Consider the following 260,225-nt stretch of genomic DNA (forward strand, 5'->3'; position numbering starts at 1 on the left):
CTGTCAGTTATGATCAGGTTAGGCAATACCTACGTACCAATCGAATACAGCAAAACCCCGTTATTCCGGACGACACTATTGTCTGTGAAATCTACAGGAATATGTCTGGATTAATCATGGGTACATACTGCCCAGGGTATGTCTATAGGTGTCCGAACACTCGACTTGCATTTGGCAAGTAGTATCATACCGGAATATGCCGAATTTACCCGAGCGGATCTTCGGGACGGCGTGGTTTTCGACTAACGTGCGATGGGTAACGAACACTGACGTATAAAACAGAATTTAATGCGAATTCGCATTCACTTACGGTAAAGGTGAAACCAAGATACAAATCCAATATCTTTGTTAGAAATGTAATAGTAATATATAAGTAGGAAGGTGAAATCCTCCCCACAATCATAAGAAACCATCTGTACGAAGTGCGAATGTTTCTAAAACACTATCAAACACTATCAAATATCGCTTTCGCGGAAAGGTGAGCGTATCCTGGACCACCAGTGACAGCCGTCATAAACACATGCAAGGGCTAGTCAATTCTTCAGTTGAAAAGTACACGGGACAAGTGGTTCAGATCTAAATAGGGAATTGCATCGGACATGATTTTAGCCATGGTCATACTAGGAAATTTCCTTCATATGTCATCCACAATTTTGAAAGCTTTTTGGCATTTAATGTTCGAACCCTGATCATTCAACAATTGAGTAAGAACCGTATGACGCTCTTTGCAATCCTCGAAGAAAGAGGGGGCGGTGGGGTAGCCTAGTGGTTAAAGCGTTGGCTCGTCACGCCGAAGACCCGGGCTCGATTCCCCACATGGGCACAATGTGTTAAGCCCATTTCTGGTGTCCCCCGCCGTGATATTGCTGGAATATTGCTAAAAGAGGCGTAAAACTAAACTCAGTCAGTCAGTCAGTCGAAGAAAGAGTATGTTTTTGTACCTCAAAGGCTGTGAGATGCAGACTCCAGAGCCTGGGGCTGATAGAATTTTGCTCGACAAAAAAAAAGATGAAGTCTTCTATCATACCGTCCCGCGGGTAGAATGGTGTAAATCGGAATCCTTATACAAAGATCTAAATATAAAACAAATGAGGCGGTCTCATTGGTCTCTTTTTCTAGCTTAGGTAGATAAATCAGTAGAACGGAATTGGTTATTTGACCGTTACTGAATGTCAGATCTTCCATAAACGTGATAGACTTTTTGTCTAGATTCTCTTGGTTTGAGTTTCCCAATCCCAGCAGAACTTCTGACCCGTATCTTCATAGACACAAATCAGCAAAACATAGGCAACAATTGGTGTCCATGGTGACCACGACTTACCCCAAAATGACGCCTCGCTACAGGGGCGGTATGATTAACGCCACCGCTCGTCACGCTGAAGACCCGGGTTCGATTCCCCACAATGTGTGAAGCACATTTCCGGTACCCCGTCCCGCGGTATTGCTGGAATATTGCTAAAAACGGCGTAAAAGGTACTCACCTCTCGCCACTTCTCAATGAGGAAGTGCAGTATTTTACGTAGTGTTTTCACTGTAAACCTGACAGAACATGTCCTTTAATATATGACATCTTGTCGTAAGAGGCGACTAATGGGATCGGGTGGTCAGGCTCGCTGGCTTGGTTGACACATGTCATCGGCTCCCAATTGCGCAGATCGATGCTCATGCTGTTGATCACTGGATTGTCTGGTACAGACTCGATTATTTACAGACAGCCGCCATATAGCTGGAATATTGCTGAGTGCGGCGTAAAACTAAACTCACTCACTCACTTTGATGGGAAGTCTCAGCTTTACTTGATAAGCATGCGTGTATTGACACCACCAGCTTATTATCACTGTTCGTGTGAATCTTTGGTATTGCATGTTCATGTGTACTCTTTGTATGCATGTGTGTGAGACAGTTGTCAAAAAAATGGAATCCTTCCTTAAATCATTTTCCTTAAGAGGGCAAGGAATTCCCTGGCTCCTCGTCTCCACCTGTAAAAGGGATTCTGTATGTAACCATATCGATGGTTTGGTAACAAATGACAAATGGATCAAGATATGCATTTTGGTCCCGGAGCGGAGTAGGATGAACAGCTTCACTTCTAAACATGTCTAGGGCTTCAGCTTCCCACACAAAAACACGTGTCTTGTCTCCTTGGACAAGTGGCTCTGTTCGAATATGCCACATGGTATTAATTTCACTTGTCTCAGTTTTCTTCTGAATATATTCGAATGCCTATCTTTATTTTATTAAGGAATGTGGTTTGAGTCAAAGATCCGGTGGTATATGTACTGAATCAATTAGTATTCCCCTTGTGGGTGGTTGGTGTGTTGTTTAACGCCGCACTCAGCAATATTCCAGCTATATGGCGGCGGTCTGTAAATAATCGAGTTTGGACCAGACAATCCAGTGAATAACAGCATGAGCATCGATCTACTCCTATGGGATACGATGACGTGTCAACCAAGTCAGTGAGACTGACCACCGATCCGTTCATCGCCTTTTACGACAAGCATGGGGTGCTGAAGACCAATTCTAACCCGGACCTTTATTGGTTTAATCTCCTTGTAAACCCATATAAATAAACAGTTGCTTCACGGAAAAACTGTACACATTTTGAAAGGACTACACTTTATACACATCAATGAAGTTGTAACTTCCATTTGCTGTGAATCAATGAATGAAAAAAGCAGTATTCAATCAGCACCCCTTGTTCTATACCACGTGTTGGAACAGAATCTTACATGACTTCATGGACAGTCTTGTATAAATTCTTAAAACCCCATTGGGTTAGGAGTGAGTGAGTGAGTGAGTGAGTGAGTTTAGTTTTACGCCGCACTCAGCAATATTCCAGCTATATGGCGGCGTTCTGTAAATAATCGAATCTGGACCAGACAATCCAGTGATCAACAGCATGAGCATCGATCTGCGCAATCGGGAACCGATGACATGTGTCAACCAAGCCAGCGAGCCTGACCACCCGATCCCGTTAGTCGCCTATTACAACAAGCATGGGTTACTGAAGGTTCATTCCAACCCGGACCTTTACGGGTCCATTGGGTTAGGAAAGGGCCCCAGCGTAACACAAAGGCAACTCTTGACTATCCTCAGAAACAACTTGCTGAAAAGGGAAAAATAGCTATGAAAATTATATGAATGGATAACTTAAAATCAGTGAGGACACCGGGTGTTTGCGAAAAGGGTAAGCATTAGGGCTGTAACGATGCATCGAACTATCGATGGATTGCAATTGTTGAGTCTCCGATAGCAATTAATCGATGGTAGAAACGAAAAACTATCGATGCATCGATAGTATGTGTGACTATCGATAGTTTAGTAATTGACTTCCGTTGATAAATGCGCAGCGCAAAATACAGGAAGTGCCAGATTCGTTCACTGTGATTTAGAATTGTCCGCCCCTGTTGCCTCTTAAACAAACTTGACCTGGGTTTCAAGTTTCTTGTCCGTTATTAAAAGAGACTGAAACTACTTCAACTTGTTTCTATTTCATATAAACTATACATTGATTTGGGAAATGACTTCAAATGAGACAATTCAAGGAGAGAAAAACTATTGCAATAGTATTGCAATAGTTGGTCGCAAGGGACTATCGCTATCGCAATGGTATGTTGCAATCGACTATCGCTATCGCGATAGTTGTTTCCCCCTCAATAGTTCCCCCTAATAAGCATGTCTTGCCCTATCAGTAGCACCCGCCATTTGCCTAAAATGGAAGTCTTTACTGCATGCCTGATGCTACACAGCAGAGCTCCTGTGTAGCCTGTGAAACAAACCAGACAATCAAGTGATCGATGAGCCTGAAACTCAAGTTAGATAATTTGGAATTGCGACTTCTGTGTATAATTTTTACTGGTTTGCCTGGTCCAAACTCGGGCAGCCTGTAGCTGGAATATAGCTGAATGCGTCGTTGATCGACAAACACGCAAATATATTGCTTCACGGACGAAATACGACGTTACACTACAAATGCCTTGCCTACAAAGACCTAAAGGAGACGATCATCATTATGTCAGCAGTACCAAATACAAAAGTGTCCTGGATAAGATGACCGACAAGCCAATAACTGACCCTCATGTTGTTAGTTCAGTAGATACTTTACAGGAGGACTGTACATTCCATAACCACAGAGGCTGAAGCAATGAAAAGAATTCTGGGTTCCAAAGCCTCAGACATCTGATATAAAATGCACTAAGCACATCATGGTTTTGTTGGAACCAAAAGACAGATTCCTGTAACGATTTAAGACGATTTGACCACTTCCGGCAAACAGATAAAGTGAGGAAAATCACCACTACCATAGAAAGCAAAGACTGATATAAAATGCACAAAGCACATCGTGGTTTTGTTTGAAGCCGATCCAGACAGGTTCTTGCAACGATTCGAGACTATGTGACCACTTCCGGCAAACAACAGTATAAAGTGAGGAAAATCACCACCACAGAAGGCAAAGACTGCGTTAGGTTCAGGTCTTCTTGTTCTTAGATGTTGAGGATATCAACATGGTGCTGAACTTTTGAGGCAATTTATGGATAAAGTTTCAACTAAGTGGTCAGCCTGGTTCCCTGGGTCCGTTGCGCCTGCGCTACGGACCCAGGGAACCAGGCTGCTAAGAGGTGTGGGAAATATATCAGGAAAAACTACACCACGTGACGTCATGTGCGCTTCTGTGTTTGGCACAACGATCAAAGTATGTATGGATGTGGAGAAATTGGTTCATGTGTTTTGGTTTGTTTTTTAATGCTATCGTTGCTATCGAACGTAGGTCTGTTTGCATACATCTTCTTTGCGTAAATTTGACGTTTGGGAGATTTTAAGGTACACAGTCGAAAGCTTTAACAGACGTTGGCCTGAACATTTATTTATTCATTCATTCATTCATTCATTTATTTATCCATCCATCCGTTTATTTACTTATTTATTTACCGCAGCAGAGGCCTGTAAATAGTCGAATGTACACCATTCAATCCAGCGAATTACGCAGTCGGGATATCGTCGCACATATTCAACCACACCACTCAGCCTGCCCACCTAAGTCTACTAGTCGCCTCTTACGACACGCGCCACCGGGTCGCTGAGGAACGATGCTACCCCGGACCCCCCTCGGGGAACTTATCAACAGCACCACAGAAGCAGAAAATGGCGCCAATTACTTTTTACGCCTTCCTTAAGTAAACTTCAAATGCGTATTTTTAACAGTAATAAGCATTATTCACTTGAAGAATTTTCACTGGCACCGTCACGTTCCCATGGTGACAATACGCTATCGTCTTTCAGTCAACTGCAAACATGTTCCTACAGGAATGAATCCGTGTTAATGTTTTCTGCGGCTTGTTATCGCATAAAAATTTTAATGAATTAGTTTTTACGGTTGTATATTTGTTATCCTGGTTAACGTTGCTTTGATCTTCGTTCCAAGAATTTAATCAAACAGAATCCTTTTAGGCAACCTGTCAAATAAATGGTCAAAACATTCATTCAGTTCGTGAAATTAATGCCATTAAGGGAATAGGGTTGATCACAAATTGACTCACACAAAGCCGGGGCATTTTACACCATAGTTGTTAGGGAAATATCTCCAGTACATACACTCCTTTGTAGGATCTCGTCGCTGTAGAAGTCTCCAATAGCCAAAATATGTTTTTGCGCTCCCTCTCTATACTGTTGCGTTCCTATGCTATGCTATGCTATGCTATGCTATGCTATGCTATGCTATGCTATGCTATGCTATGCTATGCTATGCTATGCTATGCTATGCTATGCTATGCTATGCTATGCTATGGGTTTGGGAATAGAAACATCCGTTGCTATCTTGCTAATCCGATGTACAAATGCACACCATCTCAGGAACTCTCAGGCACTTTATCTGAAACTGTTAGAATTTACAATGTATGTGTTACGCAGCACTCGTCGTTAGCACGACTAAACACTGCCGTCCGAAAACGTGTGACGTCCAAAAACCTATACGATACTATAATGTCATAGGCGGATCCAGAGGGGGGTAGCAGCCAGCAGGGATGCGCAGCCCCCACCACCCTAGTGTCCTGAAGTTTATTGAATGACCATTGAAACTCTTGTGAAACGGGTGAAAATGAACTGTGCACGCACGCTCTACCCCCAACCCCCCTCTCTCTCTCTCACACACACACACACACTAACCCTTTAAAAAAATGAGTCCTGTACTATTATGAGGGAACACTATAAATATATATTGCACCATGGCAGACAGGGTCATCCGTTCTCCTGTAGTTTGCAGATGCAATATTTTAGACAGACATTTTTAATTATAAACTGTTAACGCAGTTTCGCGATTGCACAATATTTGACAAAATGTACCGATATACACACTGTGCCTAAATAGTGTAATTATTTGGCATTGTTTTAGAGCTTATTAAATAAAAAATGTCTTCATGCTTGATACTGAGTTTGCTATAAGGAAACCAATTTGGAGTTGATACCCATGTAGTTCATCTTTAATCAGTGACACAGGATTTAAAGAACATTTTCCCCACACATGGAACTATTGACTCTGTTGTCTAAGGGAAACAACTCTTGTCTCCCCAAGGTAATGCGCCCATAAGGGTAACACACTTTGACAGCATTCAAAATGGTTTTAATTTTTTTTATCCCAACTGAAGTAGATATCATATAGCGCTAAGACCCAGTCAGTGACAGTGTATACCTTTATCATGTTTCTGCCGCCATATAGCTGGAATATTGCTGAGTGCGGTGTTAAACAACAAACCAACCTTTATGTCAGTTTTTGGGGGGTTACAAGCCCCAGTAACGCCCTAACACTATTTCAGGTTACACTGACTGTAATTAACGTTTCTCCATTGCGTTAAGTTAGATGATTCTCAAATCAAGAAACGAGAAGCGAAGTTTGTGAGAAAAGTAAATGGAATGGAACCATTAATACAGAATACCGTAAGGTATCATAGTGGACGGTTCTGGGTGCCGCTCTGAAAGCAACTTCAGTTATACGACTGTTGTAAGTCTGTTACATGTCTCTTAAGATCACCTTAGACCGCTTTGTAGAACGATATTATGCAAGGATTTTTTTTATTTTCAAAGAAGTGGTCTTGCCAAATTCATTTAATGGCAAATTGGATAGGGTTGGTTGTCGCATGAGTAGGCCTATTGAGAGCATCAAGTTGATGGTTTACTGCAGTAAGGTGACAGTGTGTTTGCTCTACTGTCCTGTCAAGGGAAGGTATGCATACTGCTGCATTCTACGGATTTTCATTATCAGTGAGTGAGAGGGTCGGATTATTGAGTGAGCTGACACCGGCAGTATTTCTGCAATAACATGACTAGCACAAGTTATATCTTATAAACTCCGTGAAGATCCGGGTTAGAACTGGTCTTCAGCAACCCATGTTTATCGTAAGATTCGGCTGACGCAATCGGGTGGTCAGGTTCGCTGACTTGGTTGACTAACTGACTGACTGAGTTTGGTTTTACGCCGCTTTTAGCAATATTCCAGCAACAACACGGCGGGGTACACCAGAAATGGGCTTCACACATTGTACCCATGTGGGGATTCGAACCCAGGTCTTCGGCGTGACGAGCCAACGCTTTAACCATTAGGCTACCCCCGCCCTGACTTGGTTGACACATGTCATCGTATCCCAATTGCGTAGATCGGTGCTCATGATGTTGATCACCGGATTCTCTGGTCCAGGATCCATTATTTACAGACCGCCGCCATAAAGGTGGAATATTGCTGAGTGCGGCGTTAAACAACAAACAAAACAAACAAAACGAACGTCGTTTCCATGTGTTGTTTCAGAGTTGAAATTATAGTCCTAAACAAAGGATAGTTTCTACCCCAAGGGAACTGAGTTAATCCCAATTAATTCTGGATTTGTTTCGAAATGTAAATGTTAACTTACCTGACTGCCCTCGGCATCCGGTGGCGTATTAATTTATTGACTGGTGGTTGTAAACATAAAACATATCAGTTCACATTGGGGTCTCTTAATGCACATTATTTGTACATTTGTTACAGGCTTCGTATAGACAAATTGGCAATTGCCTGATCAATAATTCTCATTTGTGCAATAAAACGATATATTGTTCACAGAAGATGGCACCTTAGTTATATAAGGACAATATCCACTTGGTGTTTGTGAAATATACTGAAACTAAGCGAGCAAGAGATCTACCACCCTTATTAATGTATTATTGTATGAAACTGTCAAAATATATTATGTACCTAAACAGGAACGCCTGGCTTGCATATCCCAGCACATGATTGTTTACGAGAGTGACTGCGCTTCAAACAATGCGGAAGACAAGACGTGGTCAAAGGGGAGATAACCATACCTATTCACGGTGAGGTGAGGTGAAATTGGGTTTAACGTCGTGCTTGAGAATATTTCCCTCAAATGACGACGTGCTTGCGTGTGTATGTGCGGCTGCTTGTACTAGCCCAGACTTAAGCTGGTTTTATAGTGCTAGCTCACTGAGATACCATGCCGCAGTGAAGCATGAATACCCCACTCAGACACATTATACTGACTCCGAGCCGACCAGTCCTTGTTGTACCCATTAATGCCGAGCGCCAGGCATGGACCAACAATTACCATATTTTAACGTCTTCTGTATGACGCGGTCGGGGATCGAACCCGCGACCTTCCGCTCTCCGGGAGGACGCTCTAACCACTACACCACGGAGGCGGTACCTATTCACGAAAAGCCCATGAAGACAGGTTTCCTACATATATGGAATGTTTATATATGATCTTACATAACATTGTCCTGGTCAAATATCCTCTAAGAATTACTATTGAATCTTATAATTAATAATTTACATCATCCTGGTTAATTTAGCAGTAAACTCTCAAAACAAACAAAACGAACGTCGTTTCCGTGTTGTTTCAGAGTTGAAATAATAGTCCCAAAACAAAGGATAGTTTCTACCCCAAGGGAACTGAGTTAATCCCAATTAATTCTGGATTTGTTTCGAAATGTAAATGTTAACTTACCTGACTGCCCTCGCATCCGTTGGCGTATTAATTTATTGACTGATGGTTGCAAACATAAAACATATCAGTTCACATTGGGGTCTCTTAATGCACATTATTTGTACATTTGTTACAGGCTTCGTATAGACAAATTGGCAATTGCCTGATCAATAATTCTCATTTGTGCAATAAAACGATATATTGTTCACAGAAGATGGCACCTTTGTTATATAAGGACAATATTCACTTGGTGTTTGTGAAATATACTGAAACTAAGCGAGCAAGAGATCTACGACCCTTATTAATGTATTATTGTATGAAACTGTCAAAATATATTATGTACCTAAACAGGAACGCCTGGCTTGCATATCCCAGCACGATTGTTTACGAGAGTGACTGCGCTTCAAACAATGCGGAAGACAAGACGTGGTCAAAGGGAGATAACCATACCTATTCACGGTGAGGTGAGGTGAAATTGGGTAATGTGTATGTGCGGCTGCTTGTACTAGTCCAGACTTAAGATGGTTTTATAGTGCTAGCTCACTGAGATACCATGCCGTAGTGAAGCATGAATACCCTACTCAGACACATTATACTGACTCCGAGCCGACCAGTCCTTGTTGTACCCATTAATGCCGAGCGCCAGGCAGGGACCAACAAGTACCATATTTTAACGTCTTCTGTATGACGCGGTCGGGGATCAAACCCGCGACCTTCCGCTCTCCGGGCGGACGCTCTAACCACTACACCACGGAGGCGGTACCTATTCACGAAAAGCCCATGAAGACAGGTTTCCTACATATATGGAATGTTTATATATGATCTTACATAACATTGTCCTGGTCAAATATCCTCTAAGAATTACTATTGAATCTTATAATTAATAATTTATATCATCCTGGTTAATTTAGCAATAAACTCTCAAAACAAACAAAAAATACTCATTACGTTTAGATAAAGAATATACACTGGCGACTGGAAAGAAATTGAGCGAAGAAATGTTGCTTCGTGGTGTTGGCATCAATGTTCCAGTTATTTCAATGAAGCCTGGAACTTTGGTGCAGGTAAATCACTTACTGACTCCAGGGGCACCAGTTCACACAGATAACACTCAACCAAACTCTGGAAAACACGTTTCTTAAAGCCTGCTCTAACAGGGACTATGTAATACTGAGTCAGATAGGTTTGATGTGGCTTTGAACAATATCATACAGCCTGCCAGCTCAACTGGTGTGAGAGGAAGCATGAGGTGTTACAGGTCTTAGATGTAGCCACTTTGGTGAAGCTGTAGAGCTGACAAACGAAGAAACACAATCAGGGTCAACTGGAAATTCGAACATCAGCATAGGTTTCTGACATGTCAAAGGGAGACAACTCTGCGTAAAGACCAATAGCAGTGCCTTCAACAATTGGACATGGCTGACTTGGTTGATGCTTGTCATCCTAATCTTCTTGGGTAAAATTGTCTAGTTCTCACTCAGTTGTTTACAGAAGGAAGTCTTGCAGCTGGAATATTGCTTATACAGTGTTAAACCACAAATCAACCAAACTGGGTGTCTGTTTGTATTATTCCAAACAAAACCTGGTTTTACAGAGCTTGGCCTCTGAGATGCCATCCACAGTTCAATATGATACTCAGTTACATTATACTGACTGAGCTGATCTGCCCTATTGTTTTTAGTCCTTGTGGTTTCCTGAACACTCTCAAAAGTTAAATGGAACTTTTGAATTCTGACTTTGGGAGTGTTTGATGCAGCTTTGAATAGTATTTCAGTCCACCACTCTGCAGGCAAAGGGAGACAATCCCCCCTGGCAATACAAAGACACGAACTCTCCACAGTGAATTTTGCGAGTCAAGAAATAGGATCAAAATAATGTGTCAGCTGATTCATCTCAAACTCATATCATCTTATTTCTTCAATGGATGTCTGGTGCTAAGAAATAAGAATGCAATACACATTGTTTCATATTTTATTCCATATATCTTTAACAGTAAATATACTATAACATCACTGATAGTATGTACATATCAAATATCAGTTATGGATAGGCAGTATGCAAGAATTTATTATGTGTTTGTTGAAACAAGTTTCTTTCTAAAACCATAATTCCATGGTACTACCACACTGAATAGTTCCTCATGGTTTTGTTTAATTCTAAATCCCAAGAATAGTTACATTTGTTCAGACAAACCAAGAATGTATCTAAGAAGAAAACATAGTGCTTTTTATGTCTTTTGTAAGTACAAAATATGTGGAATGTGAAATGACAGTTTGGAAATTTTCACCACATTAATCAACCAAAGTGAAGATGTTCCAAACATACAGAGTGAGTTGGGTTTATCACTGTTTTTAACAGCCTCCAGTTAATTCACAGTGTGTCAGCAAAACGGTCTTAAGCGGTCTTAAGATGTTTACCACCTTGGCAAAACCCATGATCACAGATACGGTGATCTTAATTTACATATCTTAACACCAACTTACGACAGTTTTAGCACTGTGGTTGTTTTGTATCCTGTTCTGATTTGTAGTATCCTGTTCTGATTTGGAATACCAATGGTGTACAGTTCAGTAGTCTATTCATAAATAACATCCTGTACAACACCAGAAAACATCCCCAATGCATCACTTGCCTCATCCTCTTCACCAACAAACCATGTATAAATAAATGTTGGCATGCACTCTATTGACAACACAGGATGTATCTCCAGGTAGCAAGCACATCTATTTCAGAACACTTGCCTCTGGATACACAATAAAATCAATAAACAACAGTAACAGACATACACCTCGATTTCACTGTCAGCATCCACTCTGTATCACAACACTTCCTCATCCACTGTAGAGAGTTTACAGTTATAGTGGTCTTATCAACCTGTGAGATACTTCCTGCCAAAGAATTGGGACTTTCTTCTCAAATGGGGACGACTTGATAGGAGTGTTGATTTCATAGAAAGGATTCATGGCCAACTGGAACAAAATCAAATATACATGACAAATAGAGATCTACTTCCTTAAGAGCAATAGTTCATCGCTTACACAGACAGCAAATAATAAGACATGCTTAATTGTTTTAATAATATTCATAGTAACTTCCTGTTCTTTATAGAAGAGACATACTAAGGCAAGAAAACTATGTCAGTCTTCAAGTTCCAAGAAGCTGTGTCTGTGTGGCAGACTGCATGAGTCAATGACCATCTCATGTCTGACAACTGATTACCCCCAACAAACTAATAATACCAGTTGGGTAACCTAGTGGTTAAAGCATTTGCTCATCACGCCGAAGACCCAGGTTCGATTCCCCACATGGGTACAATGTGTGAAGCCATTTCTGGTGTCCCCTGTCGTGATTTTGCTGAATGATTGCTAAAAGCAGCCTAAAACCATACTCAATCACTCACTAATAATAATACCAGCATAAATATGAAACATGGCCAGACAATGTTGGTCCCATTCTTATGAAGCTTTAATGGAGTGGTTGCCAGTGTACAATGGTATTTGATATTGGTTTTAAAATAGTACATATATAAGGCTCTCTATCACCTATATATGTCCAGATGATCAAATGGTTACAAGGTAACATTGTAATGTTAAACCCCACACTCAGCATTATCCAGTTAGGTCACTGTGACCTATTACCACTCAGGTCTGGACCACACAAACCACAGCTCATCATTTTGTTTTACTTCATCAAAATACAACCAATCTGTCATTTTCATTTTTCATATTTATAATATAGAATAACATTCCTGAATTATACATCAAAATCACAGACATGCAGTTTCTGCAAAATATTAACAAAAAGGACATCCCATCAAAATATATCACTATATCATAAAAGCACAGACTTATACTGGCTAGTGCAAGCTCAGACAAAAGGTTACACTTACCTTTACATAGGTATCATATGTTTCTGTGAAGAAGTTCTTTATTCCATCTTCATTCTTAATATCATGGAGCATCAACAGTCTCATTCCTGGAATACTGTTAAGGAAATGTGGAAGTAGGTCCTTACATACTTTCCTCATTCAGCTTAGTCAGGGAAATGACAAGTCTAATATGAAAATAATTTCTATCTCTCGAAAATAAAAAAACACTATACTAGAGGCTAAATACTAATTGTAATGAAAAACTATTACACTCGCGTAACCTTGATTCTTGGATATAAGGGAAGTGCGGCGAAATTCATATTTTAAATGCATGATTTCATTTTGTATACGCACTGATTATTTTATTCATTGATTCAGCAAATTGAAAATGCCTAATATTCTACTCGTGAATAAAACGTTTGTTTACGGAAGCCATTTGCAATCATCACCCATTCGTGTGCCCACAAAATGTGACGTCACCTTGTTTTGTGGATTACGTAGTCGGTTACTTTATACCACTATGTACGACATCCCACTGCAGTAAGTATTGACACCAAGGAAAGCAGACAACGACAAGTGAAAAGGTTGGAGCTGGCGGTATCTTTTTTACTTGACATTTTGTAAAAATAAAATTTGGTAATGGTGGTATTAGTGATATGGGGCTATTTATCTCAATGCTGGACAATTATATTTTGTGTACTTGCGTGTAATGCAGAAATTCGGAACTTTTTTGTCAGCGAGGCGTGGCATTGTATGTACATCAAAAGTACTGCTTCGTGACGTCAGTCGATACTTAATTTACGAGCTAGCATGATAATTTCCGCGATCCACGAATCAAGGTTATCCACAAATTTAGGTTACGGTTCTGTAAATTAACAATTTACTTGATTATCAACTTTAATAACAATAGTCTGTCGTTATGTCACAGGTGACGTGTGTGTGAAAGAAAATTAAAGCTGTGTAGCTGCAGTTTTGGGGGACAACAACATTTTACATTGGTCAATTTTGACTCAAATATGATGCCATGTAAGCAATAAACATTGAAAACTATAAGGACTTGAACTTATTGTGAGGGCACCTACACCTATCACTGTAATGATCCTTCAAAGGGAATCAACTGTTTCTACTGAATAAAACTGGACTAAAACTTACTGAGAAAATCAGAACCCTGTAATTCTCTATTTACCAAATTATTTATCATTCACACATATACCTTGTATACGGCATGGTGGAGGTTTCCCATATCACTAGTTTGTTATATAACTGTCATTTATCATAGAAATATCCATGAAAGGGTTTAGCCGAGATGAACCACAGACAAGGTATTTAGACCATCAAGAGTTAGCCCCCTTACATAATGAAGCATCCCTAAAATCTTACTTAATTAACCATGACTAACAATGTCTCTTAATATGTTGCCCACTATAAGACGGCCATTAGATCTACTTGACCACTCCTTGAACTCGTAAGTAATTTGCAAGGATACTCCCAGCTGTCACAAATGCTGACACAAACCACTCGTTGAACTTGTCCACGATCTTGAGATACATGTTGTTGGTGACCCACATTTGCTCATCAACCAGATCAAGAGCAGCATGCGCAATAAACTGGTTTAGGTGACGATGATCATCCCTCTGTAGGATAGAGAAACTGGTTTAATATTCTTATGATCATTTCGCTGATAGGAGGTTCCAGCAAATACAGGTAGTGTACCTATGAATTTTTCTCTTAAAAATTTAATTCAGAGGGTTACTGTTTGATCAACTGATAAGTCTTTTCAGGTTTTCATGCACCATATGTACATGCAGGTAGCTGTAAGGAAAGCAGTATACACTAGGGAGCGGCTCTTATTTTCATGCATGTACATAATGATAATTAACATCACAAATATGAAACAAGTAGGAAATGTTGTTGCTATAAATAATTGATATAAAATATTACAAACCTGTTTACAAACCTGTTTAAATACCCAGTAAATGCCTTGCATGTCAGAGAAAGCTTACCTTAGGATCATTTGCCTTATTGGGAGGACAAAATTCCATCTCAAATATTGGGTTGTCATAGTGTCCCACTATGACAAAGTAGTAGTTTCCTGACATCCTTTAAACACTTCCAATCTACAAACAGAAAATAATATCTCACAAGGCAGTCATAAACATGATTTGGTTCTCATAAAGTGTGAAAATCGTATCAGAAAGAATGTGGTTTTATAGCTGCTATGAAAATATTTGTGAAATCATGGTAACTTGTCTTATGGTTATTGGACTTGAAAACAAACTGATGCTGGTTGTAGACTTGTAGCGATCAAGAATTTGACCAACAATTCAGTTTTCCTGTCATAATTTTGTAAGGCATATTGATCAGAAAATGTTCTTCCCTTTGCTGAAGTCCATGTGAATCATTGTTGTCCTCTGTAATACATGGTATACTTTGACTGTGTGTTTAAGTATGCCTGTTGAAAGCTGAACTCAGTAGTATGACACCTACAGTTAGAAACGGCATGGTACTCTGTATATAGTCGAGGGCAAGACACGAGACTCTGCTTGATATGAGCAACGGTCCACTTGCTTGACACATCACCAAAGAAGGCAGGCTTAGATTTAGTTGTCTGACGAACACGATTAAATTGATTCATCGGTGCACTAAATACAAATTTTCATTCAAATCTATCACGTCCCCACTAAAAACTTTAAGATTGCCATGTCCAGTTCCCACCTAATTCACAAAACTCATCTGTCAGCTGTGCATGATCTCGCCTCCACAACTGCAACACACGACATTTGAGTCATCTACACCCATCCCTGTATACAAAGAAGGGGTGCAAACAATCCCAGGATTTCACAGCGATGCATGAAAGGCTAGCAGTATACCTTGGTGTTTATATATAAACAGTGCCGACACAAAAGGAGCTGCAGGGACACCCAACTGTTTGCTTTACATCTGCCTGTTCACCAAACTTGACAGACACCCTCCCTCTGAGAAAACCGGAAGTGATGTAGAAACTTGCCGCTGAACCGAACAACATTCTTCAGTGATCATTTGAAAATAGTTCCACTTAAAATACGTGATTCGTAAACTGGCATATCACCTCAATATATGTCATGATCACTAGAGTAGTAGACGTATTTGCTCCCCATGTTTCAGGATACAAACTGATCACTGATTTTCACACTGATATGTTGAAGCGCGCACTCTTGTATTCATACGCAGGCGTCCAAAATGGCGACGAATTCTGCAGCTCTGAACGCTGTTGCTTGATACGGTTTCGTGTTCTGAACACTTTCGTTCAAGGTACATAACCTACCGATGATCAAAACAATGTTGTATTATGTGCCTTTGATGTTGAAAAGGGATACTGTTGTTGATGACATTAAGCGCAGAAGATATTTTGTCTGTTCGTGTTGGAAATGCAGAAATTCCAAAATGTGATCTGACATGCTCCATGTCAACCAGCACGAAGATCCAGCAAACGGCAGTAGATCTATGAATGTAACTTGCAAAAGTCATGCAGTATTTTCATTCAATTTGTTCTCTTGATGTTAAATGGGAACTTGAATACTTTATTTCTCGTAAGATGTGTGTTAAGTCATACCAGACACTTTATAAGCTACTTTCTGTCTTCCCATCTGTCTGCAAGTGAAATGACGCATGATGCCATTCAAAATGTCTTGCATTTCTTAGCCATACGATATATACCTTTGTCGTAATTTCTGAAAAAAAGCTATTCGAATTTTAACACCATAAAAATTAGCATCAAGAAACCCGTCAGACATTTTTCGCTGACGCATTGTAGCTAGTTCTCGTCAGTTACGAGGCGACAAGTAACCCCAATTAAGTTATTACCAGATTGTTTACCCTTTTATACATGCACAGTAGCTATACTTCTGATAGATTTACATCAAGTTACTTAGGATTAATTCATTAAGATAAGTGGGTCATTGAATTCCCTGATCCTGAAAACCTCTTGCATTTTGTCATCTCTTACAAGTATCAGGTAAACTTGAGATTCATTTCATTACACTGTTTTTAAGAAAAATGTATGAGGATAGGTTATTTCAATTTTCCCACTACTTTCATTGTCTTGTGAGCATGTATTATGGCAGCATAGTCAAATCCTTTCAAGACAAGGTCTACATGTATTTGTATTTTGTAATAAGAACTAGAACCATGAATTGTTTTGTTGTGAATAGTCAGTCAATGTAATATCTGATATTAAACAAACACATTGTATTTCAGTGATTCTGAGATCTGAGATTTAGTGAAAGTTATATCCAGGGTATGACTGGATGAAAATGGCAACTGGAGGTATGCCATACTCAAAGAAGGATTCGAAACAGCGAAGTAACTGGCAGAGATCTACAAGCTACTCGGATCGAGATGATGCTCACAGTCTCAACAGTGTTCCAAATGATGTGCGCATCAACAACTGGGTATGTTATGTTAGCCGTTCTGATGTTGTGTTATTCTTGAACACAGTGCCATGTCTGTTTCAGATTATTGTAACAAATATCCCATAACATGCATATATACATTTATCTGACATTTTGTGGTGTGCTTACATATTATGTTACTTAGTAAGACTGAAGTTCCATCATCAATCTACCAGATTATTAAACTGAAGAAATTATTCCTGTGAGTAGCCGTACAGTTTTTGTTAATTTAAGTTTTACTTTTGGGCAGCTACAGTCAGATCATGATTCTGAATACTAACAAGTCAAATGATAAGTTGAGTTACTTGATCATGTTGAAGACAGGTCTGCTTTCACAATAACAGGATGAGCTGGCAATGTCTTGTTTGTGCCAAGAAAAGAAGTCTTCTTAGTTCCTTTATGAAATGAGTCAACTTTCAGGACAATGGTAACAGGATCTTTACCAAAATGTTGCTATGATCATATATATTGATGAAGTTACAATCCATAAGTGGTTTATCATGTTTGTCATGTGTTAGCTTCTTGGATTTCCCTATCAAACATGTCCTCCATTATTTTCAGACTTTTGCATAAATTATTTTTTAGGATTTCTCTGATTGGCGTCCTAATTCCCAGTCTGTAGATGTAAAGCGTCGGAAGAAATCAAAAGGTAATCCAGAACGAGAACGGGAACAGTCACTTTCGCTTGACTCGCCACCTCACAGAGAAGGTGAGAAGAAGCAGAGGACACCATCTACTTTTCCACGTACAAAGTTCACGCCATCAACACCTACACAGCAGAGGGTTGCATTGGAGAATCTACGCCAACAGCTCACGTTCAGTGATTTTGATGATGTAAGTACGCAAGATATGCAGACAACTTTAGACTTGACATTAGGCTATTCAATGACACTGAAATTCAGATGGAGAATATTTGCCTCTGTTTGATTTGGTTTTGTTTGTTTATAGTTTAACACCGCACCCAGCAATATTCCAGCTGTATAATGGCGGCCTTTAAATAATCTAGACTGGATCAGGCAGTCCAGTGATCAACAGCATCAGCATTGACCTATGCCTTTGCGTGCCAACCAAGTCAGCGAGCCTGACCACCAGATGCCGTTAGTCGCCATATCTGTTTGAAAATTCCCTATTCTGTTTAAGAAAGGTTGAGAATGAGAAAGATTATTATGTATATAACAAACACATTGAAGATGTTCTTTGCTTCTTCAGTCTAAGTAAACTTAGGCTCAGTATTTGGCTCACTGCTATACAGTGTTACGAATAATACTGAGCCTAAGTTTACTTAGACTGTTGCTTCTTGACACTCTTCTGATAAAGAGTGCTTTTGGAAACCTGTCATGTCAAAACCTTTTTATCGAAATGTTCTGATCACATTGCTTTTGTGTGCTTTGTAGCAGTGTAGCACTGATGGCGAGCCAAACAATGAAAGACTAATGAACACACGGAAACGACATGGCTCTAACTACTCCCATCCGGAGAGTGGAAGTCGTGGTGATGGCAGTCATGGTCGAAGAGGGAAGGGTACTGATGCTTCTGCAGCCAGTGGTCAGAGGGAGGTGAGGAGCAACAGAAATAACAACAGAGATGATGCATCCACAAGGGATATTGGGGTATGTAAGATGGGCAATAGAATTTCTCCTCAATATTACACATCCTATTAGAATGAATCAGAAAGGCAGTATACTTTATGGATTAGCACTTCTTTATTAGATAATGTAAGTATTAGGGGTGGGTATTGCAGAGAATTTTCATATTGTGATATATTGCAAGAAGGTTTTTCAACAAAAAAACCTACTTATACTCCAGTTAATGCTTGATTTATAAAGCAAAAACAAAACAAAATCATCATGTTTGATTAAGCTTTAATAACAACTTTTACTCCTGACAAAATAAAAATGTAAATAATATGTGGCACAGATGAAACAAGGCAATATCCGAAGATTTCCAAGTGTTACAAAGTTTTCCGAATGCATGTCAAAATACCGGTTTTCAATCAGCTTATCGCAATACGCATCGTTTTCATGTCTGAACCAGTAAATACCAGTAAACCGGTTATATTGCGCAGCCCTAGTAAGACTGCCATTCTTTAAAATCATCAGCTTCTAAAATGCCAATCAAACAGAATAAATCAGTAGAGAAACCATGGCAAATTTGAACCATCAAATTAGTTGGCATCAATCATAATACCATAACCAGGATGTTTAAGTAATGTTAGGATTGATGAATAACAATGAAAACCAATGATTTTGCATTTTATTGATATTAGGTCCTGATTGAGATTGTCTCTTTCAGCCTGACAGTAATCAAATCGTGGGGCGACTGATGCAGATTCGAGACTACATCAAGCAGGCCAACTCAATGGTGGATAACCTGAAGAAGAGAGGGGATCCTGTAAGTTCAAGGACACAGATTTTCAATACAAGTTAGCATTGATGAATTTGATAAGCGTGGATTTAGAAAGTAAAGAGCAATGAGAATAATATATTCTCTGCCAAGAACAATATAAGTATTTGCAAATTTATCATTCAATGAATCCATGAAGATCCAGTTTCGAATTGATGTTCAGTAATTCATGCTTGTCGTAAGAGACGACTGACGGGATCAATTGGTCAGGCTTGCTGACTTGGTTGACACATGTGAATTTAGTCATGAATTTGCATGTGAGTGTGTCCCAGTACTGTCTCTCATTAAGATTTGCTTACAATTTGTTGTTTTTCTGATATCTATACTGTTTATGGCAAAATGGGTAAAATAATGATATATGATGCATTTGTGGTCTTCTTCAAAACCAGTTGCATGATCAATATTGTCCCAAGAGCTTAATGAACGAGAAACAGATGCTATCTCTAACTTTTTGTTACAACCAGCTCTAATCCAAGTCACCTCAAAGTTTGTTCAGTTGATTGTGACGTTGAAGAAAAAGTTAAACATAGATGAAAAGCTCATGTTTTGTTAGAAGCTTTAGGAAAAATTCTCTTTCAAAGAGTATATCTTATTACATTATAGGGTGACCTACAGAAAGCCAGTAAATTATCACAAGTGATCTCATCCCTCAAGGAACAAGAGCTTACATCTCTGGACAACTTGCAGAAGCTCTGGGTTAGTACTATAGTTTTAATTGGTTGTGTTCGTTTGTTATAGAAATCTTATAAGGAAGACTTGGAAAAGTTGAAAACCCTTATAGACAATCTGAAAGAGCAGGAACGAGGCTACATGGGCCTGCTTCAGAGGACTCTGGTGAGTAGGGGGAGGGGTATAAGGTGGTGTTCTATAGTAGAACTTGACTCTTTTCTGGAGTTAATGTCTTCCTGAAATTTCTTTTTAGAAAGCATGACTTTGTGAAAGGTTTTTCTGAAGTTGAATGTTTCTCTTCTATTTGGGTCAAGATGCATGGGTCAGTGCTAATTCTATTAAAATGCTTGATGTTTAATATTTGAACATACATGCACAAGTCTTTCTTCTATGTTGTGTATGCTATGGCCAAGAGCTTACAAATAGTACTTTTCATCATTTATTTATAAAGTAAACTTTTTTTTCTATTTCTGTCTTTAATGTTTCTGTTTCTTGAATGGAGCAAATGCGATGGATGTTTAGCCATTTTATTTTGGATTTTTGGATTTTCTCTGAGGGTGTTTGAATCTGTGATGAGTAAGATAAACAAAGCATTGTCTCACAGTACAAAGTGTTATGGTTATCTGTTTGTAGTTTAGCAAATAGCATACTTGTAAAACTGGTTAAATAGGGAAATCCATGATCGAGTTTTCAAATGTTTCATCTGTTACTATTTTATGTTCATTTGTTGCTTTGTTTGAATCATTCCTTGTGTTAACCTGTTGAGAGTAAAGAGATCTTTATGGGTGAAATGTCTGATAACTCTGTCTCAAGACTGACAGATCAGTCTTCATTTTCATCCATATATTCAGTCAATAATTGATTTTGTAACATGTGTTATCTGTTCCTAATTCTTTATCTGTAATTGGTAAATTCAGTTAGAAATGAATTGATAAGGAAATTGTGTAGGTAGTTTAAAGAATGCCAACTTACAATCGTGTACAGGCAATGAGAGATGAGTCTGGGCTGCTGGAGAATGGTGCTGTAGCCAGAGCAGAGGCTGATGGAGGCAACAAACGGGATTCCGATGATACAGCATCAGTTGATCTGGATGTAGACACTGATGCTTCTGAAACAACTGTAAGTAGTTATGTTACAGACATAGTGACACACAGTGTTCATTTGTTTTGTAGTCAGTGGACTTTGAAGAGATTGGAGTGCATTTCGTGACTGTTTGCCCTTTTTAGTTTAGTTATCATGGCAACTAAAAATGATAATCTTAATGTTGGAGTATTTAATAATTTCTGGTATGTCTGAACTGTAATCTGAACTGTGTGTAATCTATTGTATTCAGAATTTCATTAACTGTTGTTGAGATTGATTTTAATGAAATCATTAGTGAACAGATCACACAAACTTACAATTATTTGTAGCAACCACATGATAAATAAGATTACTGCTATTGTTGGTTTGAAATGAATGCTAATTGACAGAATGGATACATGGCAATAATGACAAACTTTGTCATGATCTTCCTTGGGGTACATATATATGCATTTTCTGTGACTGAAAATGTCGTGACAGTTGTAACAATGTTTTAATGAAAGATTGTACAATAAATAAAAAAGCCTTTTTATTTACTATACGGCCCCCCACCACGTGGAGTTGCATGTAGGATATAACATGACCTGCGGGCATTTTTTAAAAGTAAGCCCGCTTCCCGAGGGATGAGACTGGCAGCCGACACCTTGCCTTGCACACGCAATGTACGTGCTCTGCAGGCGCTACCCGTGTCCTGCACCTGCACTGCCTGCACTGCCCATCTTGTGAGGAACACAAGGTTCATGCTGACAAACAATCTTTTTCTTCACAGCAATCCTTCGTAGTCTAGTGGCTAAAATTGCCAAGCTAATAAGCGAAGGGTTGCAGGTTCAAAACCAGATATCGGCACTATATGTTGGAAGTTTTTAATAATGTGATGTTTTACGATCGCATTCAGTGATAGCAAGACAAAGTTATATCAGTCTTCAAAACAAGTAATATTGAAGTAATATCCCAGGGCAGAGGGACAATATTGAAGTAATATCCCGGGGCAGAGGGACACTATTGAAGTAATATACCGGGGCAGAGGGATAATATTTAAGTAATGCCCACTTATCGACGGGCCATTGGGATATGACTGGAAATACTGCCTTGCAAGAACAGTAGAGTGACATCACTGTCGGTTTATAACTTTCCACCACACATGCACGGTCAACCAGGTAAGCAGCCTAGCCCGAATCATCATTCCTTCTGCTGTCACGCACTGTGTTCACACGTGCTGATTTGACTGGATTATAAGATGTCTGAGACTTCAAATACTGTATGTATCTTGTCTTTATTCATTCTTGAGAGCGTTTTATCGACTTTGCAGTTGTTTGTGTCTTATATTATGTGACTTATTGTTGTAAATTACGCTTATTGTCCCCATGGTTTACGTACGGTTTTCTTTTGCTATTCCATGGGAATTTGGCGTTGGTACGCATTTGAAACTTGCTTATTAAAACAATTGCTTCGTTTTGCGTACTTATTTCACATATTTTTAATGTTTTGACGTGTTATGTGCTTTGTGCCATGAGCGTCATGCTTTGCATGTTTGCTTTCAGGCGTTTATGGCATGTTCGGCATGCGGACAAAATAGTCCTCCTCAAGATGGGCATGATAAATGCCTTTGCTGTTTGGAAAAGGCTGGCCATAATCCCGACGTATGCGTACTTTGTCTGGGTTTCACACCAAAAGCTCGCAAACGAAGAACGGCGGATTTCCTCTTTCTTAAAGAGCTCCGTGAGGCGGGAGGTGACCCCACAGCGGAGATCCCTCCCTCCAAGGCAAAAAAGGCTAAACATAGGTAAAAAAGCACACAGGGTACAGGCTCACCTGACCCGCGATTCATTACGATTAGCGGCGTCACAGGTCACGTGCGCAGTAATGGGTATGCGCAGGCTCTGGCTGTCTACTTCACAGAATTTAGCGGCTACACAGCAGACCTTGCTGGCCCTTCTGTTTAGGCTGGGCACAGCCTGTCATTCCTTCAAGGGTTACTCGCCCCTGCCCCGCCCTCCTAGGGCGCAGCCTACGCCCGAGTATGCTGGCTGGCGTCCCGAGTCAGAACGAAGGACAGAACCTCCATCATGCGATTCAACCCCTTGATGTTGAGTATGGGATGGAACCCGTCGTCTTTCTTCGGGACGAGGAAGTACGTGGAGTAAATTCCTGACATTTCCTCTCTCGGTGGAACACGCAAACAAAGCAAAGCCTGAACCTCGTCACTCAGAATACTCGCAGGGACGGACCCGCAAGTCTACCAGGGGGTCTCAGATGACACCCCACCCCACCCCACCCCACCCCACCCTATGCAGCAGGCTTTGACGTGTCTGTGGGCTCACTTCGAGGATATTCCCTCACCTTCAGTGTGGACTGATGTGGGGAATCTCTGCAAGGGTTTCCCCTTGAGCCGCCCGACGCCGGCTCTCTCAGTTCAAACAGATGCATCCCTCATGGGCTGGGTGTGTGTGTGTTTTTGGGCAGTCTGTTGGTGTCTGGACGCTGGTCCGTAGTTGAAGCTCGACTTCACATCAATGTGTTAGAAGTGAGAGCCTGCATATGGACAACTGTACGGCCATGACGTACATCCTGAAGGAAGGTCGCACGGTGTATCCAGCGCTCCTTCGGGAGACGTGGGAGTTCCTACTGTGGTGCGACCAGTACGATTGTCAGATGATTCCGGTATATCTCCTGGGGCTGGAGAACATTCCAGCAGACACACTCTCTCGCTGAATTCTGGCCCCGCACGAGTGGATGCTCGATCAGCGGATATTCACAGTTATCTCCCAGTTGTATGGGTCGTTCATATGTTCGCGTCTGGCGGGACGAATAAGAGACCAGTATTCTGCTCTGGAATACCGGACCAGAAGGCGTTAGCCTCTGACGCCTTCCTGCTGGATTGGACGGACAGGGTATTGTGGGCATTCCCACCTCTACCTCTGATCCCCATGGTCCTCTCCCAGCTATCCTACCAGCCGGCTCGGCTACCTGTGCTACTGGCACCTGTTTGGCCGTCACAGAGCTGGTTTCCGGTAATTCTCAGGTTTCTGGCTCAGCCTTCTGTTCTATTACCTTTGTGACCGGACATTCTCACTCAGAACAGAGTGCCGGATCCAGTGGGTGGGCCTGGCCTCTGTCAGGTCTAGCCCCAAAGCATGCGGAATTCCTGCGGCAGTTGCAGACACAATTCTGACTTTGAGGCGGGATTCCACAAACGTTCAATATGAGGATAGGTGGTCAGATAGGGGTTTTGCAGATCCTTTTTTCTGCGGATTTAGTCTGAGTTTGGAAGAGGGTTTGGTGGCCTAGACCATTGGTGGCTACTCCACTGCTATTTCCACTTTTCACACCCCTGTCAATGGTACTCTTCTGGGACAGCACCCTCTTGTGCAGCGCTTTTTAGCTGGCGTGGATGGGGTTCGACCTGCTCTCAGGCGAACCAGCCCATCTTTGGATTTGTCAATCATGCTAGATTGGCTGTCCGGTCCTGTTTTCTCACATCTATCAGCTATGTCACTTCAGTTGTTAACGTGGAAAACAGCCTTTCTGGTGGCGGTGACATCCAGTAGAAGGGTCGGTGATATTCACGCAATGTTGTCCGACCCGACACTGACGGTTTTCCATCCAGACAGTGTCAGTATTTGCCTCCCGGATAGCTACCGTCCGAAGATAGATCATGCTTTCCACATGACAGCTCCTATTGATCTTCCCACTCTTACCCAGCCTTTTACATCAGGGACCACTCCTACGCGTGCTCACCCGTTGGAAGTCCGCAAGACCCTCTGGTTATATATCAAACGAACGCAGGGTATCCGTTTGGGTACCCAGCTGTTCTGCTGTTACGGTGGGGGGAAGGCTGGGGTTCCTGCCAGTAAACAGACCATATCTTGCTGGCTTGTTTCTGTTATATGTGCAGCTTATCAGGCTAAGAGTAAGCCTCCCCCCGAGGGGTTGAAGGCTCACTCGGTTAGGGCAGTGGCTTCTTCGAAAGCTTTTGCAGCGGCACTGCCCACTGAAGAGATTTGCTCTGCCGCTATTTGGAGCAAGCCGAGTACTTTTATTCGGCACTACCAACTTGACACGCACTCCAGAGACCGTGCTCGATTTGGTAGGTCTATTCTTTCCAATTGACAACCTGCCACCCTGACCGAGTGAGTCTCGGATCAATGATTTGCTTCTGTGTTCGAATTGCTCTTAACGACTATCCACTGAAGGCTTTTATTACTCAACACAACCCCCTGAGAGGTTGAAAGCTCACTCGGTTAGAGCAGTCGCCACCTCCAAGGCATATGCAGGTGCTCTGCCTATTGATGAGATCTGCTCTGCGGCTTTTTTGGAGCCGTCCGAGCACTTTCATTCGTCATTACCAACTGGACAAACACTCGCGTGGGCGTGCTCAATTTGGTCAGTCAGTTCTTACCACGGGGCAGAGTAGTCACTCTCTAGCTGATTGAGCTTTCGAGTTTCCCTCCCTCTGCCTTCCTTATTTGGTGTTGGGCTCTTCCAATCTTTCTCTCTCTCTCTCTTCCTCCTTCCTCCCTCCCCTCCCCTTTCTTGGTTATGGGTAGTTTAGTGGTGGTTTTACCCTGCACATTATCGCTACGGCATTTCTCAGCTCACCGATCATGACTTTAGTCCATTGAAATCTTGGCCTATGTTGATATTTGGTGTATGTACCTATTGTCCTCGGCCAAATTGGGAAGAGGGTGGGTATTTTTCGCTGACATAATTCCGTAGTACTTATGAGCATACCTTTTGTCAGACCCCTGTGCCTAGCCGTGCCCTCGCCTTTATGGTGGATTATGGACATGTGATTGGGTAAGGGTGAATCTAATCTATTTTTAGACTGGGGGAATTCCACTTGTTTCAGGGGGTTATGGTCAGTTGACAGAATGCCACTCCCGTACTCTGGTCTGTAGGAGTTTGTCTTATGCTCAGAAGTACCCCAAGGAGGATCTGTTATGAAAAAGAATCGAACAAACCTGTAGAGGTTGATGATTCTTTGAAGAGAGTCCTCCTTGGGGTAGGGACACCCACTTCCCCACATTCTGTCTGATAACATTCAGCATGGAAAGTGAGTAACGAGGAGTTACCTGTTCTTGACGTACAGGTCCATTTGGTGCTCGGTAGGGGTGGTCCAATTAGACAAAACGTAGTTTTTTGTTTTGTAAATATTTTATTCAAAATATAGTTACAACTGTCGTAGGAATTTTTAATGGACATACAAATGCTTTTAAGTACCCCAAGGAGGACTCTCTTCAAAGAACCATCAACCTCTACAGGTTTATTCGAATTCATGAGGATAGTGTTTGAGGAAATACAAACGTTATTTAGCATTTGTAAGCTGATGTATCAGTACTTGTGGTAGTCTGGGTTTTATATTTTAGCAATACAGAAGTGTTAATGTTGGCTCTCTGTCCTCCATTAGGAAAACACACAAAGCTCATCATCACGTCCTCGCATTGAAGACAAACTTGGAGCAGATTCTGAGGCAGAGGAGAGTGGGGATTCCAATACTTCTCATGGAGACTCCGATAACATGGATAACACAGTCATACCAAGTCTGCCGGGACGAAGATCAGACTGGAGTGGTGTTGAGGAAAGTGGTGCTGATGTAAGTAAAGAGCTTTTCTAAAACAGACAAGATGATTGTCTTGTCCAAACTCAAATCTTTACTGATGGCTCTCCCATAGCTGGAAGATTGCTTAATGTTTCCCTAAATAATGAATACTTTAACAACAAAATTGCCAGCTCTCATTAGTTGGATTAAGTACAATGTCACACACATTCAGTCTATGATCAGTTGACGAATTTGGGGCAGTGATGTTTATTCAGTGATTGTTTTTCAGATGGAAGAGCAGCATGCTTCTGTTGCCAGACAGGGAGAACTTGAGAATTTGAGGAGACAAGAGGAGTTGCTCAAGATTCTGGTAGAAAAACAGGATCAGGTAGATGCAAATCAATACTGTCACAATTTAAACTAATTTAATTACCTATTTATCATCCTTCTCTTAATATATTCTTCTGTAGTATTGTCGGATCCAAAACTTTAGGATATCCATCTCAAATAAATGCCTTGTATCTGTTCATGGGATTAAATGGACAATCATCTTTCCAAGGCATTTGTTAATAGGGGTTAAAGAAGGTTTCATATCTTCTAAGAAACTGCGATACCCTGGAGACCAAACCTTAACAGGATCTTAGATTCTTTTTCAGAAGAAGTCCTCGTTGGGGTACATATAAGCATAAAAATGTCCATTTTAAATCCTACGACAGTTGTAACTATATTTTTCAATAAAATATTTACAAAACAATAAACTCGTTTTGTCTTGTGAGACCACCCCTGCAGGGCCCCACCAGACCCCCTACAGCCAAGAGCAGGTAACTCTCGCCGTCTACCTCGTACCTCACTTTTCATGCTGTCGTTCTGTTGAATAGACGTGCGTGGTGTTTGTTTCGAGTTTGCTCTCCTACCGATACGATGAGTGTAAAAGAGTCTCAATCTGTATGTATGGTTCCTTTCTTTACGCACGGGTGTTAGATGGACTTCATATGTTGATATTCCCATTCATCTTTTGTTGTAACTTTGCCGTGGGTTCTCTGTTTTCCAGCCTTGTGGCAGGCAAAATGGCGGACCGCGTGATCGTGGTTTCCTTGCTACATGTTCTTGGTAGCTTGTAGTAGGGAGTTCATATATTATGTTTGCATATTATATGGTAGGCTTGCTTAAATTCTCGCTCTTTTCAGCGAGTTTGTGGTAAGTCGTTGAGTAATTTTGATAGAGTGTTCGTTTCGTATCACTCAACTTTACTCACTAGTGTGTACACGCAGGAGCTGCGGGCTAGCCTTTTTTCTGCTTTGCATTATATGTTTAGTATTTAAATGGCTGTAGCTTGTAGCATTTAAATATCGCCCATGCGTTTTATTTATTGCTATTTACTTGTGTTTATATCTTTGCTGCTTCACAGTTCCTGCTAGTAACACTGGCGTGGTTCTGTTTGTTGCAGTTTAAGCCCTGTGCGTTGTGCCGTGCACACTATCGCCACAGGATGGTCTTAAGGTGTGCCTCCGGTGTTTAGTCGAGGACGCTCACGGCGATCAAGGATGTTCATAATAAACGCCCTTGCGTCAATATTCCTGTTACGTTATGTTGTGTTATGTTACACATATACACATTTCATACGTTTACACACAACGTGGCTCATAGTGGCCGAGGTTGTGGTTTTTGCCTGGGTTTCTGCGCCTCACATGCATTCTTTCAGGCACGTAGATTTTATGTTTTTCACTAATCTGCTTCAGGCGGGGGATAATTTTTGATGAAAGGTTTCTAAGGAAATCCCTTTATCGTTCCCCCGCCTACTCCTCCCCCACAAACAATGTTGCTACACTAACTATTGATTTCTTACTTATAGCAGCAGCGGAGATCGTCAGTGCACGCTCTTATCTCAGACATGGTTTCCAGACTCCGAGAGGAGATTGGCACCCGATCTACGGGTAGAGATTACTCCGTCGCATCATTTGGTTGAGGTCCCGACCCAAGCTCCGGCTCTGGGGAAGGGTCCGACCTCCCGGGGACAATCGGACCCGAGCTTCGGCTCCAGGGACGCTCTGAACCTGGGGACTAGCACCGACCAGGCTTCATCCCCGAGGCGCCAGATCCCGGTGCCAGTAGTCTCGGCCTGATGTCTGTCGACACCCAGGCCAGGAGGCTGTTGAGTGTGACGGAGCTACCGAGCTGCCGATCACCTCAGCGCTCCAAGGTCTACCCGTGTACACCAGGGGAACCCTGCATTGCCAGGCTACACCCATGTGTTTTGGGACGCGGGGTTCAGACTCTCTGAACCTGGGCACTAGCACCGACCCGGGCTACACCAGGGGAACCCTGCATTGCCAGGCTACACCCATGTGTCTCGGGACACCGGGTTCAGACTCTCTGAACCTGGGCACTAGCACCGACCCGAGCTTCGGCGCCGGTAGCTCAAGTCTCGGCCTGATGTCTATTGACACCCAAACCAGGAGGCTGTTGAGTGTGACGGAGCTACCGAGCTGCCGATCACCTTGACGCTCCGAGGTCTACCCATGTACACCAGGGGAACCCTGCATTGCCAGGCTACTCCCATGTGTCTCGGGACTGGGGGTCGGACTAGCGCCAACCTGGGCTTCGGTCCGGTACGGAGCAGATCCCCGGCGCTGTCAGCTCAGGTCTTGGCCTGATGTCTATCGACGCCCTGGCCAAGAGGCTGTTAAGTGTGACGGAGCTACCGATCACCTCGACGCACCGAGGTCTACCCGTGTACACCAGGGGAACCCTGCATTGTCAGGCTACTCCCAGGTGTTTCAGGATCGGGGTTCGAACTCGAACCGCCGGCCCGAGCACTTATATATGGGTATTTATATAGCGCTATAGGCTATGTTTGACTATATGCTCAGTGTGCTTTTGGAGACAGTACTGGGGAAACCCTGATTTATCAGGCTACTCCTACGTGTCTCAGGATCGAGGTTCGGTCTAGAACTGCCGAACTTCGGCTCCGCGGATGCTCTGAACCCCGTGAATAGCACCAACCCATGCTTCGGCACTGGTAGAGCGCAGATTCCCGGAGCCAGTAGTTCAGGTCTCGGTCTGATGCCTATCGACGCCTTGACCAAGAAGCTATCGAGTGTGCCGGGTGTGTTGGTCACCTCGACGCACCGAGGTCTGTCCGAGTGCTTGGGATACCTTGATTTATCAGGCTTCTCCCATGTGCCTCGGAACCGGGGTTCAGGCTCGTACAGTGGACAAGTCGATTTGAGCTTCGGCTCTTTTCGCTACTTTGAACTTAACACTGAGTAGGTTCGTCCCTGAGGCAAGTGCGAGATAGAATCCACATTGTCCACGTTGAAAACCCAAACCGTTGGAGTTCGCCTCCCGGAGGGAAGCCTGCTTCCAGCAAGGCATCCGGGACAAGGCCTCACACTCTACCGTCAGTCTGCCGTTCTTTCCCCTTAACAGCTCAACGCTGTATGCTCCACTCGGCGCATCTGGTGGAAAGGGGACAGAGCGCCGGTGATTTTTCATCGGCGACTCTGGGCAGCATCTGACGGAGGTCAACTCTCATCTGGCTATAGGGACTGCATTGTAGCTGTGCCAGCCAAATGATGAGTGTGGTTATGGGCCTATGGCGCCCGGGACTGTTTCGAGGAATACGGAAGTCTGTCGAGCTTCTCGTTAATCCCTCAGGTGCCCAGGCACCGGCAAACATTATGTTGCCAACATCAGGGGTTTACTGCATTCTGCCAGAGAAGTGTGACACACGCCAGTGTCAGCTTCCCGGGAGATGGCGAAAATACTCCGTGCCGAGATCCATCGAGGTTGTTTCCAATGGTCAGGAAAATGTGGGGTTTGACTCCTTTATTTCCTAGTTGCCATTAAGAACGGAATGTTCAGCCCCATTCTCATCTGAGAGGTGAACAAGTTAATAGAGGTACTGTCCTTCAAGATGGAGACACCACTCTTGGTGATCTGATCTGTCGTGACAGGGGATTAGAGCACGTCAATCGACTTGAGGTCGTGTACCTCCTTGTTTCATTTACCTTCGGTTCTTCTTCGACGGGACATGCTACCAGTTTCGTGTGCTCCCCTTAGGCTACATTACGGCGCCAAGGGTGTTCACCAAATTGAGGTTTATTACAGCCCAGATAGCCAGATTGCAGTGCTGGTGTTGTCACCCGTACCTAGGCAACTGGCTCATCGGGGTTTTAGAATAACAGTTGAGTCTGGGAACCTCACGATCAGTGTTGGTTACCCTTACGAAACTAGGCCGAATTGTCAACCTCGCTCAGTCAGATGGACAGACGTCAGGCGTCTCTCTGAGGGGCTCCCCCTGGAGACACCGTCGCTCTCAGTCCAGCCAGATACATCCCTTACGATGTTCTGGGCGACCTGCGGTCTCTTGACGACAAAGTCACAACCTGCACATCAATGTGCTGGAATTGACAGCAGTCAGGTTGGTGTTCGATCCCGCACGCCGGGATTTCGAATTACCTTTTCGGCCAGAGATTCTCACTCGAACGGGGCGCCACATCGGATTCACTGGGTGGCTTGGCCTCTGTCGGGTCTAACCGCCATACACTCAGAATTTCTGCAGCTGTTGCAGACACAATTCTTGCTTCGAGGCGGGATTCGACACCCGTTCAGTGTGTTGATAGTTGGGGCGCGCTGGTGTGCAGATAGGGGGATTTCATAATCCCTATTCTGCGGATTTAGTTCGGATATTGGAGTTACTATAACCTCGTTTTGGTGAGAGCCTTATGACCTCCACCATTCCCGGGTACTCCATGGCTATTTCCATGTTTCACACCTCGTTCGATGGTGCTCTGCCTAGGCAGCACCCTCTCGTACCGCGCTTCACTTGTTGATGTGGAAGATGGCTTTACTTGTGGTGGTGAGCTCTTGTAGAAGGGTTGGGTACATCCATGCGATACCCACTGACCCGACACTGACAGTATTTTATACTGATCATGTCCGTATTCGCCTCCCGGATACCTACCACTCTCAGCTAGATATTGCTTTCCACGTGACTACTCATATCGAACTTCCATCCCTTGGCCAGCCTTCCACACCGGGGACCGATCTTTCGATTGCTCACCCGTTGGAGTGACTATAACAAACGAACGAAAGGGATCCGTACAGGTACCCATGTGTTCTGTTTGGTGGCAGGAAGACTGGGGAGTCTGCTAGCAAGCGGACTTTATCTTGTTGGCTTGTTTCCGTAATTGTTCGGTTACAATGCTAAGATTTACCTTCCCCCGAGGGGTAGCAGGCAGACTGGGTAGGGCAGATGCCGCTTTGTTGGCAATACACAGCGACACTGCTCAATGAAGAGATCGGTTCTGTCGCTCTTTGGAGCTGGCAGAACGCCTTCAATCGACATTACCAACTTGACACGCATTCTGAGGATCGTTCTCGGTTCGGTCTTTCTGTTCTCTCCAGTGGAAAGTGTCCTGCCATCCGACCAAGTTAGTAACTGGTCATTGGTATCGGTTCTGTGTTCAATGTAGATATGGTTCATATCACTACTTCGTATAAGCCTTACCACCCTTTCAGGTTGGGTTGGGTTTGGGTGTACATATGTCCCTTACGTCCTCTTCACTAAAAGGCAAGAGAAGCGGGGCCGGTTTTGAACGCTATAACCAGTCATATGCTTTTAACCCGTCTTCCGATGGAATTGGGTACGAACCCCCTACGGGTCACTGTTTAATATGCCTCTCTTCGAGCCGCATATCACGTGACCAGGTTAGTGTAAAAGAGCCAACACATGTTCCGGCTTCCTTTTAAGCTACAGGGAGGGTATTTGGGTTTTCCCTCTTCCCCGTCTGTGTTAATCAGCACTTTGGGTGATGGTGGTCTACACCTACCCTCCTCACGCCGAGAGCGTTTGGTGGGGGTGTTTTATCCTGCCTTTTACTCGTACAATGCATGGCGTTTGTACTCGTTTGATTTCCTCAGAAAGTTCTTAGCGAGACTAATAATTTCTCTGGGTTTTATCGAGGTCCCGGCAAACCCTCTTCCAAACAGGAGGGGTGCATTCGAGCATTAGTTTGCAGTACTTATTAGCACGACTCTTGGGTTATTGGCTTTTAAGCGTTTTTTACGCTTTCCCTACCCTTCTACCTCTCGCCACGCTTCTCTGGTTCGGGCTATTAAGGTTGGGAGTTCTTTCGGCATGTCCCCATACATTCCTTTCCATTATAATGGTTGGGGGTGGGGTTTTATGTCATAATTGATTTGAGCCAATTGACGTATAAGCTTGGGCTCTCTATATCCCGCCCTAGCCATGCCCCCGCCTGATTGACATCAGCGGTCAGGTGGCTTGGTAAGTGTTTTTTTTTTCTATTTTCGTATCGGTTGTAGATTTCACTCCACCACGGGTTTAGTTGTTTGCCAGACAGAATGCCACTCCCGTCTCAAATATCTTTGGGAGTCTGTCTTATGCTTATATGTACCCCAAGGAGGACTTCTTCTGAAAAAGAATTATACAAACCTGTAGAGGTTATGAATTCTTTGAAGAAAGTCCTCCTTGGGTTACGGCCACCCGCCTCCCCTCATTATGTCTGATACGTTCGGCATGAAAAGGTAGACGGCGAGAGTTACCTGCTCTTGGCTGTAGGGGGTCCAGTGGGGCCCTGTAGGGATGGTCTCACAAGACAAAACAAGTTTTTTGTTTTGTAAATATTTTATTGAAAAATATAGTTACAACTGTCGTAGGATTTAAAATGGACATTTTTATGCTTATATGTACCCCAAGGAGGACTTTCATCAAAGAATTCATAACCTCTACAGGTTTGTATAAATGTAGACATTTCATCATCCTTTGTTAAAAGTGGAAAAGAGCCTCTGTATGCATGATATGAAACTAATAACTCTCAGATGAAAAAAAAAAAAAAAAAGTAAAAATTGTTCTTAAAATGTAATGGGAAAGATTTGGATTTGATTTCTTTTCAGCTGAAGATGTTGCAGGACCGCCAAGACAGTCTCTTGTCCATGAAGAATAAATGCGAGAAGAAACTGGCCATGGCACAGGCCAAGGAAAGAGCAAGTTAGTTTGACTTGTCCTTGTACTTGTTCATTGTTCCTTTAAGATGTGTGATGCTGCAAAAATGGCTCCAATGTTGGCCTTGAGTGGTTAAGCTAATTCCAAGGATCTTTAATAGAATATTCAGCAATAATTTGTAGATGTTATTTGAACCTGTGGATGCATGGTTTTGCAGTTGCTGACCCAGAGGGATTTGCATCAGCTGTGTCCAGTGCGGTTCATACTGAGGAGACGGAAGCCAAGTCAAATATTGTTGGCTACCCTGAGTCAGAGACAGAGGAAGATCCTAGCAGTGAAATTCTTCCCAAGGAGCTGCAGGAGCTGCGTAGACATCTTACAGTCCTAAAAAATGAACTGAAGGCACAGGTGTGTGATCTCTTTTCTGATTAATTGTTGCTCTGAAAATGTAGAATTCAATGTTACTATATTTTCACATTGTTAAATCATGATTATTTGTAGGCTTACCATAAGTGACACTTGTCATTTCAGCCCAGTGACAGTGTTGATGATGCTGAGCCATCAGTTGTTGCTGTTGGGGAGCAGATCCTCCAGGACAAACTCCGGGACTTGCAAGACAAGAAACAACGAATGGACAGTTTACTTAGAGAACTGCAGGGATTACGGTCTCACAGGCTTGATCTGCTCAATGGTAAGTGATTCCCCATCAGTGTTGTCCCATGAACTAAAGTCATTATTCAAGACACCTTTTGCTTGTGTGTATGTAGGTGATTATGAGTCGTCCTAACTGATAAGTTGTTAATGTTGCCAATGTCCTTCCTAATCTATCTTTTAAAAAGGATCCAGTTTTTTTGCATGCAGTTTTCCACATTAGTTCTTACCATAATTGTTTTGTTCCATATTACAGATTCAGATATGAGAGAAAGGGCTCCGGAGCAGATACCTATTCCTGAATCCTTAGCTGATGTGCCTGACCTTGATGTCAGTACAATTTCACCTCAGGGTGCACAGCAGTTGAGAGAAGCACAGGACAAATTAGGGTCAGTAGAAACAGCTTTTGAAACAAAGTCAACTATTGATGGTGCTGTTATGATAAAGGTCATGCTAAATCTAACAAACAAGGAATGTCAAGGAATTATAGTGTCTATATAGCAGTATGATTATCATTTCTTTTAACATTTGGGGCGGTGATGTAGCCTAGTGGTTCAAACGTTCACTCGTCACGCCGAAGACCAGGGTTTGATTCCCCACATGGGTAGAATGTCGGCATGGTGGGTGAGCTGGCTAAGGCGCCAGGCTAGTGATCCAGCGAGCTTAAGGGGACGGGATCGAGCCCATCTGTGACCGGGTGTAATAATCTTGGAGTCAACTTTACGTGCAGATTCTCTCAGTGTTGTCACAACCCCTAGTGTACAGTACACAACCCTGTGCACTTAAAAGAACCCACGAATCCGTTGGTATATGACCAGATGGTGGCCACATGAATACGTGCAAACACCTAGTTGCGGGTACAGCAACGTGCAGTAAACTTGGACAAAGTACTGTGACTACGTGCCCCAGTCCACCCAGCTGTGAATGGGTACCTCGTGAGGATGGGAAAGCCACATTAACTCGGTGCGCCTAGTGGCTGCAAGAGTTGTATGCTCCCCAGGGAGTTGAGATTGATAATACTTTGTGTCGTTTGAGACTGACATCCAATGATCGAGGGAAAAACAAAGCGCCTTTGAGCAGGTGATCTGGATATTGGCGCTATATAAATATATATAAATATGAAAAAAATGTGTGAAGCCCAGGTGTGGTGTCCCCCACCATGATGTTGCTGGAACGTTGCTAAATGTTGTGTAAAACCAAACTCGCTCACTCATATTTCAGTAAACTGCGTGAAGTTCGTGAGCGGCTGAATCAGCTTCGAGATTTGGTGTCCTATTACCAGACAGTGAAGGGAGAAGGTGATGGAGCAGGTGGTGAAGGGGCAGAACAGTCTTCAACAGCATACAGTGATTATGGTGCAGACATGGATCCAGAGGCTATGCTGCAACAGTAAGTTGGTTACATCTGACTCTGTTATTATTGCCCCTTGAGAGATTAGATAATCAGTAATCCATGTCTGTAGTAGTGAGATTTGACTGGTCACAATGGAGTGACCTGTGTACAATATAACTGATTTACAGATGTATGACGTCTTGATGGCATCATGGTACATACTGTAGTATAATGATGTGTATCGGTATTTCTGGTTAGGTGGGGTAGCCTAGTTGTTAAAGGGTTCACTCATCACGCCTAAGACCCGGGTTCGATTCCACATATGGGTACAATTTGTGGAGCATATTTCTGGTGTCCCCAGCTGCGATATTACTGGAATATTGCTGGGATATTGCTAAAAGTGGCAAAAAAACATATTCACTCGCTGTGATTAGGTTGGGGTGGTGGTGTTACCTAAGACGCGGTGGCTGAGCAGGTTAGGCTGCTGACTTTGTGTGCTGGCGATTAGGTGCCTGACTAAGGGTGTGGGTTCGAATCCTGGATGGGACTCAACCCAACAAAAGTACTAGAATCTGTACTTTTCTAAGAAAGTGTAATCCCAAATATAACTTGTTACATTTGAACACTTTCTAAATGGCATTGTGTAATCACACTCTTCAACGCAGTTGAAATTTAATAGTCACAAGTGGTAAAAACAAATCATTGAAGGACTACCTTAAAATATTTAACCCAGGCCATCTTTAACTCTTCCTATTCCTGTTTGTAACTCAGGGTAGCCAAAGTGCTGCTGTTGTTAGTGAATGATAATAGTGGTTATGATGTTCTGGTAAGATGATATGTGTATGTTGTGATAGACTGCTGCAGCAAGTTGGTCCTGACAGAGGTGATAGAGGTGCTAGACCTATGACAACAGAGACGGCTACTGGTTTTGGAGCTGGCCAGACAATTGTCAACCTGCCACCAGGGCCAGCTCTAGAGGAACACTCGGATGAAGAGAATGCATCAGATTCAGAGTCAAACAAAGACTCTCAGCTATCCAGTCTTGGGCCATGGGGGGATGACCCTGAAATACAGGAAAAAGTTCAGTAAGTGTAGCTGACATTTCACAGGGTATTTTAATTGCACACAAGTATTGATTTAGCTGATAGTGATGGACCCAAGACCACATGGTTATCTTGTAGATGTCAACACTTGTCAGGTTTGTGGAATTAGGGATGTATAACTGTGCAGAGTTATCTCCTTTATTTGTTACACCAAGTAACAGAAAAGGATGCTTCTTATACCCTGCATTTATATTGATTTTATATTGCTTACAAATTTTACTCCTCTCACTCATCTATCACTATGTCCTAAAGTCAATGTAGATGTTTCATATAGTTTTTAGATACACAGGGATTCGTGGTCAGAATAATTCACATGAACCTAAGCTGGTTATAAGGAGCGACCAAGTGGATGGGGTGACTGGGTCAATTGTGTGTCATCATACCCCCACGATGTGAATCGTTTGTTCTCAATATCGATCACTGAAACATCCAATACAGACTCAATTATGTACAAGTTGTTACACTACTGAATGTGCCATTAAAACTGAATACTGTTCAATGTGGCATTAAACCCAACCCACTTGGTGCAAGTTGACCCAAACAACTCAAAGGAGAAATGCTTGAAACTTGTAATGTTGTCAATGAAATGTACTCTTTGAATGCTCATTCTCTTTAACATTGTTTAAGTAGATGTGATGCATTTCCTTGCTATCTTGTTTCCAGGAAGTTACGTGCTGCTAAAGAGAAGCTGCGTCAGCTGCAGGATATTGTGGCAATGGTGCAGCAGTCTCCCAACGGTGCTCCAGATATACCAAATGCCGTGATGGAGCTGGCTGCCAGTGAAGAAGGCGAAGTCATCCCCCAGGCTGCTCAGATGAATGACCAAAACATGTCTGTCAGTGAAGGAGAGATCCCTACACAAGACAAACACTCACAGTAAGTATCTTCCAGGAATTGTTTGCATTTTCATGTTGTATGAACTTTAGCTGAATGAAATTCTGCATCCAAGGACTGTTTTGAATATTTGTTTGCCTCATGTGACAATGAGTGGCGACAAGACATGCATGAAGAGCATTGCAAGTCAACTTTTGTCTGTGGGAACTGAGAATGGTCCTCAAATAACTTCAAGACTCAAATAACAAAAACCTATGCCCACAATTGTTGCCTAAGGCTCAGATGTGACTTGAGCGTATTTTGAACATCTATTTCAGAAGTGAAGAAGCAAGACAGTTCTCTACAATTGAGCAGCAGAGAGAAGAACTGCTGAGTTTGCGTGAGGAGCGAGAGAGACTGATGGCTGTCCACTCAGCACTTCAGAGTCTCCAAGATCAGTTCCAGTTGGCGGTGTGTATTGTGATCAATATCCAAGAAGTGCACAGATATGAAAACTCTATGAAAGGCTATCAGTTTGATTCTTCCTTAAAAATGACTTGAAATGTTATAAAAGACATGTTTGGCAACCATATTTGATCATACATATACCACAGTTGTTTTTTCTCAAATGATACACAATGACATGAAGCAAAGGAATCGTCTTTAATATATTGTTGTAATAATAACATAATTCTGGAATGTTGAATGTATTTGATGACAAGTAGCATTTATGTTCAGGAAAACGAAGAACCCACTGCCAAGAGACAGGGTAAAGATGGTCGAGGATCAGGTCAACAAGGCAGTGCTCCAATGGTTACCTGTAAGTTACTTCACGAAAGAAGAGGTGAAGAGCCTTATCTATAGACAGATGTGTTTTCGTGTGATATAATCATAGAATGAATTGTTAAATTTTTAAACTTATCCTATGGGGCGGTGGGGTAGCCTAGTGGTTAAAGCGTTGGCTCGTCATGCCGAAGACCCGGGTTCGAATCCCCACATGGGTACAATGTGTGAAGCCCATTTCTGGTGTCCCCTGCCGTGATGTTGCTGGAATATTGCTAAAAGTGGCGTAAACTCAGTCAGTAAACTTATCCTATCACACGGTATGCGCTATTCTCTCTTGATTCAACACTGAGTGGAACGATGTAAACTTTTTTCCCTAGGCTTCTCTTGTCCATCCGCCCAAGCACTCCATGCTACCCTCATTATAAGACAGCTTCCTAGTTGTCATGCAAAGCATGCGGCATGCACCACTAGCTACCCACGTGACTATCTCTGAATAATCCTTCTCTTTCTTGTCACACAAGAGTGTGAAGGTGTTTTGCTTTCCTCAACGTTTTCAACAATAGTCTACAACATGGGGAGGGCTGACCAGCCCAAAAAAGAGAAATTTTCGCGGTGCAATAAGGTGTTCTCAGCGAGTGATCCACATGCGTTTTGTGTTGACTGTGCGGGACAGTGTAAATGGGACTCTCGTTGCGATAAATGCAAGGATCTTTCCTTCAAGGCGTTTGGTGATTACACTAGGGCTTGCTCTCGTCATGCTGCTGACAGAGCTCGTTATGCCGCTTCGCTTGACGGGATATTAGGGAGGTTCGCTCCCAATTGGACCATACTAGACAATCCTTTCGTGACCGACCTCCTCGCCAAAGGCTATCAACTTACAGTCATCTTAGCTACCCGGCGGACCAGGTCCAGTTTCTTCACTCCACCATAGGATATTGCAATTCCAGAGGCATTACATCTCCCGTTTCTACTTTACTTCAAATCGTTGCTGAATTTCTTCAGCATTTGCGGTTGTCTAAGAAGCTAAAGGGTTCCACTTTGGCCACTTACCTTGCTGCCATCAACTTGGTCCTGGCTACCACCACAGGCTCTAAGGTCCCGACGGTTCCTGAGCTTCAGTATTTGCTCTGGCAAGTTGGCTGATCAGAGTCTACGAAGTTTAGACTTCCTGCATGGGATTTATCGGTGGTGCAGCATCATTTGGACTCGGCGGACTGTGAACCCGTAGCTCAGAAGGACATGAGAAGATCTCCTTCAAGACCTTCTTCCTTGTGGCCTTGGCTACAGCTGCTCGGATTTCTGAACTCCATGCTTTGGACGTTAACAGAGTCCAGTTCGAACGGAAGAAGCATGGCAAAGTCTTCCATGGTCTCCGTTGGGATTTCGTAGTTGTCGGGACAACCCGATCGTACTTTTACCATCCCACCGTTGTCCACAATCCTTGGGCAGTATGACAATGAAGACCTACAGCTTTGCCCTGTTAGGGCTTTGAAGATTTTTCTTGCTACTTCCAAAGATCGCCGTCGTGTCCGGAAGCGCCTCTTCATTACGTTGTCCTCAACATTGCACCACATTATCCTTCTGGATGGGAGCCACTATCTTACGGGCTTACACCTTCATTGGGTTACCGGCCCCCGACAGCTTCCAATCCACATGAGACACGGGCGTTAGCATCTACAATGGCTCTGCATAGTAACTGTTCTCTCCATGCCATTATGGAAGGATGCTTCTGGCAATCTGACTCGGTCTTCTCTTCCCACTACCTTCTGGACCTCTCAGCCAAGGACGTCTAAGGCCTGTACCAGTTTGGACCCCTTGTTCTCGCACAACAGCTGTCTACGGCCCAACAATACAGATAGGGGACAGTCCCACGCGGTTGCTGCTTCCCTGTATTTTCCGGAATATAAGTCTGAACTGATTGTCTGCCTTATGTTTTGATTGCTTATGGGTTAGAACTACTTCACTTAGTTTTATGCTAAGACATGGAGATACTACCGCCGCGGTGGTTGGACGAATCTGGAGCACAATTCTGTATCACGATGTGGAAGGGTTCGACATTTTACGTTTCCTGACCTCTACTTTTTGAAGCAATTACGTCAGTGAAGTGTGTCACTCCCGAATTCCAGTGGATTTTGTTGCGTTCCGACTCCGAAGTTGCCAGGCTCATCCTTTGACTAAGCTTATGTAAAGGAGTGAGGGTCAATTTGATGTTGACTGGAACTGAACGTTAAAACTGCGAGTTTTCCGAATAGTGCTTCTTTTTCACCCACCCCAGGTCGGTGTCTTTGGGGGTCTTCTTGAAGCAGGAGCTGTCCCGATTATTGTCTTTGACTTTAATTTACGGGGTTACCTTGAAAATCGTGGCAAAGTGACATCCTTTCTCGCTGAGCTGCGTCCTTCAGAGGTTGCGGCCGAACACCACATCGCTTGGGAGCACCCATCTCCCTCTGAGACCTTGTGCTTAGTAAGCCAAGGAGTTCAGGGGAACTCATCACAAGCATAGGAGATGCGCTAGTCGTAACAGGCCTCCCTTGTGCATTGCTATCTACGGTTGTTTCCAGTCTACACAGTTCTACTGTTCGCACTGTCAAGCCATAGGGTATCTGCGTTCCGCCGTCTGACCGTGGGATAAGTGCATACCATGAGATAGGATAAGTTTGAAAATTTGAAATGTAAATTATATATTTATATACTTATTCTATCTCACGCGACGGATTCCCGCCCATCCTCTCCGCTAATCAGATTCTCAAAGATCGATATTATCCAATGGCTCCAAGAATGAGAATGATTTGGAGATAGTCACGTGGGTATCTAGTGGTCCATGCCGCATGCTTTTCATGACAACTAGGAAGCTGTCTTATAATGAGGGCAGCATGGAGTGCTTGGGCGGATGGACAAGAGAGGCCAAGGGAAAAAAGTTTACATCGTTCAACTCAGTGTCGAATCAAGAGAGAGAAGTGCATACCGTGAGATAGGATAAGTATATAAATATACAATTTATATTTAAAATTTTTCAATATTTTGAGAATTATATTTGATGACTGGTTTGGTCTTGTATTTTGCCCTCATCATGATCTTTGGTTTATCAGCTGATGATATCAGGGATGACTGATGATTGTACATATCTGCACTTTCTGTCTCAGTTGCATCGAATGATGAGCTTTACAGCAAAATGAGAAAGCAAAGAATCCTGAGGGAGGAATTGAGACAAAAGAAAAAGGAGTTGGAGGCAATCATGAGGAAGGATAGGAACAAGAAACAGTATTTCAGGAATCAGGACAACCATAGTGATACAGTCTCTTACTCTACTGATGCGTTTGCGTAAGTTTATCACTGACTTTCTATATTTAGTGTATTCTTTTAGAATAAGTTGGTTTATGAAAGTTCATAGTTGATTACTTTTCTTAGAGTTGAGTGTATGTATGAAAGAGCTAGACGTCTAATACACTTAGTGTTTCTTTCAATTCAGTGCCAGCGCTAGTGCTGATGCTACCATGGCAACATGGGGTGGTTCAACTGTGGATAATCTAGGAAGCATCACTGAGGATGAAGATGGCAATGACCCAGAAGCTGGACAAGATGATGATGATGGTGAGATCTCCCTTCTAACCCCTCTGACTATAAGCTGGTGTCCCCCTACCGTGACATTGATGGAATATTGTTAAAAGCAGCATTAAACCCAACTCACTTACTCTGACTATAAGCAGACATTATCTTAAGTGAAATGAACACACCTATTTTTTATCAGACTTGTTTCCTTGTGGAGGAAAAAGCTTAATGGATATATTGCTATTGATATCTTTGTATCACATTAGTGATGATATATTAATGCATTGATGATGTTACTGAAGTTGAATATGTTGCTGTGCCCAGGATACCCAAGTGATGGCATAGTGCAGGTTGAGGAGGAAGAAGAAGAGAATGATTCTGATGGAACCTATACAATTGAAGATGATGCAAGACAGAGAAGGTCTGAGAGGTCCAGACGCTCGAAACATCAGAGTGCTCGTCCGAAGCTCACAAAGGCATCTGTCATTGCAGCAGGAGGAGGACATGGATGCCCCAGACCAATGAGGAAACAAGAAGGTATAGGTTCCGGTGTTTCTTAGAATTTTCTTCGTCACCACTTAGTCACCTTCAAGTCCTGATAATCAGAAAATTCAGAGCAGTCTTAATCCCCACATACATAGTGATATTGCTGATTGTTCATTTGCTCCTGTTCATCTTAAATGACATGTTTCTTTCAGAATCTGTAAGACCAAAACAACCAACACGAGTGCAGAAGAAAAAGGGAAAACTTGTTAAGAGAGATGTTCGAGTCAAACAAGAAGTGAGTTCCTAAATTATACGATTTTCCTGTATCAGTGCTTTCTGTAATGATAAAACGATAATCCTGTAAATGGTGTTAAAAGAAGATAATGATTGTATGTAAAATATTTTTTTAATGCTATGATATTTGGTTGGCTTTGTAGTGCACTGAGCACTTACTGATCACTTAGTCACATACTTACATTACTTTAACTTTTGCTTGACCGTTTCATTGACATAAAACTATTTGCGTTACATTTGTGAGCTCATTAACTGCAGTAAGGTACGTTGCCTGAGTTAAGGTGTTATGCTGTGAATTTTAGAATTACCGGTCAGCTGAGGAGATAGTTCAGGAGGAAGAGCAGAGTGGACAGAGCCTGGGGATGCTACAACAGCAGCTGGAACGGACATCTCAGATGTGTCAGGCTCTTCTCCTGGACCAACAATCTGCCAGCCCCTCGCAGGGAATGATGTCACCATCAGGTAAATGAAGCATTTGTGCTAAATAGTGCAAGTTAGTGTCACATCTAAACTTGATGGCTGAAAATTATATGAGCATGATATAGTCAGTCATTTATCCACTTCCTCTAAGCAATTTTTGTGCCATGACTGTGTAAAATCTGAAACTTTAAGAAACAGAGGTAGTGCTAAGATTGCCCCTTTGTCGTGTTACACAAAACCTTTTCAGTGGTGGTATGGTCTGATCTCAAATATTTTAACAATGATTAAAGATAGTCATTGTGATCAAAATTAAGTAATTTCCCTATAGTCTATTTGAAACTACCTGTGAAGGTCCGGGTTAGAAAATTGATCTTCAGTAACCCATACTTGTCGTAAGAGGCCACTAACGTGATCGGGTGGTCAGACTCGCTGACTTGGTTGACACATGTCATCGGTTCCCAATTGCGCAGATCGATGCTCATGCTATTGATCACCGGATTCGATTATTTACAGACCGCCGCCATATAGCTGGAATATTGCTGAGTGCGGCATAAAACTAAACTCACTCACTCACTATTTGAAACTGATAAGAGTGATTATCTCTGATCTACAGGCTTTTCTGTACCCATGCGTGGAGGGAACCTCATGCCTGACATGATGCAACAGCAGATCCAGCAACAGCAGCTGATGCTGTGCCTGAATCAGTGCTACCAGCAGTTGGGAGTTCAGCAGGTGGAGATGCAGAACATCCAACAACAACTGCACGGTCTTTCCCTCCAGGTGACCGATTCCTGCCCCCAGCCAAGTTTGCCTGTCGATGATGACCGGGAAAATCAGCGACCTAGCCCGCTGCAGAGTTCACGACTCAATACACCAATGACCACTTCATTTTCAACCATTCCAAATAGCAGTGCCAGCATCAATATGCATACCACCCGACAGACAACGTTCACCCTCAACCCTCACTTTCCTTCTAACTTCTCCTACACCCGCCATCCCGGGGGCAGACAACCCAACTCCTACACTGAGGAACGAAAAACACATAGTCCGCAAACAGATATGAGGTCTAGTGATCGCCCAAGTGCAAGCGGTGAAACTCACTTCAACAACTTGCGTCCTATCCCTCCAACGAGGATTGATTCGTACCTACAGTCAGGGGATAGGTCATATTTGAACCAGCAACAGAACAACCATGCCAGCACTGGACGCAAAGATAACACAGATGCATCCAGAGCTCCCAGACTAAACTTACAAGATATGCTTAATTCACGCAAAGTGTAAGTATTTCGGCAGTCTTTCATGATATTTCATTTATGCATTTGGGGACATAGTGTTTAACTAATCAATGATATTTTGGTTAATAATTTTTCTCTTACTTGCAGAAAACAACATGCAACACAAGGACAGTCCACAGGTGTATTTGAAACAGGTAAATTTTTTCTTATCCTGACTCATGATCTTTTGCTTATCACCCTTTCCCTTGCGAATGGTAGTGGAACACTTGAATCCCTTGAAGTTCCCGAAGCGGACGTAAAAATACACTCACCCACCTCCCTTTTCCTGCGCAAACAGTCATGTGACCAGCCTTACTTGTCACTCTCTCCCTTTTTGCCCAAGTGGATGGTTGGGCGAGCACTGGAATCCCATATACGGCATTATATCCTTTTTATTTAGGTCCTATTCATCAAAATTATGCTGTGTATGGATTTGGCAATAACAACTATGTATTATATGTAAAAAAAATTAAAAATTATTTGTATTTGTGTCATAATTTCATCGTTATGTAACTTTGTTTACATTTCATGAAATCTTGCAGTGTTTGCAGGCACAGGTTATCCGTGGCTGATCCTCACCCCCAATGGCCTTCGTGCATAAAACCATGTTCTTCCAGCTTGTGCTGTACTTATTGTGTTGATTTATCAAATCTACAATTTAATCAATATTTGTCTCATATCTATAGATGTGCCATGGATGGGGTGAGGAAGTCATCTCAAGTCACGTAAAGAGGAGATCAACCTGCAAACCGATAGTTGATTGCTATTGCGGAGATTCATAATGCTGGTGCTATGTTGAGTGCGTTGCAGGGGCAGTCTGCTGGCAGAAAACATTGGCTACAACGCAGTCCGACTCAAGCCAAGAAAACAGACGTCGTATTTCCTATGTTGCAGAAGAAAGCATCTGTTACCAGATCGGAGGGTAAATCTACGCGGCCTAGTAAGTCAACGCATCAGAAATCCTTTAACGAAGAGATACTACCTCAACACAAAGTAGACGTTTTTTTATGATCCCCCGTTACTTCTACCCGAAGTACCTTTAAGATCGGCGACTCAATCAACTTCCACGACTACTAGATCGTCTCCTGCAACGATCACAGCAGGCCAGCTGTTTGACGAACTACCACCTACCTCTCAACGCAGTGAAGTAGAGGCACACAACTCATCAGCGTTTGCGAACCCTTCTTCTACACCACAGCAGCTTCAATGAATGCAGAACTTGATCCGGGTGAATTTATGAGACAATTCACCAACCAGATGATTGCCATGATGGAACGTAGGTTCGAGGAAGAAGCGAAGGCTCGGCGAAGCCTCTCATCTACTGATATCGTGCGCAAACCTACGGACCTGCGCAAACTCATGGACCTGCGCGAACCTACTCCTTGGAACTACGTTGGCGAACGTACACCTTTGTGAAGGTCTCCACAGTCTGACGACTCTGTCATCTTGGAGGAGGATAGAAGACATGAGAGGGAACATCGAAGGATCCATCTCCTACATCTAGCCGCTCTAGATTGAGATCTCATATCTCTCACAGACGTTTGCGAAGTCACTCAAGGTTCGCGAAGGGATACATCTAGCGACAGAGGTTCGCGAAGAGTAGGCTCACGTCACAGAGGTTAGTGAAGAGATGAATCCACAGATAGAGGTTCGCTAAGAGAGGACTCTCAAGATAGACGTTCGCGAAGGGATGATGGAGGTTCGGGAAGGGATACAGGTTCGCAGAAGGATGATTCGCGGAGGCATAGCTCTACCGATCAGGAGTTAACTGATGAACAACCAGACTTCGTCTTCCCGGACTCAGAGGTTACAGCTTGGATTGCCAATGGTTTGAACTTGGAGTCTCCTTCTAAGGATATAGATGAAGTCTAAACTTATAAGATGCGTAATGACGACTTTGACTCGGTGACTATTCCTCCGATTGAACCTATATCCAAGATATCTTCTAACCTACGCACAGCTTTATTAAAGCTGCAGAGATCTACAAGGTTCAAGATTTCTTAGATCTACAGGCAGGTAACAGCAACACAGACATCTACAGGGTTCGCGAACCCTAGGGTTAACAAACCCTTACATCAACAGGCAGGATGTTGACATAGACTCTATTACCATAAGGCTGGATAAAACGAAGCAATGATGAGTTTATAACTCAACAGAAAGATCTACAACATGTGTGATCTCTACAGTTTACAGCCTGCACAACTCTACAACCTGCACGAACCTTACACTTGAAATAGGTTCAGTTTCGGACGACAACCTACTTGATGAAAGGAATCACTTCATCTACACGGATGCTGAGGTCTTATACCGGATGGCCTGCAGATATTGTTGTTCACTCACTCACTCCAACCCAACAGAGCCATCAGTACAGTGATTACCATGAAAACAGGCATCAAGTTGACAAAAGTACCAGAATTACTTGCTCTGCTGAGATCTTATAAACTGGAGGACCAGCAAAAGAAGTTCAGAGCTCCGGCCTGGGATCTGAATGTAATTCTGCGTCATCTTACAAGTGATGCCTACAAACCCTTAAATCAGACCACCTTCGAGCTTCAGACACAGAAGCCTCTGTTCCTGCTTGCGCTAGCCACGGCAGTTCGGATATCAGAGATACATGCGCTGGACTTTGGTCAAACCAGATTCGACACAGGGCAACATGTTGCAGTTCATCTAGGACTTAGATGGGACTTCATTGCCAAGAACAAACTACCTGGTCAGCCAGATAGACAGTTCCATGTACCAGCGCTATCTACAATCCTTGGACCAGAGGATATAGAGGACCTATCCTTGTGTCCGGTCAGAACCCTGAAGAGATATCTTCAAAAGACTGAGACAAGGAGACGAAAATTCTAGCGCCTGTTCCTCCCATTATCCACAGAGACATCAGCAGAAGTCTCAAGAACGACAATATCGTTCTGGATGAGAGCCGTCATATTGAGAGCCTATAAAGCAGCAGGACTAGAACCTCCTAGAGCTTCCAACCCACACAATGTCAGAGCACTGGCGTCAACATTTGCTCTGCACGGAAATTGCTCTATATCAGCTATTATGGAGGGCTGCTTTTGGAAGTCGGATACAGTGTTTGCCAACCACTACCTCCGAGACATAGCCACTGAAGACGTCTCAGGCATTCACCAATTTTATCCTCTCGTTGTAGCACGGCAACTAACGGTTCCTCAAAGGCGCTGAGTTGGAAAATCTCACCCTTTATCACGCTGACTTGTTGATAACTTTTACTAAGGAAATGTATTAGTTTGAAAGTCCATGCACACAGTCTAGGACAGGCTAGCATGAGTGATAAAAGATCCTGTACGGGTAAAGATCTTACCTGTATGTGAAAGGGTTGCAACTCATCTTATCATATGATCTTATCATAATCTATTGGTTGTTATAAGATATCTAGTAATAAGAAGATACTAGTTTATCTGAAGCCACATGAATCAAGATGATTCAACTTGTCTGAGACTGAAGTTAGACAAGAAAGTGGTTCTTTCCCTCCTCTCTTTTCTTTCCCCCCCCCCCAAGTTATAATGGAAGTTGGAAGAATAGGATCATGGAAATGCTGTTTTGTAGTTCCTCCTATGGGGGGGGGGGGATTCAGGACATATCTAAGGACAGCTGATGAATCCACGAAGTGCCTTCACCCACCACCAATCCGTCAGATTCTATAAGCAAAAGATCATGAGTCACGATAAGAAAAAATATGTAATTTTTCAAGTAAAATTGATATTTTTATAATTATCCTGACTCATGAGGTCAAGCCCTCCCGACCCACCGGCTGGAAACACTTCGGATTGCACAGTAGATCCAAGTGCTTGGGCAGAAAAATCAGGAGAGAGTGACAAGTAAGGCTGGTCACATGACTGTTTGCGCGGGAAAAGGGAGGTAACTCATGGGTGGGTGTATTTTCAAGGGATTCAAGTGTTCCACTACCATTCGCAAGGGAAAGGGAGATAAGCAAAAGATCATGAGTCAGGATAAGTATAAAAATATCAATTTTACTTGAAAATTACATTTACAAAAGTGGCAACCTTTCATGAATCTGTGGCATTCAGTGATCTTAAAACACTTATGAATTGTCCAAAACAGTTACACCCCATGCTTTGTCTGCAGTAAACTGGTCATTCACTAACACCCATTGAGATCCGGGTTAGAATTGGTCGTCAGCAACCCATGGTTGTCATAAGAGGCGACTAACAACATCAGGTGGTCAGGCTCGCTGACTTGTTTGACACATGTCATTGTATCCCAAGTGTGTAGATCGATGCTCATCTTGTTAATCACCGGGTTGTCTGGTCCAGACTCGATTATTTACACTGCTGCCATATAGCTGGAATATTGCTGACTGTCGTTAAACAACAACCAACCAGTCATCCAACCAATCATTCACTAACCTGTAAGTAAGCTTTCACTTGACCATAGTGTATAAGATCAGCTTTGCCCCTCCTAGTATTGTTTTACTATTACATAGTACTTTTCTACAGTTGAAGGAATGCCTCATTACTCTTCACCCAATCAAACTGGTGGCACTGCTGATCGTCTTGGGAAGTACCGGCCTGGTTTGAGTGCTGGCATCAGTGGCGCAGGATTCCATGACAGCACTAGTCTCTCCAGTATTCTTTCCGCTCGCATGTCAGATGCTGGGCAGTCAAGGAATACAAGGTATATGGGCTAAATCATTCAGTTCTATGTTGGTGGTGTCACCGTAAAAATGGCCTATGGGGATTCCAGATTAGAATTGGCCCCCAGTTACCCAAGGATCCCTCTACTACATTTCATTAAATATGCAGAATCATCCATGAGAAATTTCTCTCCTCAGGCTCAGAAATTAGCCTGCATTTCCACTGGTCAATAGAAGTTATCTGTTGTACAGTTATTTCCTTAAATCATAAATGTGGTAGTCCCTATGCCTTCCTGGAATATTAAAGTCTAGGGCAACAGGTTATGATCTCTTGATGATATAATAATAAAGGCACAATACTAAAATGTAATCTTGTTGTCATTCATAAAGTATCTTGCCTATATTAACGGACTTATGTTAATTTTAAGCACTTGAGTCAAGTGATTGTTGCTGTTTGTTCCGTCAAGCCAAGTAATAGAAATATACTTTTCCAGGGATGGAGATACTGGTGGTGATCTTTCACTGTTCGAAGCACTGAGGGAAACAATCTACTCTGAGGTAGCTACCCTCATCTCCCAGAATGAGAGCAGACCACACTTCCTTATCGAGTTATTCCGCATCCTGCAGGTCCTCAATTCAGACTACTTGCGACAACGTGGACTCTATGCTATACAGGATCTTGTGTCTAAGACACTTACAGAAGAGAACAGTGACTCTTTTGCTGCGGTAAATATAAACATTCCAACTTAGTTTATTTTGTAGCTCAGCAGAATGGAATGTTCATTTGCAGAGTATACAACTATTTCTTGACAGTGATAATCGTGACAGCGGTAAATTCTGTCTTTACGCGTTCATAGTATTATTTCTAACATGTATTTACAGCCACCACCACCATGGTTGACTGCCACAGCAGGAAATTGTACACCCTCAGAACTGACTCCTAGCGAAAGTCTTGCCACGTCAGATGATGAAGATCTTAAGGTTAGTGTAACATATACATCTGACAGTTTCATATTATGTTTTGTGAGTAGGTGGTCTTACATGTCTGAGAAACATCTAGAAAACTGCCCTTGTTGTTATTTGATACACTTGCTGCTATTATCAGTACATGGCTTGTCCTGTAACATAGACAGTGATGGAGCAACTGCTGTCTCCTCTAACAGTTTAACATGAAGCCATGATGGAACTTGTTTGCATATTATTAAAGGGCATTGCACTAATAGTTTGTGTCCAATGGTTTTGGATTTGTTCTACTAGTAGGACTTTGGTTCTGTGTCTGATGTTTTCAAGAGTCAGTTCTTTTGTTGTCCTGAATTGCAGCAAGCATGCGTCCAATGTCATACAATTCATTTGGATATGTTCTTATTCTCATTTGGGCGGTAGCGAAGCCTAGTGGTTAAAGCGTTTGTTCGTCACATTGAAAACCCAGGTTCGATTCCCCACATGGGTACAATGTGTGAAGTCCATTTCTGGTGTCCCTCGCCTTGATATTGCTGTTTTATTGCTAACAGCTGCGTAAAACTAAACTCACTGACTTATTCTCACTAGGCACGACTCCGAGAACGTGTTGCTATGGTCCAGAGAAGCAAGCGTCCAGGCCTGTTGATGGAGGCCAATGGTTCGCTGAGGAATGGAACATTTGACTATGCAGAGAAAGTTGAAAACACTAGCTCCCTTTCAACACCATCTACCAGCCTTTGGGATTCCCCTTTTGCTCAAGATTCACTTGGCGATACAGTCATTCATTTTGACAAGGTGAGTGAGTCATTATTGATTGGTCTTGATTGTTATTCAATGGGGAATGATATAACCTGATCTTTGAGAAACAGAATAGCAATACTTATGCGGTGTCTTTTCTGCTTGGGAATATTATTGAAGTGGGCTGGTGAAGGAACTGTGGTCAGATGGAAATACTTCAAGTTTTAGCAACATGTATAGGGTATTTCCTTAAAACCTATATATGATGAAAATTCATTTTGTAGTATTATGATTATTTGTTCATCTTGCCTCATAGATTTACAGCCCATTTCTGGTGTTCCTTGCCCTGATATTACTGAAATATTGCTAAAAGTGGCGTAAAACATAAACTCACTCATTCACTCATAGATTGATGGGGCAGTGGGATAGCCTAGTGGTTAAAGTGTTCGCTCGTCACGTTGAAAACCCAGGTTCGATTCCCCAAATGGGTACAATGTGTGAAGCCCATTTCTGGTGTCCCCTGACGGGATATTGCTGGAATATTGCTAAAGGCAGCATAAAACTAAACTCACTCGCTCACTCACTCATAGATTGACACCTAGCAGGAATAGCTCTGATCATTTGTTAATTATCAGCCGTGGAAAGGGCTGTCATATTATGCTGCAGTGCCTCATTTGAATTCTTGAGTTTGCTGAAGAAATATTTGCTGGGAACTTCCCTAAATATTATAGAAGCATGAGAAAGTGATTTTCAGCTTTCTACTATACTCACAGCTCTTAACGGTGTAAGTTGTGTTTTATGGAGGAAACAATGCCACTTATATTTGTGTTTGCTAGGCATTAGAGAAAATGAGAGAGTATGAAAAGCTGAAGGCCGAGGGTGAAAGGACAAGAGGGACATTGAGTGACAGTGAAGCTTTGAGAGGACGAGATGGATGCCCATCACTCTCAGACCATTTGCAGGCTAATGCTGCCACTATGGACCAAGGCAGTGAGAGCTCGGTGTCAGACATGCCGGTTAGTGTTAGTATCTTTTCTGATTCTGTCAATGCTATGTGTTCCTTCCAAAAGAGAGAAGATATATTTTTCTTATCCTGACTCATGATCTTTTGCTTATCTCCCTTTCCCTTGCAAATGGTAGTGGAACACTTGAAGCTCCCGAAGCGGACGTAAAAATACACTCACCCACGAGTTACCTCCCTTTTCCTGCATAAACAGTCATGTGACCAGCCTTATTTGTCACTCTCTCCCTTTTCGCCCAAGTGGATGGTTGGGCGAGCACTAGAGTCCCGTATACGGCATTATATCCTTTTTATTTAGGTCGTATTCTTCAAAATTACGCTGTGTATGGATTTGGCAATAACTACTATATTATATGTAAAAAAAATTGAAAAAATTATTTGTGTTGGCGTCATAATTTCATCGTTATGTAGCTTTGTTTACATTTCATGAAATCTTGCAGTGTTTGCAGGCACAGGTTATCCGTGGCTGATCCTCACCCCCAATGCCTTTCATGCATAAAACCATGTTCTTCCAGCTTGCGCTGTACTTATTGTGTTGATTTATCAAATCTACAATTTAATCAATAATTGTCTTATATCTATAGACGTGCCATGGATCGGGTGAGGAAGTCATCTCAAGCCACGGCTGATAAAACAGGAGCTCAGCCTGCAAACCGTATGTTGCTTGCTACTGCTGAAATTCATAATACTGGTGCTATGTTGAGTACGTTGCAGGGGCAGTCTGCTGGTACGGGGGCCAAGAATAGATTGGCTACAACGCAGTTGTCTCCAACTCAAGCTAAGAATAAGACGTCGTCTTCTTCCACGTCGCAGAAGAAAGCATCTGTTTCCAGATCGGAGGGTAAATCTGCGCGGCCTAGTAAGTCAACGCATCAGAAATCCTTCAACGAAGAGATATTACCTCCGCATGAAGTAGACGTTTTTTGATGATCCTCCGTTACTTTTACCCGAAGTACCTACGAGATCGGCGACTCAATCGACTTCCACGACTACTATAGTTTGGCATGAAATGCATGTGGACCCGTTTTTTTGTAAATATCTCTTCATCCAATGACCCAATCGATCTCAAACTGTGCAAGTGGATGTTTTGTCAGACAACCTAATCACATTGTAAATCATCGATTTTATGCATTTGTATTAAAGAATCTGTCTATGTAACTGTCAACAAAATAAACGGCAGAACGCAGAATGCTTGCAGAGGGAGGGAGCCAATGACCTGTAACACTTATAAGATGCGTAACACTTATAAGATGCGTAGTGACGACTTTGACTCGGTGACTATTCCTCCGATTGAACCTATATCCAAGATACCTTCTAACCTACGCACAGCTTTGAGAAAGCTGCAGACAACTACAAGGTTCAAGAACTCTTAGATCTACAGGCAGATAACAGCAACGCAGACATCTACAGGGTTTGTGAACCCTAGGGTTAACAAACCCTTACATCAACAGGCAGGATGTTGACGTCGACTCTATTACCATAAGGCTGGATAAAACGAAGCAATGATGAGTTTATAACTCAACAAAAAGATCTACAACATGTGCGATCTCTATAGTTTACAGCCTGCACAACTCTACAACCTGCATGAACCTTACACCTGTAATAGGCTCAGTTCCGGACGACAACCTACTTGATGAAAGGAATCCCTTCATCTACACGGATGCTGAGGTCTTATACCGGGTAGCAGATGGTCTGCAGATATTGTCGTTCACTCACTCACTCCAACCCAACAGAGACGTACTGCATATACGCTGATGACTTCGACTCCAATATGATATCACCTATGAAGCCGATATCTCAAGTACTGGAGAACCTCAAGGCGACCTTTGTAAAGGGCTTAAGGTTAACAACGCCTTCAAGTATCCTTGAACGGACGTACAGATGATATTATTAACACTCATCACTCAGCGTGGGGATAAGGATTTTATATCCTATCAACTAGATTCAACATCGGTATTTCTTCAAGATCCATACAGACATACGTCTCGACAGCCTCCTTCGTCATGCTGATTTATGTTATCCACAATGGGAATACGTGATTTATATCACTGAACAAGATTTTACGCTTGGAGCAACCCTTATTCAAGAGGTGTATATGAGCGGCGTAGAATTACGCTCCCTTTTACTCAACCAACTAATTGCACCAGATTTTGTGTAGGCCAACTTGCTACAACACCGGTGACGTCATGCTTGAAGCTGATTGGTCCACGTCAGACAACGCCTCCCACTGACAGAGCAGGCACCAGCAAGTTTACTGACTTGTAAACAAACCCGTGGTACGGGGGAATACTTCATCGGCAGCCTTGGAAACAGTATACAACTACGACCTGTTATCATTATGGGAATCTAATAGATGTCTAGCCTTGACAGCAGCATAAACGATGTTTATTTTGGAAGTTGTCGCTGATAAAAGTCGGTACGAGTACCTGTCCCCTGCGATGCTACACTATAAATAGACAACGCTTCGATGTATGCTGATCAACACAGATCGCCTGCATATATAAGGGGAAGAATGATGTATCATCACTGCAATCAGAGGTTAGCACTTCCAATGGAACGTCCTACCGTTTGGAATATCATCGGCTCTATGATTATTCATACGAATAACCAAGCCTATCGGCACCCATCTGCAACATCAAGGTCTACGCAGTGCCGGTTATCTGGACGACGGCATACAGGTTCTTCAAAGTGCCAATCAACTCAGACAGCAGCTGAACTTCACAATTAAGTTGCTCACACAACTAGGATGGCTAGTGAACCTGATGAAGTTGGAGTTAGAATCAAACAAGATCTTCAATTGCTGGGAATAAGAATTATCACAACACAGAATCGAATTGTGGTCCCAGAAGATCATTGGGTCAAGATTGGGTCATGATTCCACAAGCAGTCATCTCTCCGTTAACACTACGAACATGGCAATGTCTACTCGTTCTACTAACCTCGGCGCAGGACTTGACTCGCACAGGAAGGTTACAACTAAGGCCTCTGCAACAGTTCCTGACTAAACATCTGGACAGCGTCGACCCTATCTTGCTGCCAGACAGTCTTAAGAGGTACCTACTTGGTGGACCCACAGGTCGAACGTCTGCGGAGGGACCTATTTACAAGAGCCGGCCTTCGACACACATTTCTACGTAGACCCATCGATACAAGGTTGGGGTCCACATATCAACAATCAAGTTGCATCAAGGAAGTGGTCCAAAACAGAGCAGCATCTTCACATCAATCTGCTGGAGATGAAAGCTGTGATCAGCGCCTTACAACTATGGTCAAGCTCGCTGATCAACAGAATGCTGATGGTCCACACAGACAACTCTACAGTGGCATGCTCCATAAATCGGCAAGGATCTACAAGATCCCCAAGCCTACTACAGCTCACATTCCAGTTGTTTGACATCACGGAGGAGGCAAACATCTGGATAAAGGCGTATGACATACCCGGAGCCAAGAACGTGCTTGCAGACGCTCTCTCCCAACCACTGCACCCGTCACCTACGGAATGGATACTCCATCCAGAAGCATTTCGGCTCATCATAAGGGAAATAGGATCCCCTTGCATAGACCTGTTTGCTACGAGGATCAACAAACAACTACAGACGTTTGTTTCACTAGTTCCAGATCCTCAAGCCTGGGCAACAGATGCACTGAGCATATCATGGGAAGGACTAAACGCTTATGCGTTTCCACCCCCGATATTATTACTACCGAAAGTACTGTTGAAGATCAAACAGACACAGGCACTACAACTGACCTTGGTCGCGCCATACTGGCCAGCGAGAGTATGGTTTCTAGACCTAATAGAAGATCTCGGAAGTCCAACAATCAAGTTACCAGATTGGCCGAACCTACTCATACATCCGCACACCAAGCAAGTCCACGGGAACCCAACACTGTTCCAGTTACACGTGTGGACCGTATCAAAACATGTTTGAAGAAAAGAGGATACTCCGCCAGGGCAGCCATGGCAGTAATGCTAGCCTTACGCAGATCTACTCGTAACCTGTATGATGACAAGTGGCTGAAGTTTGAGACTTATGCAAGGCGGAAAGGCTTCATTGCTATGAAAGCTACTCATCCTCAAGTGGCGGAATACCTATGTCATCTTAGACAGACTAGACATCTGAAAGGTTCGACATTATCTACATACCTCGCTGCCATCAGTACAGTGATTACCATGAAAACAGGCATCAAGTTGACGAAAGTACCAGAATTACTTGCTCTGCTGAGATCTTTTAAACTGGAGGACCAGCAAAAGAAGTTCAGAGCTCCGGCCTGGGATCTGAATGTAATTCTACGTCATCTTACAAGTGATGTCTAAGAACCTCTAGAGCTGCTGACACAGAAGACTCTGTTCCTGCTTGCGCTAGCCACGGCAGCTCGGATATCAAAGATACATGCGCTGGACTTTGGTCAAACCAGATTCGACACAGGGCAACATGTTGCAGTTCATCTAGGACTTAGATGGGACTTCATTGCCAAGAACAAACTACCTGGTCAGCCAGATAGACAGTTCCACGTACCAGCTCTATCTACAATCCTCGGACCAGAGGATATAGAGTGCCTATCCTTGTGTCCGGTCAGAGCCCTGAAGAGATATCTTAAAAAAACTAAGACAAGGAGACAAAAATTCAAGCGCCTGTTCTTCCCATTATCCACAGAGACATCAGCAGAAGTCTCAAGAACGACGATATCGTTCTGGGCCTGTTTCATAAAGCTCTCGTAAGCGTAAGATCTTGTAACTTTTCTTGTAGCATTCGTACCTCCATTACTGTAACATAGGAGGTACGAATGCTATGAGAAAAGTAACGAGATCTTAGGCTTATGAGAGCTTTGTGAAACTGGGCCCTGGATGAGAGCCGTCATATTGAGAGCCTACAAAGCAGCAGGACTAGAACCACCTAGAGCTTCCAACCCACACGAAGTCAGAGCACTGGCGTCAACATTGGCTCTGCACGGAAATTGCTCTATATCAGCAATTATGGAGGGCTGCTTTTGGAAGTCGGATACAGTGTTTGCCAACCACTACCTCCGAGACATAGCCACTGAAGACGTCTCAGGCATTCACCAATTTTATCCTCTCGTTGTAGCACAGCAACTACCGGTTTCTCAAAGGAGCTGAGTTGGAAAATCTCACCTTTTATCATGCTGACTTGTTGATAACTTACTGAAGTAAGACAAGAAAGTGGTCCCCCCGAGTTTTAACGGAAGTTGGAAGAATAGGATCACGGAAATGCCGTTTCGCAGTTCCCATGGGGGGATACAGGACATATGTAAGGACAGCTGATGAATCCACGAAGTGCCTTCACCCACCACCAATCCGTCAGGATTCTATAAGCAAAAGATCATGAGTCAGGATAAGAAAAATGTGTAATTTTTCAAGTAAACTTGATATTTTTATAATTATCCTGACTCATGACGAGAAGCCCTCCCAACCTCCCGACCCATGAAGATCCAGGGTAGAATAGGTCTTCAGCAACCCATGTGCTTGCCGTAAGAGGCTGACTATGCTTGTCGTAAGAGGCGACTAACGGGATTGGGTGGTCAGTTTCGCTGACTTGGTTGACACATGTCATCGTTTCCCAATTGCGCAGATCGATGCTCATGCTGTTGGTCACTGGATTGTCTGGTCCAGACTCGATTATTTACAGACCACCGCCATATAGCTGGGATATTGCTGAGTGCGGCGTAAAACTAAACTCACTCACTCACTCACTCCCAACCTCCCCGCTGGAACACTTCGGATTTCACAGCAGATCCAAGTGCATGGGCAGAAATATCAGGAGAGAGTGACAAGTAAGGCTGGTCACATGACTGTTTGCGTGGGAAAAGGGAGGTAACTCGTGGGTGAGTGTATTTTTACGTCCGCTTCGGGAACTTCAAGGGATTCAAGTGTTCCATTACCATTCGCAAGGGAAAGGGAGATAAGCAAAAGATCATGAGTCAGGATAAGTATAACAATATCAATTTTACTTGAAAAATTACATTTTTATAAAATATTTCATTGGTCAGGTCTTATTTATCTATGGCATAAGTGTTTGGGTTTTTTCATGTGTTCAATCCTTCAATGAGATTCCTACTTCAGCATTTGCCTCTTAAACTGCTGGCATTTCATTTGTGTCACAATAATAAATCAGTTTTATGTATGAATGGTTTTAGGCAAAAAACTCATTCTGACTTTGTTTGTTTGATTAAAAAGTTAGAACCTGGCTTTTTATGAAGCCCACAGCAGTATTTTCACTGGACTGAATTTCCTTAATAGGTTTTGTATACAAGGGTAGTGAAACTATGTGAAGTAGTTTTGTGAGTTACAATTAAAAGCATCTTCCTACACATCTGTATTTGGAACTGTTCCAGTACCCACGTATCGACACCAACCAGCTGGACCAACAGATCAAGAGCGTTATGACTGAGATTATGCCAGTGATCAAAGAGCATATGGATGACGCCTGTTCCCCACAGTTGCTGGCATACATCAAGCGTCTTGTGCTGTCTCTCACAAGGCAGCATGATAATGGACAGGAATTTGCTCGATTCTTCCACAGACAGCTGGGATCTATACTCCAGGATTCCATGGCTAAATTTGAGGGCCGGAGGTATGGTTGATAAGGCTCCAACTACTTCCTTGCTGTTGTGATGTGACTGGAGTATTGTTGACTGTAGTGTTAAACATCTTTTGATATTAACTCAAGTTGCATTAAATAATATTTGATGATTCACTCAAAACATTTCAACATTTATCAACAGTGATTGATGTGTAGTTTTTGCTTTATTTAGAATGCGTGAATGTGGAGAGGAGATGTTGGTGGACATGTCTGAGGTTCTTTTCAATGAACTGGCTTTCTTCCGTCTCATGCAAGATCTTGATGAACCAACCATAGCCGACAAGATCCGAACAAATGCTTGGTTTCAGGTCAGTAACATCTTTGTAGGCTCTCAAAATAATCTTTGTTATTCTCTACTTTCATGCAGATCATAGTCTGTTGTCTTGGTTGTCTGTTTTTCATGGAGACTGTTTGATTTGCAGTCTGTGTCTGACAAGTCTGCCTCCAGTAAGAAAATGGCTGCCCTTGTAGGAGAGGAATCTGATGGTAATGAGAGCAGTTCAGAGCCCACAGATGATGACCGTATTCCGTCTACACTAAGGATGACCACAAATGAAGAAGAGGATCTAGGAAAGGTCATCTTAAGCTTTCTCTCTCTCCTTTTGTGATGATGTGTGTTTCTTCATTCTAGTGCTAACGTGCATAGTCATGTTAATGTTTAAGTGAATAACTTTTTGTGGAGGGCAGGGATGCAAAGGTATTCATGACTTTAGAGGTATGTTGTGAGGACAATTCTTGTGATGATTTCTGAGAGTTAAATGTTAGAGAAGAAGAAACTAGTAGTTTGTTGCTAATTATGTTTATATTATTACAGGACAGGGATGATGAGTTGGCAAGTGAGATGCCAGTACAGGATGCAGAGGAGAAAGATGAAGATCCAGAATCTCCATACAAAGCTGCAGGACTGCAGATAGAGCTGGCTGTTAGTGAAACCAAACCATTTACCAGGTCAGTTACAAGCTGATGATGACCTCTATTTAATGAAATATGGATGGTTAACAAATGTTCTGCATAGAACTGCCTCCCTATAAATAACATTCAACCATTCATCACTTTCTTTGGTGATTGGTGATTAACTAGCTCTTAACTAATTCATACAAATGTAGAACTTGTTTTGTTCTTGCCATGGAATTTTCATTTTATATATTTGTAAGTTCCCTGATTTCATACAGGATTGGAAGTGATGAGGATGAGGATGAAGCGGATGAGTCTCAGAGTATGGAGGACCCATCTGAGACTGCTGTGTCTCGAGATAACAAACTGGAGCATTCACAACCAGTTCAGGAGTCTTCAGCTAGTGGAGAGTCTGACAGTCCACAGAAGGAGGCAGAATCGACTCCTATGAAGGAGAACAATGCTACTGCTGAAGAAGAAAAGGAAGCTGACACACAACAGCTGGAGACATCTGAGGCTGATGGCACTGTAACAGGGGGAACAACTCCACTAAAGACAGAGGCATCTCAAGAGGAAGTCAGCCAGGTACCAGATTTTGTCTTAAAACTCCGTAGAACAGCTAGATGTGTACTCTGAATATGTTGGATTTAATTTCCACTATCTGCAAACTCATTCTTCTTATGAACCTTTTTGACCTCTTTTAAGCAGCTAACTACCTTCTACTCTTGTTTATGAAGCATTATATAGATAGTACTATAATTCATGTTTGAGTAATTATCATGTTACCTTATCTCTGTTTAAATAATTCTGTCCAAGTGGACCTCCCTATTTAGTATGCATTGTTTGTTAGAAGATTGAGGGACAAGTCAATGGTGAAGTGCACATAAATGGTGAGATCAACATTGAAGACATCACTTTGGAGGACCTCCCTGCTTCCCTCGCAGTTGGCAGTCCAGTAAGATTGTTTTCTCATTAGTTAAATGATTTGCCAGAACTAAGATTCCTGAAATAAGTACAGATTATCTATTTATGTGTCTTCATGTCCTGATATTGATGTTTTCTTACACACCCACTCAAGTCAAGTGGAAATATGGGGATTATCTATTAGAAAGTTGAAAGTTGCAGTGTCGTAACTTTGTCCAGTATTACTAATGAGTACAGATAGAGATATCACCTCTTGCTTGACAATGACATTAGAATCAATGTCGAAACATCGCCTATACAGAATAAAGAAGTTGTATGTCCATAAACATAGTCCTCATTCATCATCTACCCAACTTCGAAAATGCCAGTCAAAGAAGTCACATAGTACTTGTTATGCAGTGTGTATATGGATGGATTGATTAAATAAGACAGCCTGAACAGTAACCTAAAATGTATGGTTTGTAATTAGGCTGACCTAGAAGAGAAACTAGAAGAAGAGCAGAAGCTTACTACTGGTGCTGCAGGCATTCTGACCACAGTGGAGACTCCCACAGAGCTGGCTGGAGATGGAAGCGCCCTAAAAGAACCAGGTACCAATATGTAGTAAACATGGTCCATTCTTAGATGTCCTTTGAAGAGTTACCTCATTTTTGTTTATGTATATGTGAATAGCATGCTACTGAGATTGCAGGATATTAATTTCGTGAATTCCTGGAAGTGGGCTATTTTGCTGATGATCTTCTAAATGATATCCTCAAAGCTTTCATCGTAATCATATTACATTGTATCTACTATTGTATTGTCTCTCACCACACTGGGGATTCCCAATGTACAGGCTTAGTGACTTGTTTGATTGTGTGTCATTGTACATCAACAGAATGGGATAGTGTTTGTGTGGTCAAGATATAGTTTGACCCGTGAAGATCTGGGATAGAATAGGTCTTCAGCAACCCATGCTTGCTACAAAAGGCTGACTATGCTTGTCGTAAGAGGCGACGTAACGGGATCGGGTGGTCAGGCTCGCTGACTTGGTTGACACATGTCATCGGTTCCCAATTGCGCAGATCGATGCTCATGCTGTTGATCACTGGATTGTGTGGTCCAGACTCGATTATTTACAGACCGCCATACAGCTGGAATATTGCTGAGTGCGGCGTAAAACTAAACTTCACTCACTCACTCAAGATATAGTTTGAATGTTGTGAAGTGCAGTATTAAGCAACAGTGAAACAACAAAAGTATACAAAAGATAATAGCTTCAGTCTGTGACTGTTACTTTACAATGCAGTATTAGCATTTGGGGTTCATTTATTGTTGTTTTTGTTTATTCATAATTGTGATATTTTAACCTGGTATTCTCAAGAATTAACATTTGTGCTTATTTGTCATCTGCGTCCCTATTATGATCAGTGAGTAGATATTAATTGCAACCATGCTGTTATTTCTTGTATTACTGTAGACATGTCCAAGCAAGTTTGACATCCACTATTTCTGTTTTAGAGAGTGAAGCGTAACCACATCATTCTACTGATGGAAGAGGTCAACATCAGCCATCAGCACGTTTTCATGTTCACCAATTACTGATTAGACAATACTGTTGTTGTTACTGTTGTGACTATCAGCATGAGCTGACAACCATGTTTATCACTACAATCACATCCAAGCCAAACAGAAGCATTACTGAGCAGCCTGTCCATCGAGGCAGGCCTCAGTTTTCCACATAGTGACACAGCCTCACTGTGATCCAACTCACAACTGCTGAAGAGATGTAGGTTGCATTGTTATTCCATCCATCATTGTTGTTTTCTTGTTGACATAGATGATGTTTCATAGCTTTATATTTTCAGGATTATGTAATTTATTTTATGCCAATTTAACAAGTTATATATTTTGCCAGTTAGTAATTGTATGCTGAAAAATCTTTAAATCATACCATTATGATGATTATCATGCTATAGAAGTCACCACTACATACCATATTGAAAAATCCAAGTTGTGACAGTTAGTAAATCAGACAACAAATAGCTTTGTTACTTGTTCAAACTGCTACCTACAGTAAAGCATTTAAATCATGGGTGGACCAGTGTAAAGATTTAGTGTGTGCTCTCAACCCACCTTGACACAGACACCATACACATGGATAGATGATGCACTTCCCTCTGATATTACAGTGTGCTGTGTGAACCATTTCAGGGTCTCATCTCAATCATTCATACTCTGTCCAGCCCCACCAGCATCCTCGTAACTCCAGGGTATATGTTCCGATAAACGTCCACTATACCCTGGATGCATCTCCGGCTCGAGCCGATGATTTTACTACCTCCCTTGGTTGGCTTTTTATCCAATCAGGTGTCTACGTTGGGAAGTTGAGCGTAACATTCACAACTCACTTTCGCTTTTTAAATTATCCAACTGATTAAACTTGGCAACACAATAATATATTGTTGCAGATTTACTCTGAAAGAGGTAGAAGGAGTTCTTGCATATCTTATTTTTTAAGGTTTCAGACCTGTCAATTTGTATGTTTTCCCCCCAAATCTGAATCGCACTGTGAACAAACTTTCGGTATCTTTGTTGACCACTGGCAAGCTCGGTTGTAACGGCGGCTTATCTGATTGGCTACTGTGAGAATGCGGAGCCAGCAAAGGGAAGTAATAAAATCATCAGCTCGAGCCGTAGATCCATCCAGGGTATAGTGGAGTTTTATCGGAACGTATACCCTGGAGTTATCGAGGATGGCCCCACCAGGTCCAGTGGTAGTTCCTCCCTACTGGGTTTTCTGAAAAAGATATTCCTCTGCCATGCAAGATTCATATTCTCTGCTTATGAATTGTTCTGAAACTTTAGACAAAGTGGAAGACGACTGTAAATCAAAACCGGCCAACATCAACATTATTGTTCCAAATAAAAATTGATTTCTTTCTGATATGTACAATATTGATTAACAGTAATGCTCTCTTCTACATTGTTCTTGTGTATTTGTAAGTGGCGGAGTCAGATGTTACATGGGCACATGCTATTGTCAGACATTGGATTAATTATGATCGAGTTATGTCTGAAGGAAGTTGTTTGGGAGTATTTGAAATAACATATTTTGGGCTTTTGGCTAGTAAGAGAAATAACATTTTCTAACTATTAACAAATGCTTCGCATGTTGATTTATGAATTGCAGCTTGTTTGAAAGGGTATGAAACCATCTGTATGATGGATAAAAAGCAAAAACAATATATAACATTGAGACTGTATTAACCATAACCTTCCTTGTATATTTTGATCCCATCTAACTATTGTCATAGTGCTGTAGTACATAAACATGCATGTAGTCTTTGAAATCTCTAGCATTAAAGTATAAGAATGTCAACTGATGAGAAGTGACATCAAGTGGACCAAACTAAGGAAGTGTCTGTGATTTCTGCCTGTGATTGTGAGGATAGGGACTACTTCCCCAAGGGAAGCTCCCTGTCGTTAAGCATAAGTGTATTGTGACTGGGGAGAGACAAAGAGGGATGATGACAGATGTAGGCAGCAGGTCACAATGGCTGCCTGTGCTGTAACTGTGATGTGCTTTGCCACTGTTTTATCAATAAACTGATATAGCATCATTATCGAGTTGTAGTTTTTGTCACAATAGCTCTGCTTCGTACAGCAAAGGAAAGGGTCACTCTACGTAGAGTTCCATGCAGCTAGCACAGTAACTCTGCTGCAGGCACCCGTCATGTGACTGTCAATTTAATACATCAGTCCATTCAGTATGTAGTGTATGATTTCAACTATTTCATTTTTGATGAGTCTACCACTAATTAGACATCTTTGATAGAATGTAATTTTTTCCACAGAGAAAATATCGTTAAACATGTAACATTAGTTCGATTTGCGTAGCTATCCTCTGAAGCCCTGCTGGCAATTTCGTGCCTGACTCGCAGAGTATGGGTTCGAATCATGATTGGGACTCAAACCAAAAAGTACTAGAATCTGTACTTTCTCGAGAAAGAGTAATCCCCAAATTAACATGTTACATTTGATGACTTTCTGAATGGCATTCAATATTCACCTTTTTGCTCCATGTATTCATTGGAGGACACAAGGTAGTCAGTGTAGGACTGGTTGTAGTTTCAATAGAGAATACTGTTGTGAGTATATAGAATACCCAGTGCTGTTTTGAGTACATGTGGTTTCATTCTTATATCAACAACAGAAAACAAAAGCACTGAGGTAAAGGTTTATTGTCAATGGCAGCATGAAATGATGAGTGAAGCTGAACACAATTCAGAGACAAGGGAACTTCAGACATGCACAAGTAGGTAGTTTATAAGCACAAGTTGTGTTATGTATATCACATGAGGGATACCAGATCTTTTCAGCTTGAATGGCACTACCATGGTTTTATAACCAGGCTTAGACATCTCCCTTCAAATACATGAAGTGAAGTAAACAAATTCAAAATGCCTAGTCTTAAATCATTTAGTTACTTAAATTACTAGTCTGATCAGGGTATTTGCAGATTTTACAAGCCAAAGCCAACAATCCGTATATAAAGAATTTTATTTTTGTTTCATTGTTCCATCTTGTATCGTAATGATACAACCAACAACCAAAAAACCCATGAAATATTACCTTATGAAGTAATAACTTATGAAAATGTTACAAGTATTAATACTTGACATCCTGATCCATAACCAATATTGGCTTTTTAGTTTTATCCCAATTCAAATGGCAGATCCATACACACGCCAAATATAAAGAAAAATTGAGTTACAAAAATATATTTTACTTGTATTTCAACCAACCCACAATAATTCTGTATACAAATATTGCTGGAAGGAAAATTCTGGAGTAAAGGAATTACATGCTTATTAACTGCGGAATCAAGGTTTAAGAGACAAAACCGAAATGTGAGATTTTGTCACTTATATTAATTGTTATTGTAGGTGGGGTAAGTGTGGAAGTATTCAGTTACCGGTATATTGTTCATCCATTTCATAAAAACACGTTTTGGTGAATCTTTGGTTGTTGCTCTTGTACAAAATAATATCAACATGAAACATGTTTTGTCAAATGAAGACTATCAGATGACTACTAAAATAATTACTAAAACAATTATTCATTGTATAGTCATGTCGTTGAGTTTCATCGCAGTTAGCCCAAAGCTAACGCAGCAAGAACTGAGGCTGAAAAATATTTCATCAGTGAAGAGTTGATCACATCAATTAGTACTGACAAAAAGAGAAATCAAATGAGCAATGCTCATCCTCCATGAACGCTGATGAACATGCTGTCAGTGCTTCAACATAAATCCATCCTCTGTTAACCAGGGTAATTAATCCCCATTGAATAAAAACGCCCTTGACCATTCACCACCTGTTTCGAACTCAACCTTGATAATTGTCCAGTTCAATACTGTCCTGAATGCTGCTAGCACGGTAGAGATAGTGCCATCACTTCCACAACAAATGTATGGTGTAAAAGGTCCAGGGTGTTTAATCTAAATAGAAACCCTGGATTACCGAGGATGATTTAAACCATACACAGGATAATGCATGGCCACATCAATAAATAAAGCACCCAGATGACTGAATGGAATGCAATAAATACTATATATACATAAATATTTAGCACCTCAGAGCACTGAACAAGAGCTGGAAATCGTGAATGGTGTTGATCTTCCACATGGAATCACAAAGAATCACAAAATGTAACCCAACTGAAACCGTGTTATTAATATCAAAGTGGTGGCTTCTACATTCTTCACATTGATACAGAACTACAGCACTCAAGCATTACTTAGTATTTGCAAATGAGTCCATTTTGTTTCTGCTTTTTGTCAATTAGAGTTTGATAATTTTCATTGAAGAGTTTTACTGGAGTTGCTGAATTGAAAAATGCCTGTACCATATTTTGATGTGAATACTTATTTGGGAGAATTCCATTCATAAAAACTGCCAGGTTTTAATCAAAGAAATATAATATCCTAAACAGGAAATAGAACAATTCCTTGGTCATCATCTAGTCTGTTGTTGTTATGCTAAAAAAATGACACCCTCATATGTATCACTAAAAAGAAATTAAAGAACACCTGATATGTCCATATGACTATGGTAAAATCATTAGGTCATGACATTAATCATGGTCATATGAGAAAAAATATTGGTATCTTTCCCCTTGAGTAGTATATGTAGTATATCATACGATCCCTAATCTGGGCATACACGCTGTGTAGACCCTGTGGACCAGACAATCCAGTGATCAAGACTGCGAGCATTGATCTATGCAATTGAGATAGGATGACATGTGTCAACAATCCCAATCCCATTAGTCGCCTCTTACAGCAAGCATAGGTTGCTGAAGACCAATTCTAACCCGGACCTTCCTGGGTATCCATAAGTGATGGAGGCAATTAGTGTAGTACAAAATGGTCAAGCCTTTACACCTAAAATTAATTTACCAAAAGTGATAGTCATTCTGAAAACCTACTTTGACTTTTGCATATTGTCAGTTTTCAGATGCTCCCCAAAACATACAACTGTGTGCTAGGCACTTTCTACTAATGACCATTCATTACATTTTCACAATCAGACACTACCTGAACACTTTGAGCACAATAAACAATAAATTAACAAGTTTCTGTACATGTGTAATGTGTACATGTCAAATTACATAATGCATTCAGTTTTAGTACACACAGTCTTGCTTCTAACATAGGTGTTATTACAACCTGACTACATATGCCTATTGTACCTGTCGTATGGTTTATCTGTAATCTAATTCAAGGTACAGGTTGTCCATAATTCTATCTAACATGCCTGTATATTAAAAATCAAAGACCCAAGTGAAGTATGGGTGAAAAATTTCATCCACAGCCTCTACCATTACATTTTTCTTTTTGAGTGAGTTTGGATTACCTTTAATTTGAACAATTTCTTTGTAAAATCATGATCGCAGTCATATGTGTCTGACTAGCCTAATGGTTTCAAGTCTGTATTCTGCCTTGGGCACTGTATGAGAAACTACCATCTGTATGTAATTCTTCAGTATCTTCAATGAATTGCTGTTCATATCAAGTGGTTGCGTAACTTTTCAAAATGTTGTATATTGTGGCTACTGACAAAATAAACCACACTTGCAACCACACTATTTTGAACAATGTAATTAAGGACATGACAATTACTGTAAAATAGGTCATGCCATGACCACACATGTCTGTTTTTCAAACATCAATATTTTCTTAATTAAAAAAATTATGTATTTGAATTAATAACATATGAATATTCAGTAAACCAACAAATGATAAGTAATACCCTTTGCAAAATAGATCTAAAAGTCTTAATCAATAAGAATGAGTGGGTATGAGTGGTAGCGGGAGACACCAGAAATGGGTTTCACACATTGTACCCATGTGGGGAATCGAACCCAGGTCTTTGGCATGACAAGCGGACGCTTTAACCACTAGGCTACCCAACCGCCCCTTAATCAATAAGAAAACAACATATGGATAGACACAGCAACTGGTCCATTATTAGGATGAGTTAAAACAGAGACATAGGTCTTTCTCTGCAAAATCAAGATTTGTAACAAAACATTCATCTTAATAAGCTGTGATGGCAGATGTCTTACTTATAGTGTGACAGCTTAAAATGAAAAAACTCCTTTTATCAGTGGAATGACCAAATATTGAAAATATGACAAGAATAATTAACATACATAATGCAGATGGTGCTAACAATATCGAATAAATTACTGGAAGATAATAAACTCTCACCATATGAAGCATGGAATGTGCATAAAACTTTATCCCGTGTTTGGACCAACTACTTCATAAATATTTGGTGATGTACAACCATAGAAGTTTGCCATGTTCAAGAACAGTCCAGAAAACAAGGGTGAACCATATTTCAGTACAAAGTTGCTCATTTAAAATGCCCATGTGAATATTTAATCACAAAGATAATCAGTGCAAACCTTGGATTAAAATAACAAATCATAGGTTTCTGGCAAGTCTAAGGCCCTCAACTGTTCACTGTGCATTGCGGCATCTACGACCCCCAAACTGTTTACGAGGGCATACAGTATTGGAATGTTACAAACCATGCTATATATAGACTAATAAGTCTTCATACATTGTTATATAGTCGACACTTACAATAAACATTAGTGCCTATGGAAGACTTGCTCTTACAGTTTCAGGAAATACAGGCAAAATATTTATTTTTGTTGTTTTGCAAATTTTTGCAAGTGAATCTCCTTAATGCCAAGATTCAAGGCAGGCACGACTAACAGCCATCATCTCTTAGCATCCTAACATGTCTTGGCATCTTGACATCAATCCATATCTATCCACCTTTGTTCATCCAAATTGATCCCTTAAATAACCTCAATACTTCCATGAAGCATTTACATCTATATCTCTTACAAATGCATCATTTTGGGCTGGAAAACCATTACTTTTAAAAATATTTGCATTTTTTTAAAGGACACTATGTGTCATTACATAGTCATTACTCTTGAAATGAATCCTCTCCAAATCTTCAAAGTATAATAAAATCATAACTGTTACATTTAATCAAATGTACAGTCTGGAACTGCAATAAATATATAAATAAATAATGTGTACATATAGATACATGTGCATGATAATTCTGTGCAACGTTGTCAACTTCAGGTGATGTTCTGATGTAACTTGCACAGATACTTATTGTACCCAGACCGTGTATATAAGTCAAGCAAATCATTGCTCAGTGACACACAAAGGGTTCAGCTACCATGAACCTGGTTATCTCGAAATTTAACATCGAAATAATGAATAACCAGATTCATTCAAGAGACCCAACATTCTGTGCTGTAATTTCATCTTCAAACTGCTGTTTCCGGTGGTCAAAATAAGAATTGATGTCAATAGGTCATCATTTTAACGTTTGCTCATGTACTTATCCAGTAATGCTATTTCTGAAATGGACAATCAGTAATTCGAAACACCATTTCTATTTTGGTACTTGTTTGATGATGACTCCCATTGCTTTTGCCTCCTCCGAGGTTGGGAGCACCACATTCATACTGAGGCTGTTGCCACGGGAACAGACATAGGTCTCTGACCTATCCACTTGGGATCACCTTTTCTTCCTCATCAAAAATCACCAGTGTTGCCTGGATCCTGGCCTCACCATTGATGAGCGCCGACTCGTGAGAGTAGATCTGTATGGTCCATCCATCATTGTTTGTGTTGCTCTTTCTGTACGTGATCTTCCACTCTCCATCTTTGTTGTTAGAGGGCACTGGACCAACGGACGTACGGACATCAACTTGAATTCCAAACCTGAGTGTGTTCTGCATTCGGACTGTGTCCACGGTAAGGTCTGTGTAATCCCGAGGCAAGAAATATGGCTTCTCAAAAGAGATTTCAAGTTCACACTGTGCAGGACAGAGAGAGATCGGTAACGGTAGGCTTGACTGACGAGCTCCATGAGCTGTGATTTACACTGACGGTCATCAAGGTCAAGGTCAGCATCAGTTTCGATCTTATACAGCTGTTCAACCTGCATCTGTGGGAAGCGGATCAGAGGAAGGAGTTCCTTGGCGTAGTCACAAAAGTTGCCTACATGGTTCTCATGAAGTAGCCAGCTCCTCACAGCTTTGTAAAGATGGAACTCGCTCGATACGACTAAATCCGAGTTGTGTAAAATGTCTGACACAAACTCAATGTCCATGCTGTACCACTCCGGCAGCATCAGCAGCGTCTCCATGTTCCATGCTATCGTCTTGGAACACTGGTCAATCAGCTCTTCCATGTTGAGAGCCTTGGCCCAGGAGTACCAGTTCAAGGCGTTCCTGACCTTGGGCGATCGTGTGTTGTCGACCATGTAGCGTGTACACAGATGCTTCAAAGACATCACACTGTACTTGTCTGCAAGACACAGGATTCCAACTGCCGATTCCACGCTGATGTTCACTTCTGCTGTGTACAGGAAGCGGAGGAATCGGTCAAAGTGTTGCTGGCACTCTGGGCTTTCGTTCAGCTCCACTTCAGGTTTAATAGGTTGTGTCCATCTGCTCTCATACAACATGGCCCGGAACACCTCGCTGGACTTGGCCAACACAAACTTGTGTGCGTAGTAGGTGTCCTTTCCTACTTTGAGCTTGACGTCACTGAGCGCCTCCTGGTTGTAGAACTGTGACACCCCCTTGATGAAGTCCCCCTCGTCCCGCAACACGTGGCTGTCCTGCTGCTGCAGGATCCCTGGGGTGATTTCACCATCCATCTTCTGAAACAGTTCATGGTCATATGAATATAAAGTAATTCTGTGGCATTTCACTGGCTAACCAATCAAATTGGGGCTTATATTTTCATAAACCAAACAAAATATTGACCAAACATACCATATATTACCATATATAAGCCAATCTCATAGATAAATCAACCCCCTAACTTGACCCTTGAAATCGTCTCTCTTGTTCATTCACGCAAAGCGATACGATGTTGTTTTCTTACCCCCTGAAAAAAAGTTTGACGAAAGTGTAACCTGTAGATAAGCATTTTTAGAGGTATCAATGAAAATCAAAACAAAAAAAACCCCACTGTGCTATGAAGATTTACACAGTACACATCATTTTGTATCTCACTCAGATCACCTGCTAATTTCCATGCTATCCTCTCGGAACACAGGTCAATCAGCTCTGCGAGTGGGATATTCTATTGCATGTAAACCTCAAGCGCCTGATCTCAAGCGCCACGCACAACTTTTAAAATACTTTTTTAGCTTACTTGTAACCATCAGTAGGGTACACAGTAACTTGTAGAAGATCACTATAAGTGGTGGTCTTCATCAGATTCACCACTTGGGTGTGTTAAGTCCATCAACTTAACAGGCCATTTGTTTTGTTACCATGTGTGTTGATTTGATTTTCAGGAGAGGAGAGTACAGGAGTAAGAAAGCCCTGATTCAGAATTTTCGAAATATAACTTATTCTGTCCAATTTGTAGTGTAGTAAAGTATACTTTTTCCCTGAACTATCATAGTTATAGTATTAGGCCTCAGGAGTTATTGGATGGAGGCAGTATTGGTTTTCAAGTGGCAGACTGTGCAGGTGGTGTTTATCGATTGAGACCTTGAAGATTCATCAATAATAACATCATATTTCATGTAGAGTTATGAACTGCCTAATCAATCTGGAGCAGGGGGAATATTACAGTTTTTGTGACAATGCCATCTGTCACACTTGTTAGCTGATTAATAAATTATAGATCTGCCTTGGAATTTCAGCTTTGGTGGGAAAGAGAAGTCAGTGACACACTTGTATGCATACTCTCTCTCTGTCTCTCTCTCGTTAACATGCACACACACACTCATCATATACAGATGCGTCACATCACAGATATCACATCATGCCCATTACACACATACACATTCATTCATCATTCATCCATTCATCATTCAATCATTCATTCATCCATCCTTCATCCATTCATTCATTCATTCAAGCACACATCACACATACATCACCCACAATCAAACATTGCAGACACACTAACAATCACACATCACATTAGTCACACATACAAACACACACATCATGACACACATACAAACACACAGTGTCATCACATTAGACACACCAGAGACCATATTTATTATATGGTCTCTGGACACACACATCACAACACATAATACACACACATTACACACATACATACACATCAGTCACACACCTAAAACTAACCTACAGAAATAAACCACTCAAAATCATAAGCACAACTACAAAATCTTACCTAGCGTCTCCGACCCATAAAGCAACTTACAGTAGTGGTGTACAGTTCCATGATACGGAATGAAAATATGTATCCAGGTTTCACAAGTCCATTCTAAATGAGTGAAACTACCGACCTAATGGCACCCGAAGTGGGAACTGCCAATCTAATGGTACCTATTATTACAAAGTAAACCTTTCTCTGTACCTCCCACAGCTACCAGACAAACTGAACATGACTTTATCAAAGACACTTGTCACACTCATTGTGGGTGTCTGTTACAAGCTATATATCATCTGACAAGCTGCCTGCCAGAACGTCAGCTGATTGTCAGCTGATATGGTGCCTGTTACATTCAACGAGCACAGGGAGATTCCTCTTCTCAACAGAAGCCTACAAAATCGTTTATTATGGGGCCACCATGGTAATTGTGTGTGTTGAACAGAATATGTGTCAGGAGTACCAGTTGCTCAGAACAGCGTATTCTTAACATATGTTATTAGGGCAGACCATAGACTAACGCTTAGTCTCTGAATATATATAATTTTGATAGTAACAAACAAGCCCATTTCAATTGAAAAGGAGCCCTAGAAGGACCAGAGATTCAGAACCTGAGGAAATCTAGACTTGCTTCATTTAGGGCTTTAGCACTGCAGAGAGGGCTTGGCAGTAGGGATATAAATGTGGTCCAGGGACTGTGAGACAGACTAGGCAGACCACAATAACTTTGAGTTTCACAAGCTAATTGAATACTTTACAAAGTAAACAAAACATGCTGTATCTTAGTGAATTTTAATATTTTTGTTCCGTTTTGCGGGAAGGATGGGGTGGGAAGTATTTATTCAATAACCTTATATCAACCCTGATTAAGTGGGTATGGTTTTACACCTCTTTGACACATTCCAGCAGTATGATCCCTGAAACAAACACCTAAAATAGGCTTCACACATTGTACCCATGTGTACCCACAAAAGTGAATTAATTAAAAATTATCATATTTTTTTGTGTATAACACACACTTTTTTCCAAAAAACATATCTCTGTAGAGGGGAATTTGCATTATACATGCAATTGAATTTTGATATTTTTAAATGAGCACATGACCCTGTAAATACTATGCCAACAAATCCGAAACCAAATAAGCTATTAATTTAATTCAATTTCACTGGATGGTGATATAAAGTGTTCATTGTATATCATGACTTATTTTAGTAGTCTTTTTCATTAATCAAATTCAAAATCGCATTCAATATTGCTCGTATTAAATTCATCCAAATCACGTTTGAAGTAACAACAGTGCCCATTTCCTCACCATTATGTACAGTTACCAGTCAGATTAACACTGTTCATGACTTGAAACAAACTTTAGTTGACAGAGCAAGGACATATTTATCATAAATGCCATAATTTAACTCGTTTCAAGTCATATTTGTCTATTACTAAATATCCCCCACATCCACGCCCTATAGGTAATGTTCCACCCTACTCTTCACAGTGTCCCACCCACTACACACATACAGCAATGGTGTTGCTACATGCATGAATGGGTCTGAATGAAAGTGTAGTTAAAGATGATGTCATCGACAAATGTGGAGAAGACCAACAAAGGATGACATGCACGGGTGACTCGTGACAGTCTTAGTGAGTGAAAGCCAAAACAATCTGTGACAACATCATCAAAGAAAATGACATGGAAGGAATATCAGTGTTTCACTTTTCTCACACATCACTGATGACCCGTGACGTGAATCATGGGACTCAACATTTATTTAAAATTAACTTATTAATAACAAGATGTTAAGGTTGGTTGGGTTGTTGTTTAATGCAGCATTCAGTGATATTCCAGCTACATGGCGATAGTCTGTAAATAATTAATTCTAGACCAGACAATCCAGTGATTAACATCATGAGCATTGATCTACGTAATTAGGATATGGTGACACATATCAACCAAGACAGCGAGACTGACCACCCAATCCCATTAGTCGCCTTTTGTGACAAGCAAGGGTTGCTGAAGACCAGGTCTAACCCCGATCTTCATTGGTCAGATGTTAAGGTGTTTTGTTCAGAGAAACACGCATTGAACAAACTATTTCTGAAAGGCTTAAACCATCTAACATGTTACTGGTGCACATATATAATTTGTCCTACCTTGTGCTTAGACATGAAGGGATAATATAAGGACTGGTTTGCTGGGAGTCAGTAGAATATGTCTGAGTTGGGTATCCATGTTAAACTGTGCTATGATATCTCAATGGGTGGTATTTAACAAGGGTAGGTCCAGACTAGTAGACACACGTGCTTACATGTTGCTAAAATAATCTTGAATGCTATTTCACCTCACTTCACATATTCAATGCCTACATTATTCATGGATAAATTACATCTACATGACTGTGTGAAAAAGGAACTGAATGTGATGTATTTTATTTAATTAATGCACCATAATATATATTTTACGCACCCCTTTATAGACATAGTGGACTTGCAAACTGAATCCCTTCTTCATCGACATGATCCTTATAATGGAAACCTTTTCTACTCATCATAGTGTGATTGTCAGCCATTGCCTCACTTTGTCAAGTAACTACTGCCTTAGAATATCGGCCTGCAGTGAAAACAAGTTCTTTGAACTCCACATCAAGGTAAACATTGCTCGTGCTCAAGTAGTAGACCCAGCTGTCAGGGGAGCACCACCTCTCTGAAGCATACTAAACGAATAAATGTATCCAAAAATTTATAAATCATTAGGTGATGTGGTTCATCAAAACAAACTAACATACGGTGCATACTGCCATTCTGTTTCACCAATATAAGCATTTTTTCTGGCATGTTGTATGTTGCGTGAACCCCCTTTCCATAAATCCACTCACTTCAGGTAACAAGAAAACAAATTATTATATAAGTTTAATTATCAATGTAACCAAATTTTCAGAACAAGAAAATTATTACCTTTTACAGATCTTCTGTAAAATAAGGACTTAATCTTGCCTATGATATCTATGAGGACAGTGCTGTCCCCATTGTACTTTCTACATGCCAGATTCTTTAACAGTTTGGTGTTATTTCTACTTAGACCACATGCCAGATATCTGATAACAGTTAAAGTCTAAACTTCACAGTTATGCAGAAAAGTAACTTGGAACCAGTGTATCTCATCCATAGTGTACTAAAATGTATCTAAAATGTTCCAAAATAACAAATAGTGATATTCCAGCAATAGTCCAGCAATATCGCGAAGGGGGACACCAGAAATGGGCTTCCCACACTGTACCCATGTGGGGAATCAAACCCAGGTCTTCGGTGTGACAAACAAACACCTTAACCACTAGGCTACCACAACACCCAAAATAATAGGGAGGAAATAGATTTCCTTTGTTTCGCACAAGATTATCCTGGGAGCAGGATTTCCAAATTGTCAGAACCCATTCGGTCCAGACTGACATTGTCAGGACCCATTCGGTCCAGATTGACACTGTCAGGACCCATTCGGTCCAGATTGACATTGTCAGGACCCATTCAGTCCAGACTGACATTGTCAGGACCCATTCGGTCCAGACTGACATTGTCAGGACCCATTCGGTCCAGAATGACATGGTCAGGACCCATTCGCTCCAGACTGACATGGTCAAGACATTGGGTCTAAAAACGTTTTGTGTATTCATAGGGTCCAGATTAACAAGGTTACACTGTAAACCCTGAACACATACATCTTCTACTCCACTGACTAAGTACACCTGTCATGTTAATTACAGGTAGACTAATGGCTGTTACCTGGGTCAGCTGGGAGGTCAGCACTTCGTGTGTCATTAATTACTTGTCCAGATAACATACACAACAGCCTGTGTTAGCCACTGTTCACACTGAATCATGGCCACAGCTTACACCAGCTGAACATAGGCATGTGGTTTAAGGAAGTATAAGTATTCAATATGGGGAAGTATTTGTATTGAAAGTTTCTATTGAAAATGTGAAACAAATTCTTGGTGGAAAGGAAAGGAAATCAAATCAAAATTTAAAAATCAAAATTACTGAAACCACTTTATCATGATATGCACAAAAAAGTGTTCCGTGTTTTTCTATTTGTATTAGTGAAGCCAGAATCATATTCTTTCAATTTTGCAGTAATATCTGAAGTCCTCTTACATGCATAACTTAGTCTGCCTGGAAGACATATTGCTCCAAAGTAATCTCCTCTTTTCCAAAGACAGACTGCCTGGGTATTTTCTAACATCCAACATTAAATCAATGAAATCAAAATTATTCAAACATTAAACTAACACACACACACACACACAAAATATCTCTCACATGCACAAACTCACATACAATTTACTCAAAATCTCTTTTTCTCTGTCTTACTCTCTCTCTCTCTCACATACACACACAAAATCTCTCTCTCACGCACAAACATACAAAATCTCACTCACACACACACACACACACAGAGTCTCACACACAGAAACACACTATCACACACATGCACATACACTCACAGAAGCACACACACTTACACATTCAATATCTTAATCTAAGTATATGAAGTATATAAGAATATGAACATGAAGACAATAGTGTGAAAAACAATATAATCTTACTTGTTCAGTAGTAAGCTTCATGCTTGAGCTAATGGCACTGCCAACAGCTTGGTTCTCAATAATGGCATTGCTAGGTACACAAAGGTCTTGTTCAATGTATCATATTCTCCATTCGTTTTTTTGATATAATGGTTTCTCATGGTATCTCACAACACCAACACAATATAAGGAGGGGTAGCCATGAGTCACACAGACTGAATCCCAGTCTCTTATAATGATATGAATAATAACAATTAACCATTACCTTAACTCAATAAAATTATCACTATACAAAAAATATCAAAATATTTATTTGATCCCTCAGTAGAATATATATCTCGTACCTATAGTACCTAATCACGCACTTATCTATTTGTCGGTTTTGGAAATGCCGCTTGAAGCAAGTCTACCGGTACCTGCCAGTCACTTCAGAACGCTGAAATGCAGTCTTGACATCAAAGGTGACTGTATTGCCCATATATACACCAAGCACCCATTCTTTAACTGGCTACTGTCTTTCTGTTGCTGCATAAACAACTCATAAAAGTGACACTGGGTAAACCTGGAAAACCATTGAACATTGACACAAAGTGGCGATCCTCCCTACAATGTATGTTATGAGTTCCTGGGTGGCTTAATGCAACAACACATTCCGAAATAATGAACTCTCTGGACTCACGGCTCACTGCATTGCTCTACGCTCGAGAAGTCAGTAACACTGAATACTTAAAGTCAGTTTGTGAACTTCATCAAATCGGTTGATATTCTTTAAATGGTGATCCAGAAGGTGATGCCAAATATTGGCACTGTGGTTCACCTTAATTTATAGTAACTGGTTCCATCCCAACAGATAAACACTTATTTGCTGTTAGAATTGATATTCAAATAGGCTTTTGTGTAGATACTGAGTGAGTGAGTTTAGGTTCACGCCAGTTATAGCAATATTACAGCAATATCACAGCAGGGGACACCATAAATCGGCTTCATCACAGCAGGGGACACCATAAATCGGCTTCACATACTGTACCTATGTTTGGAATGAAACCTGGATCTTCGGCGTGATGAGCAAATTTATTAACTACAGGCTACGTCACTGCCCTGTGTAGATATTGAGGGATGGAGACTAAACAGTGACACTACAATGTAGGGATTGGAACAAAATATTTCATCTCCCTTAGTCTGACAAACTCATGGGAGAAGCAAGTGGCTTCAGAGCCTGATAAGATTGTAGAGATAATGTAAAATCATTGTCAAAACAAAGCCAGTAATACAAATATTTCAAAATATTCTACATGTTGATCTCAGAACCTACTAAATAATAAGAACAATTTGTATTATTTATTACTAAATTGGGCAAATATTGGCCATAAATATGTTACAGGCAACTTGAAATGTATACTTCTCAGGAAGCTGAGAACTAAAGTCAACTGCATGATCTGATCTAGATCACAATTATTTTTGTTATTATTCTTAGTATTTTCAATATCAATGTTGTTGTCATCATCATCATCATCATCATCATCTGTCCATCTTTCTGTGTTTTCTACCGGTCAGTCCATATAAATATTGCAAAAAAATCTACATGTAGATCTCACAACCTACTAAATAATAACAACAATTCATATTGTTTATTACAAAATTGGTCAAATATTGGCAATAAACATGTTACACTTACAGGCAGCTTGGAATGTATACTTCTCTGGGAGTTGAGAACTAAAGATCTGATCTAAAGGTAATAATTATGGGTAATAATCATTTATTAATTGTATGTACTTTTTATATCAATGTTCTTATCATCATCATCATCATCATCATCATCATCATCACCATCATCATCTGTCCATCTTCCTGTGTTTTCTACCAGTCAGTCCATGTATACATTGCAAAAAATCTACATGTTGAACTCACAACCTACTAAATAATAACAACAATATATATATTTTATTACTAACTTGGGAGAATATTGGATTGTATACTTCTTAGGGAGTTGAGAACTAAAAGTCGACTGCACGATCTGATCTAAAGGTAATAATTATGGTAATAATTATTTATTATTCTTAGTATTTTAATATCAATGTTCTTATCATCATCATCATCATCATCATCATCTGTCCATCTACCAGTGTGTCCTACTAGTCTGTCCATGTACATATGTCCTGCTATGTCCATCCATCAGGCCATCCGTCTGTCCCCATGACATGTCCCACCTGTAATATAGACACAACGTGGCTACCTGTAATCGCCAACCACCTGTCACTGTTAGAACCGCAGATCTCACCTGTAAGACCGCTGTCGTCGTCCCCCAATCAGCTGACTGTGAGTCAGAGAGCAGAGTCTCTTCCTGCCCGTCTCCCTCACCCTCTGTTGGTCTTGAGGGCTGGGCTTCAGCCATCTTGTCAGTGTTTAATTACTGGTTCAGTCAGAACGTGACAAGCAGACGACGACCCACTGGGCTGGTTCGGCCACTACCCGTGGAGAGGACAAGATGTTAGTCAGTCGATGATGCCACTTAGGCAGTAAACAGACTATCAGCGAGCTGTATCGATCATCCATGACAGCTTAACTCGGTCACGTCACGGTTTGATTCCACAATACATTAGAACCAGGTGTTTATACCTCATACATATTGTTAACATCGATCGATCCAAGCCACTGGTGACCTTAATTGTCTGATAGGTGGCTTTTCAAACTTCATTAAGCACATGCTGTAACAAGGAGACAGTGATGTTGCCAAAACTGGTCTTACCGTGAGACTATCAGCTGTCTATAACTGACTGCATAACATCAAAAGGTTTCTACTGTAAGCAATTTCAAATTTGTCAATTTTAAAAATTAATAATAAATTAACCCAGATGATATGTAACATTATACCCAAAGTCTAAATATAACCATGTAATCCTTGTTCTTATTTTATTGCACAATTTCTTAGAAAGATTTTGAAATGAAAGTTTAGACAAAGGTAAACAAAAACATCTGTTTGAAATATTTTTTCTTCAAACATTTTCTAATATATATTATTTTTAACATATGATGTGAATCTGAAAAAAGTTGTTTGAATAAAAATCTATAGGCAAAGACAACTATATACAATTTCAAAATCTATAATTATAGTGACTATAATAATAATAATAATAATGAGAATATTTATAACGCGCCTTTTCCAGGCTAGATATCCTGCTCAAAGCGCACAATCTGATCATTATTACCCCGGATAATAGTAATTGATCGTTTCTTAAAAGGTATATAAAAGTTACAATTATGTCAATAAACACCAAATTACAAAGAATGTCTTTGCCGCAAAGAAACTCTATGATCATGAATGGCCTTGACACTAAAATATCAACCAGATCATCAATCATTACTAATTCTAGGCACACAAAGTGAATGTGCGTGTTTCACAAGCAATGTGATCGTCACAACGCGTCACCATGAATTTAACAACATCTCTCAACCCTAAACAAGTAGGAATTTCTCGGTCAGCTGAGTTTGCTTAGCAAGGCGTAATAGCCGTAATAGCTGACCCACTGACCTCAGACGCTGTTGTCAAGGTTACCAGGTGTTGTCAGGACACGTTAGTACTTGAATCAATACCTATGTGCCATTTGATTAAGGTTCTTCGACAGGTACAGGTGTTTGATGTGACTGGGCCTGTCTGAATCAGTCATGTTTGATCTGTTGTTGGACCATCAATCTTGGACCAAACAAGAAGAGGAACACTGAAGGACATAGTGCCAAACTTTAACCTGTTAACACTTACTAAAAAGGTTTGAAAATACATGTATTGGCAATACAATTTCTCATTTGAAATATAGAATCCTCAGAGATGTATTTTAGGACAGACCAATGCCTTGTGTCTTGTAAACAAGACTTACCTAAACACTGGAAAAGTAAGTAAAGGTAAGCAAAGAAAAATTATTATGGACAAATAATAAGTGATCATTTTTTTTAATATATATTTTTTTATATTTATATTTTATTTTTTAATATATATATATTTATATAGCGGTAATATCCAGATCACCTGCTCAAAAGCGCTTTGTTCTAGTTCTATTTAATCATCTATTTAAACAACTATAATCCAAAAGTGTCAAAAAACATTTTGCCCCTACACAACACTATATAAATAAAATAATTCACGGTATCATTTAAAATCTTTACATATATATGCTCTGACTTATAAGGAAATTAACCAAACTTATTGCTATTGCATGACAATCTTGTGGTGTTACAGAGATACAGTTTTGCGTAAGTATTTTTTCGTTGCATAGAAATCAAACTTTGTTTGTATTTTTGTATTTAAATAGATCCCTACCCTGACAACACTTTGTAATTTTGCATTTTCCTCTATGCAAAATTTACAAGTAAATACATAACTATAGAAACATAATTTTCTCTGGCAATGCAAATTTTTGGGCCATATTTCATAAACATTTCACAATTAGTTAATTATTCACAAGCAAATGTCATATTATTCTTATATCAAACCTCCATGGTTTTTTTTACTACCTAAACAGTAAAGTACTCCAAAAAGCATCAAATTTAAACAATACAGTAAACTTTCACATGTTTATTTCTTATATTTTCCATTACTCTGATCTAGTGTCACAGATACAGCGTCTCATGTAGAGACATTTTTCTGTTACATTTTCTGACATACATATGTACTCGTTGACTCGGAAACAACCGTCAACAATTTATCAACTAGATTTTCCAGTCTGTAGCCACTGTAAAGGTATGCAAGAATGTACTTTACCCCAAATAAACAAGCAGTAACCTGGCTAAACTGGAATAGGTGGACACTATCCACCAGGGGCTCGTTTCACAAAACGATCCTAGCGCTACGACTGTCGTAAGTCTATGTTAAAGTATGGGAGTTACGATCACCTTAGCACTACGATCACTTTGTGAAATGGGCCCAGAAAGATTCAACCAAAATCACAGTCAGAGTGATAAACAAATTTCTGAATAAATAGTTCATATGGAAACAGCCAATTCTTATCACAGACGACTTAGCATACGATTAACATTTCCTTTGACAGTGAACATACAACATTATGAATATGTATTTGAGAACTGGATTGTTGATATGATGTTCAACACAACGGTTGGCATGGTGCCAAATTGTATTCCGCTCCTCTCTGGCCATGCGTTCGATGACAATGTTAAGTATATGTTTGTGTGTCAGCTGATGCAAGCAGAAATTAAAGACCAGTACTAATGTTGAACCTAGCTCATCCTTTATACAGGTCAACTGTGTAAAGTAGGCCATCGCGACAAAACTGTGTCACTTACATCAGCAAAGAAGTGGGTTACTTTCTAACAATGAAAACTTGGATCAATACAGGAGTGACACGTGTTATACTATTTACACTGTTGATGTTATTTACATTACTCCAGTTATCATACCCACAAATGAGACTATTTGTCAGAAGACTAGCTCAGTTTTGGATCATATTAATATGTACATAAATAATCATAAATGTGAATTAGAGAGATTTTAGTTAAAAAATACTTCGAACAGCATTTCTGTTATATGACATGTCAGTTTACTTTGGGAGGAGAGCTAGACTAACTCTTACTCCCGAATATATATAATTATTATAGTAACAAATAAACCCATTTAAATTGAAAAGGAGCCCCAATGAGTTGGGAGCTTCAGCTTGGGAAATCTAGACTTGCTTCATTTAGGGTTATAGCATTGCATGGAGGGCTAGGCAGTAGTGGCAGTTTTAGAAATGGTGAAGTATCGGGATACGTATCGTATCGCCACCATTGTATTGTGATGATAATTGCCTCGCAGGTTCCTCGCCAAGACTTTCATGATATATCGTCTCACCTCATTAAACTGCTATCTGATATATCGTCTCGCCACTTAGGCCACGATACACAGTTCTACTAGGCAGTAGGGACAATAATGTGGTTCAGGGCTGTGAGACAGACTAGGAGGAGAGTCTAAGGTGATACAGGTTTCACACATTCGACCTCACAATGATAGGTTTCTGGCGTGCTCAAGGGATACAACTCTGCAAAGTTAAGTTGCAGCTCCTCAGATGACTAGGCAACCTGTTCCCAGTACAAAGACAAGTTGTGATAATATCAAAAACATCACATGAATTTATTTAATCAATAACTGTGCACGATGTGACCGCAATATGAATAATATCAGTGAACTCATTTGACATAATAACTAAACATTGCATGAGTTTGTTCAATCGATAGTGTCCATGATGACTCGTTAGGCACCTGAATGAACGCGAAATTAAAATAATATTTATGAATAAAACATTATGATTTGAGCGAAAACATTTTTCACTGAATCTAAACATCAAATTAGTTTGTTCTATCAATAGTTCATTGTAAAATGACATCGTTACACAGATACGATAAAAGCATAAATATCACCAATTTGGAATACACTTTGCAAGAAATGGCCAAACGACACATCCTCATCTTGGGCCTTCTGAAAACACATGTCTCAAGAACAACCAACCCTTTATGTAAGACAATAGCTGTGGTTCCATAGTGGTAAAAAAGTACCGGTAACACTTTTTGTTGTATTCCATCTTGATGACAGCCGTCTATTTCTTACTGAACACATGAGTGAGTGAGTGAATGAGCTCAGTTTTACGGTGCTTTAAGCAATCATGAGTCCAGCAATACCATGGTGCAATATCACCAGATATGGGCTTCACACATTGTAGCCATGTGGGGAATTCAAACCGGGTCTTCGGCGTGATGAGTGAACGCTTTAACCACTAGGCTACCCCACCACCCCAAGTGAGTGAGAGAGTATGGTTTTAAGCCACTTTTAGCAATATTGCAGCAATATCACGGAGGGGGACACCAGAAATGGACGTCACACATTGTACCCAAGTGGGGAATCAAACCCGGGTCTTTGATGTGACGAACAAACGCTTTAACCACTAGGCTACCCCATCGTCTCTGAATTAAGATTAAAGTCTTTGGGGTAAAAATAAACAACAACAAAATTAAAATTAAACCTACCCATTTTCGTTTTTAAAAAGGTAAGAGAAGAAGGAATGTAGACATAATTCCACCAAATCAGCACAGTGTAATAATACCAGCTTTGGCCTCCGGCCTGGAGAAGTAGAGTGGTAATTACATCAGTTACGGTTCATCCCAGCTGGAACTAGTCATACATGATATATGTACTTACAGACGGATTTACATAAACTACTTGGATTACACCTGGCTACAACATAGATACTGGGAAGAAAGCAGCTATATCAATATGAGTTTTGTCACACTACACTTCAATGATTTTACTTATTCATAACCTACCATGCGGGTATAGAAACATGAATACAGGACACCCTCTGACTCATCTTCTACTCATAGTTGGCAAATATCAGTGGCATGGCACCTTCAATGTACATATTTGTTGGCATTGTACATTGACACAAAACCTGGATTTGTCAGTAGAGGGTTCCAAGTGGTTTATTTGATCATTCAGTCCAAGAAAATGAATTTTGGCCCAACACCTTACAGATATGATTTTTAAAGTTTTCAAGTATAAAATATTATACTAATAGAAGTAAATCACATTTTGGAACAACTCAATTTGTGTTCTAAGCAAACTGTTCTGTCTACACTGTACAACTACCTGAAAGGAATTTAGAAGTTGGACAAACATGAATACATAACACGCTTTATTCATAACAACTTCTTTATATTCTGATACAACATTTCAGAGCTAATTCTTGCTCCTTCACCTGATGAAAAAGTAAGAATTAGCTTCGAAATGTGTATAAAGAATAAAAAAAGTTGTTATCTATAAAACGTGTATTCATATCTAAAAGAGGTTTACTTTCAATAAATCTATACATTGATATGTTTTGCAATACTCAAAATGGTACTGCTCTGTGTACAATTTATAAGTCCAATTGATAACAGACCTTTATCACATGTCTAGAAAATTGCTCAGAGCTGACGTTAAACAAAAAAACCCAAAAAAACCCACAGTCCTGAATAACTTCACCTGATGACGGAGCAAGAATTATCCCTGAAAGTAGTATGAAGAATATCAAAAAATAAGTTCTTATTTATTAAATGTGTCATGAATTCAAATCTGAAAAGAGGTTTATTTTTAATGTATTTATACATTGATGTTTTACAATATTCACATGGTACTGTGCTATGTACAATTTATCAGTCCTCCTGATGAACCTCTATATCTACAGTATTGTAAAGATGATTCTCCCTATATCATGTAAGTAAAACCCGGTCCAATTCCAGACATTCCTCACCCAAGCTCTGACACAATGCTGAATCTATGGACACATGATATATACCACACACCTGAGGCCCAGAGCACATCAAAGGATCTCATTACTTGACTGACACTTATAGGACATTAGAAATACTATTAACATGATTCAGGTAAGGCTAATGTTATATCTCGTTCCACAGATTTTCTAGGCTAATATGAGAAGTAGCAGGTGGGAAAATAGTATTGTTGTCATTGTTGAATTACAAAGAGCAAACTGAATGTTTAGTTTTATGAATGGATGATCTCAATGTGGGATGATTATTTATACAAGACTTATTTGAGTTGGTTTTCTTGAAAAGAGTGAGTTAGTTTTACGCCGCTTTAAGCAATATTCCAGCAATATCACGGCAGGGGACACCAGATATGGGCTTCACACACTGTACCCATGTGGGATCTTAAAAAGAAATACAAGCCAAATCCTGTACACTGAGGAAAATGATCAAAATCATGTTTCAATAAAACAGTTTAAAAAATATATATCTGGTTCATCTACAAACAAGTTTGGTCTTGGTCTCCATAAAAGAAACTTTAAAATTTGTTGATGCATTGTCTAGTGACTTTAATTTGATGACTCATACTTCAAATGGCATTATCACAACTATGTGAGGGTGGTGTGGGGCACCGAGAGTGACTAGGTGTTATAATCATGAGTGAGTGAGTGAGTGAGGTTTTACCCTGCCTTTAGCAATATTCCAGCAATATCAGTGGCAGTGGTAGACACCATCTTCAGTGATGAGCAGGTTTAACCACCCATGACCCATTTAGCAATTGAACCACTGACACTTCAGCATGTGGATGAGCAGCGTGATGAGCGCTTTTTAACCATTAGGCTACCCATCACCCATTTATAGCAATAATGGCAGACACCATTACCAGCAATATCACATGTGGCAGACACCCATTTAGCAATATTCCAGCAATATCACAGTGGGAAATTGAACCCTGATCTTCAACCCTGATCTTCAGCTGATGAGCAGACGCTTTAACCATTAGGCTACCCATCACCCATTTAGCAATATTCCAGCAATATCACAGTGGCAGACACCATGGACCCATGTGGGAAATTGAACCCTGATCTTCAGCGTGATGAGCAGACGCTTTAACCATTAGGCTACAGATCACCCCTGAATCAAGATTAAAGTCTTTCGGACAAATATATATAATAACAAACCGAACATTCAACTTAGCCATTTTCCTTTTAAAACAGGTAAGAGAAAAATTAATGATTATCAAAAATTGTAGACATAATACAACCAAATCTGGGCAGTGTCCTAATATGAGTTTCAGTTTTTGGTTCTTATTTCTAATACCACATTTGTTACTTATGCTACTGGACAATTCAATTTTAACTGTCATTACTTGCACCTATAGATATTGCATTTCACATGACATCAGATATTCTGCATGTCAATCATGACACATATTTTTGGGAGGGGGTGAATAAGGTAAGGATTTCCTACGTCCATATATGAACATGGCTTTGGAATTCTTCTGCACACCATCATTCCTACGATGACATGTTGTTTTTCTGGCAGATATAGTATGTGAACGATGTATCTATCAACATAAAACGTTTATTACACAGCACAATAGACCAAGTGCACAAATCAGAATGATTGCAATTTTCAATAGCAACCAAATTCAGCATGTCTCATATACGGACCTTGGAATAAACAGTCTTTGTTCAAGTAGCTCATTCATGTAGCAATAATATGGCAAATTACAAAATGATATAAGAAATAAAAATATAATAATAATAATAATAATATAAAATCATATTTCAATAAAACTTTGGGGTAGGAGTGCGGCACTGCTGAATGAGTGTGAGTCAAGATAAATTTAATTTCCACTCAGCAGGGTACTGGATAAAAACACTATAATCTCTTAAAATGGAAACAATAGTAAAAGAAAACAGTGACAATTTTAACTCACTGAAAATATTGTCAGTATTATGAAATAACTGAGTGTACTTTACTTTTGAGTAATTTACATACAAGATGTCAGATCACACAACTGTATTTCTGACTGACTCAAATTAAAACAGATAACAGTGTATGAAACAATGCCCGTCCGACCGCCCGAGACGAGCTAGATTTCTGATGGACGGTCTAAATTTGGTCTGGTACAAATTTTAGATGTTCCATACATCTAAGTAATTTCACCATATTTGGTCTGGTTAAATCCATTTTGGGCTTGTAACATTTTGATTTTCGGCTTATTTCATACACTGCAGATAAACATGCATATTTAAATATACAAACCGTTTATGAAACCTTATCCAGTATCTTCATAAAATCTGGCATACCCTATACAAGAAATAGCACTGAAACCACAAACCTCATAGAAGGTTCAGTTTCTTAAGTGAATACACCCTGTATCTCATGCATTATGCAATCAATATTATTCAATACGATACTCAATAGTAAAGAAATAAATTTCAGGCTCTATTGTAATCCCGTCTCAAATGTAACACCTTTACGATTACCTGTGGGGAACAATCAATGCTCTTTCAACCAATGTCAATACATTAACTCGATCACATACGACCAAATGGTGATGGTTGAATAGCCAGATGAACTAGATTCAATTGAACATAGGCTTCACATGCAAACATCATTATAAATGTATTTCTCTCTCAGAAATATACTGAATGAATATAAATATTTGTATAGCAATTTTCTATGCTGATATCCATATGATCAATTGCTGAGAAAGAGCATAGAGAGTGAGGAACAGATATGGATTTAGATTTGTCAGCAATATTCCAGTATAGCATGGCAGAACACAACATGGGCTTCACAAGTTGTACCCACACAGATGATCAATCTTGGTCTTGGTGTGAGTGAATAAGAGTTTGAAGTCGTAATTTCAGCCATATTGTGACTATAAAAAGTTTTGCATAAGATATGCATTTATACTATTCAATACCTTCAAATGACAGTAGAATGACCAGACATATTGCAGAATATAGTTAAAATTAGTATATTACCATAAAATGATATTGTTATACCAAAGATAAGCTGCGCATCTGCATAAATTACTCAAATATTTATGTGAAAACTCAATTCCTATTAAGTCTATTGCGTAGAAGCACATGAATTTTTGTAAATGCTCAATAAATTTGATCTTACATGCGTACACACAAAATAGATAAAATAACTGAAGTATATTGAGAGGTTCTATTTCAGCACATGAACTTGACAACTTGCAGTCTTTCTTATCGTGTCTCATATTACAGATCAAATATAAACAACAAACACGTAAACCAACATTTAAACTTTATTAATTTTATAATTAACGGAAAATGGCAAAATACCCAGTTGAGTTTGAGTGAGGATGGTACAATTTTATTTGGTTACTCAAATGAAAATTAGGATACCCAACTGAGATGAACGCAAGTGAGTACATAACTCAATGACCCAAAAACTTATCTATAGCTCTGTTATACTCAACTGAGTTTAGTTTTACGCCGCTTTTAGCAATATTCCAGCAATATCACGACACCAGAAATGGGTTTCACACATTGTACCCATGTGGGGAATCGAAACCGGGTCTTCGGCGTGACAAGCCAACACTTTAACCACTAGGCTACCCAATGCCCCCTGTTATACTCAACAAGACATTATTAAAATGGGTTTCAGATCTCCAGTGATCAAAGTCAGGCCATAATGTTAGTTACCATGGGGACTCATGGTAGTGGCCTTTGATACCTGCATGATATCCCTAGCAGGGTTTACACCATCCCTTCAGCTGCTGGCAATTGTTTGCAAATCTAGCCAACGAATAGAACTACCGAATATTCTACACCCTGGTCTCTGGTCTCAAGTCTACATTTCTGAGGGGAAAGAAATATGAATGTTTTTCAAGGATCAAGGAAGATTGAACCTCTTTGTCTTTAATGAAAATTAACACCTTTATAGTCTGAACCTTGCTTGCCTGGAAACCTCACTTTCTGGACATTAGAGACAAAGGATCAAATTCACATGATCTGATGTATCAGAAAATTGTTTTCCTTGAATTCGAATTCTAAGGAAAGTGTAGAACCCAAATGAACAAGATTGTACTAGTGTGTGTAGAGTGTGGATTAGTTGTACTGAGTAGAGTCCACATTAACAAGGTTTCTCTTTGGATGTGTATTGTCTGAATTGACAAGGTAGCCTATTCTTTTTATATGCAATCTGCAGTTTGTAACCCAAAACAATCTTCCTATGTTTCCTTTAAACCCTTGTGAAAATAGTCTGAATTATTATACAGTTAATTAGAACACTGTTTTGGTCCCTGACAATCCCTGACTAAATTCTAGACCAATATGTGAGTAATGATCTACTATCACCAAAAATGTATGTGACAGTTCATATTGTCATGTGTTTGTTACAGACAACAGTTACATTGCTGGTGTAGATAGTTTCATTCAAAATATCACTGAAAACATTTTAGTTTCAGTGAACAAAGTTTGTTCTCTAATGCTCAAGCCCTGAAAACAAACTTAAAAGGCTGTATTTGGTATAAACAAGTGCCAGTTTTCTAGGAGCACAGTGTACTAAGTGTGTCCAATACGGCATATGAATTCCAGCGTCAACATCACTGTTTCACATTATTTTCAAACACATTCCAAACAAAAATGTAAACATACATACATATCCCTAAGTTGTTTGAGTCACATATCCATTGTGATTATTATTCATATTAATGATGCATAATATTTGTGGCGCCTGTCATTTGTGTTTATATTACGTCTGTGATGATATTATAGTCATTTCAACATGTCTGAACTTCAAAATCAAACAAAACACAATTAAGTTCGTTTATCTTAGTAACAATATGGGATCATTTATACTGACATTTTTAAATGAACCTTTTGAATATCCAGATCATTGCAAGACTGACCTGATTCGACCTTCCCTGAATTCCAACCTTACTTACAATATTATGTATATAATGCCCCATGGCTGTACTTCTCAGCTCAATTCATATAGGATATGGTATAACAAGCTGATAACTCGATTTACTGTTAGATACTGAATGGGAAAATCAATTTAAAACATTATTTGAAAATAAGAATAAAATCATGAAATAAATGTTCATCAACTTACATTTGTGATGAATAAAATGACAACTTCAGATTCCCTTTGTCAGAATTTCCACTCTCAGTGACATCATCTTCTCATGAGCGCAAAAAACACGCTGTTGTACGATAACAACAAAAGCTACAGCCACCTGTCAAAAGTCACGTGGGGTATTTGTTTACTTCCGATTGTCATCAGAACGAGAACACGCGAGATGAAACATGGCAGCGTCCATTGGTGACGCTAAAAGCTAAATTTCTTCATTACATATTCGTATACTGATCTAAATTTACATTCCCCTTGCCATGGCTGATTCTTACTCCAAGGTTAAAGGTGGAAAACTTAAATTAAAAGGTCACAAAGAAAAGTGAGTTGGTATAAGAGACACCAGGAGTAGCGAAGCGGGGCTTGCATGTGTCTAAATTCTAACGTTATTTCGAATCGTATAGCAAACGATTTCACTTTTCGCTCATTTACAGAACACAAACAAAATTAACATTTTTGTACACGCTACTCGGCAGACCCCAAAAGACTAAACGTATATGCAGGTTTTGTTAGTTAATATTTAACTAGAGTTGTATAACGTTTCTTTAGTCGTAAACAAAATGTCTATTGTTTTGGTTGAACTGGTGCTCGAAGAGCAACCAAATGATGGTATGTGATCGTACTATCATGCTATCAGCCCTTCTTTTGCCTTGCCAAGGCTAATGACTGTACTGATATGTATGTAACGTTAGTGGTTGTAATTTACAACAACTGGTTCCATAGGATTGTTTCAGATATCCACAGGAATGATAGAATTTAAAACCTTTTTGCAGTGTTTTTTATCAGACCATCAGGCTGACGAGCCTTATGGTAATTGGTAATGAATAAACATGACTAAATAGAATCTGAAATAATTTGGGTAACCTGATAACTACATTACCAGATCTTGTCAGACGTTATTCAGTCGTAATTATTCTGTGGGTTTTGTATGGATTAACATCATGGAACTGTTTGTTACATTTAACTCCCTTCTCCATTATCATCACAAGATTGAACTGTACAAGAAGTGAATTTCATTATTTAATCTTGCTAGCTATTCTAAACTGTGTGATTGTTGTGTTTCTCAGATAAACTAAATATACTTTCACACATTTGACAAAATCTACAACAAAGTCAATATTGCATGATTACATCATCTGAGATATTCTAAGCTGTGTGAATGCCATGTTTCTTAGGCACAAGAAACACAGGAAACGGAAGCATGCTGATGGAGCGGAGGGAGGTGCAGGAGGAAAGAAGGTCCATCCATCACTCACAGAGGACACCGCACGTCATGGTATGGGGTAGCTTTAGCCACTCACTTTGCCATGATCAGCTTTGGGTACACAATTTAAAACAAATTTGTCTTTGAACCATGGGACCTGTGTCGATTAACATTTATCAACAAATACCAAAAGCATGTGATGTGGAATACCAAATGTTGGACTTCAGTTTTTGGGAAACCCCAGTGGCTGTGTTTTTTGGTTTGGTTTGTTGTTTAATGACGCACTCAGCAATATTTCAGCTATATGGCAGCTGTCTGTAAATAATCGAGTCTTGACCAGACAATCATTGATGATTGAGCATTGATCTACACAATTGGGATACGATGACATTTGTCAAGCCTGACCCCGTTATTCGCCTGTTGCGATAAGCATAGGTTAACTAAGATCAATCCTATCAATGCAGTGGTTGTGTAGATTGGGTCCCTGCCTTTGTGCTGGTGATTAAATGCCTTACTCTGAGAGTGTGGGCTTGAATCCTGAATGGGTTCCACACCAAAAAGCACTAGAATATGTCCTTTGTAACGAAAGTGTAATCTCAAATATAACATGTTACAAGTTTGTGTCTCTCAGTGCCTTTTTACATATTTTTGTTGGCATGACTTGGTCAATTTAGTTATATAAACAATATCTAGTGTTGTATATAATGCGTTTAGTACTTCATGGTATAGTTGAAGCAGTAGTTGATTGTAATGGTTTTAGTTTCAGTAATAAAAACATTGGGTTTTTTCCAGGTGGCTGGTGGATTGTGGAAAAAGTTGAAGAAATCACAGGAAACATTGCTATGGAGATTGGGGTGCAGACATACATGAATGCCCTTGACAATGGAAGGCTGAATCTCGGCCCTGTCCGAGACACAGGTAAACATGGGTCCCTCTCGGACATACATGCTGAATGTTTAATGCCATGACAGAATACATATGTGTCTCTAGTTCCTCAGCTGATCCTAATCAGGAGGTCAATTGGATTAATTTGAATTGGTCACATATATTGCATTTTCCATTAAATGAATCGTGATGGGTTTTATTTGTGTAATTTTAGGCAAGCCACTAGGAACATATTTATCATCTGTGCCATTGCAATATTTAATGTGCTATTGTATGCAAATTGAGCAGTTTATTGTTCACTGTTCTAATCAAAACACCAAACTGATAATTGAGGGGCTGGCCATTTATTATTGGTGGGGTGTGGTTGCAGTGAGATTTGTGTTTTGACTGTAGAGTATTTTTATGAAATGCACAATGCCATTTTAGAAAGTGGTCAAATGTAACATATGTTATATTTGGGATTACACTTTCTCAGTAAAGTTAAGATTCTAGTACTTTTGTTGGGTTGAGTCCCATCCGGGATTCGAACCCACACCCTCAGAGTCACGCACCTAATCGCCAGCACACAAAGTCAGACAGCCGAAAGCTATGAAATACACAATGCCACAATGTAACATATGTTACATTTGACCACTTTCTAAAATGCCATTGTGTATTTCATAGCTTTCGGACGTGGGAGCCGTGCCGATTAACACTTATCAGAGGGGTACACAAAGTCCACAGTCTAGACTACCAGTTGTCCGACTTCCATTTTTGTGGAAGCCGCGGTGGCTGAGCGGTCTAGGTGTCTGACTTTGTGTGCTGGCGATAAGGTGCCTGACTCTGAGGGTGTGGGTTCGAATCCCGGATGGGAGTCAACCAAAAAGTACTAGAATCTGTACTTTACTGAGAAAGTGTAATCCCAAATGTAACATATGTTACATTGACCACTTTCTAAAATGGCATTGTGTATTTCATAGCTTTCGCCATGGGGAGCCATGCCGATTAACACTTATCAGAGGGGTACACAAAGTCCGCAGTCTAGACTACCAGTTGTCCGACTTCCATTTTTGTGGAAGCCGCGGTGGCTGAGCGGTCTAGGTGTCTGACTTTGTGTGCTGGCGATTAGGTGCCTGACTCTGAGGGTGTGGGTTCGAATCCCGGATGGGACTCAACCCCCAAAAGTACTAGAATCTGTACTTACTGAGAAAGTGTAATCCCAAATATAACATATATTACATTGACCACTTTCTAAAATGGCATTGTGTATTTCATAGCTTTCGGCCGTGGGAGCCATGCCGATTAACACTCATCAGAGGGGTACACAAAGTCCGCAGTCTAGACTACCAGTTGTCCGACTTCCATTTTTGTGGAAGCTGTGGTGGCTGAGCGGTCTAGGCGTCTGACTTTGTGTGCTGGCGATTAGGTGCCTGACTCTGAGGGTGTGGGTTCGAATCCCGATGGGACTCAACCCCCAAAAGTACTAGAATCTGTACTTTACTAAGAAAGTGTAATCCCAAATAGAGTATATTTAGCTTGCCATTGCCCCTGCGCTGACCACAGGCCCTTGTGTCTTTGCAAGGATTAAAGATTTAAAATATATTGCTTTTGAGATGACCCCCCACTCTAAATGCTTCACAGTAAAATACATCATGATGTATTGTACTGGGAAGCATTTCGAGTCTGGGGTCATCTCAGATTTTTATATATATTTTTTAAAATCTTTAATCCTCGCAAAGACACAAGGGCCTATGGCGCTGACCCCATTTTATGCAGCATTTCTTCATGTTACAGTGATAGAAATACTTATGTAAGAACCTATGCACTCAAGTAAAGACAGTTAGGGTCTGGACATTGTCACTGTCCCTGCATTGGGCCATAAGAAGTTGGCTTTTGAGTAGATAGATTCTCATGATATCAATCACAGGATTATCTGGTCCAGACTGGACTATATACACACTGGTTTCATATAGCTGAAATATGGCAGAGTGTGGCGTTAAACAACAAACAACATCATTAGCTATGTTTATGTGGTGTGTCCCTTCTCTCTGTCTTCAGGGGATGCTCCAGACGTCACAGAGATTCTGACAGCCATTACTGTGGGGGAGTCAAAGATTGCCCTTAAATCAGGCTATGGGAAGTATCTCAGCATTGACCCAGAAGGTCGGGTGGTTGGGAAGTCAGATGCCATCGGGAGCAGAGAACAGTGGGAACCTGTTTTCCAAGAGGTGAGATTTGTGGGTGGGGAGGTGATGGTTTGTCTGTATCTGACATGTTTCAGCTTGAGTTCTGGGGCCCGCCCCACAAAGCAATCGTAGGCCTGAGTAATCGTACCAGCTGTAGACTTACGACAAGCCTTACACTATGATAGCTTTGTGGAACAGGGCCTAGATTTTCGAAGCTCTCTTACCGCTAAGATAGTCGTAAGTTAATGTTATTGTATGGCACTTACGACTATCTTAGCGCTAAGAGAGCTTTGAAAATCTAGGCCCAGGACCCTTACTTGTAGGATATTTGTAACTTGCACTTAGTTAATAAATGTTTAGTATCTGCAATAATAATTATATCTGTTCAGCTGCCTTATGTAGTTATGCACCTGAAAATGCAATGATGGTATATGGTACATCTGCTCTGTTGTGTTTCCCATTTTCATCTATCTCAAGATAATTCGTCATCATGTTTGAAACTGCCTTTGTTGTGATGCCTGTGGCTTTGAGTTTTGATAATGATGCATCAGTCACTTGAAAAATAGTGAACGTCCAAATGTATCTATCAAGGATTCCATCTATTTCCATTATTTAGTCCTTATTACTCGACATGAACTGTGCTATGATAAGACTGAAATAGACATATTCTGAGGCATCCTTGATTATCCATTCCCTCAAATATAAATCCTGTCGTGATAAATAACCTTCATCACCTTAGTTTTACATGTTATGTCACCTTCCTTTGACATAACTTAGGGATTAGATATCTGAAGGTGAGAGTCTTTTCCCACACCATGACATTACTGAAGAAAACACTTTTTATGAAATGTTTCAATTCAAGTGCACGTTTGATAACGGTGAACCTGTTTGATTTGTAAAGATGTGATATTCATGATGTCGGTTTTCAGGGTAAAATGGCCCTCAATGGTTTCAATGGCTGCTTTCTGTCAGCCAATGAGGATGGTGCAATAATGTGCGAGAGTCGCAAGGCAGGGCCAGATGAGATGATCAAGGTTAGAGAATAAGCTTCACTAGAACATACTGATTTGGTAGATCAGAACTCAAACTATTTATCATGTGAAAAACGTTGTGTTTGTAGTTTCATTGGAATAGATATAAGCATACTACATTATGGTATGCAGATCAACATGCTGGACCGCCTCCGTGGTGTAGTGGTTAGAGCGTCCGCCTGGAGAGCGGAAGGTCGCGGGTTCGATCCCCAACCGCGTCATACCAAAAGACTTTAAAATATGGTACTTGTTGGTCCCTGCCTGGCGCTCGCATTAATGGGTACAACAAGGACTGGTCGGCTCGGAGTCAGTATAATGTGTCTGAGTGGGGTATTCATGCTTCACTGCGGTATGGTATCTCAGTGTGCTAGCACTATAAAACCAGCTTCAGTCTGGGCTAGTACAAGCAGCCGCATACACAAACACACGCATGCACGTCGTCATATGAGCGAAATATTCTCAAGCACGACGTTAAACCCAATTTCACCTCACCTCACCTATTAACATGCTGGATTTTCAGGAAGTTTATATTAACCCGTAATATTTGAACCAATGATGATAATGGATTGGATGTACTGTATGTAGTCTCTGGCCACTGGGAAGTGGTTGTGCAGCCTAGTGGTTAAAGTGTTTGCTCATCACACTGAACACCTGGGTTCAATTCCCCACTTGGGTACAATGTGGCAAGCCCATTTGTGGTGTCCCTTGTGATATTGTTGAGATATTGTTAGAAGTGGCACAAATCCTTACTCACTCATTCGATCACTCATACTAAGAGAACAAAAGGTAATATATACTGTACACCAATTTTGTCCTTGTCTAATCATATGCCAGTTTCAATTTACACTACCCCAGTTTTGTTCTAAAGTACTGTCGGAAATGCTAGAAAAATGCTTTTTGACCTTCATACTTTGATAAAGGTGATAAATGTACTATGTTGTCAATATATCAACTTGCCTATGGTGTACCTAATTTTTATTTCAATCGACTTAACATTTCCATGCATTTAAAGGGCAGTTTACAGGAGAGAAATTGGTACCAAAACAACAACTCAAGATTTTTTCAGAGTTTAACATGAGAAATCTGAAATAGTCTTTACATTTATGCTAATTATACAGGTAGTGCAAAAAAAATATAAATTAACGGTTTTCTTTAACAAATAAATGTTGAATGTTTGTGTTACTTGACTTAATTATTGTTTCTTCATTGAAGAAAAATTAATATAAATGTTAAGCCTTAATAAATAAGTTTCCGTCATGCATACACATCTTTATCACACCGTTCACTATGGTCAACTATTTGCAGTCGGTTGTTGCAAAGGTTTATAATTTTTTGTGCTTGAGAAAGACAGAGGTAAACCTTTCAGTAGTTTAGAAAGGGTTTATTACAGAACTTGTAGAGCTGTTGGTATGTCTTACCAATAAGTTTACAATACTGTAAACAAATCAGACAAGACATGGACAGTCTCAAAAGCAAACCTGGGAAGCTATACCAGTGACTTCGTTAAATCTTTGGCCAATGTTCACAACTGGATTAAATTGACCGAATTACATCCATATTTTTTGCAAAGAAATATACTAATGACATGCAAAACATTTATTAAAACGTTTTACATTTCTACAATCAATCGATAAAACAACACAAGTGATGGGATTCTTTCTCATGCACAATAATTCGTATGTTATTTCAAAACACACACACACACACACATATATATATATATATATATAGGTGTTATTGGTGTGCGAAATGTGGACACACATGATCCCTTACATAACCAATACGTATACTATACGTACACATATTCAGCATTATGAAGCAAAAGATTTATTGAGATGACCCCTCACCCGAGCTTGTGCTCAGGTGTCAATTTCACCTGTCGATACCGTGCATGCTGATGACATAACACAAGCAGTCAAAAAGTCAAAAAAGCATTTTTCCAGCATTTCCGACAGTACTTTAGTCTGTATGTATGTCTGTTTCATTGTGCTTGCCAACTGTGATAACTTGTCACTCCAGTCAGACACATTATATCGACTCCAAGCCGATCTGTCCATGCTTTATTACCTTAATGCTGAGCACGAGTCCATGTAACAGTAGAAAGGTGTTTAAGGTGTGACTTAACCAGGGGACCGGTCTTCCACTCTCTTGGCAGAAGTACACCTTCCACTTGACCACCAAGGCAGTTAGATTGTGCTGTGATAAATATACTATGTATGTGTTTAGATTATATGGGGAACATGATTGGAAGCTGTATATACATCTCAATTCAGATCCGATCTTGTGCAGAGAGCGAGGAAGACCCACTTGGTAATGTTCCAAAGGAGGAGCGAGGTTCACTCAAGGACTCTGAGGTCAACTATGTGTGAGTATCCATGTGCAGTGTGCTTGACCTATTGGAGTTATCTCCCCTTAATGCATATCTGTTCATGTTTGCATCACCATACTGTGAACTTTGCTTTTCTACTTTTCACTTGTGTGACTATTGATAAGGACAGATAGGTAACACTGATTAAGAACTTTCTAGCAGATGGCTTTTAAAATCTGGGTATACACAGCTACAAACTTCTTAAAGGCTCTTTGGCATCAGAATACTATCCATGTATTTGATCCTATGCTTGTCATCAAAGGTATCATTGATTTTGGTGGTCATTTGAGGGTCTTTGTGGTGTGTCTTTCCACCCATATAACACTGGATGATGTTTATAATAATAACCATTGATTTGGTCTGGTCCTGACTTGATTATTCACAGTGATTTACAGTTCCTACAGGCTGATTTACTTCACATTGTGGTGTTAAAACGATTAAAGCCATATTTAACCTGCCCAATAACAGGGCAGTCATCAAGTTTTTGATGATGCAACAGACCAACTGAAATTTGAACAGACAAAACTTACATTTGTTTATTTACTGGAACTGGGCTGCATTAATATCACAACAGAGATGAAATTTTTATCCTTAATTCAGGAAGAAGTTCCAGAGTTTCCAGGACCGGCGCCTGAGAGTGACAGGAGAGAGTACCACAGCACTGAAGACAGCCAGACAAGATGGAACCCTGCACGAGGCTATGCTGGATAGGTGGGTTGTATTACATTGCAGTAACTGCTGTCGTGTTGGCTCGTCACTCTAACCTGGGGTTGGTTTCTAAAATGGGTCTGTGATATGACTTATTATTGCAAGGAATGTTTATTCACTCATGTAGGTGCATTAACATGCACTCAAACAATGGTACTGGCAGATTCAAAGAGTTGCAGAGTTTCATTTTTCTTTGTTCCGTTTGCTTCGGAGTTTTGAAAATCTAGCAGCCATACTTTGTACCAAGTTCTGAATGTTCACATTTCCAGTGGTATGTCCACATTGTAACCATGGTAACAAAACCATGTTAACTTACAATTATAGTATTGAACCGAATGTTTGTCAAAAATGTAATGAGATTATTATCTCTTGGTGTTAAAAATCAACAGTGATTTAATATAGTATTGCCACACTGCTTAGAACCATGACGTTTTTCATCATCACAAATCTTGAATTCTGAATTGAGACAACATATCACTCTTTTCTTTCACCATTGAGTCAAACTTACATGTATCAAATATCTGATTGGGTCAAACCCAGACACATCAAATACCCAGGTTGACTGAACACAGATACGTCAAATACCCTTTTTTGCTTCAAATACAATTTTGAAATATCGAACACAGAAAACATGGCTGATTATTGTAATAGTAAAGAACCCAGCTTAACTAGGGGTATGGATCAGATACTGCCATTCCAAATAACATGTGTTGAACTCCATGCCTCTTCGATTTCGACGAGGTTCTTCTGTATCTTTTCTTTCTCACCATTGTATACGAACCTTTTTTTCTGACAATTTTTCAGACGAGAGAAAATGAAGGCAGATAGATACTGTAAATAGACTACAAGGACTGATGTGATTCATACACTGGCAGCTGAATTCATTCTGGGAGACAAGACTGGGAGTACACTGTAGATAGCTCATCTGTACATATGAAGTGTTCATCCTGATCAACCTTTACATGTGTAATTTGTGTTTCAATAAAACTGTCAGTCATAAGCTGAGTTTCATTATTCATTCATCAAGATAATTTAACCATATCGTTATCTTCACCGAGGGATACTTGGGCAGCAGCATTTCTTTTCTGGCATTATTTCACTGTTTTCAATATTTGTATGATTGTAACGTTAGCAACAAAACAAAATGTCAAATATTTCGTTCGATTTTGTTTTGGTGTTTTATTCTGCTGCTGTCAGCAATGTTCCAGCAATAACATGGCAGCTATAAATATTTAATCTGGGTTAAACAAATCAGACAGCACCATCTTCAATATTATGAGTGAGTGAGTTGCCTGGTTTTACACTGTTTATAGAAATATTTTACAGGGACAACAGAAATGGGCTTTACACATCATACTCCTGTAGGGAATCAAACCTGGGTATTCAGCATGATGAGTGATTGCTGTAACCATTAGACTACCCCAACTCCCTTCAATATTACGAGCACTGAGGTAACCAGATCAATCAAATCCCTGTGAAGATCTGTGTTGGAATTAGTCTCCGCCATACCACCCTTGTCATCAGGATCAGGTGGTTAGGTTCCCTGGCTTGGTTGATGCATGCATCCATGGTCATCAATGCTCATGATGTCAATCACTGGATTATCTTGTTACCTTTCCCTGATGCGATTTTGTTTTAAGCACTGACGAAAATATAGTTGGAATACTTACATGCGCTGCATGAGTGAGTGAGTTTAGTTTATGCCGCACTCAGCAATATTCCAGCTAGATGGCGGCGGTCTGTAAATAATCAAGTCTGGACTAGACAATCCAGTGATCAACAGCATGAGCATCGACCTGCACAATTGGGAACCGATGACATGTGTTAACCAAGCCAGCGAGCCTGACTACCAGATCCCGTTAGTTGCCTCTTACGACAAGCATGGGTTACTGAAGATCAATATTCTAACCTGGACCTTCACGGGTAGAGTGCTGCATGAACAATGATCAGGTTACTCAACACTAATTTGCAGGCTCTTACGAAAAGCAGTCAAGTGTTGGGAACCAAGTCACACCTTGACCTTCCATGTGTTTCATCTGACACTTGTACGTTTTGCTGTATATGTGTTAAATGTTTTCCATAAAACGGTATGTGTCATAAGATCATCAGCCATTCCATCACAGACAGCATTGCAAACAACAAGAAACAAGTTTGGTGTGATTTTGTACTTATTAAACCTTGAACATTTACAATAAAAGTTGTAAATAACATGTATGGTTTAAGAAATCTTATGCTCCTATTCACTGGCATTGGTACCAGTGATAAAATAACTTTCACTCTCTTGCCCCAAACCCCATCCCACCCAACCCTACCCCACCCCTTACCAGATCATGTTAATATCAACAGAGTGATTGCTCAGTACGAGTCTCCCAGGAACATGGACAACCTGTAACAACAGCACCGTTGCCATGGTTACAAGACATGGAATAAAGCACAAGTAGCTGGATGGGGTGACCCGACAGTCATAATCACACTGCGGGCAAGATCATGTTCGTAATGCCTGGCAGCAGGTCACATGACCAAAGGATTGCATTGCTTCATTGACCAACTGTGGTGGCAAGTGAAAGACAAACACATCTGCAAACATTCATCCGTTGCCATGGAGACCCGACACACAAGTTTATGTTTCTCCACATATTGTCAAATCAGTGTAAAACATCTGTCGATGACACATCTAGCACTCTTGACCGAAGCCATCCAACCTCAACTTGACATCTTGTTTTGTTCACGAAGCCATTCTACAAACTCATCCAGTAAAACTGGCCCTGGAAAGAAAAGAGACAAGTTGATTAGTCTGACAATGAACCACCTTCACAATACGAAACAAAAACTTACCAGAGCACAGGAATTTGTCTCTAATATTCATATACCTAACCCATATATCTATAACCCATGAATTCTTTTGCTCCATGGGATGGTGAGTGATTGACTTGGGTTTTACACTGCTTCTAGTAATATTTCAGCAATATCAGTGGGGGACAGCAGACATGAGCTTCACACATTGTACCCATGTGGGGCTTGAACATGGGCCTTTGGCAAGGCAAGCAGTTTAACCACAAGGCTACCCTTCCTCCTTAATCAATCCTAATTAAATAACAAACAAGTGACACCTTCAACTCAATTAGCCCTAATTAGTTTACACTACTGCATCCCTTTGATTCATGTGTAAACGTATGGAAACAACCTCAGTTCAGAGGGATACTTGCCTATGAAAGGTAGTGAATATCGAGTTTCTTTGCAAATATCGAGTTAAAAGGGTAATTTTGCCTGTTGGGACCATGGAATTATATCAAGATATCCGAAATATCGAGACATTCATATCGAGTTAAAAGAGCTTGAATAATGATAAATTATGAAGGATTTTGCCCGGACCGAGACAACCGAGATATCGAGTTATCAGAGTTTGACTGACTGACTGAGTTTAGTTTTACGCCGCTTTTAGCAATATTCCAGCAATATCACGGCGGGGGACACCAGAAAATGGGCTGAACACATTGTGCCCATGTGGGGAATCGAACCCGGGTCTTCGGCGTGATCAAAGTTTGACACAACAGTGCTTGACTGTATATGGGTCATGATATTTTTCGACAGCTATGAATTCCTGGGATTTTAGCCACACAAGTTATCTGTGGTGTTCCTGACCTTGTTCATATAGCTACATTTTGATCATTCTTTTCTCTTAAGGCAAGTTTTGAGACATCATCATCATCATCATCACATTATCATTAATGACATCTCAGGAAACATGCTATATATCCAAACCACATATTAGGTCCTCAATCAAGCTATGTCTGTCCTGTCATGGTGTCCTCTCTGTCCTAAACAACCTAATAATGTTTGAAAAGTTGAACGTTTAGATTGTAACTCACATGCCCCATCTTCGTCATAGTTGGCGAGATCTGGAGCTATGGACCTGCTGAACTCAAGAATGTTACACCATTGGTCCTTATTAATCACTTTGTACTTGGATTGCTGAAACAAATAGCAGCACATTACTTTCAGGCAAAGACAAGGATTACAACAAGAAGCTGGAACATCTCAATCCACAAACGTGTTCAGAATAGGTTCAGTTTCACAGTTTATGTTAATAACTCATATTTGTGATAAAATTTGCAGCTAAACTTGTATGTGACTTTATACAGTGTTGCCAGCTCAGTCACCCACATAACCTCCATTATGTAAAATGTCATCTAGATACAGAAGACATATATGACTCTCCCACCCGACCCAGCCAAAAATAGATCCAAGCGTCAGTCAGTGCTCTGTAGCCACTAAAACCTGACAAACTAGAAAAAAGGGTAAGTGTAGATAAAAACCTGGTAGGAGACACATCATCATCAATCATCATCATACCTCAAGAAACTGGTGAAAGGACCCGTACAAACACCAGTTTTTTCCGAGGAGCAGAGACAACATTGCCTTGGCTGTCTCGATGTCCATACTTCTCTGATCTTTTTCCTACAAGACATGAAGCAGTGATTAGGACATGCTTCATATTACCTGTACTTAGTGTTCCAGACTAAAGCTTCAGTTTTCCCCTACACATTGATCCCGAATGTAAATGTATTTCTGGATGGCTGTATCAGCCCCACTGAACACATAAACAACATCTTTCCTTGTGAAAACCATGTTTGATTTTACTTAAGTGAGTATGTGTTTGGTTGAACACACATGAGTATGTGTTTGGTTGAACACACATTTGAAAGTTTTCCAGTTATGTCTGCCTGTCAGTTTAATGTTGAAGTAAACCTGACATGAATCAGTCTCTGACGGTTACTACTTATCAAAATCCAAGAGCATAGGTTGTTGATGACAAACCTAGAAACATACTTGGAAAAACCTGCATTCAAACCCTCCATGACAAGTTCCAGGTACACTTAATTGTAGCAGTTTGACCAGTGAATTGTAGTGCTGCAGACAGGTTAGAAGACAAGGCAAGCCACCCTGGCAACTTCCAGCTTCAGAATTTGCATTTTCAGTGTGTTACCTTTACCTGGTTACCGGTAAGTGTTTTACCAGATTCACTTCAACAAGCAATAATTATTTATCATTAATATTAACAAAATAATATATTATAATCCAATATATCATCCTCCCTGACCTGGATGAATTTGCCATTAAAATCAAGTAATCAGTTACCATGGTTACGTATGTCACAGCAGGTAGCATATAACATTCGGTACTGAAAGTTGTTGTATACCTGTACAACCCTCATCAATTCTTTTTTTATTCATTATTTTTTTGCTTCCTATACAAGACACTACCCTCCAGTAATATTATTGAGTAGACATACCCTGGCAAAGTCAAATGCAAAGCGGTAGATATTCTTGAAATGTACAGCATCATCCAGAAGAGACTTGAGGTAGTCGAGTTTCTGTTGCACCTTTTGAATACTGTCACACCTGTAAAAAAATGTAGCTGATAAAATGCTTGTTAAATGAAAGATTGATTCCTTATTATACTGAATCACAGACAGGTAAAACAATGGAAAATAAGTCGATGTGGCATGTCCCATTCCAAATCTTAGTCAACAAAATGTAATTTTTGGAGTAAAATTGATATTTTATACTTATCCTGACTCATGCTCTTTTTGCTTGTCTTCTTCTTCTTGCGAACATAGTGGAACACTTGTATCTCCCTAATTGAAGCTCCCTTCAATTTAAAATCACTAATTAGTATTCACCACGAGTTACCTCCTTTCCACAAGCGCGGGAACGAGGGCGCCACCTCTACCCATGTGCCTCACTCTCTCCTCATATACTGAGCCCAACATTTGAATTTACAGGGAAATCCAAAGTGTTATTTGGGGAGGATGGGAGGGCTGACCTCATGAGTCAGGATAAGTATAAAATATCAATTTTACTCCAAAAATTACATATTTTTCCTTATCCTGACTCATGCTCTTTTGCTTGTAGCATCCTCTGAGGCGGAGGTGGGAATATCTAATACTTTTGGATTTTTAATAATTAGTGATTTGAACTGTGATGATTGTAATAACCCTATGGGAACTTCATAAAGGCACTGAACTGATGAATTCCTGCTGCTAACTTATCAGCTGCCATATAAAAGGTTATTACCATGTACTTATTATGATAAAGTATATATAACATTAATACAATGCTTAAGACTAATAGACTTAAGCTTGTTAATATGCTAGTATAAACTCCTTAGAGTTTGTTAGCTAAAATACTTTAAGATATAACATAGTACTAAGCTTAAGATATGATTAAACTTAAGCTAATTATATAATAGCAAACTCTTTAGAGTTTGTTAGTTAATATACTTATATGATATAGATATAATGCTGAGCTTAAGATATGAATAAGCTTTAGCTACATATATAATAGCAAAAACTCTGTAGAGTTTGTTAGCTAATATATTTTTATAATATGAGTATAGTACTGTGCTTAAGCTATAATTAACTTAAGCTACATATATAATAGCCAAACTCTGTAGAGTTTGTTAGCTAATATATTTTTATAATATGAGTATAGTACTGTGCTTAAGCTATAATTAACTTAAGCTACATATATAATAGCCAAACTCTGTAGAGTTTGTTAGCTAATATATATTTATAATATTAGTATAGTACTGAGCTTAAGATATAATTAACTTAAGCTACATATATATAGCAAAACTCTGTAGGGTTTTGTTAGCTAATATATTTTTACAATATGAGTATAGTAGTGTGCTTAAGATATAATTAACTTAAGCTACATATATAATAGCAAAACTCCGTGAGAGTTTGTTAGCTAATATATTTTACAATATGAGTATAGTAGTGTGCTTAAGATATAATGAACTTAAGCTACATATATAATAGCAAAACTCCGTAGAGTTTGTTAGCTAATATATTTTACAATATGAGTATAGTATTGTGCTTAAGATATTATTAACTTAAGCTACATATATAATAGCCAAAAACTCTGTAGAGTTTATTAGCTAATATGTTTATAGTGTAACCATAGTACTAAGCTTAAGATAAGATTAGACTTAAGCTAAAAGTATATAGCAAAATAAACTCCTTAGAGTTTATTAACTAATATACTTTTATGTTAAAAACATAGTACTGAGCTTAAGTTATGATGAAACTTAAGCTATATATATATAATAACAAAACTCCGTCGAGTTTGTTAGCTAATCTGCTTTATAATGTGTAAACATACTGCTTAAGATATGATGAAACTTAAGCTAATTGTATAATAAGCGAAAACAACCCTTTAGAGTTTGTTAGCTATGATATAAACCTAGTATTGAGCTTATGAAGGAAAACTTAAGCTACATATATAATAGCAAGAACTCCGTAGAGTTTGTTAGCTAATACATGTTATAATGTAACCATAAAGCTTAAAATATGATGAAACTTAAAGCTTAAATATATAATAGCAAAACCCTCTTTTAGAGTTTTGATAGCTAATATACCTATATGATATAAACATAGTACTGGCTTAAGATATGAATAAGCTTAAGTTACATATATAATAGCTAAAACTCTGTAGAGTTTGTTAGCTAATACATGTTATAATATAACCATATTGCTTAGAAATATGATGATACTTAAGCCAAATAGCAAAAACTCTTTAGAGTTTGTTAGCTAATCTACTTATATGATATAAACATAGTACTAAGCTTAAGATATGAATAAGCTTAAGCTACCTATATAATAGCAAAACTCCTTAGAGTTTGTTAGCCAATATATTTTAATAATATGAGTATAGTACTATGCTTAAGGTATAATTAGCTTAAGTTACCTATATAATAGTAAAACTCCGTAGAGTTTGTTAAGCTTAATTAACTTAAGCTATGTATAAAATAACCAAAACTCTGTAGAGTTTGTTGGCTAATGCATTTATCATGTAACCATAGTATTACTCTTAAGATATGAATAACTTAAGGTAAATATATATAATAACAAACTCTGTAGAGTTGTTAACTTATATATTGTATGATGTAATAATCATAGTACTGTGATGATAAAAGGAACTTAAGTAAATTATACATAGCATGAAGCTATTTAGTATTGTTATAAGATAAGTAAAATCTGTTAGATTGACTTATCTTCTCGAGAACTGTCAGCTGTTGTCTGAGGACCATGGGATCGAATTGGTGTATACCTGAGGCGTCCTCGGTGGTGATATCTCTCAGATAATGGTTTGCAACCACCATATCAGTTCAGAAATAACCCTCCATTATTTCAATCACATTTGTGTAGAACAATTGTAGAAGTTAAGCTATAATATCATGAGTATTAAGCTCATGGAGGGTCGAATAGGTCCATCCGCATATGCAGTAGTATGACAGTTCTGATCCAAATGGAGATATAGTACATGAGACTTCACTCTGCGTAAGTTGATGATAGAGGAAATAATCTGTTGCATTTTTTTTTTCCTGTTTGGTTTGGTGGAGATAAATTTACAGTGCTCTTGCTGGCCAACTTGATAGAATCATCGTATCATGGGGTCCAAGTATGTCATCAAGCGTGTTCATAAACCTCACTTGTGAGGTGTTGGAACACTATATTCATATCCCAGGTTGGGCGTGAAATTTCCGTTTTATTCTCCAAACAGAAGTTTAGTAGGTTTACTAACCATCTAGTTGTGTTAATTAAACGATGATGAAATTCAGCTGTAGTCTGAAGCGCTGTGGATTTAGATCCACTTGTATCTTCGTCTAGGTAATTAAGCTGCGAAGTCCTTGGCGATGTAGGTGCACAACCAGGTGTGTCTGTCCTCGTTGAACTTTATGTAAAATCGCCTGACTGCCCGATCCCTCGTCTTAACTTGACAGGGGAGGTCTCTAACTGAAGAAGGCAGTCTAATCATGAATGTTCAGGTTAACTGGACTGTAATGAGGCTTGCTTTCGTTCACTGATATATAGTTGTCACTTGTGGCGTAAGTCTTGAACTGTGAATTGAGATCGACCTCTGTGTAGATTCGTTGTCCCTCAGCGGTCCAATCAGAACAAGGCATTTTGATTCTGTATAATACCAGCTGTGATGTCACGGTGTAGCGGGAAAAAACCCACCTTGAATAAATTCTTGTAAATGCGTTGATATTAGCATAAGCGTCGGTCTTCACGTAGCTTCGAAGTTATCCGGTGACCACGTGTTTGAGGGTTAATGGTAATCCTTGCGAAACCTCGGTATGAAATATCTGGCTCTGTAATTTTATGCTGGGTAGGTTATTTTCCTGGTTGTCGTGAAAGTAATTTCAGTTTTGAATATAATTCCGACTTCCTTATATATAAGGGGTATAAACAACTTGCAAGTTGTGAGCTTGTAGACTGTATACATGAATGTATGCGTCATAATTGTAGAATTAGCGTTGAACTTGTTGTACATATTTCTTCTCAGAAACTTTGGCGATTAAGAGTTATACTTTCGCTGTAACAAGGCTGCTGTTCAATTTCGATATTGAATTGTCTGCAGATATGCGTAATGGTCAGCATGTAGATAATCGTATCGTCGTCCGAGTTGTATATTAGCAATTTATCACGGAATAGTTGATTTCTGTGAAGATCTATGAAATGTCGTTGACTAATAATACAGCGGCGTTCTGTGTTGTAAATAGCCTGAGCAATTATCTTAGCGTAGAAGCTTATAGCTGCATCTGGCATACAGTTGATAATCAACTTATGCGGCGTCTTGAAACGGACTGGCGAGTAGCTATATATGGCCAGTGGCTAGTATATGGAAACCTTGGAGGAGACTTCCTCGGTGAGCGCCCGGAGACTTAGCGAAGTTCTCGAAGTATCCCTTCTAGATCTTCTGGGTGAAGTAGACTTGGAGCCACTTAGCCTTAGCGACCATCAGCGAAGGTGTCGAGTCAAAACCCGATTAGTATATATATATATATATATAAATATATATATGGCTTGCCGTGAACAGCCTCTGTGTTTAACAGGATGTGGGATCGTGGCGCTTGCCTAAAATAGGGACGCATGGATCATCTTATCATATTCAGAAGTGGGTGTTCTGAAGTCTGGTGATAAGTGTCTAATTGATCGTTCTAGATCTATTTAGGCCAGCGAACATCGTCTCGTCATGGATTCAACAGAACCAATATCGACGATTGTAGTTCTTATACTTGATATCGATGATCAACTTGTCTATGGGTTGATCTTCGAGGAGACTTGTGAGAGGAGCGTTGATAGTTTAGCGAAGCTCTTGTATAGTCCCTCGATGTCCTTCTAGATGATGATGATCTGGATTCAGGTGTCCTTGGCATGCCTTGCGAAGCTTCCTCTGCGTCGGTCGAGGAGCGCGATATGACCTTCAGCGAAGGCTTCCGTGATGTCTGATGGTCGAGTCCACATCTAGGGATGAAACCGCATAAGGTGATGATCTATCCTGCCTTAGCGAAGTCCTTAGCGAAGGCTGTACATCTAGGTTCTTTCGCCTTCGAAGGCTGTACATCTAGGTCCTTTCCGCCTTGCGAAGGCCTTGCGAAGAGCTGTACATCTAGGTCGCCGTCAAGGTGGTCCGTGACTTCCTTCAGCGAAGGTGACATCGTCCTGGCTGCTACGTTGGCGGGGGTGCCTCTGGGGTGCTGTCTACGTTGGAGCCTTGAGCGAAACTTCGGACCCTGCTACCGCGAGATATAGTGGTCCTCCATGATGTTCATAATTTGTCGCATCATGTCTTCTGGGATGGTCTGCGGCGAGTTCGTCGGTGCTTTATCTGCGGTGTTAATGGAGGGTCCACGGAAAAATCGTCCGACATCAGTGTAGAGGCATCAGGCTGCATGGTGATCTCTGCTGATGTCGTTGTAGCTATCACCGGTCGTTTCTTGTGGCGTCGTCGGGGATGATGATCAGCTGATCATCGTAGAGGTCAGGTCATCGGCTGGAACAATCTCGGTTGAAAGTCCTAGTAGACCGTTGATTTTCCCTCAGAGGTTCGGCGCTGCCCTGGGTGTCGCGGCGTCTGCGTTGAGTGTTGGTAATGATGGGACCCTCAGGGCGATCATCGCATATCTCGCGTTGGTACATCAGGCTGCATGCTGATCTGAGCCGACATCGGTCAATCTTTGATGTACATCTGGTATGATGACCGGCTGATCATCAAACAGGCCCAAACTGCGATGGGAGCGGTCTCGGCTGTTGAGATGTGGTAGAAAAACCCTCTAGTCTTCTGCTGCGGCGATGGGATGTCTGGGAAGCAGGATGCTTCTTGGAGATGGCGGACTCGTCCCACACCTCTCCACCACTCTAGCGGAACACCACCACGGGAGAGTCGACCAACAGCAGTAGACTGGCGAGGGTTCCGGTGTATCAGTCATACTAGAGTCTGCATCGCGACCTATCTGCTGTGCGTGCCAAGCGCCAAAGTAAATATTAATAAAAGGTAGAATTGGATAAATTAGTACGCAACTGCAATGTGAATATAATAAACATGGCCGTTACATCATATTAAAGCGGATCAGCAGCAGCATAAAAAGCGTAATCTGCAATAGTACAGAATTTTCATCAGCGTAATCCACTGGAAACAAACCACGGTCCATTGAATAAACTGTAAGAAAAGCGACTAAATATCAATATATAATGCGTTGAAGGATACTAGCTAAACCTCTATAGATGTCTATCTGAGGGTAACTAACTAAATATATTTCAAAGGATATAGTGTGTTAGGAGACACAGAAGCTCTCGTCCAGCTCACTGGTGAAGAAGGAAGAGTGAGGCACATGGGTAGAGGTGAAACCCTCGTTCAGCGGTTGTGAATACTAAAGGAGGTAACTTCGTGGTGAATACTAATTAGTGATTTTAAATTGAAGGGAGCTTCAATTAGGGAGATACAAGTGTTCCACTATGTTACCCAAAGAAGAAGAAGACAAGCAAAAGAGCATGAGTCAGGATAAGGAAAAATAACTGCAATCAGCAATACTCCAGCTACATCAAGGTAGCATGTAGGTTGTAAGAGCAACGATCTGAGTCACACGGTTTATGATGCTGCCAGCCAGGTCATAGAGTCTGATCAACCAATCACACTTTACCAAGGTGCCGTTATACAAAGCAATCTTTTAAAGATGATTGCAACTCCCATAACTTAACATAGAATTACAACAGTCGCCACAGTAGGTTGCTTTGTAACACCACCCAAGTTTTATGACTGACTGACTGACTGACTGACTGACTGACTGAGTTTAGTTTTTTATGCCGCTTTTATCAATATTCCATCAATATTATGATGGGGGACACCAGAAATGGGCTTCACACATTGTGCCCACGTGGGGATTCGAACCTGGGTCTTTGGCGTGACGAGCCTACACTTTAACGAGCCTACGCTTTAACGACTAGGCTACCCCCGCCCCAGTTTCTATGACAGATACTGTTGACAATTTCTGACCGTAGCCTCACAGAATCTGTCAGTGAATACATTCCTTGCCATATCAATGTATGTTCCAAGGTGGTCGACACCAAAGACAACTGGCCACACTGAACAAACTCTGTATATCCAACATTCAAACTGATGGTGATGCTATGAGAAGTAACGTCATGACCGTGCCACTCACTGTAATGATGTCATTCCCTGCAGCCATTCTTCTAAGGTAAAGAAACCCATATTCTTAGCCTGAAGTTTCCAGGCTAGAGACAGCATCACAATCTGGAAAATAACACACAATAATCACTTTACTATTTCTTGAAACAATACCATGTTAATTAAGCAATTATCATTTAAAGTGGTAATAAATTGGATGCCATTTGCCAGAGGGTCTCATAGGCGGATCCAGATATTTTCAAGGGGTTGGGGGTGGTTTGGTTTCAGCTCTGCCATTGCAAAACATTAACTTCAATGTGCCCCTTTAGTCATTTTCAAAAGGGGAGGTTTGAACCCCCTGAACCCCCATCTGGATCCGCCACTGGGTCTTCAGACTTCTGCATCTCTATCACATGTTGAGTTGTACATATATTTTAGAAAATGATCAGAGTATTTAGGTGGAAATGAACATCAATCTCATAATATAGATCCAATTATGATAAAACTATCATATAGTGAGTGAGTGAGTGAGTTTAGTTTTACGCCACACTTAGCCATATTCTAGCAATATGGTGGCAGTCAGTAAATAATTGAGTCTGGACAAGACAATCCAGTGATCAACAGAATGTTCATTGATCTATGTAAATGGGATACGATGACGTGTCAACCAAGTCAGCGAGCCTGACCACCAGATGAAACTATCGTATAAGTCGTGTCTGCAAGAAAGCACTAGTATTACAGTTGTCAATAAGACAACATTCTCTAAAACACTTTTATCAATTACACAACACTACACAATATTCCAACAAGATTATAGCAAGTAGAACATAACTGAATCTAGACAAGATATTTGTGGCTAATTTTATTAGGAAAGTCCCATGTGGTCAAGGTACAATGTCAGGCCATGGCAGCCATATTGGAAATTAAGACACCATTATTGGTGGGAGCAAGCACGTGAATTTTCAAATACATTGTTAAAGTTGTTTCTGAGAAGATGTTGTTTACACTGGAAAGCTGACACCAGGACAAACAGATTACAACATAGGCTCACTTCATATTCTGTCAGGTAAGCTTAAAACTAACAATACACATATATATGTGAAGTGACCTACATTTTCTGGTTCAACACCAATGTCTTCACAGAATTTCTCCATGCCTTCCGGGCCAATACTGTCTTCATCTGGACCTGTTGTAAACATAAACATAATACAATGTCACAGAAACAACATCAAATTCATTCGACAATGGTCAGAGTTATTGAGAAGGAAATATAGTCACAACAAACAAAATCCTAATCTTTGAATTGATTGATTGGGTATGGTTTTACGCTGCTTTTGGCAATATTCCAGCAATATCATGGCCTTGAAATGGGCTTCACACATTGTGCCCATGTGGGGTGGGGAATCAAACCGGGTCTGAGGCGTGACAAGCGAACACTTTGAACACTAGGCTACCCCACCACCCTCCTAATCTTTGAAAGGAAAACTTTTCCAACTTACTTTCAGAAAAAAGAAGAAGAAGAGTAGTTGCACAATGTAGGAAGTAATCAATTACAGGTATGTATTGTCAGATTTGGGTTCATACCTGTATACTCTTGAAACCAAGTGGTACATTTTTTGACATTGAAGGCACTCTCTGGCTCACGTCTTGACCTGTAACAACAAAATACATTGGAGATAATTCACAAAGTTGTCTGTGGGACTTTTTTCAGTATCTTAATTATTTATGCAAAATGGTGAGTACATTTGTAAGATCACAAATAAATCCACACCTTGAGAATAATTTTTGTATTTTTAAAAGAACCATGATCTCCTTCCCATGATGGGAAGGAAACCTAGGGAAGGTTCTGCATTCAATGGAGTTTCTCTACATGTTGAACTGTACTGTGTAATACAATTGTAGTAAGTGAACTGAGAAATGATAAGACAATCAAATTTTGTGAATTGTGTATGATGTCACCATTTTGTGTGGGTGAATGTTTATGATGTCATCATTTTGTGTGTACTGGCCTGATGTCAATACCTTCAATGTGTTTGTCTATGATGTCATCATATGAGTATTTTCCAATGACATCATCATTACATGTGTATTAATCTCTGATGATATAAAATGTGTATTTTTCTTCTATGACATCATCATAATATGTGCATCTACCTGAAACTAAAAGCTGTCTGTGAAAATGTTTCTGTCATCACATGCTGAATACAAATTCACATGATTTTCACCTCACTCTCTGGTTTTTGACTAAAACAACATTATTGTGCATATGCACATATTTTAACTTTGTATTTTCCATGCTACAATCTAATTGGAATGAAGATTGTGGTAACAGTTGTCAATAATGTCATTACTTGGTGCAGAGGCCCAGATAAGCTGCGTATCAGGGTAAAATACGCATAGAAAATTTCCAACAAGAAGACAAAGTCATCAATATCCCCCTCAATGGCAAAATACTCTTCATGATTATGTCTACGAAGTTATGATTATGTCAAATATTTAGGTGTGTATATAGAAAAGTGGAAGAAGAGTATTGAAAGGTTTTAAAGTTCTGCTCCAGAAAGGATCACTATCCCCAATTTCAGTCTATGTCAAACTTGTTGCCATGGAAATGCAAAAAACATTTTATTCAGATATCCAAAACTAACAAAAGGCACAAGTACACCACCAGATCCATCTATGTGCCAAGTTTGGTGAAGAAACATTGAACGGTTGTAGAGTTCTTCTCCCGAAAAGTGCACTACCACTAATTTCTGTTTTAGTCAAATTTATTGCCATGGAAATGCCAAAAATATTTTATTCAAAATTCCAAAACTACCAAAAAGGAACCAGTACACCACCAGACCAATCTATGTGTCAAGTTTGGTGAAGAAATAGTGAACGGTTTTAGAGTTAAGCTCTGGAAAAGAGCACTACCACCAATTTCAGGCTAAGTCAAACTTGTTACCACGGAAAGCCAAAAATATTTTATTCAGAATTCCAAAACTACCAAAAGGCACCAGTACACCACCAGATCTATCTATGTGCCAAGTTGGGTGAAGAAATAGTGAACGGTTTTAGAGTTCTGCTCCAGAAAAGAGCACTACCACTAATTTCATTCTAACAAAATAATTGTTGTGTACCAATTACGCATTTAAAATGTTAGATACGCAAAAAGTTTAAAACAAATGCGTATGGAATATATTTATAAAATCGCTTTCGTAATGAAAAAGACATCGATTGCTATCAAGTTGTACTGTTAGTATAGGAATAGTGTTGTACTGTCAGTACAGGATAAGTGATTCTTTATGAAATCATTTCCATTATATTTAAGTTGGTTTTGATTAGGTATGACATAAGGCAGAACATACCTGCTTAGTAAACTTACTCAATGACATAATACTTAGGTGAGTAAAATGACTGAAATACGCACATATTTGAAAGCAGTGGGTAACGGAAAATGAAATACCCACTCCCCAAAAAATACAGTGGGTACAGTACCCACATGAGCTAAATCTTATCTGGAGCTCTGCTTGGTGTATATTGTCACTAATGCTTCTGATAACTCTGATTGCTGAGTCCATCACAATATCTACTGTTGCCACAACAAGTAACATACAAGTTTTCATGATTTCATCAACTCTTGATTGGACATTAACAAATAGTTAAAGTCTGAACAGTTTGGATGACATTAAGTTACTGTTCTGGAAAACATACTGATCTGAACCATGTGTCAAAGATTGGCATATTTTGTTTAGATTACAGAATTTATCCCTGCAAGGTTGTGAATCTTTTTCTTAATGCCTTTTCAGGTCAATCATAATACTTTAGTTTTCAAGGTTAACCTTTTCAAGAATTCTTTAATGCAAATTTTAATTAGAACATTCTCATTTAATTTCCTAGTCAGAACAACTGCTTGTACATAACACTACAACCACATTCAAGCCCACAAACCAGTTTTTGAATACCATTCTGGTATTAATTATTTCCAGTAGTTATATAAAAGTTCAATGTTACATTGTTACCAGCTACTGTTGTTATTATAGCCATGTCTGGAATACGAAGAACAGGTGCCACAGTATCAATATTTTTACACATAAATATAGAAAAAAATACTAAAAAAATAACAAGTTTCTTGTTTATCCTCACAAGCTGGGCAAATATTTAGGAATTTGCTCAGTTAATTGAAAATATTGCTCAATTACCTGCTGCGAACTAGAGTATGGACAAATTTTCAATACCAACATAGATGAACTAGAATACCGATACACTGAGTGTTCAGACAGAGCTGACCCACATTTCACAAAGCCATCACAGCACTACGACTGCCGTAAGTCTATGTTAAATAATAGGAATTATGACAGTCGAAACGTTACGATGGCTTTGTGAAAAGAGACCCTGTTCATCAGTTGGAAGGCAGTATTTACCAGTACTTAGTGAACACTACCCAAATGGGTTTTGAAATCTTCTTAATTTGAAAATGGTCTAACACAGAACCAAATAGCTCTATTCAACATTTCACTTTTTTAGATTCATTATACAGATTGGTCTAAAAGTTGGTCCGGAGGGAGTTACTGGAACAGGGCATGGATATTTTGGTATGTCATTACATCTTCAGTGATTGGAATGAAACATGACGGAGGTCCTTGTCACAGCCATGTTTCTTGACATTGATTGTTGATGAGTATTTCAGCTATACCATGGCATGTCAGTTTAATGTGCTGGTGCATGCCTGTCACTTTGGCCAAACATGGACATGTTTGTGACAGACCTAGAAACATAATTATAGCCAACAGGGAAGTCAATCCACAAGCACTGATTCTGCCCATAGTCTGTCTCACAGTCCCTGAACCACATTATGTCCCTTATTGCCAAGCCCTCCCCTCAAAGCTGAAGCCCAAAATGAAGCAAGTCAAGATTTCCTCCGGTTCTGAATTTCCCATCTGACTGGGGCTCCTTTTCAATTGAAATAGGTTTATTTGTTACTATCAAAATTTACAAATATTCAGAAACTAAGATTTAGTCCAATCCCACCATTTGTTAAGGATGCATTTCTGCTAAATGATTTGTGGCCTATTAGGTGACAGCAAAAACTACGACCCAATATAACATCCATAAGATGATGCAGGCTTGGGGATGAAGTGCATGAACATGATAAAGAATGTATTCACCATATGTATAGAGAACCACTGACAGTGGGTAATCAACCTCATCACTGTCAGCCACAACACTGCAGGACTGTTACCTAACATAGGAAAACTTGAGACTTACGCTAGGTCCATGAGTATATACCATTATGATAATAACAAATAAACCCATTTAAATTGAAGAGGAGCCCCAGTGAGTTGGGAATTTCAGGGAAATCTAGACTTGCTTCATTTAGGACTTTAGCACTGCAGGGAGGGCAAGGCATTAGGGAATATAATGTGGTTCAGTGACTGTGAGACAGACTAATGAAGACTCCTGTGACTATCTATACCACTTGTTTCATATATTTGCTTGTATTTAGAGTGAAATCATTATGAACAACATGTGTACCAAATTCAAGGTTTATCATCCTCATGTTGTTTTCAAGACTAAAATATTTTAAGCATTTTTGCAAAAACATAACTATAAACGAATCACACATGGTATTGTCATTGTGGAAACATTTATGACGAGGTTCAGATTCATTTGTCTGGCAGTTTCAGAGGAGGAAAAATGTTGATGAGAAAAGCATGGTTCTAATAAATAAAGACAACACCCTATGAAATAATCTCACATGGGCTTGGGTTTTCCCAGATGAGGTTAAGAACATGTGCCAGAGCAGGACTGTGGTTGGGACAGTTTACACTGCTAAACAGAAGAATTTCACACATTCACCTGTTTTGTCATTATTCCAATTTACTAAAACTATTAGAATCCAATTAACGAACATATGGACCTGAATAAACTACATAAATAAGCATCTAGGATTGTCACTCAACAATTCTTTTGAACAGTGCTAGCATGATTCACCAATGTATAACCTGAAGATAAAATAACAACACCCATAACCATAACCAACTGTGCCAATGTATCAATTCATGGCATGACTGTATTCATTGTGTAATAACCCTCGTATAGGTCTATCAGTACAAACCAGTGATAAATGTTCTACACACACAAATCTGATAGTACTCTATATATGATGTGTTCCCCCTAAGACTAAAAATTACAAGAGTCTGTATTTTCTGTTATTTCACAGATTTGTCTACAGAAAACAGCAGCACAGAAGGAGCATATAAATGTGAAGTAACTATTATCGAAGTAACTATTAACTTTTATCAACTACTGAAGCAAGTTTATTGTTCACCTGTGCTCGATCTCTGAAAACAAATTGAACTCAGTTTATGGTTTTAATAACTGCCCACCATCTGTAAACATTAGTTTCCAGGTCATTTATTAAGGTGAATATGGTATGACTCAGCCAGCACAATATGTATCAATACATGAGTCAAGCGATGTGACACCTATAGATAAATGTTCCAGCTACATCAGATAAACTCATCTCGGGTTCCTGCCAAGTGGAGCACCATGTACACAGAGTGGAAACAGTTTCTCTAAACAGTTTCTCTGTACAGATGGCCTTGCTTGTCAAATGTGTACCTTGCAGTTCTAGAACAGATTAATTCAGCCATTTACCACTCGAAACTTCCACTGTACGAAATCAGGTTACAAAGTGGACTGGCATACTAACAACTTATCAACCAGCATTTGACTAAAATATTCATTTGAAGCACTAAAACAGGGAGCATAGCAACACTACTTTCATAGGTCACAGCTTGAATCAAATCTGGCAAGCATCAGGCAGGCATTTAGTATGTAATGTATTTCAAGGATTCATCTGTTCACAAAATACCAAAATGGATACCTGATAAAATATTCATTTCCCTCACAAGGACATATTCAGTGATTTCAGTCTGTGTCATCAATCCTGGAACATAACTAACCTGAATAAGTCCACCTTTTTCATAAACTGTTATTGGTTATAATAATTGTAACAGGTTGATTGACTCAGATGTTTGGAATTTCTGGTTCTCTTGAACTCACAGTCCAATCCCTACAGACTCTTACTATATTCAGCACTATTTTAACTAGGGCTGGCTAAAAAGATTGATAATAGGAAAAATCAGCGATGAGAAGAATTATAAATGATTATTAGTCTGAAAACTTGCGTACATAAATTGTAATGAAACATAGTGTTTATTTACTCACACAACACACAAAGATACATCTTTATTTATGGACTGCTTCTATATTATGTTCAGGATGCTGTTTTGTTGGTAATCCATGCACAAACATATCACCATTAACCAGTTACGTAAAATATGATAATTTCTTTCCAACTTTTTAGGCACTTTTGCTCAAACTAACTTCACCAATATTTATTGATAATCGATTGATACTTTGTTGACATTTCTGTAACTCTATGATCTATGTTGATAGCCAACCCTATTTAATAATCTGTGCCTAAATTTTCAAAGCTCTCTTAGGGCTAAGATAGTTGTAAGTGCCATACACTAACATTAACTTACGACTATCTTAGCTCTAAGAGAGCTTCTAAAATCTAGGCCCAAGATATGAACTCAAAGTGCCAGTTCCTGGCTGTCAAGAACCGAATTATTTGTCCAAAGAGTTCAAAATAAGCTTCAGCTTACAAGTCAACAAATCTTTTAAAAGCACTGCTTAGCACAAACACACTTTAGAATTTATATGTAATATACAAGCATATAGATGCATAAATGTAGATATCAACAATGCTTGTTTGTGTTTCTTACTATAGAAATGTTTACCTAAACATACAGCATGTTAAACCTTTGCTTTCTGATGTCTCATGGCCAGGTCTGATGGCAAATGTGGTTTAGATGTTTAGAACATCATATAATTCCAACTATTTATCTGCTCCCTCTGAGTTCAAAACAACAGGATTTGACTGTGTCTCTATTGGGAATTCAAAAGTCAGGGAGTCCTTAAATTCTTTTGAGAAGTATAGTACATTCAGAACATTCAATATAACAACATTACCAATAAACACGCCAGTGGAAAGGCCATCAGAATCACAGATGTGAGTTGGATACCGAAATTTACAACTACACATCCCAGTTGAAACACATTCAACCAGAAACTGGTGTATTTCAGCTTCAATCCATGGAGTTAGACATTTCCCATGCAAAACCTACCACATCATCTCTTGTTGGTTAAGTCACAATCTACAATCCACGGAACAGGAATCCACAACACAATCCACAGAACTACAATCCTGGGGTCTGTACCAATGTTTACATATCTACACCATCCTGTCAGGTTGAGCAAGTCGACAATTCTCTACACAGTAACACTGTACTGAGTACCACACTACATCAGAGAGAGTTATACCCTGGAGCAGGTGTTCATCCTGGACAAGGCACAGCTACATATGGCTATATCAACCGTCAGGGTATGCTCTATCCACAATATGTCCCTATATCCTCTGTACGACCATTTCACATCTGGCTCTGGTCCACCAAGTTCTGTTCCTCACACAGCAGGGCACCTGTACGCTGCATGCTGTCCCTAACCTACTCCTGCTGCTGTGCCTTGTGTTGGTGTACTAGTCAAAACCTGGGCACTCTGCCCAATGCTTCAGTATGGGGAGATACCATGCACTATCTGAATACCATCTGTGTGCTGGCTGTGACTGTTGAACCATTAGCTAACAGACAATTACAAGCCCAGCAGCAGACTCCAGTCACTGTACAATTCACGCAGGTAGACAGCCCCTCTGACAAGAAGCATGTATGGAATAGAAGAAAAGAAATGGATGCAGGCAGCCAGTGTAAGTGGTGAAAGTGATACCACCACCGGCAAGCCCTTATCATGGGCAAGCAGCACTACAATGATGCAAATATACCAAGAAGCTGCTGCTTGGATCAAACAACCCGGTCTTATGTACAATCCCAAGTTTGTAATTGTGAACCTTTATGGTGTTGTTAGCTGTTCACCCACTACAATGACCTTTAACTGACCCATCACTGACAATGCAGTAGGTAAAGCTGATTTCAATTCAGCTTGAACTAATAACCCTGTTATTACCCACACTGACATAATGTCCACTGGGACAGCCCACATATGCTGGGAATCAACAACATCCCTCGTAAACATTATAGCAAATTGACAGGGACACCATTCACAGGATGCTCTGGACAACTCATTTATTAACTCACAAAGAGCTGGCCTTCATACTTACACTATTAACTTTTCGGACTGGGGTAATCCATGTAGTGTAGATCTGCTTTATAGTGAGGGGATGGATGTTGGTGTTATAATGAGGAGGAGGAAGCAGTGGCTGGGATGTAACTAGATACACATACCAGCTGTATGGGGGGAAGGAGGGATATCCAAGAGGGACATACTGGGGGATGAGAACCAACACTTGGAACACAACCAATGATACAGTTTGAAGATCTCACATACACACTAAAGCAGTAAAAGAAAAATCTCTCTCAGATATGGATGCATGGCACTTATGTACGCTTAGTAAGTGCAACGGGAGACTTACATGGATGTATGTGGCAGCCTGGTATCAGCCCACATCAGCTGACTTGTATTTACATACACTATGTGTTGTCAGGTAGGAGCTGTTGCTAGGTCATACTGACCCAGCTTAACCCCAGGTCAGAGGTCAACTTATGTCAAGAAATGACCCTCACCAGAACTGATTCTATTGTAATAATGACTATTGGGTGTATGAAAGGCAACAGGCTGGGACTGCCAAGCTTGGGCGCTTTCATACTTTCATACTTTCCGAACCATTAACATGATTAGTCATTTTGTATTGTTCAACCTTGCTCAAATATATTCCAATTACCTGACATGATGGTTTTCATGTGAACGTGTGTGAGTGAGTGAGTTCAGTTTTACACCACTGTGAACATGGAGAAACAGTATGTATTGTCACTACTAATGTGCAACATCCTAAACCAAATGTATCTCTGCTGACAACACTGCAGTACTGATGAAGCTGTCACATAAATACTGGATTGTTACAGACATGCTTAGGCTAGTTAACATTAACTGAGTGAGTCAGTTTAGTTTTATGCCACTTTTAGCAATATTCTAGCTATAAAACAGTGGGGTACACCAGGAAATGGCTTTACACTAGGGGCAAAAAGGTATTTTGCCTTCGGTTCGGTATACCGTAATGCAATCCAAAAATTTGTTATTTTCGGTTTTTGTACTGTCATTTTATTAACCTTTTTAAACCTTTTCTAAAATGTCTGGAAATCAAATCATTTTGTCAAAATCTATGCATGTCTTTGCTAGACGGATGCTATTTTCCCAGAAGTAAGTTCTCATATACCAAACCGAAGGCCTTGTACTGCAATACGTACCGTACCTGGGTCTTCGGCGTGACAAGTGAACGGTTTAACCACTACGGCATCGCACCATAGATAGAACATTAAGACTGCAACACTATTGACAACCACCTTGTATGAATCAGTATAAAACATGAACTTTATACTGCTAAGCTTGGGCTTGTAAAAAGTTTGTAAGAACTGGACATGGTCCCAGATTGTAGAAAGTTAAACATAATTCCATGACATTTTACCTCCCCTGTGACAGATGTTTTCAACTTGAGCAATAATCTGTTGATCTTCAGTTTCAAATCATAATGGATAACTTAATTTATTTTATGGATGAAGGGATGCCTATTCGATGAAACAGCTGGGTCAGACTTTAGATCTGATAGGTATGTTTGTTAATGGACCTTTGAAATATGCAGAACTGAAATCGTCACAGAACTGATAAGAACTGAAAATTGTCAATAAGGCCGGACCAATTTTATTTCTTGTTTTACGGATTTTTGTCCTCAGAAACCTGAAGGCAGGAGGGAAAAAAATAAAACTAAAATCACCAGTCACAGTAATATTCCTTCTAAATACTGAAAGTGTTTTACTTTTGGCAATTTATGAAGTGTGTATGGGGCAAAAAAACAATTAAAAAAACAAACAAACTTTTTTGTAAGTTTACATTTTTGGCCAATATAAACAATACAATTTTATTTTTTGAGTTGGGAAAATAAATTTATATTTTTTTTCTTTTTCTTGAAAAAATATGACCGGCGGATCCATAAAACAAGAAATAAAAATGGTCTGGCCTAACAAGTGAAATGAAGAAACACACCTTTCTGGCTTCAAACAGTTTGTTTTAGTTCTCTAATATGTACCAGATATTGGCAAATAGTATACAACTGGGACAAGTATATTTCAGGTTGATGGACTCTGTGAAAATCACTATCAAGGTGACTGATCGAAAATAGGAGACATATAAAGTCGTAGATCTATTATTAGCAATGATGGGACAAGAAAAGTTTAGCCTTGACCAGTTCAGTTGCCACTGTCCTGTATCATCAGCAAACCTGCCACCCCAATAACAAAATATAGCAAAGGCGACTTCAAGAAAAAATGTTTGGGTTCAATTTAAAGAATCTATAAAAGGCTAAAACACCTGCAGTAACACATGACCTGAATATGTCACAATGAAATTCCTTTCTTGGTCACAACCACATCTTGACTGAAGCATAATGTATCTTGTCAAACAAGGAACAAAACTTCATGTGCCGTTGAGATTGACATCCAATGATCAACAACAGCACTATAATGAATATTTTGGGACAAAGGTTATTTAGGTATAGTCACTAAAATCTAACTATGTTTTTGTCTGTTGCTGAAGAGAGCTGGTTAGGTATACTTTTTAATAACCAAGACAGGTTTGGTTTTCAAATAATGCATATATTCCATATTCATGGTGCAGGACTAGGGAACCACAGTATCGAAGTACTTGGAAGTACAAAATGCTTAATTGCAACCACATCAATAAAGGAATAACAACAAAGTAACCATAGCATCCTTTGAAGTTCAATTCAATCCTAAGCAGCCACCTGCCCACTATCTTGAATATTCTAAAATAAAATTGTTTCCCAAAATTCCCATATTTCAGAAGACAACAAAATTTCCTAACCATGGAATTAAATACAGAATGAAGAAAACCAAACAATATAAATCACTCTCTTTATATTCACATAATATGCATCCATCTTGTTTTCTCACCAAGACATTGTGAGGGTAAATCTGTTATTCATAACATGTCTGAGCACAGAAAAAAAATTTCTCACACCACAAAAGCTTTCTCACACCACAAAGAGCAGTAGAGCAGGAAGATTACTGAAACTACTGAATCATTCAGTGAATGCACCTAAATTATGTGCCCATTTGATTCCCACAGGTTGCCAGTAGATTAGGTACATGTTAGTACCTGTCATATATACTGACATATTTGCATAACAATTTGGATCAACAATGCTGTGTATTCATGAATATAATACAAATTGCTCTAGCTATCTTAAAATGATAAACTAGGCCATAGCACATTAACTATGACTATCTTAAGCTAAGAGAGCTTCGAAATGTAGGGCCCAACTTTCAGTGATGGTGTAACTGTGAAAATAAGTCCTAAACTGTAGCCCATGGCTGCTTTCTTTTCTTTAGTTTCAGGCTAAAGATAGCACAAATGGCTGGCTTAAAGTTCTATCCAAAGATACACCTAAAAACCTAAAATAAATAAAAAAACAAACTAGTTCTTTGAAGAAAGTTATATTTGTATTTATTCAGTTGAACCAACTAATAGAAAATACTTTTCTTGGGCTGAATAGGACCATGTATGTATCGAGCTGTCTAAGCACTTTGCGTTTCACTCTGCTGAATTATACATACTGACTAAGAATAAGGCTCTACCCTTGTTGAAACTTTAATCAAATTATCATTACCTGCTACCTGATTTCTCCTTGTACTTGGTAGGGTTAAATAATACAGTATCTACTTAAATCTGCAATTGGCTAGTAAAGAGTACCAGTATCAAGCCTGGCTGGCTGGTGCTGTTCGAACACTGTTTTACACAATGAAAAAATATAAATCAACAACTGCATATGTCAATACTAATGACCCAATATTTATATGACAATTTAAGTCATCAATGTCTATTTAGCATAAATTACATATCCAAGAAATGAAATGGAAAGTCCCATATAAACTTCTTAATTACTTCAACCATTGCATAGATCGATGCTCATGCTGTTGATCATTGGACTGCTGAGTGTGGCGTTAAACAACAAACAAACATTACTTCAACTAAAGTCTCAGGACCATAAATATGGAAAATAAAATGATTAGCCACTTTTCATATTACGGAGAGACCCATCCATGTGTCACATTATGCAGGAATCCAGTGTAGATGACACGACCTCCATCCCAAATATGTATTATTACACAAATGAGCCCAATTTCATGCAACACATTATTCTCAGCATAATTAAGTCCTAGTTCCTGCAGCATTCACTCTAGAGACTGTAACCATGGCAACAGCAACTGTATATATCTTCACTGTCAAATATTTAAATGAATGGAACACAAACTTGTTCATAATGTTAGTGAGTGAGTGAATTTAGTTTTACGCCGCTTTTAGCATTATTCCAGCAAAATCACAGCGGGGAACACCAGAAATGGGCTTCAAACATTGTACCATGTTGGGAATTGAACCTGGGTCTGTCATGACGAGTCAACGCTTTAACCACTAGGCTACCCCACCACCTCTATTCATGATTCTAACTTCTGTTATCAATATCTGGAAGATGACTGACTGACTGAGTTTGGTTTTACGCCGCTTTTAGCAATATTCCAGCAACATCACGACGGGGGACACCAGAAATGAGCTTCACACATTGTACCCATGTGGGGATTCGAACCCAGGTCTTCGGCGTGACGAGTCAACGCTTTAACCACTAGGCTACCCCACCACCTCTATTCATGATTCTAACTTCTGTTATCAATATCTGGAAGATGACTGACTGACTGAGTTTGGTTTTACGCCGCTTTTAGCAATATTCCAGCAACATCACGGCGGGGGACACCAGAAATGGGCTTCACACATTGTACCCATGTGGGGATTCGAACCCGGGTCTTCGGCGTGACGAGTCAATGCTTTAACCACTAGGCTACCCCACCACCTCTATTCATGATTCTAACTTCTGTTATCAATATCTAGAAGATGAAACACTTGAGCATGAGGGATATGGTGCTGACAAACCTAGAAGCCAGAGTAGGACAAAACAGGATTCAAACCCACTTGAACCTTTGGAACATGCTGAAGACATGAGAAACTCAACCAGGTTTAGGGGATTTATCAGAATAACAGAATTATCATATAATGCATTAGACAATAAAGGATGGGTTGACATTAATATTATATTTGGACCATCCTGTTCTTGATTCCCCATGGGTGTTTTTGTGTCCTAGTTATTGTATTGGTGTTTATTGATGTTTACAATGAATGAGTTTAGTTTTATGCCACACTCAGCAATATTCCAGCTATATCACGCCAGTCTGGACCAGACAATCCAGTGATCAACATCATGAGCATCGTCCTACGCAACTGGGATGCGATGACATGTGTCACCCAAGTCAGCAAGACTGACCACCTGATCCCGTTAGTCGCCTCTTACGAGGAGCATGGGTTACTGAAGATCAATTCTAACCCGGATCTTCACTGGTCATTGATGCTTACAGGTTATACATATTGTATATAGACAGCACCAACACACTTCAACGCTTGTTCCTGCAGCTTAGAACCACAGTAAAATATTCAACATGCTTTAAGAAAGAATTCCTATGCAGAGCAGGATTGATATCTGTTACAGCAAGGCCTACAAGCAATAACAAATAATTGAAAAGTAAAATAAATCTATTGTAAAACAAGGCCAAAGTGTACTGCAGGCAACTGTGCTAAGCCTGATGCAATATATACAGCTGCTTTGCAATCAGGGAAACATATTAGCAGTTTTGAATGACATTTGTTATGAGACTTATTTAGCTGCTCATGACAAAAGGCAAAGAAAATATGTAGTTCTACAACTGTTAGAACATTAATCAGTTGACAGTGACTTGTGGGTCAACACCTGTCTGGTAATAGGGATGGTCTCAAAGTTTTGAGAACTCAAATCATATGAATACTGCATCTCTGATGGACTCTTGTTTGTATCAGATCATCCTATAGCAGTGTAAAAATTTAAATATATTTACACGAGCCAAAAATATGATGTGCTACAAAGTTACCATAGTTGTCAACAAAGAGTGAGTGAGTTACAATTCAGCATTAAATCAGCAATATTACAATATTGTGACGAGAACAATTAACATATTAATAATAAATACATGAAGACTATATGAAAACTTTCCAAAAACAGGCTGTAAAACAACTACAGTATCACAGATGTGTCTAAAACTGGCATGTAACCATAAAATAAACCTTCTATGACAATACATTACAAAAATGCATTTTAGATCACCAGCAACCAAAGACAGGCAAACGGACGAGGTTCCACGGGGACTTTAGGTACCTTGGCCACTCACATGGTTCCCTAGCAAGGGTCACACCTTTAGCCACTGGAGATAACTGACAATGTTTATAGTCCGTTTGGCTCAAAAGCGGACCGATGCATTGCAATCTAACTCGAAAACTAATAAATATTGACACAGTTCACTGTTTGTTACGAGGGAGGAGTGCAGAGAAAGGGACAGCCAGGTGTTCGAGAAGCACGTTCACAGACAAAGTTATTTATTCATTAACCTGTGCTGTGCCGTCTCCATCCGTTCTCGGACACCTGGCTGTCCCTTTCTCTGCACTCCTCCCTCGTAACAAATAGTGAACTGTGTCAATATTTTAATGATAGATTGTTAAACAACTTTTTTATTTTTAGGACAAAAATTCTGCAAAAACCTCACAGAGTTGGTATGATGTTTTGATTATGATCAGCGTTTCATTGAGTATTTTATGTTTATTAGTTTTCGAGGTTAGATTGCAATTCATCGGGCCGCTCTTGAGCCAAACAGACTATAGTTGACAGGGCAGTTTATGATAATGAGCAGGTAAACCAATTGCTTATCACAGCAAATCCGAAAATTACTGAAGCCCATTTCTATTGACCATCACCATAACATTAGCAGAAAAAAGAGTAAAACTATACATACTCACTCATTTAAATGGTGCAAGCACCTAATTTCTACTTCCATGAGTACTCAAGTATCTACTTTATTTCTAATTTTGTTGGTTCTGATCTGATCGCTCATCAACACCTATACTGCAATAAAGCAGGTCTTAAAATGGGTGTATCAACTTCCTTGAGCACCTTGATTAAGAACATGAAAAGATTTCAAAAGATGGCCATTAACAGTCTTGTAGCCCTTGGTTCCCATGTACATATTGTCGAATCTTCACTTGCTTAGAGCACAAACACAACCAAGGTAATTCACAGAATCAGTCTTGTCGGCTTCCTAACATTATATCTGATTAGCCGGTCTGTAACCAGCAGTCCCAATTCAAATTAATTTCAGCTTAAAATAGTCCACATGTTTAGATATACAAACATCAGCGGTTTCATTAATCAGATCCTGTGACTGATAGTTGGACAAGTGCTACGGGAAAACTTAGTGGCATTGGTGCTCCATTTAAAAAATACAGATCTTTAAAAAACTGCAAGCAGAGTAATGTCAGTTTTTTTTGTTCTAGTATCCAGGGATCTATCCATTTTATTTCAGACAGAACTTTGGCTAAAAGTCACCACATGTCAGCAGAGAAAGACTTCCAAATTCAGGTTATCTCTGTCTAATGTTACAGCTTTACAAGGTGGCACAATTCTTGCTGATAACGGGAAAAAATGGAGAAAAAGGTTTAAACACACAGTCTACATTATTGCACCAAATGCAAAGTAAAATTAGCTCTGAATTTCAGAAGATAAGAATCCAATTACCGACCAAGACGTTTCTTTGCCCAATTTACATGTCACAAGCACTTAGTTTGGAATCCTATACAGATGAGAACATCGCTTTCACGCAGTGTTTGTCTTTTAGTTGTTGCATGTTCTATACTCAGCTATACACTAGCTATCATACAACGAAGTGTTTAATAAACCAGCCCCATGTGACAAATCAGTGATTGATATTATGAGCATGATCTAACAAAATCATCTAATTAACTGCACCTGGGCCACTGATCCATTTGGTTACCTTTCATAACCACATCAGATTGGTATTGACCTGTTCGTACCCTGGATTTTGCACAGGGTAATCACAGGAAATAGAAAGGAAGTAATCACACAACAGGCAGACTCTTATAACAAGTGAGTAGTGTACCGACTCTCCTACCCAGAGTTTGATGTGACCAGCACAGTGCCTCTGCCACAGGCCAGGGCTCCATTTCACAAAGCGATCATAGCGCTAAGGTGATCGTAACTCCCATACTTTAACATAGACTTACGACAGTCGTAGTGCTACGATCGCTTTGTGAAACGGGCCCCAGTACTGTGGGAGAATTCATCCCATCTCACACACTTCATTAAGATATAATGTTTTCATCTGTTTCCTTTTGACAAGGTACACATCAAGGTAAACATATGTGACAGAATGGTTAACTTTCATTGAGAAAATATTCAAAAATGTGTAAACCTATTTCCAATTGTGTAGCCATCCTTTGCTGAAAGAGGTTGTATAGTCTCCAAGTGCTGCCATCAAAACCTTAAGAGAGTTTGCCATATGGTCACTTTGATGTACGAATGTATATTGTCAAACTTAACCAAACCTGCAGAGGTTTTCAATTCTTTGAAGAGAGTCGCCCTTGGGTACATATTATGCATTTTCCGCTGAAAATGTCCTGTGACAGTTGTATCAATGTTTTTGAATAAAAAGATTGAACAATAAATAAACTCTTTTATTTATTATAATGGACCCTACCTCACGGAGTTACCTCCCCTTAGCGATGCGCACTTCAACTGGGTAGGCTCCTAGACCCGTGATCATCATTCCTTCTGCTGAATTCTTATCAGTGAACAGAATTGCGGGAGGCGGAGGTTCTATTCCTTCAGGATCTACTCTCTTCAAAGAATTGAAAACCTCTGCAGGTTTGGTTAATTCTTTTCAGAGAGATCGCCCTTGGGGTACATATTATGCATAAACACAGACTCCCAAAGACCGGAGGCCAGGGAGGAGGGAATTCTGTCCAAGCACACACAAATATAGCGATCGTGATCATGGAAAAAATTGAACAGACGCCATAACACTCACCTGTCACTTGTCCCAGTTTCGCCTCACGAGAGGCATTATGGGAGGGGAACTGACAGGGAGGAATTGTGCTCAAAGACTACCTCTCTAGCATAATGAGACATTGCACGAGTGCTAATGTCAATGAATCCCCACCCACTAAGTGGCTACATGAGAGCACCGTAGGGGAATGCAAAATACCACTCACTAACGATATAGTAACCCGTGAGAGAATCGAAGGGGTACAGGTTCTCTGAGTGAGCTCACAGTAGCAGACATGTCAATAATGGAATTATTGTACAGTAGCCAAAACAAACCAATAAACCAAGACTCACTCGTCAGGGTGGCAGGACACTGTCCACTGGAGAGAACAGTACGCCAAAGCTCGCACGACACGGGAATGCGACGAGCTGATAATGCCGATAAACGCGCTTGGCCGGCTCCAAATAGCGGGCGGAGCAGATCTCTTCAATGGGGAGTGCCGATGCAAAGCTTTTGAGGCGGCTACTGCCCTGACCGAAAGTGAGCCTTCAACCCCTCAGGGGAGGCTTGCCCTTAGCCTGATAAGCCGCACAAATACACGAGACTAGCCAGCCAGCCAGACAAAGTCTGCTTGCTCGCTGGCAGACCAGCCTTCCCGCCACCGTAATAACAGAACAGCTGGGTACCCGCACGGATCCCCTGCGCTCGCTTGATATAGACTTTGAGCGCCTTACGGACATCCAACGGGTGAGTGCTCAGAGGAGTGGTCCCCGGCGTGGAAGGCTGGGTAAGAGTAGGAAGTTCGATAGGAGCTGTCACATGGAAAGCGGATCGACCTTCGGTCGGTAAGTATCTGGGAGGCTTAATACTGACACGATCCGCGGTGAAACACAGTCAGCCGGGTCGGACGACATAGCATGTAAATCGCCGACCCTACGCACCAGATGTTACCGCCACCAGAAAACAGCTTCCAGGTCAACAACTGAATGGAAATAGCCGATAGGTGTGAGAAAGTGGGACCGACAGCCAATCGAAAGCACGATCGACAAATCCTAAGGTGGACTGGTTCGCCTGAGAGCAGGTCGAATCCGCTCCGCCAGCCAGCGAAAGCGCCAGACGAGAGGGTGCTGCCCCAGAAGAGCACCATCGACAGGTGTGAAAAGTGGAAATAGCGTGGAGTAGCCGCTAATGGTCGGCCGCCAGGCCTTCTTCCAAACGAGCTTGCAAAACTCCAATACTGACTAAATCCGCAGAAAAGGGATCTGCAATCCCCTTTATCTGAACACCAGCGCCATAGCGGACCACCTATCCTCGTGACTGAACGCTTGTCTAATCCCACCGGCCAGAATTGTGTCTGCAACTGCTGCAGGAATTCCGCGGCCGAGGTTAGACCTGACAGAGGCCAAGCCACCCACTGAACTGCGGATTTGGGTGGGCCCGCTCTGAGTGAGAATGTCCGGGTCGCAAAGGTAATAGAACAGGAGGCTGAGCCAGAAACCTGAGAATTACCGAAACCAGCTCTGTGACGGCCAAAGCGTGCCAGTAGCACAAGTAGCCGAAGCTGGCTGGGTGGACAGCTGTGAAAGGACACGGGAATGAGTGGTAACGGCGGAACGCCCAGAGCACTTTGCCCGGCCCAATCCAGCAGGAAGGCGCCGGCAGCCAACGCCTCTGGGTCCGTATCCGAGCAGCAGAACATCGGTGTCTGATGCGCCCCGCCGACGCAAACAGATCCACCTCGAACGCACCTGCATAAACTGGGAGATTACTGTGAATATCTGCCTGTCGAAAGCATCCACTGCAAGGGCCAGGATCCGCGCGAGAGCCGATCTGCTCGCGACGCTCTCCAGCCCCGGAGATAAACAGGGAGTACCTGACAATCGCATTGGTCGCATTCAGAGGAGAAAGTCCCACGCCTCCCGGAGGAGCTGGGGACACCGCGGCCTCCCTGCTTCAGGATGTACGACATGGCCGCCTGGTTGTCTAACTGAAGACGGACTACCTGGCCACGACATGCTCTCTGAAGCCAATACCAACCGCACAGCTCTCAGTTCCAACACGCTGATGTGAAGGGGGCTTCGCTTCGACCAGAGTCCGGAAGCCGACAGACTGCCCAGAACACCCCCAGCCCGTGAGGGACGATCGGTCTGAACTGTGAGAGCTGGCGCCGATTTCCAAGGGGAACCCCTGGTGAGATTCCCCGACATTTGTCCACCACTGAAGGTGAGGTGTCAACCACTGGGACTGTGAGACTGCGCCCAGATCCTCCGCGGTGAGTCCACAGCCGAGCCAAAGCTTGCTGTATGGGACGATCCTCAACCGCTACCGCCACACTACAGAGATCGCCACGCCATATGGCTCCAGTAGACGGAGCCAAGTCCGCGCTGGTGCCTGGGGCTGGGAGAGGAATGAAGATACCATCTCCTAACTCTGGTGACCCGGTCGGGCTTACAAGGAAACGAGATCCTTGTTCGCTTGAATCGCTACCCAAGAAAACCAAGTCCTGGGTGGGTACCAGGTCGGATTTCTTGAGGTTGATGATCCACCCCAGTCGAAGTTAGAATGTCTATCACTGTGTGAGTAGCATCTTGACTGCTGGCTGTGTTAGTGTCTCGAGCAACCAGTCGCCTAGGTAAGGGTAACAACGCCTTCCTTGCGAGCGAGCTAGGGTAGCTGGGACTAACATGAGCTTGGTGAACACCCTTGGGGCAGTCGATATGCCGGCGGGGGAGCACCCTGAATTGGTAATACATCCCGCCGTAAGAGAACCGGGCGGTACTGCTTGAACGATGGATGTATGGGTACATGCAGATACGCGATCTTTAGGTCGATTGACGGAGCCAATCGCCGGGCTGAACAGATGAGATCACCGAAGCAGTGTCTCCATCTTGAAGGATGGTACTTCGAAAGCATGCGATTCAACCCCTTGAGGTTGAGAATCGGACGGAACCCGCCGCCTTTCTTCGGGACGAGGAAGTACGCGGAATAAAATCCCGCCTGTTCCTCTCCGGTGGAATGCGCCGATTGGCGGACTTGTCCAGCAGAGCCTGAACTTCGTCAAGCTAATATGTCCGCCTCTGGCTTGACATGACGGCACCGAGTGCGACGTGATGCCGGTGAAGTCGGGCGGACTCGCCTCCAGTGGGAGATGGCCTATGCTGACCGTGGCCAGCACCTGCTGCTGTTGGTAGCCTTCTCCCATTCCGCAGGAATAGAGAGAGGCGCCTCCCACTGGGATATGGGGTAGGAGCTGCGTGTAGACCCGGTAGCGGAGCTGACTGGGCGACACACGGCTTGAGCGGCAGCCTGATGGGTTAACGGGAGGTCGGGCAGACCTCCCGCTACCGCTGAAAAGGCTGGGAGCTAGTCGAGGACTGCTCCTTGCCCCTACCCTTGGCGACCCTGTTCCTCCGCCTACCCCTACCAAGCGGCCGGCCAGCCGGCAGACTCGGGTGTAGGCTGCACCCCGGGCGGAGGAAGGTGGCACGGGAGCGCTGGGCGAGACACCGCTGGTGCTCCAACAAGGCCTTAGAGTCCTTGAAGGAGGTAGCTGCAGCGCAGCCTCCCGCATGACCTGCTGGGCCCCGGAAAGAGGGTCGCCCCAGACGGAAAGGGAGGGCCAGCAAGGTCTGCTGTGTTGCTGCCGAAAGTACCTAGACGCCGACAGCCACAGCCTGCGCGATCCCCATGACTGCGCGATCATCACCGCCGACGCAGCAGACCGCAAAGAGTCGCTACGAGGTGAGCCTGAACTTCCGAAAAGCTGACGGAGCAGCACGACATGCGGCGACATCGCCGCCAGCATGCCCTCCGCCCAGGGCCGCACCTCTGAACCGAGGAGAGGTAGGCCTCATGGACCACCACCCGCACCTGCTGCATCGCTGCCCGCAGACCTCCTCAGAGGTCCGGGTACGCGCGTCGCAGGGGATGCCCGCGAGGGCAAAGGTGGAGTAAGGCGCCTTTGCCGAAAGCAGCCGAGCTGCTCGAGGAAGCCGAGCCTCCCCCAGGGCTTACGGAAGTGAACACACATTCGCCTACAATTGGCACAACGAACAGGGAATCCTCCCTGTTGGTAGCCGCACGAGATCCGTAAGTCAAACCGCATCGGCACCAGACAAGAGGGGATCGACCACGCCCGGTGACCAACGGCGCAGAATGCGGAGCTGCGCTCTGCGAGGGTTGCCTAGGGGCAAACGCCGCCTGGCAAGCGAACTCAGTCGAAGTCCACGCAACCAGCAGGCACCGCTGCCTGGGTAGGCCCTCGGCAATTCTCTGCCGGACCTCCCGCAAGGTCGGCAAAACGGAAGCCGCCGCCATGCTCCTCAACCTCCCCAAGCTCCATTGACTCGGCGCCGAGCCCGAAGTCCGAGGCTGGGTCTCCTCCGTAAGAGGACCCTAACCCCGACCCGTGGACTGCCTAGCTTAGGAACCACAGGAAGGGAAGAACAGACAGACGGCTCCACGCCAGCGCCAGCCGGCGCGTGGCGGACCTCGTCCCGGACGCTGGAGGCAGGCCAGGCAGAACTGGTGCCTCCGCCTCATGGGGCGGTGTGCGCAAGGACCGGAATACCAGGAATACTCAACGGTCCCTGCGCTTAACTCCGAGAGGGGACTGGGAGCACCTCCTCTCCGAGCAGCCGAAGGCGTCCGGATCCGGCCAGAGGCAACGGATCTACAGACGCCAAGGCTGAGGGATCGAGCCGAGCCCGGCGATCCCACCCTCGACTTCTCCTCGTCCGAGTGGGTGAGGAACTCCTGCCGGAGACCTCCAACCGACTCGAACGGCGGACTTCACGGAGGCCATATGCTGCTGAAACATAGATTCCATTACCGACATGTCAAAACCACTCGGCGGCAGGAGAGGGGAAGGGCCTCGGATTTTTTCCTTTTTGACGCTCGCTTTGTTTTAGACGGGGACCTCAAGCGCCAGGTCCCTCCCGCCACGATCTCACGATAAAACAACGATCGGGCCGCCCGCCTCTTCTGGGCCCGGGGAAAAGGCCAGACAAATAGGGCAGGAATCAGCCGCCGTGTCCCGCCTTTTCCAGACAGGCAACACAGTTTAGATGACTGTCGCCCGGGGATACTACCCCACAGACCTAACAGGATGAAAAGGCCTGAAAACAAACACGCAAGCATGTTAGTTAACGGCGCCAGCAGCATATAAACACGTAGAAAACATTGAAAAATACGCGAAGGTTACCACGAAAGTAATAGTTGGTTTTAATACGCAATATTACGACCATTACGGCACGCTAAACTTCCCGCCATGGCAGAGCAACACGCGGCGTAAACCACGGAAAGTTCGCAGATTTGAATTAATACAAAGTCACAATTATGAAACAACCAACTGTAAAGCTTTACTGTTCCTTGTTTTAGGCAAATAAAGACCATACATACAGGTGGTGTCTCAGACATAGCGGTATTCAGCTGTAATGCTCATGAATGGTTACATATAACGCCTGTTCACGGCAGTGACAGCAGAAGGAATGATGATACGGGTCTAGGAGCCTACCCAGTTGGTGCGCATGCGCTTAAGGGAGGTAACTCCGAGGTAGGGTCCGTGATAATAAATAAAAGAGTTTATTTATTGTTCAATCTTTTATTCAAAAACATTGATACAACTGTCACAGGACATTTTTCAGCCGAAAATGCATAATATGTACCCCAAGGACGATCTCTGAAAAAATGCTGTTTAACACAGCACTCCGCAATATTCCAGTTAATATGGCAGCATTCTGGACCAGCATGAGTAGCTTCAAACATCAGGTTAAACTTTTGATACATACTGAAATACTGCTCAAAGCAGCAGTGAATTCCACTCACTGACAACTCTTTCAAACCAAGAAAAGAAGGAACAGAACTCACCACATGTTGACCCGAGCTCGTTTGGCATGTGATTCTTCTACTGGAGGGGAGCGCCTTCGCCTGCGAGTCGGCATCGTACACAAGCTATCTTCACCACAGTCCTCACTCAAGGGAGGTAATCCACAGCTTGACCGACCTTCACTCAAGGTCTATAAAGGAAAACAGTTCTGGACTAAACTTGGACATATCAATAACTATAAGTTGATATAGAGTAGGGCTGGGTATTGCAGAGAATTTTCATATTGCAATATATTTCGATGCGAAAGCATATATTGCGATATGTATTGCAATATATTGCAAGAAGTTCTTTTTTAACATAAAACTACTTATATACAATCGAGTTAATGCTTGATTTATAAAGCAAAAACACAACAAAATCACCATGCTTGATTAAGCTTTAATAAAAACTTTTAGTCATGACAAAATAAAAATGTAAATAATATTTGGCACAAATATAAGGAAAGGAATAATTTATAAAACGGAAATGTCCGAAGATTTCCGAGTGTTACGAAGTCTTTTCGAATGCATGTTAAAATACCGGTTTTCAATCAGCGTATCGCAATACGTATCGTTTTCATGTCTGAACCGGTATATACCGGTTATATTGCGCAGCCCTAATATAGAGTACAGTGCTTCATACTGCTTTATAATGTCATGGCTGACTGTCCCCAGAAATGAATTACCTTCCATTTCTAAGTAACCTGTTTTGTCAAAACTACTGTTACCTGACCAATCAGTGTAAAAGGTAATACACCACTTGACCAAAATGCATTTGTGGGTATATTTTACATGATATTGGAAAGAATTTAGTTGAAAATCATAATCAATACAGACGAAGATTTTTTAGAAACCTCCTTACCATGTCTACCTCATGTACTGAACTGGACAAAATGCAACACTAAGGATCATAGTATAATGGCTGCTTTGAAATGCTATTACAAAGGAATAAGATCAACTTGCATCATTGTTGTATAAGCTGACATATCAGCTGACCTAGGTCAAATGGGAGATTACTGGTCTGCAAGGGAGTAAAGTTCATGTAATGTTGTCATGGGAATCCAAAAGCCAACTCAAATCAACAATGGACACCTTCCGCGTCTTTATGCAAATCATAAATCTGTATTAGTTATTATATGTGATCATCATAATAAAAACTCAGATTAAGATAAACAATTATGTTACCATTTTTCTGTAAACATCAAACAGACTATCCTAAACACTCTTTGGTTGGTTAAAATGCCCATCTATAAAATACAGAATGAAATCTATGCTCAAAATCAATCTTTGATGTTGTGTATTTTTTATTTTTTTAATCACTTTATTTCTTTATAATGGGTACATAATTTATGCATTTGTGGTACATGCAAATATTATAAAACAAGGACATGGGTGGTAGATAATCCGTAGGCTATAAGAATACATTTGTTGTTGTAATTTATGTGAAGAGGTTATGGCAAGATGACCAAATGGTGAAGAATTTACCATAGTTGCAGTGCGAAAAGGCAGTACATTTGTCAATTTCATACAAGGTGTGTAGATAATTTTTTAATCCAGCAATCTGTGGATGCGAATTGGAACATCTCTTTGCATATATATAGTATTTTGTTGCGATGATAATAAGGTTTAGTACATCATTTCTTTTTTCTTTATATCCAAAGATGATATGTTTTGCATGTTGTGTATTTCCTCCTGCCAAGGATCGTTTGTATCATATTACTCAAAGGTAGTTAAAGAACACCTCATTTTTTCAAATGACAAAATTTATGACATGGCTGTGGGTATTGCATCACATAATCTTCCAACAGTGAGTGCTGAAGTCCAGCCTGAACTTGGCTTACAGACTCAGTTTCAGTAGCATACATTTATATAGGAACTATTATCAGCTGAGCTTACTTGACCGAATGATAGGGCTGCACAATATAACCGTTTTACTGGTATTTACCGGTTCAGACATGAAAACGATACGTATTGCGATATGCTGATCGAAAACCGGTATTTTGACATGCATTCGGAAAACTTCGTAACACTAGGAAATCTTCGAATATATTTCCGTATTTTTAATTGTTCTTTTCCCTGTTTCATTAGTGCCAAATGTTACTTACATTTTTATTTTGTCATGATTAATAGTTTTTATAAAAGGTTTATCAATCAGTGATTTTGTTGTGTTTTTCCTTTATAATCAGGCATTAACTCGATTATAAGTAGTTTTTGTTAAAAAATTCTCTGCAATACCCACCCCTACCGAATGATATTCAACTTTTGACTAGTGGCTCAAGTTGTAGAGAGTGTGTTTGTTCTTTAAATTGTTTTGAGAAGTATACATAAATTTAGGTGAACACTTTATGCCAATGATGTCTAATTTATATATATATTACAACTGTTGGTATGGTATATTTATTTATTTATTCTAAAAAGCTTTTATCAGAAGCCCATTGAGGTAGGAGTGTTACCACTTCGACAGTGAATAGTTCCTCCTCATTTCATCAAGTTTTATAATAACTTACATCTTTAAAAGTTACAGCAAGCTCACAGAGACAGAGTCCTACCTTCTCTTTCATTTGTCACAATTCTGGTATCAACAATCCATTCACAAGCTGACGACTTGTCAAATAATCACCTGATAAGCACTAATAGCAATTGTAGAACTGTTTTTGTCTACATTTTTATGCTGTTGGTGTAAGTACAAACGGTGACTTTAGGCACTAATCTTGAGTATTTTAACCTTTCCCCTGGTCAGCTGAGATAGACAAGTACCAGTCCATATGATGAGATTAATACTCACTGAATATAGGCAAAAATACAAGTGGGGCACACACCGAAGTTCTGGGCCTCCTTTCAGTGACAAAGCACTAAGATGATCGTAAGTCACAAAGGTAACCTTAGTGCTATGTTAAAGAATCGGAGTTAAGGTTAACCTTAGTAAAGGTTGCTTCGTGAAAGGTGACTCTGATCTGCCTCATTATCACTTGGGTTTGTGGTTTTATGCCACTTTTAGCAATATTCCAGCAATATCAAGGCAGGAGGATGCCAGGAATGGGCATGACACATTGTATCCATGTGGGGAATTGAATCCCAGACTTCACAGTTACGAGGGAACATATTAACCACTTGGCTAGCCCACCACTTTCAATAACAAATGATACAGCATAATGATCATGATACCATTGGTCTGTAAATAATCGAATCTGGACTGACAATCCAGTGATTTAATATCAATATATGCAATTGGGATGTAATGACATGCATCAACCAAATCAGCGATCCTGATCTTCCGATCACATTATAAGCCCTTTACGACAAGAATGAGCTGCTCTTCATTGGTTGATGAAAGATATGAATTCAACTGACCAGTGTGTTGAAAGTATCATACAGGGACTTGTTCTCTCCTCCTTGCTCCAGTGTGCCAGTCACATGCACTACAGCAGCATACCTGAAACATAAACCCACGAATACAGACTCCATCATCATCAAAACATTTATATAGTGCCAGTTCCAGTCCAAAAGTACTGCTCAGTAGCACTCTCCGAACAACTCAAGAATGAAAAGTTAGACACTGTTTTTTTAAAAAGGTATGTCTTCAGTTTAGATTTGAAAATCTTCAGGTTGTTAATTGTCCTTAACTCCAGTGGAAGTTGATTCCAGAGAGTGGGTCCTGCCACCTGAAATGATTGATCCCGAAACCTGGTACTGGACTTAAAGTGTGGGACAAGAAGAAGATCAAGTTTTTCAGATCAGAGTCTGTTCTGGTTGCTGCTGGAATCATAGAGGAGCTGTCTATTTAAAGAACAACCTACAAGCTATGTGGAATAAGTGAATTAAACTTTCAACATTGAATCCACCATATTCCATTTCACTGAGTTTCAAGTACATGTTCATTTTCTATTTAAGCCATAGTGATGTCATCATGGTCTTACACATGAGTTATCTGTGTCAGTGCATTTATATATTATCACTGTGACATGTAGCCATGGGCCTCTTTGGAAACAATGAAAACGAGGGAACAAGCATAAGACAAAATATTATGGATGTCAACTTCTTTTTTGTATGCACAGTGTTTCTGGGCTATTCCTTGCCTCTTAGTCAGATGAATGTTCGTCATTCACTTGACGAAGGGGCAAGAAAAAGCCCAGAAACACTGTGCATACAATAAAGAAGTTGACATCCATAATATTTTGTCGTATACTTAATATCAACTTCTATATGCCTCTCAAGAACCTCACAAAAGAACAAATTGAATGTACTAGGCAACAACCAGGATGAATATATAAAATTGGTAAAATGCTAATTTAAAATTATTGAAGTACTTAGCTGTATCATGTTTACAGTATGCGACTTTAGCCACCAGTCCAAACCCCAAGTCTAGCATTCTGTTTTGGGCACAGTTTTTACAGGAAAGGCAGCACACAAGGGGCATATAACCATCTATCAACATTTACTTGTAAAACAATCTCAATTTTGTCACATAAAGCATCCCTTCTCCATTGATATATTCAAGAGACATAGCCAAACATATCCTTGTTGTAATGTTTGGGAAGCCATGTGAGAATATATATTTAATTAATCTGATTGAATATTAACAACTTACAACTGTCACGCTGAGTACAGTTTATTAAGTTCTGATGATTGCTACTGAGTGAGTTAGAATTTAAAGTCCCATCAACAGTATTTAAGCCATATCTACTGCTGACTGCCACTGACAGGTGTCAACCTTCAGCATGTTCAGTTAATGTTAATACTGTACATCCATTATTCCTGAATTCATGGTTTCACAAGACAAAAATCTTGAAAAGACAAAAGTAAAATCTGAATCAATGTCAATCAAAGGATCATTTTTCATAAATGACTAGATTACATTTTATCTCATTTTGGTCATTAGCTCTTGTATCTTGTTTACCCTGTACTTGAAAATGAGGTATTTTGTAAATGTTTATAGGGTCTTTCATGGCCACTTGTCAGCTAGACTTACAGAAGGTCTTAAAAGATTAATTGTTTTCTCACATAATCATATAATGTTTGAAAAACTCGGTATTAAGTATCAAGCTGCAGCTAGTTAAAATGAACTCATGGTGTATAGTCATGGTCTCTGGGTTTTAGATTAGGTCATTCTCTAGGACACTGCTTGTTCTTTCCACAAAGTCCTGAAGATGCATGTATTTTTTTTTATAATCTGACACTGATGTAGAAGAGTGATTAGCCACAGCTCCAAAGCCCAAGTCAAGCACAACGTTGTTTGGTCATGCAGGCTATGTTAATCTAACTCTAAGCACAAACATATCCTGAAAATGATGTAAAGTAACAGGTTCAGACGAGAAGACTCCAAAGGTTTTTTCCAGATAGAGAATTTTATTAAAGTTGCACCAATGGTGACAAATTTACCATGACGGTTGTCTTGTTATTATTTCTTTAGGCCCAACAAATATTAGCTAAACCTGTAGAGGTTTCCAATTCTTTGAAGAGAGTCGTCCTTGGGGTACATATATGCATTTTCTGGCTGAAAATGTCATGTGACAGTTGTATCAATGTTTTAATAAAAATACAGGGAGACTCACTCGGTCAGGGCAGTAGCCACGTCAAAAGCTTTTGCATCGGCACTACCCATTGAAGAGATATGCTCTGCCGCTATTTGGAGCCGGCCTAGCACCTTTATCAGGCACTATCAGCTCGATACACATTCACGTGATCGTGCCCGCTTTGGCCGCTCTGTTCTCTCCAGTGGACAGTGTCCTGCCACCCTGACCGAGCAAGTCTTGGTTATCTGGTTTAGTGACGCTGCTTTCAATTGTGTTTTATTGATATGTCCGCTGTTGTGTGATCTAACTCCTTTCGATTCTCTCCTGAGATTATGGTTGGTTGTTAGTTGGTTTTTCCCCCCTACGGTGCTCTCTAATAGACCATGAGGTGGGTGGGGTTGTTTACTTTCGCACTTCGTGCGATCTTGTTATGCTTAACCTATGAGGTCGACTCTCAGTACCTTTCCTCCCTGTCGGTTACCCTCCCATCATGCCTCTTGCGGGAGCTAGGGGACATGTGACAGGTGAGTGTTGTGGCGTCTGTTACATTATTCTTAACGATCGCTATTCATGTGTACTTTGACAGAATTCCCTCCTCCCTGGCCTCCGGTCTTTGGGAGTCTGTATTTATGCATATATGTACCCCAAGGACGATCTCTATGAAAAAGAATTACCATGACGGTTGTCTTGTTATTATTTCTTTAGGCCCAACAAATATTAGCTAAACCTGTAGAGGTTTCCAATTCTTTGAAGTGAGTCGTCCTTGGGGTAAATATATGCATTTTCTGGCTGAAAATGTCATGTGACAGTTGTATCAATGTTTTAATAAAAATATTGTACAATAAATAAAAATCTTTCTTATCTATTATACAGCCCCCACCACATGGAGTTACCTCCCTGCTACGCATGCGCAGACAACCAGGTAAGCACCTAGGCCCGTATCATCATTCCCTTTTGCTGAATAAATCAGTGAACAGAATTGGGGGGAGGTAGGCGGCCCTAACCCAAGGACGATTCTCTTGAAAGAATTGGAAACCTCTACAGGTTTAGCTAATTCTTTTTCATAGAGGTCGTCCTTAGGGTACATATATATATGCATTAACTCAGACTCCCAAAGACCGGAGGCCAGGGAGGAGGGAATTCTGTCAAAGTACACATGAATAGCGATCGTTAGGAAGAATGTAACAGAGGTCCCCGATGTGGAAGGCTGGGTAAGAGTAGGAAGTTCGATAGGAGCTGTCACATGGAAAGCGTGATCGATCTTCGGACGGTAAGTATCCGGGAGGCGAATACTGACACGATCTGGATGAAACACAGTCAGCGCCGGGTCTGCTGACAAAGCATGTAAGTCGCCAACCCTATGCCCAGATGTTACCGCCACCAGAAATACAGCCTTCCAGGTTAACAACTGAATGGAAATAGCCGATAGACGTGAGAACGTAGGACCAGACAGCCAATCTAGCACAAATGACAAATCCCAAGGTGGGCTGGTTCGCCTGACAGCAGGTCGAACCCGATCCACGCCAGCTAAAAAGCGCTGCACAAGAGGGTGCTGCCCCAGAAGAGCACCATCGACAGGGGTGTGAAAAGTGGAAATAGCGGTGGAGTAGCCACGAACGAGCTTGCAAAAACTCCAATACTCAGACTAAATCCGCAGAAAAGGGATCTGCAGTCCCCTTATCTGAACACCAGCCCGCATAGTGGGACCACCTATCCTCATATTGAACGTTTGTCGAATCCCGCCTCGAAGCCAGAATTGTCTGCAACTGCTGCAGGAATTCCGCGTGCTTCGAGGTTAGACCTGACAGAGGCCAAGCCACCCACTGAATCCGTGGATAAGGGTATGGCGCTCCGTTCTGAGTGAGAAGGTACAAAGGTAATAGAACAGGAGGCTGAGCCAGAAACCTGAGAATTACCGGAAACCAGCTCTGTGAAGGCCATAGCAGTGCCAGTAGCACAAGTAGCCGAGCTGGCTGGGTGGACAGCTGGGAGAGGACCCGGGGAATGAGTGATAGCGGCGGGAACGCCCAGAGCACTTTGCCCGTCCAATCCAGCAGGAAGGCGTCGGAAGCCAACGCCCTCTGGTCCGGTATTCGAGAGTAGAACACGGGTATCTGATTCGTCCCGCCGGATGCAAACAGATCCACCTGGAACGATCCGTACAACTGGGAGATATCTCCGAATATCTGCCGATCGAGCATCCACTCGTGCGGGGCCAAGATCCGCCGAGAGAGAGCGTCTGCTTCGCGACGCGTTCTCCAGCCCGGAGATAAACAGGAAGCACCTGACAGTCGCACTGGTCGCACCAGAGGAGAAACTCCCATGTCTCCCGAAGTAGCGCTAGGGACACCGTGCCGCCTTGCTTCAGGATGTACGTCATGGCTGTACGGTTGTCCAACTGAAGACGAATCACTTGGCCCTGAAAATGCTCAAGGAAGCTCTCGAAAATCAACCGCACAGCTCTCAGTTCCAAGACATTGATCTGAAGGCGGGCTTCGGCTTCGGACCAGAGTCCGGACACCGACAGACTGCCCAGAACACCCCCCCAGCCCGTGAGGGACGCATCGGTTTGAACTGTAAGAGCTGGCATCGGGATTTCCAAAGGGATCCCCTTGGAGAGATTCCCGACATTGGTCCACCACTGAAGGTGAGGAGACAACCACCCGGGGACTGTGAGACACTGCTCCAGATCCTCCGATTGAGCCCACAGACTCGCCAAAGCTTGCTGTATAGGGCGCATCCTCAACCACGCCCGCCACACTACAGAGATAGTTGCCGCCATATGACCCAGTAGACGGAGCCAAGTCCGCGCTGGTGCCTGGGGCTGGGAGAGGAATGAAGACACCATCTCCCGTACTCTGGTGACCCGGTCGGGCTACAAGGATACAAGATCCTTGTGAGTTTGGAACCGGGCCCCCAGAAAAAACAAGTCCTGGGTGGGCACCAGGTCGAATTTCTTGAGGTTTATGATCCCTCCCAGTCGAACTAGAATGTCTATCACCTTGTGGGTAGAATCTACGCTCGCTGGCTGAGTTAGAGCGCTGAGCAACCAGTCGTCTAGGTAAGGGTAACAACGCCTTCCTTGCGACCTTGCGAGGGTAGCTTGGTGAACACCCTGGAGGCGGTGGATATGCCGATGGGGAGCACCACGAATTGGTAACCCATCCCGTCGTAAGAGAACCGGAGGTACTGCTTGAACGATGGATGAATTGGCACATGTAGATACGCATCCTTGAGGTCGATCGACGTAAGCCAATCGCCGGCTGAACACAGGAGATCACCAAGCGAAGTGTCTCCATCTTGAAGGATGGAACCTCTAGCATGTGATTTAACCCCTTGAGGTTTGAGAATGGGTGAGGTGAAATTGGGTTTTACGTCGTACTTCAGAAAATTTCGCTCATATGACGACGTACACGTTCTAACCACTACACCAGGGAGGCGGTCATTGAGAATAGGACAGAACCCGGGGTCCTTCTTCAGAGCGAGGAAGTAGGTGGAATAAAATCCATATGTTCCGTCTTTTGCCGCCCAGTCGTGGTATCGCGACCTTCTATCGGCGGACTTGTCCAGCAAAGCCTGAACCGTCTTGGGGTATACAAAACCGAGGTCCCTTCAGACGGACATGACGGCACCGAGTGTGGCGTATGCCGTGAACTCTGGCGGGCCTCGCTTCCACAGTGGGAGATGGCCAACACTGACGGTGGATAGCACCCAAGTGTTCTGGTAGCCTTCTCCCACTCCGGCAGGAATAGAGAGAGGTGGCCCCCCACTGGGACGTGTGGTAAGAGGGCGCGAGTGGTCCCTTGCAGACGAACTGACTGGGACAGACCCACGGCGACAGCCTGCAGGTTTAACGGGAGGTCGGGACAGACCCCCCAAGACCGCGAAAAGGCTGACGGGAGCCAGAGGAAGAGGACTGCTCCTTGCCCTACCTTTGGCGGGACAGCTCCTCCTCCTACCCCTGCCCAGCGGCCAAAGCCAGCCAGCAGACTCAGGCGTAGGCTGCGCCCCGGAGGAGGAACCCGCTACGGGAGCGAGAAGCCGCGGTTGCTCCAACAAGGCCTTAGAGTCCTTGAAGGGGGTAGCTGCTGCAGCCTCCCAAATGACCTGCTGTGCCCCCGGAAACAACGTCGCTCCCAGCCGGAACGGAAGGGCCAGCAAGGTCTGCTGTGCTGCCGCCGAGTAGCGGGACATAGATAGCCACAGCTGCAAAGAGTCTCGCGCCAGGTGGGCCTTTACTTCGGACAATTGGCGAAGCAGAACAACATGCGGGAAAACGTCCCCAGTGGTCCCTTCCGTCTCCAGAGCCGACCTTTGAATAGAGGAAAGGTAGGCGTCATGGATCACCAACACGCACCTGCTACATGGCATTCCGGTAACTTCCTCTAAGTCCGGTATGCCTGCGCCCGAGAAGCCACTAGGACAAACGGTTGAACTAACCGCTCTTGCTTAGCAGCCGGGGCTGCACCTGAGGAAGCCGAGTCTCCCCCGAGGGCGACCTAAGTGAACACGCACTCGTCAACCACCGGCACAAAGAACAGAGAATCGTCCCCCAGCTGGTACCTCCTAACGAGATTGCGTAAATCGAACCGGAGGTGTATCCCAACCAGGAGGGGATCCATCACGTCCTACACCAGGGAAGGCAAGATATGGAGCAGTGTCTGCGAGGGTTGCCTAGGGGCAAACGACTCGCCCGGCAGGCGGAACTCAGCTGAGTCCGAGTGACATGTGGGTACCGCGGCTTGGGGTATATACTCAGCAATACGCTGCCAAACCTCCCAGAGAGCCGACGAGAAATGGAAAGTGCCCTCCGGCTCCTCGACCTCCCCAACGTCCATAGACTCGGCACCTGAGCCCGGGTCAGAATTCGGGTCTCCTTCGTGAACAGGGTCCGAACCCCGACCCGGTGGGAGGCCGAGCCCCAGACACCGAGGGAAGGGAAGAGCCGAAGGAACTCCTCGCTCCGGCAACCAACACTACTCGAACCCCGGTCCCGAGACACAGGAGGAAGACCAGGCAGAACCGACTCCTCCGCTCTCATGGGGCGGGGTGGCGCAGGGAACGGAACCCCAGGAATCCTTAACGGACCCTGTGCTAGCACCGAGAGGGGGACTGGGAGCGAACCCTCCCCCTCCGGGGAAGCCGAGGCGTTTGGACCCGAAGCCAAAGGCGATCCCACCCCGGACTCTCGGTCCCCTGTTCAGAGTGGGCGAGGAACTCCTGGCGGAGACCTCCAACAGACTCATGAACAAGGGACTTCAGGGAGTCCATATGCTGCTGAAACAATTGCGTGATTATTGACATATCAAAACCACTAGATTGGGATGATTGGGAATGCGACTTATGCGAAGACCTTCTCAGGTGCCCACTTGGTGCTACTAAAAAATAAAAATAATAATAAAAAAAAGATAAAACCGACCCACCTACCCTATTTTTAAATTGCATGTAATAGGAAACAGACATTTCTTTTTTTTTGCCTTACAAAGTTACATGCATACTTGGATGATAGCCAAGAAGCATTGACCATTACTGACTGATAAGCAATCTATGCTGTGCCATCCAAAAGTGCAATCGAGAGTATAAAGGCATTTCCTCACACTGATCAAAAAAGATGAAATTTAGTTTCATTTTGGAATTAACAGGGACAGGGTAATGTTGGCGTTTTTGAGTGTCACATCAATGTTCAAAACGACTGAAATTTTCACCCAGGTAATTTTTTAAAACAATTAATACATTACAGACTGGGCAAACTTTGTCAAATTATGATAAAAATCATAAACATTTTGAAGTTAAAGTTCATCTCTCAGTGAGTGAAACTGTTAGGATTGAAAGAAATGAGAGAAACCACAGTACATCTGTCTATTTTGTGGCTTCTGATCCTAGCATAATTAGTGTAGAATGACGCTCATAAATACTTTGGTACTTCTTAAAAAGTTAGTCAAATAAAGGGGCAGATTTTTCAGTCAATTGTAAAATGACTGAAATATCCAAACATTTAATAAAATTCCTAAAGCCTTAGTCACACCAAGGTAGTTCTTAGAATGTCTTGCCCTGTCTAACATATAATTGTAAAATCGGCTTGAACGTGTAACATTTGCAAAAATTATCATGCTAGTTTGATCACAAACAGTTCTCAGTATGTCCATCCCATCTTTACCCGTCTCCAGACAGATGGTATTACGTTTAGACTGGGTAAAATTGCCTGTTTACCTCGTGAGTCAGTTTATATTTGTACGTAACTAGACCTATCTCATTCTTAATGTGCACAACCCTGTTCTAACTCGTTTTCAGGCAGTTTTTTCCATTCGCACTGCGGTCTCACTCAGTTCTTAATGTAAGCAATCGTAATATATAGCAATCACGTCCTGGGTCGATTTCTATAAGTACCCAGCACATTCTAGCCCGTTCTCATTCCCGCTCTCAGTTGCAAGGTGGAACATCAACATCAATAAGCAAATTGTGTTTCGGTGTGCCACTATGTCCAGTCCGTACGTACTTCAAGCCCGTTCCGAACATTCAAGAACGTACTGAGTTTGGTGTGATGGGGGTATAAGTGAAGCATATCATATACACACACGTATACAATGATTAGACTTGTGAAGACAAAGAGTAAATGTTGTCAGTCTTGCATCAAAGAACTTCCCAAATAACAATGTAAAGTAGAAAGATTCTTTTCAATGCAACAACAAATGAATGAAAACAAAATGTAAACATCATAACTGACAAATGTTACATGCAGTTACCTTCTTTGGGAATGTATCCTTTAAGATCTAAACAAAGAAACACTATTCTATACATTTGCTGCTGACAAAGAACTATGTTTGATGTCAGGTGTCTTAAGCTAATACTGTAAAATATATACAGCATTTTGGGACATTATAACTTGTTTTCATTTCTCAACTGCTCATGTAAGTTTTTTTAAAGTGTTTCATATAGGTGTAAATTGTCATTGGTGAGCTGAGATTGTACTTGTGATGATAAGTATTTTCATGTCCATGTTTCTATAAAAAGAATCATTAGTAAGATAACAATGAGCAATGAATCAACATATTATCAGCTTATCCTTTATCCTTTTTTACATAGGTACTTTATGCCAAGATATGTGCTTTCGGTTTGCTTCAGTAAACCTACACAGACAAACACTTGCTCTTGCCAAAACAACTGTGTACAAGGAAAGCGATCAATCAACCAACATATTATCAGTTAATTCTAGATGTTTAACTTAACTCAACTGATGCTTCCTCTCATGATGTGCTTCCATAACTGATAACGTGTAATACACTGACCTCATTAGACCTACCCCAGACATGAGAAATGATAAATGTGAACCTTTGTCAGGTAACCTAAGTTGTGTAACTACTAATGATACCTGTAATGAAAAATATAAGTAAATGATCCTATATGTGTCTGTTGATACCACCAAAAATGTGTGACTGCAAGGGCGTAGGTATTGTTCGCAGTTTAGTTACCTGAAAACATGAACTGAAAGTTCACTGATAATTGTACATGTATTTGCTGTCAACTTAAAGGTCACATGCAACCAAAAAATCAAACATAATTAAAACACAACTATCACTTATTCATGACATATAATATACATTGCTGCTTATGAAAAAACATATAAACAAAATTATAAGCGTACAATCGCAAATCAAAAGTGCAATATTGTGTACTTGGGTTTACTTCCCAAGAAACGAAGCAGCCGGGATACCGAACCCAGTCAGAGCGGGTGGGTGTGCACTCAAGTGGAACGGCTGGTTCATTTGCAGATGCCCTCACGGCTCATTGTGTGTGTATATATAGAGATGTTGGGTTTTGTAAATACATGCTCATTTTTTGTGTATAACATTTTACAATCAACAGACATCATAACATGTCATGTGTTCAAGTATCACACCTGCCTGTCTGTGTAATTACATAATGTGACAGAGACCGAACTTCGGGCCATAAATCAATGCATTTTGTTTATGGTGTATAGCCTGATTGGTGTTAAGTTCAAATTGCATGTGGTCAGTGATAGCAGCTGTGTATTGAATATTGTCATTAGCAGACAGGCAGGCAGACACACAGGTGTCAATAAAACAAGACATTGAGTTTTGTCTGTGACAACGACATATCTATATCACAGTTAGAAATTCAGTCAACGCTAAATAATGACATTGCTTTTAAGTATCGAACTGAGAAAGTGACTCGGTAAGAAGAACGTGTGGTGAAATAGACAAATGAAATTATATAAACAGTTAATTTACTGGCATAACATATAAAAGCTTCGCCTGTGAGATATCAACAAAACATTAGAAAAATAGCTCACACCAAAGCCTTCACCGAGTATTCACCGGACAACCCGCTTCCAAGCTGCGCGAACCTATTTCACTGCGCACATGCTATGAGCGCAGCCCAGCTGTTGAAACCAGTTTCCCCCAAAAAAGTCGGGGGAAAAATTAGTGAAACGTTTGAACTCCGATTTCGCGGGGGTTTTTTCATCGCGTTATTTTTCAACTTTATAAGTTGAATTTGCATTTTGACGATTTGTTTCGGTAAGTCCATACCGAAAGGTATCAGAATCTGCAAAGTTGTGTTTTATGTTGCATGTGACCTTTAAGTATATAATAGCACCTACACATTTACCTAAATAGTTTTCATTATAGCAATGGCGAACTAGGGTTTTGTTTATGGTCTCAAATAAATCAGTATGTGGATATTTTAGGTCAACTGACATGACATGATATGACATGATTAAACACCAAACTAGAACATGGATCCAAATCAAATCAATGTTATCCAGGGATCAGATATCTGTATTCAGCAATGTGTATAAACATATGAATGGTTGAACTTCAAACAACACGGCCAGACCAACACAGTGGTAATAAATAGCACCTTGTTTCATGTGAAAATAATAGAATTTAACCATACACTTTCTGGAGTTTGGGGATAGTAACAAGTTTCTTGCCATGCTGGTAGGCAATAATGGATTAGATCCTTTGCTTCTTAACTTGACTAAACTACCATCTAGTGAGGACAGCAATATATCATCATAGCTGATATAATCAGTCGATCTAAAACCATCTTAGTCATTAATACCCATGTTCTCTAATTTTGTGTTTTCAAATTTTGAAATTATATGTAGGTTATGAAATGACAACAAATTAGGCTTATAAATGGTTGTTGCAACAGTGTTTCTGAGATCTGAAGTATCTTAAGCCTTGCTTTTTCTTCCATGTGCATTTACTTTGCTCAATCTGAGTAGAAACATGCATCACTAGTCTTTTCAGACTATAAATCAATAATGTATTCACATATTCACTATAGATAAAGACTCACATTTAGAAGTGGCACAAACAACTACTTCACGTATGTGCTTAGATGCGTATATTAATTAGCACACTATAATAATGATAGTCAGCACTGTATGGATCTAGAAGTGACAAAAAATGTATGTGAACGGGCTATATTCGAGTTCATTGTCCACTTAAACGTAGTCTAATGTTAATTTACTGCTGAATGAAGAGGTTTTTTCCTAAAGAGAGTCTTTAAGCGTTTGATGCTTCACAACAGTTCATTGCAACAACTAAAGAAAATACTGGTGGTTTGATGTGAAAAACGTATTTGTTCAAAAAGAAAATTTCAATTAATATAATTGCTTGACTATGTAAGTGACAGCAAGAGTAAATGACCCCCGTCGAAGGGTCAGGTCAAACTATAAACCTAATTTCTTGCCTCAAATGATTTTGCAAATTAACGACGATTCGCTGTAAAGCAGACGAATGTTCTATACAGCTGTTAGCATACTCACCAAAGACACAGTTCAAGAAATTATTTGAAATATTTGAGAAAAACACAGAGCAAGACTTACTTGGCAGATCTCTAGCGTGCGTAACAGGAAGACTATCACTGCGCATGACGGACAGGAACATAGTCCAATGTTTACATTTTGAAACAAATCTTTTCATTGGCTTGTCTGAAAAACATTTGTATACACCATTGGTCGAAATATTTTGACCAATAAGAGTTACCGGTACAAAGTTGTTGTAGTATCCAGCGGCATACCTACGCTTGGTGCTTCTGTCATTCATAGATGTCTAACTAAAGCCCAAGAATTGAAGGTATTTTCATGATTTTTTGTTTGTCAGCAACGCAAACACTTTTATTCATATACTTTGAATCCACCATGGTGTCATCAGCAAAGGTATTATCCATGTTGTAGTGATCTTTCGTTGCCAACAACGCGTTTGAAACACTGTTTTACAAAGTCTACGAGCTACTAAATATGAAACCCGTTATTGTGGAAAGGCAAACATTAAATTAAGAAATAAGAATGGACATTGAAAATTAATTATGAAGTGTTTCTTTCAACATCATTGACTTGAATAATCCCCAGTATTCATAGCACATATGAATATATATATTGTGTATACACAGGTATATTTCATAATCATCTATCCTTCATTCATCAAGTTAATAAATTGAAAGTAATACCACCAGAATGTCAAATGTTGCCATGAGGCTAATTTCTCAGTGTTGCATATAAGGAATTATGTCACCATACTGTCTAGACAAGGTAATTGCCCAGTGTGATTTTAAGAAGCAGCCAGTCTTCAATTAGTCATCAGCTACTGCTCAACTGGGTCCTCAACTGTAGTAGATCATAAAAAGAAACATGCAGGTTAAGTCAGAGACCCAGGTTAAGTGTTGCTTCAGTTCTGTGACACCTAATCCAATTATGCTATATCTGTAAATTGAGCCACAGATTGACCCAATTAATGCATATGTTGATGTTTTGATGGTCACTGACAAAATTGTCAGAATATTATGCAATACTTGGTTAATTATTAGAGGTTTAGAATGTTGTATGTCTAATCTGTTTGTCAAAACTAGTACCAGTAGCTATTCCAAAATATTTCTTAAAAACTATCAAATCTTGCAATATTGTATGACCGACTCTGCTTTTGGTACATCCTTTTGTAAGGTAACAGCCTTGTGTATTTACCAAGCAGCATTGTTTGATAAACTGATGTGCACCACTACACCATGATTAAGACTGAAACAAATATGTGTGTATCTTACATCTTTAAAATTTGAACCAGTGATAAGTGAGCAAGAAATAATTAGTTAAAATTTATGCATCTTGTTTCTCAGAGTTGTAAAAAATACTAGTATGACTAGAGAAAGTGGAAAAGCTTATCATTTCATGATTTCAGATAAAATGACCTTTTGACTGTGGGGGCAATTCCATCAAAATGCCGGGTGACTCAAGAAAAGAATTTATCTTGGCAACAACAGCCAATTATTTCTCCCTCTCTTTGGAGAATGTACAGCCATTGCAGAACTCTTCAGCTCTAAACTCATTCCTTGATGATGGCAACGCTCCCATCTTGGCTGCTAAGATTGATGCTAGAGGGGGAAGGAAGTCAGTTGACTTTCAAAACAGAGTAAGTATATAATGAGTGATGTGCACACAAATTCTTCTTAATATTTTTTTTCATGATCAAAATCCATACTTGGTGACCAAGGTAACATACCTGTATTCATTTTGTATCAATCTAATGTCAGTTAAATACAGGTAGTAAAAGTGACCTCTCCTTGTGTTCTACCACCTTTACTTTTAGGCAGATAGCTATTCCGTAGTGGGGCACTAAGGTGATTGTGGCTCCCAAACTTTAACATAGGCCTATGAAATTCTTAGCAATAAGGTAGCATTGTGCAACAGGGCTCAAGAGTATTATTGCTGAGTAATGGAAATCAGAATTAATTTCTTACCCTTCTTAGTATGTGGTTATTTTTATGATAATTCTATGTATACCATTCAGGTTGAACCAAGTGAAAACAAGGACCAAGTTATTGTTTTCTTCAAAGTCCGTCCCGATGTGATCACTCCAGACAACGTTCACAGCAACATTGTGGTGTCATCCATGGTGGAATCTCCACTCAACACATTGTTCCATGTTGTGCAGAAAGTGTATGCACCTCTGCTACTTCAAGATGGCAAGTGGTCACAAAACCTTGACCCCAAAGTTCAGAGTCTGTTATCTGACCTTGAGGCAGGTCTTGGCAGCGCAATCAGGAAGCAAGACCCCTCTGCCCGAAGCAGAGCTGGTGATGGTGGTGATGACATCCTTGGAAGTAAGTATGAAATGCCAGGCCGAGATGTCATTGGTTACGCCACTTTTAGCAGCAGATGTCATTGGTTCGAAATTTTTATTATATCTGGAAATTGTTCATTTGGTGTATTTATTTGTCTATGAATGATGGTGTAGAGAGTATTTGAGTGTGCAAGAGAGATTTAAATGTTTGAGTGAGTTGTGTATGAACTTTGTGCCAGTCATTCCTGATTACCTGAAGTATGTGTAGAGTAGGTAGCCATAAAGCTAAGACATATCCTGCACATGCTGAATAAGGAACGTTGTCATAACCGAGCACTAACTAATTTAATACCTTCTTGCTGAAGCCTGGCCTTTACCTGATTTGTTGGTTAAACCAGCTACCACAGTGCACTGCAACCATATGTATTCAAGGGTGATGTGGGGCAGTGGGGTACCAAAGTGGTTAAATCGTTCGCTTGTCACACAGACCGAGGTTCGATTCCCCACATGGGTACGATGTGTTAATCCCATTTCTGGTGTCCCCCTTCGTTGTATTGCTGGAATATTGCTAACAGCGGCATAAAATCATACTCAGTAACTACCTCATGGGTGATGGAGATATGTAATGTGGACAAACCTTGGATTAATGTTGTTGTTGGTACTGTTGTTGATGTCATTTCGCATTATTCTCAGGTATTCTTAGCCCAGTGGAAGAATTTCAATACTGGGATGACATGTCGAGGTCAGCTTCAGGCAGAGATGCGAAAGACCGAGCTGCCAACTTCTGTGATTTGTTCAAGCCTATTTCAAAGGAATACGGTGGACTGGATGCCATGTCTTTACAGGATGCACTGGAACTGGTGGAAATTACCCAGGATACACTAGATGATGTGTGGAAACAGACCGACTTTGATCCGTACCCAGAGGCTCGCATGAGGCATCTCATGGATATCATTGGTAATATTTAACATATGTGTTATGTTTGTCATTACACTTTCTCAGTAAAGTACAAATTCCAGTACTTATGGGGTTGAGTCCAATCCAGGATTTGAACCCACTAGCACGGAAACTGTCAGAATGAGGCACCTAATCGCCAGTGTGTAAGATCACTGACTTTGTATGCTGGCAGTTTGACCATGTTCTATATAGTATTTTGTATTCATTGGTAATATTGCTGACTGTGACATTAAACAATGAACAAATATACAAACAAAATGCTTCTTTCCTTGTCTGACATTCTACGAATGTTGATGTATTTCAGCTGGCTCCCTCGGTCGGTATGTCCAAAGGAAACTGTCTGAGGAGGATTTGTGGACTGGTCACTTTAGTAGTATACGCGAGGACATGCGGTCTGGCATCACTGTGTGTGAGAGGTGGCTCAGTGTGTGTGAGACTCTCACTGTGCAGTTCTGGCGCCGATATGGCCCTAATCCTTGGAAAGGAGAACGCTTCATTCCAGAGAATATGAAGAAATTGGTCACACGGCTGGAGGAGGTAGGTTGAAAAGGACAATGCAGTTGATGTTCTTTTCAGTTACAGGGTTTCCTCTCTTCCTCAATTTTGAGTCAATGGATCTGCAAATAAGGTCAAGGAATTAAGTAAAACACCTTAAAGCTAAATTTGACCTGTCAAGATCCGGGGTAGAATAGGTCTTCAGCAACCCATGCTTGCCACAAAAGGCGACTATGCTTGTCGTAAGAGGCGACTAACGGGATCGGGTGGTCAGGCTCGCTGACTTGGTTGACACATGTCATCGGTTCCCAATTGCGCAGATCGCTGCCCATGCTGTTGATCACTGGATTGTCTGGTCCAGACTCGATTATTTACAGACCGCCGCCATATAGCTGGAATATTGCTGAGTGCGGCGTAAAACTAAACTCACTCACTCACTCACTCAAAGCTAAATGTCAGCCTGACCAACTAACAGCGTGAGCTGGTTACTGAGTTCTACTTTGCTTCTGTCTAGATTCTGACACTCCGGACAGTTCATGAACAGCTGTTGAGACTGCTGGGAGGGCAGGATGAGAAAGAGTTGAGGACAGCTGATGCCTTCTCGCCATTCCTGGGTTTGAATCCACTTCAGTACAACCCCTACACACAGCCTCTGTGGGCTGCAGCTGTTGCTCAACATGAGAGGGCCATGGCACCAGCGGAACAGAAACTAGCAGGGAAACTCAGGACACAGTTCCGTGCACTGGACGGTAACCCCCAACAGGTTGGTGTTAAAGTCTTTTGGTTTGATTGGGACTTGGAATAAGGAACCAATCATTTCTTCTATTATGGATCCACTGGAGAAAACTGGGGTTATATCATAAAGACAGGAGAATCCGGCTTTGAGTAAGGCAAACCTAATTGAAGCTATCATTCATGGACTGGATACCACATGTTCTTGGAATTGCCATGGACATAAGTCAGTGGCGGATTTCCATCAATTGCATGCAGTCTCCCTGGACTGGTTCAAGTGTATGGTTCTAGGATATTGACCGACCACCACATTGTTTTTCATCCAAGAAACTAAGCCAATACCCAACAGTATTTTTAACTTGTTCTTCAATGGGACATAGGTTTATAGTTTGTTCATTTATCAATCTAAGCATCCTTATAGTCACTGGGGGCGGTGGGATAGCTAAGCGGTTAAAGTGTTTGCTTGTCACGTCACGCCGAAGACCCAAGTTTAATTTCCCACATGGGGACAATGTATGAAGCCCATTTCTGGTATCCCCACCGTCATATTGCTGGAATATTGTTGAAAAACCATACTCTCACTCATTCACTCACTCACTCACGTCATGATTGCACACTGCAATGTTTCAGATGCTGAGAGAATTTCAGCGATACAAGGATCTGATTCGAAGGCCCACCATCAGCAAGGAAATGGTGTCAGAAAGGTAAATGCCTTGAACATTGCATAGTTCTTTCTGAAATGTGATAATGCCCAATGTGTATTCCAGGTTAGAATTTGTTCCCAGCAACCTTTACTAGTCATAAGAGACAACTCTTTCATCATGCCATAACAGCATGTGGGTGCATGTATTGAGTGACCACATGATTCACTTTGCTGATCTTAAGCAGGGATTGCTTGATTATTTATAGGCTGCCAGATCATTTCTAATCATTTTGATCATTTCTAATTTCTGGTATATAACCAAACAATGAATGAATTGTCATGTATTGTCTTTGAGTTATTTTCTTTCTATTACTTTGATGTGATGAGGAGATATTAATGATGATTTGGGTTTGGTTTCCAGGGAGACACTACTAGGTCAGCTGACTGTCAACATCCGTCAAATCAGCGATGACTTCAACAATCGTACAGGAGGGCGTGGCAAGGGAATGCCAAAGGGGAAGAACCTACCTGATGTTGTCAACAGTATTATATATGTCAGGCAACTCGAAGCTAAGGTTTGTCTCAAGTGAAATATAATTGCTGTGGTCATGATAAACGTTTTAAAAACTCCAGAAATATTACATCCTAGAAATAGTAAAAAAAAATTAAAGTAGTTTATATTTTCTCCATCCAGGTTGATGAGACAAAACAAGTAGCGGAAGCCCTCCTTGGTGATCTAACTGGGTTCGACAAGTTCCGTCGGGATGCCACAGAGCTGCGTGATGAACTTGAGAGCTGGAGGAAAGATCAGTTTGATGAGTGGACTCGGGACATACAAGCTCTTGTAGAGGACACGAGACAACCACTTAGGTATGTCAATGTGTTTAGAGATTAGCTTAGTCGACTCAGTGCAATTATATTCCAGGAATCCTACGACCATGGTTTTGAATCCTTGAATCCCACAGGTTATGAACATGGGTTTGAATCCTTGAATGACACAGGTTATGAACATGGGCTTGAATCCTTGAATCGCACAGGTTATGAACAGGGCTTGATCTGTTATGAACATGGGTTTGAATCCTTGATTCGCACAGGTTATGAACATGGACTTGAATCCTTGATTACGCATTCTGTTATGAACATGGGTTTGAATCCTTGAATCCTTTGACAGGTTATGAACATGGGCTTGAATCCTTGAATGACACAGTTATGAACATGGGCTTGAATCCTTGAATCACACAGGTTATGAACATGGGCTTGAATCCTTGATTCACACAGGTTATGAACATGGGTTTGAATCCTTGAATGACACAGGTTATGAACATGGGTTTGAATCCTTGAATGACACAGGTTATGAACATGGGCTTGAATCCTTGAATGACACAGGTTATGAACATGGGCTTGAATCCTTGAAGGTTAGAACATGGGTTATGAACATGGGCTTGAATCCTTGAATGGCACAGGTTATGAACATGGGTTTGAATCCTTGAATGACACAGGTTATGAACATGGGCTTGAATCCTTGAATGACACAGGTTATGAACATGGGCTTGAATCCTTGAATCGCACAGGTTATGAACATGGGTTTGAATCCTTGAATCGCACAGGTTATGAACATGGGTTTGAATCCTTGAATGACACAGGTTATGAACATGGGCTTGAATCCTTGAATGACACAGGTTATGAACATGGGTTTGAATCCTTGATTCGCACAGGTTATGAACATGGGTTTGAATCCTTGAATTGACACAGGTTATGAACATGGGCTTGAATTCTTGATTCAGAATGGCACAGGTTATGAACATGGGTTTGAATCCTTGAATGACACAGGTTATGAACATGGGTTTGAATCCTTGATTCACACAGGTTATGAACATGGGCTTGAATCCTTGAATCGCACAGGTTATGAACATGGGCTTTGAATCCTTGATTCTCACAGGTTATGAACATGGGTTTGAATCCTTGAATCACACAGGTTATGAACATGGGTTTGAATCCTTGAATGACACAGGTTATGAACATGGGCTTGAATCCTTGATTCGCACCTGTTATGAACATGGGTTTGAATCCTTGAATGACACAGGTTATGAACATGGGCTTGAATCCTTGAATGACACAGGTTATGAACATGGGTTTGAATCCTTGAATGACACAGGTTATGAACATGGGCTTGAATCCTTGATTTGCACAGGTTATGAACATGGGCTTGAATCCTTGAATCGCACAGGTTATGAACATGGGCTTGAATCCTTGATTTGCACAGGTTATGAACATGGGTTTGAATCCTTGATGACACAGGTTATGAACATGGGTTTGAATCCTTGAATGACACAGGTTATGAACATGGGCTTGAATCCTTGATTCACACAGGTTATGAACATTGGCTTGAATCCTTGATTTGCACAGGTTATGATCATGGGTTTCAATCCTTGATTCACACAGGTTATGAACATGATTTTCAATCCTTAATTCGCACAGGTTGTGATTCGGGGTATCAGCACTATAACCATACACATGAAGAACCTCACTTCAGCATTACTCCCACATTAAACAGATACTGTGATGTTACTGAAGAGTGTACAAAGTGGTGTTAATGAACTCACTCGTCTAACAAATCTGTATGTTTAAGACTAATCAATGTTGTTGTAAATCGTTTCTTGGCCACCTTTGTGACCCTAAAACTCTGTTTCAGAGTATATCATTGAACATGAAAGATTCAAAACACCATTAATATGTGCAAATCTCCTCACACAGAATTGGCTTGAAATGGCAAGGGTGAAAACAATGCTTTGATATTGGCTCATGGGCACTCTTGGCCAGAAAAGATGCAGTTTGGATGACTTGTTTAGTAACTAACCTTATTTGAAGTGTATTTTAAATAAAACTTTCCTTCTAAATTGTGACAATGTATAATTTCACACCTAGCTTGGAAACAAATGGTCGACTTATGGAGTTGAACCAGAGGGATGGCAAACTGCGTGTCAACTACAGCGATCGGCTGGTCACACTGCTGCGTGAAGTGAGGCAGCTGTCAGCCATTGGGTTTGCTGTGCCAGCCAAGATTCAACAAGTGGCCAACACAGCACAGAAGTTCTACCGTCATGGAGTCATTCTTAAACAGGTAGGTTGAAGCTGGTCCAAGCTTTTGTTACAGTCTTGGTTTCTGATAAATTTGGTCATCTTCATGTTTTAATACTGAGACAAAAAGACTTTTCAAAAGCCAGTGTCTGTACCTTTCCAAGTGATGGCAGTAATCATTTTTTTGTGAATGAAAGAAGACCTTGAAACTGTAACAGAGAGAAACGTTGAACAGAGCACTCTGTGGTTCCTGCAAACTATTGCTCTTTTGATTCTTGGAGCAAACTGTTGCAAATAGCCATGCCAGGAACCTATGGTCCCATGTTCGAATCCCAAATTCTCCCTGATAATATTTCTTGGATTGTCAGGACCAAACCATTGCTTGTGATAAACACCCAGCATTACTCAGTTTTCCACTCGCCAAGCTGACGCTTCATGAAGTAACTGGGGCGGTTGGGTAGCCTAGTGTTTAAAGTGATTGCTCTTCACTAATTCCGGGTTCGATTCCCCATTGATGGGTCCAGTGTGAAGCCCATTTCTGGTGTCCCCAGCCGTGATATTGCTGGAATATTGCTAAAAGCGGTGTAAAACTAAATTCACTCACTCACTCACCATGAAGTAACTGAACTACTTCTTTACGTTAACTGCTGTTCAAAGAAGCAATAACCCAAACTCACTCACTGTTGATTCTGATAGGGCTCTACTTGTTGGGGGACTAATCTGTGTTGTAATGCTTCAGGTTGCCCACTTTATGTGAACTGCTGTTCAAAGAAGCAATAACCCAAACTCACTCACTGTTGATCTGATAGGGCTCTATTTGTTCGGGGACTAACCTATGTTCTATGTTGTCATGCTTCAGGTTGCCCACTTCTACAACACCATCGACCAGCAGATGATCGCCAGCCAGCAGGCCATGATGTTGGAGTCTGCTCTCGCTTTTGAGAAACTTGTCAAAAATCCTAAAACAGGTAAAAACTTGTCAAAAATCCTAAAACAGGTAAAAACTTAGACTAATCTATCTTTACCTGACTTTGAACAATGGCTCAAGTGTCTGAAAACATGGGCTCATCATTTGGATGAGTTTTACATGTGGTGCACCATTTAGCTAGGAATTCAGCATGTGTTATATAAGATAAGTCGTCATGTATGTGTTATATAAGATAAGTCGTTAAGTGTATGTGTCAATATGATCGGTATTTATGGTTTTGACTTTTGCAGGCTCCAAGTCCAAGGGAGATGGTGTCCAGGTGACCTGGGACAACCCAGAGGAGCTGGAGTCGTACATCAAGAAGCTCCAGGCATCTGCTGACAGACTGACCACAGAGAACAGGAAGCTGCGCAAGTCACACAACATCGTCTGTGAAAAGGTACGATTTTGGCATGTTGGAATCAGTTATAAAGGGAAATATTCTAGAAAATCTGGAAATTGTTAACATATTCTTCTCTTATAATGAAATGTGGATCTAATATACCGTGGACTCTTGTTATATCATGATGGAAGGTTGGCAGAGATATGACAGTCGTTGATTTAGATGTGATTTGGAAGCCAGTAAAATGACTTTCAAACTTGTAAGGTTTGTTAATATAGGCCCAAACATTAGATTAAACTCTTCTGGGAATGATGTCAAGTGACAACTTAAGAAAGTGGACTCAAAAGTGTTAGGCCTATACTGTTTAAATGTAGATGCAGTGAACAATGTCAGTAACAGACATTTAATTCCACTGAAATCTGATTCATTCGCTTGTTACGTTGAGTCAATTCCTCACCTGGGTACAGTGCGCTGGAATATTGCTGAAAGCAGTGTAAAACCATACTCGCTCACTGAAATTTGATCCATGTGAAGACCAGTTACATGAATATAAGCCCCAATGTACTCTGTTGTTTATCCAGTGAGGTGCCTGAATTGAAGTGATTGAAATGTATTGGGTGGTTATTCTCTTTATTGAGAGAATATATTGAACAAGAACTGTCATCCCAAATATAACAATGTTACACCACTGTTGTATCATTTTAAAATTTACTGCTAGTTACTACTTCACTGTACCAGATACTTCTATAAACATTAGTCATGTGAAGTTTAAAGTGCCAGGTCACTGATATGTCTCCTTGGTTTTGTTACAGGTACAGAATCTGATGTCGGTGGATCTGCTGAGACAACAACAGAAGTGGAAGGATGGACTCATGGACATCCGTCACCTCATGGCGAGCCTTGTCCAGCAGGTCAGTCTGTTGTCACATTTTCAAATACACCTGTGGGTGAGAAACACATTTGAGATAACTAGTATCAAACATAGTGTAAGAATAAGTCCAATGTCTTTAGTTGGTTATTCCATAATGAAGACATGAGACCAGATTGTGGTGGCCTACTATTCTGATAGTAATTCTTTGATTTGTTTCTCATGCTTGTCAGATTCACGTAAGAAAACCCTCTGAATTCCTTCAGAACATAGAGTTAATGTTCTTTGATGTTGTCTAGTTGACATAGATCTGCATCTGTTTTAGACACTTAGGAAACTATTGCAATAGTTATAATGTACCAAGTATTCACCCATCCTTAAAGGCCATGGGATCAGATCTGTAATTTTTGTTTTGTTAAACAGCATCTAAAGACAGGGTACGTTTCTCCAATAAAATCAGTAATGTGAGAGTTATCTCCCTTGCACACTACTCTTCCAATAAAATCAGTAATGTTCGAGTTATCTCCCTTGCAACTTACTCACCCAATCAAATCATGTGTTACATGTTTGTAGTCCTTTGGCTGGATGTGAAACACTACTAATGTAGCAATTCATACTCTGACAGGGTTTCACCAATGAGAACATGAAGCCGTGGAAGGCCCATTGGGACCGGCAAATATACAAGACCTTGGAGCACCAGTACCAGATGGGACTGGAAGCCCTCAATGAGAACCTGCCAGAGATTAAAGTAGAGCTCACATACAGGTATGATAGAAAATTGATACTGTTAGTCCTGCAGGCACTTTTCTCAGTACAGTAAAGCCTTCTTTCCATAAAGTAGCTAGGCCCATTAGGCTATTTCTCTTTGTAGGAAATATGCTCAGTATAAAATATGTTCTCATCAGTAACAGGAGATTGTATTATCAAGAGGGATGACCTGATTTATATCATCTTAATGGCTCACTGTTCCTGTGATCAACTGGTGATTTGCTTGTCAGTTGTTTACAGGTTGTACAATAGCTGCAATATTGCTGACTTTTGCAAACATTTATACACTCACTCAATCTTATTATGAATCTGGGAACAGTGGGGTAGCCTTGTGGTTAAAGCGTTTGCTTGTCACGCTGAAGGCCTGGGTTCGATTCCCAACATGGGTACAATGTATGAAGCCCATTTCTGGTGTCCGCCACCATGATATTGCTGGAATATTGCTAAAAGTGGCAGAAAACTAAACTCATCTCTCATTCACTCACTATTATGAATCTTCAGTTCTACATATCGTCTTAGTCTTCATTTTACTTCACATATGTTTGTTTTGTAATCTTAAGGTTTCCTGTGGGCCTGTTTCTACTTATGGGCAACCCAGGTAGTTTTGTCAGGAGATGATTTTCATTCTGTTATGATTCACATCGAGGCTGTTACATTTAATGTCTATAGATACATTTAAGTCTGTTGTGCTGATCTCTCCCATCACAGACAACAGCGTCTCCAGTTCCGTCCCCCATTTGAGGAAGTGAAAGCCAAGTACTTCAGAGAGCTGAAGAAGTTCATCAGCATTCCAAACAACTTCAAGGGTGTTGGTGAGACTCCAGAAAATCTCATCTTTCCTGCTATGATCGACCGCAACGCAGAGGGTTTTGTCACCTGCTACAAGAAGGGCAACGCTCTCCTACACAGGCTCTATGCAGTCATGGACCAGTTTAAGGTACAGTGAAGTTTTATTTTGGAAAATGATAGTTTTGTGCTTTTAAGGGTTTCTCTGAATGTCAATTCTGAGAGTTACTTTTCTTCTCATTTCAATCTTCATGGTGTTTTAGCCATATTTAAGCAGTTCGTTGTTGACACAACTTTTGAGTGTGTGTGTGTGTTATGTGCAGGATTGGGTGGTGCTGGGCAGTCTGGACCTGGATCAGTTTGTGCTGGACAACCTGGTGGAGATCTCGGACTGGGAGAAGAATTTCAAGGCCCTCAAGACTCGGGGAAGGGATGCTGAGAAGCTACCCAGGTAACACTGTCTGGAATACTGCCCTATTTTCTACTGCAGGGGTGTGTGAGTTATGTGTACTCAAAGTGAAAGTAAGGCTGTGACTGTCATAAGTCTATGCTCAAGTATTGGGATTATGATGGCTGAAATGGTATGATTGCTTTGTGAAATGAATCGATGAACTTTTGACTATCACTACATTGACTTATGACTCACTGGTCTTGTTTTCTGTAACTATCATAGCCCTTGGACAGGTGTTAGTCTTTGGGGTGGTTCTGTTTCAGGGTTAGGGTGAGGTGCTCATTCAGTTGCAGAAACATGCACCTGGTAAAGCTGCTCTCATGATTTACCATAGTGGTAAATATATGTCTTTCCTCACCCAGTGAGCTGATGTGTTGTAGTACTAACATAATAGTGTTCAAATAAGGTTCACTCTCTCACTTTGTTGGGGTGGTGGGGTAGCCTAGTGGTCAAAGTGTTCGCTCGTCACACTGAAGGCCCGGGTTCGATTCCCCACATGGGTACAATGTGTGAAGCCCATTTCTTGTGTCCCCTGCTGTGATGTTGCTGGAATATTGCTAAAAGTGGTGTAAAACCCACTCACTCACTCCTCTCACTCTGTTACAGTCAGATCAAGGTGGACTGCATCACCGTCAACACCACACCGGTGAAAGCTGTTATTGATGATCACATCCAACGACTGTTTGATGCTCTGCTCAACTCCCTGAGGAAGTCCATCACGACTGAGGTCACCCAAATTGACTCCTTCCTCAACACGGCTATGGAGACCTTGTCTAAACGTCCCAACACAGTGGAGGAGATTGGCGATGCCAACTCCAAACATGCAGAGTTTGGCAAGAGTAAGAAAGAGGTATGTGGGAATGTCATCTGCTTCATTCCCAGATCTCCCTGGCATGAACTGACTTATGGGAGACCTGGCTGAGTGTGTGTCAAGTTTGTTCATGCTATCGACCACTGATATGTCTGGCTGGCTTGATTATGTACAGGCTGCCATTATACCTCTAGACTACTGCTGACTGCATCTTATTCACCAACCCACATCATTGCCCTGCAAACACTGAATTGCTTTTCAAGTACTTCTTTTGTTAAATGAATGACAGTTATTTTAATGTCAGTTGATAGAATTGATCTTGTTCATCTCTTCTTCACATAACATGCTGGGATCATTTGTGTATTTTCATCTAATATTTCTCTGAAAAAGCTACTCCAGACTTTTTTAATCAGGCAAAGAGATCCATTCAATATTTGAATGTGTACATACAGTTATGTGATACTTCCTCCTCACAGATACAGCCCCTGTTTAACAAGTCCGAGTCCAAGAACAAGTTACTGCGGTCAGTGGCTGGTGGTGGTGTGGATTCTCTGAGCCAGCTGCAGGGGCGGTGGGACAAGTTCGAGCTGATGATGGAGAGCCACCAGCTGATGGTCAAAGAACAGGTCAGTAACATATTGCAGCAGATGCAAGAGTTCAGATATTGCAGTATCAGGTGGTGTAGATTGGTCATTACCTACAAAGGAAACCTTATTTCACAGTTGAAATCTAATCTGAAATATTGTTAATCACCTTCAACAGCTCTGCTGCAATGGAATGGGTCTGTGCAAGGTTGGAACTATTTTTTCACTTTTCAATCAACATTATCAGCTGCAGAGTAGTCCACAAGAATATGTCACTAGTCTGTGGCTAGATTTACAAACCACAGGTCATGCTTGTCGTAAGAGGCAACTAATGGGATCTAATGGTCATGCTCACTGACACGTCATTGTATCCCCTTTGCATAGATTGATACTCATGCTGTTGATCACTGGGTTGTCTGATCCAGACTCGATCATCGCTATATGGCTGGAATATTGCTTAGTTTGGCGTTAAACAACAAACAAAAACACAGCCACAAGCTTGTGAATAACGCTGTTGTGATGATTAGTGTATAATCAGTAAAGCTTAATTTCCAAATCACATTTTCAGGATGTTCTTTCCATTGAGCACAATTTCCTTGTAACACACTTGAAGACACCCTGCTCCATGCAACTTTGACATTATTCTGTGTCATATTTTTCTGTGAAGGTGGAGGTGATGAAGAGCAACGTCGACTCTCGGGTCAAGGCATTCCAGCAGGAGGTCGAGAAGTTCTCTGCCCGCTGGCACCAGCTGAAGCCTGGTGACGATGCCCTGGAGGGCGACCAACAGAAGTGTGAGCAGGCTGTCCAGGTCATCAATGAGAAGAAGCAGGAGTTCGAGGAACTGATGGAGGCCAAGGCAAAACTCATGTTAGTGTTACAGTGACCGGTTGTTCTTGGTCTGGATGTCACGCCGAAGGATGGTTCGATTCCCAATGGGTACAATTTGTGAAGCCCATTTCTGGATATTGCTGGAATATTGAAAAGAATACTCAGTCAGTCAATCAGTCTTGTCTGGATGGTGTGTTACAATAGAATAGAATAGATCTAGAATAGAATAATACTTTAATGCCTTTGCAGGAATCAGCAGAGCTACTGACACATCAAAGAGATACAAAACATATCCTGTGTATAGGGTAGTCCCAACTAGCCACATACCCCATGCTTCTTGTTAAAGGTGGCTTAAATAGAGATTACCGAGATGATCAGAATGTCATGTCCAGATGAAAGTTCCAGGAAATACTTCATATGATGTGATTTTGCAGATTTAGTGTTGTCATAGGATGGGGCTTGATCTGCAAAGCATTTACTAGCAATAAATCTTACAGTATATAGAAGTGTTGTGACAATGATTTTTGTTGTCACCAGTTCCTGCCTCTCACTGATGATTTTGTCAGTCAGATAGTGTCATGTCATGTCATTTTGGATTTAAGTGTTTTAAGTGATTTCTTTAATATATCCTTCTCTTCACACAGCAGAGAATGGGTACCCAGTAGGATGCTATGGTCTTGTGATTGCTTTCTTATTAGAGCCTTACATACAGGTCAGGTTGTATACTCCCCATGGAGCTGAAAATAGAATACAAATGCACATTTAGTCAAATGGAGTCATAGATATAATGCATTTTGTGAACACTCATTGATGTGGGTGGTTGACTTGTGATAGTTCAGAAATGTCATTAAATAGAATCCAATAATTGCCAGTAGATGTATTTAGACCAACCAATCATATTTTCCTATTCAGGTCTGACTGTGAGCACTTCGAGATGGAACAGCCGGACTTGTCTATCGTGGATGAGATTGCCAGTGACTTGAAGAACTATCAGAGCATGTGGAAACTGTATGAGGAGTTCAATGGTGGACTGCAGGAACTGGCCAAGGAAGACTGGATATCATTCAGGTAGTAATTTACTTAAATTGTCTCTCACTTTAGTTTGTCTAGCTGGGAAATATTTGAAGAAAGACACATAAGGCTGACATTATGTGTGAATGGTAATTATCACAAGTAGTTTACAACTTGTAGGTGTTACTTTGAAAACAGTCTTTTCTATTTCTATTGTGGAACTGTGACTGAGTTGATATTTGTTTTTGAAAACCAAAAGACCCTATAAGGCATCCAGATAGGCAATCTGCCAGGTGATCAAGTAAACTAAGTACATGTCAGATACATTCCAAATGTAGCAGTCCCATTGACTGATAATGCTGTGTGTTCCAGGAGCAAAGCCTACAGATTCGAGGAGTTCCTAGGTGGCTGGTACGAGAGACTCAAGTCCGAGGAAACCACCACCATGACTGTTAGACTGCAGAAGGACATTGATAAGTACAAGGTAGGCTGTTGGTGGGTGTTAGATAGTTATAATGTCAAGGTTATTGGGATGTTACCATCACTTCACAGCTGCACTGCTGTGTGTTACAAGGTAGGCTGTGGCTGGGTGTTAGACAGATATCCTTTTACCATCACTTCACACAAGCACTGCTGTGTGTTACAAGGTAGGCTGTGGCTGGGTGTTAGACAGATAGTTATAATGTCAAGGTTATTGGGATGTTACCATCACTTCACAGCTGCACTGCTGTGTGTTACAAGGTAGGCTGTGGCTGGGTCTTAGACAGATAGTTATAATGTCAAGGTTATTGGGATGTTACCATCACTTCACAGCTGCACTGCTGTGTGTTCCGGCAAGAGAGGCTTTTCATACAAATAGGCAATGGCAGATGTTGCCAGTAGTTATAATGATAAGGTTATTGGGATGTTACCATCACTTCACAGCTGCACTGCTGTGTGTTACAAGGTAGGCTGTGGCTGGGTGTTAGACAGATAGTTATAATGTCAAGGTTATTGGGATGTTACCATCACTTCACAGCTGCACTGCTGTGTGTTACAAGGTAGACTGTGGCTGGGTGTTAGATAGGCTTTGTTATTATGTCAAGGTTATTGGGATGTTACCATCACTTCACAGCAGCTGTAATGTTGTGTGATCCTGTTAGATAGAGTTAAATGTCAAAGTGTTTGGGATTTACCATCACTTTGGTGACAGGCTTCAGTGTCCTTTAATGTTTTACATAATCCTAAATTTTAATAATGTATGTAGCAGGGTGTGCAATCATCCTACTAATGACATGTTGAATCTTCTTGTTTCAGTCCAAAAGATGACTGTTAATTTCATCAACTTCTATATGAGTACAGGCCTCAAGCTTTGCATGCATGAATCAATTACAGCTCATCCCCATAAGGAGAAAAGCCTAAATACTTATAATCACCTCTGATTGTATTTTGGTACTTTGTCTACAGAACGTGCTGCCAGTGCTGAAGTGGGTGCGAGGTGAACCCCTGTCTCAGGATCACTGGCTGGAGCTGTTCCGGCTCCTACAAATGCCCAAGGGAACAACGCTGGAGAAACTTACCTTCGGGCACATCCTGGCTGTCAGCAACAACATCATCATCAATGCAGATGCTCTCAAGGTCATCTTTGGTTCCCAGGCCATCTATGAAAATTTAATCTAAGGGTGATAAGTTCAAGAGTTGATGTATTAAATTATGTCTAAATTTGGTGGTGGGGATTGATGGTGAGGGATGATAGTTTTGTATATGAGCATGTCAAATGTTGTGGCTAGTTGTGGCATCTGCTTTTAAGGCATTAAGGGTCTTTGGGAGTTGAGTCATAGTTTATATGGTGTAAACATTTATTCAATCTTTCTGTGACTTGCAATGTCTGCAGGAGTTGAACCAGAGAGCTCAAGGGGAGGTAACTATCCGTGAAGCAATTCGAGAGCTGGAGCTGTGGGGAGCTGGGGCAGTGTTTGCTTTGACAGAGTATGAAGACAGCAACAAGAATACCATCCATGTCATCAAGGAATGGAAGGAAATTGTCAATCAGGTGAGTCTTAATTGAGTTCATTGACATATAAATGTGTAGGATCACAATTGCATAATCTAACCCATGTTATTGTTACTTTTAGCTTTGAACATAGCACTTTCATAATTCTTAGTTGGTTTTGACTGGTAGGTCATCCTAAAAACTATTTTCATTAAAACAAATATCAATGCTTTCTTGAAAGGACGTGGGTTTTTCACTGGCATTAAGGACCATATTTCATTGTGGGGGGTTGTTTCCCTTTATAATTTCAGGATCCTCTTGAAGCTAGTTTGAATCTAATATAAGGCAGTATGTCAGCTTTAGCTTTTCCTCTGTTACATGGCATAATATAAGGTAGCTCTTAACCCATTTCAATGATCCCCCTTCGTCACAGATGTTCATGTTGAGTTTTGTCTGTCCTCCAGGTGGGAGACAACCAGTGCTTGCTGCAGTCCCTCAAGGACTCACCATACTACAAGAGTTTTGAAGACAAGGCATCGGTGTGGGAGCAGCGTCTGGCGGACCTGGATGAGTTCCTGCACAACCTCAACCAGATACAGAGGAAGTGGGTCTACCTTGAACCCATTTTTGGAAGAGGAGCTCTGCCCAGAGAACAGGGTCGCTTCAAGAGAGTCGATGATGACTTCAGGTTTGTGGTTCATTGTAATATTTCTATATGTAATATTGTAATTGTTCTGTATTGTTTGGTATAATTTTAGTAGTTTTGAAACAGAATATTCAGCTGATCTTCATACATTTTGATTGTTTTAATGAGTATGAATTTTGCCTAACCTGATCCTTGCTAGGACATATCCACCCAAATCCATTCTCTTTGTAAGAGGTGAGTTAGTGTATCTTCTCATCAGACTCATGGACTTGGTTGCATCCTAACAGCATGTTCATAATATCAGTCACTGGTTTTGCTGCTCCAGACTGGATTACTTTCAAGGTAACTTATAATAGCTGAAATATTGCTGGCATCAATACAGAAGTTAAAAAAGACTTGCATGAACCAGTCGAGTTGAGAGTTGAGTCCTTGACTTCAGGAACATCATGATGGACGTACACCGAGACAACCGAGTCCTGTCGCTGGTGAGCAAGGCGGGGCTGCGGAATCTGCTCTCTACAAGTTTGGACCAGCTGCAGAGGTGCCAGAAGTCCCTTAATGAGTTCCTTGAGGTGAGGAACTTTGGAAACACTTTCTTAGAAGCCATGATGACAATGAAATCCATTGAAAGCCTATTCCTCATGCCTTTATAGTTGTTCTTTTGAATCTGTATATATAATCATAGGGCAATAATCTGTAACAATGATTTATGGACAGTGTGTGTTCTCCGTGTGAATATCCTGCTGCTAAAAGTAGAGTGTCACAATTAGGTCTATCACATATTTGGATACATGGTGAGATCTTTTAAAACTCATGATGGTGGCCTGGCTTACAAGAGGTTATTGCTATCGACAAATGTGTTTAACTTGAATGGCGTGTTAATTTTGTTTTTATGGTATTGTTTAATCAGGATTTTGTTTTATGAAATGGAGATAAGATAAGCCTAAATAGAAAATCCATTTTTGTAGAGAAGCATGAATGAGTACAATAGGTGAATTATGTATATAATATTTTTAGATTAAAAATATATGATACATGATTAAATCATGACCACTCTAGCCAAAATCTCCCCAAAAACTGCACTCTCCTTCCACACCTCAATCTTTCTGCTATCACCAGGAGAAGCGTTCGCTGTTCCCAAGATTTTACTTCATCGGTGATGATGACTTGCTGGAGATTCTGGGTCAGTCAACCAACCCCAATGTGATCCAGTCCCACCTGAAGAAGCTGTTTGCTGGAATACACTCTGTACAGTTTGACGACACCTGCGAGCACATCCTCGCCATGAAGTCCCTGGAGGGGGAGGTGGTTCCTCTCAAACGCAAGGTCAAGATCATGCCAGAGGTTGAGGTATGTAGCATTGACACTATTTGTTATCAGTGGGATGTACTTACCAGAGAAAGGACACAACACTGTTCTGGCATTGGGAAAGAAGTGTCACCTGTGATTTCTTTAGTAGGAAAATGTATTGTAATTAAGTTACCTGCTTTAAGTCTTGAAGACTTTGCTGTCAGCTTCACTTTACTTCAGACCTATAGAGAATCTCAAGCTTTTGTCTTTTGATATCAGCAGATATACTCTGAGACTTAACAAGTTGTTTTGGAACTTTGAGTGTGTAGATTCTATCAATCGTCACAAATGATTCTTCAAACTTTGTAAAAACATCTGACAGACAGCTTCATGAGATGAGTGATGTAGCAATGACATCTCTGCAAAGCAATGCAACATCTCTTGCTAGCTTTGTTTATGTGTGGTAATTTAGTGGATTTAAATAATTATTAATATTTGTTCATTCCTGACCAGATCTGGCTCAGCAAACTTGCAGACGAGATGAAGGACACGCTGAAAGAATTGCTTAGGGAGTGCCTCAAGGACAACAAATCTAGCGGCCTTGACCCCAACCGATACCCATCACAGGTAAAACATGTTAAACAACCATAGCACATCACAGATGGTGACAATGTGTTAGGACAGCCTAGTGGTCACTCACTCATCTGAGGCTTGTGTTTAAATGCTGGACATCACTCCCAGTTGAACCTTACATGCCATGATATGGAAGCGCTTTGAGCATATCCCTGTGACATGGAAAGGCGCTATATAAATGGCCTATTATTATTATATAAAATACTGTACAATGGTGCATTTAAGAGGCACTGCACTGAAGCAAATGGCAATCCAAACATTTCTGATTTATCATTCAAACTACATTCTTTTTCTGTACAATCCCAGATTTTGTTATGTACAAAAAATCTAATTAATTCTAACATGATGCACAAAGCCTTATTTACATAAAACCAAAATTACACACAAAGCCTGAAGTACCACAAGACTTATGCTGAAATATTTCAGTTGACCAGCATGCAGTGTCCTTGTATTATGCTCCTGTGTACCTTCATTGTGACTTACCTGTTTAATAGTGGTGGTCCGATTAATTGAAATAATCGAAGATTGGTCACAGTGACTAAACGACCAAGCAATCGAACATGTTTTCTCATAATCAAACACGACCAATCTTGGAACACTTGTTTGCATTAACAATATTTTTCACAAGGCTGGTTTTGTCTGTGTCATTAAATTTACATTTCATAAGCACTACATGTACAAGCTCGTTCCAAGTCATAATTGAATTTATCTTACAGAATCCAGGAAATATGTGTTCCTAACATACTAACCATCATTTAGATATGCAAAATTTGCAAATGGACTTTATGCAATTTGCAAAAAAACAAACAAATTACTACATGTTGTTTCTTTATTTTTTTGTGCATTAACAAAATAACAGGAACATTTGATAAATGACGCTAACCAATTATTTTCGATGATTGATTGGTTGTAATGGACCAATCATCAATTATTCGATTTTAACCAATTCCCAACACTACTGTTTAACCTTCTTGTACAGATCCTGTGTCTAGGGGAACAGATCCGCTTCACTGAGAACTGCGAGGAGGCGTTGAAGCGAGGTGGACTGCGGTCCTTCCTGGCGGAGATAGAGAACCAGCTGGAGTCTTATACCAGCGTGGACCTTGCCGGTGCAGGGAAGGAAGGAGAAGCCCATGTGCTGGAGCTGAAGCTCAAGGCCCTCATTCTAGATACCATCCATGCCATAGATGTGGTCAATTTTCTCATGAACAGTGGCATCAAGAGCACTGAGGACTGGCAGTGGCAGAAGCAGCTCAGGTGAACCTTAGTGGGGAGCTCATTGTGGGGAGTCAGAGTCGATCATATGCTTGTGAAAAGGAGAGGTTGCCTCCAAAGTTGGGGAGGATCAGTGGGTGAGATTCGGAACAGATGAGATGGTGCAGAAAGGGAGAGGATACATCATGTGGTTGCATGTATGGACAGATGGTATTGATGGGTGTAAATCACATGCTTGTGAAAAGGAGAGATTACAGCCTGGTTTGACCTCCAAAGTTTGGGAGAATTGGTGGGTGAGAGATTTGGAGTGGGTAGCAGGCTAGGGGCGGCACTCTTCAATTAAAACCGACGCCTGCTTGAGTGTGAGCTATGACTTGTGCCACAAACGATATATATTTTGCTTTCACTATGTAATTTAATGATGAACAATAATCAATAAAACAGTGATAATAAAAGTCAATAAAATAGCTCAAAAGCATGTGCAAATATTGTGCATGTGAACAGCTGCATTTTGGTGAAAAGTTTTGTTAAGAATTACTGATATGGGTGGAAGTCTTACCATATTCCATACTGTTGGTAAGACTTTCATCTATATCCCCCTAAATTTTAATGAGGAAAAATTTGTGGCATTTTAGGAAATTGGATATGTCCTTCAGTATGTTCAGATACAATTAAAGAAACATGTTGAAACTCATCCGTATCAGAGGAGGTGATATGATTTGACTGGAATGAAATTTAAGGGGGGATACGGACAGAAGTCTTTCCGACATATTTAAACATATACACCTATAAGATAACCTACCTAATATATTTATACCTTACCAGCACAACATTATCTGTGCTGTGATATACAATAAACAGTTACTAAAAATTATATGGGATTTCAAATGGCATAAACATTACATGTACCAACAAGTAGACAGTATGGCCGACAAAGATGGCTTCTGAGCAGGCACAAATGCTTGTGTGTTGCCTGACTTACATGATGCCGTACACATGAACATCATGCCTATAAACATTATTTTACACTAATCCTAAACCACATTCATACCTTCACATCACACAATATTATAACCTAAGCAAGAATAATGTTTATAATATAACTATGCTTAAATATTAGATCCTACATAACATGTTTATAATTTAGTTAACTTACCTTGAACAGAGAGTAGTTGTGGAGCAAAAGGGAGAAATCAGACATCCGTCAAAAAGTCAAGAAATCTGTTGAAGTTGCCTTCCTTGTGTGCTGTATGTGGTGAAGAAGAAAACACACAACATTAAACTGACCAATCAGAGATCAAGGAATAGCTTGCCCTCTGAATGAAGAACAAAAGAACACTCTGCTTTCCCACAATAGAGCCCAGGTCCAGCTTGGGGCAATCAAGCTGGAGACAAATACCATACATAGTCTAATAGAAACCTAATCCAATAAAACTACCACAACCAAACTGTTTAAAGATAATACCATATTTACATAAATAAATAACATGTGAAAATATGACACTGCCACAAGAGGTTTATTTCAATAAAACTACCATAACCAAACTGTTTAAAAACAATACTTTATTTACACAAATAAATAAAATGTAAAAATATGACCCTGCCACAAGTGGATGAGATGCTGGGGTACAGCCTGAGGTTACCTCCAAAGTTAGGGAAGATCTAAGGGTGAGAGATTCGGAGTGGATGAGATGCTGGGTAAAGGGAGAGGTTACAGCCTGATGTTACCCCCAAAGCTGTCAAGAAAGTCGGTGGGTGAGAGATTCAGAGTGGATGAGATGCTGGAGAAAGGGAGAGGAGTATGGAGTATTAATCATGTGGGGAATATAGATGGAATTTTTATGGTATTTCTTGAACAAGGTGCACATTGTCCTGTAAAGTATTACATACATTTAAAGCACTTAAACGTTTAGTGCCCAATGTTTACAGTTGCTTCCCTTAGGTGTACCATATTCCTATGATTTGGGGTTCAAATCCTTGACTGTCCAGATAATATTTTTTGGGTTGTCTTCACCATACCTATGCACAAGGTTTTTTAAAGTTGTAAACTGCACCACTTTGTTGATACACTAATGTGTACTGCAGTTGTATTCTTGACAGGTCTTGGTGATGAATCCTACTAATGAGTCAGTCATTATGAGACATGGTTCCTGACGGTAAGATCTGTGTGTGTTACAGGTACTATCTGAGACGTGATGGACTGTGTTGCATGAAGATGGTGGACTCTGAGTTTGAGTACACCTATGAGTACCAGGGCAACGCTCAAAAGTTGGTCCACACACCACTTACAGACAAGTGCTACCTCACTCTCACACAAGGTAGGAGGAATCCCACATAGATTCTTGGATAGAATACGTAACAGGAAGCCAATGTTTGTTTTAAGAGGAAGTTTCATGGACAAGGCGGTTAGGTCCAGTGACTCTGATGATTGATTTTCATCACATCCCAGTGTCATGGAACAATGCTTGTAATAATAATCACTGGATTGTCTGGGCCAGGGTCAGTCATTTACATCTTGAAATTGCTGGAATTGTACCTGGTGCTACAATAAACAGCAGACAAGCCAGGTAGAGGGCATGAATGTCCCTGGATGTTAGTTAAAACAAAATAATTCTCTAATTATTTTGTTCAGCTGAGAAACCCAAAAATGTTTATGATAAAGATATGAAAACATGTGTTATCTGCCATTTATGTGGATTTGTTTGCTTTCCAAATATGTGTGAAATTAAGTTCAAATCATTTTCACCACAAACAATACCACATGTATGTGTGTACTACTGGAGAGATGTCTGTTGTGTAGGTATGCACATGGGTCTAGGAGGTAACCCGTACGGCCCTGCCGGAACAGGGAAGACAGAGTCTGTGAAGGCCCTAGGTGGGCTGTTTGGTCGACAGGTCCTCGTCTTCAACTGTGATGAGGTAGGTCTTGCCCATTTTCAGTGTTTAGGCTAATCACTATTGTGAGGCACAAGTGGTCTTGGAGCAGGGGTTGCTAGTCAATGTGAAGCCAATATTTGGTCCAGTTCAGATCCTTGTTATGTTGGCTATCCACTTGACCTATGGTGGTAGGTTTTAAAGAGTGGTGACTTCTATGACCTGTTTGTTGTGTCTGATATAATGTGATGAAATTACAATATTATTATTAGTTATTATAGGATATGCATATAGTGCACATATGCACGCAACTAGTACATGCTCAAGGCGCTGGTACTTTTTTCCCTCAATCATTGGATATCAATCTCAACTCCCTGGGGAGTATACAACTCTTGCAGCCACTAGGCACACCAAGTTATTGGGGCTTTCTCATCCTAACACTACCCTCCACTAAACTCAAACTCTCTCACACCCATCTGTACAGTTATTTTAAAGTGATATGATAGTGAACCATATTTCGGTTTGATTTTGTGTTCTGTATACAGTCATAGTCATACAGTTTACTCGCTTACCAATTACATATAAAAGTCTGTCTAAGACCACAAAAGTCTGTTAGCCCCAACTTGTCACTTAATATCATTGTCAGTACACAATGTTAATATGTTAGCAAAGTTTACTAGACCAAAATGTTTTTGCTGCACTCAGGGTTTTGTCTTGTGGATTTTCAGTTACAGATAGGTAGAAGTTTTGTAACAAGAAGTATCACTTACCATTTAACTGTCTGTGTTCGAGGGTATTGATGTGAAGTCCATGGGCCGGATCTTCATTGGTTTGGTCAAGTGTGGAGCATGGGGATGCTTTGATGAGTTCAACCGACTCGAGGAGGCGGTGTTGTCTGCAGTGTCCATGCAGATTCAAGTCATCCAGGACGCCATCAAGAACAAGTCTGCTGGCATTGAACTGCTGAACAGAAACGTGAGTTGTTACTTCACTAAAGTCATCTCTCACGATAATGACATCACTCCTTCTTATTAGATGTCCACAAGATTCTACATATGGAATGTAGGTCGGGGATACCATATATGCCTTTGTATTATGCTCACTTGAGAATAGTTGTTATTTTGTGCATTGCATTACAAATTCCATCCCATGGCTTGAGGTGAAAGAAGAGATGGCCAAGGACTTGGTCAGTGATAAATAACTATAAACTGTATGATTAATCCTATAAGATATTTCTGAAATTGTTCTTTTATGCTCTCTTCTTCCTTCTTGAACAGATCAACATTGATCACAACTCTGGCATCTTCATCACAATGAACCCAGCTGGGAAGGGCTACGGAGGCCGGCAGAAACTCCCTGACAATCTCAAACAGTTGTTCCGTCCGGTAGCCATGTCCAAACCTGACAACGAACAAATCGCTGAAGTCATCCTCTTTTCTGAGGGTTTCAAACAGGGCAAGAGTCTCGGCAGGAAACTGGTGGCCATCTTTAATCTCTCCAAGTGAGTAGAGACGTGATAAGGACAGTGTTGTAGCCCCATGGTTAAAGCATTTCTGTCTCACACTAAGGACCAGGGTTTGTTTTCTTTATAGAGTCCCCTTGTGGGAATTACGGGTTAGAATAGGTCCACAGTAACATAGGGCCAAATAAATGAATTTTGATCTCATGAGGTGTCGTATGGATGATGGTGTGTTATCATACCTTTATGGTGTGGGATGTTCTTCATGATATCAACCACTGGTTTAACTGATCTTATTATTTTATTTTGGTGACCTTGACCTTATTTTCAAGGTCACCACAACACTTTTAACTCTTGTTAACGCGATTTCTCATGAACTGTTGCACCCAATGTCTTGAAATTTGGTGACAGCCTACATTGGGGGATTACAAAGACACCAGACGATTTGGGTGACCTTGACCTTATTTTCAAGGTCACCACGACACTGACCACTTTTCAAACTGTTGTTAACGTGATATCTCATGCACTGTTGTACCCAGTGTCTTCAAATTTGGTGACAGCCTACATTGGGGGATTACGCAGACACCACTGTATTTAGGTGACCTTGACCTTATTTTCAAGGTCACCACAACACTTTGAACACTTTATAAACTCTTCTTAATACAGCATCTCATCGACTGTTGTACCCAATGTCTTCAAATTTGGTGACAGCCTACATTGGGGGATTATGCAGACACCAGTTGATTTTGGGTGACCTTGACCTTATTTTCAAGGTCACCACGACACTGACCACTTTTCAAACTCTTGTTAACGCGATATCTCATGGACTGTTGTACCCAATGTCATCAAATTTGGTCCGCCCATTGATGTTGCTGGAATATTGCTAAAACGGCGTGAAAACCCAAACTCAGTCAGTCAGTCATCAAATTTTTTGTTGACAGTTTACATTGGGGTATTACACAAACACCAGTTTATTTGGGTGACCTTGACCTTATCTTCAAGGTCACCACGATACTTTGACCGCTTTTAAAGGCTTATATCTCATAAAACATTGCACCCAATGTTTTCAAGTATGTTGACAGCCTACATTGGGTTATTATGCAGACACCAGTCATTTCAGGCATCTTGTATGTGACCCAAAAATAAAAGTAGTAAATATAGATATTCCATTCTTTAAGCGGCGGGGGACATTGCCACATCAGTGGCAAACACTTGTTATTATATAACTTGGAGAGTGTGGTGTTAAATAACAAACAAAACAAACCATTAAAATGTTCTAAATATGATGGGGTTGCAGTGCTGATGAAAGTGAGTGAAAACAAATCGTTAACTCGTCGTGTTATAAGGAAATTGAAATGAACAAAAGGTTGTATATTTTGTGTATCTAGATATGTAAGGCTTCAGTGCTGGAGAGATTTGACAGATGCATCTACATCTTCATCTTCTTAAATCTCCACTAACAATTCTGCAGTATAGAAGGAGATAAATACACCAGTTTATACCTAGAAGTATGCTTGAGTGTACACTGGTACCTGTTTGTGTGTCCAGGGAGTTGTTGACCCCCCAGCAGCACTATGACTGGGGACTGAGAGCCTTGAAGACAGTACTGAGGGGGTGTGGCAACCTGCTGCAACAAGCCAAGAAGGCTCAGGGAGGTAAGTGGCAACAACTGGTAGGCATCAGACACGACGTCAGATCGTTGTTTTGATGATTTGATGCTCAATTTGTTTTATTAATTAGTCTTGTTGTGATGACATGTCCATCTTATGTGTTTATCAACTCAGTTATACCTGGGAACGATCTGTGCTACATTTTATGTCAAGGGATGGTTAAGAAGCAGGCACCAATGAATCCTCCTCCTCGATGTTCTCCAGGTCTCACAGTTCTGTAAGCCTACTCTTCCCCCTGATCCACTCCCATGGTTCTTGTAATGTGAAATTACTGGTCCTTGATTTTCTTTGGCCAATTTGATATTGCTCCGCTACACACTCAAATGCATTAATCAGCATGTGAGACAAACCAGCCTCAGTGTTGGGTTGGTGATTTCAGTCCCACTGATTTTGATAGAGATAGAGAGAAATTCAACATTGATATACTGACACACCTTGAAATACCTTTTTGATGGAAAGGATGTCTTCATGTCCACTTCCGGAACCTATTTTGTTTTTGACAATTGATTGGTCGGTAGAATGTTAATGAAAATCAAGAGCGGTAATTTGAGATCACAAGAACCATTGATATATAGAGGGACAAGAGTAGGTTTACTGAACTGTGAGCCCATGAGGAATATAGGAAGCAGAATAATGTGCATGATGAACTTGTTGAAACCATAGTGGGATGGCTTGGAAGTTGAAACAATGTTGACATTAGTTAATGGCTGTCTACCACTGCTATATCTGATCAAAGAATAATTACATATAGCTTCAAAGATACATAATTAACCCTCGTTCACTAACCTCCTTAATGTTGAAATAAAGTTGTGTTTGAAGCCAATAATCTAATGCATGTCAATAAAAAGTGACATTGTTGATTGATGATAAATTTGTTATTCAGGTAAGGTTGATTCTACTCTGGAAACCAAGCTGGTTGTACAAGCCTTGAGGATCAACACTTTGTCCAAACTGACCTTCTCTGACAGCTCGCGCTTTGACTCCCTCGTCAGGGACGTCTTCCCCAATGTGGAGTTCAAGGACATCGAGTATGAGCAGCTGGCTGAAGCCATACGAGAAATCTGCAAAGAGCTGAACCTAGTCATCAATGAGAATCAGGTAACATTGGAGTCAAGATGACTAAATCACCAGTAGAAGACTTGGGACTATAACCGTTTCCAGAAGTTCAGCTGTCCCATGTGGCATGATGTATGTGTATGGTAGTGGGAGTTGTGTATTCATGTAAATGATTCATGTTACCTACAGTAACAAATAACATAAAATGATTCATTTTACATGGTTAAAGGACAAATGGCAATCCCCAAACAATTATTCTTGAGGTAAAGATATGTCAGTCAGAAAGATATGTGGACTCATTACTGATTCATTTTCCTTCAAAATATTTGTGTATTTTCATTTTGATTTGTCCAAGCCCTGTGACAGTGTGTATACATTCTCGGATAACTGTAGTAGCTCTCCCAGCAGTAATTGATGAGTAGTAATTATTGTGAATTCCAGATTAAGGGATAACTTGTACACAATTTTGTGTTGTTCTTACAAATGACAGTAGTACAAAAATAACAGTGCCAAAACGCCTGCACAACCAACAACCATATGTCATATGGAAGTGGCATAACTCTCAATTAGCTTCATCACTTCAAATTGCAACACTTTGCCATTAATTCCGTATTCATTACAAACCTATTGGATCCTGGAGAAATGATGTTCAGCTGTCTATGATTGTGACATTCTTTGACTGTGAGCTTCATGTTTAGTAAAGGATTATGATTCTGACATATCCATCATATGTGAAATGAAGTATCACTGTTACATATGGCTTACAGATCAAGAAGGCCCTCGAGCTGTATGAGCAGCTTCGTCAGCGTATGGGCGTGGTTGTGGTGGGTCCTAGTGGGTCGGGCAAGACCATCCTGCTGAAGCTGCTTCGCCTTGCCCTCATCAAGCTGAACAAGGAGGTGAAGCAGTACGTCATGAACCCCAAGGCCATGCCTCGGACACAGCTTCTGGGTCAGATAGACATGGACACTCGAGAGTGGACAGATGGTGTCCTTACATATAGTGCAAGACAGGTGGTCCGAGAGCCGCAAGGTGAGTCAGATTGACATGGATAGATGGTGTCCTTACATATAGTGCAAGACTGGTGGTCCGACAGCCACAAGGTGAGTCTGCTTTATACAGATAGATGGTGTTGTCACATAGAATTCTAGAGTAGAGCACAACTTTACATTGTTACCTGCATCAAACTTCCTCATGATACTTTGGTTTGCATATTTGCACATACAAATCAGAGTAGATCTCAGTAGAAAATCGTTGTCATATTTCAGATTTGTTGTAAGTTTGAAATAAGTTTTGTTATCTTTGTTGAGGGATTTGTCCTTGTAATATCAGTCTTTTTGCTTTGTCTGAAAAATGTCAGGTATTTTGTTTCAGAAATCCAGTCATGGATTGTCTGTGATGGTGACATCGACCCTGAGTGGATTGAGTCGCTCAACTCTGTCCTTGACGACAACAGACTCCTGACAATGCCATCAGGGGAGAGAATCCAGTTTGGTCCAAACGTCAACTTCCTGTTTGAGACCCATGACCTGAGCTGTGCTTCCCCAGCCACCATTTCTAGAATGGGAATGATCTTCCTCAGGTAAGTCACCTAAGTATAGATGTCAAAGTCAACTAACTAGTTAGATGTGCCTTCAGGCCCGTGCAGACTGTATGTATACTTTGCTTAATAAGTCACCCAAAAATCATGCAGGTATCATGTTCCAAAACCAGAGGCTAGAATTCTGCAGCTGATATATTTGTGTTTGATTCATACTGATTTGATTGTTTTTTCCTTCCATTGAATTTCTGCAGAATTATGTCATAAACAATCCCCTCTGGATTATGGTTGCCTTATTCCTGAGGGTTCCACATACACATACAGAAATGGAATGAAAATTTGAACACTAAGTCATAGCTATCCCTAGTGGTATGCTTAAAGAGTTACAGAGTTATCTCACAGTAGTTCAATAGCAAATGATGTCAACCAAATAATGATAGTCTAACCTGACATCAAGGTCCACTTGCACAGAGCAATCTTAGTGCTAAGACTGTCTTTAGTCTATGTTAGTTACAATCATCGTAACGCTGAGGTTGTTTTGTGAAAGTAGGCCCTTGTATGCCTCACAGCTGTTTGAGTACACACAGAAGAAGAATGCTTTTGCATTTACACCATCAATTCCAAATAAAATTGGGGTGTCAAATGCTCAGTAACACCCTCAAATTGCAAATCTCCAAAATGTTATTTCCAAGGTGTGGTTGTTAACTTTTTCAGTGACGAGGATGTTGATGTGAAAGCTATTGTCAAGTCCTGGCTAGGCTCCCAGCCTGAAGCTGACCAGAGTCTAGTGGGTGGCTGGATTGAGGACTACTTCTACAAGGCATTGGACTGGGTGCTGAAGAAGGTGAGTGGGCACTGTGATGTCAGTTAAGATGGCATAAGATGCAAAAATGGCAAAATATGGATGCTTCTTGTCTTTACATCATATGGTTAATCATCTTTTTTGGGTCTTCTAACTGTCATTTTCTTTTCACCACACACAGAATGACTTCATTGTGGACACAAGTCTTGTGGGTAACGTCCTCAATGGCCTGTCACATCTGCATGACATCAAGAACAAGGCTCACTTCTCCATCTCTCTCATCCATGGCCTTGGAGGCAACCTTGGCGAGGGGACAAGAGAGGACTTTGCAAAAGAGGTAGGCACATGGTGTTATATTTACCTTGCTGCAACAGTGGTCAGGTTTCCAAAATAGGCCTTGGCAGGGAATCTTAGGTGAAAGAGATCTTCACACAACTGCTGGACTTCATTGTTCCAGGACTTTCTCTAGGTGACTGGGTCAGACTACCATGGAATAAACTGGATGCTCCAGGGCCCTGTTTCACAAAGCAATCGTAGTGACAATCATAACTCTAAATTAAAGTACGGGAATTACGATGGTTTTAGCTCTTCGATCGTATTGTGGAATGGGCCACAGATCTTTCCACACCAGTCTAAATATAGTAACTAGCATACCACTGTCTCTACTGAAGACCCGCGAAGGTCCGGGTTAGAATGAACCTTCAGTAACCCATGCTTGTCGTAAGAGGCGACTATTGGGATCAGGTGGTCAGGCTCGCTGACTTGGTTGACTCATGTCATCGGTTCTCAATTGCGCAGGCCGATGCTCATGCTGTTGATCACTGGATTGTCTGGTCCAGACTCGATTATTTACAGATCGCCGCCACATAGCTAGAATATTGCTGAGTGCGGCGTAAAATTAAACTCACTCACTCACTCTCTACTGAAAGCCAACAGAAACAAATTAATATGGATACAACACTGTTCCACATACATAATGGGGAGTGATGGGGAAGCCTAGTGGTTAAAGTGATCGCTCATCACGCTGAAGACCTGGGTTTGATTCCCCACAAGGTTACAATGTGTGACGCCCATTTCTGGTGTCCCCCGCTGTGATATTACCGGTACTGGAATATTGCTAAAAGCAGCATAAAACCATACTCACTCGTTCCACATACACACATTCACACACACACATATACATGTACTCCAATTCTATAGCTGTCCCCAAATGTCTAGAAAGATTTCGAGGGTTATTCAGTGATTAAACTTCAATCAAATCTATCCCAGTCATTATATACATTTTAAGACTTAATTTCAGTGTGTTCATATATATCCATTCAAATTTGTTTCCTACAAAACCAAAAATTCATTGAAGAATTACATACGAACATGTTTCATTGAGTACTTGAATTGTTTAAGTGGACATATTACCTGTGTAACCAATGCTGTGTTCAGGTGTTCTCATGGTGTGGTGAGATGCCCCCTGACAGTCGACGCCCCCTTGACACGTACTATGATGAGAGCCTTGGCCGCTTGCAGACCTACAGCCTTGAGGTGAGTACCACATCCTAATACTGTCATGAACCGTAATGCAAACTCACTATACTGAGTATCCCATAGTTGAAGAGGAACACTTTTAATGGATAGACAACTTCTTTATTGCAGTGGATGCAACGTTTCAGTGTAGATCCTAACACCGTTATCAAGCAAATGATATTGTCATCACTTTTTCTTAAGGATATGTCAAGGTTCCTCTTTTGTTCCTCTTCTGGTCATCTTGTAATCCTCCTCCTCATCTGTTGTCTCGGTTCTATGCATTCCTGTTTGTTCCAATTCACAAGTACCCTATCCACACATCCATACACAGTGGAGTCAACACAGTTGATATTTTCAGGTGCTGGCCTACATCCAAGGGGTGGGTAGCGTGCAGGAGTTGAGCTTCAGTTTGTTACCTGCTAGATTAGTTGCTAGCTCTTTGTTATGTGTTGCCGTATTAGTTTCAGCTTAGATAGCTGCGGGATTGATCTTACGTTTATCAACCAGTCTTACATGGTGTTTGCAGTTTTCTCCTGGACCAGATGTTTGTTCCGATGTTTGTTGTGTTTGTTCAAACATGTTTCTGAACTAATTTGGACTATTTATTATTAAATTCTTGAACAAACCTTTTAACAAGATAACTGTGATATGTATAATGCTGATTATGATTAATGATTCCTTGAATTTCAAGAAATTGTAAATACATTTACATGAAGCCACTGTCCAAAAGTTTTCGCATCAATATTGCAGTTAATATATGGACTATTCTAATTACAAACTCTGATTACTACATTGTACTTGTTTGAAATGGTGTGAAATGTTTGCTGCAGGTGCCAGACATCCCATCAGCTGATCACTTCATGTCCGGCTCCTCACTTCCTGTGATCCGAACAGGGGACGTGCAACGCAGTCTTGACTACTTCACCCCATGGCTCAACCTTGACAGCAAGCAGCCCTTCATCCTTGTCGGCCCGGAGGGATGTGGCAAAGGGTAGATAACTCTCCATGTCAACTTTAGGGGTACACAACAGGATCTAAGTCCAACTGGTCCACAATTTATTTCCGACTGGATTTTTAGAGTAACATTGCAACATTTTGTGAGATTGCTGGTTCTAATAATGTCAGCTTCTCATGAGCCTTGGACTTGTCATCTCCAACATCTTACTTGAGATCACCAAGAAGTGTAATGCTTCCTGTATAGTTTTTAATCTTGAATTTCAAATGTTGACTCTTTTGGTTGTTTTTCTTTCACTGCATTTTTTTATTTGAATGCCATATTTTGTCCTGATAGTAATTATTGGCTAGTCAGCATTGTTGGCAAACTCAAAGGTTTTACCTATGTAATATAAAGACCTACATCACTTCAGACTTTCCTCCATCAATAACATTACTGAAATGTTGATCAAAGTAGTATTAAACACAACTCACCCACTGTTCCCAGCCTGTTGCTGCACCACAGCTTTGAGAACCTGAGGTCAACGTCCGTGGCGACAGTCCACTGCAGCGCGCAGACCAACCCCAGCCATGTTCTCCAGAAGCTGAGTCAGACATGCATGGTACTGAGTACCAACACAGGCCGGGTGTACCGCCCAAAGGACTGTGAGAGACTAGTGCTGTACCTGAAGGACATCAACCTGCCTAAACCAGACAAATGGGGCACCTGTCAGCTCATTGCCTTCCTGCAACAGGTACTGCTAGCTTTGTCATTTAAGCATGTATCTAAATGTCTTGAAAACATGAGACAAGGGGCATTTTCTTTTCTCTTTTTCTCCCCTTTCCCCTGAGTATCTTTCATAATGATAATGAGGTATAAGACGAGTATATGGATGGCAACTGCTTTATTGTATTGTCTTATATAGTTGCCATCCATATGCTCGTCTTATGTATTCACCAACTTCTAAATGCCTCTCAAGAATCTCATGATAATAAGAGTGTTGAAAGTGTGATCGATAAGCTGATCTGTGCTGCAGGTTGTGACGTACAATGGCTTCTATGACTCCAACCTGGAGTGGGTTGGCCTGGAGAATGTACAGATTGTGGCCAGTATGGGTGCTGGGACAGGACTCGGGAGACACAAATTGACCACTCGCTTCACATCCATAGTCAGAATATGTGTGGTTGGGTAAGTCCGAATAGTTTAGTAAACTAGTTATGCGCCTGAAATTTAAAAAACTCATCCAAAAAAGTGCTGTGTTCTTATGGTATTTGTACTATTTTACAAGAGATGATATGCTCCTTAAAATCTTATGAATTGCCATGTTGTCTGACGCTCTACAGTTTACTATGCAGAGTTACCTCCCTTAAATACCTCTGGATGTAGTTTTGAATCTAAGTTTCTACATATCGACACCATGTCCATGGTCTTAGGTTTCACCTGCACTTTGGTTTCTCCTCACACATGAAGCTGACATGTATGGTGTCACTGGAATATTTTTCAGACTGACATAAAACACAACTCACCCACTCACTCACTCACTGTATTCAGGTACCCTGACCGAGAGCAGCTGCAGACCATCTACAGTGCGTACCTGAAGCCGATCCTACACCGCCAGCTGTCACACCACCCAGTCTGGGGCAACATGTCCAAGGTCCATGCACTTGCTGGGTCCATGGTCCAGGTGTATGAACAGGTACTTTGACAGTAGGGGGACAGAAGTTCCGTAAGTGCACAATAAGAAAAGAAAATATTAAAGCTGTTTGTCCAAAATGAAACAGTGTGCAGTGTCAGAACAATGGTTATATCAAGGATGTTTTTGCACTATGGTGACTGGCATACACTGTTTTTATGGTTTTTATTTCAGCTGCGGTCAAGGTTCACGGTGGACGACTACAGCCACTATTTGTTCTCGCCCCGGGATTTGACCAACTGGGCCATGAGCCTGCTGCGGTACGACCTGATCGGCGGTGCCAGTGAGAATACCAGTGACCACCTGCTGGAGATCTGGGCATACGAAGCACGGAGACTCTTCAGGGACAGGATCGTAGGTCAGGACGGCCTCAACCGATTTGACAACATCTTAATGAGCATTGTGAGAGCTGACTGGTCTGGAAACATATTTGACAACATAGACTGTGAGTATTAGTAATTGACAATTAAGTACATGTGTGTCAAGTTAACAGAAGGTTTTTATCATATTGGGTTGGAATTTTGGGAAAGTAAGTGAATGGGTTGAGTTTTACTCTGTCTTTAGCAATATTCCAGCAATATCGCGGCGGGGGACAGCAGAAATGGGCTTCACACATTGTGCCCATGTGGGGAATTCCGGAATCGAACCCGGGTATTTGGCGTAACAAGCGAACGCTTTACCCACTAGGCTACCCCACTGCCCCTATTTCCCATTTAATGTTATGGTGTTGTAAACATTTGTAAACTACCCAGTTTTAAGTTAATATGGTTTTATATAATGATCAAATAAGGACTTTCTTTTATTCCCCACATATGTTTGTTGTGTCAGGAATGGGGTTTTGTACTTTAATGATATTTGTCAGTATTTGGTGTCATGAAGCATTTGCAGTTGTACTGGGAAAATTCTCTAAGAAAAGTGCCAGACATGGAGGGATTAATAAGTGTTGCACTTTAAAATGATCTCCCTGTATATCATGTGATTATGAAGACTATGGTGGGGCGCTGTATATCACATGAGTGCTAACACTATAGTATGTTACATTATTACCCTTCAGATAAATTGAATTCTGATTGGTTAATAGCCAAAGCATACGAAACCATGTAGGAGGATTTGCCAGGGTACACAATTATGAGTATGAACAGAGTAATAAAATTTTGCCATCATTTCTTATTTGTTTGTGTCTATAAATATATCCAAAAAGATAAAATGTTTCAGTATTTCACTTGTCGTTTAACAAAACCTGAAATTCGATAATGTTTATTGTATGCTAAGCCATCCCGAGTAATCTCCCTTTATAACCATTCAGGAAACATCATGACGACACGTTTGGCGTCTCATTCTGCTGAAGGTTGAATGTTGTTGTTTAAAAGCTGAGCTGAATACGATCTTCAGGGTAATAAATTATGCCTATACAACAACATGTTTCTGGTTATTATGTGACCTTTATGACAACAGTATGTCTCAGTGTTTCATGTGAGTGTGAAGATCATAATGCATTACTGTATATCATGTGAGTGTGAAGACCATAATGCATTACTGTATATCATGTGAGTGTGAAGACCATAATGCATTACTGTATATCATGTGAGTGTGGAGACCATAATGCATTACTGTATATCATGTGAGTGTGAAGACCATAATGCATTACTGTATATCATGTGAGTGTGAAGACCATAATGCATTACTGTATATCATGTGAGTGTGAAGACCATAATGCATTACTGTATATCATGTGAGTGAGAAGACCATAATGCATTACTGTATATCATGTGAGTGTGAAGACCATAATGCATTACTGTATATCATGTGAGTGTGAAGACCATAATGTGTTACTGTTTATCATGTGAGTGTGAAGACCATAATGCATTACTGTATATCATGTGAGTGTGAAGACCATAATGCATTACTGTATATCATGTGAGTGTGAAGACCATAATGCGTTACAGTATATCATGTGAGTGTAATGTGTTACCATAATGTGAGTGTGCAGATCATAATGCATTACTGTATGTGAGTGTGAAGACCATAATGACAGTATATCATAATGCAGACAATAATGTATTATGTATATCATGTGAGTGTGAAGATCATAATGCATTACTGTATATCATGTGAGTGTGAAGACCATAATGCAGACCATTACTGTATATCATGTGAGTGTGAAGACCATAATGCATTACTTATATCATGTGAGTGTGAAGACCAATATATCATGTATATCATGTGAGTGAGAAGAAAATCATGCATTACTGTATATCATGTGAGTGTGAAGACCATAATGCCATAATGTGTTACTGTATATCATGTGAGTGTGAAGACCATAATGTGTTACTGTATATCATGTGAGTGTGAAGACCATAATGCATTACTGTATATCATGTGAGTGTGAAGACCATAATGCATTACTGTATATCATGTGAGTGTGAAGACCATAATGCATTACTGTATATCATGTGGCTACGAAGACCATAATGCATTACTGTATATCATGTGAGTGTGCAGATCATAATGCATTACTGTATATCATGTGAGTGTAAGAAATAATGTGTTACCATAATGTGTTACATAATGTTACTATCATGTGAGTGTGAAGACCATAATGCATTACTGTATATCATGTGAGTGTGAAGAGAAGACCATAATGCATTACATTACCGTATATCATGTGAGTGTGAAGTGAAGACCATAATGCATTACTGTATATCATGTGAGTGTGAAGACCATAATGCATTACTGTATATCATGTGAGTGTGAAGACCATAATGCATTACTGTATATCATGTGAGTGTAGAAGACCATCATAATGCATTACTGTTACTGTATATCATGTGAGTGTGAAGACCATAATGCATTACTGTATATCATGTGAGTGTGAAGACCATAATGCATTACTGTATATCATGTGAGTGTGAAGACCATAATGCATTACTGTATATCATGTGAGTGTGAAGACCATAATGTGTTACTGTATATCATGTGAGTGTGAAGACCATAATGCATTACTGTATATCATGTGAGTGTGAAGACCATAATGCATTACTGTATATCATGTGAGTGTGAAGACCATAATGCATTACTGTATATCATGTGAGTGTGAAGACCATAATGCATTACTGTATATCATGTGAGTGTGAACTGACCATAATGCATTACTGTATATCCATGTGAGAGTGTGAAGACCATAATGCATTACTGTATATCATGTGAGTGTGAGAGAATACCATAATGCATTACTGTATACCATGTGAGTGTGAAGACCATAATGCATTACTGTATATCATGTGAGTGTGAAGACCATAATGTGTTACTGTATATCATGTGAGTGTGAAGACCATAATGCATTACTGTATATCATGTGAGTGTGAAGACCATAATGCATTACTGTATATCATGTGAGTGTGAAGACCATAATGCATTACTGTATATCATGTGAGTGTGAAGACCATAATGCATTACTGTATATCATGAGAGTGTGAAGACCATAATGCATTACTGTATATCATGTGAGTGTGAAGACCATAATGCATTACTGTATATCATGTGAGTGTGAAGACCATAATGTGTTACTGTATATCATGTGAGTGTGAAGACCATAATGCATTACTGTATATCATGTGAGTGTGAAGACCATAATGCATTACTGTATATCATGTGAGTGTGAAGACCATAATGCATTACTGTATATCATGTGAGTGTGAAGACCATAATGCATTACTGTATACCATGTGAGTGTGAAGACCATAATGTGTTACTGTTTATCATGTGAGTGTGAAGACAACAGTGTGTATATCATGTGAGTGATAAAGTGAAAGGTTGTCAGTGTATATAAGCAGCCTAATCTATCCACAGCCATCTACTATGTGACGTGGGGGGCCAGGGCAGATGCAGGGGCACCATCAGCAGCAGCAGGGGCACCTCTACCACCCTTCGGGAAGCCCCTCGGCAAACTTGCAGATGATGATCTCAAGGCTGTTATTCAGAAGGGTCTTCGGATCTACAGTGAGTGTTAGAACTGCAGTGTTTAAAATAGAGAATAAGGTCGAACTGAATGTTCAGTACACAATCGTCCTTACAGTAGTGAGTGAGTGAGTTAGTTTTACGCCACACTCAGCAATATTCAAGCTATATTTCAGCTAACCTATGGACACGTGCATCACATACTTTTGCACCTATGTAAAATTGAGACCTGTCCTTTGTGTAGAAACATTCTGAAAACATTGACTTTTGGTTGATTTGAAAATATTTGTGTTTTCAGTGTTGAGCCAGGTTACTTGTAGATTTCAACCTTAATAGAATGAATTTAGGACCAAATGAGAAGCATATCCTTCCAGACGTTAGGTATAGTTTGGTTGAACTTAAAATACACTCCCTGATGGTTTCTATCAGCTTTGCTATAAAAATATACTAGCATCTGCTATGATGTGACTATTATGTCAGATGGTAAAATCAGAGGTAGATAATGTGATTTGAAACCTCTGATTCAAGTATTTGCTGATGTCATTGTAGAATAATCTATATTGCTTGTGGTGTGATTGATATACAGTGGAATCTGTCAAATCCAGACTCTTTGTAAACCGGTTTTCTCCATAATCCAGACTACTCTCTGAGTCTTGTACCAACTTTTTCAGGTCATGAGAACCGTGAGCTGGATGTCCTGATCTTCAGAGAGGTGCTGGACAACATGGCTCGCGTTGATCGGGTCATCACCAAGCCAGGAGGATCTCTGTTGTTGGCAGGCCGCAGTGGTGTTGGTCGACGCACTGCCGTCTCAGTAGTAGCTCACATGCATCAGATGCAGATGTACTCACCCAAGATCTCACGAGGATATGGCATGAAACAGTTCAAGAATGACTTAAAACATGTGAGGATTTTATTCCTTATTGTATGTCTTCAGGTTACAAATGTAGATCTACCACATGGACTCTCATGGTCACATTGTATGTGGCTCCTGGTATGAAGAGAAAAGTCTGAGGCTATAATGGGATCTCCAACCTAATGTAATATTGCTGGGTTGTAGATTATGTAGCTGAGTGGTATAGAGCGGATCACTACCATTTTGGGGAGCCCTGGTCTAATGTAATATTGCTTGGTTGTAGTAGATGTTGCTGAGTGGATGGGAGAGGGTGAGAGACTACCATTTTGGGAACCTCAGCCTGATATAATATTGCTTGTTGTAAGTGATGTAGCTGAGTGGTTTAGAGGGAGCCCTGACCTTATGTAATATTGCTTGGTTGCAGGTGATGCAGCTGAGCGGTATAGAGGGGAGCCCTGACCTTATGTAATATTGCTTGGTTGCAGGTGATGCAGCTCAGCGGTATAGAGGGGGAGCAGGTGGTTCTGCTGCTGGAGGACCACCAGTTTGTGGAGCCACAGTTCCTGGAGCTCATCAACAGCCTGCTGTCTGCGGGAGAGGTTCCAGGACTGTACAGCCCAGAGGAGCTGGAACCCATCCTTGCTCCACTCAGAGATGACATGTCAGAGGCAGGATTCCGTGGAACCCTCATCAATTACTTTGCATCTAGTCAGTGACATTTTCTTAATTTTTCATAAGAGTTTTAATTCACATAGTCATTACGTCATATAAACTGAACTTTCCTGGCATAATTCTAATTTAATGGCATATATCATTTAGTCTGTTCGCTTTAGCGGACCAAGTTTGTATTCTGATAGGTAGTAATCAGCAGTTTTGTTAGTGTAATAACTAACAGAACCGCTGGTAGTGATGAGGTTACATTGTTGGTGTTACTGTGTTACAGAGATCCTGTGTAACCTGCACATAGTGCTGGTGATGGACTGCACCAACACTAACTTCACACTGAACTGTGAGAGCAACCCAGCCTTCTACAAGCAGTGTGCAGTCCAGTGGATGGAAGGATGGAGTCGGGAGAGCATGGTCAAGGTTGGTACAAGTGTTTGTGCTTGTTTGTACGATGTGAAGCTTATGCATATATGGCAAGTCGAAATGTAGACATCACTGATGTTGTATCAGTCTATGAAGACATGTTTGTGATAAAAGATGTCATGGAATCTTGTAATTCCAATACATCTTAATATACTATTCATATTGGTATGAGTGTGAGGTGGGTTTAAATCTTTAAGCAATATTCCAGCAATGCCATGGCAGGAGACACCTGAAGTGGACTTCACACATTGAACCCATGTAGGGAATTGACCTCCATGTGATGTAAATGCCTTTCATGTGATGTGAGGGCAAGTAGACCATATGTCTACCCCATCGTGCAACTATTCAAGTCACTAAAATAAAAACTAAAACATGGCCCAGATGATGGTATTTGACCTCTTACATGTAAATAGTCTATTCCGATTTTTTCTGAGGTTGTTACATAGAGCATGGTCTGATTTCAGGTGCCCTACATGCTGCTGACCCGCCCTCCCAAGGTTGAGGGAGGGTCTATCGGGGAACAGAGGCATCACCAGCGAAAGTTGTCAGGAGGGGAGGAACTCTGCCGATGTTTCCTACAGGTCCACGAAGTCATGTCACATGTTCGGCGCCACTCCACGGAGCTACATGGTGTTCCTCAACACATACAACCATGTGTACAATGCCAAGAAACAGAGCATTGAACAGAGGCAACAGCATCTACAGGTATGTCATGTGATTGTCATGTGATTGTCATGTGATCTGCTTTGTCACTTGATAAGCATGTACAAGGTGCTGTGAGATCAAGGAAGATATACTAAGCGTCTTTTTTCAGGGGTCACACTGTTATGGGCAAATAATTTGTAATGTAATTGTTTTTGTTGTTGTTCAGGCTGGTGTGTCCAAGCTGAATGATGCCAAGCACCTGGTGGATGAGCTGAAGCGGAAGGCTGCTGACCAGAGCCAACTCCTGGCCCAGAAACAGTCCGAGGCTGATGCTGCTCTCCGTGAGATCACAGTCAGCATGCAGGTAGGGAAACAGACATTGAAGCATGGCTACATTGAAATATTGGAGCATGTCATGATTAGCGCATCTTTGCTGCGAAGTTCATCATGAGGCAACATTTACCCTCTCTTTTTGCCTACCAGTAAATCGATGGCTTCAAGTGAATGTTTTGGGCAATCCTGTTGCAGAATGCCAGCGACCAGAAGAATGAGATGGAGGTGTTGAAGCAGCAGGCTGCGGAGGAGAACAAGCTGCTAGAGAAGAGGAAGAAGGCCATTGACGTGGAGCTGATGGACGTGGAACCCCTCGTCCAGGCCACCAGGAAGGCTGTCGGCAGCATCAAGACTGACTCCCTGTCTGAGATCCGCGCCTTGCGAGCTCCACCCGAAGTGATCCGTGTCATCCTGGAGGGAGTGCTCAGACTGATGGGGATATTTGATACATCCTGGGTCAGCATGAAAAGGTAGGAAAATACATTTGGTGAATAAATTGTAGATTTGGGAGGCTTGATGATTTCCCTTCAAACACTATGGGGAATCCAGGTTAGAAATGGTCCATGCCAGTTCATTCTTGTCTCTGAAGGTGACTTGCAGTATCAGTTACTTGGTGGTTTGCATGTCAGAGAATCAGGTGGTCAGAATAGGTTAATTGTTTGGACTGAGAGCCAGTGTAACCTGATGGTATGGGACATTGTTCGTATCACTGGTTTGTCTGGTCCAGATTTGATTATTTACATTCCCCCATAAAATAGCTGCGATATATTTTTTGCTGGCTCTGGTGTTCAACAACAAACAAAGGAAAAGTATCCCAAAGCAAGCTGAATTCGACGTTCTGGTGATTTCGACGACTGCCTTGCTGATGCTATATCGGGGGAGTATATGTGGCGATCGGAGTGCACAAGCAGTTTCATCGGTAGGGCAGGTGCCCAGTCGCTGTCGTGAGAAGTTTTATTGACAATGGAAATCTGGAAGTTAAGTTATATAAAAAGCAAGCAAACATCAATAGTATTTACCCGAGATCGTTAATACCACTTCAGATGCAAAATCAATTGCCTTTATAAAAATAATAGCAAGCCAAATTTCAGTAAGATCAGTCGTTTGCTAGTGACAGGCAATATAATAAATAGGAAGTGATCACAACACTCCCTCGCAGTGCGGAGTGAAAAGTATGGCTCATCATCGAAAACCCATACAAAATACCCGGATGTGGAGAGTGGCAACAGTTTCGCCGATACGATGTCATCAACGCTATTTTTGTAGGGAACACTTGACATTTTAGCATGAAATAAATGAATATAACCTTTATCACTCAAGGTTAGTAAAATAAAAACTTTAAATGATATTAAGATAAAAAAAATATGTTTTTGTCTTCCATCGTCGAAAACCCCTGACACCGGGATATATAGTAGATCTGGCAAGAAGCTCTTCAATATTTTGTATTGTCATGATGAACTGCAGCAGTTTGATAATAACAAGCCTCATTAAAATTACACACTTGCCCAGTTTCACACTTGGCATTCAGTCTTGACAAGGAAATACAGTTGTATGATGTGTGCAGAATTAGGTATTTGATAGACTACTGTATGTACATCATTTCACAAGTAACATCGTTTCTGTATGAGGAAAGGTATAAATGAGTGGTACAGTGTGAAGAGGATCACATTTTCAATATGTGCTCATGTGGATTCCTCAATGACTGATTGCATTCAGCTTGTAATTCTGTACATATCCATTCCACAGTTTTCTGGCAAAGCGTGGCGTGAAGGAGGACATCCAGACCTTCGATGCGCGGAAGATCACTCCGGAGATTCGCAAGAGTGTGGAGGACTTGCTGAAGAAGAACAAGGAATGCTTTGACCCAGCGGTAGGTCTTTAGACATCAGTTTATCTACATGGAAAACCTTTACACCCTGCTATCACCGATGTCTGTTTATTAGATTGTGTTTAAATGTAGTAGTATTTTAATTATGCTTTTCCCTGTGTTTGACAGAATGCCAGACGAGCGTCTGTAATAGCAGAGCCTCTGGCTGGATGGGTGAAGGCCAATGTACAGTACTCGTATGTACTGGAGAAGATTGAACCACTGGAGAATGAGCAAAATGAACTGAGAAAGTGAGTAAAACAACAGCTATAGGGCTTAAATCAGGGAGTGAGTGACTTTGGTTTAATGCTGTTTCGAGTGAGTGAGTGAGTTTAGTTTTACACCGATTTTAGCAATATTTCAGCAATATCACGGCGGGGGAACACCTGAAATGGGCTTCACACATTTTACCCATGTGGGGAATCTAACCGGTCTTGGTGTTGACCACTAGGCTACCCCACGCCCAACTGTATTCCAGTTTTAGGGGGAAAGTCGGAAGTGATGCAGGTCTCACTTTGTTGAAATTCATCAGCAGAGGAATAGTGCTGACATGAAACAGGGTGAACAGGGATTCATACAAACTGTAATATGTTTCTGGCATGCCTCAACCAGACAACTCTGCACATTCTGGTGCCTCAGATGTCCAGGCCCATATGCACCCTTGTGTCATATAAAGTCTTTCTCTGTCTGATGGTTGAAGGATTAAGCTGTAACAGACTTTCATGGAGACTTCTGTTGAGTCAGGAGATCCCAGATTTGCCCTGGTTTCAGTGAGCACCATACCAGTGCTCATATGTGTCACTCTTGTGGTATGTCCAACTTTGCAGTCACTTTTCTTCCACATCAAGCTGAAAGGCTGTGATCTAGCTGAAATATTGTTAATATATACATTGTACTGCATTAAAACCAACCTTCTCACTCACTAAAGTCATAAATATTAATGAAAAACTTAAACGTCTTCTCATCTCGTTCCTTCACTCCTCATGCACTCACTGTTGGACCATTTTGCTTTATATTGTCGAGATACTATGAGGATCTTTCTTTATATATGTTTATAGGAACTTGGAGAAAGCAGAGTCTCGCATGAGTCGACTCAGCACCGCCTTGAATGAGGTCGACAACAAGGTGGCCCAGCTCCGCAACAGGTTCGAGAACCTGACAAAGGAGGCAGCAGAGCTGAAGATCAAGCTAGACAGAGAGAATGAGACCATACTGGCTGCAGAAACCCTTGTGTCCAAACTGGACGGGGAGTATCAGAGGTGGAACACCCAGGTGAGGATACTGGCAAAGGACACATATTCTTGGGTGGAATTCATGAATGGTAGCTTAAACTGTTTACCGCGGAGGACAGTGAGGGTTGTTTGTTTGTTTGTTGTTTAATGCTGCACTCAACAATATTCCAGCTATATGGTGGCGCTCTGTAAATAATCGAGTCTGGACCAGAGAATCCTGTGATCAACAGCATGAGCATCGAACTATTGGGATACGATGACATGTGTCAACCAAGTCAGCGAGCCTGACCACCTGATCCCGTTTGGTGCCTCTTACGTCAAGCATGGGTTACTGAAGACCAATTCTAACACAGATTTTCACAAATATGACCATGAGAAACTGTGGTAGATGTACATTTGTATATGAAAATATAAAAATGAATTCTTATCCTGATATTCACGGTTGACAGTGAGGGAACTCCATTTTTACATGTTAGTCTAAATACTACCTCCTTTTCCAGAGTTTAATTTTTTTAGTGTAGTGCACAGAGCATCTTGCCTGTAGATCCGATAGTTGGTTGGTGGTTCAATCACTCGGCCATGTCATACTTGACTCAGTGAGTTGGTTGAGTTGTCATCATGCAAGATAGTTCTTCTTAGTATCAATCACAGGTTTGTCTGATCCAGACTCGATTGTTAACAGATTTCTGATTTCTGCCAATTTTCTGTGAGGGCATCTTTCGCTTTCTCTCTTTCCTGGTATTTTAGCACTCAGTTCGATTGTGACATATCTTTACATTGTTATATATTTTTAAACAGGTTGGTGGGCTGTCCACAGTCCTCAGCGAGCTACCCAAACGAGCCATGCTGGCATCAGCGTTCATCACGTACATGTCCTCGGCGCCTGAAGATGTCCGGAAGGAGACCCTGCAGGGATGGATGGAAACCATCGGCGTCAAGGAGTTTGATCTCCGCCGCTTCCTCAGTACCGAGAGTGAACAGCTGATCTGGAAGGGTGAAGGTCTCCCGTCTGATGATCTCTCCATGGAGAATGCCCTCGTCATTCTGCAGGTACGTGGATGGAAGCACAGTGTATGCAGCGTGTGAGAAGTGGTAACAGAATCTGTGCAGCTAGACCATATCATTCCCATATCAACTCATTCTAACAGTCCATGCACAGCAATCATGTTGTTAAAGGTTTTTGAACATGCTCTGACATGGCTGTGGCGTGTTGCATGAAGTGGAATCATTGCCTTTTTTAACCATGAGACTTAAAGTTGGTCATGAAGGGGTTTACCATGCCATTTACGATGCTGTGTTTTATTTATGATATCACTATAAGTAAACAGATGTTTTACAGTATAGTTTTGCAAGAACCGCTATTGATGCAATTTTCTAATGATTCCTAGACAGGTGATACATTTAACTTTTTTTAGTAAGTTCTACTGAATATGGAAGTGGTTTTCTTTTGTCTAGATATTTAGAAGCCTTAAATGAAGGTTTTACTTACTGTTGACAACTTGGACTTGTGTGACATGTTGGCAAGTTGTATTTTTCTTAGTTGATATTAAGTTTCTGTGAATTAGTGTTTTATGGTTCAGAATGCTGATGTTGCAGGATGAAAGGAATAAGTGGGTTTTCATACGTAAGAAGGTAACCGATGCTGTTATGTTAAGATTGTTGGAGTTGGAGTTCCTTGCTTCAGATGTTTTGTTATCGACATGGTGTTAATGTTAATGATTATTCAGGTAGGAGGCTGCAGATGATGTTAGTGATATTCTTCATGGCTGAAGCTGCAGATAACAGCACTTCATGTGCTCAGTTGACTGAAGACATTGACATCTGGATTAATCACTGCTTCTGTGCTGATTGGTCATATTAACCCCGTATTGAGCCTGTACCATTACACCCTAGGGAAACTTTCAAGAGCACTGCTTAGATATTGTTACCATAACAACAGATTGCCATACTTAGTCGAACACTGCTTTGATATAACAGGTCTCCATGCTTTGATATTGCTATAGTAACAAATTGCATAGCACTGCTTTGATATGTTACCATAACAACAAGCTGCAAAGCAAATAGGAGATATTACCATAACAACAGATTTCATAGCACCATTGCATTTAAAGCATAACAACAGTTGGCAGAACATTGAATAGATGTTGTATCATGCAAACCAGTGCCTCGTACAGATATACCATCTTAGGTTTACCTTGTAAGAACTGAAACCATGACGACTGGTAAGTCAACTGTTTCCATGACAACAGATTGCAAATAGTGTAACACCCTGTTCCTACACCATAGTGATGACAACTGGCCCAATGCAATCCGTACACTGTAACTATGACGAGTGGTGCAATCCCATCATCATGTACACCACAACTATGACAACAACAATGTCGTGAAAACACTGTTACCATGACAACTGGTGACACAATGCTGTGCTCATGCACTGTATCATACAATAACCAAACACTTTCTGTGCCAGATCAACGACCTACCAGTTGGGGTAAGACACACGCTTAACTCGTGCACTGCTTCCTGATTGAGTTCTTCCACCACCATCGTGTGAAGCCATCACATCTCTCCCCTGCCTCATTTCGTTCATCAACCCGCACATGTTAAATCTTGCACTCATCACTACCTGTATTGTTTTCCTATCAACAGGCTTTTTATTCATCCATTACAGCTCTTAACTACTTTCAGTGGCATTTTAGAATTTGGCAACTACAATATAGACAAACTTTATGGATAATAACTTCTTTCTTTCATGAGTGTGACATTTCAATACAGATTCTTGTACCGTTGGTAAAGAAGACAACGGCACAAGAATCCAGGGCTCGATTTAGTGCTTTGTTACTTGCACTTGTGCAACCCAATATTACAATGTGCAACCTAATGATTAGTCTAACTTGCACCAGGTGCAAGTCAATTTTTGAGTGGGTAAACATCTAAATAATTCAATAGCATATTTCTGATCTTACATATTGCAATAAAAACAGTGCAACTGGAATTTGACTGGTGCAACTAGGTTTTTATCTTAGGTTGCACCTGGTGCAAGTGGGTTAGCATCTCTTAAATCGAACCCTGGAATCTGTGTCATGACTTCGCACTCATGACATAAAGAAGTTGTTATCCATTAAGTTTGTCCATATCATTATGGCTGTTGTTAACAAAAAATGGTTTCTCCAAGGTCCAGTGTGGCGGGTCACTTTCATTGGTTGAACAACCCTTGCTTAATCTACCTTTTTTCTTTGCACAAAGGAGGATTATTATATGCTATGTGTTTTTCTGTCATTTCTTGTGTTGTGAAATCCTGTCACCTCTTGGATGCCAAGATAGCTTACAGCCTCACACTACCATCTTGGGCTGTTGTTTCAACTCATTCACACACAAAAGGGGAATAAATCTATATGGGCTCATTAGATATGTATAATCATATTCAAGTAAAGTAAATTTGCAGATGATTTCAGTGTCAAACAAAGTTGATTTTGGTGAAGCCTTTTTAAGTTGGATTCATAAACTTGACATACCTTTTGGAGGGTTTGAACTTGGCATGAAAGTCCTTGTCATTACCTTCATGTTATTGTAAAGTTTTTGATTCAAAAGGGTCAGGGTTAAAGTATTTGCTCGTCATACTGAAGACTAGGGTTCGATTCCCTACATGGATACAATGTGTGAAGCCCATTTCTGGTGTCCCCCGCCGCGATATTGCTGGAATATTGCTAAAAGTGCCCTAAAACCCAACTCACTCACTCACAGTCAAGACAAACCAATGGTCGGTTGTTTTTAAATGGGTTACAACAGAACCTATGCATATGCATCACTCTTGATTCAAATACCACAACAGGGAATATCAATGACCCCTGAAACACCCTTTGTTCTGGTTGTTTAAACTGTCCGTGTGAATCTATATCTAGAAAGTCCTCTGTCCTTACCTATAACTTTCTCAAGTGTCCCCAGGACTTGAGTTAAACAGGCTTCACTGTAACTATAGTAGAATCTGTAACGAACTCCAATGGACCACTGAAATTAGTTCAAATTCATAATTTGTAGTTCGCTATTCACATTTATACAAATAAGTATTTATTAGGACTTTTAAGATTGATGGAAGCTATGGCCGCCTAGTGGTTAAATCCGTGTTCGTCATAAAGTATTCTACTGTTTATGCATACAATCAGTTTGGCCCAATGTTGAGAGTCTCCCTCCAAATTCTGGAATATTGCAGACAACAGTAAACCATACTCACAAACATGTAGTCACATTTATGGCACTTTGCATACTTTCCCTTTTATTTATACATGCTTTCCTTACAGGTTATTGTACTGTAACTTTATCTGCTTGATTGTTAGAACAGATTGTCGTTTGGGTTTGTGTTGTTGTTTTTCAGCTTTGTAAATGAAGTTTGTTGACATTTCTCAGTTGTTTTTTCAGCATGTCTTTGTTTTCTTGTTTGTGTTTCTGGTTGAGTAGTTTTGTGTGTTTGTTCATTGTTCATTGATTATTGATGGTGTCTTTGAAAAGATGCATTCTATATCATTTTTAAATCAAACCATCAAAAATACCATCATCATTTTCTTCATTGTAATAAGCAGTTATAACTTGATAACCCTTGTTGAGGTAAGTTGGGAAATGAATGAGTACCATTGAAAATTGAATGAGCACACCGATGTCTGTTTAGAGTGTTATACTAAGATGAGGCTCTTTTCAGCATTGGTTTACAAATTGTGTGAACCCATTGGTTTGTTTTTTTTCAGAAGCAAACAATTTCTGAAAGTCCTTTCTTCATTGAATGCAGATTTATGTGTTTACTAGAATACATTATGCATGTTCTATGCATACCAGCCAGGTGATGCTCTACATATAGGCAGGCTTCCCAATACACAGACATGGCAGTATATTTACTTAACATTTTTAAAGAAGCAAAAATATTATGTAAACCAAGCCCAAGAACAGTTGCCCTGACTCATTCATTCTCTCATTATATCACATGTACCCAACATATTATGTCAGTTTCAACTATCACAGGATATGCAAATGTGTCAAGGTTGGTAAATCTCAATGTGTATTCTCGGCAGAGTTCACTGCGTCCATTCTTGATTGACCCGTCGTCGCGGGCAACAGAATGGTTGAAGACACACCTGAAGGAGAACCGTCTTGAGATAGTCAACCAACAGGATGCCAACTTCAACACCGCCCTTGAACTGGCTGTCCGCTTTGGCAAGACTCTGATCATCCAGGAGATGGATGGCATCGAGCCAGTTCTGTACCCACTGCTGAGGGGCGATCTTACTGCTCAGGGTGAGTGTGGAGGGACAGGAATTATTGTGGGCGTAGCTTTCTGACTGGTTTGAAGAAACTACAGTTAGAAAGAACTCAAAGGGACCATTATATTTAGTTAATTTTGGCTGTAGTTTGTCTGTCATTTCTACTAAAATATACAGCGAGTGGCTGGGACCAAAAAGCAGTTCTTTATATCTGTCAGTTCGTTATAGTGAATGAGTGAGTCAGTGAGTTTGGTTTTACGCCGCTTTTAGCAATATTCCAGCAATATCACGGCGGGGGACACCAGAAATGGGCTTGACACAATGTACCCATGTAGGGAATCGAACCCGGGTCTTTGGCAGGACGAGAAAACACTTTAACCACTAGGCTACCCCACTACCCCCAGTTCATTATAAGTGTATTACTTATAAACATAGTTCACTGAAACTATGTCCAATATTGATGGTGATGAGTATAGGCAGGCGCACAATCATGTTGGTATACTCTAGTCTAATTTCTTTGCTCCCCATACAAAACTCCTTCTCTGTCTGAAAGGTATATATTGTTAAAGGTAATGCATTACACTGTGGATATGTAACAGATGTAACAGTTATCGGCACATAGATTTTAGAAATTTTAGAATCATTAACTGTGTACAGTCTTTTCTCAGTTAACGGGACACATCTCAGATAATTTCATTGGGAATCACCAGTCAGTCATGATGAAGTGAGGTCCTTGAATATGTTGTCTCTTTTGGGGTCATACTCAGGGTTTCATTTTGGAAGCAACCTCTGCTAGCATGTATTCAAATTTCTTTTGAAATATTAGTACCAACTTTAATATTAGAATCTGAACCCTTCTTTTGCCAGGACCTCGCTATGTTGTCCAGATTGGTGAGAAGACAATAGACTACAACGAAGAGTTCCGGCTGTTCCTGACTACAAGGAACCCAAGTCCCGAGATCCCTCCAGATGCAGCGTCGGTCATCACCGAGGTCAACTTCACAACCACTAGGGCCGGACTCACTGGCCAGGTCAGTTGACAGTAGTAATGAGTCATTGAAAGTCTGTTGGTAGTGACCACAGTCATTTGCTGCCAGACTATGAAGTGTATGCTGTGTGCCATATTGTAGATGCAAATCTTTTGTCAGTGTTATAATGATCGCCGTGAGTTAGGCAGTGCTAGGATATGGGCAGAATAGAAGTTCTTCTTCATTGAGATCGTCCTTGGGGTACATATTATGCATTTTCCAAGCTGAAAATGTCCTGTGACAGTTGTATCAATGTTTTTTGAATAAAAAGATTGTACAATAAATAAACTCTTTTATTTATTATACGGCCCCCACCTCACGGAGTTACCTCCCGTTGCGCATGCGCACCAACTGGGTAAGCACCTAGGCCCGTATCATCTTTCCTTCTGCTGTCACTGCCCCTAACAGACGCATGTGTCGAGCAGAGCTGACCTTTCAGAACGAAAAAGAATAATGTCTGGAACACCACCTGTATGTATGGTCTTTATTACCTTTGCAAAGGAACAGTAAAGCTTTGCAGTCGGTTGTTTCATAATTGTGACTTTGTATTAATTATTTTACGCTTAACTTTCCTCGCGGTTTTACGCACATGTTGCTCTGCCATGGCGGAAGTTTAGCTGCCACGCGGGTTGTAATATTGGCGTATTGAACCAACTATTTCTTCCCCGGGTAGCCTTCACGCATTTTTCAATGTTTTCTACGCGGTATATATGCTGCTGGTCCGCCGCTAGCTACATGCTTGCGCGTGTTTGCTTTCAGGCTTTTCCTCCTGTTCGGTCTGTGGACAAAGTATTCCACGGGTCGACAGGCACCACAAATGTATTGTCTGCCTTGAGAAGACCGCCATGAGGCCTAAACCTGTGAAATTTGTCTGGGGTTTTCCCCGGCTCAGAAGCGAGGGCTGCCGATACTCTTTTATAGAGAGATGCGGGAGGCGGAGGGGAACTTACCCAGGTCCCCCGCCTAAGGCTAAAAAGTCTAAAGGGAAAAATCCCGTGAGCCAGTCCCCTGCTCCCGCCCCTGGTAGCGGCTTTTGACATGACTTTAATCACACAGATGTTTCAGCAGCACGCAGACTCGGCGAGGTCCCTCGCTCATGAGTCGGGTTGGAGGACTCCGCAGGAGTTCCTCGCCCCACTCTGAGCATGGGGCGGAGAGTCTTGGGGGATCGCCGAGCCCGCTCGATCCCTAGGCCTTGAGGCGCCTGTCGACCCGCTGCCTCTGGCTTCGGGTCCGACGCCTCGCTGCCCCGAGAGGGGGAGGTGCTCCCAGTCCCCTCTCTCGGAGCTGGCGAGGGACCGCTGATGATTCCTGGGTTCCGATCCCTGCGCCTCCCCGCCCCATGAGAGCGGAGGCACCAGTTCTGCCTGGTATGCCTCCAGCGCCTCGACCGGGTCCGTGCACGCCTGCAGGCACTGACGCTGGGCACTCTGTCTGCTCCTCCCTCTCTGTTGTTCCTAGTGCTAGGCAGCCCACCGGGTCGGGTTCGGGTCCTCTTCGCAGGGAGACTCCAGCCTCAGACTCCGGCTCTCGGGCGCCGAGTCGATGGATACTGGGGAGGTCGAGGAGCAGGAGGGTGCCTTCCGCTTCTCTCTTCGCTCTGGCGGGAGGTCAGGCAAAGGATTGCCGAGTACCTACCCCAGGCCGCGGTGCCTGTTAGCAGCTCGACTCGGCTGAGTTCCGCTTTGCCAGGCGAGGCGCTTGCCCCTAGGCAGCCTACGCAGACGCAGCCCGCATTCTTCTTCCATCGTTAGTCCAGGACGGGTCGATCCCTCTTGTCTGGTTCTCGCCCGCTTTGACTTGCCGGAGCTTGTCCGGAGATACCAGCTTGGGGAGGATTCCCTGTTCGTGGTACCTATCGTGGATGAGTGTGTTTTCACTTCAGTCGCCTTTGGGGAGGCTCGGCTTCCTCCGAGCAGCCCGCTGCTCGGCAAGGGCGCAGACTCCACCGCTTGCCCTCGCTGGCGCTTCTGCAGCATGCACTGCACCTACGCAGGAGGTTTACAGGAACGCTTATGCAGCAGGTCAGGGTGGTGGTCCATGAGGCCTACCTCTCCTCGATTCAGAGGTCGGCCCTGAAGCGGAGGGGCATGCTGGTGACGTTTCACCGCATGTCGCGGCTACCCGCCAGTTGTCTGAAGTGCAGGCCCACCTCGCTGCAACTCTTTGCGGTCCGCTGCGCGACGGTGATGTGCGCAGTCATGGGGATGCGCAGCTGTGGCTGTCGACGCCTCGCTACTCGGCAGCTTACACAGCAGACCTTGCTGGCCCTCCCCTTCCGCCTGGGAGCCACCCTCTTCCAGGGGCACAGCAGGTCATACGGGAGGCTGCCGCTGCAGCTACCTCCTTCAAGGACTCTAAGGCCTTGTTGAGCACCCGCTGGTGTCGCTCGCCGGGTGTTCCCGCTCCACCTCGCTCCACCTTCCTCCGCTGGGGTGCAGCCTACACCCGAGTCCGCTGGCTGGCTTCGGCCGCTTGGCAGGGGTAAGCGGAGGCACAGGTCCGCCAAGGGTAAGGGCAAGGAGCAGTCCTCGACTAGCTCCCAGCCTTTTCGCTGGCGCTGGAGGTCTGCCCCGACCTCCCGCTAACCCATCAGGCTTGTCGCTCAAGCCGCGGTGTCACGCCCCAGTCAGCTCCGCTTACTCGACGACGACGCCGCTTCTACCCGACGCCCCAGTGGGAGGTCAGCTTCTCTATTCCTGCCGGAATGGGAGAAGGCTACACAAAACACTTGGGTGCTGTCCACCATCAGTGTAGGCCATTTACCACTGTGGAAGCGAGGTCCCGCCCGACTTCACCGCATACGCCGCGACTCGTGCCGCCATGTCAGGCAAGGGCGGACATATTGCGCCGACGGTTCAGGCTCTGCTGGACAAGTCCGCAATCGAAAGCATTCCACCGGGAGAGGAACAGGCGGGATTTTACTCCACGCATTTCCTCGTCTCCGAAGAAAGACGGCGGGTTCCGGCCCCATTCTCAACCTCAAGGGGTTGAACCGCGATGCTCGAAGTACCATCCTTCAAGATGGAGACACTGCGCCGGTGATCTCATCTGTTCAGCCCGGCGATTGGCTCACGCCAATCGACCTCAAGGATGTGATTCAGATAAAGCCCATACATCCATCGCTCAAGCAGTACCTTCGGTTCTTTTACGACGGGATGTGTTACCAATTCACGGTGCTCCCTTCGCATATCGACTGCCCCAAGGGTGTTCACCAAGCTCATGTTAGTCCCGCTACCCTCGCCGCCGCAAAGGAAGGCGCTGTTACCCTTACCTCGACGACTGGTTGCTCGGAGCACTAACACAGCCAGCGAGCCTAGATGCTACTCACACAGTGATAGACATTCTAGTTCGACTGGGGTGGATCATCAACCTCAAGAAATCCGACCTGGTACCCACCCAGGACTTGGTTTTTCTCGGGCGCAGGTTCCAAACGCACAAGGATCTAGTTTCCTTTGTCGCCCGACCGATCACCAGAGTACGGAGATGGTGTCTTCGCTCTCTCCCAGCCCCAGGCACCAGCACGGACTTGGCTCCGCCTACTGGGCCATATGGCGCGAATTTCATCTCTGTAGTGTGGCGGGCGCCGCTGAGGATGCGCCCTATACAGCAAGCTTTGGCGAAGTCTGTGGGCTCACTCGAGGACCTGGAGCCGCAGTCTCACAGTCCCCGGTGGTTGACACCTCACCTTCAGTGGTGGACCAATGTCGGAATCTCACCAGGGGATCCCTTTGGAAATCCCGGACGCCAGCTCTCACAGTTCAGACCGGCGCGCCCTCACGGGCTGGGGTGTTCTGGGCAGTCTGTCGGTGTCCGGACTCTGGTCCGAAGCCGGGCCCACCTTCACATCAACGTGTTGGAACTGAGAGCTGTGCGTTGGTTTTCGAAGCGCCAGAGAGCATGTCCAGGGCCAGGTAGTCCGCCTTCAGTTGGACAACCAGACGGCCATGTCGTACATCCTGAAGCAAGGCGCACGGTGTCCCCAGCGCCCCGAGAGGCGTGGACTTTCTCCTCTGGTGCGACCAGTGCGATTGTCAGGTACTCCCTGTTTATCTCCCCGGCTGGAGAACGTATGCAGCAGACGCCGCTCGCGCGGATCCTGGCCCCGCGACGAGTGGATGCTCGACAGGCAGATTTTCAGAGTTATCTCCCAGTTGTACGGGGTCGCTCCAGGTGGATCTGTTTAAGCGCCCGGGCGGACGACTTAATCAGACACCCGTGTTCTGCTCTCGGTCACCGACCCAGGGGCGCTGGCTGCCGACGCTTTCCTGCTGGATTGGACGGGCAAAGTGCTCTTACGCCTCCGCCGCTACTACCACTCATTCCCCGCGGTCCTTTCATTAGCTGTCCACTCCAGCCAGCTCGGCTGCTTGTGCTACTGGCACCGCTTTGGCCGCTCACAGAGCTGGTTTCCGTAATTCTCAGGTTTCTGGCTCAGCCTCCTGTTCTATTACCTTTACGACCGACATTCTCACTTCAGAACGGAGCTTCCCCACCCAAATCCACGGATTCAGTGGGTGGCTTGGCCTCTGTCAGGTCTAGCCTCGAGGCACGCTGAAATTCCTGCAGCAGTTGCAGACACAATTCTGGCTTCGGTAGGCGGATTCGGCTAAACGCTCAGTATGAGGATAGGTGGTCCCGCTTATGCACGCTGGTGTTCAGATAGGGGATTGCAGATCCCTTTTCTGCGGATTTAGTCCGAGTATTGGAGTTTTGCAAGCCCGCTTGGAAGAAGGCCTGGCGGCTTCGACCATTCACGCGCTACTCCACCGCTATTTCCACTTTTCACACCCCTGTCGATGGTGCTCTTCTGGGGAAGCACCTCTCTCGCACAGCGCCGCTGGCGCTGAACGGGTTCGACCTGCTGTCAGGCTTAACCAGCCCACCTTTGGGATTTGTCAATTGTGCTCGATTGGCTGTCCGTCCAACTTTCACACCTATCGCTATTTCCATTCAGTTGTTAACTTGGAAGGCTGTTTTTCTGGTGGCGGTAACGCCTGGGCGAGGGTCGGCGATTTACATGCTATGTCGTCCGACCCGGGCGCTGACTGTGTTTCACACTGATCGTGGTCAGTATTCGCCTCCCGGATACGCATCACCGGCGGCGGTCGATCACGCTTTCCATGTGACAGCTCCTATCGAACTTCCTACTCTTTACCCAGCCTTCCACATCGGGGACCTCTGCAACGAAAGCACTCACCCGCTGGATGTCCGTGAAGACCCTCAAAGTCTATATCAAACGAACGCAGGGAACTCCGTGACGGGTACCCAGCTGTTCTGTTGTTACGGGTGGCGGAAGGTTGGTGTGCCGGCGAAAGCAAGCAGACTTTGTCTCGCTGGCTAGTTTCATGTATTTGTGCCGCTTTTATCAGGCTAAGGGCAAGCCTCCCCTGAGGGGTTGAAGGCTCACTCGGTCAGGGCAGTAGCCGCGATCAAAGCTTTTGCATCGGGCACTCCCCATTGAAGAGATCTGCTCTGCCGCTATTTGGAGCCGCCTAGCACGCTTATTCGCATTATCAGCTCGATACGCATTCCCCGTGAATCGCGCGAAGCTTTGGCCGCTCTGTTCTCTCCAGTGGACAGTGTCCTGCCACCCTGACCAAGTGAGTCTTGGTTCATTGGTTTTGTTTGACGCTACTGTACAATACTGTGTGTTATTGACATGTCTGCTACTGGGAGCTAACTACCCACATTTCGTCTCTCTACGGAGTAATAGGTCGATTGTGAGCGGTTTTGACATTCCCCCCTACGGTGCTCACTAATCGACACGTGGTGGGTGGGGCTTTGTTGACATTCGTACCATGTGCGATTGCCTATGCTAACATATGGAGGTCGTCTTTGAGCACAAATCCTCCCTGTCAGTTCCCCTCCCATAATGCCTCTCAGAAAGCGAAACTGGGACATGTGACAGGTGAGTGTTATGGCGTCTGTTCAATTTTTTCCCATTAACGATAGCTATTTGTGTGTGCTTGGACAGAATTCCTCCTCCCTGGCCTCCGGTCTTTGGGAGTCTGTGTTTATGCATAATATGTACCCCAAGGAACATCTCTATGAAGAAGAATGAAGAGGTAAATTCTTCAAGAGAGTCGCCCTTGGGGTAGAGGCCTTTTCATTTGTTCACTGATGTATTCAGCAGAAGGAATGATGATACGGGCCTAGGTGCTTACTCCAGTTTATCCCATATTGTAGCAGTCTAAGGTCAAAATTTTACTGTAATATAGCAGGAAGATCTGAAAACCCGCCACAGGTCACATCAGGTGAGATCTGATCGGTGAAGACTTTATCAGATCTTCATACAGACAGATTTCAAGTTTCATTTCACGACCATCTGACATGCAGTCCCAAGCAGGGTGTAACTTCTTTAAGTGGCATTTAGAAGCTTAAGGTCGTTTAAAATGTTTTTAAAATCTTCAGATGCAATTTCATTTTCAAGACCAACCTAAAATATCTACCCTTGAAATACACTGGCTTTCACAACCTTGCCGTCATCAGTTACAAAGTGACTTCCTTAAGTGGCATTTAGAAGCTGGTATGATGAAGAGGAACACTTTTATGGATAGACAACTTCTTTGTTGTAATAGATGCAACATTTCAGTGTACATCCTAACAAATTTGTAATCCATCATTTGCTTGATAATGGTGGTAGGATCTACTCTAAAACGTAGCGTCTGTTGCAATAAAGAAGCTGTCTATCCATGAAAAGTGTTCTTCTCCTAGCAGGGTGTGTCTGGAGAATCATGTCCTGTCATGGAATTGTTGTCACACCCAAGTTTTATGATCAGATGTTATTGATGTTGTATATTGTAGCTGCTATGTTTTGTGAATGTCTGTTGCAGCTGTTGGCGATGACGCTGCAGCATGAGAAGCCGGAGTTGGAGGTGCGGAAGACGGAGCTGCTGAAGCAGGAGGAGGACCTGAAGATCCAGCTGGCCAAGCTGGAGGACTCCCTGTTGGAGGTGAGGGGGGGGATGCCAACACAGTCAGCTGCTCATTGACAGGGTTGCTCGTGTTTTGGGGGATGATGACGCAGGCTTATGTTTATCAGTAATATATGTAGCACCCTGGCTTTAGAATGGATAATGTCAACTTGTTTCCATGACAACCAAGCCACCCAGTCTGCAGTATGCAAATCATACATGAGAATGGATTTAAGTTCAGTGTCAGATTTGAAATGTAGTGCCATAATTAATTGATATTCATCTTCAGTATCCCAGCATTGTGTGAAGGACATTATTTATTTATCACTTTTCAGGAACTGGCGAGTGCCAAGGGAAACATCCTGGAGAACAAAGAGCTGCTGGACTCACTTAACAAGACCAAAGCCAGCAGCATCACAATCACCGACTCCCTGTCCGAGTCTGTCCGCCTGCAGGCATCTCTCGACCAGGTCAGCTCAACACTATTGTTTGTAATCTTTCAAATCAAATTTGTGATTGAAAATAGGCTTTTACATACTGTTTGGTAGGTTGTTCTGTTCTTTTAAATGGTGTTTCAGTTACCTGTTACTGCTTCATGTTGTTATGAAAACAAGGGAACTGTTTGGTGTGGCTTTGGCCCTAGAAACAAGATCCTTCCATTCATACGCGTTTTTGTGTATCAGGCTGTCTGTTTATCTTAGTATTCAGATCTAACATTCTACTGTTTATCAGCATTTATACAACATTTACGTGAGGTTATCCAGCTCAGTATATAACAGGACAAACACTTGACAACCTCCATGTGTTCTATCTGCCCAAGGGGCAGTGGGGTAGCCTAATGGTTAAAGTGTCGGCTCATCACGCTGACGACCCGGGTTCGAATCCCCACATGGGCACAATGTGTGAAGCCAATTTATGGTATCCCCCGCCGTGATATTGCTGGAATGCTGGAATATTGCTAAAAGCGGCGTAAAACCCAACTCACTCACTCTCTCTATCTGCCCAGACACTGCAAGGTTGCTTGTTCACTACCTTGCTCGTTGCATACAAAAACATTAAGAAAGGCATGGATGGCAGAGAGTCAGTATACTGTGTCTAATAGGTATAGCCATATAAAACTGCGGAATGATGAACAGATGGTAGCTGAAGTGTAAGTTCAGACTTATACAGTGAACCTCACATACACGTGCATGCTTGTTACTATATGAGTGAAAAAATCTTGAATGTCAAGATGAACCCCATTTCACCTCACCTCACCTCTTGTGAAATCTGGACCATGGACAGCCTATGCAGCCAAAGTGATAAGGTTTAGATGAAATCATTCTCACCCCAACCTCCCTCACTCCCTTCACTCCTTCCTCCCTCCCTCCCTCTCTCACTCACTCTGAATGCTACAGGAGAGGAACACGTACCTGGGTCTGGCAAAGAATGGTAGCATGTTGTTCTTCGTGATCAGCGATCTGTCCAAGATCAACAACATGTACCGCTTCAGCCTGGCTGCATTCCTTCGAATCTTCCAGCGAGCTCTTCATACCAAACATGTGAGTATTAAGTCAGTGTATGTTAATAACAGCACTATTTACAGACAAGTAAGTTGTCCAGTATCTCTGCAATATATTTGTACATATGTTTCTTACTATGCAATGCAGTGAATCACTTTCTGTATTGCCTGAATTTTGTTTTATCTTTCCCAAATACGTCAAGAGGCATTATGACCTTTCAGGAACTTTGGAAATGACATTCTTATGTATCCTAAACAAATATAACGAAGAAGACTGGAAGACAAACAGCTGACCACTTCTTCACCCTGGGGATTCTGGGTAGAATATGTGCCCAGCATCCTCCATTCATCATAATATACCTGTCAACAACTAGTGGAACTTGCTCACACTCCGTAAACCCTTGAAGATCTGGTTAGAATTGGTCTTCAACAACCTATGCTTGTTGTAAGATGCGACTAACAGGATCGGGTGGTCAGGCTTGCTGACTTGGTTGACACATGTCATCGCATCCCAGTCGTGTAGATTGATTCTCATGCTGTTGATCACTTGATTGTCTGGTCCAGACTAGATTATTTCCAGACGGCCACCACATAGCTGGAATGTTGCTGAGTGCATTGTTAAACAACAAACACACTCAGTGGTGTATTGTCTACAGGATATGACTGGAATATCCACTCATTCGCAACAAACTTGCTTTCTGTTGAATTCATTGACCTTCCACAGTATTCATGGATGTTTGTGCCTAGTGTTATTTGCATGTTTTAATGAGTACTTGTTGGTGTATGTAATGTGTGTGTGTTTCAGGATGGGAGCGGCACGGAGATGAGAATCAACACCCTGTCACGGAAGCTGCTGCACATGGTGTATGAGTACGTTTGTCGCTCACTCTTCAAGGCCGACCGTCTCATGTTTGCCATGCATATGGTCCATGGGATGAGACCAGATCTCTTCAAGGAAAATGTAAGTTACACACAGTATAGAATGCTGTTAAAATTCAGAGATAAACATACCCATCACGCTTTTTTTGAAATTATCACAAAATTCCTCAGAAAAATGCTGTTTATCTGTGATAATGCTTTACACTAAAACTGATTGTCGTGCATACTGCATGGTTAGTGGACTTTGAATTCAGCGTCACTGGATTTCCGATATGTGAAAATATGCCTATAGGATCAGTAAGGATAAGGCAAAAGCAAATAACAAATATCAAAGCAGCCAAAGGGAAAGGTTGTGTTGATCCTGTTTCTGATAAATTCTTATCACCTTCCATCATATCCCATATCTTATGAAAATTGCAGAATCTGATGTTCTGCAATTGATTATTTATCATAATGGATTTATGGACTGTTGGTGTTGTTTTTTTCTTCAGTTTTGGATGTATTTGAATATGTTTGGATGAGTAAATAACTATCTATAATATGGACATTTGTACTGTATGATTTGTTCCAGGAATGGGAGGGCTTCTCAGGCACACTGGTGGCAGACATCAAGTCTGATGCACAGCGTAGTGCGCCATCATGGGTGGACCAGGAACGAGCTGGTGCTGTAGCCTCACTCAAGGTAGGCTGTCATGGCTATGGTCATCATCATCATCATCATCATCTCCACCACTATCATCATCATCATGGAGGGGTCTTCTTTGTTTGAAAACTTCAGAAGAGTTGTTAATTTGTGCTTGTCAAGTAGTTTCAAAGAGTCTTAGTAAGGGGGCAGCAGGTTCAAGTGTCCCTCATTCTTAAGTCCCTGATATGATTCACAATCATTTAATTGTTTTTCATAGAGATCGTCCTTGGGGTACATATATGCATTTTCTGCGGCTGAATTGCTTTGCTTAACCTATGAGGTCAGATCTTAGTACTTTCCTCCCTGTCGGTTACCCTCCCATCATGCCTCTTGCGGAAGCTTCGGGACACGTGACAGGTGAGTGTTGTGGCGTCTGTTACATTCTTCCTAACGATCGCTATTTATGTGTACTTTGACAGAATTCCCTCCTCCCTAGCCTCCTGTCTTTGGGAGTCTGAGTTAATGCATATATATGAAGGGCGATCTCTATGAAAAAGAATTAGCTAAACCTGTAGAGGTTTCCAATTCTTTTAAGAGAATCGTCCTTGGGGTAGGGCCACCCACCTCCCCGCAATTCTGTTCACTGATTTATTCAGCAGAAGGAATGATGATACGGGCCTAGGTGCTTACCTGGTTGGCTGCGCATTCGTAGCAGGGAGGTAACTCCACGGGATGGGGGCCGTATAATAGATAAGAAAGATTTTATTTATTGTACAATATTTTCATTAAAACATTGATACAACTGTCACATGACATTTTCAGCCGCAGAAAATGCATATATGTACCCCAAGGACGATTCTCTTCAAAGAATTGGAAACCTCTACAGGTTTGGCTAAACTTGTTTCTAGGGTGGTGGGCTAGCCTAGTTTTTAAAGAGTCTGCTCGTCACGCTGAAGACCCGGGTTTGATTCCCCACATGGATACAATGGGTGAAGCCCATTTCTGATAAGCACATCTAACTCCTGTATTGAGAGTGTATCTGATGTTCCTCAGGCCAACTTCCCCGACCTGTACAACCAGATGAATCTGGATGACTTGGGGCTGTGGTCCAACTTTGCCCGCAGCAGCAACTGTGAGCAGGAGCTGCCGTCCATGGTCACCAAGAAGACGTCACTGTTCCAACAACTGTTGGTCATCCAGGCTGCCCGGGCCTGACCGTCTACAGAGTGCCATGAGCCAGTTCGCCTGCCAGGTCCTAGGTCTGTCAATATTGATGACTTTAATGTACACACTGTGGAAGGAAAGTTTGAATAAAATTAATGAAATAGATCAAGAAATCAAAGCTGGAACACTTTAACATCAAATTCAATTCAAAATTGTGAAAACAGAAGTAAGTTTTGTATTGTATTTGTTGAACCTATTTCTTTATTACAAACTAGTAGTTGTATATTTTGTTTGGAACAAATAAACTGTTTTATACTTATACTCTTACACCTTCTACATGCTTGTATTGGTCTTGTGTGGGTTTGCCTTATACACAAGAAAATAAGGTGCTTTTCCTTTTGACTGGATAAATTGTAAATGATCTTGTCTTCCTTGGAGAATATATGATAATGTTATGTCATCTCACAGTATTTTATTGGCCACTAGTATTGGTGAGGTGGCTGTGGTGTTAATATGGGGTTTTTTTAAAGATGACTGAATTTGATTAATTGTTGATATGTTCTTTACCATTTGAAGTATGGTTATATTCACATCTCCAATATGGGTTATTAATATCAGAGGTTATTTCCAAACACAGAACTGCGCGAGTTGTCTCCTGCGAGTGTGAGCTTGAAGAAACTGTATCAGGAGACGATATCGACTGAGCCAGTGCTGATCCTGATTTCTCCTGGAGCTGATCCTTCCCAGGAGCTGCAGGACATGGCTGGGGAAACAGTCGGACTCGACAAATACCACCAGGTCGGTCACTGTACACAACACATAGATTCTGATTTCCTTCTTGGTTTCTTGATGTAAGATGTGTTCAGTCTGAGAATAGACTTCTTAATTATATATGTGTGGTTATAGTAAATGATTACCTACATTAATGTCCTTGACCTTTGTTTCAGGTTGCCATGGGTCAAGGCCAGGCTGACATCGCCATGCAGTTGCTTCATGAGTGTTCTCAAAATGGAGACTGGCTGTGTCTGAAGAATCTACATCTTGTGACAGCTTGGTTGCCTCAGCTGGAGAAGGTTTGTTGTAATTTGACCTACTTTTTAAGTACCAGTAGTTGTGACAATTTATCTTCATGTAGATTTCTAGATGTCGTCATTATAACATACCTGCTATTTCAACATTCCAGGAGATGAACACACTGAAGGCTCATGCTGACTTCCGACTGTGGCTGACGGCGGAGGTCCACCCTCGCTTCCCCACCATCCTCCTCCAGTCCAGTCTCAAGGTCACATACGAGGTGAGACTACAGTGAATCCTGGTGCACACTGCTGCCTCAAACTGTGGAATGTTGGATAATCACAGTGGTGATGATGTAGTTGTTTTAGAATAACTGTACAGAAGGCCTGCATGAAGCACACACAAATACAACGTTAATAGATTAGTGGTCATTTATTTTGTATTTTCAGATCCCTTGTTCTCTTGGTTTTGTTGTCATTCTTTTGTATTTTATGTGAACGTAAGTATAATGATTAATGTATTTTCAGGCGCGCCACCAGGTGTGAAGAGGAACTTGATGCGAACATACGAGTCATGGTCACCGGAATATGTTAGTCGTGGCGGAAACGTGACACGGTCACAGGCACTGTTTGCCCTGGCATGGTTCCATGCCATCGTACAGGAGAGACGCATGTACATACCACAGGTAGGACAATCCAGCTTCTACAGTAAACAGTAAAACTAGTCCATGGTTCCCTACAGCCTGCATATTTACCCAGTTGCCCAAAGCTTGACTTTTGTTAACTTTCTTCTGGGCTCAGTTCTAAAAAGCAATCATAGCGCGAAGATGATCGTAACTCCCATACTTTAAACTTGGCCTACGACAGTCGTAGCGCAAACATTGCTTTGTGGAACATGTCACATACCAAAGTAGCCACAACAATAGAATAAGTTTTCACAACTTTATTCCTCCCCTTAAGGTATAATTAAATCCCAATAACTATACTAAATATAAACTAATTCTATAAGGACTAATACAACTTTCTGCACAAACACTTCTGGCCTACCTCTAATATTGCTAATTTTACCCCATCAACACTGCTATTAACTACACTAATATTCTAATACTCACACTAACATAACCAATGACTCTATACAAAATTGTATACTAAAGAATTGAAATAGACAACCATGAAAATTGCCACTATGGTCTTTCAGATATATAACACTTTCTCATGAGAATATCAGTGCACTTTTGTTCCACTTTATGCCATATGTAATGGTGTGGTACCTCTCACACCTAGGCAATGGTTTCCCTCACAGAGTAGAAGGTGCCTGTGTAGTTGATGATGGCTGTGCCATCTACATCTCACTTTTACTCGGAGATTCTCCTCTCCTTATTCACTAGCGGAGACCCTTGTCTCCTTATGTGTGGAAATATTTATCTTCTCCTTACTACATACTTATGTATAAGGAAAACCGGCCAGTTCCAGTTACTCATAAAGGCATGTGTCGTTACCTTATACTTACACACTACTCTTATTAACGTTTCTAAAAGTGAAACTGTATAAATGGAACGGTGACTTCATCTTCATTAAGTTGCTATAATAATGTTACAATATATGCATGCATATAATCCACTGCTTCACATCACCGCATTGAAGGACTGCATATTTCTTTAGAAGATAACACTGATGGCGGACTTCTTTGTTGATGATTCAGCTTCCAGCAATTCACTGATGGTATTTTGATATTCATCTTCAAAATGAGCCCAGTTCTCAAATGAGTCCATCTAAAATTCTCTGATCAGTAAAGCACATTGTTGCCCTTGTTGAATGGATCAACATCTCAAAATAACACTCAGTTCATAATTAGTAAGGAGGAAGTTTTAATACAATTACCAGAAGTACAAAACAAACGAACCTCCTCCTTGCTTAATTGACCATTGTATCTCGGCTAGATACTAACTAAAACTGATTTAACGCTTTTTTGGATGAAATATTCTTCAAACTACAAAAGAAGTGAGTTCAGGGAATATGTCTAAAATTCTAGTGTATTTTTCAGTGATTATGTAGATTCACTGAGTGAGTGAGTGAGTTATTATTGAACGTCACATCGGCAATATTTCAGCCATATCATGACAAGAACATATGTGACATTGAAATGGAATAGATGTATATTATAAAAACCTGTCGACGAAGGACAGTAAAACAACTAGAATATCACAATTACAACTAAAACTAGTGTGTAGATTCACTGAGTGAATCAGACATTATAACATTATCACCGAAAATTACACTGGATTTACATATTCACTGTAACGTATATGTCAAGAAATAATCCATCAATTAAAAAGTCTCTTGCCAAATATACTCAATCATGAACGAAAGTAGTAATAATAAAAACTTACAGCAGCGTTGTAGGGGAATATCAGTAGCTTGAACCCATGTAGGTGAACATGATGGTGCTTCTGGCTGACATGTAGGTGAACACAATGGTGATTCTAGCTACTGTTCACAACTACTGACCTCTCCCACTATCTATACTGACCTCCCATACCCAAGCTACTCTACACCTCTCTATTGTTTATCAATTAACTCCCCAGCTCTCTGGCCATACCTGGTCACGCTTCCCTGAATACAACTCTGTACCCATACTATTACCGGATATAATCTAACGTCAGACCCTCAAATTCTTCTTCATAGAGATCGTCCTTGGGGTACATATTATGCATTTTCCAAGCTGAAAATGTCCTGTGACAGTTGTATCAATGTTTTTTGAATAAAAAGATTGAACAATAAATAAACTCTTTTATTTATTATACGGTCCCTGCCTCACGGAGTTACCTCCCTTAGCGCATGCGCACCAACTGGGTAGGCTCCTAGACCCGTATCATCTTTCCTTCTGCTGTCACTGCCATGAACAGACGTATGTTGAGTACTTCATGAGCCGGACACAGCTGACTTTTCTGCCGAACTAGAAATTGAATATGTCTCAAACACCACCTGTATGTATGGTCTTTATTTGCCTATGAAAGGAACAGTAAAGCTTTACAGTTGGTTGTTTCATAATTGTGACTTTGTATTAATTCTAATACGAGAACTTTCCCGTGGTTTACGCACGTGTTGCTCTGCCATGGCGGGAAGTTTAGCGTGCCATGTGGTCGTAATATTGCGTATTAAAACCAACTATTACTTTCCGTGGTAACCTTCACATATTTTTCAATGTTTTCTACGTGTTTATATGCTGCTGGCCGCCGTTAGCTACATGCTTGCGTGTTTGCTTTCAGGCCTTTTCATCCTGATTGGTCTGTGGATAAAGTATTCCACGGGCCGACAGGCATGAGCAATGCGTTGCCTGTCTCGAGAAGACTGGTCACGATGCGGACTCTTGTCCCATATGTCTTGGGTTTTCCCCCCGGGCCCAAAAGAGGAGGGCGGCGGATACGCTCTTCTACCGGGAGATGCGTAAGGCTAAAAAGCCGTCTAAAAAGGGAAAAAAATCCCGTGGCCAAACCCCCTCTCCCGCCAGTACTGGTGGCTTTGACATGTCTATAATGGAAACCTTGTTTCAGCAGCATATGGACTCGGTGAAGTCCCTCGTTCGTGAGTCAGTTGGAGGTCTCCGGCAGGAGTTCCTCGCTCACTCCGGACGGGGGGCGGAGAGTCAGGGGGTGGGATCGCCGGGCTCGGTTCGATCCCTCAGCCTTGGCGGCGCCTGTTGACCCGTTGCCTCTGGCTTCGGTCCGGGCGCACGCCGCGGCTGCCCCGGGAGGGGAGGTGCTCCCAGTCCCCTCTCGGGAGTTGGCGCAGGGACCGTTGAGTATTCCTGGTGTTCCGTCCCTGCGCACTCCCGCCCCATGAGAGCCGGAGGCACCAGTTCTGCCTGGCCTGCCTCCAGCGCCTCGGACCGGGTCCATGCACGCCTGCTGGCGCCGACGTGGAGCAGCCAGTCTGCTCTTCTCTCTCTCTGTGCTTCCTAGCGCTAGGCAGCCCACCGGGTCGGGTTAGGGTCCTCTTTCGAGGAGACCCAGCCTCTGACTTCGAGCTCCGGGCGCCGAGGCAATGGAGCTTGGGGAGGTAGAGGAGCATGACGGAGCTTCGCTTTGCTTCGCTCTGCGGGGAGGTCCGGCAAAAAGAATTGCCGAGGGCCTACCCTGCCGCTGTGCCTGTGGGTTGCGTGGACTCGGCTGAGTTCCGCTTGCCTGGCGGGCGCTTGCCCCTAGGCAACCCTCGCAGACGCAGCTCCGCATTTTGCCTTCGTTGGTCTCGGACGTGGTTGATCCCCTCTTGTCTGGTGCCCGAGTCGGGTTCGACTTGCCGGATCTCGCGGCGGCGCTACCAGCTTGGGAGGACTCCCTGTTCAGTTCCCATCGCTGGACGAAAAGCGTTCACTTCCTCGCCGCCTCTGGGGAGGCTCGGCTTCCTCCTCGAGCAGCTCCGCTGCTCGGCAAGGCGCCTCACTCCACCTTTTGCCCTTGGGCGCCTCTGCAGCACGCTGCACCGGACCTACGAGGAAGTCTACCGGAACGCTGATGCAGCAGGTGCGGTGGTGGTCCATGAGGCCTACCTCTCCTCGATTCAGAGGTCGGCCCTGAGGCGGAGGGGCATGCTGGCGGCGCCGGGCCGCATGTCGCGGCTGCTCCGCCAGCTCTCGGAAGTGCAGGCACACCTCGCCACTCTTTGGCGTCTGCTGCGTCGACGGTGATGTGCGCAGTCATGGGGATGCGCGCAGGCTGTGGCTGTCGGCGCCTCTGTACTCGCAGCAACGCAGCAGACCTTGCTGGCCCTCCCTTTCCGTCTGGGGAGCCACCCTCTTCCCGGGGCTCAGCAGGTCATTCGGGAGGCTGCCACTGCAGCTACCTCCTTCAAGGACTCTAAGGCCTTGTTGGAGCACCAGCTGGTGTCTTCACCGGCTCCGCTACACCTTCCTCCGCCGGGTGCAGCCTACACCGAAGTCTGCCGGCTGGCTTCGCCGCCAGGTAGGGGCAGGCACAGGTCCGCCAAGGGTAGGGGCAAGGAGCAGTCCTCGACTAGCTCCCAGCCTTTTCGCGCTGGGAGGTCTGCCCGACCTCCCGTTAACCCATCAGGCTGCCACTCAAGCCGTGTCTCACACCCAGTCAGCTCCGCTTACTCGGGTCCACGCACGCTTCCTACCCCATATCCCAGTGGGAGGTCAGCCTCTCTATTCCTGCCGGAATGGGAGAAGGCTACCAACAACGCTTGGGTGCTGCCACGGTCAGCATCGGCCATTTACCACTGTGGAAGCGAGGTCCACCCGACTTCACCGGCATACGCCGCACTCGGGTGCCGCCATGTCAAGCCAGGGCGGACATATTAGCGCGACGGTTCAGGCTCTGCTGGACAAGTCCGCCAATCGGCGCATTCCACCGGGAGAGGAACAGGCGGGATTTTACTCTACGTACTTCGCCCGAAGAAAGACGGCGGTTCCGGCCCGATTCTCAACCTCAAGGGTTGAATCGCATGCTAGAAGTTCCATCCTTCAAGATGGAGACACTGCGCCGGTGATCTCATCTGTTCAGCCCGGCGATTGGCTCACGCCAATCGACCTAAAGGATGCGCGATCTGCATGTACCCATACATCCCTCGCTCAAGCAGTACCTTCGGGTTCTCTTTACGACGGGATGTGTTACCAATTCAGGGTGCTCCTTCGCATATCGACTGCCCCAAGGGTGTTCACCAAGCTCATGTTAGTCCCAGCTACCCTAGCTCGCTCGCAAGGAAGGCGCTGTTACCCTTACCTAGACGACTGGTTGCTCGGAGCACTAACTCAGCCAGCGAAGTCAAGATGCTACTCACACAGTGATAGACATTCTAACTCGACTGGGGTGGATCATCAACCTCAAGAAATTCGACCTGGTACCCACCCAGGACTTGGTTTTTCTTGAGCCAGATTCCAAACGAACAAGGATCTCGTTTCTTTGTCGCCCGACCGATCACCAGAGTTCGGGAGATGGTATCTTCGCTCTCTCCCAGCCCCAGGCACCAGCACGGACTTGGCTCCGCCTACTGGGCCATATGGCGGCGACGATCTCTCTGTAGTGTGGCTGGCTGGTTGAGGATGCGCCCTATACAGCAAGCTTTGGCTCGGCTGTGGACTCACACGGAGGTTCTGGAGCGCAGTCTCACAGTCCCCGAAAGTGGTTGACACCTCACCTTCAGTGGTGGACAAATGTCGGGAATCTCACCAGGGGTTCCCCTTGAAATCCCGACGCCAGCTCTCACAGTTCAGACCGATGCGTCCCTCACAGGCTGGGGTGTTCTGGGCAGTCTGTCGGCATCCGGACTCTGGTCCGCCGGCCCACCTTCACATCAACGTGTTGGAACTGAGAGCTGTGCGGTTGGTATTCGAAAGCCAGAGAGCATGTCCGTGGCCAGGTAGTCCGTCTTCAGTGGGACAACCAGGACGGCCATGTCGCATACATCCTGAAGCAGGGAGGCACGGTGTCCCCAGCGCTCCTCGGAGGCGTGGGACTTTCTCCTCTGGTGCGACCAGTACGATTGTCAGGTACTCCCTGTTTATCTCCGGGGCTGGAGAACGTGGCGAGCAGATGCGCGCCTCTCGCGAAGATCCTGGCCCCGCGACGCAGTGGATGCTCGACAGGCAGATTTTCAGAGTAATCTCCCCAGTTGTACGGGTCGCTCCAGGTGGATCTGTTTGCGCCCGGGCGGGGCGCATCAGACACCCGCGTTCTGCTCGGATACCGGACCCAGGGCGCTTGGCTGCCGGCCTTCCTGCTGGATTGGGCGGGCAAAGTGCTCTTCATGCTCCGCCGTTACCACTCATTCCCGTGTCCTTTCACAGCTGTCCACCCAGCCAGCTCGGCTGCTTGTGCTACTGGCACCGCTTTGGCGTCACAGAGCTGGTTTCCGGTAATTCTCAGGTTTCTGGCTCAGCCTCCTGTTCTATTACCTTTACGACCGGACATTCTCACTCAGAACGGAGCTTCCCCCACCCAAATCCACGGATTCAGTGGGTGGCTTGGCCTCTGTCAGGTCTAACCTCGAGGCACGCGGAATTCCTGCAGCAGTTGCAGACACAATTCTGGCTTCGAGGCGGATTCGACAAACGCTTGAAATGAGGATAGGTGGTCCCGCTTATGCGCCAGCTGGTGTTCAGATAGGGGATTGCAGATCCCTTTTCTGGGCGGATTTTAGTTTTGCAAGCTCGCTTAGAAGAAGGCCTGGCGGCCGACCATTAAATGGCTACTCCACCGCTATTTCCACTTTTCACACCCCCTGTCGATGGTGCTCTTCTGGGGCAGCACCCTCTCGCACAGCTTTTTTTGCTGGCGCTGAACGGATTCGACCTGGCGCCAGGCCGAGAACCAGTCCACCTTGGGATTTGTCAATTGTGCTAGATTGGCTGTCCGTCCAACTTTCTCACACCTATCGGCTATTTCCATTCAGTTGTTAACTTGGAAAGCTGTTTTTCTGGTGGCGGTAACATCTGGACGTAGGGTCGGGCGATTTACATGCTATGTCTTCCCCACCCGGCGCTGACTGTGATTCCACAGGGATCGTGTCAGTATTCGGCTTCCCAGATACTTAATGCTAATCGGTCAGGGCAGTAGCATCAAAAGCTTTGCATCGGCACTCCCCATTGAAGAGATCTGCTCTGCGGCTATTTGGGAGCCCGCAAAGCCGCGTTTATTTGATACATTCCACAAATCCTTTCTGTTCTGTGTAGTTCACACTTATGCCCCTCCCCGAGTGAGTCTTGGTTTATGCCTCTGGGTGAAGATTGCGCTGCTGCTGTGAGCTGGGACAAGTGACAGGTGAGTGTGGATGGCGTCTGTTCAATTTTTATCGGTCATTTTTTTTGAGCTTGAATCCCCTCCCTGGTTCCTCCCGCCGTACCTATATGGAAGCGCCTTAACTGTGTGGAGTGTTATGGCGTCTGTTCAATTTTTTGGTCATTTTTTCGACAGAATTCCCTCCTCCCTGGGCCTCCGGTCTTTGGGAGTCTGTGTTTATGCATAATATGTACCCCAAGGACGATCTCTATGAAGAATTAACCAAACCTGAAGAGGTTTTCAATTCTTCGAAGAGTTGTCCTTGGGGTAGGGCCTCCGCTTCTCCCCCGCCAGAATTCCTGTTCACTGATATATTCAGCAGAAGGAATGATGATCACGGGTCTAGGAGCTTACTCCAGTTGAGTGCATGCGCATAACGGGAGGTAACTCCGTGAGGTAGAGGAGCGTTATAATAAATAAAAGAGTTTATTTATTGTACAATCTTTTTATTCAAAACATTGATACAACTGTCACAGGACATTTTCAGCTTGGAAAATGCATAATATGTACCCCAAGGACTGACTCTCTTGAAGAATTGAAAACCTCTTCAGGTTTGGTTAAGTTCAGGACATTACAATACAATACAGTTAACTACAGTTACTCATAAAGGCATATATCGCTACCTTATACTTACACACTACTCTTATTAACGTTTCTAAAAGTGGAACTGCATAAATGGAACGGTGACTTCATCTTCATTAAGTTGCTATAATAATGTTACAATATATGCATGCATATAATCCACTGCTTCACATCACCGCATTGAAGGACTGCATATTTCTTTAGAAGATAAAACTAATGGGGGACTTCTTTGTTGATGATTCAGCTTCCAGCAATTCACTGATGGTATTTTGATATTCATCTTCAAAATGAGCCCAGTTCTCAAATGAGTCCGTCCTAAAATTCTCTGATCAGTAAAGCACATTGTTGCCCTTGTTGAATGGATCAAACATCTCAAAATAACACTCAGTTCATAATTAGTAAGGAGGACGTTTTTAATACAATTACCAGAAGTACAAAACAAACGAACCTCCTCCTTGCTTAATTGACCATTTTATCTCGGCTAGATACTAAACTAAAACTGATTTTAGCGCTTTTTGGATGAAATATTCTTCAAACTACACAAGAAGTGAGTTCAGGAATATGTCTAAAATTCTAGTGTATTTTTCAGTGATTGTGTAGATTCACTGAGTGAGTGAGTGAGTGAGTGAGTGAGTTATTATTTAACGTTACATCGGCAATATTTCAGCCATATCATGACAAGAACATATGTGACATTGAAATGGAATAAATGTATATTATAAAACCTGTCGGCAAGGACAGTAAAACAACTAGAATATCACAATTACAACTAAAACTAGTGTGTAGATTCACTGGAGTGAATCAGACATTATAACATTATCACTGAAAATTACACTGGATTTACATATTCACTTAGTAACATATATGTCAAGAAATAATGCATCAATTAAAAGTCTCTTGCCAAATATACTCAATCATGAGCGAAAGTAATAATAATAAAAAAACTTACAGCAGCGTTGTAGCCAGTAGCTTGAACCCATGTAGGGGAATATGATGGTGCTTCTGGCTGACATGTAGGTGAACACAATGGTGATTCTAGCTACTGTTCACAATTACTGACCTCTCCCACTATCTATACTGACCTCCCATACCCAAGCTACTCTACACCTCTCTATTGTTTATCAATTAACTCCCCAGCTCTCTGGCCATACCTGGTCACGCTTCCCTGAATACAACTCTGTACCCATACTATTACCAGATATAGTCTAACATTAAACACTCAAAGTTTAATAACCCACTTTAACAAAACCATATTACATCTATTTTAAGTACCATAAGCTTATTAATGTAGACAAAATCATCTGTGATCTTGACAGAACGAGGCCTTGGTTTTAATATAAAAATCTACTGAAAATTGTGCAAAATAGTTTGGTAGGCAGACATAAAAGCTTTTGGACAGATTGTATAGCAAACACAAGTCTATTTGTGCCTCTATTCGTGGTTATAGGTTTTAGGAGAGATTACTTAAGTGATCAACCCAAAATTCTGTCATTTCATCAGGGCTTTCTTTTTAAAGGGGCCGAGGTGTGAGTGCAGTGATGAAATATGTCACCTTGCCAGTCTGAAATCTGTATTGCTTGCTAGTCTGAAATCTGTTACCTTGCTAGTCTGAAATCTGTATTGCTTGCTAGTCTGAAATCTGTAGTCTGAAATCTGTTACCTTGCTAGTCTGAAATCTGTATTGCTTGCTAGTCTGAAATCTGTAATACTTGCTAGTCTGAAATCTGTTACCTTGCTAGTCTGAAATCTGTATTGCTTGCTAGTCTGAAATCTGTTTACCTTGCTAGTCTGAAATCTGTTACCTTGCTAGTCTGAAATCTGTATTGCTTGCTAGTCTGAAACTCTGTTACCTTGCTAGTCTGAAATCTATATTGCTTGCTAGTCTGAAATCTGTATTGCTTGCTAGTCTGAAATCTGTATTGCTTGCTAGTCTGAAATCTATATTGCTTGCTAGTCTGAAATCTGTTACTTTGCTAGTCTGAAATCTGTTACCTTGCTAGTCTGAAATCTGTATTGCTTGCTAGTCTGAAATCTGTATTGCTTGCTAGTCTGAAATCTGTATTGCTTGCTAGTCTGAAATCTGTTACTCTTGCTAGTCTGAAATCTATTGCTTGCTAGTCTGAAATCTGTATTGCTTGCTAGTCTGAAATCTGTTTTGCTTGCTAGTCTGAAATCTATATTGCTTGCTAGTCTGAAATCTGTATTGCTTGCTTGTCTGAACTCTGTATTGCTTGCAAGTCTGAAATCTGTATTGCTTGATAGTCTGAAATCTGTATTTACATATTGCTTCACAGGGATGGACTAAGTTCTACGAGTTCTCTCTCTCGGATCTACGGGCTGGCGCTGACATCATTGATCGACTCTGCAGAAGTGGGGGTATGTCACAATCACCATCATTATCTTCTAATCTTTAATCCTGGTGAATAGTTCATCATTTTGTTACAGATGTTGATTAGTTGATCATCGCAGTGAATAATTTTCACTTACATCAACACAATATTTCTCTTACAGGTCAAGACTTGAACTACCTCTTCATACATGGCCTGTTTGAGTTTGCCATCTATGGTGGCCGAGTTGACAACCCATTCGACATCCGGGTGATGGTTTCCTATCTCAAGCAGCTGTTTGACGTCAGTGTCTTGTCACCACAGGGGCGAAATAAACGCCTTGGACCACTCAAGCTGCCTAACTCCACCAACATTCGAGTAAGTACACAAGAATATCACTTTGATTAATCATTGTTTTCAGAAAATTCTATGCTTCTATAGTTTCAAGGTAATATAGTGTGACATCATGAACTTGAAGAGAGATGTTATGAGAACAGAATGAGTGAGTGAGTAGTTTTACACTGCTTTTAGCAATATTCCAGCAATATCACGATGGGGACACCAGAAATGGGCTTCACACATCAAACCTGGGCCTTCGGCATGAGGAGCTACCCCACCACCCTATAAGAACAGGAAATAACATCTTCTTGAATCCTCCACCCCAGGCTGGTCTGGGGTTTAGCCTAGTGGTTAAAGCGTTCGCTCGTCACACTGAAAACCTAGGTTGGATTCCCCACATGGGTACAATGTGTGAAGCCCATGGGATATTGCTGGGATATTGTTGAAAGCGTCGTAAAATCAAACTCACTCATTCCACTGTGGTGGAACCAGGGTCATCACCTTGTACTGGATCCTCAAAGACAACCTTCAATACACATTGATAACATGATTCTTGTTGTCTTGATAAACATCGGTATGTAATGTCATTATCTAACAATTTCAAATTCTAAAACTGTTGTTAAATATCCCTTTCACCTACAGGACTATATTGACACTATCGAGTCCCTGCCAGAGTTTGACAAGCCATCCTACTTTGGTTTGCCGGAGAACATTGAGCGTTCAGCTCAGAGAATCATCAGCTCACAGGTCATCAGCCAGCTGAGAATCCTGCAGAGAGCTGATGTCAAGGCCAGCAAGTTTGACAAGGAAGTGTGGGCCAATGAACTCGGGCCGATACTCAACTTGTGGAAGAAACTCAACCAGGTGAGACACTGGAGATAGGAAGATGAATCTACAAATATGTACATGTAACCTTGATAGCTGTCTCAGCTCAAATGTTTGAGTCTTCCAACCCAAACTTCCATTGTCCTCATGGTCAGAATGTTTTAGTGTTCATGGGCCTTTATTACATGGCTGAAATAATTTTCCAGACCCTTGCGTTTGACAAATGACCAAATTGTCTGCACTCACCAATATTTCAAGCTTACATGCTTGGTTAATATGATGGGGCAGCCTGTAAATAATTGAGTCTGGACCAGACAATCCAGTGATTGACTTCATAGATCTATGCAGTTGAGAAATGGTAACATGCATCAACTAAGTTAGACTAACAACTAGTCTCTGAAATGAACATATTTTACTGAAAAAAGTTCATAGTTAAAAAAAAAATAATATAATGAAAAGGAGCCCTGAGACTTTCTTCATTTTCAGACCTGAAGCTGAGGAAATCTAGACTTGCCACATTTTCTAGACTTGTGTGGGCTTTCTTGGATATATTTGCTTCAGGGTCTGTACGACAGACTACAACCAAGTCAGAGGGTCTGGCTACACCAATCCCATAATTTACCTCTTATGACAAGCATGGTTTACTGAAAATCAGTCCTAACCGAGATCTTCATGTGCGAAAGCAGTTCATTAAAAAGGTGTTCAGCCAATTATAGAAACTGTTTATGAAAGTGATCTTGCTCTGCTGATTCATGTAGAGGGTTGATAGTCTTCCTTCCTGTTTTGCTAATTAAGCACTTCTTTCTCCACAGGGCTCCCAGCTGATCCAGATGAAGGTTTCTGCTCCAGCTGAGCGGAGTGGGAAGGATTCCCCCATCCTCTCCTTCATCCAGTTAGAGTTCTATAACGCTGTCAAGCTGGTGCAGAAGGTGCATGCATCCCTGGCCGCGCTGTCCAAGATCATCAGGGGCACACAACTCCTGACCAAAGAGGTGCAGGATCTGGCAGCAGCCCTGCTCAACCAGGAGGTAAATTAGAAACCTTTAGTATCGACAAAACTGATCCAGGCATTTGGTCAGCTAGCAGTATGCATATTACTGCGTTTTATGAGTGCCACCAAAGTGCCAGCTATTATTTTATTACATTACATTATTTCTTGAGTACAGTGTGGTTCGTGTGTAGGTTGTGCATGTTTGCTGGGGTCTGGATATGGGATGTCACATTACTTTTGTTGTTAATTTTGGGAGAAGTTTTGATTAGTGTTAAGGAAGTTAAACAAGTAAAGTCATCAGGGTTTTTATTAAACACTGGGTGATGTTTTTGCCAGTTATCCCCTTTGAATAAGTGTGTGGCTAGAGTTTACCGTTTGTGTTGTTCAGACCCCTATCAACTGGCTGAACCAGTGGGACGGACCCGAGGACCCCATTCAGTACCTCCGTGGCCTGGTGGCCCGCACCCAGGCTATTCAGGGCTGGGTGGAGAGAGCACAGGGTCAGAGTCTCCTCAGCAGCACCCTGGACCTATCGGAGCTCTTCAAACCTGACACCTTCCTCAACGCCCTCCGACAGCAGACAGCCAGGTAAGCAGCAGCAGCAGCGACCTTGAAGTAGACCTCTTTCATGAATGCTTTCATTCTGTCCTGTGATATTTTCATGAATGTGTAACATGGACATAGATAATACAAGCCTAACTGTGGTTTTCTTACCAATTCCAAACAAAGCATGCATGCATTTGATATATGTGCAATAGATGTGGGGAAAGATAACTTCAACAGGCCACATATTTTCCACAGAACTGTGTCCCGAACTACAAACTTCTGGTTGTGTGTTCAAATCATGGATCTCCCTGATTGCATGTCTTATATTAGTCACTACCTTATCCATTCTTTTGGGTTTCATTTAAGACCAGCTCCACTCAAGGCTAAAAACTTTAAAATTAAACAAATTGTGCCTGGGTATACAAAAATGCCTCTTTATGAAACGTTTACTCAGTGCCCCATGTTGCCCTGTTTCCAGAGAGCTACAGTGTTCTATGGACAGCCTCAAGTTTGCCTGCAGCTGGCGGGGCTCCATACAGGGGGCACGCACCTCGGTCAAGATCGGGGGACTGCAGCTGGAGGGATGTAGCTTTGATGGGTCAAGGTTGTCCGAGAACCAGCGAGACTCCCCAAGTGTGGCTGCCATACCTGCATGTGTCGTTGCCTGGATTCCTAAGGTGAGGGTTGGGTGACCTTTTGTATAGAGGCTTCATGGTCCGACATCTTCATACATCAATGCATGTGTGTCTTTCAGTTCGTTGTACCTTTCTAAAGGTGTTCCCCAAATCATGTCTGTCAATATCAATGCTGTTGATTGATGAGTGATGTGCCATAAAGAGGAGCATTATTATTAGATGCTTGATTGGCATTTTAGAGGATTATATTTGATGAACATAGAGATTTTTTCTGGGTTACATCTTCTTTTTATTCTCGAGTACAACGTTTCAGGGCTTACATCTTCTTTTTATTCTCGAGTACAACGTTTCAGGGCTTGTTCAAGCCCTGAAATGTTGTACTCGAGAATAAAAAGAAGATGTAACCCAGAAAAAATCTCTATGTTCAGCATTATTATTAGTAATGAAATACATATACCCAGTATCTAGAAATATTAAATAGTATTTTTACTAATATGGTAACTTATATTAGTCCAGCTCAAAGTTGTATAATTTCATTTTTTTCGAGTAATTTTGGTAGAAGAATACAAATCGAGTGTTAACTTTTCTTGTAAAGTAAGATGTTCAAATTAACATTAAGTATCGTGGTTGTTTTGATGAAGTGAATATTTTTGACAAGATATGCCAAAACTTCTCTGCATATAATAATCTGTCAAATATTCTGTTTGTTTGTACAACTCAATCATCTTTGTTAGAAACACTCTGTATAAACCTTGTTAAACATCTGACAGAAGTCAACTTTTTGTACAGTGTTTCTGTACTGACTTTCTTTGTGTGCCAGGATTCGTCCGACCCATACAGCAGTGATGAGAGCATCTTGGTTCCCATCTACTACAGCAGCGCCCTCGACCGCATCGTCGCCCGACTCAACATCCCTTGTGGCGGCAACCAGAGCCAGTGGCTGCAGTGTGGTGCAGCGCTCTTCCTCCGCAACCTGTAGAGCTGCCAAAATACCTACATCAGCAGACGTGTGTGTCTTACATCAACATGTACTTACATCACTAGACACGGTCTAACGTCACAAGCCATGCATGGTGAAACATCAGCAGACATGTGTGTCTAACATCAACATGTACTTACATCACTAGACACGATCTAACGTCACAAGCCATGGCGAAACATCAGCAGTCATAATGAAACATCATCAGACATAGTGTAACATCGTCAGACATGGGAAATGTCTAAATATCACAAAAGTTTAATTTTGTAAGCTAAATAGACCACTAGATGCAGTATTTTCTGTAGCTCAGGTATTCTCTGCTGTACAACTTAACACATCACAACTGAAGCCTGGATAAATGGAACACAAGTCTTGAAACATCAAATGAAGATAATATCATGAATTACACATTGTTATACTTTTACAACTGATTGGGAAGATAATCAGATTACCTGGATCTAGCCATGTCACAACTTTGTAGATAAGAACTAGATATATCCCATTGTGTTAGACTGTTACAACCGATTGGGAAGATAAATGGATCTCCTAGATCTAGCCGTGTCACGGGTTTGTGGAAAACAACTATATATATTTCTATACAAAAGCCTTCTTATACTTCTCTTGTGATCATGTAACTGAAAACATGGCATGTCTTTGAGGTAATTGCATAATGAATTCATCCACCTTGGATAAAGAATTCCGTCCATTTTATCATATTCTTTATATATGCTTCAACTTGTAAAGCTTTTGTTTAATGTAACTATTTTTCACAATTTACACCCACTGTTTTGGGTTTGTTCTTATTGTACAACATTCCATTGTAAGGTGTAAGTCAGGAGATGGTGACTTACAAATTGTAAATAAGTGAGGAATTGTTATGGAACTGACCTGTGCCTCAGGGGAGTACCGGTAGTTCATTCAAAGTGCTTTACTGTGTTCATGTTGTTGAAAACATCAGATTTGTTTCTCCGTCCATGGTAGATATTGTAACTTATTGACCAGCTAGTGAGGATCTCACCGTCCATTGTAAATCTGTGATATGTCGACATTAAAATATATCTTGTACTTTTTTGTGTTGGTCATAATTCTTTGATATGGTAGAGCTTTTGATATACATTTCAACACCTGCATGATTTGGACACAATGTACAAAATATAGGTAAATGTGTCATTGCTTGATTTAGTTTTTCAGGGTTTGGTTGTGGTTTAACGCTGTACTCAGCAATATTCCAGCTATGTGGCGGCAGTATGTAAATTATTGAGTCTGGATTAGATAATCCAGTGATCAACAGCATGAGCATCAATCTACTCAACTGGGATACAATGTCATATGGCAACCAAGTCAGCGAGCCTAACCACTCAATCCTGTTAGTCACATTTTACAAGCATGGGTTGCTGAAGACCAATTCTAACCCGGATTTTCATGGTATAGTTTTTCCAAGAAGTGTTTTTTGTACCTTGCTGATTTTCTTAAGGAGTAAAGTAAACTATAGTTATAACAAACTCAAGGTACTGCTATATTTACTTTGTCATAACCGTAGTTCGTAATCAGCAAGTGGTCATGACAGAAATATGAACAGAAAACAGTACGTGTCATAGGCTCATGGTTTTTGAAATCACACCTTATATGTTCATTTGAGACATGGTGGCTTACCTGATCATACAAACTAGTGTTGGGAATTGGTTGAAATCTCACAATTGATGATTGGTTCAATACCAACGACCAATCATCGAAAAAAAATTGGTTAGCGTCATTTTTTAGATTTTTCCTATTCAGGTTGTAGTTGCAGATAAGTATAAAGAAAAGTACATTTGGTTCTCTGGGTTTTTTTTCCAGAAACTGCACAAATTACATTTGCAGATTTCACATCCAGTGTAAAATGATTCAGTTCCAGTGTAACAGTAACTTCCCAGATTCTTCAAGAAATATTCAGTCATGACTTTTCAGAAAGTAAAGTGAGATTTCTTAGAAATAAGCACGTTTTCAGGCCTTGACAACGTCCTAGATATGTTCCATCATCAAGTATTTCAAACAGTATTTCAAAAATCGTTTGTGTTCGATTATGAGAAAATGTGATCGATTGCTTGGTCGTTTGGCCACTGCGACCAATCTTCATTATTTCAATTAATCGGACCGCCACTAGTACAAACACCTTGCAACATTCGACATGGCTGATTTTCAAAACAATATTTCAATATTCATAACAATTTCTTTATAATATTTCTTGAACTTTCAAATTTCTGTGCAAGGTGTGTTTGTGGATGTAATCTCAGCTACCAGACATTTATTAACATTAAAAACTCCCAGATATTCAACCCAGGTTGAATAGTGATATACTCCCACCATACTCAATCCTTCAGTAAAGATATCCCTATCATGCTTGGTATCCTCATCTGTGTTGGAGTTGGTTCCCAGCAACATCACTCATAAAACCGAAGGTGACTTCATGGATTGGGGAGTCAACCCTTGGTTGGCTAGAACCATCCTTGGATGGGGATTAACCACTGGACTGTCTGATCCAGATTTTATTGCAGGCTGCCATCATAGAGCTAGAAAATAAATCTAAAATCACAATTGGCAACATAATGTGACTGGGTTGTTGCAATGCCTGCTGAATGTGGTCAGTACGTTGACCTGGCCGATGTATCTTGATAGTATGGATTGGTGCTCACACTATCAACCACTGGGTCACTTTGTACTTTCCACACCACTTTGACAGTTGTACTGATGACAAAGCACAAAGTACTGTTATATAATTCTCAACCATGAGTACAAAACCAAATGCAATACAAGAATCTAACAGATTTGTTTTATTCAACAGTAGCGTAGAACATGTACATAATATCACAGACAGTGCTTCAAACAAATATCAGCATAATTAAAGAACATACCTGGACGGAATACATTTTGATTTGCAAACTTTAAACCACAATAGAAAATGGTTAGTCAAAATTAAAAAATATATCAATACACATCTGAATGTGACCATGCCCATTCAAAGAGATCCTTGTTAATTCTACAAAAATAAAACAAAAAAAGTCATTTGTACAAAGCATTCATCTATTTATCTTGACTAATAAATAGAAAAATATAAAAAGAAACAAACTTAATGGTATTAAGATATTCTACTGTCAAAAACTTAATATAAAAATTGATATTAAAAAAAGTACAATACAATCCTAGGAAATATGTCGGTATTTATCTTTGTTAAGTGAAAAGTATTTCAGTGTAGATTGATCAAATAATTTAACAGTGATTATATTCTTTTCCTTCATTTTGCTGGAGACACCATAAACTCCGGATTCAAAATGAGGTCTTCAGTGAAATGACTGAACACTGAGCACCCCGATATAGACAGCATATTCTGAAGGGATGAGGTAACCCTGCCCCATCACCACCTGTCAATCAAACAACATGACGCACAAATCAGAAAGTCTGAGGTGACAGTGAATCTGCATTTTGTCAAACAATATCAAAACAATAGATGTAAGTAACTTTCAGGAAAACATATTTTTAAGTTACTTCCCATTTAGGCCTAAAAAAAAGAGAGTTGTGGTTCCGATTACCCAACCGACCCTTGAATTCTGGTGCCGACCCTAGTTTTTTTAAGAGGTATGACTAAAAAAAAGCTTTCAGCCCCAACGGACATCCGTCATTCTGATAGAGAAAGTCGACATGATGGCAGCAAGCTTGATTAAATAAACAATTACACATTGATAAATGTGTTATTATTTCGTACTTTACTTCCCCAAAAATGTTTAAAAAAAAGAATTCCTACCTACCTACCCTACATTTTAAAGAGGTGTAATCGGAATCACAACATTTTTTTTATTTGGCCTTAGTTATAATTCCCATAATAAATCAATCTATAAATTCTGAATGAAAGAAAGGATAAGGAAAGAAGAATTTGTTCTAAAACTACAAACTATTGTCAGGGATAAATGACACAACACTGAAATACTACTCTCTGCACAACTAACTTCACTGTCAATCACCTTTTCCCAGATGTCACACAGGACGGACTATATAGATTACATTAATGAAGCATACAACTTTATGGATGACAACTAGTTGTTTATTACATAGAGTGACGTTTCGATGTAGATTCTTACACCGTTATCAAGCTAAGTCTTACACTGTTGTTACCTTTATAACAGTGTATGATTCTACACTGAAACATCGCTGTATGCAATAAACAAGAAGTTCTCATCCATAAAAGTTGTATGCATAATTTTTGACTCACCAACTTCAAGAATGCCGATAAAATGAATGGATTACATTAGCTGAGTATTCAAGTGACAAGTGTACATATATATGATACAGTCTCAACCAAATGAAGATAATGTATGAGTGGTAAATCTATTTAATTCTAATCAAATTTACTATTTAATAAACATCAGCGTAAAGTAAATTGAAATAATAACATGGCATCAGTTGGTAAAATACAAAACATAACGTGTTGTTGGCAAACTGTCAAAGGCATAATAAACATAATTATTTCTGTGATGAGATTTTGAGCTCACTGGAGAACTCAAACAGTTGAAAATCTGTCCTTGAACATAACTTACGTCACTACATTTCTGCAGAACCTGGGCAAGAGTTCCGAGAACTCGTTTCATTCACTGTACCCATTCTTGGAATGAAACAATGGTTATTGTTCATGCTAAAATAGTCTGTCTGCTAAATCACCCTGATATGACCAAGATCTGGCCTTGATTTCTCGAAACAAACTTAAGTCTGAGTTTCGACTTAAGTAATCGTTTTTACTCAAATTTGAGAAAATGCATTTCCCAGAATGAACTAACATTGATATTAAACTCAAACATAGTAGACAATTTGAGTTTGGTGGATAGATTACTTAATTTGTTTGGGCTTTTTGTATTTAAAAAATGCAGTTGAGTTAAAAATTCATCTGTTTCAAATTGTCTAACTCAGTTTGAAATTTGAGTAAAAACTTAAGTTTGTTTCGAGAAATCGGGGCCTGGTTATGCTGAACAAACATGGTACATGTAGAACACAAACATTGAAAATTCTGGGATATCTTCCCACACAGTTCTCAATTCAGGAAGGACAAATTCCAGCACTCGAAGACTTATGGCAACAAAAATATCAAAATATGATCATGGTTTCAGAGCACTGATAACCAAAAACATCTGTAATGATGACCTCAATCTCAGGTCTCTTACTCGTTACATTGCCACTGTACGTGAAGACTTGACAGCCATAGGTAGCATCAGATGAACCCAGACGGAATGGTAACCGCTAAATCCAAATGGTAACGCTAAGACCAAATGGTAACCACTAAGACCAAATGGTAACCACTAAGACCAAATGGTAAACGCTAAGACCAAATGGTAACCGCTAAGACCAAATGGTAACCGCTAAGACCAAATGGTAACCGCTAAGACCAAATGGTAACCGCTAAGACCAAATGGTAACCGCTAAGACCAAATGGTAACCGCTAAGACCAAATGGTAAGACCAAAGACTAAGACCAAAAATGGTAACCGCTAAGACCAAATGGTAACCACTAAGACCAAATGGTAACCGCTAAGACCAAATGGTAACCGCTAAGACCAAATGGTAACCAGCTAAGACCAAATGGTAACCTAAGCTAAGACCAAATGGTAACCGCTAAGACCAAATGGTAACCGCTAAGACCAAATGGTAACCGCTAAGACCAAATGGTAACCGCTAAGACCAAATGGTAACCGCTAAGACCAAATGGTAACCGCTAAGACCAAATGGTAACCGCTAAGACCAAATGGTAACCGCTAAGACCAAATGGTAACCGCTAAGACCAAATGGTAACCGCTAAGACCAAATGGTAACCGCTAAGACCAAATGGTAACCGCTAAGACCAAATGGTAACCGCTAAGACCAAATAGAGGATACGGTTGCTGAGCCACACAGATATCTTTTTTATTCAATTTCATTAGAATTCATTATTTCTTTACTCTCCAGATTAAGAAATCGTCACTTCGTAAAAAAACAACAAAAAGAAACCAAAACATATAGAGCACAATTATTCCTCTGATGGTACCATAGAGTGAATATGCCATGGCACTCAGAAATGACAGGGTGTTCAAAATATAGACAAATGAATGGCCAGCTTTGTTATTTACATTTTGAACTTGCTGTTTAACTTTGTTTTTACAATATAGAAATAAGACATGATGATCCGGTTTCTTTCCACACTAATACCAAGAATTATTGATACTGATTAGCTGATTAGAAAGCATACCTGACTTGCCCTCAAATGGAGGTATCGTTAGATCGTCACAAGGAGTGAGTGCATGAGTTTAGTTTTATGCCGCTTTAAGCAATATTCCAGCAATATCACGGCAGGGGACACCAGAAATGGGCTTCACACATTTTAACCACTAGGCTACCCACTCTTCACAAAGAGAAGCACTGTAATGAGTACAAGATCCTTGATGTAAGATAAATAGATCCATGGACTAAGTCCAATCTGTGTCTGCACGTCTACATCAAGGAAGAATATATCCTTTCAAATCCCAGCCAGGGTCTGTTCATGTGAGATACTGCACCTGCTTTAAGTACTTGGCCCGTATATCTGGGCTGTACTTGATGAAAGGTTTCAGTTCATCGGTGAGAGTCACCTTCCTGCCATACGGCGACATTCGGTTGTGCGACGGTTCACTCATACTGTCTACATGATCCATGTGGCGCAAGCTGGCCCGGATCTGGTCCAGCGGTGGAAGATGATCGTACACGCTGTGATGCGGATCTGGGCTGTTCATCGTCATCCTCTGGTTGCTATGGGAATACTGAGTCTGTGTGCGCAGTAGTGGAGATAGGGTATGTGCAGGTGTGAACTTGTCGCCATTCACTTTGAAATGAGGTTTCCTCATCGCGGCTTGTTTCTGTTCACGTAACCGCTGTACTACTGAACCCTTGACAATTTTTTCTCGGTTACATGCGGCTAGTTTTGCCTCTCGGCTCGATGAGCTTGGTGGTCTCATTGCAAGGCTGCCTGTGTCTGGATTTCGTTCAGCCCCAAGCTATATTCTCTTGATGATGTGAACTGGAGGTTACCGGCCTTGGATCGAACACTGTCATTTGTCGTTGTGTGATGGGTCGTCTAGTAACCGAACTGCGCATGGACTCTCTTGTGTTTGAGCGTGAGGGTGGGGTTGAGGCAGGTCTGGCGCTGGGTGTGTGATTAGAGACACCAAAGCGAGGGTCGTACTTTGTCAGTTGAGCAGCATGAACCTCATCACTGGGGTCTGTGACCTTGCCCTTCGCAACTGATTTAATTGAGATCGGCTCAAAGTACACATTGCCGTTGTAACCACGCCATGCCTGAAATAGTGAAAATATTTTCTGACCATTAAAGTTATTTAGTAAGTGCATTTACAATAATAATAAACTTAAAATACATATGTGTTTGACAAGAGACAACAATAGTCTATTTTTTTCGGCAATCCTGTTAAGTTTTTAAAATACGACTTTTATCTTACTCTGAGACTGGCAAAGTATGCTTTCATCAACTACAAGTAAAACAGTCAACATTTGCAGGGCATAAGAAACCACAAATGTTTTACACCTGACTGATGTACATGATCTAAATGTGAACACCATCATGTTCTTGATGCAGACTGAGAGTAAACCCAGCATAAAGTGATATTTCACCCCATTCTTCCATATTTTCAAATTTCATAGGCCAGAATAAATTAATGCCCTCCAACAACCTCCCCATTTAACACCCTGCCTCTCATCATCTATGTATCCATTTTCCACAGACGAACAAACCTGATACATGAGTTACTTCTTTTGTTAATGTGATGAAGCATTATATACATAGTCTTACCAAACATTCATGATTCATGTGAAACACTTCCAACCCACAGATGACGTATACAGACGTTTTGAAGAATTTGTTAAAATCAGAAAGAGGTAATATGTTTTCAAGTTTTCCTTGTAATAAAATCCACTTTTCTGGATGTTTCCAGTTCACTTCAATCAACAACAGCTATCATCATCCTGATTTTACTCAGAAAACAAACAGTATAGCTATCATAGGTAAAATGAAAACAATTACAAGAGATGAAAATTTGACTTTCATGTCTTTCTGTGTAAACTTTTCAAAACCATTTCAGCATTTGTATTTATTTCTTTTTTAATTCCCTTGGACCATGTCAACACTTTCATAAGTAATAAATCCAAGGTATATATCAAAACTAACGGAAATAAATTTTGTATATGACATCAAACTTTGAACATACTGAACTGTTCCCTATCAAATTATGCTGTTTTTTGTTTGGTAATGCAATCTACCTTGAGGGGAGCCATGGGTGAAGGTCGTCGCTGATGGATGTAGAAATAAGTGGGCTGAGTGACTCCAAATGGAGGTTCGTCCACACTGATGAGAGCAGACGGCATTGTGACATCTGCTGGGTTCTGGTTCACACTGGTACAACGATTGGACATCAAGGTCAGGGCACGGCGGAATACAGCTTCTCGTGTCTCAAGATTTCTTGTTGTGTCTCTGCAGGGAGAAATCATTTGTACCAGATGCAAACTCTGCTATTTAGAATATTTACAAGAGGCAAACAGACATTTCGACGAGAAAGCATCTATTACATTTTTGTAGTCAATGGTCAATAAAAATTATGGAAGTGGAATTATGTATTTATTCTCACTGTTGTGCAATTTGAGGTGGGGGGGTTGTTTTAATTTTTGTGTTTTTAGTTTGCTGGTCCTGAAAAGTGACAGTATGGGTTAGATGGTCACTTTGTTGTTTAACGCCACTTCAGCAATACCCAGTTATATGGTGGCGGTCTGTAAATATTCAAATCTGGACCAGACAATCCAGTGATCAACAGCATGAGCATCAATCTACGTAATTTGTATATGATGTGTAGTGAAAGTTTTAGCCTGCAAAAAAGAATACCTGTTTGCAACCAATTCAATTCCAGCAATGGTAGCATGGATATAGATTTTATGATCAATGTCAGATTTTCGTCTGACCAGTTTCAAAGAAAGAAATGACTCCGTTTCAGGCCTGGATCCTTAGGAACCCCTAAAACCATTACTGAGAATATCTGTCCACAAATATACAGATGCAGACACATTCCTGTAATCATCGGTGTAATGTAGATGCTATGATGACCTTGAAGCATAACCTAATTGATTGGCTGTTGTACTAAAGTGGTTAATGAGTGATAACAACTTCTGATTTAGGGTTGTTACTGAATGGGGATAATTTGCATATTTTAACCCTATCATAATATAAACAACTATGTTGTCTGAACAAATACAACTATCTGCAGATGTTTCACTGTGTGATATTAGTGATATGTTAGACGTGAATAGAAATACTGAATAATTATAGCACCAACCATTTATAAAGAAACACAATTTCCTGAACTTGTACAAGAAAACAATGTATGTACACTAATTTTTAGGCATGCCCACCTTTAAGTTTACCACACAACAATGCATTGAGGCCGATATACTTACTTCATTGCCAATTTGTTTAGAATAGGTTTATTTTATCTCTGTTTTGAGGACAGAGTAAGGTCATTGGAACAATCAAGGAAACTTTAAAGAGAATGAAATAATAACAATCATTAGTTTGAAGTATAACCACATTTGGAACATCAATTTCTCAGCTGTAAATATTTTAACTTGTCACAAGTAGCCAAAAAGTGCAGGCATGATGAAGTGAGGTGAAATTGGGTTTTACGTCGTGCTTGAGAATATTTCGCTCATATGACGACGTGCATGCGTGTGTATGTATATGTGTTGCTGCTTGTACTAGCCCAGACTGAAGCTGGTTTTATAGTGCTAGCTCACTGCAGTGAAGCATGAATACCCCACTCAGACACAGTATACTGACTCCGAGCCGACCAATCCTTGTACCCATTAATGCCGATGCCAGGCAGGGGCCAACAAGTACCATATTTTAACATCTTTTGGTATGACGCGGTCGGGCATCGAACCCGCGACCTTCCGCTCTCCGGGCGGATGCTCTAACCACTACACCACGGAGGCGGTCGCAGGCATGATGAAGTCAAAACATACTGGATGCAATGTGTTCATGGATAATAGAATTTGTTGTTTATACAGCAATGACCGATATTCCAGCTATATCAGTGTGGCATGTAAATACTCAAAGCCTACACCAGATAATCCAGTGGTTGATGTTATAAGCAAAGATCCACGCTTTCAGTATACATTAACCAACAAAGGCACCGAGCCAAACTCAGTCAGCCTCTTTCAACAAGCTTAGGTCATGTTGGACAAATCCTAATCCAGAATTCTTCTAAATAAAATGACATTACTCTTTTTGCAAAATTCCAGATAAGATGCAAATCTGTGTCAAATAATAGTTGAATCATGTCACATACTATAGATATATATCACTGTTGTGAGCTTTTGGGACATTTGACACTTCAAGAAGCTGATGAACATGAAGATACAATGCCACTTGAAACAGCAGTTTACAGAATTATTTTGTTAAGAGGTTTCGTCTTTTTCAGTGGTTAATAATTTTAGAGGCCCAGGTAAGCTGCGTATCCGGTTAAAATACGCATAGAAAATTTCCAATTACACATTGAACAAAAATTGTTGCATACCAATTACGCACTTAAAATGTTAGATGAGCAAAAAGTTTATAACAAATGCGTACAGAATATATTTATAAAAATCGCTTGCGTAATGAAAAAGACATTGATTTTTATCAAGTTGTACTGTTAGTACAGGGCTAGTGTTGTACTGTCAGTACATTATGAATGATTTTTTATGAAATCATTTCCATTATATTTAAGTTGGTTTTGATTAGGTATGACATAAGGCAGAACATACCTGCTTAGTAAACATACTTAATGACATAATACTTAGGTGAGTAAAATCACTGAAATACCCACATATTTGAAAGCAGTGGGTAACGGAAAATGAAATACCCACTCAACATTCATAATACCCACTCCAAAAAAATACAATGGGTACAGTACCCACATGAGCTAAATCTCATCTAGAGCTCTGAAATATTGAAAAAGTATCAATTAATACACAATGACTATGATAACATGTGAGTAAATACAAAATATTATCTGGAACCTTGAGTTCCAATATTGAACTATATTTACACTTTACCTTCAGAATGTTTCAGGTATATTGTAAGCAGTATCCAAGATCAACAAAATTTCAGAGTAAAGTTGTCCCAAATCTTTAGTTAAACAATCAGTGGAGGTCCTGCCGAGATGTGTAATTGCTCATATCCTCAGTGAGTTGCTTGGTACACAATCTCAAGTCTAGGAAGTATCCTAGCTACAACACTGTACCCAGTCACAAGAGATAACCCATAGAATGTTCATAACCTCAGTCCGTCTGCTGCCGATAACCTCAGTCCGTCTGCTATCAATAACCTTAGTCCAACTTCTGTCGATAACCTCAGTCAATCTGCTGTCGATAACCTGAGTCCATCTGCTGCAGATAACTGGAGTCTGTCCTCTGTTGATAACCTCAGTCAATCTGCTGTCGATAACATGAGTCCGTCTGCTTCCCACGGAGTCTGACTGCAGTCAGTCCACTCTTATATACCTCTGGCAGCTTGTTCAACTTTAAGCTATATATCACTTAATGTTTAGGTGACATTTTCACCACCACCTGAGTATCCTTCCTCATTGCCTGAAGAGTTACATAAGAGATCCTTGGGATTGTATGGTCTCAAGACAACACCCTCAATGTTCAAATTCTGTCAAAACAGACTCTGTGGTTCTTTTCATCTTGCCTGAATAAGTGAGTCAAAGCGTGAAACATATACTCTTAGAAAGAGTTGGGATTCAGATAAACTTCAAACTAGGATCTTCACTGGTTCAAGAATAAAACATCTGAACACACATGCATGATTTTTACACTTTCACGGAAGGTTGATTAATCCCCATGGACCATAATTTCTGTTAATCTTATAGACTCTTCTTTCACAGTTGTAATTAACTTGATTTTATTCATTGTTAGTGTATGAACTAGTTATGTGGTGTCACTTTTTCAACAAGAGTACAGGATTGACTGATCTGAAACCAGGCCCTGAGACCTTCCTATCAGACTATTAAACACTTCCAGTGAGCTAATCATCAACTGAACCAAGCACAAGATCCTTCAGAAAGAAGTTCCCAGCAGAGTATTAACATGTCCAACAAGCTCTCAACAGACAGTATCTATCAGAGAGAAGCTCCCATTAAACGAACACCTCTTCCACTGAGCTACACACTAACAACCAACTGTTCTGCCCATGCACAGTTTATCCTTCATACAGAAGCTCTCCACAGACCATGGACATCCACCGAGTTGACTCAGTCATGTGTCCAGTGTTGATCTGTCAGACAATGGTCCGTCAGTGACACAATACACACCCAGTCATACACTCAGTTGTTGACACAGATACCATCACTGATCATATCACATCAACTCGAGGACCGTGGGATAAGTGGGAATCTATCTCACAACACTGAACATGATAATGATGAGGATTATGATTACAACAATAACAGCAATGATAATTAGGATTTACAACACGATTATGACAAAGCATGCACTACTGTTTCAGACGTTCCTCACATCTAAAGTCAGGCTACATTAACTACTTCACATCCAGGATGTCTTAGTCACTATTTAAGCAGTTGACACTCTATAGAGATGAGAACACAAGAACACATTTCCAAACAACCTATCCCAGTTGCAAAAAGCAAAGCATTGAGCCAGTAGCTTGGCTGAATGCTCATATCAGTCACTCTTTTGTTAGGCCCATAATATATTTTTTTTATAATTGACAATTTTTATTTCCTGTTTCACCTGTTACAAATTAAGAAGCAATAGAGCCAGGGGACTCTAGGGGTTAGGCCCATAATATATTAGATACAGGCCAAGTACCAAGTAGATGGAATATTGCTGAGTGAAGCATCAAATAACAAATGAAACAAAACTATCTTAGCAGAATTCAGATGTAATTTATGCTTACCTGCACCATATATCTGTTCTGTTGATCTGTACAAAATTTTCTCAAAAACTATCACCCCAAAACCACAAATCTACATTCCACACCTTTGGTTTTTAACTAAGGTGCCAAAGATGGAATGAGCTTATATTGTATTAGTTAATTCACTCACCCCTCAAGACAGCAGTACACCCAGTGTTGGCAACATAAGGAGATATAGGGCTACGATACTGTACCAGTGATCTGCTGCCTTCTGTGTAGATTACAGCAGAACCAATATTGATACTTGAGTGTTATTTATTTAGTTAACAATCACACCCCCTCTAATAAACGAAACAGTAAACCAGCATGGCAGTCTTGCAGTGTAAACACTGAATAAAACGTCATAACTAAATAGTTACAAAAGTAGACCCCCTCGAAAATAAGGTAATATTTTCTATCCATTTATGGTATTATCTTAATTACTCTGTTCAATAACTATTTATGGCATTAGCAAGACTATTGAGTTTAGCAAGAAAACCGATTACTGCTATCCCCTACCATGGGGTAAATTAGAATCTTGTTTGTTCACATAGTAATAAATAACAATGAAGTAAATGTTTACTATCAAAAACAAGTCACACATAGACCTTATAAGAGACAAGGGACAAAGACACAATGGTCGGTTTATGTCATCAGAAAAAAATGAAATCAAAAGAAACGCAATTCATTGCAATAATTGTCAAACTCAGTCTTGAGTAATTTCATATTATTTTCAACAGTTTCTGAAATACTTGTTCCCATCAGACACTATGGCCATAACTGTTTTAGCTTAAACTTATAAACAAGCAAACAATTGTAGCAAAGGGATAATTGTAACTCCAGGGGGAAATAATTTATGGCACCACTTTTTATTCAGGATTGATCAATATCTGTCTGATAAACATGCAAGCTTTCATTCATGTTTCTAGTAGTTTTTTGGGTGTTTTTTCAGATCTTTTTATTCATTTCAATTCAGTAGGTGTACATTCAGATTGGGTGTGTACAAATATATACATATATTTTTTGTGTTTTTTTTCAGATCTTTTTATTCATTTCAATTCAGTAGGTGTACATTCAGATTGGGTGTGTACAAATATATACATATATTGTGTATGAATAACAGCTTTCTGTAACTTATATATAGCAGCAATACATTGTTGGTGGGATACTGTACTGGAGTGTCAGTGAAATAAGCATGTATGGACATCAAAACTGGTATAAGCTGTGTACTATGAGTACTGATAAAAGACAAAATTAAGGCATGAGACAACTACATTAAGACTGCAATACAGTGATCAAATATTTCCACTTTGCATGGAATGAAGGCAGAGCATTATTCTTGTTTGCAATAATTTCTTCAACATTAAAAACATCTTTGACAGTTTTCCTAAAACCTTCTATTGTTAACATATTTTGTTTGATGCTTGTGATATGGATATATTTTTGGGCTAATAAGATTATATGTGATGTCAATAAGCCATAGGAGCTATTGCAAAAGAGAATATCAGAATCTGTTATCTGTATCATCAGTAGTTTCTCAGAAAAAAATTACCCACTTTAACAAAGAATCATCTTGATAAAAAATTCCAAATCACTTGGTAAACTGACCAGAGCTCCCCTTCCCAGAATCTAGATTTGCAGATAAACAGAGTATTTCATACAGTATGTTTCTTGATGCAGGACGTGAAGGTTTTCTACTTTGATGAAACCAACAAATAAGGTCTTGTGCCAACTAACTGGGGAAATAACTGGAGGTAACCGGGATTGATAACCACAATCAAATTTTTCAAGCATGTCGAAGAAGTGCAATTCTGCACAGCCAATTGCAACAGATTATATAATTTAGTGCCACCAATAACATATTAGCACCAATAATTATGATTATGGTGTAGTAGTTGGAAATTCTTCATTCTGGAAAAGGCCAATCAGATTTTGCAGTTTGGAACTCACAGGTCCTTCTCAACCTTTGCTGGTTCTAAAAGTGACTGCATGGATCAGATGGTCAGACACACAGTGATTTATTGATGTTTTTGTTTCTAAATGTATCCTGATGTTATTGATCAATCACTGGATTGCCTGATCCCCTCAACATTTTACAGGCCACCTGCCATACCAGCGGGAATATTGCTGAGTGCAGCACTAAACAACATGCATATAGTAGAATGATGAACTCCCACTTTACGTCTTCAACACGATATCAGCTGGTAAACAAATAATGTATACAAGCCAAAAGTCGAACAGACTCATTATTAGAAGTAACTGTTTAACCGATCTAAACTAACCTGGCATACCTTGAGCTCATATGCATTCTTCCCACCATGACAAAATAAACTAAACACTTACATTCGCAATCTCCTGACTCCTACGGGCAAACTGACCACAACGTCAACTCATCAGAATAATCCACAACAACCTCACTCTCAGTCCTCCAGTCTACAATGGTCCACTCAAACAGGATTGTGAAAAGTTATGTGCAAAATCCAATAAGAACAATCCTAATTTTATATAATCATGTAATTCAAATGCGAAAAAAACAAAAGGTTTGGTACATTTTCTGTGTAAAATAATCCTATAATTGAAATACAGCAGGCAAGTATGTGAATACCTAGCTATCAAGTTTCTGGATACGGTATAGACTCGAACCACGTTATCACACTATCACTAGTTTACATGCGATAGACACTGGCTGAGCTGCCATTATCATAGTTATCTGCTTTCATTTATTTACTAAGTCGCTGTGAGATTTCCAAGCTTAACAATTGGTGTCATTATAATGATTATGTAATAACTAGACCAATTTCAAGAAGAAACTTTATTTATTTTTATTTCTGACAAATGGTCACGTTATATTGGAATTTTAACATGTACAGAACATGTTGAATATTATAAGAACATATTTTTACCTTTGACCACTTTCTAAACTGCATTATGTGTTCATACATTATATTAGGGTGTCACTAATCTCTTAACTGAAAATAACTAAACCGTTTCATGTGCATCAGTTTTAACTGATACTTCATCTCTGGTCTGGCATTAGTTGTGATTTAAACAAGGAAACAATTATTTCTGATAAGCTTAAGACTTCACAAATACCGGTACTTTTTATTTTCTGTATTGTTTGCAAAGTTGTCAGCTTTCCTACCATGTTTATGCCAAGGGCATCTAACATATACACTAAAGAATCAGTAATGCTCACAAACAGACTAAGTCCCTGGACATATCCTTTGAGTTACAGCAAAAATCAATATCTAAATGTGGCAGTTTGGTTTACTTGCAGTTCAGGGGTGGAAATAACTTTAAAATTGCTAGTGTACTCTGGTACAGTGGCACATGTGAAATCACTTGCCCTGATAATTTTTCCACAATGCCGGCCGATTTTCTTGCTGAAATTTTAAATAAACAACATTGGAAAGTCAGCTGGACACCACTGACTGACTGACTGAGTTTAGTTTTACGCCGCTTTTAGCAATATTCCAGCAATATCACGGCGGGGGACTCCAGAAATGGGCTTCACACATTGTGCCAATGTGGGGAATCGAACCCGGGTCTTCGGCGTGACGAGCCAACGCTTTAACCACTAGGCTACACCACCGCCCCCTGCTGGACACCAGTACAGCATGATATACAAATTTGCTTGGAACTTGGAAGTTGGGCAATGGGTTATTTTCACCCGTGCAGTTTAGTTCCACACCAGGCAAAATCAAGTCGTATGATGGCTACAAATACCGTAATCAAGTCTGGACAGACAATCTAGTGATTAATACCAGGAGCAAGGATTGGGTATGACACACAAATCAACCAAAACACCAAGTCTGACTAAGATACCACTGAGTCACCTCATATGACAAGTGAGTCACCTCATATGACAAGTGAGTCACCTCATATGACAAGTGAGTCACCTCATAAGGTTGTGTACAAGTGAGTCACCTCATATACACAAGTGAGTCACCTATATGACAAGTGGGTCACCTCATATGACAAGTGAGTCACCATATGACAATTTGAGTCGAACCTCTATATGACTTTAAGTCACCTCATATGACAAGTAGTCACCTCATAGTGCCATTCATTAGCATTAACTTACGAATCATAAGGCTTGAGAGCTAGGAAATCTAGGCCCTGGTCAATATATCCAACACGACAACTCTGTACAGCCCAACAAACAGTTCTGACCACCGATACATACTACACTTTACTTACAGCCCCAAAGTCAGTTCTTTCAAAATAACTGACTTTGGCCCAAAACAATATATTGCACACATAGTCTTTCGCTAAGGCCAAAGAATCATTATGACCCACAAGGTATGTCACTTTTGCCTACATCTTACTACACTATTGACAAACAACCAATATTGCTTACATAGCAGAACTGCACATTACCGGTAGACTGTTTTTCTGCAATACACTTTTCAAATACACTGCAACATCTTTTATGAGAACAGGTATAGTGGGTAAAAATATGTCAAATGTTTTATGATTATTTCATCATGAACTGATTACAGTTTCACCACAGACTTTCATTCACAACTGGTGTTTCCCTACTTCATTAACTGACAAAATGGCATACTTTACATGCTATAAATTGAAAAAAGAATCCCAAACTATCCAACCAAATTTTGTGATTGCTGTTATCAGAACCAAAACATATTTTTAACGCCTTACTATGCACAGATTAGTAACTCCTTGTATGAACAGTGTCACTCACTGATAAAACCTTTAGCTCCCAACATATTGCAATTCAATTTACCGTATATGCCAATACACAACACTATTACATAGTCGATCACTATGGTCAAACAATCAATATTGCCTACGTAGTATTTCACTAAGGTCCTACAAGTTGCCTACATAGCATTTCACTAAGGCCCCCAAACCAACATTGCCTAGAATGCCTACAAAATAGCTCACTATGACCAAACAACCAATATACAGACACTAGTGTTAACTGCCTTATAAAACAACATTCACTCACTGGAGGGGTACACTTCAATACACCGACCTGGGTACCTTCCATCTTACATGTCACCTGGACGCTGTTCCTGGCGTCCCGCGGGACAGATTCTCTGTGTATCTACCATTGGTGTATTGATTACAGGATATTGTCAGATTTGTTGTCACAACAACTCCCAGGGCCTCCTGATGCCTGCAGCCGAGAGATCAATGCCACACCAATACTCCATCAATACAGCCTTGACTCCACCATCACATCCTATAATATAGTTCTGGTGTCCACGTAATCACATAATCACATAATCCATTCATCAATCGCATATCACATATTTCATTCAATAATCATGCAGGTTGCCAGAGCTCCAGATAAGATTTAGCTCATGTGGGTACTGTACCCACTGTATTTTTTTCCAGTTGGTATTTTGAATGGTGAGTGGGTAATTCATTTTCCGTTACCCACTGCTTTCAAGTATGTGCGTATTTCAGTGATTTTACTCACCTAAGTATTACGTCATTGAGTAAGTTTACTGAGCAGCTATGTTCTGCCTTATGTCATACCTAATCAAAACCACTCAAAAAAATCACTCATTTTATACTAACAGTACAACACTAGTCCTATACTAACAGTACAACTTGATAGCAATCGATGTCTTTTTCATTATGCAAGCGATTTTTATAAATATATTCCGTACGCATTTGTTTAAAACTTTTTGCGTATCTATCATTTTAAATGCGTAATTGGTACGCAACAAATATTTTTCAATGCGTAATTGGAAATTTTCTAAGCGTATTTTACCCGGATATGCAGCTTATGTGGTCCTCTGGGTTGCTCCTAACAATACATGCTATTCCGTGATACCCCAAGACTCAAACAGCTACCTGACAGGTCTTTGTGCAAAGATTGTACATGAATTGTCAAAATGTCTGAGCATGGTGAGATCTTGTGAATTGAATCAGTGTCTGAGGATTGTGAGACTGTGAATAAAATGAGTGTCTGAGTTTGTTGTTTGTTGCTTAACACTGCATTTACCAATATTCCAGCTATATGATGTCGGTCTGTAAAAAATGGATGGGACAATCCAGTGATTAACATCACAAGCATCAATCTCCCCATTGGCATTTCAGTCAGTCAGGTCTATTATCTTACGATAATATTTCTTTAAATGAATAGATCTTAGGTTAGTGTACAATGGACACTTGAGTAAAAAGTGAAATTCGTCTTCTGTGTCATTAAGATTACAGTTAGTACAAATTCTTTCATCCCTTGGGATTTAATTACTACCATGTCTACCAGTTTCAATTAATAATGTGTGAGATCATAATCTTAATTTACATAATGCAGACCTGTGGTTACAATTTAAAACATTAACTAAATACATTTCAAAGCCAAATTTCACCTTAAATTGTTTGAATAACATATAAGTAGTAGATTTCATCATCTCCTGGTACCAATACGTAATGAATTTATCTTGTAGTCGTTGTTTTAACAAAGACATGAAAACTGGAACATTTACCTCTAAGGGAGACAACCATGCATAATAAAAACCGTTGCTCATTAAGATATCTTTTACTTAAGAATACCAGCCAGATCTTTCATCTAAAATAGAATATACTTCCCTCATAATACAATTCTCTGATTGAACAACCTTAAACCAAAACTTAACCATCTGTAATTCACGCAGTATGCCAAGTGGGAATCTTTCGAGTTCACCGTACACTATATAAATTACTTGTACTACTATTAACGCCGAGAATACTTTTACAAAATCTACGATGAACTCTTTCAATACATTCTGCCTGTAAATAGTCTCGTCACAAATCGATCACGAGGTATGCGTGATCTCGTTGATCACAAGAATATAATGAGAGGAGGCCATTTTGGATGTTTCGGGTCAGTCTTGCCCGTGGAAGTGTTACCACGTCGCGAGAATGGAAAATAAAGAAGAAGAATTTTAGCTACGAGCATTGTGTTATCTATCAATGGTAGCAGAGCGTGTGGAGAAATATGGCACAGAAATTGTTGTTACCGCCCTCGCTGGACCAGGATAGTATCTATGATAGTATCTAAGGTGTCGCCAGTATGCTGGAGTTCAAAGAAACTGAAACGAGTTGTGCGCAGTACTCTTGCAGCAGAGACATTAGCAATGGCAGATGCAATTGATACAGCAATATATATGTCAACATTGTACGCTGAAATTGTTTCCGGAAAAGGTGAGCAATCAGAAATGTTGTCGATTCTGTGTTTGACAGACTGTATGTCAGTATGGGAAGCTGTTCATTCCAATACATCTGTGACCGAGAAGAGGTTAAGAGTGGAGATAGCTGGCATCAAGGAACTTCAAGATGAGGGATGGTTCAGATTAAATGGGTGAATCAATCTGAACAGTTGGCTGACTGCATGACAAAGAAAGGAGCTTCACCAGTTCGGCTTTTGCAAGCTCTACAAGAAAGCTATATTAATATAGTGACATAAGGCTGTGAAGAAACTGTGAAAGTGAAGAGACTACAGTGTTGTGATATAGTGACTGTAAAATAACAATATATATATCACTGAAGAGAATCTTGTCATGGTAAAAGACAGATGTAATGAGAACTGTGACTGTGGATGTCTATACCAAGATGAGGACTTTTATCATGTGTATTTTAAAACAAAACAAAATGACAAAAATGTGTTTTGAGCAGTTTTAATATATTTCAAATTTTTATATAAAAAAAAATAGTTGAGATTGTAAATAGTCTCGTCTCGTCGATCACGAGTATCGTGATCTCGTTGATCACTTAGAATATCTGAGGAGGAGGCCATTTTGGATGTTTCGGTCAGTCGCCGTGGAAGTGTTACCACGCATGCGAGAATGGAAAATAAAGAAGAAGAATTTTAGCTACGAGCATTGTGTTATCTATCACTGCCTGTTTCCATCCCCAAATCTCACAACCATAATGCAAAACAGGTACAACACACTCATCAAATAATTCTAACGCTACTTTCACATTTATCTTATTGGTCCTAACTTCTCTGAGTAAAGCATTACACGCCTTCAGGCCCCTATCCGATAATATGTTAATAGCTGGCGACAAGTTTCCATTAGATTTAAATAATAAACCTAAATAATTAAATTCAGCAACACTTTCAAGGGGTACATTACCATAATAGAAAACCTGCTTTGATAAAATATATGACCTTTGGGAAGTAACTACTTTAGTCATCGATATTTACAGATAGGCCCCAAATATTGCAATATTCTAATAAACTATTAAGTTGAGACTGTAAACCAGTTGCAGATTTACTCAGGAGAACCATATCATCTGCGAAAAGAAGTAAAACCAGCATTATATCGTGTATATCGATACCAGAAGTAACATTTTCCTGTAACTTTAATTCAAGATCTTCTATGAATAAGGAAAACAATAATGGAGAGAAATTTCCCCGATACCTAACTTGGTTAATTTAAGCCACAGACGTAGACCAGTATCATATCTTCTGGTAATCAATAAAAGCACAAAATAGTTTTGCTTTTACCCCGCTTTTAGCAATATTCCAACAATATCACCGCGGGGGATACCAGAAATGGGCTTCACACATTGTACCCATGTTGGGACTCAAACCCGGGCCTTCAACGTGACGAGCAAATGCTTTAACCACTAGGCTACCCCACCGCCCCTAAATGAATCAGTGAAACACTATTGACAATGTGTCTGAGAACACATTTCATCTTATTTAATAAACGTTAGTAGGAAGTTTAAGTTTATTAGAGGCATTACATAGCATTTTGCTGAAACTGAAATAATAATTCAACTTTTATTTTTATTTTTCACATTACAAATTTTGAATTATTTTATTTTAATTTAATCATGTTCAGGAATATGAAGTATATCAGCAAGGGTAGAATGAAAAACATTTTACTTGGTCTGACAATGGTTTTATCAGCACATATTGTCATTGATCTAGCAGTAGGAAGATTTGAACAAACAACTAATTAATACAAAGCTGGCTTATAAGCCAGTTCAACATCTTCTGGTTATGATAACCAGAAATTGCTGAATTGCTGATTAGTTTTAAAAATTTGAAAAAATTAAACTATATTGAACCAGCTTTACGGATAGCAACTACTTTTAGTTTGATAGAGCTATACATGTATTTCAATAATGTTATCCATGAAGTCTGTTCAATATTGTATGTCCCAATTTCTAAAATGACACCCAAAGGACATTGAACTAGTCTGTCTAGTCTAGGCTTGGTTATTTCCATGCTGCTGTCAGAGATACAGAAAACTGCATAGTGTGTTGTGTAAATAAAACAAAAAATATAACACATTCTGAAATAGCTACTACAGAAACAGAAACGCCCAAAGTCCTTGAGTACCTGAGAGCAAATTCGCTTTTGACGACTGGCAGACGCCATTCTGAAAGAGGTCCTTCGAACACAACCTTCTTATCCATGGCTAAATGGAGCGATAGTCAGAGAAATACACCGTCCTAGATCCTGAAAATCATTTCATATTAAACTCCATCAGAAGCAGACGCATCCGTCATGAACAGCACAAATGATTCTGTTTGCAATGTTTGCAGTCAGGCACAGACAAGGAATCCGCAGTGTGCATAATTCCTTCTTAACAACATTTGTTAGAAGCATATAACCGGGACCTATTCAGATATATTTGTCCAACTTTCCATATTGTCCAGCCAGTATTTATAGTACCGCCATACCACCATTTATGTCCCAGCTCATACAACTTGGCAGACTATCAATCCTTTACAAATCACTCCATTCATCTTTTATGTGTTTCTTGCAATTTCTATGTTAATCAGACATTCTCTACATAAAAGGTCTCTTCATTTTCACTGAGTTGTATAAAAGAATGACCAAACTTCAAAGCTGTTATTTGTCAAAAGCCAAAATCCCTAATTTTCTTAGTTTCAAAGAAATGTTTTCCTGAATCACAATATGTTGCATGTGGTTTGACAATGTTTGACATGAATTCAGTGAGAAACCTGTCTCATGTCTTCATTCCATATAGCAAGAATTACTATTAGTTTATGAGACCCTGAAAGTACAACAGCCGTTTTATCTTACTGACATTTCAGGTGAAATTAAATATCTGAATATTTTAATCAAATTACTCTGTTTTGACTGAGACCATGAATTATGGTAGATATCAGCATTTCAAATACTAAATTTATTTAAACACAATTACCATTTTTATAAATATGTAAAATATAACTATTTATTTTGACAGATATGCAACATATTCTATAGTCAACATTATAACTCCATTGTCATGTCTGTTTATTACTACACCTTCTGTTTATCAACTACACTTTGACACAGTTCTGTTTATTATGGTACTACACCTTGACAGTAATTGCGAAAATTGTCAGATCTGTCTACAGAATTGAGGGAAATAGTCACTTCTACACTCAACAATAAATTGAACATAAAAAAATGTATTTATTCATGAAATGTCTATAAAAATTCATGAGAATTCCTTTCACAAAGCATCAGGTGTCCAGAATCTTGTTCCAGAGTTTTGTGATTTTGAAAATTTGCCTGACTAATGAACAGCCATGGTGAAATTTGATGATTCTCCATGAAGTGTGTACATGACTTAGTAGATAGTGAATAGTTCAGTCTTAGCCTAATGACCAACTACTATCATGAAGTGGCTTTGTCAAACATTTGCTACCTTCTAAAGTATTTTATGATGGATAATTTCCCTTTGTCCTGGTAGAGAAGTTATGTATGAGCTTGTGTTAAAGGCATAAACACTGAATATATAATAATTTCTGTTCAATTGGAACCATTTTGTTTTTTGAAAAATAACCTCAGAACACAGATATACCAGTGCATGAGAGTAGCATATCATATCTCATAAACTTACCGTAAATTAGGGAAAATATATTTTAAATATTATCAAATAACTGTAAATGATAAACATGAACATTTCCTAAATTCCATTTCCTAATTTTAAAGTAAATCCTTCAAACATTTTAATTACATCATTTTGAAAAAAAAAATTCTTTTTAGATTTTCAAATGTGATAGGACATTTGCTAACATAACAATAAGTACATTGTGATAATATTTTGTGTGTGACAGGTGGAGAAATGAAAATGCTGAAATAGACCAAACAGCTTTGCATTTCCTAATGTACCTTAATTTTAATTAACATCTTTTCCTCATTTAGGCGTGTGAAAACAACTTAACAATAAAACTCTAAACATGGATCAGTCCATTGGCAACCTGTACTGCTCATTTTACTGGGATTGGTTTTTTTTGGCCATTGTAATTGCTTACTTGATTTGAGTGAAAATAATTCGCTGAATTAATACCAGGGGTGAAAATAACCCATTGCCCGACGTCCGAGTCCAGTGCTTTTTTCTGTCGGGCAAGCAAACTTGTATATCACGCTGTACCGGTGTCCAGTTGACTTTCCAATGTTAATAATGTTGTTTATTTAAACAATTAACAAGAAACCGGCCGGTATAGTGGAAAAATGATCAGGGCAAGTGATTTTACATGTGTCACTGTACCATAGTACACTAGCAATTTTAAAGTTATTTCCACCCCTGAATACATGCATGAGAAGATTATAGTGGATTATTGAAAATGTTAAATTTCAAGTCAAGGAGTTTCTTCCAACACTACATTATTGTGTTTGAAAGTAACCATTTGCCTCAAGGCTGAAAGGCATACCCTGTGTGTATGGTCTCTCTGATATAAGGGACCATTAATAATTTATGGCTAGGGAGGTGATGATGATTTTTATGGAGAAGCCATTAATTATGAACAGTCCCTAATCAGGTCAGGCCTTAACTCACCTTGACTCCAAATTCCTGATTTCCGCAGTCACATCTGTGTATGCACTGATACTTGCTGGAGTGTTGAGTTTTGCACGGGACAGCGGGGCATCAGTCTCACATCCACTAGTGACAGGCCGTCTTCCATGTTCAGCAATTTCCACAGTTGTCTCCCCATCCTCAATACAAGATGGCTGAGATAGCTCCTCAGCCTCATCTATATTAGACAAGGCTGACCCAATTCGACTTTTACGAGTGGAAGTTGCAGATTTACTTCCTTTTCTGAGCATACTGTCTACCAGTTTTTCCCCCAGAATTTCTGGTTCCAGTTCAATGTCAAGGTCAGCCACTGCCTCATCGAGGTCAGATTCATCCTCATACACCCCAAGGTCACGTTCTTCCACACTCAACTCCGCACTGCCCTCTGATTGGTCTTTGATAGTTGACACATCTGACAGTCTGGCAGACGTTTCCTCATAAATCTGTGATTTCATTATATCCTTGTCACTGTCACCTGGTCTGTTCTCATCATCAGCTAGCTCATCTTCAGTTTCATTCATGTTGGCTGATTCTGATTGGTCAATATCCTGAATATTGGAATTTGATTGGCTTATCACATTCATGTCTGGAGTTTGAGAATCTGATCTGTTTGCAGTAGTCTTTTCAGAACCATTTGGAATCATTACTTCATCCAAATCTCTCTTATAGTCACCTTCATTTATGACCTTGACCTCAAGTTCATCCTCATCCATGTTCATCGTCTCATCCATTGTCCCTGTCACAAATAAAATCAAATTTAGTAAGAATGTTCAAAATTAGTATATTCAAAATTTACAATCAACACAAACCAGACCAAATATTATTTTAGTGCACGCCATTACAAACCATATACGTCTGTTATAGGAATAAATGTTTTATCATCTGCTTACGAACAACATGCAGTGCTCCAGTACGCCACCAGGGGGTGCTGTCATGACAAAGTACTCTGTCAACTATCGTAGTATTCAGATTATACGATCGCGTATATCACACAAGGGTCATACATCTCATCCTTTCCCCTGTCTTGGGGGGATTACATCCATTATACACGAACCTAGACACCATGTTATGTGAATCTACCATGGCAAATCAATATGCAGTGTTAAGCATACATCTGAAGTCCCTCTCTTGAATATTACTCAAGTTCACCCACCCATTAGGCCTTTTTTTTATTACTTGGTTTACACATCCGCCGACTTGAAATGTGAAGAAAGTGGGAAAAAATACAATTGTTTTTACATTGTTTTTTTGCCATTATATGCTGCCAGCCTAATATACAAAGAAAGTGAAAAACAAAACAGAAAAAGAAAGTTATACTTTTCAAATATTCAAAATAGAAAAAAGAAAACATAGCTCATAAAACCACGATATACTTTTCAAATATTCCTGAAACTATTCCTATATTTCCCTACAAAATAAAATCATATAAATCGTCAGAAAAAAGGCTCATAAAACCACGGATATACTTAAGCGTACATTTCTTTTATATCATATGAATTTTTCATAACCAATTAGCTTGAGTAAGGGCATATTAAAAATTTTTTGTATCTATAACAATATTGCCCTTATTAGCTTGTTTGGGTGTAGGTTTAGTGGAAATAAGTAAAAGCTGATATTGTTGGCACCACAAGATTTTGAGCAATGTTTTAAGTACCAATAACATGTCTATATAATTACTTGTTAATTTGTTCAATCTTTAAGAGGTTTGCATAGGCTTTTGACAAAATACAATGCATAAAATTAAATAATTATCAAACACGTAAATAGGTACTTTAGGTTTAAGTGTAGTTCAATCTGTTCATTTTTCCTATCAAGGTGAAGCTGTGAGATGCAAAGGTTAATTGTATTATATTTCATCACTGTTGTTTTTGCAATCTGTCAAATCTGCAACACAACATATATGAAGTCTAATAAACATCTATGTTGGTTATTAGAATCTAATGAGGGTATAGGAAGAAATTTTAAAAGAACCCATTGATTTTTACTATTCATTTTTTAATATGGCATATCGTTTATTAACTCTCTATCCATAATAATAGAGTGTGTGGCCTTCAGTTTATTTCAATTTTCTACATGAGGTCTCAATGTATTTGATTTACCTTTTCTCAAATTAACGGTAATATTCTCACCTGTAGGAATTTCAACAGATATGAAGTCCCCAGTAGTTATTATAAAATACAAATGCAGAACAGAAACACACTTGTTCTGTTGAAAATTACAAGGAAATGTTTCGCTTTTCATTGAGCAAGTTAAAAAAGGATTGTTCACTGGTAAAAATTGTTTTGCCCTGGTCTGATCACCCTTGTTGGACACACAGCATATGGTGATTACATAAGCAGTCCACTGACCCAATTGTATCCTATTGACCGACCATATCCTCAAGAGATTAAGGTATCAGGGGATTATCAACATTATCCCTGACACCTGCCTATGCTTGGGCCGTGGGGAAGTATTATGGCTGACACTTCCTACAGTGTAGGTACAATACAATATGCTACAGGGAGGTGTTACACCAGGGGAAATGCACCGATCAGCATGTTTGTTTGTTTGCTTTTTAACGGTGCACTCAGCAATATTCCTGCTGTATGGTGGCAGATTGTAAATAACTGAGTCTGGAACAGACAATCCAGCGATCAACATCATGAGCATTGATCTATGCAATTGGGATACGATGACATATGTCAATCAGGTCCCTTGAGTCTGACCACCTGATCCCGTTAGTCACCCTTAGATGACCAATTCTAACCTGGATCCACTGACACTCAGTAACAGTTACAGTGTTAGTTCTAGGTGATACATTTTTGCTAAAAGTTCAAACAAGGACAATTGAAAAGAAACCTTAAAATTTGGTCTGAAAGGTACTATAATGGCCAATCTGCATTCATAGCAAGCTTCATTCTGATAATTAAAAACCTGCTTCTGCTGTGAATGTTAGAGATGTCATTAAATGTTTTCAAATGTGAGACAGGGGAGATGGGATATTGTAAAAAGGAAACATAAGTTTGGGGACACAATAACAATCCACTTACAATGGCCAACCAGGAAATGCTAGAACATTTGCATAAACTGGTGCTATTTTTCACATGTTTTTGCCTCAGTATAACTTGTAAGGCATTGTGTGCATTGGATATAGGAGTTGTTGATTGATGCATTGTATCATGAGCTTCATATCACGATACAATACTATATTGCAGTATCGTTACAACACCACTGAATATAGTGAGTGAGTAATTTGGGTTTTATGCCACCTTCAGCAATATTCCATCAATGTCACCAGGAGTGGGCTTCACACATTGGCCTAGGTGGGGTATTGAACCCAGGCTTTCAGCAGGAGACGAGCTGGCACTTTAACCACTGGGCTACCCCACCACCCCTTACTGAATGAAAGCTCCATGTCAATGATGTAGTATATCCAGCAGCTGATGCTCACCCTGTTACACGGGGCGGTGGGGTAACCTACCCTGTTACACGGGCGGTGGGTAACCTAGTGGCTCACCCTGTTACACGCCAAAGTGGCTCACCCTGCTCCTAGTGTCATGCCAAAGACCTGGGTTTGATTCCCCACATGGGTACAATGTGTGAAGCCCATTTCTGGTGTCACCCTAACCTAGTGGCTCATATTGCTGGAATATTGCTAAAAGCGGCGTAAAACCATACTCACTCATCCCATAGACTAACAACTAGAAGCTGAGGAAATCTAGACTTGCCACATTTTCTAGACTTGCGTGGGCTTTCTTGGATATATTTGCTTCAGGGTCTGTACGACAGACTAACTCATCCCATTACACACAGACATATGTCAAAGACAAGAAACCAACCCCACCTGCAAGGTATCCCCCATACCACTCAATGTATTTTTGCATCCAGTTCAAAAACTCTTGAGCCACATCAATTTGTCTGTCTCCCATACCCTAAAAAATACATTAAATTTAGTTTACCTCAAATCTAGAATGATGTGGCAAGTCTAGATTGCCACAGCTAGCAATTAACTGCTCTGGTTATTTTGATGCATTTTGTCCAGGTATATATCTTTTTATATCTGTAATTCTGGGACTAAATATCAGTCTGCATATTAGTGTTCACAGGTGGTACAAGTTAATAATGGAATTTCACATACTTAGTAGGGGTGGGTATTGAAGAGAATTTTCATATTGCGATATGTATTGCAATATATTGCAAGAAGTTTTTTATAAAAAAACTACTTATAATCCAGTTCATGCTTGATTTATGAAGCACAACAAAATCACTATGCTTGATTAGGCTTTCATAAAAACTTTTAATCATAACAAAATAAAAGGTAAATAATGTTTGGCACAAATGAAACAAGAAAAGGAATAATTTAAAAAACAGAAATATCCAAGATTTCCGAGTGTTACGAAGTTTTCCGAATGCATGTCAAACTACTGTTTTTCGATCAGTGTATCGCAATACGTATCGTTTTCATGCCTGAACCGGTAAATACCAGTAAACCGGTTATATTGCGCAGCCCTAATACTTAGAATACATACCCAAGTGTGTATGTTGTAAACCTTGGCTAAATGTGCTTTCGGGGGTTTTTTCACGACAGATAAAATTCACAAGGGAAAATATATTCAACACTGCAATACTGGCATTGGCATACCAGATAAATATTTCATGGCATCCAGCTTACTACCCTAGAACATCCAGAATACCATGGCAAGGCTCTGCATCTCACGTACCAAAAGGGGATTAACATCCTCACAAGACTCACTATTGCAATGTCTAAGACTTGACTGGCTTACTAAGGCCAGTCTTACGAGCATAGTCTTCCTAAAGTTTAATACATGACATCGAGGCATGTATTACACTGTCTAGAACTTGACATATAATAAGGACAATAGCATATATTTTCTATACATGTATTTACAATGTATTTTGCTTCATATCTTGGCAATGTCTCTTATTATTTTCATGATTATCCTTGATCATAGATGGGATTCCCTAGGTAATTGTTGTAAGGAGAGTCACCAACAACAAAATAGGTGTGGGGCAAACTAAAGGAAGGGTAATGAAAATAAGAGACAATATTTATGGTCAAGATGTATATAGCCTTCATTTTATATTCACAATTAGCAAAGTTTGTGTTGAGTCATTAATGAAACGGTCATGTTCTTTGCAGTGAACTGTATGTCATTTCCCACGCAGTAGAGCGTGTAAAACCTAGAGGGTATTGCCATCGTTGCGGACTAATATCAGTATACGAACATGTCGTCAGTAAGTCATTTTAAGTCAGCGTTATTTACACACTACGATAACGACGCGAGACAAACTCCTTACAACTTGCCAACTTGTTATAAATGATCGAATTTACTCGATGCTATCGAACCTCGACAAAAGAGTCGCCACTGAGCTTTATATTCTTGGGTAACAAACTTTACCTCAGTTTGGGGGGATAGTGTTCCGTTCTGGCAAACTGTATGCTAGTTAATGGGCTGATAGCCCCCCTCCCTTGTCAATCACTGACAAGCTCGCACCTGTTTCGATCCCTCTCTTCACACCTGTCGCGGGCAGGTCGCGCCGTCTTTGAAACTACCTGCATGCAAACAATGCGCCTAGACCATGAATAACGGTACTTCGAATGACAATGCGTGGAAAGTTGTATACCCGCAAATAACTCACCGTGGCTGTCGTTAACCGCAGTTGTTTACTGTGGCGATATACCATGATGCAGTGCGAGTTTTTCCCGCCAAATTTCAAAGCGTTATGCCATATTTTATAGGTTGTTTTAGTTTATATTTTTTGTTCGTTCTGGGCTGGGTTTTTCTTAAAAGTTTGTTGTAGTTGTTTGCTAGTGTAAATGACATGCGTGTGAGTTGAAATCGATACGTTTTCAATGAGCCAGAAGCTAATTTTAGTCTTTCTAAGTAACGTACGTTACAACTGGATCAACTTTTACTTTTAAAATTATGTTTGTGCAATCGGTGAAAAAACACATTCATTCTAATATGCATACTTCATTTGTAATTGTTGAAGAAAACACAAACGTTCTGAACAATATTAATAAAGCATTCGATAAAATAAAATATATTGTAACATAATATATATGCACCCCCTTTCTCAAAATGCTGTATACGCCCTTGATCTAGACGATCGATGAAACAATACACTGTATACTGATACCTCAGACAGAATAATGATACATTCTGTAAATTATCTATAATACAGATCTTGCAGTGTTATTGATTTGATGCTATTTTACACCATTATTGCCGCATAATGTTAATTGAGAGAATCGGTCCTTCTGTGCCTCAGTTGAATTCGCGGACAATATATAACAGAATTTGACCATTGAAGATCCGGGTTAGAAGTGATCTTCAATAACCCAAGTGGCGACTAACTGGATCGGGTGGTCAGACTCGCTGACTTGGTTGACACATGTCATCGTATGTCAAATGTGTAGATCGATACTCATGCTGATGATCACTGGATTGTCTGATCCAGACTCGATTATTACAGACCACCGCCATATATAGCTGGAATATCGCTGAATGCTGCGTTAAAAAACAAACCTTTTAAGGGACCGTTCATAATTTATGGCTAGGGGGAGTGATGATGAATTTTATGGAGAAGCATGTACAATGTGAATGACCCACCCTAAAACTTATGTACAAAATAAGTGACCCCCTGCATGTCATGTACAAAATCAATGACACCCCTCCTCCCCTTCCCATATTTTCTAAGCGTAATATTAAACATGTTTTTATGTACAATATTGCTGCCCCGCACCTAGTTCATGTGTACAAAATTGCTTTTCTCCCTAGCTCCCCCAGCTCCCCAGAACAAAATGTGTGAAACAAACACACACATCCAATCATCATCACCCCCCTCCCCCCTAGCCATAAATTATGAACGGTCCCTAACCAATGAACAAAGTCACTGAGAAAGACTACCAGAACCATATGGTCGATTCCTA

The 260,225-nt window shown here is 41.1% G+C and overlaps 7 protein-coding genes across 18 annotated transcripts; 3 read left to right on the top strand and 4 right to left on the bottom strand.

Annotated features, from left to right (window-relative positions):
* Positions 1–10,932: 10,932 nt before the first annotated feature.
* On the bottom strand, positions 10,933–15,856 carry LOC124277405 (trafficking protein particle complex subunit 2-like). Its single transcript, XM_046713096.1, is given in 6 exon segments — positions 10,933–11,883; positions 11,885–11,944; positions 12,865–12,950; positions 14,330–14,477; positions 14,847–14,960; positions 15,714–15,856. Coding segments are annotated over 5 exon segments (429 nt in total). The 5' UTR covers positions 14,943–14,960; positions 15,714–15,856; the 3' UTR covers positions 10,933–11,844.
* A 173-nt stretch (positions 15,857–16,029) lies between these two features.
* LOC124277403 (pericentriolar material 1 protein-like) lies at positions 16,030–62,626 on the top strand. Of its 7 annotated transcripts, none has more exons than XM_046713089.1 (38): positions 16,030–16,134; positions 17,080–17,273; positions 17,859–18,107; positions 18,668–18,883; positions 19,566–19,664; positions 20,280–20,372; positions 21,330–21,464; positions 26,836–27,021; positions 27,257–27,355; positions 33,889–33,982; positions 34,155–34,345; positions 34,469–34,628; positions 34,845–34,977; positions 35,810–35,977; positions 36,775–37,005; positions 37,687–37,899; positions 38,175–38,307; positions 38,575–38,680; positions 41,766–41,943; positions 42,092–42,213; positions 42,496–42,708; positions 42,870–42,952; positions 43,254–43,413; positions 43,985–44,648; positions 44,754–44,800; positions 49,130–49,307; positions 49,761–49,992; positions 50,149–50,247; positions 50,815–51,021; positions 51,801–51,986; positions 58,340–58,578; positions 58,760–58,895; positions 59,010–59,162; positions 59,402–59,535; positions 59,760–60,066; positions 60,332–60,436; positions 60,875–60,995; positions 61,906–62,626. In XM_046713089.1, exons 2-38 carry the CDS (start codon positions 17,130–17,132, stop codon positions 61,917–61,919), a joined length of 6,228 nt encoding a protein of 2,075 aa, XP_046569045.1. In that variant the 5' UTR covers positions 16,030–16,134; positions 17,080–17,129; the 3' UTR covers positions 61,920–62,626. The 7 variants fall into 7 exon arrangements, with proteins under 7 accessions (XP_046569045.1, XP_046569043.1, XP_046569046.1 ...); XM_046713087.1 differs by lacking the exon at positions 20,280–20,372 and adding an exon at positions 20,415–20,510; XM_046713090.1 differs by lacking the exon at positions 20,280–20,372 and adding an exon at positions 20,415–20,510 and having other exon boundaries at positions 60,335–60,436.
* Positions 62,627–67,794: 5,168 nt separating this feature from the next.
* On the bottom strand, positions 67,795–79,419 carry LOC124277404 (BTB/POZ domain-containing protein 17-like). The gene is given in 4 exon segments (XM_046713095.1): positions 67,795–69,503; positions 69,505–69,825; positions 69,828–70,658; positions 78,998–79,419. Coding segments are annotated over 4 exon segments (1,389 nt in total). The 5' UTR covers positions 79,112–79,419; the 3' UTR covers positions 67,795–69,380.
* A 10,854-nt stretch (positions 79,420–90,273) lies between these two features.
* Positions 90,274–99,481, top strand: LOC124277406 (protein FRG1-like). 2 transcript variants are annotated; one of them, XM_046713097.1, is made up of 8 exons: positions 90,274–90,442; positions 91,296–91,396; positions 92,117–92,242; positions 94,247–94,416; positions 95,304–95,408; positions 97,679–97,770; positions 98,374–98,484; positions 99,286–99,481. In XM_046713097.1, the coding sequence occupies exons 1-8, from the start codon at positions 90,381–90,383 to the stop codon at positions 99,320–99,322; spliced, it is 804 nt and encodes a 267-aa protein (XP_046569053.1). In that variant the 5' UTR covers positions 90,274–90,380; the 3' UTR covers positions 99,323–99,481. The 2 variants fall into 2 exon arrangements, with proteins under 2 accessions (XP_046569053.1, XP_046569054.1); XM_046713098.1 differs by lacking the exon at positions 90,274–90,442 and adding an exon at positions 90,537–90,628.
* A 1,150-nt stretch (positions 99,482–100,631) lies between these two features.
* On the bottom strand, positions 100,632–150,355 carry LOC124277408 (DCN1-like protein 4). 5 transcript variants are annotated; one of them, XM_046713101.1, is made up of 10 exons: positions 150,296–150,355; positions 138,278–138,359; positions 134,930–135,078; positions 112,542–112,609; positions 112,070–112,143; positions 110,992–111,083; positions 103,775–103,883; positions 102,835–102,939; positions 102,351–102,453; positions 100,632–101,246 (listed from the first exon to the last, which is right to left on the bottom strand). In XM_046713101.1, exons 3-10 carry the CDS (start codon positions 135,001–135,003, stop codon positions 101,185–101,187), a joined length of 687 nt encoding a protein of 228 aa, XP_046569057.1. In that variant the 5' UTR covers positions 135,004–135,078; positions 138,278–138,359; positions 150,296–150,355; the 3' UTR covers positions 100,632–101,184. The 5 variants fall into 5 exon arrangements, with proteins under 5 accessions (XP_046569057.1, XP_046569058.1, XP_046569061.1 ...); XM_046713102.1 differs by lacking the exon at positions 150,296–150,355 and adding an exon at positions 147,183–147,206; XM_046713105.1 differs by lacking the exons at positions 134,930–135,078; positions 138,278–138,359; positions 150,296–150,355 and adding an exon at positions 122,498–122,502.
* LOC124277407 (cytoplasmic dynein 2 heavy chain 1-like) lies at positions 140,947–229,589 on the top strand. Its single transcript, XM_046713099.1, is given in 77 exon segments — positions 140,947–140,963; positions 151,641–151,871; positions 152,250–152,562; positions 153,216–153,479; positions 153,784–154,016; positions 154,489–154,737; positions 155,337–155,410; positions 155,771–155,924; positions 156,044–156,219; positions 158,275–158,470; positions 159,287–159,395; positions 159,646–159,794; positions 160,550–160,648; positions 161,231–161,370; positions 162,082–162,310; positions 162,483–162,610; positions 163,217–163,460; positions 163,898–164,047; positions 164,673–164,875; positions 165,749–165,904; positions 166,220–166,331; positions 167,294–167,464; positions 167,721–167,879; positions 168,284–168,507; positions 168,905–169,037; positions 169,585–169,815; positions 170,269–170,382; positions 171,368–171,645; positions 173,782–173,921; positions 174,404–174,522; positions 175,270–175,452; positions 175,755–175,978; positions 177,485–177,591; positions 178,490–178,704; positions 179,430–179,694; positions 180,037–180,244; positions 180,917–181,046; positions 181,186–181,341; positions 182,442–182,540; positions 183,353–183,513; positions 183,964–184,210; positions 184,493–184,644; positions 185,008–185,152; positions 185,324–185,594; positions 188,999–189,148; positions 189,778–190,010; positions 190,448–190,670; positions 190,906–191,048; positions 191,516–191,641; positions 191,643–191,756; positions 191,923–192,060; positions 192,225–192,499; positions 193,776–193,899; positions 194,026–194,147; positions 194,955–195,168; positions 195,927–196,178; positions 197,599–197,619; positions 200,189–200,411; positions 201,245–201,408; positions 208,242–208,361; positions 208,658–208,792; positions 209,720–209,863; positions 210,629–210,784; positions 211,274–211,384; positions 212,381–212,536; positions 212,538–212,586; positions 213,129–213,289; positions 213,439–213,564; positions 213,675–213,785; positions 214,035–214,190; positions 224,177–224,258; positions 224,394–224,587; positions 225,191–225,412; positions 226,186–226,401; positions 226,753–226,952; positions 227,389–227,587; positions 228,366–229,589. Coding segments are annotated over 76 exon segments (12,921 nt in total). The 5' UTR covers positions 140,947–140,963; positions 151,641–151,679; the 3' UTR covers positions 228,525–229,589.
* Positions 229,590–234,148: 4,559 nt separating this feature from the next.
* LOC124277409 lies at positions 234,149–258,875 on the bottom strand. Its single transcript, XM_046713106.1, is given in 5 exon segments — positions 234,149–235,537; positions 235,539–235,849; positions 236,825–237,035; positions 253,274–254,027; positions 258,691–258,875. Coding segments are annotated over 4 exon segments (1,752 nt in total). The 5' UTR covers positions 254,023–254,027; positions 258,691–258,875; the 3' UTR covers positions 234,149–235,056.
* Between the last annotated feature and the right edge of the window lie 1,350 nt (positions 258,876–260,225).

This window comes from Haliotis rubra, unplaced genomic scaffold (assembly GCF_003918875.1).
Source record: "Haliotis rubra isolate DU_JTF1 unplaced genomic scaffold, ASM391887v1 Scf221, whole genome shotgun sequence".
Classification (NCBI taxonomy): domain Eukaryota; kingdom Metazoa; phylum Mollusca; class Gastropoda; order Lepetellida; family Haliotidae; genus Haliotis; species Haliotis rubra.

What these genes read in the sequence shown, in the direction of transcription:
- LOC124277403 (XM_046713087.1), top strand. Translation starts at nt 17,130, where the DNA reads ATGAAAATGGCAACTGGAGGTATGCCATACTCAAAGAAGGATTCGAAA. An exon ending in GGGCAGTCAAGGAATACAAG is followed by an intron (nt 49,308 to 49,760) that starts GTATATGGGCTA and finishes ATACTTTTCCAG; the next exon opens with GGATGGAGATACTGGTGGTG. An exon ending in CCCTCGCAGTTGGCAGTCCA is followed by an intron (nt 60,437 to 60,874) that starts GTAAGATTGTTT and finishes GTTTGTAATTAG; the next exon opens with GCTGACCTAGAAGAGAAACT.
- LOC124277406 (XM_046713097.1), top strand. Translation starts at nt 90,381, where the DNA reads ATGGCTGATTCTTACTCCAAGGTTAAAGGTGGAAAACTTAAATTAAAA. An exon ending in CGGCCCTGTCCGAGACACAG is followed by an intron (nt 92,243 to 94,246) that starts GTAAACATGGGT and finishes CTCTGTCTTCAG; the next exon opens with GGGATGCTCCAGACGTCACA. An exon ending in CACGAGGCTATGCTGGATAG is followed by an intron (nt 98,485 to 99,285) that starts GTGGGTTGTATT and finishes ACAATTTTTCAG; the next exon opens with ACGAGAGAAAATGAAGGCAG.
- LOC124277408 (XM_046713101.1), bottom strand. Translation starts at nt 135,003, where the DNA reads ATGCCGACTCGCAGGCGAAGGCGCTCCCCTCCAGTAGAAGAATCACAT. An exon ending in CAGGGAATGACATCATTACA is followed by an intron (nt 103,884 to 110,991) that starts GTGAGTGGCACG and finishes ATTTTTTTACAG; the next exon opens with GTGTGACAGTATTCAAAAGG. An exon ending in CTATGACGAAGATGGGGCAT is followed by an intron (nt 101,247 to 102,350) that starts GTGAGTTACAAT and finishes TTTTCTTTCCAG; the next exon opens with GGCCAGTTTTACTGGATGAG.